The sequence below is a fragment of the Bombyx mandarina genome, chromosome 22, assembly GCF_030267445.1.
Source record: "Bombyx mandarina strain Sakado chromosome 22, ASM3026744v2".
Lineage (NCBI taxonomy): Eukaryota > Metazoa > Arthropoda > Insecta > Lepidoptera > Bombycidae > Bombyx > Bombyx mandarina.
The window spans coordinates 16,597,938-16,830,148 of NC_143228.1; the positions used below are offsets into that span (position 1 = coordinate 16,597,938).

The 232,211-nt window shown below is 38.9% G+C and overlaps 1 protein-coding gene across 2 annotated transcripts; it reads right to left on the reverse strand.

Annotated features, from left to right (window-relative positions):
• Positions 1–42,918: 42,918 nt before the first annotated feature.
• NGR-A26 (neuropeptide receptor A26) lies at positions 42,919–195,327 on the reverse strand. 2 transcript variants are annotated; one of them, XM_028170585.2, is made up of 12 exons: positions 195,100–195,326; positions 132,915–132,944; positions 91,202–91,376; positions 80,858–80,993; positions 75,861–75,964; positions 66,746–66,839; positions 58,446–58,541; positions 57,326–57,529; positions 55,808–55,909; positions 54,450–54,630; positions 48,569–48,713; positions 42,919–46,849 (listed from the first exon to the last, which is right to left on the reverse strand). In XM_028170585.2, the coding sequence occupies exons 3-12, from the start codon at positions 91,370–91,372 to the stop codon at positions 46,757–46,759; spliced, it is 1,326 nt and encodes a 441-aa protein (XP_028026386.1). In that variant the 5' UTR covers positions 91,373–91,376; positions 132,915–132,944; positions 195,100–195,326; the 3' UTR covers positions 42,919–46,756. The 2 variants fall into 2 exon arrangements, with proteins under 2 accessions (XP_028026386.1, XP_089592804.1); XM_089736678.1 differs by lacking the exon at positions 42,919–46,849 and having other exon boundaries at positions 48,261–48,713; positions 195,100–195,327.
• Positions 195,328–232,211: the final 36,884 nt, after the last annotated feature.

Sequence of the window (232,211 nt, forward strand, 5' to 3'; positions counted from 1 at the left end):
TACAATAATGAGAGAAACGCGCGATCAGTACGAGGCTTTGTGGCGGACTGCCGGCGCATGTACTAGCATGTCACACGAAATGCGCATAACGCATTTCGTGTGACATGCTAGTACGATTTTGGTCCCCATAATTTTCATACCCCGGGCCTATATATGTAAATCGATTCTAAAGGAGTAAACTCCAAAAATGTATTTCAAATATTTTACTTTTTTTATAATAAGCGCATGATAGTGCCTAAGTGCCCATCTGGTGTTAAGTGACTATCATAGACACGTACCACCTACGTTGAGATATGATGTCGATGATGTCTGAGATATGAAGTCTATGTTTCAATAGTATAATGTATAATATAACGGCTCTCCCAACTTTTAAGCCGGAACGCATTACTGCATCGCCGTAGGACTAGGATGGTTAGTGGTACCAATCCAAATATATTCTAGAAAATACTAAATAGTGGTCTGTATTTAAAAAAAAAATGTATGTTCATTACGAATTAAATAATAAAAAAGCCCCTATTATAACGTGGAACAATGAATTGATCGCTTCATTAATCTTATTGTTAGTAACTCAGGCATAAATACAAACAAACGATCCCTATTACAATATATTTTTTCGTTAATAACTCGCTATCAAGTACTTCTTAACAGAAATAATAACTCTATAGCGAAATTGTACTATATTAGGTCGACTCTCACAATCTTATTAGATCTCAAGATATATACAACAAATCGATTCTAATCATTGCACGAGTGTACGCTTTCGCAAAGGGTTCCGTTGAAATGTAATTAATTTTAGGCTGGTGGGGACTTAACCCTCAAGCCGGCTTTGAACCGTAATCATAGATTAAAACTGACCTGACAGTTCCAGCGATGGTCAACGAATCGACTCATTAAGGAACCGAAAAAGTTGCGCGGGAACTATAACGGCCCTTTGATGTTTGTGATCCTTCATTAATACTGTGGTTTATTTAGGATTGAACTTTACAGTATAACAGTATCGGATTTATCGGATATAATTATTTAAATCAAAAAGTATGTATAAATATATAATAATAATAATAATAATTAGCCCTTTAAACTGGGTGAGATTTATCTTTGTGATTGGATCTTTTGGTTTGTTTGTTTATAAGATGTCTCTCAACTCAGTGTGCCTTCTGGCAAAGGCCTCCTCCAGTAGTCTCCATTGTTTTCTATCTTGAGCAACTCTTCTCCATTTGGGTCCGGCGGTAAGTTTCAGCTCATTTTCCCATCGCATTTGTTGACGTCCTCGACACCTCTTGCCATCTCTTGGATACCAGTTCGTTATAATTTGACTCCACTTTTCTTGTCTAGATCTCAACATATGGCCGGTCCATCTCCATTTTTGGAGGTCTATTTTTTCCAGGATGTCAGTTAGTTTTGTTTTTTCTCTTAATTGCACATTGCTAACTCTATCTTGTCTTCTTGTTCCTGTCATGCTTCGTTCCATACCTCTCTGGCACTTTCCCAGTTTTTCTCTATGGTGTTTTGTAAGGGACCATGTTTCGCAGCCGTATGTGATGCATGGGAGAATACAAGTATTGAATACTTTCCTCTTCGTTGCCATATTGTGTTCTTTAGCTTTTACAACTTCCTTAAGAGACCAGTATTTTTTCCACCCATTAGCAATCCTCTTATTTATTTCCTTGGTTGTTTGGTCTTTAGGGGAGATGATCTGACCCAAGTAGCAATATTCGTCAACATATTCTACTTTTTGTCCATCAATTTCAATGGGCCTTATTTCTGAGTAAGTCATCAATTTCGTTTTTGTTATGTTCATTTTTAACCCCACTTTGGAGCTTTCAGTATTTAGAGCTTGGATCATCTTTTCGAGTGCCTTTGGATTTTCTTCAAGCAGAACTATATCGTCCGCGAATCTTAAGTGGTTTAGTTTCCTTCCGTCTATGTTGAGGCCTAGATGTTCCCAGTCAAGGTTGCGAAAGACGTTCTCTAGCACTGCTGAAAACAACTTTGGGGACATTGGGTCTCCCTGCCTGACTCCTCGCTTGATTCGGAATTATTTTCCCAGGGTTTCTAACTGGATTTTTGCTTTACTGTTTGCATATATATTTTTGATAATGTCTAAATATGTTTCTGGTATACCTTGCTTTCCTAGGCTTTCCCACATTGCTTTATGACTAATGCAATCAAAAGCCTTTGCATAATCTATAAAAGCCACATACAGTGTTTTGTTGAATTCGTTGTACTTCTCAATTAATTGTTTGAGTGTATGGATGTGGTCTATTGTTGAAAAATTCCGTCTGAACCCGGCTTGCTCCATTGGTTGGTTTTCGTCAAATTTTGCGCTAACCCTGCCCAAAATAATTTTTGCAAATATTTTGTACATATTCGACATTAAGCTTATTGGCCGATAATTCCCAATGTCATCCTTTGCGCCTTTCTTGTATAGTAGGATTATATATGAGGTTTCCCATTGTGTTGGTATATATCCACTTTTCAGAATTCGGTTGAACATCTTAGTTAGTATTGGTACTAGTTCATCCATAGTCCCCCTCAACATTTCGTTTGTTATTTTATCCGGTCCAGGAGCTTTTTCCATTTTTTGGCTTTTTATTGCCTTTTCCACTTCACTTTCCAAAATATCTGGTTCCTGCTCTGGTAGGCTGTTTGTTACTTTACTCTTGGATGGTTGTGTGATATGGTGCTTACATGCGTCTTTGTTTGAGTATAATTCTTTGTAAAATTCTGTGGCCAGTTCATGTATACCTTTCCTGTTCGTGATGATATCTTCTTTTTTCCTTAGTTTAGGCATCCACTCTTTTCCTGTTTCCCTGAGTTCTTTCAGAGCTTTTCTTACACCGCCTGTTCTTATTATTTGTCTCTCTAACACTTCTAGTCTTTTATTTTTGCGGTCTCTTCTGATATATTTATTAATTTGTTTGCTTATTTCTGTAATTAGTTGCATGTTTTCTTTATTTTTTCCTTGATCTAGTAAAAGTTTCCTGTATAAATATATATATAAATAAATAAATAAATAAATTTGACGTTATTTTTCTTTGTTTTGTTTTTTATTTTATTTATTGCTTAGATGGGTGGACGAGCTCACAGCCCACCCGGTGTTAAGTGGTTACTGGAGCCCATAGACATCTACTACGTAAATGCGCCACTCACTTTGAGATATAACTTCTCAAGTATAGTTACAACGGCTGCCCCACCCTTCAAACCGAAACGCATTACTGCTTCATGGCAGAAATAGGCAGGGTAGTGGTACCTACCCGTGCGGACTCAAAAGAGGTCCTACCACCAGCAAGTTTCATTACATTAACATTACAAATAATATTCATTGGTAAAGACGATTCTCAAAATAATTATATTCTTAAAATTAGGAGCTAAAGAGATGTTGCTCATCAGGGGAGTCTCTGAATGTGATGAGTTGATCCATAAATGACACAATTTTGCGGGCTTACTATGAAGGACCCTTTATCTTGACATAGCAATTACATTTTCAATAAACTGCATTCAATCAATATTAATTTCTCTTGGCAACGAGATAACAATTACTATTAATATACAGTTTATATTTATAATTAATAATATTGTTGTTAACGTTGGCACGGAGCTATAAATATTGTACGTAACGTATTCTTGAGCCATATGCCACAGACTAGTGTGGTATAATCTTTTAAATATCTATGTCACAGATTAGTCAAAAGAAATGTGTCTAGCTGCACGAATATAGGGGATGGTTGCTCTAAAACCTTTTCTTAACTAAAACCTATGGCAAAAACTATAGCAGCATAATTGTATTTTTTTAAAGAATAAGGGATTACTGGTGCCCCGATACCCTCTTCAGTTTCACTAGGATAGGTGGGCGAGCAAAAGCTCAGCCTGGAGAGGTGGGATTTGTTAGTAGCTGCCCGAGCGCCTCCAAAGGAGATCTAACAACTCAAAGGCAGCTGCTTCACGAATGAATCTACTACCGGATCCGAATCGCGACCCGCTGAGAAAATCCGGTGAGAAAGTCTGTGGGCTGATGTTTAGGTCAGTTTGCACGTCGAACTCTTTGCCGAGTTCAACGAGTACGGTTACCGGGGTCCCTAAGTTTGCTCCTAGAGTTAAAGCTGAAGGCGTCTAATGCAAGAGTTATTGCATGGATCCGTAAGGCGTGTCTAGGGCGTCGATCCTATACTGGCTCTTGCGTGATCAGGATTCGGGAAGCATAACTGTAGAATCGGCTGGTTTACTATTTCGACTATAAAGAGACTGTGCAGTTCAATTAAATACAAAAGATTTTTAAATTAGTTCCGTAATAATTCTATGTGATCGTATTGTAAAATATTCTAAATGGAGATATAATTCAGAAATGTCAGCGGACTCATTGATATTCAGGTAATCGGTTCATTCTGAAGTGGAATGAATTGGACTTTTGCCCAGAGCTCGCTGGTCTTTGATTTTGGCTGTTTTGCATTAATGGCTTTCTCGGTAGCGCATGGATACTCGATTCAGATGGTGATCGCGTTGTGCCAGATCTAGCCGCATTTTGGAACAAATTTCAAAGAAATGCAATCGTTGGATTACGTTCGAATTTCTGACTGTAGTAATAGATACGTACGTACACCGGATCTCAATTTAGACTTTAGACCTACACATACTGATATTAGCATGACTAGGTTTTATTTTCATGGTTGGAACGAAGTTCCTTATGGGACGATGCGGAGGGGTACCCTAACCGGGAAAAAACGTCCGTAACGTAAGATTTTTATTATTTATGTATAGTTTTAGTATGATGGCTATACAGTGTCTAATTTATAGTCTACGTGATGACGGTTATTATTAATTATAAATAGCTGTTTCTTTGTATATTATTATTATATATTTTTTATAAATCATTGTGAATAAAATAAAGTTGATAACTTTGTAAAGTAGTTTTTATGTATTTTTATCAATAAAAAAATCATAATAAAAAATGTATACCCGAATAATTATTTTCTTTATACCTCGAATAGAACTTAAAATTAATATTTTTATCATGAGGAACTTCGTTCCTATCCGGTGTCCCACGACACCACACATCTTTTTTGATTTTTATAGCACTAGATGGGGAGATAAGATGTTCAAAATAGTTCTGTAATTTAATTAACATGACATTTAACTTGACAGAGTGGTACCGACTTGTTTTGAGTTTGTTACTGATTAGTAAGAAAAAGATGAGGAGACAAGCTCTCTACCCACTTGATGTTAAATGACATAAAATTTATTTCGAAGCTCCGTCAAGACGCTTACAAGTACCCTTTTTTAAAATTCAGAGATCAATTTTATTTTGAAGGAACAATTAAATAAAAACAATTTTGCTTCCATTTTTTTATTCCATAAAAACCTATTATAATATGACAATTCGACTTTCTATCTCTATTGTTGAAATTTTGCATTTATTAATAAAAACAGTAACCACATTATGCTTATTAGTCTCGGTAAGCTTTCAATATTTTATCTAAAATAACTTAGACATAATAATTAGGATGAATCTGTTCTGCAAAAAACGTCCGAATACATTGCTCCAGACAAGTATCAATCAATTTTCACATAATATTCAATTTTGCGTCGTGTCGAAAGGCACATCGAGATTCCGACCCGAATTCTATACGTGACCCAATTTAATGAATGAACTAAGAGCAATGCGTTTATTTATGTCTATAAACAATATGTAATAACGCATCGTTTATGTGTTAGTAAATTTATGTAAATAAATAATATCATCTTATCATTTTATTATATTAATACGTGAAGCAAAAACTTTGTACCCCTTTTTACGAAAATTGCGCGGACGTAGGAGTATGAAATTTCTCACACTCATAGACAATATAGAGAAGGAGTGCACAATGCTAATATTTTTTTAAAATAATAAGATACTTTAAATCAATAAAGAAAACATTACACACACTACATACCATGCATAATATATGTCGTCGTGGCCTAAAGGATAAGACGTCCGGTGCAATCGTATGTAACGATGCAACGGTGTTCGAATCCCGCCGGCGGGTAACAATTTTTCTAATGAAATACGTACTTAAAAAATGTTCACGATTGACTTCCACGGTGAAGGGATAACATCGTGTAATAAAATCAAACCCGCAGAATTATAATTTGCGAAATTACTGGTGGTAGAACCTCTTGTTTTATTAACAGTGCATTTAAAGCACATATCTTCTTCTAAAAATCAATAGGTTTTAGAACGAAATACTACTCGCATTGTTTTTGAACTATATTTAGTACTTGAAACGACATTTGGAAAGTGTGTTTGTTAGCTTGGCAAAGATCTTAGCATTGCATCATATGTACATGAGCATCGATCACTACCAAGTATAGAGCGAGCCGAGTGCTCGTTTTCATTCGCTTTGTGATATCTATTGACCACACTGAACCGGAACTCAATCACACATCGGCATCGAGCACACCAAAACCCCATTGTTCTGTTCTTTATTATCTTATATTATCTTATCTTATCTTATAACAGCTCCAACGATTTTCATAAAATTTAGTATACAGGGGATTTCGGGGGCGATAAATCGATCCAACTCCGATTTATTTTCAGAAAATGTTGTCAATAATCCACTCTTCCTGACATCTATTGGCGAATAATAATACTATTTTTCTTAATTGAGGGCAACTAACCGCTTTAAGGACACAACAAGATGGCGTTATCAAAAACAACCCAACAAAGCTCGGTCATCATTTAATTCATATTCAAAAAATTAACCTTTTTGGCTGCACAAATTCACGCTCCGACTTTCGTTTTAAGTGGAGTGTATGCGTTAATAATTTATGTATGGAATGTATATACATCATTTCTTTACGCACTAACTTGTTCAGCTTTCTTTCGTAGACATGTAACTATACTTGAGACCTTAGAACTTATATCTCAAGGTGGGTGGCGCATTTACGTTGTGGATGTCTATGGGCTCCAGTAACCACTTAGCATCAGGTGGGCTGTGAGCTCGTCCACCCATCTAAGCAATAAAAAAAAAAGAAAAAAAAAAAGCAATGGACTTCAGTTGCTGGGAGTGGCTGTACTTTTCACCACTTGACGACGGAGTTAATCGCGAACATGCGAGACTACTTTGCGGAGTAATTTATTTTATTCAACGATTTAAATGGTTTTACACTTCATCCTACTTCAACGATATTTTTATTAACACTCATTCTCTAACACAAAAGGTTAATTTTATATTGTTGTTTGTCTTTTCATTTGTAGCCCATGCGTATTCGGGTGTAAGCAATACTAACATCATCATCATTAATAGTTCTCAGCGGTCATTTGCTGGGTAAAACCCACTCCTAATATAAACCACCGAGCCCAGACTCCGACTACTGCTAGTACTACTAATTAAGTTCAGATTAGTTCGGTTGCTGTGAAATTATGACCACAAATAAGAAGGTAATAAATAAAGATTTATAAAATGGATAGATTAAAAATAAAATTAATAAAGAACAACATCATCCAACATCCACATTTTAATAAGAAAAATAATATTAACATAATATTAAAAGTAACGCCTACGTCCTACAAGTTCTTTTGAGTTTCAAGTTTTCATTAACAAAATTATCCGCAGTAGACGGAGATTAAAATAGAGATTAGAGCATTTTATATAATATCTTTATTGAAGTTAAATTTAATTAACTGTTATAAATATACCTGAGCATGGCATGCCTGTACATATACCTATATATTGTACTAGCCGTACTCGCACGCTTCGCTGCGCATTTAAAATTATCATTATTATTTATTGTCATTATTATTAGGGAGTCTAACACTCATACAAATATTAGCCTATCCATTGAGTACATGCATTTTCTACATGGATACCAAGTTTCAAGTCAATCGGATGCACGGTTCAGTAGTTATAACGGAACATCCGTAAAAACCACTGTAGATTCATAATTATATTAGTATATAAGTAGATATATATATGTGTAGGCTGACGTATTGCAAATCTGCATGTGTAGATGCACCGCTCTGCCTATTTACGCTGTGAAACAGTCATGATATTTGGTTTGAAGGACATGATAGCTGTTATAAAATGCAATTGAGAATTCGTACTCATGTCAAGGCTTCTACTGCTCAACGTACGTGTGTGCTCTGGTCTGTAGGAAATGAAACCCGCATTTCCCACTCGTGAGATTTCAATTTCATACCTAAAGGTGGGTGACGCCATTGTGATGTCTTTCAGCTTTCGGAACCTCACAAGTGGAATGCCAGTCACGACAGCCGACGCTCATAGTCATTAGCAATGCTAACCCAGCCCATACTGTACCTACTATTGAGGACTGTCTTTAAGCTTAGTACGAAGAAGGCTGTGTCATAGCACTCGGGAAATACCACGGACAACTGCTCATTCCAGAGTAGATGGTACGTGGCAGAAATTTTTTTTTTTTATGAATGAGGGATTACTGGTGGTCCAGAGATATTTCCAGTTTCACCAGATTAGGTGGGCGAGCAAAGGCTCAGCCAAGAGGTGTGGGATTTGCTAACAGAGCGCCTCCAAAGGAGACCTAACAACTCAAGAGCTACTGCTTCGCGATTGAATCTACTACCGGATCGGAATCAGGACCCGCTAAGAAGATCCGGCGAGAAACTCAGCAGGATGATGCATGGGTTAGGTTAAGCCTGCTCCTAGCGTTAAAGCTGAAGGTGTCTAATGCAAGAGTTATTTGTTCTGATGGATCCGTAAGGACGTGGGAAAAGATCTCTAGAAACGCACAGCGGATGAACGCAGTAGTACCATATAGTATGGATGAGCTCTGCTCAGGTGGCAGCCGGTGCGATGTGTAGGGGAGATGTAATTACTCCGAGCATATTTTCTAACTTTCAAATTCGCATGCATGACTGCTTGGCGATATAGCTTGGAGGTATATATAGGTGACATCTACCCGTGCGGATCCGCAACATTCTCTTTTTTTTATTGCTTAGATGGGTGGACGAGCTCAAAGCCCACCTGGTCTTAAATAGTTACTAGAGCCCATAGATATCTACAATGTTAATGCGCTACCCACCTCGAGATATAAGTTCTAAGGTCTCAAGTATAGTTACAACAGCTGCCCCGCCTTTTAAACCTTACTCTCTACTTAATGGAATATCTATTTCCGATATATGATGTAATCTGTTTAGTACATATAAGTTTGAGCACGCACTTGTATAAATTAGTTCGTACTTGTGACATAAAGAGCGTATTTTATTTACTAATAAAGCCAGTTGCTATGTACAGTAATTAATTAAGGAGAAATAAAATGTGCTCGCGAAAGCTTTTTCGCACTTTCAAGGGCATTTTGGTAGGTACTGGGATTGGGTAGATCGTTTGGAGCCTCTGGTTTTGCGGAGGGACTTCGGTTCTCTCTGTATTTTGAACCGTATGTTTCATGGGGAGTGCTCTGAGGAATTGTTTGAGATAAATAAATAAATAAAATATAAATATTTAATAACAATCACGCCACGTTAACTGGTCCCGTGATAAGTTCGTAAAGAACTTGTGTTACAGGTACCAGATAACGGAAATAGATATAATATTAAGATTTTTATTATACACATACATCTATTTTATATACACCCATAACCCTAGAAAGACATTTATATTTATCATACAAATATCTTCCCTTGGCGGGATTCGAACCCGCGACCCCCTTGTGTAGTGACCATGTCACTTACCACTACACCAGACGGCCGTTAAATGATGAGATGATCCCATCATCTCATTATTACCATAGTAGGTAGTATATCCATACTATCTGGAGCAACTGCGTTCATCCAAAGTGCGTTTCCAACGCGTACGTCCTTCTACAATTTTTACTCAAATACACCGCATCTTTGACCACGATTACTTGTAGTACCGATCAATTTTTTAAACATAGTACAATCGAGAAATGATAAGTGACGTCAAAGTAGATTTAACAAAAGGGTGTTTTTTATAGTGTACATAAAGGAAGAGTGTGGTCACGGGTTCATTTAAAAGAAAAACTTTACTGCTCAGTCATCTCGCCATGGTTCCTTAGGAATGTGGATCTCCACGATGACCTGGAGCTCGACTCATTTAGTAAGTACCTACAGTCGGCATCGCTGCGCCATTTTGAGAAGGCGGCACGACATGAGAACCCTCTCATCGTAGCCGCTGGAAATTACATACCCGACCCAGTAGACCGAATGGTAAACCGTCGACGTCGCCCAAAGCACGTCATTACGGATCCTCCTGATCCATTAACGGTGCTTTTAGGCACCACAAGCACCGGTCACCGTCCTCGTCGAACCCGTCGTTTGCGACGAAGGGCTCGACGAGCGAACTAACCCATAGACACAGCCCACTGAGTTTCTCGCCGGATCTTCTCAGTGGGTCGCGTTTCCGATCCGGTGGTAGATTCTGCGAAGCACTGCTCTTGCTAGGGTCAGTGTTAGCAACTCTCCGGTTGAGCCCCGCGAGCTCACCTACTAACGTTAGGGTGAAGCTGAAATAGCCTCTCAAGGCTATCAGCAAAGGTAGGAAAAAAAAAAAAAAAAAAAAAAAAAAAAAAAAATCAGTCATCTCGTGTCAATAATGCAGACCCTAATATTATATGTCTAATCAGTTACATGTAAAACCGAAAATCTTAACCTCAGTGATCAAACAACATTCCAAATCTGTGTCGAAAGGGATGTTAAGGTCTACATTAATAATTACTTTATAGTCGTTTTATCTAGTCAAGGCAATCACGCTTACATGAAAACCGAAAAACTGTATTATATTTCACCAAAAGTCCGATAAGTGGGTTACCGATAAATGTATAACGGGGGCACCTTCATCTATCTTCACAAACGTCACTCTGTCGTCGGGTCCGATTCTGAAAGTAAACAAACCGAATTAGTCCACAGACTACGAGGAAATCATTGATTCCGGTTCGAAGGGTGGGCTAGATGTTATACAATAAAGTTGGCACTTCGACCTCATGACTCAAGGTCTATGAGGTATCACCACAAAACACCAGCACTCCAAGTTTGACTACGTAATGCAATAAAAAAGTCATGAAGCATTAACGGACTTACCTATGTCTATTTTTGTTTTGAAAATCAAACATAAAATAACAGCGAATTTAAATCTTAACTTTGCAGTTATCACGGTCGAATTTTGATCACGTAAATATAACTGTAGCATGTTCACATAATAAATATGTTCAACGGTTCAGTAATAACTTGAGAAGCTTCCTCCTTATATTTTTGCTACCACTTGATTTGAAACTGCGCTTTATTGATTCCTCCAATAGGTACATATTTTTTTAATTTAAAAAATTTTTACACGGTCCTTTTTAATTTGAATTTTAAAACCGTTTGTGTAACTATGAATCACAAATCCAAAATGGTACTACTTCTGTGATATCCTTAGCAGTATTATCTGCAGGCTATTTTCCTATTGTCTATTTCACAATAGCACATTCTGAGGCCACTGGGATTAATAACACCATTTTTTGGAGACTAAGGGATTATTCGAAAGCCTTTCTAGCTTGATTAGGATAAGTAATACTACCATTGTACCTCTTTCTGCCTTCAAGTAATTACCTAACTCAATCAGGGTGGGCAACAGTAACAACTGAAGATCAGGACAAATCAGATCGGGCTGATCCGATTGATCGTATTTTCTAAAAAAACTTGTTCAACAAAAAATAATTCAAGCCTTATGATTCAAAATACCTTGGCTAACACAAAACACGTCAAACATCACATTTACAGTCAACGCACTTGTTGGCATCGACCGCTATAAACTTCAGTTTTTCGGCGACATCCCCAATTTTATGAGTCTTAAAACTTGGCTGTTTACTGTCTATTAGTTGGTAGTCGGCGAATCTTGTCGGTTGTAAAACATGTTCGAATCTCATATAAAAGTTACAAACTCATCAACGCCTACAAAGAATTGAGGTGGATTTTGGTGTCTTACTTAATCACGAAAAAACGTTTTGAAACTATTATCTATATATTAATACGTGAAGCAAAAACTTTGTATCCCTTTTTACGAAAATTGCGCCGACGGAGGATTATGAAATTTTCCACACTTATAGAGAATATAGAATCCGAGATGGCTGCGATCTTGGAGCGAATAGAGAGAGTGAGTCTTGACTTTGGCCTGCACATAAACCGCTCTAAGACCAAAGTGATGACGGTAGACAGAGCTCAAGTTTTAAGTCCATCAAATGCGCTCAAGGATTATGAGAAAGTGGAGGAATTTATATACTTGGGGTCGCTGATCTCTAACAGTGGTAACTGCGAGAAAGAAATCGGACGCCGTATCGGGATGGCTAAAAGTGCCATGACTAGCCTCGATAAAATCTGGAAAGACCGTAATATTTGCCGAGTAACTAAGATGCGTTTGGTTCGTAGGTTGGTCTTCTCTATCTTCCTGTACGGGGTGGACACTTGGTGTCTCAGGAAAAAGGAACGCAAAAAGATCGAGGCCTTTGAAATGTACTGCTGGAGAAAGCTGCTACGCATTCCTTGGACAGCAATGAGAACCAATGTCTCCATCCTCGAAGAGCTGAGGTCACCAAGCGCCTGCTGACTATGTGCCAGGAAAGGATCCGGAGTTTCTTTGGGCACATAATGCGATCCTCATTGCACAGCCTGGAGAAACTCGTCATTCGCGGACAAATGGAGGGGAAGCGCGCTAGAGGAAGAGCGCCAGCTATATGGGTGGACCAACTCAAAGAGGTGACTGGAGGCCAGATACAGGGAGCGGTACATATGGCGTAGAACCGGACCGAGTGGAGAAGATTGACATACAGTTACGATCCTCAGCATTGAGGGAACGACCAGAAAAAAAAAGAATAGAGAATATAGAGAAGAAGTGCACAATGCTAATATTTTTTTTAAATAATGCATAAAAGATACATTAAATCAGTAAAGAAAACATTACACACACTACATACCATGTATTTGACGAACACACGCATGCATACTATTATTGTCAAACTTTTGTTCTTAACTCTGTGGTTAAATTGAGAATAGATTAAATATTGATTGTCTTTATTAATATTTTTTTTATAGAGTAGCCTTGACGAAATTTGTGATTATAGAAGTATAAAATACAATCATAATAGTGTACAAACTTACAATTCCAATTAATTATAGTCGAATTTCGACTACTGCGGGACCTCTAGTTACAATTAGACTTCCAATATTGTAGTGTCAAATTCTGAGACAATGAAAGCTGTAATAAGTACAACTTTTGCTTTCACATCATTTTTGGCTTTTATCTTGTCTCTGGTATTTGATTTCACAGAGAGGAAAGCTTCTTTCTTGATTTATATGCAAATCTCCTTTCCACAGGCAATTTACAATTTCTTATTCTACATTGAGTTAATATTAGTATTATTCTTGAGTTTTCATCGAATTTCTCAAGAAAAGTGGTTTTAAAATACTCGTCTACTTATCCAGATATCATTTTGGTATCAGGCCACTGGAACAAATTTTCTCATTAGATAATATTTTCGTTATTTCCGCAGTGCTATTAAAATTTCTTCCTTCAAATTATTTTTAAAAGTTGTAATTTAATAGATGATAGGTTTACTACCAAGACGGTTATAGCTAGGTGTTTTATCAAAGCTACACTAAACAATAATATTTTTATTTATTTATTTAATAAAATATTTTTGAATATTGAATATAAAAAATTAGTTTAAATTAAAAAAAAAAAAAAACTAAATAAAAAAGAGATTGCCGCCGGTGGCGGTGTCTACGCCATAAGTCATCGATGCAAGAAAGGGCTCCAGAGTGAGAAACCTCCTCAGAATACGCGTCGTATCATGGATAACTGCTTTCCGGAACAAGGTCCTTAACCCATTTGGATAACGTAAGATTTTTAAGTGGTGGCCGAAACTTTTCGCTACCAAACCGTGTGTGTACCGACAGAATTATCGAAACAATTATAGTTGAATCAACATATCACAGGGCGGTTGTCTCGTGGGCCAGTTTTGAAGCCGTCGTGGTCTAAAGGATAAGATGCCTGGTATATTCGTATCCAGCGATGTGACTGTACCAATATTCGAATCCCGAAGGCAGGTACCAATTCTTCTGATGAAATATGTACTTAACAAATTGGCTTCCACTGTGAAGGAATGACATCGTGTAGTAAAAATCAAACCCGCAAAATTATAATCTGCGTAATTAATCGTGGTAGGACCTCTTGTGAGTCCGCACGGGTAGGTACCACCACCCTGCCTATTTTTGCCGTGAAGCAGTAATATTAGAACTTATATCTCAAGGTGGGTGACGGCATTTACGTTGTAGATATAACCACTTGTACCACGGTAACCACTTAGGGGGGCCGTGAGTCTCTCCACCTATTTTACGAATGAAACACAAAGTATATAAAGCGTTATCCACTATGGAGCGTTACAAAAACTATATAACTCCAACAAAAATAAAGCGAGTACTAAGATAACCATAAAATAAAAGGGAACGGGATCTAGGTGCGATATACGCTCGTACCATAATCCTGCTCCATTGCGATTCGCATTCGAAATAAAGAAAATATTCTTATTTTATGTAACTTAGAAATGTTTGAATTTTTAATGGAACTATTTTATTAAATTGGCCATATTTTATCGATTATTTTATTGTAACAGTAACGAGGAAACTGCGGTTTTGTTTTGTTTAATAATGTATTCTGTAATTTTATCTTTTTCATGATTTGTGTAAATAAAACAGTTGTCTTAAAGACTTTGCTTTTAGCGATAAGATAGCCTATTGTACAAATAAATCTACTTGTTGATTGTTTTTTTAATGATAATTGTGTTTTGGTTTGCAATAGTATATTCTCTTTCTCTCTCTCTATCTCTCTCTCCAAGAAGAATTTAATACTGCCAATCGATATAGTAAAGCCGAGGATACAAACCTTCCGATACTATTAACGGTAAAAACAAAAGCATATCTTTAAACCCTGATTGAATGATTCATTAGATTGAATAATCGAAGAATGAGAACTTATTCCACGTCTATAAAATTGAGGAATTGATAAAAATACTTCAACCATATGTGGTAAAAACAATGGCATATCTACTTTATACTTTTCTGTGCTCAATGTCATACACTCATCATTTTTAGTGATATGACAGTAAAATAAAGAGCCTTAAGCTGCTACGTCTATTAAGCTGCTCCAGTAAAAATAAATCAGAATGAACATTGTGTGTCTAGAGTATTAGAACGCATTTGTAAAGATGTCAGACTTAAATCCCATTCAATTTTCATCTGGAACTTAAACATGACATGACCTTCTATCAGTTAAGCGATAAGTCTATAATAATCGTATTTTGATGTGCTTATACTGTGGTATTAAAATATTAAAACTAAAAATTTTAATCTTATATCAAAGTGCGCGTCTTACAAAGACTCCCTACGTCACAGTCAAGGCCAGCCAAGGGGAAGGATATCTTTTATGGGCCACATAAAACTTATTGTCTTTGATGTAGAAGGGGCGAATTCTGCGGAATCCCCGATTTTTCGATCCCTGACTATATTTGTAATGTGTTTTATTAGCTAAAATGCTTATTGACGGAATAACATTAGTAGAATTAAGAGAATTATGTGCTATTGGAAATTGTATAGCATAAAATGTGAAAATCTTCCACAATGAAGGAACATCATTTCGTAATAAAAATAAAAAACACAATATACAACAAAATTGAACTAATTTGAAAATAAAACTGATTTAATTAACAATTCGTCACCACTCAAGGTTATGCAACTTCTTAAAGACTCGATCAGCTTTTTTCAAAGTTTGAAATACAAAACGTTGTTTTTACGGAAAGCCAATTAATCACAGATTCTGATAATAAAGTGCTTGTCTTTGGCTATCTTGAAAGTGATTAATTGAACTTAAGTTACAGCCATTAATTCTCTATAAACAATTAACTTGATCTATTCAATTCATTCAGGATTTTTCGAACACAGATTTAGTTAAGAAAATTTTTGATTTCAAAGTATCTTTCCATTTTCACTATTATAACCTTACTTATTTCGAATTGTAGTTGATCTATGAATTTCTATGTTTAGTAATAGCCACGACTATTATTGCAAAATAAATACATGTGTCATATAAAATATTTTGTTATGTGCTGATAAAACTTTGCATTTAAATTAGAATAATCAGAATAGAATAAGAATAACAAAAAATATATGTTGAGGACAGCTTATGTGTGATTACTGTTACTAATAGAAATAACTATACATCCTTCTTTCACACGACAAGGGTGAAAATATTCCTCAAATTTACACAAACAGAAAATAACAATTTCACAAATTTATATATACATTCCATTTGTAACCCATCAAACAATAATTTATCCTAGTTAATGAAACACAAGGTGGCTGTCAAATAAGTTACAAGCTTTTGGGGAAGCTCTGGCAAGCTTCCAGAAGGAATCTGTATTTTTTTCACTAACTACAAGTTTGGGAAAGATCGTTAGATACTTTAATTCCTGTTACAATTTATTAGCTCTGATTGTTTCTTTCTGTTCCTCTGTTGTTTTGTATCGTTTGTTTTATTACGCGACAGTAATTGATTAAGTAATATTAGGAGAAAATACATTCCGGAGTGAATATATTTTTAGGTCTATTTTCGATTGGAAAGTGATTTGTGATCTTGTTCATGAGAGTAAATACCAAAAATGTAGATGGAAATAAAAATGAAAATTGAAATTGCATAGTCCTTCTGAATTTGTTTGTAAATGTAGATTTCTAAGCTATTAATGAATCTATGAAACAGACTTGTCTTGATTAAAAGAATAAAGCTTCCCGGCTTACACATATCAAGCAACGCGATCATATCTTTGTTCAAATCTTTGATGAATGTTTTCGGGAATGACTTTTACAATGCAAGAGAAATATCATGCTATAAAAATAAAACATATAATAATATTTTGGAAAATTACAGATGAGAGGGAATATTTGGAAGTCCGCTCGTAGGATTCACTATGCAGCCTATTTTGACCGCGCTTTAATCAATAGGAATTGTACTGGGACAATCGTTGACAATTCAATTCCTATTTCGATCTCATGTTAAAGTGCTGGGTGGTATTCTCGTGATGATGTTTATTGATTCCTCTATATACTTACCAGAAGATGGACCTTGAACTCGTTCTTTCATGTAATAAAGAAAACTATGAAATCTTTCTATGGTTAGGTTATGATCGTCCTCCGTGCATTCCTAAATTATTCATTCGATTGTTATAAAACATGACGCAGTTGTTTTTCAATACGAAAACCTTTCTGTTGTAGTGCATCAATGTAGAGCATAACCAATTTCGACTAGTTTTAATTATAATTGATTACAATTTTTTTTTATTACTAGGTAACAGAAGGTAACTAAGAAATCCTCAAAAAAAAAAGCCCATTGAGAATCAAATTACTGAACGGCTCAAAATCAGAATCATTCGTCTTTCCAGACACCGAATCGCAAACAAAGCCTGGAGAAGCATTGAATATGGAAATGTACAACATCGGTCCGTACTCCAACGAAGCACTTTCCATCACTGGTACCATTATTCTATAAAATAAAAGCACTCGACCTCATTTTGAAAGCTATATTTAAAAGATGATTGATCGCTCGCGTTGCTCCAAGATAAATCACTTTGCAAAATGCGGGAGACGTAAGACCTTAACGAAGCACAGTCTTTTGGCTATTCTCATAAGAGTTTTACTCTTGTAAATAATTAAGACTGATTTTGTGACACTTGACTTTTTGCTATTTAGTACTTATGGGCTTTTGTTTTTACTGTAACAATATTGCTTACAAGTGATATAACTATACTTGAGACCTTCGAACTTATATCTCAAGGTGGGTGGCGCATTTACGTTGTAGATGTCTATGGGCTCCAGTAACCACTTAACACCAGGAGGCTGTGAGCTCGTCCACCCATCTAAGCAATAAATGAATACAATAAAAATGTACCATAGATTTTAATAGGTACGTAATTCTTATTTCTTGGCAGCGACTTAGGTGTGAACCCGAGCATTGTTGTATTAGACAAAATGTAAGTAAAAAAATAACCTAAAATAACCAAATTGAGTTTGCAAGGATTTTTGAAATTATTTCAGCGTTTCAGCAAACCTCAGTTATGATAGATTAGGTGAGTACGACGGTTCCATCTGAATTGACTTGTAAAAAGATATCAATTGCCTGATTAGACCATGAGATCGTAATGAATATAAACTGCTCGGTATAAAGAATAAAGTAGTGGAAACCGCAACAGATTCAATTAAATAACAAGTTACCTAAGCGGCTCCACTTCGAATGACGTCATCATTGCTAACTTTTATTTCGGTCACGCAGCTCGTCGATGGTCTCATCTCTACTCTAAATCCAGTTCGGAAAGTATCCTCACAGCTTTAAGTTACCCTCCAACTTTTCTCGATAATTCGTCGGGCCTTAAAATGCTAATCCTCCGTTATATATGGAAGCTAAATTTAAACTTAAAACTTTTTATTGTAATTTTGCCGCCACCTATTTTCAACTTAAGTTGTTTTTAATAAAATATATCTACTGTATAAATTTTGTCTGCTTTAATGAACGATTATCTATCTGTGCCTTATTTTGAAGCAAATTAGAGGACCCTAATATTAATCATGCGACATTTATAGCCGGGTAAAACGATTTCAACAAGATCGAGATTATTCACAAAATTTTCAGAATGTGAAGAAGGTGTTCCACTTACCTTTTGGATTGAAAAGTACCATTTTGCTCTCAAAAAAACAACTTAGTCAAGCACATTGAAACAATCCTAATACACTTTAATTAAGGCCACAAAATCATAATATAACCGAACCAACGAACCCATAAACATTCCACTTATTTACCGCAAATTCTCGCAACGATTGTACCCGGTTTATCCCTGTGACCCGGATAATGTAATGTACCGTAAAACCTGTCAGAGGTTCGCCCCGATTGGTTCCCGGTCAAGGGCGACCAAGGTTAAGGGCGTCATATCCTCTTCACAATGTCGTCGTTACCGAAAATCCGATAAAGATATTTAAAAATGTAGTTACGGAAAATAGTTGAACAAAAAAAGTACTATGTCTGAATTTCAGCGTTGCAAAGTGTGCATTTCAGCAAAAAACTAAGTCTTTTTTATTTTTTTATTGCTTAGATGAGTGGACGAGCCCACAGCCCACCTGGTGTTAAATGGTTACTGGAGCCCATACACATCTACAACGTAAGTGCGCCACCCACCTTGAGATATAAGTTCTAAGGTCTCAATATAGTTACAACGGCTGCCCCACCCTTCAAACCGAAACGCATTACTGCTTCACGGCACAAATAGGCAGGGTGGTGGTACCTACCCGCGCGGGCTCACAAGAGGTCCTGCCACCAGTAATAAGTCTAACAGCAAGGCATAAAGCAATCGATATCTAATAATACATTCTACATTATTACAATATGATTTTTTTTATATTATACATCCTTATATAATACCTATCATAGTAAAATAGATGCATGTAGTAATCGTGGCTTAAAGGATAAGACGTCCGGTGCATTCGTATCTAGCGATGCACCGGTGTTCAAATCCTGCAGGACGGTACCAATTTTTCTAATGAAATTCGTACTTGGCAAGTGTTCACGATTGACTTCCACGGTGAAGGAATAACGTCGTGCAATAAAAATCAAACCCGCAAAATTATAATTTGCGTAATAACTGGTGGTAGGACCTCTTGTGAGTCCGCACGGATAGCTACCACCGTCCTGCCTAGTTCTGCCGTGAAGCAGTAATTCGTATCGGTTTGAAGGGTGGGGCAGCCGTTGTAACTATACTGAGACCTTAGAACTCATATATCAAAGTGGGTGGCGGCATTTACGTTGTAGATGTTTATGGGCTCCAGTAACCACTTAACAACAAGTAGGCTGTGAGCTCGTCCACCCATCTAAGCAATAAAAATAAATAAATAAAAGATGACAATATTTTTTACGATGACCTGGAGATAGACTCCACCAGTAAGTATCTTCAATCGGCATTAGTGCACCATTTCGGAAAAGCGGCGTGACATGAAAACCCTCTTGTCGTGGCCGCCTGAAACTACCGACTGGTTTGAAACTTTATTCCGTTGTTGGCACTTTGGACAATGTCCTTTATCATAGGACCTTCAACGTACTTGAATCTAGTTCTAATAAGGATGGCCGGATTTATCTATAGATCTCTCCTACGGAAATATTATAATGGCAATAAAAACGCGAGAGGAAATTGTAGAAGTAGTAAGTAAATAGTCCACTCGCATCTTCTGATTAACAAAATACAAAACAGGCCATCCTGAAATAACATTAAATCGTAATTCTTTGCGTCCATAGTGTACACATTTGTCATGAATACAAGTATATCTTAATACTGTTTTACCCTTCTGCATTCCACAGTTGAAATTTGTATTAGTGATTATTGGATAAACTTTTTTCTGCCCGCATAGATTTCCGTTTTAATATGTAGTAAATTCTTAGTTATGATCATATGTGAGCAGGAAGCCTCAGGGCTTGTCTGTGTTAGGCTATAACCAGAGTTCATGGATATCGTAATGTTTATGAAAGTGTATCTTTCAATTAGAATAATATTATCCTATTATTTCTAAAAGAGGCATCCACAATTGCTTCAAGTCCGAAATAAAGTAATAGGCTGGGCTTATAACAGATTTGTTTCCTTCCTTTCAATCAAATATTGGCAAAGAAAATATTTGCGATCCTGTGTGGTATATACGCCTATTTTGATGATTAAAGATACGTGCTTAGTTAGAATCCGAACCGTTGCCAATCGTATGACAAATTGGGGTTTTTGATAAAAATAATAGTGTTTTGGGTTGTCGCAAGTCGCGAGCATTATTCAAGCTTCGCCATTAGTTATTTATCTTCCTCATTGCGAGCTGCGAGCTGTATTGTTGGAAGCATCCTAGTAAAAACCTAGTAAATTATAACCATTTAGCCAATGATCAGATTCGGCTAATGAAGTGCTTCATATCACCACTGATCACTTAGAAGTTGATAGCTTAGATGATAATATTATCTTTTCTTCAGGTTTCTGTAGAGACAAACTATGGAGCAAAAAAAAAGTTTGAAAATTTGTGAAGTCAACAACAAATTTTTAGTACAAACCATTTCACGACTGCTTCGTATAATTTGTGATTCAACACAGGATTTAGAGTACAACGACCTCTGTCGATTTATTACACGGAAGATTTTAGTGGTTCATAAAAATTTTCGTTCCTTTACCTCTATTGACGGAAACATGTCTAACGACGGGAGCACACCGTACAGGTACGTCAGTAATATTCACATTTCACTTCACGTCTTTCCTTTTATAAGTATTTTTGTTTATGTTTTTTATATGATGGTTATGTTTTGATATGTTTTTCGTCTCATCGGATTTAGAAGTGAGTTGAGTGGCTTACGGCAAGTACTTGAGCTTATCCTTAGCCTTAGGATAGGATAGGATAGGATAGGATAGGATAGGATAGGATAGGATAGGATAGGATAGGATAGGATAGGATAGGATAGGATAGGATAGGATAGGATAGGATAGGATAGGATAGGATAGGATAGGATAGGATAGGATAGGATAGGATAGGATAGGATAGGATAGGATAGGATAGGATAGGATAGGATAGGATAGGATAGGATAGGATAGGATAGGATAGGATAGGATAGGATAGGATAGGATAGGATAGGATAGGATAGGATAGGATAGGATAGGATAGGAGGATAGGATAGGATAGGATAGGATAGGATAGGATAGGATAGGATAGGATAGGATAGGATAGGATAGGATAGGATAGGATAGGATAGGATAGGATAGGATAGGATAGGATAGGATAGGATAGGATAGGATAGGATAGGATAGGATAGGATAGGATAGGATAGGATAGGATAGGATAGGATAGGATAGGATAGGATAGGATAGGATAGGATAGGATAGGATAGGATAGGATAGGATAGGATAGGATAGGATAGGATAGGATAGGATAGGATAGGATGGGATAGGATGGGATAGGATGGGATAGGATGGGATAGGATGGGATAGGATGGGATAGGATGGGATAGGATGGGATAGGATGGGATAGGATGGGATAGGATGGGATAGGATGGGATAGGATGGGATAGGATGGGATAGGATGGGATAGGATGGGATAGGATGGGATAGGATGGGATAGGATGGGATAGGATGGGATAGGATGGGATAGGATGGGATAGGATGGGATAGGATAGGATAGGATAGGATAGGATAGGATAGGATAGGATAGGATAGGATAGGATAGGATAGGATAGGATAGGATAGGATAGGATAGGATAGGATAGGATAGGATAGGATAGGATAGGATAGGATAGGATAGGATAGGATAGGATAGGATAGGATAGGATAGGATAGGATAGGATAGGATAGGATAGGATAGGATAGGATAGGATAGGATAGGATAGGATAGGATAGGATAGGATAGGATAGGATAGGATAGGATAGGATAGGATAGGATAGGATAGGATAGGATAGGATAGGATAGGATAGGATAGGATAGGATAGGATAGGATAGGATAGGATAGGATAGGATAGGATAGGATAGGATAGGATAGGATAGGATAGGATAGGATAGGATAGGATAGGATAGGATAGGATAGGATAGGATAGGATAGGATAGGATAGGATAGGATAGGATAGGATAGGATAGGATAGGATAGGATAGGATAGGATAGGATAGGATAGGATAGGATAGGATATCTTTTTGTAAAGAAAAATCGCCATCTTTCCAGTTGACTTATGACATATTCATAGTTTTCCAGAATTAATTCCCGCTAAAAGACACGTTTCAGTTTTTGTAGTAAAACATAAATTAACGGTTAATAGATAGCATGTTAAGCAAATGAGGTATTCACCCCAGACTGCTAAATTTTATTATTGTAATCTAATTAACATGCTTTATTAGCTTCGTTTGTGCGTTCGTGTGTGTGGAACGAAATCTTTAAACGTGATTTTCACTCGCACCTGCAGATTTAGTACATTTATTAATGTAAATTATTGTAAATACAATAACTAAATAAAGTTGTTTATTTGTTTTTACAAAGTTTAGCTCTGAGTTCGAAAAATAATAATCGAGTCTTAATGTTGTTGTGGCAAGGTGGAGTAAACTAATTTATTGTAGTTAATTAATTATATTTTTGTCAAACCAGCTGTTTTGAGAAATCTTCTCAAAAGAGCTGCAACTTTTGGTAACGATGTTTTTTTTGTTGTTTTTATTGCTTAGGTGTGTGAACGAACTCACAGCCCACCTGGTGTTAAGTGGTCACTGGAGCCCATAGACATCTACAACGTAAATGCGCCACCCACCTTGAGATATAAGTTCTAAGGTCTCCTTATAGTTACAACGGCTACCCCGCCTTTTAAACCGAAACGCATTGCTGCTTCACGGCAAAAATATGTGTTACCTACCCGTGCAGACTCACAAGAGGTCCTATCACCAGTAAAGATGTTGCACTCAACATATTTTATCAACAAGGTGTGTTAAGCTAGGAAAGTTACTGAATATACCACGAACTTACCTGTCCATATAATCGATCAATGTGCACCAAGTTTTATATTTAAGGTGTAGCTTAACGTAACGATGTTCTGGGCTATTTCGTTGACTTAATTAATTTCCAGATCACTGTTTACAACCAATTTTCTTGTTTGTGTGGTCGTCAACTTTGTTCTTCTGTGTCGCGGTAGGTAACTGATATTCATGGTGTTACCGACCTTTCTGGATTGTTCCTAACCAGAAGTTATTTACTTTACGACGACATTTTCACATTTTGACTATAGGGGACTAACAGGCTAGCGATATTTATTTTATTGTAATAACTTTGGAAATCAAAAACAACATGATGATCATTTTATAAAACTTTATAATATGTTGTTCTAAACCATCATATTTACATCTATTTATAACTAAAAATACCCTATAATTATTAACATGCTATTTGGAGTCGGCTAGAAAATGCCAAGAAAACATCACACACTAATCTTCAACGTCATTTCATTGCCATTGAAGATCAGTATTGTGATGTTGTGTTTTTGCATTTGGTTCGACATCGTATTGGTCACAAATTCCGCTAACTTCTTGGTTCTAGTAGTCAGAATAAGCAAAATACGGTGTAGTATAAACAAACATATAAATACGTATTAATTTCAATGAAAACATTTCCTATAAAAATTAATTCCCTCGATTCTTTTTCAAAAATTCAAGAAAGTAATAAACAAAATAATAAAATAAAGCCGAAACGAGCCCTTGCGAAAATGACACAAAGACGTGTAAAGAATCTTGTCTCAATGGACTTCAGAGTGTATTCCAAGAACACCGAACATTCAAGAGTTCCAGACGACGTGAAATACATTATAATATTCAGCATTTCTGGTTAAAATTATGTTCAGTACAATAGTCGACGTGAATTTATTCTAAGAAATCTTAACACAGTGTTGGAGTACATCCAAATATTTGCCTTTTTCTGATTCCACGAAGTAAAACTTAAGAAATATACACTGGTCTTATTCTATGCGGACAATTTTGATTCATTTCCACTGTTTAATGTTCATAACAGAAGTACCAGTAATTCGAGACTCTTGCAGGAATCTTATTTTTGTATTAGACTAACTCCCAGTACACCTAATTCTGTTTTTTATTTATTTATTTTTTATTGCATAGATAAGTTGACGAGTTCACAGCCTACCTGGTGTTAAGTGGAGCCCATAGACATCTACAACGTAAATGCCGCCACCCGCCTTGTGATATGAATTCTAAGGTCTCAGTATAGTTGCAACGGCTGCCCTACCCTTGAAACCGAAACGCATTACTGCTTCACGGCAGAAATAGGCAGGGTGGTGGTACCTACCCATGCGGACTCACAATAGATAACATGGATATAGCAGCACAAGCTAGAAAAGGTCGCAGCTCATTATATCTCCACTCTCTCCATCCCTATGAAAAGTGTTAATAAAATATAAAAAAGTACTGTTTTACATTAGAAAAAATCAACTACGATGGAACAAGAGAGCTTTAGTTACTCTATTATTGAAGTTATTGTGTTAGACAATGCCACATTCACAAACTTTCAAAATTGTACGTAGTGTTTGTTCACTGACCGTATAAGAAACTTAGTTTCCTGACAAAAAAAAAAACAGAAATATAGTAAAAACAATATTACCATTAATATTTTTCCCTGCATTAAATCTGTCGACCGAAGTCACTTTTACTCACGTAGTGATATGTACTTTTAACACTTTTGGAATGTTACCAAAAGCAAGAAAGCTAATTTTGTTGGTCCTAATAGATTCTGTTTAATACTTTCTGTATTTACATGTGACATACATTACATTACATATGACTGGCTCAATGGTGCTGTAGTTAAAGTTAAGAAATGTTAGGTAGGGACTCTATTATTTGTTGGTTCATTGCGGTGTTATGCCCGTCATATGCCCGTCATTTGATGGTAGGACCTCTTGTGAGTCCGCACGGGTAGGTACCACCGTCCCGCCTATTTCTGCCGTGAAGCAGTAATGCATTTCGGTTTGAAGGGGCAGCCGTTGTAACTATACTGAGACCTTAGAACTTATATCTCAAGGTGTGTGCATTTACGTTGTACATGTATATGGGTTCCAGTAACCACCTAACACCAGGTGGGCTGTGAGCTCGTCCACACATATGGACAATAAAAAAAAATAAAAAAAATATCAGCAATCAATGGACCAATGTTAACAATAACGTGTAGACATAATAGTGTTTGTCAAAAACACAATAGCATTTAACGATTTTTATGAAAGTTTAAGTAGCTTGGGGAACTATGTGACTTTGCAACAAATGTAATATAGTACAAATTAGTCCTTCAGACTTTAGCCATGTCTAAGATCTCGAGACATTTATCAAGGGTATCTTTCCTTAGTAGATCGCTGTGACCACCGTTTTCTATAATGTTAGACATTACGAAGCAAACTAAAATCAAAACTTTTTGAAATTTAAAATCTAATCGTAAAATCTATTAGAGAAGACAGACCGGATTCGTAGTATTTTTCAGCTTATCTTCCAAAATTAAGTATGGGAGCCAAAACAAAACTAATAATAATTAAACTGACTGAAATTACCCCATCATCTCATACTCTCATAGCACGACTACTGCAGCAGAGTTCATCACTATTGCCTGAAACCACGCCTCTTCCACAATGGATCTTCAGAAATAGTTTTACTTTATCGTTTTACATATGACCCAACTCTATGTTAGAGGAAGTTTGAAAGTGGCAGTGTGACAGAGAAGCTGAGGAGTGCACGTTTGGGATGGTATGGACATGTGATGAAACGGAATGAAAATGAGGTTGTTAAGAGAGTGTTAACTATGAATGTGGAAGGATTTAGAGGAAGAGGTAGACCTAAGAAGAAATGGATGGATTGTGTGAAAGACGATATGGGTAGGAGTGGAGTGAGCGAAGAAATGGTATATGATAGAAGAGTATGGAAGGAGAAAACATGTTGCGCCGACCCCAGGTGACTGGGAGAAGGGCAGGATAATGATGATGATGATATGACCCAACTCTGCCTTGAAGGTTTCTAAAGAGCCCTCAGTCGCAATCATCGGTTCAGCTATGCCGCTAAATTGTTGATGTCCAAGAGCAACAGTGAATAAAATTAAGTGAATCGTGTGCTCAATTGCACTCACGAACAACAACAACTATTCCAAACGTAATGAAAATTACTCCCGAAAAGCATTTGTCAATAGTTATTGTTGTCGCCATAGTTGTTGGAAACCCAAATAGCACTAATTCTAGCGCAACTGAAACTTTGATCTTGTTCGTAAAGCCATTTAATGCGTGTTAGTAAATAACGAGCCCTATATAACCGCCGTAACATGTCGAAGATTTATACTAAATGAATACCTTCTGAAAATCCCGCAATGACTTTTCGTAACGGATATGGACGGTATAGTAAAATTTAGGTGTTTATTAAATTTTTATTGTGTGTCTTTTCTTTTACTTTACTTTTAGCATATATTTTTTTCATAGTGAAGATTGCTTGTAAACAATTTGAAGTTTTTGAGATTTTGTTGTATTTATCAAATAATATCAGGTTTGTATTTCATTTTTGCCCAATAAATAAATTTCATCAGAACCTTTCAAACAACAACAACCACAAAGTAGAGTAAACTTCTATGTCGACAAAAGACTGAAATGTTTGATTAAATATCTCGAAGAGTTCCGACAACAATGAAAAACCTCGTCAAGAATTTTGTAGCGGAGAATTTCATAACTTTCCGGTGTTCGAAGTAAAAATACTTGTAAAATGTAGTGAATAGCTTTTCTAAATAGCCGGTTAAATAAAGACGCGGTTATATTGAAAAAATATATCTCACTAATATAAAGAAATTCGACTACTTCACTAATATAAAGTCATTGGGGTCTATTAGGTATAAGAGTGAATTGCAACCGAGGATGCTCCACTCTCGCATTGAGTGATCCAGATAATGACCGGGCACGGTTCATTCAAGAAGTATTTGAACTGGGTCTGTACCACGCTGATCAAAAGAACATTCAATGCGGATGTGGCTAAGACACTGCGGAGCATAGGTTTTTTATTTTTTTACTATTGCTTAGTCGGGTGGACGAGCTAATGGCTCACCAGGTGTGAAGTGTTTACCGGAGCCCATAAACATCTACAACGTAAATACCGTCAGCTACCTTAAGACATGAGTTCTAAGGTCTCACTTTTAACTACGGCTGCCCCGCCTTTCAAACCGAAACGCATTACTGCTTTACGGCAGAAATAGCAAGGTGGTGGTGCCTACCCGTGCGCACTCGCAAGATGTCCTACCATCAGTAACTACGCAAATTATAATTTTGCGGGTTTGATTTTAATTACACGATGTTATTCCTTCACCGTGGAAGTGAACATATGTTAAGTACGTATTTCATTAGAAAAATTGGTACTTGCCAGCGGGTTCCAAAAACCGGTGCAACGCAAGATACGAATGCACCGGATGTCTTATCCTTTAGGCGACGACGAATTCTAAAGTCGCATACATACGCGGCATGCCTCACATAGCAGTAGAGGCGGCGATGAACAATAATAGGAGTTGTTCACCTTCTGCAAGCTGCTCCTTGCAGAAGCAGGTCGTGAGAGATATGACTCTTTAGTTTCCGCACTAACTTCGCCGTTGCTAAGTCGGAACCTGGATAGAGATATCACCTGCATCATGAGTGCTTTAGATCAGAGGACACTTAGTAGGGTGACACACTCAATTATGCTGGTACTTAAGCACTCGCCGCTTCACAAACTCATATACGGAGTTCCTGTCAGCTTGTTAAAATTAATAAAAACTCAAAAAGACAACGTGTAAGCTACTTGAGAAAGAGCAACCGCATGATGTAAGGTTGTGCTCACAAACCTACGCCGCTTCTGCTCAGGTAAGAGATACACGTGGCACACGGGCTTCGGATGATCTGTCTACCTGGAGCTCATGGCGCTGACGATAGTCCCATGGGCAATGGCCCGGGAGTAGATGCGTTCTGCATTCTCCCTCTAGCCTGAATAATGATGCAAAATCAGCCAAACAGTGAAAGGACAAAAAAAAATTATTCGCAGCTAATATTAAGCTTTTACCATTAGCATAAAATGAAAGATCTCGCAAATGAGGCTAACTCTCATACAATTCCTAAGGCAGACAAAAGAAAGGAAAATTTTTACACACCGAATTCATGAATTCTTAGAATTTGTTCAGTTTGTTAACGGTCTTCAATTTTAATTGGTGTCCTCAAATGGTATTCAGTGAGCATTTAGATGTATTAATTGAAAACAATTTGGTTTTATTAATGAAATGGAAAGTTTTTCAATAAAAGTTAAAAATACCACATAATCGTAAAACACATGTTGAAAACGAAGTTTGGATGACACAATAAATAAAATTAGTCGAAGTCTACTTGTTTTTGCGAGATCGTGATCTGTGAGTCTGTACCCCTGGTTGGTAGTTCCCCCACCCCGTGTGGTTTCCCCACCTTCTTGTACACTTCATCCAGAAAAGACATGCGTGCCAGCTTTTGGACAAATATGAATACTACATTGATGTCTCTAAGTATGTCCAACTAGGGCTGTATGCAAAGGAAAGCTAAATATTTTTTTACTTTCGCAATTTTGACGATGTTTTATTGTAAATTGACAGAACTTCGGTAACAGGAAAGCATACGTCGCCTGGTATACCAGATTTTTTGAATATATTGCTATAACGAATATATTGCGGAAGTGAAAATGAACTGATGATTTATATTTATTTTTTTAAGTAAATATAAATCTTTGTACTCACTTGTTTTACGCTTCTTAAACAGGGGAGTGTGGATTTGGCAGAACATTGAGGTGTTTCCCTTCTTTACTTTCGCCTGTATTTTTTCCATTGATGAAAATTACGGCTTCGACAAAAATGCTTTGGCCTGAGCCCGACATGTTCAGAAACATTTGATCACACATGGCTCTCTTAAAATATCTCAAAATATATCGAACTTCTTCTTCTGCTTCTTATCGGCCCATGGACGTCCACTGCTGGACATATGCCTCCCCCAAGCCTCGCCACAAAGACCGGTCCTGCGCTGCCTGCATCCAGCGGATCCCCGTGAACCTCAATAGATCGTTGGCCCATCTTGTGGGAGGCCTACCCACGCTACGTCTTCCAGTACGCATTCGCTACTCAAGAACTTTCTGGCCCCAACGGCAATCCGTTCTGCGAGCAATGTGTCCTATCCACTGCCACTTCAATGTCGCAATCCTTTGGGCTATCGATCTAAACTTAAGTAATTAAGGTTTCTAGTTTGAAAGAAGTTACGGCATAAATTAGTTTCCTTATCCTGATGACAATATGTAAACTAGCCCTATTGTTTCCCCATGAAATTACCCTCGACCTTTACTGGGGTTAACTTATTAAAATTCGTGAGGCGCTCCTAAAGGCGGCCATGGCTGTCTTACGCCATCTACATGATAAACATCTACATGATATTTTTCGTACGTAAATTTCTACTAAGTGTATCTCTTAACTATGCATTAACAGGTACGTATACAATTGATAATAAGATTAAAATATACACATTTTGAATTATTTGTGGAAGTCCAGAGAAGGTTTAAAAGGTAGATAAATATAAAAATGCTCGGAATTAAATGAAAATAACAATTTTGTTTTTCCTTTGATGTGTCCCCCGTCGGACGGATTCCTTTTGTTTGTTTTAAGTTTATTATATACAAAAGTTTAGGTCTTTTATTTATCGATTGAGGCACTACGAAGTCTGCCGGGTCAGCTATTTCATAATAAAAACTTCGGACATATTATATAATATTAATAAAAATAAATAAATTAATTTAATTTTAGTAGTAGTAATTTATTTACGTATTTAGCTGAGCTTCTTTCTGTTCTTTATATTCATTTATTTAATTAACAACAACAAGATGCAAAATGTGAAAAAGCGTTTTAATTCATTCTTTTTTTACCAAAAACGAAGAAAACCCTACTCTCAAAACATCAGAGAATCACCCGAAGCCATACCAAACCCTACAAGCCGGGAAAGTTGTGGTAAAATTAGCATAAATCCTGTTCATCGAACCGTGAAGGACGCTTGTGGCAAAACCGATGCCATAAAGAGTTCGTTGCCCGGAGATACCCAGTCCTTGACTTTACCCGGTTGTCCGGGAATGGCCGCCTAGATACCCGGATAGCTTCGGGACACGATATCGCGTATGCAGTGCCAATTGGAGGCAGATAGCATGTCGTTTCGTCCCGGCGGTCGCTTCTGTATTAGTCCCGGTTAAGATTATTCTACTGAACTAAGCATAAGATTACTTTTTGCGCTTATTGCGATATGTATGTACAGCTTACTAGCAAAAACAAACGAAAAATTATGTCAAAAAATTTCAAAATGGAATGGCGCCAATCTTCTTATCTACTACTAAAAAATTGGCTTGAAAAGAAAATAACAAAACACTCCACTCAAAAGTTCCAATGTTTTTAAGGTCTACATAAAATATTATTAAATTATATTCAGCTCTAAACTTCGTTTTAGTAAACACTAAACAAATTAACTACCCTTTGTACACTCACTGTGAACTCACCGACTAATTACGTTGTACATACTACCAGCTATGCATAAGTACAGGTGGTAGAACCTCTTGTGAGTCCGCGCGGGTAGGTACCACCACCCTGCCTATTTCTGCCGTGAAGCAGTGATGTGTTTGTTCGAAAAATAGCAACCCTATTTTCCTCACCGCGGTGGAAACAGGGGAGAGGCGTGGACTTACAAAATAAAACGACGTGCATCAACGAAAAAGACAAACACTGTCGGTCCCGTAAAATTGTATTAGCTTTGATCTGATTAATAAACCAGCTTTAAGTACAGTCCACTTTTATTCGAATAAGCCTTGCACTCAACATCTCATCGCAACGGCGCCAGCATATAGTCTGGAGTGTACATCCTGTACTGTACATCCATAGGTCGCTGATTCAAATTCGGCTCGAAGGACAACGATGATGATGATTTACGGGACCGACAATGTTTGTCTTTTTCGTTGTTGCACGTCGTTTTATTTTGTAAGTCCACGCCTCTCCCCGCTTCCGCCGCGGTGAGGAAAATAGGGTTGCTATGTTTCGAACAGTGTTTCGGTTTGAAGGGTGGGGCAGCCGTTGTAACTATATTTGAGACTTTAGAACTTATATCTCAAGATGTGTGGCGCATTTACGTTGTAAATTTCTATGGGCTTCAGTAACCACTTAACATCAGGTGGGCTATGAGCTCGTCCACTCATCTAACTATAAAAAAAATGTCCCCTGAGTTTCTTTCACTAGTTTTGCTTAGTATTGTGTTTTATTTAAACCAAGGTACTAAGGTTTCCTTAATAGTCAACTAATGGCTTTGTAAAAAAAATCTCACCTTTTCGGACTTTGTGGAGTACGTTAGAGAGTCTTCGAATTTATAATTACTTTGACCAACCGGCTAGTTTATTACTGCTGCGACTTAGATGTGCTCACAATACATACCTACTCGAATAAGGTAACAACTTTGCGAATTTATAGTTTCTACGAGCTTCAATGTCATTTAATTTCATTTTACTCATGTGCTATATATGAAAAGAAAATGTTGTAAGCGGCAAGATAACTCCAACATAAAGCAACAACATACATAATAATATTTTTATAGCACTTGGCACAAGGAACTTGTAAGCAATGTAGCCATACAAACATCCGAAATTTATTTTCTAAAACTTTTCAGCAAATTACGGCAGTTTTAAAGACAGTAAAAATTACACGAGGGGACTGAGGACTATTCGTTACAAAGAATTATTAGGATTTCTTTTATCTTCTTAGACAAAATAAGAGGCTGCTAAGAGTTTTGCCGCGGAATAGTTTCAAGCTATCCGACTGTGAAAGATTTATAGCTTTGTATCAATAGCCGGTAATAAGCTTTTTATTACTGTTACACCGGGAAGAGCAACGCCATCTGCCGTCGAATGGCGGAAGCGAATATAAAAGAAACTAGTAAACGCGAGAACGCTCGAGAAGTGCACCGCCATCTATTATCAAACAGGGGAAACTCGACTTGTCGACACCGCTCGACTTGTCAGGAATGTTCTCGATAATTGTAAGGATGTCTTATCGACTATAAAAACGTGCCTAACTGCCTTCGTATCATCATACGTTAGTTAGTTAGCGGTTCTATTCGAAGCGAAACAGCGATCACCTGAAGCGAAGTGTTCTGTAAATGGTTTAAGTTTTAAGTAGAGTTTTAATGTGTACTTCGATAGAATTTTTAGATCTCCGCTTGTAACATTACTATTACTTTGTCGCAGGTAAAATATGTTAGGGACTCCTCATCTATATATACTATACTGACTATAAAAGCGTTGCCTAATTGCCTTCGTATCATCATACGAATATAGTATCCTTACTATCCTTTAAACCTAAATTAAGTTTGTCAAATTATTTTTGCAACTGCATACATGTTTCAGTATAATTCAACTAACTATTTATCTATTTTTCGGAAACGATTTTTGATGTTGAAAATTAGTTATAATTTCATTATAAATGACGAGTCTTACGAATACGAACTTATGCATAATATTCTCTCTTATTATAGGAGAATGCCCGTTAAGCTCAAGGGTATGGATCTATAAGACCATAATAAAGCCTGTTTTTATGTATGGCAGCGAAACATGGGCGGCAACCAAAAGGAACGTGCATACCATTCAAGTTGCTGAAATGAAGATGCTGAGGTGGATGTGCGGCGTGACTAGGCTCGATAAAATCCGCAACGAGTACGTGCGTGGAAGTCTAGGTGTACGGGACATCGCCGACTAGATGCAGGAGAGTAGGCTGAGATGGTATGGTCACGTGAAAAGGAAGCCTCCTGACTAGGTCGGAAATTTGGCGCTATTGCTCGACCTCCCCGGTCGGAGACCTAGAGGTAGACCCAAGACAAGGTGGAGGGACGTAGTGCTGAAGAACAAGAGAGAATGCAATGTTGCTGACGAGGATGTCGAAGACAGAGCAAAGTGGAGGAGTAAAGTCAGGAAAGCTGACCATGTGGGATAAATAGCTGGGAAGAGAAAGAGAGAGAGATTCTCTCTTATTATAAGAACCGGATCTTAAACATAATAATAAACCATTATCTTATTTCGTGTATTTAATAACGAACCGTAACACATAAAATAGGTATATTAAAATATGGGTCCGAAACAAAGTATTTCAATGAAACAAAAGTATTGTTGAATCGTAAAGGAATTAAATTTCATTGTGTAATTAACTCTGTATAATGAATTGGAAGCAGCTGATTAACTTAATTGCCAGAAGCCTCTCGGATGTTACGCTTTCTATCCGAATTCCATTTTAAGGCCCGCTCAAACTTCATTTTCATTTTACAATATTTGAAAACGAATTTTAAATTACATTTTATTTAAAACAGGCTTCGTACAAAATACATTTGAATGATTTTACTCTTTCGAAATGCTCATTCTATTTAATTACGGCTGCAAGGTTTTATGCTTGACCCATAAAACCCAAAACCGAACCCACAATACCTACAACACCCACAATACACTAAAATACCCTTAATACAAAATACCTTTAAAGATGCAGCCTCTGATCTGAATAGAATTCAAAACCGCTGGTACGAGAGTCAGGATTCTAACTAAAATAGCATCGAGGCGATAAATTATCTAAAATATGCTAAATTATTCGTATCTCGCTAACATTATTTAACCTTAACTGATTTTATCTGAGTTTTGTTTTATTCATTACAATTATATTGAAGCCTTAATTGTGTTAGAGTGTATTGTAAGCCCATAGCCCGCACTAATGGGTGGAAATAGAAACCTGCCTATTTCTAGCACAGCCATATCTTCTGATTAGAAGGGAATAACAGCCGATAGTACAAAACAGAATTTTACTGAATTCGTATTAGGTTCGAATTTCGTATGAGGTTTGCGAGTACTTGGCGTTTGGACGCCGATTGGCTGTGCACCCATCCTCACCTTCAGATGGTCCAAAATATGATCGTATGCCCACAACAGCGCAATGAAAAAATGAAACAGAGTCCCTAATATCTATACTATAATATTATAAAGAGGAAAGAGGAAAGAGCCGGAGTGGGCCGCTTGTTTGTTATAAAGAAAAAGCTCATAACTTTTAGACTATCCTGAAAGCGACCCACCACCGATAGATTGCATCCTTGATTTTATTTCATCTGTATTATAATCAGGAGTATAATGGAATCTCCACTCCGCGTCCGCAAATACGGAGCATCGACAAGAAGTCGTACCTTAGCCTCCACATCCGCCTCCGTACATTTTCAACGGAAATTTAACGAAGGTTTCATAATAAGAAGGTAATTAATAAATTAATTTAATAAATGAAGATATTATGTAGAGCTACATGAAAAACCAAATTTCAGGGTTAATTGTTTATTGTTGCGCGTTTATTTATTATTCATTTTCTTCAACGAAATCAGTTCCAATTAAGCAAATGTAATGTTGGTAGTGTAAAGCTGATTTAATTTTAAAACCCACAAGAAAATACCTAGCGAATATCAAAACTGCAAAACTGTTATATGTAATTTTAACTCTTATTAATTTCGGTAGACAAATGTACTTCTCCAATAATTAATGTTATTTAATGAGTCTTTTTTATTTATAATATTTATCCACATCCAATTCTTTGTATTAAGAATTCATTTTTTTCAACAGATACACAGGCCTCTATTATAATATACTAGCGACCCGCCCTCGCTTCGCTTCGGAAACATTAAAACACACATGAAACCAAAAAAATAAAATAATTTTTTTTTTAAAAAAGTAGCCTATGTTCATAAGGGACAATGTCGGCTTCTAATGGAAAAAGAATTTTTCAAATCGGTCCAGTAGTTTCGGAGCCTATTCGAAACAAACAAACAAACAAATCTTTCCTCTTTATAATATTAGTATAGAAGATAGGTATTATGTAAATCGTCATATAATACGCAAGTATGTACATATTTTAAGATGCTACTACTTTATATGGATAGATGACTTCACAGCCTACCCAGTAGTAAGTAGCTACAGTAATCTTTAACCGTCACAACGCTAATAACACGATGAGTTACAACTTCAATTCAATGAAATTGTGAAAATATTTTTTTGTCAGATAACGAAATGTAAGAAAAATAATTTACTTTTCTTAATAACTCTTGATATCTAATCTCGTTTCACTAAGCTTACAAGTCTGCGTAGCTCGACTAGTTCGAACGATTTCTGAACGAAAGGTATTCGTAAAATAATAATATTTATCGTTGATAAAAAAATTACAAACACTTTTGTACGAAATCGCCGAGTGTAACTGTAATGATGAAATGACTTTACTGGTGGTAGGACCTCATATGAGTCCACCCGGGTAGGTACCACCACCCCGCCCATTTCTGCCGTGAAGCAGTAATGCGTTTCGGCTTGAAGGGTGGGGCAGCCGTTGTAACTATGCTTGAGAACTTAGAACTTATATCTCAAGGTGGGTGGCATATTTGCGTTGTAAATGTCTATGGGCTCCAGTAACCACTTAATACCAGGTGGACTGTGAGCTCGTCCACACATCTAAGCAATAAAAAAAACATACTTATATGCATTTAAATATTTACTTAAATAGTAAATACTTAGCAAAGTGAGAATCGAACCTATAACCCTCGTTGCAACAGTCAGGGGCGATAACTATTGCACCACCGAGTCAGTAATTAATTACAGTAATTACACTAAAAGAGAATCAAAACTGCGACTCCGATCTCTTTCAGCACCTTATTCCAAACCTTCGGCTTATATCTTCGCTAATCTTTAACACAATTGCAGAGCTTACTGTGAGCCTCTAATCACTCTATTCTAGCCAATTTCTGTTGTATATTTTATTATAGCTAAAGTTCAAACTCATCTCTTAATGTGGAAAGTGAACGTTGCTGTCTTCATTTATATCAATTAGAATGAAAAATATAGCGTTTATAGCTTGAATAATTCCTAACCCAAAACAATCAAGTGCTAGACAATTCTCATTAGGATCAAATCAAAAACTAAAAAGAAACAAAGAAATACTGGATCTTGTTGTGTCAACTGATTGAAACCACTGAAATCGTCTAAAAAGTATACATACATGTTGCCAGAGAATTAAATTTACAAATTTATTTATTTTTCCAAATTCTCAAATGCAGACAAAAACATAATAAAATGTTTGTAGGTATGTAGAAATTTCTTAAAATTCGATTCCATAAAATTTATTCAAACGGAAACGCTTGGCTTCTTCGTGACCGATATTAGCAGTGTGGTGTTATCTCACATCTAACCGGTCGAGTTTAAAATGCAATACCAGTAATTACGCAAAACTAACATATTATTATATACTGAAGAGTCGTTCTAAATATCAATAAAGATTTCGACTTTGTCTCTCAAAGTTGGTGGCGGCGTTCACGTGAGGTCTGTGAGCTTCAACAACCACTTAACATCGGGTGAATATTGAGCTAGAATCATTTTTGCAATATATTAGCAAGTAGCTATACTGTAAAGTATGTTTTCAAATTTGTGCGGAAAAAAAAACTAAGAATCCAGAAAAACCTCCAAATAAAACAACCCCAACTGAAGCCGTTATCGGTTTTATAGTGATAGTGGCACTGCTTCATGCTTCGTCTAGACGTATTAGGGTTTACATAAGTTCGAAGGGAATTTCGTATCGTAAATCTTCAATTCTTGTGAAGTTTTATCAACTAATATTATGGTCGCACAAATCACGGATCCTTTGCACTTTCGGAATATATGGTCGTAAAGTTGAGTGTACTCTCCTTACTGACGTTATTCGCGGTGTTTTACTACGGAGTTTTTGTGAATTAGTTGCGAATTCGAAATGTTAACATTATGGTAGTATTTAAAACGTGATTAAGATTAGTTTTGACAATGACAGTGAAGGTACTGTGCTTTAACAGATAAGACGCCGGCGTACACATAATTTTCCGATTAAAATCAATTCCGGAGATCATTTTTAACTATGGTTAAGCTCGTATAAATGGCTATTGCCTTCTTCCTTGCCTCTCCATATTCTTTTCTCCAGCCTAACTTGAAAGATAATAATATATGGTTTTTTTTTTTTTTTATTGCTTAGCTGTGTGGACGAGCTCACAGCCCACCTGATGTTAAGTGGTTACTGGAGCCCATAGACATCTACAACGTAAATGCGCCACACACCTTGAGATATAGTTCTAAGGTCTCAGTATAGTCACAACGGCTGCCCCACCCTTTAAACAGAAACGCATTACTGCTTCACGGCAGAAATAGGGGAGGCGGTGGTACCTACCCGTGCGGACTCACAAGAGGTCCTACCACCAGTAGTTACGCAAATTATAATTTTGCGGGTTTCATTTTTATTACACGATGTTATTCCTTCACCGTGGAAGTCAATCGTGAACATTTGTTGAGTACGTATTTCATTAGAAAAATTGGTACCCGCCTGCGGGATTCGAACACCGGTGCATCGCTTCAACACGAATGCACCGGACGTCTTATCCGTTAGGCCACGACGACCACTGTTAGGCCACGACGACCACTAAGTTAGGCCACGACGACCACTGTTAGGCCACGACGACCACTAAGTTAGGCCACGACGACCACTGTTAGGCCACGACGACCACTTTTATTCTGGGATGGGATGGGATGGGACTATTTTTAATTTGCATAATCATTGTTAAATACGTAAATAAGTCCGTTGTATTTTCGATGTATTTATCCATAGACACAGTCCACTGAGTTTCTCGCCGGCTCTTCTCAGTGGGTCGCGATTACGATCCAGTGGTAGATTCTGCGAGGCACTGCTCTTGTTAGGACTAGCAAATTCTCAGGTTGAGCCCATAAGCACCTCGTCCGGGCGTAACTGGAATGGCCGTTTACAAGTTACTACAAGCAAATAGATAGGAGAGAAAAACCAGATTCAATTTTTTTATTTTTTTTTATTGCTTAGATGGGTGGACGAGCTCTCAGCCCACCTGGTGTTAAGTGGTTACTGGAGCCCATAGACATCTACAACGTAAATGCGCCACCCACATTGAGATATAAGTTCTAAGGTCTCAGTATGGTTACAACGGCTACCCCGCCCTTTAAGCCGAAACGTATTACTGCTTCACGACAGAAATAAGCAGGGTGGTGGTACCTGCCCGTGCGGACTCACAAGAGGTCCTACCGCTAGTAAAATTAAGTTACCAGTTAAGTTCAATGTTCTTTTCTGTGTCTATCATTCTATTTTTTTTATAAGTACCGTCCTATTTTGAATCCTGATAGACAGTTTTGTGTGCCATAACAGCATAGTAACAGTGAGCTACATATTTTTGTTCCAAAACAGTCATCTTTTGCGGTCTGAACAGCGACCTGACCGTTGTTCCAATGCAGCTGAGATATCGACCTCAAGATTCAAGATCAGCTAAAGTATTGTTACAACAGAAGAGTAACGCCATCTATAGTCGAACGAATATCGAAGGGTCTAGTAGCGCCCAGAACGCTCGAGAAGTACAAAGCCATCCATTGACAGATAGCGGAAACTACTACTAGAGGTGTGTGGAATATTCTCGATAATTCTAGGGATGAGGTATCGGCTATCAAAGCGTTGTAGAGATGGCACGCAGTCAGTCAGTAATCGGAACTACTCGAAGCGAAACAGCGAAAGGATCACCTGAAGCGAAGCGGAACAAGCGAATTGAGAGTTTTAAAGTGTTTGTTGAGTGTTTTAAGGTGTTTGTGAAGTGTTCTAAGTGTTGAATACAGTTTTTAGTTGTACTCCGATAGAATTTTTATTTATCCCGAACCCCAGCGCGTAACAGTATTCAAACCTCATCAACTACTCCTGGTTCTGATGAAGCTCATACCCGTGAAAAGCGTCACGTAAATTGTACAAAGCAAACTATTAAAACAAATAACCCATTTATTTGTTTTGTTTTTCGTTTCAAAAGAACTAATGAAGCAATTCAATTATTTCAAACAATATAAATACTTTTCCGAAATATATTTTTCTTTTACAAACAAACGCTTCAGGTCGTCGATTGAGTTACGAAAAATCGAAACAATATTTCGTTTATAGTTAACTCATATATTGGAGCAAATATGATTCTGCGGAGTTTCCCTCGGATTGTAGTTTACGACTGGACAAACTTGACCCTCGAAATTGATGCCTTAGGCGAAATATCAAAGTTCAGCCCGCACACATTTAGTACACGCGAATGTCTGTCTGTCTGTGCGGTGGTACAATTTGCAACATCTTTTTTTTTTATTGCTTAGATGTGTGGACGAGCTCACAGCCCACCTGATGTTAAGTGGTTACTGGAGCCCCTAGACATCTATAATATAACGTAAATGCGCCACACATCTTGATATATACTTCTAAGGTCTCAGTATAGTCACAACGGCTGTCCCACCCTTCATACCGAAAAGCATTACTGCTTCACGGTAGAAATAGGCAGGGCGGTGGTACCTACCCGTGCGCACTCACAAGAGGTCCTACCACCAGTTATTACGCAAATTATAATTTTGCGGGTTTGATTTTTATTGCACGAAGTTATTCCTTCACCGTGGAAGTCAATCGTGAACATTTGATAAGTACGTATTTCATTAGAAAAATTGGTACCCGCCTGCGGGATTCGAACACCGGTGCATCGCTCGATAGGAATGGACCGGACGTCTTATCCTTTAGGCCACGCTGACATCTGAAGGATAAATTAATGGATTTTTTTAACACTAATCATACTAACACTTACTGTTACCTATTTCTACCATAGCGGGTAGATAACGGGTATGCGACAAGTATTACTCAAAATAAACAAAACAAAACAACAGAAAAATGGTATAATAACTGTAGATTAATTGGTAAGAAAAGTCATGAAGTCAAATGTACAGAAGCAATGAAATGAAATGAAATAACTTGCATAGCATATGGCCGGTCACCGTCCTCGTCGATCCCGTCGTCCGACGAGTGAATTAACCCACAGACACAGCCCACTGAGTTTCACGCCAGATCTTCTCAGTGGGTCGCGTTTCCGATCCGGTGGTAGATTCTGCGAAGCATTGCTCTTGCTAGGGCCAGTGTTAGCACCACTTCCGGCTTGAGCCCCGTGAGCTCTCCTACGCGTTAGGGTGAAGCTGAAATAACCTGTCGGGGCTATCAGCATAAGTAGGAAAACATATATTAGCAAATGCATCGTTCGTACCGTAGATCTCGGGGAATTGGGACCTTTTCCAAATCCAACACCAATTTCCAGTGATTTTTCTTAGGATATAATACCAATAAAATTGAGATTAAAATGGTACAGGAGGCTTAAATTTTGATATATGACGCGTTATTATACATAATTCATTACAAAGTATACACAAAAACTGAAAAAAAACTAGCTTGACCCGATTCACCTTGGCTTTGGGTTGAATTAGGTTACGTATGGGGACAATAGAGTTTTTCGATAGGGCTGGCACTATTTAGTTGTTAGGTAGGTACCTTACTTTAGGTAATTAGCTTTTTAATATATTTAATGAGTTACAAAACTTTGATGACTAAATTAAACGACTCAACAAAAGTATTGTGACATCCCGGATTTCTAAGTCTAAGTCCCCTATTCTAAGTCTAGTCTCTATTCCTCCCAATCTACTGTACGCGGTTTTCATTCTCAAAAACATTACGGCTCTCATAGTCTAGTATACAAACCTTCGCGACCACGATTTCTCGCTGACAAACGATTTATTACTACGCATTTTTTTTTGTAATATTTACGGATACGTTACTTGAGAACACTGCTTATTTTTGTGGAGCTTCCTTTATTAAAATTCACTAGAAATCTCTTCATGCTTTTATTGTCTGTACCGCAAAATATTCAACATTAAACCCCTACTACTTTCATATTACGGCGACCGAGGATTCAAATAAAAGGGTTTCGTTTTAAATCCCAGAAGAATATAGTTTGATTTAAAATCGTACTTATTTTTCTTGAGTTAAGAATCATTATGCTTTGTTGCTCAAATCGAAATGAAGAAGGGATTTCCGGAATTTGTTTCATTTTAAGTTTGTGTATAGTTTTATAAGTAAACAGTTTACTGCTAAGAATTTTCAAATGTCCACGTCCGAATGCGTGCTTTGCTCTATGCATGAGGTCATAAATGCAATATTTTCCAGGAAGAGGCAAGTATAAATTTTTAATCAGGTCTTTATCGAATCGATTTCTTCAATGTTGGCAGACAACGGCTTGGCTGCACGCCTCGCATTGCCCATGTCCATTAACATCAGTGGTCTCATGCCAGCAGACTGATGGTCGCAGATAACTATATACACATAAAAGAGTGGCTTCAAAGACTGTTTTCTTAATAAGCATAATGTGGCTTGCTTATCCATGTACCTAAGGACCAAAATATTTTAAATTGAAGCTTAAAAAATATTTAAATTCAATTGATAGAATTGAAAAGTTCGTGTCAAGACACTAATCATTGTTGTATATTTTTTAAATAAATTGTATGTACACTTATCGCTGTCACAATAATTCATCGGAAAGAAATGCTTGGGTTGTGTAATATAATTGTAGAATAGGGATCGCAGCGCATAAAATAAAACTTCCACTGTTCCAAAATCTTCTATTATAATAATATTTAATAATTAACGCTTTTATTACGTCTTGCTCATTTTTCAACCGTCTTCGCCATCTTCTTCAACCGCGAAGGGAAATCCATATTACTTGGAACCGCTACGGTTATCCACAGTACGTTTCCAGATATCTTTTTTTATGTACTGGTGGTTATGTCTGTTTTTCGAATGAGCTCCCCTTCGCGGTGTTTCCGAAACGCCGTGGCATATCCTTCTTCAAAGTACTCATCAGTAGGCAGCAGTTTGAATCTTCCCCTAACATTGTTGACGTTCACGAACGCTGCTAACCACTCATCATTAGGTGGGCCTTGTGCTCGTCTGCCTACAAGGGCAACAAAAAAACGACTGTCCTACCCTTCGAACAGGAATACAGGCATTAATGAATTTAATGAAACATTCCTACTTTTTCTAACTGCCATTCTGTTCAGGGCATGTACAAACAGAGAGCAGAGATGACTAGAAATCAGACGTGAGTATTAAGCGGTAGGGAGCGGCTTGGATCTGCCCCTGGCATTGCTGAAGTCCGTGGGCGACGGTAACCACTCACCAACAGGTGGGTCGTGTGCTCGTCTGCCTACAAAGATAATAAAAAAAGACGTATTCAAGATCATTGTAAGCGTTATTTGTCTTAAATACCAATTAGTCAGAGTATTTAAAAATATTCAATTTGATATTTTACTCTTAAAGGGCTAAAGAGTAGTGTATAAGATTTTGAGATATTTTTAATGAATCGATGCTGGGAAATCGTACAAAATAAAATAAAAACACGTTTCGAGTTTCTAATAATATAACTTTATATATTTGTTCACACGAGTAATCGAGAGTACAAAAATAATTGTACATACAAGCCTCTTATTTAGGATACAATTTACAACATTACAATAATAATATTAATCTCATTACATAACTAATACTTTAAAATGTCACGTAATTCTTCGAAATTAAATTTTACACTAAGGTATTATTTTATATTTCATAAAATTCTTAAATATATTTTTTAAATTATTATAATTAAGAATACAAGTAATAAATATGTTATTTTACATTAAATCTAGGGCGTGTTGCTTGTAGATAGATATTTTTGGCAAGGTTAATAATTGTCTATCAGGCGATGATCGCATGAATCATCAATAACTCACATATTCATATCAATTCTCTAATGAACACACTAATTTACACCCTCATTGACGTAATTTCACAATGAGAGCATTATTGTGGACATTTCTTCCAAATTACTGTATAAGTTTCAAAGACCCAATCTTATAAAATTTCTGTACTAAAAGTTTGTAAAGGACCGTAGATCGAATCTACTGTAGACAAAAACACATTTAAAACGATTTGCTAGTTTGGCTTCACCTTAAAGTTGACTCTCGACCTTTGGAAAACGATTTTTAGCCCAATATTTAACGTTAAGTATATATGAAAATTGCCACAATAGTATCTAAAATTAAATAAACTATTTAATGTTAAACTATGTCATAGTTTGGGATTATTATAAGTGTGTTTCTTTCATTCTAAATAACGGAAATACGATTCTATTCTTTGTCTTAATATCGTTTTAGAGCAAGCATTGAGATTTAATTGTAATTGTTATCGAGCAATCTCTTCTAAATAGCTCCCCATAAGTAAGAGTGAAAAGCGAACAATATAATCATTACCATTGTATTTGTCTCACGTCGTAAATAGAAAATGATTGGAAGATCTTTCTTAGAAATTTTATCATTATATTCAATTACATTACAATTACTGGTGGTATTCAATTACAATTTACTGGTGGTAGCGCCACTTGTGAGTCCGCGCGGGTGTGTACCACCGCCCTGCCTATTTCTGCCGTGAAGCAGTAATGCGTTTCGGTTTGAAGGGTGGCGCAGCCGTTGTAACTATACTTGAGACCTTAGAACTGATATCTCAAGGTGGGTGGCGCATTTACGCTGTGGATGTCTACGGGCTCCAGTAACCACTTAATACCAGGTGGGCTATGAGCTCGTCCACCCATCTAAGCAGTAAAAAAAAACAGTTGCAATTATAATCACAATTTTTTGGTTACCATTGTCTATGCCAATTCACTGTTTTGTTTTCAAGGAAAATAAGTATATGGCCAATTTGATGACAAGTAGTTACACCCTCATCTTTAAGCACCGGCAATGCCAGAGTCATTAGCCACTCGCTACAGCTTATTATATTAGGAGCCCTACTGAAATACGTAAGATACGATTTCTCTTTTCCTCAAATTACTATACATACCACTTAAATGTACCTATTCGTATTAAAATATTTATTTTGCTTAATTTCATTTAAACATCTTTATGAGTTACAAAAATAAATGCTTTTTAGAATTCACGTTGAAACTCCCAAAAAGCTGCTCTTGACTAGATTAAAATTAATAGTACGTAAGTTTCAACAATAACCTACGGATATACATATACATATATTATTATATCTATAAGTAAATATAATGATTTATAGTTTTAGTACGAACTAATCCACAACTTATCGTTTATTTACAATCGGTTTTGTTTGTAAATATATCGCATTTGATAATCGACCATAGCGTGCCGTAATGTTGAGAAAAAATTAGCATTATCTACCAATAAGATTGCGATTACATCAAAACTACTTTTGGGGCTTAATCTCTGGTTTTTTATTATCCTTTACATATCGAAGGGTAAAAGGTCATTTAGTATATTATTATGTGACATTTTTGCAACTTTACAGCAGAGCCGTCTAAAGGTTAAAAATACATACCATAACAAAAAGCTTCTTTAGCTATTTGAACGGGGTAAACGTAATTGAAATTCAATTAAAAAGATCGAATTGTCGATGCTAATCATCACTACATAGTACAAAACAAAGTCGCTTTCTCTGTTCCAATATCTGTCTGTCCCTATGTATGCTAAATCTTTAAAACTACACAACGGATTTTGATGCGGTTTTTTTTAATAGATAGAGTGATTGAAGAGGAAGGTTAATACGTATAATAACATCCATTAAATAGTGGAAAAATCAATAATACATTACAGTTTCCAAAAGGAAGTGAGGGCGGGTCGCTAGTATCAAATAAAACGGACCTTTAATTACCGAGAGAAGCGTCGCGTTTAGGCAAATGTCGCTTAAACCAAATAGCCTTTCACCCCTCATGATTACCGAAGTATCGGATATGACGACTGTTGTCCGTGGTCACGGAAACTGTAAAAATAGCTCTGATTATGTCTACGACTCGAGGAGAGTACTAGAATACAATTGAACAATATGTACTTCATATTCCATACGACAGTGTCGTTCAGTTGTGAGCTCAGTGTGCTTAGTGAGAGTTTTGACGTTCTCGATAACGTAAAAGTTAACTCAAATTTGTATGCAGTTGGAACAGCGCCCCTAGCGGCAAACTTAGGCAACGTTCCAATTCCATACAAAATTCGTGTTAACTTTTACGCTATCGGAAACGTTAAAAAACTCGCAATAAGCACACTGGGCTGCGAGTGATTGACGTTCTAAAACACAATTGGGTGAACTAAAAAGTTTATGTATTTCGTTGATAGACGGCTCCAAAGAAATGCTAAAATTTAACGCTTAAGTTTTATTTTTCGATGTATTTATGTATCTATCAAAGCGAAATTTTATAATCTTAATAAAAAAATGTTGTAAGCAAGCATTGCTCATAAAAATATGTGTAGAAATAGTAGAGGACTTTTGTGATTCCTGAATTTTAAATTTCATAATCACTTCTCTCTTATTTTTTTAAATATTCGATGAATTATGCTATGCTATCATACAATCTCACTACAACAACAGTTTAGCTACAGTGGAAAAGGTTCGTCATATCTTAGATCTTACGATAGTAAAATGAAGATATAATGCAATTAGAACTCAATATACTAATCTTATCTTAAATAAAATACACCTACATAATTAAGCTTTGAAACATTATTTTAAAATGAAAACATATTAACAAGTCCATAATTACTTAATCTTTGGTATACGCAACTGCTTTTCGTAATTTCAACAGAACATTGATCAATGGAAGTCCAACTAGCGTTTTTCACATCGAGAACTAATATTGAATGATTAAGTAATACTATTCCGAAGGAGTTTCAATGATGCCTTTTTAGATGAAGGCAAGTGCTTCGTAGCTCCCAGAGGTTAAGGTTCAAAATCGCCAGTTACACAAAAAATTATGCCTTTTTAGATGAAGGCAAGTGTTTCGTGGCTCCCAGAAGTTGAGGTTAAAAATCGCAAGCTACACAAGCAATGATGCCTTTTTAGATGAAGGCAAGTGTTTCGTAGCTCCCAGAGGGTAAGGTCCAAAATCGCAAGTTACACAAGAAATTATGCCTTTTTAGATGAAGGCAAGTGCTTAGTAGCTCCCAGAGGTTAAGGTCCAAAATCGCAAGTTACACAAGAAATAATGCTTTTTTAGATGAAGGCAAGTGTTTCGTAGCTCCCAGAGGTTAAGGTCCAAAATCGCAAGTTACACAAGAAATTATGCCTTTTTAGATGAAGGAAAGCGTTTCGTAGCTCCCAGAGGTTAAGGTTCAAAATCGCAAGTTCCACAAGACGGCAGCATGTTGTTACAGCATGACGTCGTGTGGTGGCTTGCGGACAGCCTGCTGTCAGTCACGCGCTGACGCCAGCACCAGGAGTTGAGTCTTGCGCGCCTCGGACTGCGGTCTCGACACGCTGCTGCTTCGGGTGCGGTTAAGGATCTGAAATGTAAAATAAATAATAGTTTAAAAAAACTAGCAAAATACGTTTTTATAGAAAATCCAACTAAAAAATTGAAAATAAATTTTAATAAATTTGATATAAAAATAATGTAAGAAAAAATGATTTTATTGTAAGAAAGCGTGGGGTGCTTTTCAGGTTATTATCAAAATAACCCTTCTACTCATATCTGTTCATAAAATATTTATAACTACTGATACCGTGCACCCCACGCTTTTTTTACAATAAAATCATTTTTTACACTATTTTTAATTCAAATTTATTAAAATTTATTATCCATTTTTAGTTCTATTTAATTTTTTCAATATATTTTTTTTAATATTGAATTGTCATCGGTCCTTAATAAGTATACCAAATTTCGAGTTAATCCGACTTTTTGAAAGGGGTCAAAATCATGTTCAAAGATTCAGTTACATACATACGTCTGAAGCTAATAAAAGCGTATAAATTTTTTTTACAATAGAGACAAATTTAATGATAACAAATCTGTGGCGAACCCAAAAAGAACGCATGACATGGAAAACCATTTTCAACGAATTAACATAGTCGAATTCAATATAACTGTAGATCTCCATAACAAAAGAAAGAAAAATAGACTGTACAGTTTGGATCGTCGATAGCAGAAAAATGTAAATTATTTATGGAAGGATAAGAATTATTATGAAATCGTATAGAAAATTGTATGTGAAGAGGATACTAAAGATTTATATTTTAAAAGATCGATCGAAAAGAAGATCGGGTTCAGTGGCGAGCTTTGGGGGAGTCCAGCAGTGGACTGCCGCAGGCTGATGATGATGATGATGATATTTTTAAAAAAAAACACAAATTTGGATGCAGCTTATATTAGTTTATTAATGTAAACATTTCAATGTAATGTAAGTGTGAACATTTTTGGATGTTTTTTTCCGGTAAGGCTATTTATTTTATTGATATGAAAAAAACTTGAGGTTTTCCTCAAATCAAGCTCCAGACTCAGCTGACTACGCCCCAGTCAAGAGACTTCCGGGATACAATCAATAATTCGATCGATAAAAATAAAATGTAAAAAAATATACATTTTATTGAAAATACTTTTGCGGATAAATATATTGTCATTAGAATATGAGTACTCATCCGTCGTCCGAATTAATTGTAAAGTGTTCAAAACGTCAAAAACAATAAATAAATAAAAAAACGCAAAATTAGTCCGTAGGAAGTAATTTTAATTAGTCCACGACTCGCGAAATTTGAATAAAATATTATTTTTAATATAAATTTGAAATAACATAAACTTGATATGATACAATATTTTTTGGAACGAAGTTCCTTATGGGACGATGAGGAGGGGTACCCTAACCGTGAAAAAACGTCCGTAACGTAAGATTTTTATTATACAAAAATATGTATAAATGTCCCTACTAACATTACAGAAAAAAAAAACGGTTAAAGAATTTTGAATAGCCCTGGCATACGACGCAGCAGGATCAATCAAACGCAAGACAATCACTCATCACTCATCACATTGGAACGACAGTGCCACAAATGAGAACTGAACATTTTTAGGTACACGTTTACAATGGAACTCTAGTGAGAATTTAACTTTATCAGATGCTAAGTGGCTACAGCGGATTAACTTTCAAAACACACTTTCGGATTCCGTCAATTCCCAGTGGATGCACTGTAAAACTCACCTTACAGTATAGCAAACAAGATATAATTACCGTTGCTACAGAGTGCGAGCGTCGTGCGTGCGTGGAGCTTAGCAGGTCGGAGTGGGCTGTGGAGTCTGAGCGGGATCGGAGTGTGCCGCGGCCCGCGCGCTTATGGCGACCCAACCACCATATCCACTTGTAGGGGGGCACGCGTCTGGAGACAACCCCGTTTAACTCAACCACGGATAGTTCGTTTATTGTTTTGGTTGGATGTTAAGTGGTTACCAGAGCCCATAGATATCTACAACGTAAATCCCGCCACCTAACTTGAGATATAAGTTCTAAGGTCTCAGTTTTTACAGTACAATGGCTGCCGCACCCTTCAGAGTGATACGCATTACTGCTGCACGACAGAAATAGGCAGGGCGGTGGTACCTACCCGTGCCTATTTCTGCCGTGAGGCAGTAATACGTTTCGGTTTGAAGGGTGGGGCAGCCGTTGTAACTATACTGAGACCTTAGAACTGATATCTCAAGATGCGTGGCGCATTTACGTTCTAGACGTCAATGGGCTCCAGTAACCACTTAACACCAGGTGGGCTTTTTTTTTTTTTTTTTTTTTTTTTTTTTTTTTTTTTTTTTTTTTTTTTATGATTGAAGGATTACTGGTGGCCCGGAGGCCTTTCCAGTTTCACCAGGACAGGTGGGCGAGCAAAGGCTCAGCCAGGAGGGGTGGGATTTGCTAACAGCTACCCGAGCGCCTCCGAAGGAGACCTAACAGCTCAAGAGCAGCTGCTTCGCGAATGAATCTACTACCGGATCGGAATCGCGACCCGCTGAGAAGATCCGGCGAGAAACTCAGCGAGCTGATTCATGGGTTAGGTTGCACGGCGAACTCTTTGTCGAGTTCGACGAGTACGGTTACCGAGGTCCCTAAGCCTGCTCCTAGAGCTGAAGGCGTCTAGTGCAAAGGTTATTGGATCTGAGGGATCCGTAAGGACGTGTCTAGGGCGTCGACGGTGACTGGCTCCTACATGATCAGGATTCGGGGAGTAGTCAGCGGCGGCTACGATAAGGCGATTATCATGACGCATAGACTTATCGAAGTACCGTTCCGACGCTGACTTCATGTATTTCTGGATAGATTCGAGGCCCAGGTCGTCGTGTAGGTCAACGTTCCTCACGAACCACGGAGCTCCGACGGCTAACCTGCAAAAGCGAGATTGTAGAGATTGAAGGGTGTCTATGTGTGTGCGGGCCGCGTGAGCGAACACCACACTCGCGTAAGTCATGACGGGCCTTATGCAAGTTTTGTAAAGTGTCACCTTGTTCCGAAGGGACATTTTACTCCGCTTACAGATCATGGGGTAGAGTCTACCGAGAATAAACGCGGCACGGTCACGGACTGATTTTATATGCGGGCGGAATGTCATCGATGCATCCAGGGTAACGCCCAGGTACTTGACCTTCCTGGCCCAGGGTATGGATTGACTAAAGAGAGTAATCGGGGGTGTGAGATTCCTCCTCCTAATACGGGAGGAAATCCGTGTGGAGCTTCCCCTCTGAAATAGCACCGCAGTACTTTTCGCTGGGTTGATGTCTATGCGCCATTTTCGGAACCACTGTCCTAGGACTAGGGCTGCGCTCTGAAGCTTCTTCGCGATTAGGGACTTGTTTCTACTGGAATAGTAAACAGTCGTGTCGTCGGCGAATAAAGCTAAATGGGTCGGCGGCGACCGGGGTATATCGTTAACGAATAAGCTAAATAGGAGGGGTGAGAGGACAGAGCCTTGCGGGACTCCAGCTGTGAGAGGTCGTGGGGAGGAGCGGGTTCCCTCGACTCGATATCGAAAAGAGCGGTTCGACAAGAAGTCCCGTATGATGAGCACGAGACTATCCGGCACGCCCATGTTGAATAGTTTGAAAATCAAACCGTTGTGCCAGACTTTGTCGAACGCTTTTGCGACGTCGAAGAAGAGAGCTCCCGTGTATAACGGTTTTGGTCGATTAAGCCCCACAAGAATGTGCTCCGTGAGGCGGTGCACCTGTTGAACGCATGAGTGATTTGTACGGAATCCGAATTGTTCATCGATGAGAATGCCCTTGGATGAGACGAAGTCTCTGAGGCGTTTGTAAAGCAGACGCTCATACAGTTTGCCTAGAGACATGAGGAGACTAATCGGGCGGTAGCTCGTCGGATGATTTTTTGGTTTACCGGGTTTATGTATGCCGATAACGTCCGCTTCTTTCCACACCGCGGGAAAGATACAGTTCGCCATAGCGGCATTGAAAATAGATGCCAACATCACGATGAGTTGGACGGGTAGAAGTTTAATAACGCGGTTGGATATACCGTCGGAACCGGGAGCCTTGCGAGGACGTAGGTCTTTGATCAAGTCTTTAACTTCCATCGGGGTGACGGGTGGTAACGCTTCCGAGGGTGGCAAGGAGACTCTGCGTTCTACCTCACTGTCTACAAATTCTACATGAACAGGGTCCACGGATTGAGTGCTGGGCGTGCACTGGGTTTGCAATGTATCGGCCAGCAGCTCTGCTTTTTCATCATCATCGAACGCCGCGAGTCGGCCTGAGGGGCCTACGAGGGGGGGCATAGTTACTACCGTATCCGATTTGAGAGTACGAGCTAAGCGGTAGTAAGACCTTTGAGAGGGCGCGAGTCTTTCTAAGAAATCAGACCATCTGGCATCTCGGACTTCGGCGATGCGAGACTTTACGTCGCGTTGTAGGGCACGCATTCGAATACGATTTTCCGCGGTAGGATACCTGTCGTAGGCGCGTATCGAGGCGTTCTTAGCTCTAAGGAGTTCCCTAATATCGTCGGACAATTTGAAGCGGTGAAGGAAGTCCTCCGCTACAACTTGTTTCGATGACCTATCTAATGTCGAGGTGATGTGTGACGTTAAGATGTCTATGGCTTCAGCGGTATCCTGAGGGGACGGGGTAGAGTCTGGGTTAAACGGGAGCGATGGTGGATCAGATTCAGCCAGGCTGATGCCCAGCGTGTGCCAATCCACCACAGTCCTCGTGACGGGAACGGAATCGGGAGCGCGACCGAGCTTCATAACGACGGGACGGTGGTCTGAATCTAACTCTGAAACTACTTCGATCGAGTGTAAGCGCAGAGTTACGTTTTTTAATAACGCTATGTCGAGTATATCCGGGCGATGCGCGATATTTAGCGGGTAGTGAGTCGGGGTTAGCGGAGCGACGATATCGAAGGCGAGATCATCGACTAACGCGTCAAGCCGCCTGCCATTCGGGGTTGTAGTGTGTGAGTTCCACCTGATGTGTTTACAATTTAGGTCGCCCGCCAGAATGACAGAGCTCCCCATGCCGAGCAGCGCCTCGATATCACTGCTTAGAACGATCTTATCCGGTGGAAGATAAACGGACGCGATAACGATCGGCGCGTGTCCCGTCAGTGAGATTCGGCACACTGATGCTTCGATATTAGCGAGCGCGGGAGGATCGAGCGGGACGCAATGCAGGGCTCTTCTATAGTAAATGACGGTACCACCACCACGAGCAGAGAGCCTGTCGTTCCTGACCATGTTATAGTTCGCGATTTTAGGGTCACGGCGCGCGGGCTTAAGTAGGGTCTCCTGCACTAAAAAGATATCAATTTGATGGTCACGCAAAAAGTCAGAAACCTGATCACGTTGATTTGCGAGACCGTAAGCGTTAAAAAATCCTATCGTTACGGATAGGGGCTTTATTCTACTTATATACGCCATTGATTACCGGCGGAGTGAGGGGAGGACGTACGTATTTAATGACGCGTATACGTCGGCGTATTCTTGCACAACGGCGATAAAGTGTTGTGCAGTGGAGGCAGCGCGAATGGCGTCGCCCAAAGCGTTAACGCGCTCAAAGTTGATCGACTGAAAGAAGTCGATCGCTAAAGCGAGATTGTCGGACATCGGTCGGAGGGCAAGTCGCGGGAGAGGGACGAGTCGCGGGGGCGGGACGAATCGCGGAGGAGGGAGTTGTAGCCGTGTTCGTGTACGGCAGCGGTTTCGCCCAGGCCGAGACACTGGGCACCGGCGCCGGAACGAACGCTGGCTTAGCCTGCGACACAGAGGGTGCCGAGGCTTTGATGTCTGGGCCGGAAGCTCGGAGGCGGTTTTGGCGGGCGACGCGTCGATTTATTTTAGGGGCTCGGGGCATCCGCGGTAATTTGCGGGGTGACCCTGTGTTCGACACAGGACGCAGCTAGGCGGTTCCGTCGCGGTTTTTTGATCGCGAGTGCATAGGGCCGTGGCGTGATCGCCTAAGCACTTGACGCATCGGGGGCGCGCGTGACAGTTACGGGAAGAATGCCCGTATAATTGGCAGTTATGGCACTGGCTAGGTGTGCCTTTCTTGTGTGGGGTTTCGACTGCGATTCCGGAAAGGCTACAGACCGTTCGGATGTTGAATATTTGCTTACCCTCGGGGGTAGGCTGGAGGGCGACGAGAACCATATTATATGGCTCCCTTCCGCGGCCTGTATGCATGCGGTGTACGGAGTTAACCGGTAGGCCTTGTTCGAGAAGGTCGGCCTTAACGAGCTCGGCATCCAACTCTTTAGGGATGCCACGTATAACGGCACGGAGTTCGCGCTCCTCCTGGAGCGTATACGTGTGGAAACTTATACGCTCCTTACGGAGGTAAGAAGAGAGGGCCCTATGGTCGTCGGGTGTTCGAACCTTAATTTGAATGCCGTTCGCGAGGTTACGGGCATTCGTGAAATTGATATTTTTGGCCTTAAGGGCCAGGGAAACTCGATCCCAAGCTGCCTTCTCTTGAAGGATTACCGGGGGAGGGGTCTGGGTTTTATTTTGTGCCACCGGACGCGGCGACGGAGTGGCACGGGCTGGAGGCGCAACGGGAGTCTGAGGGCGGGGGCGCGACGCGTTCGCGGCTTTGCTAATTTTAGCGGCCGCGGGAGCTCGAGACTCCGCGGCACGCTTCTTACCCTTTTGCACCAGGGTGAATCCATCCGTCGATGAGGCGGGGGCGAGGTCGACCTCCATCTCCGAGTCAGAGTCGGAGGACGAGGAGGCGGGCGCAGGTGACCTACGAGTAGGTGTTTTGGAGGGTGCGACGGAGGCCGCGGATGATCGCGCTGCTGGAACGGTGACCACGGCGGACGACGCAGCAGTTTTACTCGCCAGTATAGGCGACGCGGGAACGGCAGGCACGACGGAGGCTGCGGTGCTCGATGCAGAAGCTTTGCACGCAGGTACAGGCGACGCAGGAGCAGCGAGCTCGGCGGAGTCCACGAGAGGGCTCGCGGTGTGATCGGCCTTGAAGGCCTGAAACTCGGAAGTGAGCTTTGGGTAGCGAAGCCGGAGAAATTCCGCAAATACAGCGTCCATGATGGCTACGTGCCCAGGTGGGGCTACCCTGGGTCTTAGAAAACACTCGCCTTGCGGCGAGGCCCCAACTTCTCGGACCTGAGCGGTTCTATTGAACACAGGTGGCGATGCGGCACGATTACTACAGGACAAAGAAAAAAACACAACAAAACGGAAATAACAAAAAGAAACAAAACAATTAAACACTTCCAGGAAGACAGTTTGTCGGCAGATGTACCACGAACACAGAAATAACAAAAGGAAACAAAACAATTAAAAACTTCCAGAAAAAAAAACACTTGGTCGGCAGATGTACCACGAACACAGGTCGCGCGAACAATGGTCGGGCTAACAAAAGCCGGGCGAACAAAGGCCGGGCAATCGAGTGGTCGATGAGCACGTCCGCACGTGACGGGTGCCTCTATCGGAATGACCAGGTGGGCTCTGAGCTCGTCCATCCATATAAGCAATAAAAAAAAGCATTATTTCAGGTTTTTCGACGTCGTTATCAGTTTTCGTTAGCCGAGGCCACTTGCTTACACATACGCCAAATAAGTATTAATAGAACCATTTGTGAAAGTTAAGGCTTACCGCAAACTAGTGTAAATGTATGGAGAGAACATGCAGCAAATAAGAGGATTGGCGGCCGAGTTGAGGGGCGCGAGGCTCTGGATGAGGGTGGCGATGGCGGAGTAGTGCTGCGTCGACGGAATGTGACCGTACACTTGGAGCAGATCGAACACTATATACGGAGACCAGCACAATACGAACACTGAAACAATTTGAAACAGTTTAACGGCCGTCTGGTGTAGTGGTAAGTGACATGGTCACTACACAAGGGGGTCGCGGGTTCGAATCCCGCCAACGGAAGGTATTTGTATGATAAATATAAATGTCTTTTCCAGGGTTATGGATGTATATTGAATATATGTATGTGTATAATAAAAGTCTTACATTTATTTCCGTTATCTGGTACCTGTAACACAAGTTCTTTACGAACTTATCACGGGACCAGTTAACGTGGTGTGATTGTTAGTAAATATTTATTTATTTATATTTAATTACTACCATTGTTTCATCATCGGTTCGCAATGACATTCACCTAATAATAATAATAATGTTAGTTTATAATTATTATGATTGGGACTTTGACAAGTCTGTCATGGTGAGTGGTAATAGCTGGGCCTGTAATGTCTATGGATTTGGTAATTACATAAAACGCTTATTTATTTCGTTAGCTAGGCGAACGAAATGACAAACCACCTAGTCTTAAATGTCAAGTGGACTATGATACTACAACGTGAATGCCTTCATCGAGTGCATTATATAATAGTTGTCCCAGCCTTTAAAACCGGAATTTATCCCTTGTCTGTGTCAGGAATAGGCAGTATGCGACCGACAATCAGTAAAAAGCGGTCGTGAGCTACCCAGCTAACGCCATTTTAATCAACACAGACAACAATGTTGTCTATCTGTTTCAAATGATATTTAGTTACCCCCCGCGGCTATTGTCGTACCGCGGGTGAAGCCGCGGGGCGAAGCTAGTCCAAAAATGTAGCCTAAGTTACTCCTTATATAATGAGCTACCTAAGTCTCATCAAACCAAATCAAATCAATCTCATCGGTCCAGCCGTTCCAGAGATTAGTCGGAACAAACAGACAGACAGACAAAAATTGTAAAAAATGTTATTTTGCTGTATGTACCGTATATATATTCATATGCATGTAGTAAAAAGCGGTTATTTCAATATTACAAACAGACACTCTAATTTTATTTATATGTATAGATTATATTTATTATTTATATGTATAGATAACTGGAAAAACTACAGCAATAAATGTTCAGACAAGTGTCAAGATCGTTATGAAATATTGCAATATTGAAAACATTTGCCTTAACATATTATTCTACCACGATAACATCAAAATACTACATACAAAATACTGACCGAAAACAATGACGAATGTCATTTTGACGCTCTTGATCTTGGCTCTTGGTATCAGTCCGCGGGAGCTGGCCCTCCTCGAATCCGGGTCGCTCTCTATCTGACCTATAAACGAATTTAACTACACATTAATTCAGTTGCTCATTCTTGGCATACCTTTCTATTTGTTATTCGTGAGATATTTTTATCTGGTTCCCTTCACATTGTCCGGTTCATTCAGCATTAGGTTTTATTGGGTGGATGAGTTGACCGGATTATCTGATTCCTTGAGCAGACATAAGGTCGACGATTTTTTTTTTATTGCTTACATGGATGGACGAACTCACAGCCCAAGTGGTTACTGGAGCCCATGGACATCTAGAACGTAAATGCGCCACCCACCTCGAGATAAAAGGTTCTAAGGTCTCAGTATAGTTACACCGGCTACCCCACCCTTCAAATCGAACCGCATTACTGCTTCACGGCGGAAATAGGCGGGGTGGTGGTACCTACCCATGCGGACTCCCCAAAGGTCCTACCGCCAGTGATTACGCAAATTATAATTTTAGTGAACTGAGATTGATCGTGCACTGAATCAAACTGAAATATCTAGTTGTCAGTATCTTGATCAGTATTTAGTCAGCCCTCATGCGCATCATCAATACCAAAGTTACAGCCAAGCCACTGGCTACTGCAATGATCCCTTTTCAGACCTCGTTTCAAGAAGAACATATTATCGCCCTCAGGAAGGGAAATAGCTGACAGGCTATCAACATTAAGCATGTAATCAGGAATCTATTATTGCTTCACTATCGAAATAGATAAGATTAACGCGGTAGGAATTTTAAGGGCACATAAAGTGTCCTAGCACAATCACACAAGCTTCCTCTGGAAACTATATGCACACTTGGCACACATTGTATGCACACGGCTATGGAATGAGCTCCCCTCCACGATGTTTCCTGAGCGCTATGACATGTCCTTCTTCAAACGAGGCTTGTGGAGAGTATTAAGAGGTAGGCAGCGCATTGGCTCTGCCCCTGGCATTGCTGAAGCCCATGGGCGATGGTAACCACTCATCATCAGGTGGGCCGTATGCTCTTCTGCCTACAAAGGCAATAAAAAAAACAAAAAAGAAAACTTTTATAGTGCAAGCAGTTTTATACTTACCTGTCATAGAGTCCGAGAATCTACTCATACTTTCCTATGTAACTATCTATCTATATTTAAAGTACTTCTTGTAAAGTAGATTTAATCATGTCTACAATTTGTGGTAATAAAAGAAAGTGTCCTAAAAACATAATGCTTCACTTAAATTACAATTTTCAGTCAGCCCAAGCTGACGTCAATAGTTCTCGGATATAGCGGGATGTAGGATAGTAATAGCTAAGATGATTCGTATATTATTGTAATCATCAAATCAAATATCATAATATTCATACATAAACAGAGAACACAGATGTTGCCTCACACTCAAAGCTTCTAGCTATAGGAAAGTATATAATCTTGATAACCAAACAGACTGTTTTCTACTCTACGAACCATTTCTCATAGTCTTGGTCCTCCTGGAAGAAATCGGAGGACTCATCACCACGGCCTTGCTTTTGGTCCAAATCGTGAGCACGATGACCGCGTAACATGCAGCTATGGTCAAGGCAGGAAGGATGAATATCATCATGGACACCAGAGTCACCCAGATGCGCCATCGCTTTGGGTTTCCCAAATCGATCCAGCATTGGAGTTCACCTGGAAAAGAAATGTATATATAAAATTATATCAATTTGTCTAATCTTAAATTCATATATATTTACTAGCTGACCCGGCAGACTTCGTAGTGCCTCAATAGATAAATAAAAGACCTAAACTTTTGTATAAAATAAACTTAAAACAAACAAAAGGAATTCGTCCGAAGTCCAAAGAAAAAACAAATTTTTATTTTTATTTAATTCCGAGCATTTTCATATTTATCTACCTTTTAAACCTTCTCTGGACTTCCAAAATAATAATAGACCAAAATTAGCCAAATCGGTCCAGGCGTTCTCGAGTTTAGTGAGACTAACGAACAGCAATTCATTTTTATATATATAGATATATAAATAAAAATTACTGTCCATTTGAATGTTTGTCCACTATAGGCTTCTGAACCATTCATCCGATAATGATAAAATTGGACAATGGTATTGTTAGTATTGCAGCGATGAATTCCGTCATACCATCAACGCGTCTTAAGTAGCGCGCGAGTAGTTTCCAAAACATTAATGTTTTTCATATATTTCATATAACACGCCAGGATTCTCTAGTATACAATAAAACTGGTTTATACTCTAGCTATCTATGTCAACATATTTCTCCTGTGTACCTGAAACATTAAACTGAATCTGCGAACTCGGTTAGGAGAGACGCACTAACAATGATTCGGAAACATCTGCGGCTTAAGACGTTGAGTGAGGTCATTCAACTGTGGGTATCATATACAGCCAGACCGATCGCTAATTTTATCCTTGATATTTTTTATCGAATGTATTAGTGCGTAAATCCAAGAACAACAATGTAGAAGATCTCACGATCTCACGCATTCCTAAAACAATGTTCACGACCGATCTATTTCAAGGCACAGAACTGTGTCATCTTGTGAATAAGCGGTTAAATTTAAACTACCCACCTTGAACTTCTTTGACTTCGTATAAGATGAAAAGGGGAATGGAGAATATTACGCTGATTAGCCAGGCGGACACGACGAGGACCCGCGCTCGATTCCCTGGAAGAATTTGAAGCAGGCATTCAGATTACTTAGAATATAATTCATCAGAATTTAGGATTTATCGGTAGGCAGCGGCTTGGCTCTGCTCCTGGCATTGCTGAAGTCCATGGGCGACGGTAGCCACTCACCATCAGGTGGGCCGTGTGCTCTGCCTACATAGGCAATAAAAAAAAAATGCTGTGTGGGATCGGCCTGGAATAGTACCACCCTCTCTTTTCCTAAGGTGTTCATAAAAGCGATTAAGGTAAATCCCGGAGAATGGACAGCAAGTTCTCTATTATACCAGCATGATGCGAGCACCAATTGTTATTTATTTATGGTTTAATGTGTTGAAAACTCGCACGGACAGGCACCACTACCCTGGCTATTTCAGCCACGAAACAATCAGGTTTATCAGGTTAAAGTATGAGATAGTCGTTATATAAATAATAGTTTAAAAAAACTAACAAAATACTTTTTTTTTTTTTTTTTTTTATGATTGAAAGTTTACTGGTGGCCCGAAGGCCTTTCCAGTTTCACCAGGACAGGTGGGCGAGCAAAGGCTCAGCCAAGAGGGGTGGGATTTGCTAACAACTGCCCGAGCGCCTCCGAAGGAGACCTAACAACTCAAGAGCAATTGTTTCGCGAATGAATCTACTACCGGATCGGAATCGCGACCCGCTGAGAAGATCCGACGAGAAACTCAGCGGGCTGATGCATGGGTTAGGTTGCACGTCGACCTCTTTGTCGAGTTCGACGAGTACGGTTACCGGGGTCCCTAAGCCTGCCCCTAGTATTAGAGCTGAAGGCACCTAATGCAAAGGTTATTGGATCTGATGGATCCGTAAGGACGTGTCTAGGGCGTCGACGGTGACTGGCTCCTGCATGATCAGGATTCGGAGAGTAGTCAGCGGCGGCAACGATAAGGCGATTATCATGACGCATAGCCTTATCGAAGTATCGTTCCGACGCTGACTTCATGTATTTCCGAATTGATTCGAGGCCCAGGTCGTCGTGTAGGTCAACGTTCCTCACGAACCACGGAGCGCCGACAGCTAACCTGCAAAAGCGGGATTGTAGGGATTGGAGGGTGTCTATGTGTGTGCGGGCCGCGTGAGCGAACACCACACTCGCGTAAGTCATGACGGGCCTTATGCAAGTTTTGTAAAGTGTCACCTTGTTCCGAAGGGACATTTTACTCCGCTTACAGATCATGGGGTAGCTAACAAAATACGCTTTTATATATACGCTATTTATAATTTCTATCTTCTTTCTATTTTTTAGTTGAATTTTCTATAAAAGCGTATTTTGTTATTTTTTGTTAACCTATTATTTATTTTTCATATTTAAGTTGAATTTCAAATTTTTCAAATGTTTTTTTTTTTTTTATAATTGTATTTTCATCTATCCTTAATAAGTACACCAAATTTCGAGTTAATCCGACGTTTTCAACGGGGTCAAAATCATGTTCAAAGATTCCGTTACATACATACGTCTGAAGCTAATAAAAGCGTATTAAAAACACATACGAGACTTCAACATCCTTATTCAAGGTGCATAGCGGTATCCACATTGTGATATCTATGAGTTCCGGTAACCTAATAGGACAAAGTGGGCCGTAAAATTCAAACATTCAATGGTCACAAGAATAATTGGCAGAAATGGGAATCGGACCCAAGGTTTTCAGCAATTAAAGACGCAACTAACACACCATCAGGTCAGTCAATATATTATCCATTTATTACATACACAGTGTAGTTATATACACACGAATTTATATAAATGTGTAGTACGAATATATATAACATATTTAGTACTTAGGTTCGACTCAGACCACCGACCTGTCGTCATGCAGCTCGGTCGCCCCCTCAACCGCGAACCAGATACGAGGACCATGGTGGATTGGAAGAAGCTAGGCACGTGCTTAGCTGACACCGCTCCACCAATCCTCCCTTGCGGCCCGGATTCAACTCCATCCCCCGAGGACACCGTCGAATCCATAAACATCTTCACTGATCACGTCTCGACGGCGATCACAAGATCTTCAAAGCAAGTCGATGTGGATAGGAGGATAGCTTCCACCGCATCAGACTTTCCCCCGATCTTAGGGACCTCGTAAGAGTCAGGAACGCGGCAATCCGGGCCTACGATCGATATCCCACGGATTCAAACCGGACTCGGATGCGTCGCTTACAGCGGGAGGTCAAATCCCGCTTGAGCGACGCCCGAAACGAAAACTGGGACAGTTATTTAAAAGAACTCGCGCCCACTCACCAAGCATACTGGCGACTAGCTAGGACCCTCAAGTCCGAAACTATCGTCACTATGCCGCCTCTCGTACGCCCCTCAGGCCAACCACCGGCTTACGATGACGATGACAAGGCAGAGTTGCTGGCCGATGCACTGCAAGAACAGTGCACCACCAGCACTCAACACGCGGACCCCGAACACACCGAGTTCGTCGACAGGGAGGTCGAGCGCAGAGCTTCCCTGCCGCCCTCGGACGCGTTACCCCCCATTACCACTTCCGAGGTTAAGGAGGCGATCGATAGCCTACAACCACGGAAAGCTCCCGGCTCCGACGGCATCCGCAACCGCGCGCTAAAACTGTTACCAGCTCAACTGATAACGATGTTGGCCACGATATTAAATGCTGCTATGACGAACTGCATCTTTCCCGCGGCGTGGAAAGAAGCGGACGTTATCGGCATACACAAGCCGGGCAAACCGAATAACGAAACCGCGAGTTACCGCCCCATCAGTCTCCTCCCGGCGATAGGCAAATTATACGAACGGCTCCTTCGTAAACGCCTCTGGGATTTCGTATCCGCGAATAAAATTCTTATAGACGAGCAGTTTGGATTCCGCGCCAGACACTCGTGCGTCCATCAAGTGCACCGCCTCACGGAGCACATCTTACTAGGGCTGAACAGGCGGAAACCCATTCCGACAGGAGCCCTCTTCTTCGATATAGCGAAGGCGTTCGACAAAGTCTGGCACAACGGTTTGATATTCAAACTGTATAACATGGGAGTGCCAGACAGACTCGTGCTCATCATACGAGACTACTTGTCGAACCGTTCGTTCCGATATCGAGTCGAGGGAACGCGTTCCCGGCCCCGTCACGTCACAGCCGGAGTCCCGCAAGGCTCCGCCCTCTCCCCGTTACTATTCAGTTTGTATATCAACGATATACCCCGGTCTCCGGAGACCCATCTGGCGCTCTTCGCCGATGACACCGCCATCTACTACTCGTGTAGGAAGAAGGCGTTGCTTCATCGACGACTTCAGACCGCAGCTACCACCATGGGACAGTGGTTCCGGAAGTGGCGCATCGACATTAACCCCACGAAAAGCACAGCGGTGCTCTTCAAAAGGGGTCGCCCTCCGAACACCACGCTGAGCATCCGCCTCCCGACTAGGCGCGTCAATACCCCCGCCCCCGCCGTTCGCCCAATCACGATGTTCGACCAGCCCATACCGTGGGCCCCGAAGGTCAAATATTTAGGCGTCACCCTCGACAGTAGGATGACATTCCGCCCCCACATCAAGACGGTACGCGATCGTGCCGCCTTCATTCTAGGACGTCTCTACCCGATGATATGTAGGCGAAGTAAAATGTCCCTTAGAAATAAGGTGACACTCTACAAAACTTGCATACGCCCCGTCATGACCTATGCAAGTGTAGTGTTCGCTCACGCGGCCCGCATACACTTAAAATCATTCCAAGTCATTCAATCCCGTTTTTGCAGGATAGCCGTCGGAGCCCCGTGGTTCGTCAGGAACGTCGACCTCCATGACGACCTGGACTTAGAGTCCACCAGTAAGTATATGCAGTCGGCGTCAATGCGCCATTTCGATAAAGCGGCACGACACGAGAACCCTCTCATCGTGGCCGCCGGTAACTACATTCCCGATCCTGCGGACAGAATGGAAAGCAGTCGACGTCGCCCAAAACACGTCATCTCGGATCCTCCCGATCCACTAACGGTGCTTCTAGGTACTTCAAGCACCGGTCGCCGTTCTCGTCGAACCCGTCGCTTGCGACGAAGGGCTCGACGAGTAAATTAACTCCCAGACACAGCCCACTGAGTTTCTCGCCGGATCTTCTCAGTGGGTCGCGTTTCCGATCCGGTGGTAGATTCTGCGAAGCACGGCTCTTGCTAGGGTTCGTGTTAGCAACGTCATCAGGTTTGAGCCCCGTGAGCTCACCTACAAAAGTTAGGGTTACGCTGACATAGCCTCTCAAGGCTCTCAGCTTAGGTAGGAAAAAAAAAAAAAAAAAAAAAAAAGTACTTAAGTCATTAATTAATAATAATGATATTGAAATGCTAATCACATATCATTTTTCTGGTTTTTATTTTGGCACGAGAAAAATAAACATCCAATTAGTATAAAGACTAAAGAAAAATAGAAATAAAATACATTTTCAATCTAATACATAATCGTCATCCGACAGTTTCAATGGCGGATAAAAAAGATAACACACATATTTTAAAAGTCAATAAACAATTCGTACGATTTTGGCATGACATTAATGAAGTATATATTTTTCGTTGTTTTTTTATTTATTTATTTATTCTAAACGCGAAGTACGTGTTATGATTAGTAGTGAAAATATTTATAGATGTGAAATAGGTTTGTCGTTCTCAAAACAAACATTAGGTCAAGGTGATTCTTGATTTTAATAAATCGGTTCGAATAAAAAACGCACGTCATAGATTATGTTCCGTTTGATGTAAACTACAGAAAATATTTCGTTTGACCTATATCTATATACAAATATTATTTTGATTTTATGATTGGCAATTTCTCAGTAAAAAGCTGCGGTGGATAACATACGCGGTATTGTCAATTGCCGGCAGTAGATACACAGTATTGTTTTTAGGCGAATTCTTGGTTTGTATTAATCGAACGAAAGTCACGTCAGCGAGAAGGCTGCCAATCTTACGTGTAGTGTCCGCAAAATTTAAATTTAGCTACAATTGTCAGATACGCAGTATTATCCAAGTTACGTGGTTAGTGCCAGTTCGAAGTGCTAGTTACGCGGACTTGTACTATCCCCGACGATATCTATCAGAAGGAATCTTTCGGGTCACAGGAATAAAAAAATATATTTTTAATGTGGTATTGTAATGTACTATATTTACTTTTCTTATTTATGAGTTCGTTGTAAAAACCTAGGCAAATCAGTTTTTTCACGTGTTGACTAAAAATCATCATTCAGATCTTGATTGGATGGACACACTGCATATCGTGGTGACGCAGTTACTATACATAGCAAACATTATGATGCAAGCTTAAAATACAGAATGGCTTTTTTTATTGTTTAGTTGGGTGAACAGCCCACCTAGTGTTAAGTGGTTACTGGAGCCCATAGACATCTACAACGTAAACGCGCCACCCACCTTGAGATGTAAGTTGTAAGGTCTCAGTATAGTTACAACGGCTGCCCCACCCTTCAAACCGACACGTATTACTGCTTTACAGCAGAAATAGGCAGGGTGGTAGTACCTACCCGTGCGGACTCACAAGAGGTCCTATCTGTAAAAAATGTGTGCATTATGTGACTTCCACAATGAATGAACGTTATTGTGCATAAATACCAAACCCTCAAAATCTATAAAAATGTGATTAGTCATGGTAATTACCACGTTTTGCGTCGGATAGATGGTAGCACGATGAAGATTTTGATTCTAGTCATCAGAATGGGAAATGAAACTCAGTTCATGAGTTCAACGGGCTTATTTAATTATCATCTAGTAACTATATATTCCGAGCTCAATTGCACATAAACAAAATTAAGAAATAAATTGCAAAATCAAAGTTTTATTTTGCCCGCGTTATGAAGATTTTGAGTTTCGTTAATAGCTAAACAGAAAATAATTGCGAATTTAGAACCGAATATCACACAGGTCTAAATAAACATCTATTAGGACTGACCCAAATTTAAATTGTTTGGCCAACGACTTGTCTTTGATGTTCAACGTTTATCTTCCAGTTGTCATAGTGATAGACGAACCTACAAACATTTGTAATTACGTCTACCTAAATTCTGCTATTACAATCGTTACCTCACTAACATCCATATATTCGTATATGTAGTCCTTGGCTTTTTGACGTGACAACGTCAAATTTGATGGAGTTGGCTGCACGCACGAAAAAACATGACTCATGCGGCGTTACCTCGCTCGGAGGCGTTCCATTTAAGGCTTGAAGTGCAAGCGAGAGCGCGCAACGAGCGACAAAGAGGCACAATCGGCCTCCGCGTTCGGCAGCGTTCGACATCTGTCTCTCTCCTACTTGAGTGAGTGATGCATCCGCGTGGACAGCTTCTATACAATAATACGTTTACATGTTTTCGTCAAGTATGAAGTTCAGTGAAAAGTGAATGTGGTGTCGATTGTTTATAGCAACGATAATTGCGATAATTGAAAAATGAAACTATTCCATCAGATTTCTTATGACGTTGTCACGTACAACTATCGTGAGTAAACCGACTTTACAGACAACCGATTTTTATGTATGAGGAATCCGTAAAAAGCACAGCCTGATTGCCTAATGCCAAGCATCTTGTTACTTGATTGTTATGTATGCTGGATATGTACACACGCGAGACATACATCTGGACATCTGGAATAGCAGTACCGGCCAAACACGAACGCCAAATATCTACAATAAAAACAATTCAGATCAATTGCTCGAGAAGCTGAAGTTTGGTAACCGAAACTTTTAGATAATAACAAGCGGACTATTATTACGTAAGACCTGACTGAAGCATCAGATTTTGAGAAGCCATTGTCAAAGGTCAAAGGAATAATAACAGGCTAATTATTTTTGTATCCAATTAAACAAAATAATTAAAGAAAATTTGTAAATAAGTTTCTATGTACAAATCACGCTCGAGTATAATTTTGTTAAAATACTAGCTGTAAAAATAAAAACGTTTTGTTTAAATATAATGTATTTATATATTTTACTACCTGACCCGGCAGACTTCGTAGTGCCTCAATCGATAAATAAAAGACTTAAACTTTTGTATAAAATAAACTTAAAACTAACAAAAGAAATCCGTCCGGAAACCTTCTCTGGACTACCACAAATAATTCAAGACCAAAATTAGCCAAATCAGTCCAGCCGCTCTCGAGTTTTAGCGAGACTAATGAACAGCAATTCATTTTTATATATAGAGATTAGAATACCAGATATAATGACCAGACATCTCAGACATATATTTTTTAAGCCCTATTTGAATTGTTACGATTTTAAAAAATCGGCCCACATGCTCACTCGTGATGCGCTCACCAAAAAACGACATTCAATTCTCATCTACGACATACGTGATATGATATATTATGAGAAAACTGTAACGTCATGACATGACGTGGGACTTGATAGACCGTTGCTTCTTCTCGAGTACAGGTGTGACCGCGCGCATTACTTCATTCGAGGACTTTCATAGCTTAAAGCACATATTACTACAAATAATCAAAGCGCCGTTACATAAATATGCTATGTAGCTAAGGTACGAGATTTCCCGAAGTTTCTTTATCTCGTATCTCTATGTAGGTAGGGGCATTTACGTCGCCTTGTCCATGGGTTGTTATCGTTTCATACAAGGTGGTTCGTGGTTATACTTGTGTATACACAATAATCAGCTGCATTTTACGAGAAGCATGATACTTTGATACAGACTGGCTGGCAGAATTACATTCTTACGTCGTAGTCGTCGTGGCCTAAAGGATAAGACGTCCGGTGCATTCGTGTTGAGCGATGCAACGGTGTTCGAATCCCGCAGGCGAGTATCAATTTTTCTAATGAAATACGTACTCAGCAAATGTTAACGATTGACTTCCACGGTGAAGGAATAACATCGTGTAATAAAAATCAAACCCGCAAAATTATAATTTGCGTAATTGCTGGTGGTAGGACCTCTTGTGAGTCCGCACGGGTAGTTACCATCACCCTGCCTGTTTCTGCCATGAAGCAGCGTTTTGGTTTGAAGGGTGAGGTAGCCGTTGCAACTATACTGATACCTTAGAACTTATATCTCAAGCTGGATGGCGCATTTACGTTGTAGATGTCTATGGGCTTCAGTAACCACTTAACACCAGGTGGGCCGTGAGCTCATCCACCCATCTAAGCAATAAAAAAAGAAGCACGATGCTTTGATGCTGGCAGAACTACATTTATACACATTATATTCTTAAAATCATACTCACAGCTCCCAGAGAAGTTCATGGGGTTTGTGATGGCATCGCAACGGTCGATACTCAACGCGACCAGCACGTACGTCGACGCGTACATCACAACGGCCTGAAATGAATGGTAATCGTTTAATTACATTCAATTTATAGGAGGTTGCGCTACTTTGGACACGTTGCTAGCAGAAGTGTAGACAACTTGGAACGTCTGGTGGTCACTGGAAAAATAGAAGGAAAGCGTCCTAGAGGCCGGAGCCCCAAGCGTTGGTCCGACCAGATCTCCGAGCAAACCAGCGGACCACTTAGCGCTGCACTACACCAGGCAACTGACCGGAACCGATGGAGACTGGCAGTCGACAAGCTGAAACGGAGTCACGATCCTCGGCAATGAGGGAGCGATGGAGAAGAAGAAGAAGAATAGGAGGTTGCAGTCGTCGTGACCTAAAGGATAGGACGTCCGGTGCATTCGTATCGAGCGAGGCACCGGTGTTCGAATCCCGCTGGCAAGTTAATTTTTTCTAATGAAATACAACTTAACAAATGTTCACGATTGACTTCCACTTCCGAATAACATCGTGTAATCAAAAACGCCCTGCAATAAAACGCTCCTAGGATAGGACGTTAAGTACCGCGCAAAAATAGGTACCAACAATTTGTCCATTCCTGCCCCTAAAGTAGACGGTCCACTTCGAAGGGTAGGACAGACATTAAAAATACCATTTAGACTTCGACTTCATTTCTAAAGGTGAACATCGATATTCAGTAATATTCACGTCACGATATCTATGGCTCTCGTATGACAGTATCGCGACACAAATGGGAAGGATGGTCACATCTAAATCGAAATCTTTGACTGAATCTGGGGTGCGGAAGTTAGTGTGAATCGATATGAATATATATACGGTACATACACCAAAATAGCATTTTTTACAATTTTTGACTGTCTGTCTGTCTGTCTGTTTGTTCCGGCTAATCTCTGGATTTTGACGGGATTTTCACAAATAGGTAGCTGATGATATAAGGAGTAACTTAGGCTTTACTTTTTTAGACTGGCAGGACATAACATCGCGGGACTCAGCTATCAATAATAAAATTTAATGTTTCCGAAGCGAAGCGAGGGCGGGTCGCTAGTTAGAATATATAAATCTACAGTGGTTTTTACGGATGTTCCGTTATAACTACTGAACCGTACATCCGATTGACTTTAAGCTTGGTATCCGTATAGAAAATACATGTACTTAATGTATAGGCTAATATTTATATGAGTGTTGGACTCCCTACATCAGTTGCGGGGGGCGTTAATGATGAGAATCTTTGTGGGGGTGAGAAATAACAATGTTAATTTTAAATGCCCAGCGAGTGGACAGGTACAGCTAGTCGTATATAATTATGTATGCCTTTGGTACCCATAACACAAGGGAATCCTAAATTGGGACCGGATGACCATGTGTAATTTGTTCCCAGTCATTATTATTTACTATCTAAACGTTTCGCCAACAAGCACACAACGAGCACGCAAAAACAATAATTGTGAATCAGTTAACAAAAAAATCTTTTTTTTTTAGATTAGAAGCCTTTACTCGGTACCATTATTACGAGAAAAAAAGGGTGCGTGTACTTATGTACGCGCGTAAGAAGTTACGCTTTATTTTTATTAAATTTATTTCTTTTTTTTTTAATTTTAAATAATTAATAATAAATATTTAACGTTACACAAATGTGCGAAAGTTCACCTGCGGCTATATTCAGACTCGCCAAGTTACGTCGGTCGTATTGTAATGAACGATTTAGTGGGCAACTTCATTTCTGTTAATTTTCTGTCACGGTGCGCGCGCATCGTAAAATTTCACTCTCATCAATTTTTCATAACGCGCCTAAAGAAGTATAACTTCAAAAACATTCTGCATTTAAATCGACCTTCGCACATCTATTATCAAGCAACTATAATCCTATTTTCCCCCTCAAAGCCGCTCTAACAATCCGCCACGAATCCACATAAATCATACGTCGAAAACACGTTAAAAATAACGTGAAATTCTTTAAAAATATGTTTTCGAATATGTAAAACACTGTTTGTTTTGGCCGCGTCTATAGTACATATGTACGTTTTGTTAAGCCAAACTCCTGTTAACGTAACGTTTGCAATAAAATGTTGCTAAAGTTGAATATTCAATAAAATTCACACTATTTTGAGACTGTCTCGAATTTTATGATTCTTTCGTCTTGATGAATTTCATTTCTCTGTTTTAGCGGAGGCCGATGATATAATATATACGAACGCGATTCCGTTCCGATGATAATAAATATATTCTACGAAGCATTGCCCTAGCTAGGACTAGTATTAATGCCAATTCTTTCAGGTTTTTTTTATTGCCCTTGTAGGCAGACGAGCATACGGCCCACCTGATAGTGAGTGGTTACCGTCGCCCATGGACTTCAGCAATGCCAGGGTCAAAGCCAAGACGCTGCCTACCGCTGTCCGTAAGTCCATGAACTCACCTAATCGTCCGCGCGCAGCTAAAACAGCTCCTTAGGATGCCAGCCAAATAAGTAGGAAAAAGGAAATAGTTTTGTCCATTTCATTTAAGGTCACTAAAGCCTACCCTGATCCATATGGTTGAATTGCCAGTTGATACAAATCTGTCTTACCCTTTAATCTAGAACGCCTAAGCGAAAGCAAACGGAATAACACACAGGTTCGTAGTACCAGTCCTGGCGGGCTTGTACTACACTTACACAGCTTACCAGTAATTAAGATAGGAATTAAATATGAAAATATATAATAATACTACCTCAGCTACTACTAATAGCAGGTGGTCTAAGATAAGCTCTCAGCTTGAGGTACCTCGTGGAGTAATAAATAAAGAGCTCGGTACCTACTGGGACAGAATAGGAATATGGTCTTCCACCAGTAACTTCCTCACATTTTTTGTGGGTAACATTTTTATTATACCGCACTGTTTGTTGATCATAATAGTAATTTCTTAAACACGTTAATGGATGTATTTAAATACTTCTTTTTTTTTTTTTTTTTTTTTTATGATTGAAGGATTACTGGTGGCCCGGAGGCCTTTCCAGTTTCACCAGGACAGGTGGACGAGCAAAGGCTCAGCCAGGAGGGGTGGGATTTGCTAACAGCTGCCCGAGCGCCTCCGAAGGAGACCTAACAACTCAAGAGTAGCTGCTTCGCGAATGAATCTACTACCGGATCGGAATCGCGACCCGCTGAGAAGATCCGGCGAGAAACTCAGCGAGCTGATTCATGGGTTAGGTTGCACGGCGAACTCTTTGTCGATTTCGACGAGTACGGTTACCGAGGTCCCTAAGCCTGCTCCTAGAGCTGAAGGCGTCTAGTGCAAAGGTTATTGGATCTGATGGATCCGTAAGGACGTGTCTAGGGCGTCGACGGTGACTGGCTCCTGCATGATCAGGATTCGGGGAGTAGTCAGCGGCGGCTACGATAAGGCGATTATTATGACGCATAGCCTTATCGAAGTACCGTTCCGACGCTGACTTCATGTATTTCTGTATAGATTCGAGGCCCAGGTCGTCGTGTAGGTCAACGTTCCTCACGAACCACGGAGCTCCGACGGCTAACCTGCAAAAGCGGGATTGTAGAGATTGAAGGGTGTCTATGTGTGTGCGGGCCGCGTGAGCGAACACCACACTCGCGTAAGTCATGACGGGCCTTATGCAAGTTTTGTAAAGTGTCACCTTGTTCCGAAGGGACATTTTACTCCGCTTACAGATCATGGGGTAGAGTCTACCGAGAATAAACGCGGCACGGTCACGGACTGATTTTATATGCGGGCGGAATGTCATCGATGCATCCAGGGTAACGCCCAGGTACTTGACCTTCCTGGCCCAGGGTATGGATTGACTAAAGAGAGTAATCGGGGGTGTGAGATTCCTCCTCCTAATACGGGAGGAAATCCGTGTGGAGCTTCCCCTCTGAAATAGCACCGCAGTACTTTTCGCTGGGTTGATGTCTATGCGCCATTTTCGGAACCACTGTCCTAGGGCTAGGGCTGCGCTCTGAAGCTTCTTCGCGATTAGGGACTTATTTCTACTGGAATAGTAAACAGTCGGCGAATAAAGCTAAATGGGTCGGCGGCGACCGGGGAATATCGTTAACGAATAAGCTAAATAGGAGGGGTGAAAGGACAGAGCCTTGCGGGACTCCAGCTGTGAGAGGTCGTGGGGAGGAGCGGGTTCCCTCGACTCGATATCGAAAAGAGCGGTTCGACAAGAAGTCCCGTATGATAAGCACGAGACTATCCGGCACACCCATGTTGAATAGTTTGAAAATCAAACCGTTGTGCCAGACTTTGTCGAACGCTTTTGCGACGTCGAAAAAGAGAGCTCCCGTGTATAACGGTTTTGATCGATTAAGCCCCACAAGAATGTGCTCCGTGAGGCGATGAACCTGTTGAACGCATGAGTGATTTGTACGGAATCCGAATTGTTCATCGATGAGAATGCCCTTGGATGAGACGAAGTCTCTGAGGCGTTTGTAGAGCAGACGCTCATACAGTTTGCCTAGAGACATGAGGAGGCTAATCGGGCGTAGCTCGTCGGATGATTTTTTGGTTTACCGGGTTTATGTATGCCGATAACGTCCGCTTCTTTCCACACCGCGGGAAAGATACAGTTCGCCATAGCGGCATTGAAAATAGATGCCAACATCACGATGAGTTGGACGGGTAGAAGTTTAATAACGCGGTTGGATATACCGTCGGAACCGGGAGCCTTGCGAGGACGTAGGTCTTTGATCAAGTCTTTAACTTCCATCAAGGTGACGGGTGGTAACGCATCCGAGGGTGGCAAGGAGACTCTGCGTTCTACCTCACTGTCTACTAATTCTACATGAACAGGGTCCACGGATTGAGTGCTGGGCGTGCACTGGGTTTGCAATGTATCGGCCAGCAACTCTGCTTTTTCGTCATCATCAAACGCTGCGAGTCGGCCTGAGGGGCCTACGAGGGGGGGCATAGTTACTACCGTATCCGATTTGAGAGTACGAGCTAAGCGGTAGTAAGACCTTTGGGAGGGCGCGAGTCCTTCTAAGAAATCAGACCATCTGGCATCTCGGACTTCGGCGATGCGAGACTTTACGTCGCGTTGTAGGGCACGCATTCGAATACGATTTTCCGCGGTAGGATACCTGTCGTAGGCGCGTATCGAGGCGTTCTTAGCTCTAAGGAGTTCCCTAATATCATCGGACAATTTGAAGCGGTGAAGGAAGTCCTCCGCTACAACTTGTTTCGATGATCTATCTAATGTTCAGGTGATGTGTGACGTTAAGATGTCTATGGCTTCAGCGGTATCCTGAGGAGACGGGATAGAGTCCGGGTTAAACGAGAGCGATGGTGGATCAGATTCAGCCAGGCTGATGCCCAGCGTGTGCCAATCCACCACAGTCCTCGTGACGGGAACGGAGTCGGGAGCGCGACCGAGCTTCATAACGACGGGACGGTGGTCTGAATCTAACTCTGAAACTACTTCGATCGAGTGTAAGCTCAAAGTTACGTTTTTTAATAACGCTATGTCGAGTATATCCGGGCGATGCGCGATATTTAGCGGGTAGTGAGTCGGTGTTAGCGGAGCAACGATATCGAAGGCGAGATCATCGACTAACGCGTCAAGCCGCCTGCCATTCGGGGTTGTGGTGTGTGAGTTCCACCTGATGTGTTTACAATTTAGGTCGCCCGCCAGAATGACAGAGCTCTCCATGCCGAGCAGCGCCTCGATATCACTGCTTAGAACGATCTTATCCGGTGGAAGATAAACGGACGCGATAACGATCGGCGCGTGTCCCGTCAGTGAGATTCGGCACACTGATGCTTCGATATTAGCGAGCGCGGGAGGATCGAGCGGGACGCAATGCAGGGCTCTTCTATAGTAAATGACGGTACCACCACCACGAGCAGAGAGCCTGTCGTTCCTGACCATGTTATAGTTCGCGATTTTAGGGTCACGGCGCGCGGGCTTAAGTAGGGTCTCCTGCACTAAAAAGATATCAATTTGATGGTCACGCAAAAAGTCAGAAACCTGATCACGTTGATTTGCGAGACCGTAAGCGTTAAAAAATCCTATCGTTACGGATAGGGGCTTTATTCTACTTATATACGCCATTGATTACCGGCGGAGTGAGGGGAGGACGTACGTATTTAATGACGCGTATACGTCGGCGTATTCTTGCACAACGGCGATAAAGTGTTGTGCAGTGGAGGCAGCGCGAATGGCATCGCCCAAAGCGTTAACGCGCTCAAAGTTGATCGACTGAAAGAAGTCGATCGCTAAAGCGAGATTGTCGGACGCGGTCGGAGGGCAAGTCGCGGGAGAGGGACGAGTTGCGGGGGCGGGACGAATCGCGCAGGAGGGAGTTGTAACCGTGTTCGTGTACGGCAGCGGTTTCGCCCAAGCCGAGACACTGGGCACCGGCGCCGGAACGAACGCTGGCTTAGCCTGCGACACAGAGGGTGCCGAGGCTTTGATGTCTAGGCCGGAAGCTCGGAGGCGGTTTTGGCAGGCGACGCGGCGATTTATTTTCGGGGCTCGGGGGCATCCGCGGTAATTTGCGGGGTGACCCTGTGTACGACACAGGACGCAGCTAGGCGGTTCCGTCGCGGTTTTTTGATCGCGAGTGCAGAGGGCCGTGGCGTGATCTCCTAAACACTTGACGCATCGGGGGCGCGCGTGACAGTTACGGGAAGAATGCCCGTATAATTGGCAGTTATGGCACTGGCTAGGTGTGCCTTTCTTGTGTGGGGTTTCGACGGCGATTCCGGAAAGGCTACAGACCGTTCGGATGTTGAATATTTGCTTACCCTCGGGGGTAGGCTGGAGGGCGACGAGAACCATGTTATATGGCTCCCTTCCGCGACCTGTGTGCATGCGGTGTACGGAGTTAACCGGTAGGCCTTGTTCGAGAAGGTCGGCCTTGACTAGCTCGGCATCCAACTCTTTAGGGATGCCACGTATGACGGCACGGAGTTCGCGCTCCTCCTGGAGCGTATACGTGTGGAAACTTATACGCTCCTTACGGAGGTAAGAAGAGAGGGCCCTATGGTCGTCGGGTGTTCGAACCTTAATTTGAATGCCGTTCGCGAGGTTACGGGCATTCGTGAAGTTGATATTTTTGGCCTTAAGAGCCAGGGAAACTCGATCCCAAGCTGCCTTCTCTTGGAGGATTACCGGGGGAGGGGTCTGGGTTTTATTTTGTGCCACCGGACGCGGCGACGGAGTGGCACGGGCTGGAGGCGCAACCGGAGTCTGAGGGCGGGGGCGCGACGCGTTCGCGGCTTTGCTAATTTTAGCGGCCGCGGGAGCTCGAGACTCCGCGGCACGCTTCTTACCCTTTTGTACCAGGGTGAATCCATCCGTCGATGAGGCGGGAGCGAGGTCGACCTCCATCTCCGATTCAGAGTCGGAGGACGAGGAGGCGGGTGCAGGTGACCTACGAGCAGGTGTTTTGGAGGGCACGACGGAGGCTGCGGATGATCGCGCTGCTGGAACGGTGGCCACGGCGGACGACGCAGCAGTTTTACTCGCCAGTATAGGCGACGCGGGAACGGCAGGCACGACGGAGGCTGCGGTGCTCGATGCAGAAGCTTTGCACGCAGGTACAGGCGACGCAGGAGCAGCGAGCTCGGCGGAGTCCACGAGAGGGCTCGCGGTGTGATCGGCCTTGAAGGCCAGAAACTCTGAGGCGAGCTGTGGGTGGTGAAGTCGGAGGAATTCCGCGAATACAGCGTCCATGATCGCTGAGTGCCCAGGTGGGGCGGCCCCGGGTCTTGAAAACACTCGCCTTGCGGCGAGGCCCCAACTTCTCGGACCTGAGCGGTTCTATTGAACACAGGTGGCGATGCGGCACGATTACTACAGGACAAAGAAAAAACACAACAAAACGGAAATAACAAAAAGAAACAGAACAATTAAACACTTCCAGGAAAACAGTTTGTCGGCAGATGTACCACGAACACAGAAACAACAAAAGGAAACAAAACAAATAAAAACTTCCGGGAAGAGCACTTAGTCGGCAGATGTACCACGAACACAGGCCGCGCGAACAATGGCCGGGCTAACAAAAGCCGGGCGAACAAAGACCGGGCGATCGAGTGGTCGATGAGCACGTCCGCACGTGACGGGTGCCTCTATCGGAATGATTTAAATACTAGCGATACGCCTTCGCTTCGCTTCGGAAACATTAAATTTTATTATTGATAGGCGAGTCCCGCTATGTTGCGCGCGGTACGACAACTGCGGGTGTCGCCGCGGGGCGAAGCTAGTCTAAAAAAAGTAGCCTAAGTTACTCCTTATATCATCAGCTACCTATTAGTGAAAGTCTCATAAAAATCGATCGTACCCAGAGATTAGCCGGAACAAACAGACAGACAGACAGACAAAAATTGTAAAAAATGTTATTTTGGTGTATGTACCGTATATGTAGCAAAAAGCGGTTATTTCAATATTACAAACAGACACTCTAATTTTATTTATATGTTTATATAGTATTTGAATTTCAGCATAATCGCATTGCGAACTTTTCAAATTGCTTAAATAGTACTGGTATTTGAAGATGCCAATTCGTTGTCATTCGATTTCTCTGGTGCGTGGCCGGGCAAACTTAGAGTCAATAGTTACCTCAATATTTTTCATCTAAACTAATATTGTAAAGAGGAAAGATTTGTTTGTTTCTTTGTATTGAATACTGAACCACTGAACTACTACTGAACCAATTTGAAAAATTCTTGCACTGTTTGTAAGCTACACTATTCCCGAGTGACATAGGCTATAATCTTTTTAGAAAAAAATTAGGAATCCTTACTAAAACTCCAATAATGTAACCCAAGGTATGAAAAAATTACCTAAAATATTCTTTACATCGCGTGCCCTGCGAAAACTATTGATGATAGAATAAAATAATGTACTACCACTTTGTAGAACACATTAATATTTACAAAAAGCGTCGTGGCAGCATATGTCTAACTATTGTAGTTATGCCACAATAAGTGTTCTTTTATTAAAAAAAATAAAACAATGTCAAATATCGTTGAAATTTTTGTTAAAGACCTGAGCGGAGCCGGAGCGGGCCGCTAGTTAGCTATAAAACAAGAAACTTATGATTTACCTGTAGGAATTTGACGGTTTTGCACATAAACTCGCCCGCGTACCAAGCAATGATGATCTTCTGTAATATATCAGGGAACACGTAGGTCAAACCCACGAATAAATCTGTGAAAAAAATAGCTATGTGAGTAATCAAATATTTCTGGGGAATCTTTTATTACTCAGAAACAGATATCTGGATTATTTAAAACATCTCCTCGGAGCACTCTACGTGGAGTATATAGTACAAAGTAGTGTGGGTAGGCCTTCCACTAGGTGGGTGAGCAACCTGGACAAAGTCCCATCTTGAGCGAGTAGCGGAGTCCCTGTGGTGGAAACTATTTAATGATGTATTTGTTACCCACCAAAAAGTCATTACAGAAGGAAGCAAAAGTCTTCAACAAGGTTTGTGAGAGACAGAATAAATAATCACCACGATTCACTCATTAACTCTAAAGCTTTAGTCTATATGCCACTGCATTAGTGCCGTCCAATCTCTACAATCTCTGAACCAACTGTAAGCGGTGTTCGGCAATTTGCTGATTCAAATTTATGTTACTACTAGCTGACCCGGCAGACTTCGTAGTGCCTCAATCGATAAATAAAAGACCTAAACTTTTATATAGAATAAACTTAAAACAAACAAAAGGAATCCGTCCGACGGGGGACACGTCAAAGGGAAAACAAAATTGTTATTTTTATTTAATTCCGAGAATTTTCATATTTTTATACCTTTTAAACCTTCTCTGGACTTCCACAAATAATTCAAGACCAAAATTAGCCAAATCGGTCAAGTCGTATTCATGTTATGTCGTGACAACGGAAAACGGGTTTCATTTTTATATATATTACTATTAATTTGAAAGCTTATTGAAAACGAATTTGTTGAAAAATACACAAGGAACACCAGTTTCAAATCGCCTATGAAGGTCATAGGCTCGTTTTCACTCAATAAAACTCGTCCGAAAATACACATATAGCGATTAAACCACATTCGCAGTCATAAGGAAGTTTTAGAAACGGATTCTTTTTTTTATTTTTCGAAGTACTATCCATTTTTTCGTGTAGCTGTGTTTACTAACAACACATCAAACGTTTTAGAGGATGAACATTAGTTCGGTAGCAGTTTTTATAATTCGGATTGTTCGAATATTTTTTTTTATACGGATTATGTTTTCAATATCAAAAATCCTATGCGTTGATCGGCGCTTTTCATCTGTGAAAACATGTTGAGTGACGCGCGCGTGAGGCTTTTAGGATTTAACATATCAGATATGATTTAAAAGTGAGACAATGAACTGTGTTGTGTATGACGGAAATTACCAAATAATAGCTATATCAAGGAAGACCAGACCTGGGAAAACTAAACCTCTAGCAATGAATAATCTGAAGAAGAAACGATCGAGTGTGGTTTTGGAAAAATCAACAAACGATGCAGTAAAAAAATCTGACCTCACGTTACCACATTACAGCGAGCCGGCCGTGAGCCCGTCTGAATGTGTGCACCCGAACTAATAAAACCATAGCGGAATATTAGTGTGAAAGTTTTAATTAAAAACAGGAACTCGACGCAATTCAAACAAGATTTTAGTTCAAACGAAGAGAAAACGGATATCAAATGGGAAAGTGGACGGGCCCGCCCACACGAGTGAGCGTTTTCTTGTTGTTTTTATTCTGCCTGACAGGAAATTTAGTTTTGTGCTTTACTATCATGCTATATATCAATTTTAAGATGCAGATGATAGATTACTAATCATCAACTGGTGGTAGAGCGTGAGCCCAAATTAGTAGACATTTCGTTTGGCTGGTGCTTGAAAGGCTGGATAACTGTTTTACAAGACATTTGAAACTTGGACCTCATTTTGAATGGTTACAGCAGATATTGGACTCAAAGTCCAACTGCTGCTGCAGCAGGTGGGCTGCTCTTTATCATAAATGGATAACGGTTTTACACCATGATGTCCATGAGCTCTGATAATTACATAATATCACATTTACTCGACTGCTCATATAAAGTATCCCTTCGCATTAGGTTTTTTTTTTATTGCCTTTTTTTGACGGGTGGACAAGCTCACAGCCCACCTGGTATTAAATGGTTGCTGGAGCCCATAGACATCTTCGACGTAAATGCGTCACCCACCTTGAGATATAAGTTCTAACGTCTCAGTATAGTTACAACGACTGCCCTACCCTTTAAACCGAAACGCATTACTGCTTCACGGCAGAAATAGGCAGAGCGGTGGTACCTACCTGCGCGGACTCACAAGAGGTCCTACCACCAGTAAAAGTACGTACAGGATATCTTCAAAAACTCATGGAACATACCCCTATTGGATCTTTTACGAAAAACCACGTGTTATATTGGCGAGCTTTGGGAACGACAAAGCTTTTACTAAAAGATATAAATGTTTTTCTGTGTCCGATGTATCATCGTAAATCACAAGGATATTTGTTTAAGCCGTCGCTTTTTGTTAAACGCAGGCATTCAGTCTATGTCGAGATTGGTTTAATTGAATGGGGATTGGATGGAGAAGCGATTTGTATTGATGGAGATATCAGACAAGCAATATATTTGTAGCGTTGTAGCAATTTTTATTGGAAGATATATAGTTTGAATGACCATCAATAAATTTGATTACTTGGATTTAAATTTAATTTAAAGGTTACCTAGCACGTCTACTTCAACACTATTTTAGGCAGCGGTTGGCATTGCTGAAGTCCATGGGTGACGGTAATCACTCACCATCAGATGGGCCGTATGCTCGTCTACCTACAAATAACACGCAAAATAAAAACTAACCTAAAATAGCCCTGCTAATAAATTATATCTATGAACAACACTTTAGTCATTCACCATTTCATAATTATCCACGGTTCATTCCGAAATGGGTTAAGCCCTTGCCCGAACAAAAACAGAAACAAACTTTGATTTAATTTGGAGGTAAGTTATTTGTGATTAAAGCGGTCTGACGTTTGAAAGTTTCGCACCGGACGGATTTGTCGGGGACCGCTTCTATTGGCCAATATAACTTCAAGTACGTAGTACCGTATTTTTATGATAAACTAAAGGTCCCGCAGTAGTCGAAATTCGACTATAATTAAATGGAATTGTAAGTTTGTACACTGTTATGATTGTATTTTATACTTCTATAATCACAAATTTCGCCAAGACTACACTATAAAAAATATTAATAAAGACAATCAATATTTAATCTATTCTCAATTTGACCACAAACGTCAAGAAAAAAAGTTTGACAATAAATAGTATGCATGCGTGTGTTCGTCAAATACATGGTATGTAGTGTGTGTAATGTTTTCTTTATTGATTTAATGTATATTTTATGCATTATTTTAAAAAAATATTAGCATTGTGCACTTCTTCTCTATATTCTCTATAAGTGTGGAAAATTTCATACTCCTCCGTCCACGCAATTTTCGTAAAAAAGGATGTCAGGTAAAGAATGTACCTAATCTATGGCAACACAGACAGACTACTTCCGCCATTAAAACAAGTCACACGCAGAGCTCGTCGTTTTATTATAAAATATATACATGCCACAACCCGGCCATCCTATGACTTCACAATGGATACAAAGTTTTTGCTTCACGTATTAATATATAGATGTTCTTCATTTTTTAAATCTAATTACAGTCTTAATCTGTACACTACTCTACACCCAAAATGGCAATTATGGAACAAATGAATTAAATATGTATCAGTCGTGTCCGATTCAGGAACTCCGATCTCCGTTATAATTAGCAATATTGGAATATCTAAATTAGCCTTCTATTAATTGGGAAGAAAAATTTTAATCTAACAAGAATGATTTCGCAGATTAACAACAAGCATCGTCTCTCTTTTGTTTCCTATAACTCATTCCCCAGGATCGTATCCTTGAAAGGTTGGAATTACTTTGAGCGTACAAACTTAATAACAAGGCTAATGAATAGCTTTTGATGTAAACCGCTTTTCGTTTTAGTAAAGCACTTCCGTCAAAGCTGCGAACGATATGAAAGATGTAGCGAATAACGTGGAAGACTATTTATGTATTGGTGGAGAAGCAGATACGAATATTTAAAAAGGAATGTATCTAAACTATAGAGCTTTAATATTATTCAAATCGACTAAACTTTTATAGTCTAATGTGAGAGTAAAGTTTAAAAATGAAAAGCAGCACTGAATAGGAAGCTGAATTAAAGATTCAAATACATATTTTTAAGCCTGGAAATTCTAATCAGATTGTTGGGCCCAAGTAATTGAATATTTTGAAAGATGTCTTGATTTTCGTGAAAATTACGTTGAGAGATTCCGGTATTTGAGACAGATCGATACAGGTTAAGCTAATTAAAATATGTTAAAAATATGATATAGCATACTAAAAATAAGATATATCATACAATGTTAGCTTAGCTTATGCTGACAGATGTCAAGTCCATCCCTTGTAAATATATATCCATAATGGCTGATTTCATCGGGGAGTTTTACCCAAATCTGGTATTTGGAATGGTAACAATATCAGGAAATCATATTTTGGCATTGTGGAAACAAGCTTTACGATTTTCATCACACCAAGAGCAAGGCCCGTCTCTTGATGTCGCCTTCTGTCTCCTCGATCATAGTTTTTTCGACTGTGAATAGTCGAAAAAACGTCGGATTATAAATATTTATTATATTTACTCAATAAACTTTTTTTGAGTAAAAACACTATCGTATACGTTTATGTCACTTAATTTACAATATTAATGATAATTCCAGAGGCGAAAGGCTAATTATTTTAAGGGACAAATTTGCAAAATTAAAATTAAAAAAAAGAAAAAAAAATTAAAAACTTTTTCAGCTATCTGAATGGGATAAACTTTTTTGAAGTTCGATTAAAAACATCGAATTGTTGATACTAAATAACAAATAAAACGGACCTTTAATTACAAATATCGCGTATTAAGCGAACGGCCGCTTAAACCAAACCTCTCGATATGATCATCATTCTTTTGAATATTATCCAAATACTAAGCACTCACCAGCAATAGCGAGCTGCATAATGAAGAAGTTCATTCTGCTCTTTCTGGCGTTGGTGCATAGCAGAGCCGCAATAACTGATGAATTTAGCACCACTATGGAGACGAACAGTATCCACATCACCGTAAACTGTGCAGCCTAGAGCAATGAGAAATAATTAGATTAGTCATTATGTGTAGTTAGTGGGTGATGGGAGATATGTGCTCCGCACTAAACGCTTCACTCTCCCCCGTTTGCCTTTTCATGAGTTTTGTCTCATGCGAGGCTCGGACGTGGGTTGTTGAGCGACAGGACGTTTTAGTCGGTTTGACTCCGACTTAACCCACCCGCCATTCCTAGTGAAGGATGGGAGTCCGGCGAATTCCTCCTGACCAAAAAAAAAGTGTAATTAGTGCGAGTTTTTTAACGTTCTCGATATCGTTAAAGTTAACTCAAATTTGTATGGAGTTGGAAAGTTTGCCTACATTTGCCACTAGAAGCGCCAACTGCATACAAATTTCAGTTAACTTTTACGTTATCGAGAACGTTAAAAAACTCGCCCTGAGCACAATGACATAGGTTAGCAAAAAGCCTTTTCAAATTGTTTTCTGCAATTTCAATAATTAAACTATAACGGCGCTCTGAAAAGTTAACGTGGTGTCTTGGCCCACTGAGTTTCTCGCCGGATCTTCGCAATGGGTCGTGTTTCCGATCCGGCGGTAGATTCTGCGAAGCACTGCTCTTGCTAGGGTCAGTTTTAGCAACACTCCGGTTTGAGCCCCGTGAGCTCACCTACACACGTTAGGGTAAAGCTGAAATAGCCTCTCAAGGCTATCAGCACAGGTAGGGAAAAAAAATGGTATCTTGTTTTATTAAATATGGTACAAGAAATACTATATTAATTTTTAGAATCTCAATATAGTTTCCGTGTGAGAGTAAAAAAATCTAACAAAATACTCAGTATTTCTGATAAATTTCAAGATATTCCAATACAGATGTAGATAACAATTTTGAATATGTCTATTTTTAATATTGCTTCATGCACATTTAAACCGTATTAGAATTTTCTAGAAGCTCGTATTAATACCTTTATCCACGAGCGGAGTTTGAAAGAACAGATTTAACCCTTTTTAGTATATTATTGGTATCTTCTTCTATATCGTTCCCTCACTACTGAGGATCGCGACCACATGCGACGTACTTCCAATGCGCTCGATCATGGGTGGCATTATTGGCATAACAGAATGTAAATGAGAAGAAGAGTTATGTTGGTAAATAAGGTACGATTGGGTACATAAAGTACTAAAACGGAAGTAAGGGAACTATCAAGGATTTAAAAGTGATAATAAGCAATAGCTCGACACAGCTGGATCTATCATCATAGATCATAGCTGCGGATAATAGTCACTTAAGTCACTTTTTTCATTTTTTTATTGCTTAGGTGGGTGGACGATCTCACAGCCCACCTGGTATTAAGTGGTTACTGGAGCCCATAGACATCTACAATGTAAATGCGCCACCCACCTTGAGATATAAGTTCTAAAGTCTCAGTATAGTTGTGTGGCAGGTAGCCATCATACAACGCAAGATAATTGACAGATGCCTGAATCTCGCTTACGACATTTTCAAGATAAAGCGCATATATACAAGTTCCGAACAACAACATTTGGACCGTCGGTCTACCGAGCAATATCATCCGCTCGGTGGAAGATCTTCCCTTTGTCGTATATATCCCCAAACTGGTGACCTGCGACGGAACAATCGCAACCTTCTGATTCATCATCAGCGCATCAAGAACTTCGGCTACCACAATCCCGCATTCTCGCAGATAAAAACAAGTCATCGACAGTCGTCCCACAGCAAGCCAGCATCGCAGCCTCAACAGGACCATCGCAGCCGACTCACCGCGCTTCCTGGCCCTACGGCACGCACCTACACTGCCTCATCGCGCAGCATTCAAGCTCAGTCTCGACTCACCGCAGACTTCGAGCAGCACTGGCGACAATCACGCAGCATTCAAGCTCAGTTTCGACTCACCGCAAACTTCGAGCAGCACTGGCCCTTGCAAGCTAATCTCAGCACGGACAACGCTAACTAAAAAATGACACGACCTCCAGTCTCGGAGGGGAGTGATGTGGCAGGTAGCCATCATACAACGCAAGATAATCGACAGATGCCTGAATCTCGCTTACGACATTTTCAAGATAAAGCGCATATATACAAGTTCCGAACAACAACATTCGGACCGTCGGTCTACCGAGCAATATCATCCGCTCGGTGGAAGATCTTCCTTTCGTCGTATATTCCCAAAGTTGCAACGGCTAACCCACCCTTCAAACCGAAACGCATTACTGTTTCACGGCAGAAATAGGCGGGGTGGTGGTACCTACCCGTGCGGACTCACAAGAGGTCCTACTACCAGTGAAAAGTAAGTCATTATGATTTAAAGCACTGTAAGTCTGAAACATCGAAATACAATAAGACAAACAATATTCAAGTTATAACCTTTTTTTTATGAAAACATCTAAAGAGCTTAAGAAAGTTCTGTGAATGAAATATAAATAGGAATGTAAATAGTCTCGAATATATTGAGAGGTAATTAGAGAGTAATGTTACTCCCTATTTATTCGATCGTTAACCACGCAGCTCGCTTTCTGTGACTTAGGTACTTCGTGTGTGTGTGTGAGAACAACTAATTAATATACCCTTTTAATTAATATATAGCGTTGAAACTGTTTGTGTACAATGAAAATGTTCTTCATTATACATGCCTTATTTTTACGTAAGTAACAATCATAAGATTCGTAAGTATTCATTTGATTGTTCACTTATTACACTGGTGATTAACCACTGGTGATTAGTGGAATCCATAGACGATACTGATGGACTGATGATGGGCAAATAATAAGCTTTTCTAAGAATCGTAGATATAACGCGAAATGTGTTCCGCGAAGCAGGCGTTGCCTGAAGGATAAGGGATTTTTTCCCCCTGCTTATTCGCTGGTAGCCTAAGAACCTATTATGGGTAGGTGAGCTCACGGGCTCAACTTGAGAGAATTTTCTAACACTGGCCCTAGCAAGAGCAGTGCTGCGCAGAATCTACCACCGGATCGGAATCGCGATCCACTGAGAAGATCCGGCGAGAAACTCAGTAGGCAGACCTGGAGCGATGCGACTTTGTCGCTGTTCATATCTCACACGCAGGCCCCAATTTTTCTATTGATACACGCTCCCGAATGTCTTCCAAAATGAAGGAATAGCATCGTGTAAAATAAAAACCCTAAAAACATATAATTGATATACCAAATTACTAAACAATTGAGTCACAAACCCCGGTTTTAACGTAGTTTACGCCATTATCGTGATGTTACGCCAGTTAAGCACTTAATATCAGGTGAGCCGGTAGCTCGTTCAGCCGTCTGAGCATTATATCAAATGTGGAAAATGGGCATTGGGCAGCGGTTTCTGAATATCATACCAGCAGCCAAGGCTTATTAGTAAGTCCACACGGTAGGTACCTTCATCCTGCACAATTCTACCGAGGGGCGGTAATACATACCCATTCGTAGAGTAAAACAATCGTTTTACGATACAATTGTGGTTTTAACCGACTGCTTCCAGACCGATGGTGGCATTCGCGTTACGATATAAAGATATTAAGCCAAATGAGCCAATAAGCTTCCAGTAACCATTTAACACTATTCAAGCATGCAATAAAAAATTACAATACCTACCAGGATCTTTAGATACTTGTAATTTTCTAAGAAAAGCTAGAAACGATTCGGAATTTTCCTGTCATCATCTGTACCGGATACATCAGGGGCTCGAAATTACCGGCGAGTTTGGGTACAGTTCCTAACGAGAAGGCGGGTTTGGCTGTGACATTTCGAAAATTACCAATCTGTAGGGCAATATCCGCTTTCTTAACACATCGAGGTTGTGTAGTGTTGGTTATTGAGAGGAGTTCAAGACACAGCACACCGTTTCACTTGGTGGATCTCACTAAGATAGTTGAACTAAGACTACATTATGACTATCAGTTTTGTTGTAGTTGTCGGAGAAGCCACAATTATTAACACTATCGTTAGACATCATAGGGGCGAATAGGGTGTTCGGGCTAAGAGAAATATTGAGTACACAAATCACGTTTGTTGTCTTAGAACAATTTAGAAATCTTCTCTTGACGTTAGCAAACGAAAACGAATGACTGTTCTTACGACGGAGGCACCAGTCTTCAAGAAGGCTGGTTAGTAAGTGTGATGGCGTCTACGCGCCTCCATCGGTTAGGCTTTGTCGTAGCACGAAGTTAACCGAGTTCCGACTATACCGCAATCGTGCTGCCATCTCTCGGGAATCGTGCTGCGTTTCGTTTAACTACCAAACTAATGACCGTCTCCGACATACCCTTTATATTACATAAGGACATTTAACGCGTTAAACGCCAGACTATAAAGAATGCTTAGCTTAGCAGGTGGCTACAAATACCCTGTGACCGCCAATAATTTAGGTCCAAGGTTTACACATACCATTTGGCATCTCTCGGAAAATGAGTAGGCACTATTTCTGTAATTCACTTATTATTTTTGAGTTATTTCTTGAGAATATTTACGAAAAAACACCTCAACGAATGGCGCTCCGCATTTTAAATTGCATATGCATATTATATGCATGAATGAGCATTTGGAGTCAAGCTGTTTAGAAGATCGAATAGGAAGAAGGCATCTTTGTCAAGTACCACCATTAGGATTTGTGGAATGACTAAACCAAAGAAGATTTCAAGATCAAATGAATGTATACTGATAATAGTGTACATTTATCTGCATATGAGACCATTAGCACCTTAATAGTTACAGCTAATACTTTCTCTTAACTTCTCATGGTAGAGAATCTGTTGCGATAGCTGTAATGAAACAGAAGAAATCCAGCCAAATCCTGGAGCGCGCTAACGACTCTTCAAGATAATTTTACAGATAAACAAGCTCCGGACAACAACATTAGGACCGTCAGTCTAGTGATCAATAACATCCGCTCGGCGAAAAGATCTTCCCTTGTCTTTCACTACATGTGTATCCTTACCACAATTACATTTTCCTACTCAGTGTCTTTCTAGATCTTCTTTTTTTTATTGCTTAGATGGTTGGACGAGCTCACAGCCCACCTAGTGTTAAGTGGTTACTGGAGCCCAAAGACATCTACAACATAGACGCGCCACCCACCTTGAGATACAAGTTCTAAAGTCTCAGTACCTATAGCTACAACGGCTGCCCCACCCTTCAAACCGAAACGCATTACTGCTTCACGGCAAAAATAGGCAGGGCGGTGGTACCTATCCGCGCGGACTCACAAGTGGTCCTACCACCAGTAACTACGCAAATTACAATTTTGCGGGTTTGATTTTTATTACACGATGTTATTCCTTCACCGTGGAAGTCAATCGTGAACATTTGTAGAGTATGTATTTCACTAGAAAAATTGGTACCCGCCTGCGGGATTCGAACACCGGTGCATCGCTTCAACACGAATGCACCGGACGTCTTATCCTTTAAGCCACGACGACTTCGAAATCCTATTAATTGGACTTGCTACAATCTTAATTATTTGTGTATTCAATTTATTATAATTCAATATAACCCAGGTTGTTTTGAGGATAAACCTTTTTCAAATCAAACAACTCATCCGCGAGACAGAATCGTAACTTTACTAACTAATACGTCATTAAAATCTTTTCAATATTTATTGTTTATCATTTAAAATTATTGTTCGTTTCGTAGTACATAGTTCTTACAATTTATTTGAAATTAATTTTGAACTTTTTGCATTATTATAAACGGGATTCAAAATGAAGCTATTCCTGGTTCTATTAAAGCTGACGAATTGATCGCACTCTGTATGTACATGCTAAGAATTATATTTAGCATTACGTTGCCAAAAACCCTTGAGAATGTGTTCTTGTGTTATTATGGGTTAGAGATGGATTTCTTCAAATTTAGTTTGAATAGTCGTTATTATCCAAGAGTAACACGGACAAAATATCTGATAAATCCGTTACAGTACCAAGGCTAAGTAGTTTTGTGCTTCTTGTCACCGGTCTGACGTCAAGGGTTTGACATGCGAACTAATTTAAAGACACAACCCACTGAGTTTCTCTCCGGGTCTTCTCAGTGGGTCGCAATTCCGTTTCGGTTGTAGATTCTACAAAGTACTGCCCTTTCTAGGGTCAGTATTAGCAAATTCTCTCAGGGTGAGCCCGTGAGCTTACCTATAAGTCCGTCAGTAGCTGGAATAGCCCCTCAAGATACCAGTGATTAAGTAGGGGAAAAATGCCTTCCGTTTTAAAGGGTGGGTTAGTCGTTATACATTACAATAGTGAATTTCACTTCGTGTCTTAAGGTGGGGGCGTATTTTTGTTGTCATCTATGTGGCCTCTGAAAGACATTTAACAAAAGGCGAGGGCATTAAAAAAAATAAAACCAAGAATACAAAAATAGATGGGTGTTACTCGTCTGCCAAACTAAACAAATAAAAATAAATTGAGTAATGCACTCTATCCAGCCGTTTTCTTTGTACATTAAACAGAAAAATAATTTACCTTCAACATTTATAAGAAAATTCAAAGAACGTATTCTCATCGTTAAGTATATAAGTTTACGTTATCTCATAACTTTAAATTGAAAAGCTAGTCCGGATAAAAGCTTAGCGAGACTAGTTTGTTATTGCTTTTAATACCATGAACATACTTTCATTCTATTTAAAGATTGTAGATTAATCTCTAAAGAACTTCTATTTATAAAACCTAGTTAGGGTCGTTAGCTCAGCTATGACTCTAACACTGCCAAAGGGTGACGAGGACCATTTGCCATTAAAAAGGACCGATGTTCTTCTACCTACAAAAGAATATATTAAATATCCCAAAAAAAGCTTGTTTTTTATATGATGGAGTGGCTGGTTCCATGGTGTTTTTAAGAGGATGACGTCAGCGTCGTTGACGCTATTCTCTTCATCATTATCATTGCCTTCCATAGTGACAGTAATTAAAACTTACTTTTTAAATCAATTCCTTTTATTAAATTTCAAGTGTATAACAATAACCACAGAAAGCTCAACACCATTCGGCTGCTCGAATATATATTAGCTGTAATAAGAATCCGAAACGATACCTGTCGGTGAACTTTAAATATACTCTTTCGTGCAGATGCCTAAATATTTGATCAAATTCAGCAAATATTTTAAACTCAAATGTACATAATTGTTTTGAAAAAATTATTAAGTATACATTTATGGAAATCCCATGCTTCACTGATTCGAATTTGAACTTCTGAAGTGTCAAGCCCAAATCAATGGGGTGTGCTGGTTATAACGTGTTCAATCCAGTTTGCATATTAGTAATACAACTGATGTCATTCATAATGATGAAACATTGTGACCTAATATTGATTATGCGTGAAACCTGACTACGTTCAAATGACGACAATGAGGCTGCTCGTTGGGTAAGTCTTAAGTTTTGAAGATCATGAGAAGTATCATGGGCATCTTAGCAATCTTTTTTTTTAAATTCAGTTTTAAATATTTGTGTTCCCCATCAACAGCTTTTTAAAGGAACCCATTGAAGTGAGCTCGTCCACTCATCTAAGCAATCAAAAATAAAGGGAATTTTTCGTTTATTTTTAAATTCTGCTTCAATTACTATGTGTTTCTCAACAGGTTTTTTAAAGGAACATATTGAAGTAAAAGCTTCTTCAGCACCGATCTGAAACGCAATGAAACAAAAACGTGATACTAAAAAGAAACTGATAAATACATCTACAGAAGAGCTACAGCTACCGCCTGCCAGATAATGACATAGGCTAAGTAGATAGCTTCTACGGCCTGTAGATTACACACGTTATTTTGGAGTCGAAAGAGACAGTTCAATCGAATCAGTTTGGGTAAGAACCCATCACACTTGGCGTCGTGCAGACTGTAATAAAGACCATGGAACGCTTTGCATGATTTCATTTATTATTTTGCTGTTAATCTAAAAACATGTGTCAAGTAAATAACTATTTCAATTTCGTTTGGGTTAGGTTAAGTCGTTGATCCTTCAATTGATTTCCCTTCCATGTGACCTGTTCGCACGAATCAATCAACATACCACGAAATTACTATAGATATTGGATAAATTTATCATATCGTGAACTCAATCACTAGATATCCTGTTGGGACGATGCTACCGCTAAAAGCCGTGTTTCAAATTATCGATAACACTGACATGCTCTTATGATACAGACAAAAATGTCCGTTACACAAATAAAACCTTTCAGAGTTTATTATGCCTAATCCACGTGAAAATGTTGTGGGTTGGGTATCATGCTTTTAGCCATGGACGCTATACAGCAAGGCTGGAAGGAATCATTCTTCTGTGTTTGTTTCTCCCTTTGAATTATGTTATGTGAATTTTCGTATAATTTTAGGATAAAACATTTGTACTCTCCAGAACGCTCGACTTCTTTTTTCTTTTTTAGTCTATTCGTATTGTTACTCCGAAAAATTGTTTCAAAAAAATTTAACAAGCCGCTTTTATTGACAAAGCAGGATAAAGGAATTCATGACTTAGCCAGTATTCGGCTATTCAATAGATCATAAACAAATCAAAAAGGTAATGGATAATCCTATGTTGGATGTTGGCGAAAAGTTATCTCACCAATTTTTTTCGAAACATATACCTACTTGTGGCCAAAAAGATTTAGATTATGACTGACACAACTAGTTTCACAAAATGGTAAATTTGTAAATTTGGGTTGATTTGATTTGATTACATTGATATTTCCTGTAAGTTGTTTTAAAAGCAAAATCTCAATAAGGAACTGTCTAATTCCGAAATGGAAGCAGAACCTAGCAATATCCATTTGTGTACTATTATATGTCTGTATACACTAAGTTTATAAATATATAAACAACTAGCTGACCCAGCAGACTTCGTAGTGCCTAAATCGATAAATAAAAGACCTCAACTTTTGTATAAAATAAACTTAAAACAAACAAAAGGAATCTGTCCGACGGGAGACACGTCAAAGAAAAAACAAAATTGTTATTTTTATTTAATCCCGAGCATTTTCATATTAATCTACCTTTAAAACCTTCTCTGGACTTCCACAAATAATTCAAGGCCAAAATTAACCAAATCGGTCTAGCCGTTCTCGAGTTTTAGCGAAATTATCGAACAGCAATTCATTTTTATTTAAATAGATTATCATAATATTGGTAGCGTCCATAATTTCGAGTCGAGTCCTATACCCTGCTATGACGTCCACGTTCGTACGGGATTTTTTAAGTTCACCTCATATTTACGCCCGTTTTGATGTATCGTCAGAAATTTTGGGAGCGCGATAAACAGTTAAGTACTGCTCCCTATTTCTTTCTATTTAATTTCTGTGCAAGCCCTTTCCTGTATTTTTCATCTTGCTTATAGTTTAGTGGTGGTAGAACCTATTGAGAGTCCGCGCGGGTAGGTACCACTACCCTACCTATTTCTGCCGTGAAGCAGTAATGCATTTCGGTTTGAAGGGTGGGGCAGCTGTTGTAACTATACTTGAGACCTTAGAACTTATATCTCAAGGTGGGCGGCGCATTTACCTTGTAGATGTCTCCAGTAACCACTTAACACTAGGTTATTTTTTATTGCTTAGATGGGTGGACGAGCTCACAGCCCACCTGGTGTTAAGTGGTTACTGGAGCCCATAGACATCCACAACGTAAATGCGCCACCCACCTTGAGGTATAAGTTCTAAGGTCTCAAGTATAGTTACAACGGCTGCCCCACCCTTCAAACTGAAACGCATTACTGCTTCACGGCAGAAATAGACAGGGCGGTGGTACTCCCCCGAGCGGACTCACAAGAAGTCCTACCACCAGTAATAGGTCCTACCACTAGTAATAAGGGGTGTGACCTGTAAGTAGGTGGGTTGTGAGCTCGTCCACTCAACTAAACAATAAAAAATAAAAAAAATATTGCACGATTATTCCTTAAGTCATTCACGAACATGTTATGTGCGCATTTCATTAGAAAAATGTGAACCCGCTTGCGGGATTCGAACACAGACATGGCCGTATCGCTCGATACAAACACACCAGACGTCTTATCATTCAGGCCATTTTGACTTCAACCTCTAGGCGGACAATGATATCAACATTATGGCTTCTGAGGATTCAGGTTATTTTCAATTGATGTATCGCAGTAAGTATCGTCGGTTTTTTTTTATCCTTAGATGGATGGACGAGCTCACAGCCCACCTGATGTTAACTGGGTACTGGATACTGGATTTGATTCGTGATCAACGATAGCATTGCTGCTCATTATAGTTGAAAGATCTAAAATTCTAAATACTCACATCATAAAAATAATATACATTAATGGTGCTCCCCGGTGCTGTGGCGTTGCTTATGTTCTTCCAGGTGTGGTTGTGGTCTGCGGCCGTCATGGGCGTCATGATCGGGTTCACGGCATAGTTGGGCGTGGTCATGTCGGTCTCGAATCCCTCCATCATGATATCCGCGTCCATGGCTCTGAAGTAATAGAAACATTGTTTTGTTACGTGGATTAATTTTTTTTTAGCTATTCTATAAAGCATAGGGCCGTGTATTGGCGCAAACCGAAAAGTTTGACGTCCTTTTTTTATTTTATTTTTTATTGTATTCTTGGGTGGACGAGCTAACAGTCCAACTGATGTTTAGTGGTTACCGGAGCCCATAGACATCTTTTTTTTTTTTATTGCCCTTGTAGGCAGACGAGCATACGGCCCACCTGATGGTGAGTGGTTAGCGTCGCCCACGGTCTTCAGCAATGCCAGGGGCAGAGCCAAGCCGCTGCCTACCGCTTAATACTCTCCACAAGCCTCGTTTGAAGAAGGACGTGACATCTATAACGTAAATGCCGCCACCCACTTTGAGATATTAGTTCTAAGGTCTCAAGTATAGTTACAACGGCTGCCACACCCTTCAAACCGAAACGCATTACTGCTTCACGACAGAAATAGGCGGGGCGGTGGTACCTACCCGTGCGGACTCACAAGATGTCCTACCACCAGTAAATATTATAATTTGAAGTTTTGAATTTGAATATAAATAATTTGAAGTCGTCGTGGCCTAAAGGATAAGACGTTCGGTGCATTCGTATGTAGCGATGCACCGGTGTTCGAATCCCGCAGGCGGGTACCAATTTTTCTAATGAAATACGTACTCAACAAATTTTAATGTTCACGATTGACTTCCACGGTGAAGGAATAACATCGTGTAATAAAAATCAAAAACCCGCAAAATTATAATTTGCGTAATCACTGGTGGTAGGACCTCTTGGGAGTCCGCACGGGTAGGTACCACCACCCCGCCAATTTCCGCCGTGAAGCAGTAATGCGTTTCGGTTCGAAGGGTGGGGCAGCCGTTGTAACTATACTGAGACCTTAGAACTTATATCTCGAGGTGGGTGGCGCATTTACGTTGTAGTTGTCTATGGGCTCCAGTAACCACTTAACACCAGGTGGGCTGTGAGCTCGTCCACCCATCTAAGCAATAAAAAAAAAACTTATAGTAATCAAATACGGTTCCCATTATTCACTAAGCTGAAGCGATTTAAGTCATTGGTTCTAGATCAGGAAAGATCATCAGCAGCATTGGTTCTACTATAAATGAGTCTAGAAAATTGGTTTATGGTAAAAAAAATACTATAATAATAAAAAAAGAAAAAGAAAAAAAAAACCATGGAGGAGAGAAACGGCCGCCGCCTGCTGACGACGAAGAAGACAGAAGAGAAGAAGAAGATTGAAGAGAGAAGAGAAGGAAGAAAGAAGAAAAAGCGATCCCACCCAACATCACAACTCCAAGCCTGCTTCACTCAGTCCTGCAGCGCACCACCCCTGCCTCGATAGGCGGGGTGTTAAATGTCCGGGCAGAGGGGTTTCCCCGAGGCCCGCTCCGTGCCCCCGCAAGGGGGTACGACGACCCCACGACGTTTATGGTACCAGTAAACGCGTGAGACGTGAAGGATCATGCTAAATATAAGTCGCACAAATATATCGAACCGATTTCTCAAAATGTGCTTCTACATACTTTGAAGAACGTTAATTTGAACTTTAATCAATCTTAAAGCTCCTTGTAATAAATGAGTTCGAGACAAACAAAGGAGAGAGGTGCGAAATTCACTTCACAAAATTTCATAAAACTGTCACAATGAAACCTTCGGGATAAGTTTAAGACTTTTTAATATGAAGAGCAGAAAATTAAACTCTGTGAGGGTGCGAAAGTGTGCGATAAAAGGGAGGCTTTAGAGCTTTAAGCCCTTTTGATCTACTTTGATATTGTTTTAAAGTTTTGACAATACGTTTTAATGTTACCTACGTTTTTATGATTATTTTGACGTTTTGTGCAAATAAAATAAATTGAGTAAGAAGTGCGTCATGTAAATATTTTAACATGAAAAAAAATACAATCTTACACTTTTTCTGTTTTACCATTTAAACAGACATTGCTATAGTCTCGTCACAAGGTTAAATACCGCTACCACCTTGAGACATGATGTCAAAGTATTCATGTATTGTGGAGTGAAAGGTCACAGCTTTCAAAGAAAAACGCATGAATCACGGCAGGAATAAGCCGCATGGTAGAGCTTAAAACACATACATAAAATAAAAGAAAGGTAATTAGTTACGTACCCTAGTTAAACATAAAAATTATCTCATGCAAATTTATATTTTTTTTTTTTTTTTTTTTTATTGCTTAGCTGTGTGGACGAGCTCACAGCCCACCTGATGTTAAGTGGTTACTGGAGCCCATAGACATCTACAACGTAAATGCGCCACACACCTTGAGATATAGTTCTAAGGTCTCAGTATAGTCACAACGGCTACCCCACCCTTCAAACCGAAACGCATTACTGCTTCACGGCAGAAATAGGCGGGGCGGTGGTACCTACCCGTGCGGACTCACAAGAGGTCCTACCACCAGTAATTACGCAAATTATAATTTTGCGGGTTTCATTTTTATTACACGATGTTATTCCTTCACCGTGGAAGTCAATCGTGAACATTTATATAATATAGGATGTCCCAAAAAATAGTGTCAAGCCGAAGTCCAGAGATAGAGCATCACTAGGGCTATCCGAATCACCCCCACGTATGTTCCGTGATTTTTGATAGTTTTCTAGTCATTTTTTTAATGATTTTTTTTCTGTGTATATTTCCAACCATATCTCTAATTTAATCTTAAAAAAAAATGATTACTTTGAACTCTAAATTAAGTATGATACCTACCGTAGAAGTAGCTCAGTGAAATTTACAGTGTTAAATAGCTGATAGCATAGTAAAGTTTAAAAAAAAGGTTTTAATGAAAAAGATTTTAAAACTTTATTTTTTAAATAGGCTTCAAAGTTTAGAAAAAATAATTCTAAATTCAAATATTTTTTTTGAGAAGATTAAATTAGAGCCATGGATGGAAATACTTTTGAATCAGCTAGTCCTAGTATTCGTCTAATAAAGAAAAAAAAATCAGGCATGTACCTTAACTATTCGCCTTTATCTTTGCCTGACAATAATAAACACAACAAAAAAAGAATTATCCAATTTGTTGCCGGCGTTCTGAAGTTATGAGCGTACATACATTACGCAGATTCATTTTTATATATAAAAAAATATTTATTCTAATAAATTTCAAAAACTTGAGCTTAGTTATTTATAGTGTAACAAATTTTATTTACATCAAACCATTTAAAAAATTCACAGCATATTTCAGCGCCATTTCAACTCTAAATTATTCTTACAGAATAAGTTGAAATAGCTACATCCATCACAAAGAATGTCCTCACTCACGAGCTAAAAAAACGACATCTCTTTCACGGATCCTAATTTCATGTACTGCCCAACAAAACACGAAAGATAGGAAATTTATTATGATGTTAGGGCTTCCCGGCAGAATAGCGCTGTAACGTCCGCAAGGGGTCACTGTGAAGGTTTAATTAAGGCTGTATAAAGGTCATCTTTACGCATCACCCCTAATTGAACTGCCTTTCAGTCCTCTCTTTATTAACATTCATTATCGTAATAGAAATGTACTTATGTTCTATACTTTATTTCGTGTAACCGTATCGAATTGACAAGTGTTAATTTTCCTACAACTAACTAACCTTTTTTAATTTTAATCTGTTGGTAATTTTACTAACGGAAAATAATTAAAGCGATGTTATTAATAAAAGAAGCATTTTAACAAGTAGTATTAAAATTACACTATGTGATTACTCATAATCATATAATATAATTACGGACAATGACATAGATAATATGATAAAAATTAATAAAATTTTATATTTCTGGTATTTGAAAATTTGAATTTTAGTTTAAATCTTAACAATAATAAAATATAGACAACAGAACTGAAAACGGATGAAGTAACAGTAACACCGTAAAAAAAACCGCTAATCGGTCGACAAATAGAGAAATGGAACGAATATTAAAATGGAAATCGTAATGGTAAATGTATTTTTTGAAAGAAAAAAAATCTTACGACTTACTGTTTATTAATTGACAAACCTCAAGATATTAAATAGTTACAAAACAAAAATTAAGACAATCATTAAGGAATTAGGTAGGCGGTAGGAAGCGGTTTGGCTCTGCCCCTGGCATTGCTGAAGTCCATGGGCGGTAACCACTCACCATCAGGTGGGCCGTGTGGCTCGTCTGCCTACAAGGGCAATAAAAAAAAATTAACAAACAGAAGAGAAAGTGCTACTTAACTGTTACATAATACATGATATTCCATCACCATTGCTTTAAGAAAAGCAGAATTAATTTAACTAATGCATTTATAAAAATCGATTCCGCAATGAATCGGACATGATAATGTTACATCAGATAGAACTATTTTTAGATGCGCCCATTCATAGTTTCAGCTATTGGCGTTCACACAAACTTTGGTACGAATGATCGAATCGACAAACTAACTACGGGAAGTGATATCGCAAAGTTTTCTTGATTCGATAGCCACGGATAAAGTCAACGTGAATTTATATAAAGTTGATAGTCATAGGTTCCGAACTTTGTGACAAATTCCTCGCTCTTTTTTTTTGTTTTTTTTCCTACCTAAGCTGATAGATAGCCTTGAGAGGCTATATCAGCGTCGCCTTAACTAGTAGGTGAGCTCACAGGGCTCAAACCTGATGACGTTGCTAACACGAACACTAGCAAGAGCCGTGCTTCGCAGAATCTACCACCGGATCGGAAACGCGACCCACTGAGAAGATCCGGCGAGAAACTCAGTGGGCATCCCTCGCTCAGATTGTAACAATCACCACTTGGCGCCAGACCGTTGATTTTAAGCATCGAAGTAGAAATCGTCGTGGCCTAAAGGATGAGACGTCCGGTGCATTTGTATCTAGCGATGCACCAGCATTCGAATCCCGTAGGCGGGTACCAATTTTTTTAATGAAATACGTACTTTAACAAATGTTCACGATTGACTTCCACGGTGAAGGGATTCGTGTAATAAAATCAAATCCGCAAAATTACAATTTGTGTAATTACTGGTGGTAGGACCTCTTGTGAGTCCGCACGGATAGGAACCACTGCCTATTTCTGCCGTGAAAGAGTAATGCGTTTCGGTTTGAAGACTGGGGCAGCCGTTGTAACTATATTATACATACAACTACAACTATATACTTAGAACTCATATCTCAAGGTCTCGGGATTTACCTTGTAGATGTCTACGGACTCCGGTAACCACTTAACACCAGGTGGGCTGTGAGCTCGTCTACCCGTCTAAGCAATACAAATAATAAAAAAAACTACTCAGGTAACTCGATGGTTCCACAAAACAGTTGAAAACAATTTAACTTCGTTAATTTGCTTAGCTGTATTTAAAACCCTGCCATTGCCGGTTCCAAGCTCGGATGAGAAAAGAGGAGGGTTGGCGTCGGTATGTCACCTACCCGACCGTAAAAATATAACGCCGAGCAACGGGCGGCGGTCAAGTAACCCGAAATAGGGCTTCAGTAGCCCAGAGGAACTAAATCGCCTCTGAAATTCTGCTGTGGAAGGACGCGGGAACTCACCACTAGCAATTTTTCCAAGAAAACCTTTACCTATGTATTCCGTAAAGGTCACGATCCTCAGCACTGAGGAACACGACGCACGGAGGAGGATTTAAAACCCAAGTCAAATTCCAGGTTCGTCTCATTTAGATCTTAAAACTTTTAAACTACGCTTTATTCTAAATAAAAAGTTATTTTGTTCGCCCTTGATTAAACTTGTCTCTCGCTTTTTTAAAATAAAACTAACTGAAAAAAAGTTAATTGAAATGTACGCATTCAGAGATACAGACGTGCGTAATTGTACGGTTAGAAAACATCTAATAAGAAAATACGGATAAATTACGTGGATCTCCTGACTGGTGGACTACCTCGGTGGAGCAGTAGTTAGCGGCCCTGACTTTTGCGCCGAGGGTCGTGGGTTCGATTCCCACGTCGGGCAAAAAATTCGTTTGTTGAACAGTTTTGTTTGCTCTTTGTCTGGATGCTTATTATCTATATATGTATATATTTAAACGTATACAAGAATTTATGTCAATCTCTGGTACACAGTAAATCGTAATTTTGGGCCGGATGACCGTGCGTGAATTATCTCAATTATTTAGACGGTAGGCGGTGGCTTGGCTCTGCCCCTGGTATTGTGAAGTCCATGGGCGATGGTAACCACTCGCCATCAGGTGGGCCGTATGCTCGTCTGCCTACAAGAGCAATAAAAAAAATTGCTTAATTTGTGGTGAGCCTGGTACACTCATGCAAACAACCGCCAATTGTCGATTTCACTTGGACGATCCATCGCATGGGCGACCTTCCTCGTGGTCTGGTGCCGTCTACTTCTGGAGCAGTTCCACCTCAAGTTCCAAAGTCACCGATGGCATTAAACATGACGGACAAACCAAATATCCAAAATCTGTTTTCTTAATACGAACTAGAGTAATGAACTACAAAGCAAATATTTCATCAAAAGTTTATCGGCCAAGAAAAAATACGCTAAAGAGCGCCCTTAAAAATTGTCATTATAAAAAAAAGGTGCAGATTTACCCGCAATAATAATTAAATTTAATTGAAGGCCACTTTAAGCGAAGCACGCACGGACGAAATGCCTTTTAATATTTTATTTGTTTATGTTCGTGACTAATGACGACTCTGTCTAAGGGTGGAATGGTAAAAATATCTACTGAAAAAGTCTGTCATCATTAATTAGAAACTCAGTTCCTGCGGACATTTTTTTTAAACCAACGAGAATGATTTTGTGTAAGTTAAATTAAATAATAGGTTAATAATAGGTAATAATAGGATACTAACATATATATTAGGTCAAATTAATTAGCATTCAACCCAAGACCGTATCGGACGTTGATGAGCAGACAACCTACGGTCTACATAATTTTCTTTTCCATAGACATCACAACATTAATACCGTCAACCACCAGCCACATTATGAAAATTAACATTTTTGCAGGTTATATTTTTTTACAAGACGTTACCCTTTCATCGCGGAAGTAACTCATGAGCGTATTTAATTAGAAAATATTACTTGCCGAGCGTATTTGATTAGAAAAAAATTACTTGCCTGCACTTGAACACACCCTACCACTGGTACTAAGTATATTATTAATAAAGTAAATAAATTAGTCGGGTGGACATAACAATAATAAATCAAAACGCATCCACAATTTAATCGGTAAATGAGCTAATCTCTAGTTATGTAGCCCGAACAAATCCCTGGCAAATCTAGAAAATAATTTTATCTAAGTGTTCATCTAATGCACGAAATTAGAGTTTCAAGCGTCTTGGAATGTAGGTTAAGAACAAAGTAACTTTCCATATTCGACGGAATCGAGCTAGATTATTTTTTCTGTGATCCCGAAAACACATACGATATAAAAGCGAGAACAAAAATACTAAATATATTGAACAAAGATTTTGAGTTCGACCGGAATCGAATTCGGACTCCGTGGTACAGTCGGCCCGACAAGCTAATCCGGTAGCTAAGCTATCAGAGAGTTATAGTTTTTTTCACAGGTGCACGCTATGTGATGAGTTTTCAAAATCAGTAGCAAATTTAGTAGCAGTATTCAGTACATTACCAAATTGAAATTGTCAACGTCTTTATTGGTTACACAATGAGAGGAGAAAAGAGGATTAGAGATTTTATATCGTCAATTCTGTTCAGCTGTTTATCAGAAAATAAGAAATGAGTAATTGCTTAAGATGGTCTCCTCATCACCTTCCTTCTTAGTGCATAATTCGCGACTTCACTGCCTGGTACCGCTGTATTCACCCACAGTGCGCTTCGGAGTAGTTTTTGCCACCTAATTCAAGAACGTACTAACTTCATCGATGATCATCGATATACATGATATCATATGTATATAACATGTCAGGCTAAGTTTCAAAAGACTCATCAGCGTTTGCCAATGTCTATGAGTAGATTGAACGTCTCATCTACCAAAGCACGACAATAAAATATCTCATAAACTTATAAAACTTTTCTCAAAAAAACTTAAACCTCAAAAAATCAAATACGTCAAACATTTCTTACGAGCAACCCCCGAGACACAGTTAAGATTAATTGGAATAGCAAAGGGCGTCGATCACGCCGTCTTGTTTATGAAAGAGGGGGAAATATGATGATTTCTCGCGAGCATTGTGACGGTCGGCGTGAAACGAAATCTCCAACACTTTTGGCTAAAAGGGACCCGTCTAACGAAAAAACAAAAAAAAGAAAATTTATATTTACGCACGACATTCGAGATGAAGACTTTCGCTCAGTTTTGTTTTGTGTCTTGAATTTCTTTTACAAATGGACAATTTAAATGAAAGGGTCTTGCTCTGATTTTCGACATCATTCGGCAGGACTATCGTCTTTCGCGGATAGGTACCGACATCTTTGCTATGTCTACCGAAGGATAAGACAGCGATGTTACTAAAAAAATTCAAAACCTCGACTTGTTTGGCACCGTACACTCTGCCCTAATTACCACTTAACCAGCTGGGGCTGGATAGATTGTTCGCCCACCTCAAGAAAAAGATGTCTCGTCATATTGAATCCAAAGAATAAATTACGTTTTCTTCGGAAAAATATTAGTAGATCATATCCTTAATAAATAGTCGATGTTTATATCATATGTATGTGTGTTCCCTATAGACTCCAACGGCTGAATAGAAATCGATGAAATTTTTAGGAAATCTTTCAGATTAACCTAACGGGTGATCCTGTGGAATTTGATAGATCCGCAGAGCAGGCCGGGTTTGACTAGTGCGTATACAGATAACCGCGAAACTTTAAAACAATTCGTAATTAATTCTAACTTCGTTGTTCACGGGAAACTACACAAGATCGTGGTAAATTCGATTACCCGATGCCAAAACACTTTGAACCGTTGAGCCAGTGAGATAGGTTATTATGTGTGTTCATTGTATGCTGAAATTCCGCCAACAGCTATTTAAAACAACGCTTTGTCGATCCTTGAACTATTACTAATTATTTAAGATATGAACTCACTGTCCTACTGTTTGTAAGTATCAGATAAAAAACACAACGTGATAAACGCTTTTCCACTCTCGAAGAGACAGAAATGGGCAGGATCATGGGCAGGATACTTACATATAAAAGCACACAATACCAGTAATAATGCATATTTGTCTACGCGTTTATCCTAATAAGTACTTTATGTTCATTTATAATCGAGAACGTCGCTCGATGAACTATAAACAAATAATACCGTTACGCCGGCAAGAGTAACGCCATCTATCGCCGACTAGCTGAAACGAATATCAAAGGATCTAGTAACATCTAAAACGCTCGAGAAGTACAACGCCATCTATTGTCAGATAGCGGAAAAAACACATCGAAAATACTCGACTTGTGAGGAATGTTCTCGACAATTCTAGGGATGTTGTATCGACTATAAAACCGTTGCAGAGCTGGCACGCAGGTAATCAGTAATAGGAACTACTCGAAGCGAAACAGCGAACGGATCACTTGAAGTGAAGCGGAAGAAGTGTATTGAGAATTTTAGTACTAAGTGATAAATACAGTTTTAACTTGTAATTCGGTAGATTTGTTATTTATCCCAAGCCCCAGCGCATAACAATACGTTTTTATCGCTTAAGCGAGGTTAAGGCTCACCGATGATCCATGGACATCATAATTATAATGAATGCCGCGCCATAACTGAGCCATGGCTCTCAATCTCATGAGATTGAAGTCTCAATTGTAAAATATATTATAACTGCTTAATCGTTCAAGCCGAGATACGAGGGGTACTCAAGCGTTCAGTCTTGTATTATGCGGCAAATAATAAATATTGTAAGTATTTGCAATAGTTAATAAAATTAGTAGCTTAGCATCTATCTTTTTAATCTCTAATTGAGTGACGCGAATACGACCGGCGCTCTATCTCATTAGACGACATTATTAATGTTACATTTAAATCAAAGATCAGTTGTGGGAGAGAAAATTTATTTTACAGCTTCCCGACATATTTATAATGTAGCTACCGCAGGAAACTAGTCTCAACACAACGATTTAGAAAACTATAAATTCAACAAAATAGATCTGATCAAAGAGCTGTGTTAAATCCGGATTATAATATACACACTGGTATTCACGGTCACCAGTCCGACATGTTGTAGCCATAGGATACGTTTTCCAGTTTTATGACATAACGAGGATGTTCAGGTACTTTATGTGCTACTAGATATGCCGCGTGATTTCACCCTGATTAAAATTGTAATTTCAACAGTTTTGTAAGATAAAGATTTGCTTATGTTACATCCCGAACTAGTTCCCATAAAAAATTTAATGGTTTTTTTTATACAATGCTTCAATATGTGCTTTGAAGCGGTCATGATTTTGACACTAATACGGAGAAAAGTTTTTTGTCCCTAACTAATAGCTGGTAGTCTTGCAAGACCATACCAGTATCACCGGCTTAGTAGCTCAGCTCACACAGCTCAACAAGAGAGAACTTGCTAGCCCTAACAAGAACATTGCTTCGCTGAAATTACCACATGATCGAAATCGTGATTCACTGAGAAGATTTGGCGAGAAACTCAATGGGCTGTGTCTATGGGTTAGGTTGAACGTCAAGCTTTACGTCGTATTTGACGAGTTCAACGAGGATGGAGATCAATACTCGGAGTGCTTAAAAGCATCGAGAGTATATCAGGAGGATCCGATAAAACATTTTAAGGACAGTTCCATGGCTGAGAAACATTGGCAATATAACAAAGAAACGAAAATTGAGACCTTAGAACCTATATCTCAAGCCGGGTGGCGCATTTACGTTGAGGCTATGGGCTCCAGTAACCATTTAAAACCAGGTGGGATGTAAGCTCGTCCACCCAGCTAAGCAATAAATAAAAAAGAACATACAAAAACAGGATAAGGCTATGCTATGATTGTAGTTAATTGTACCAAAAACGTCGATTTGCTAAAATTACTCATTTAGAAATTGATAGTACTGTACCCAAAACCTTTGCGAAAGGTGATATTTGCTTAAAATCGGGTGAACAGTTTGGTGGCGTATGAAATTAAAACAAATAAACTTTGATTTTAATACTTAGAACTAACTGGAGCTAAATGAAAATTCATTTAGCTCCATCGCATATTAACCCTTTGCGGTCCTAAGACTAATTTAATGTAAGACTATATGTCTAATACGTGTAGACACTGGACCCCAAAGGATTAATATCAGCGATACGAGAGCACAACTATTTCGTCGCGTACTAATGAATACCCTTTTCAAACCACTTCTTTTTTTTCATAACATATATCGTATTTTTAGTCAATAAATTTAACGCACACATTCAGGCGCCATCAAATAATTTATAGTCGGCCGTGACCACGAAAACTGTATTCGAAACGTCTAGAATACGTAAAATAAAAAAACAAAAACATTACGATTTTTTTTTTAATCTCGCCCGCATAACAATATCTCACAATATTTTCACAACTTCTGACATCATCTGCACGCTCTAACGCGGTGTTTGAGGAATTCAGTTTCATGTTTATTTGCTTAAGTGCAATTTATTTTTACTGTGCTATGTTAAATTTAATATTTTCAAGCACATCCGAGTGTTATAAACTATTCCTTTGAATGTATTTATATACGTGTTTGTTTAGCGTCTCAGTGGTTTTCCGTATACGCTTTCCAGTGTGGGCACACGTGAATGTTTTTGCTATTTCTGATAATACGGTGAAGTCGAGCCGTGACCTTTCATAGTGTTAGGAAAAAATCAAGCTTTATTATGTATCAAAATAGATAACAGAATATTTTTAAAGATTTCCCAATCACTTTTTTTTTTATTGCTTAGATGTGTGGACGAGCTCACAGCCCACCTGGTGTTAAGTGGTTACTGGAGCCCATAGACATCTACAACGTCAATGCGCCACACACCTTGAGATATAAGGTTCTAAGGTCTCAGTATAGTCACATACTATTTTCTCGATATCTGTAAAATGAATAAAAGAGAGAAATAAGTTTTGCGCTGTAAATCAAAATACGGTGATTTACGGCAAGACGGTATTAGGATAAGGTGATGTAAATTTTGTCAGTGATGATGATTGGAACTGAAGATTGGACTCGTGATCAAGTAAATAGAACAGTGATGAATTTACATGTCAATGAAAACAAAGCAAGTGGAAGACCAAAGAGATAATTGATTGTAAGTATTATACATAGTGTCGGAGTGAAAGGAAGTATGACAGATAGCAGAGATGAAGAGAAGAGAAGTACATATTACGCCGAGCTCCAACAAAAGTAAAGGGTAAACGTAAAACGTAATAAAAGTAACGGCCGTCTGGTGTAGTGGTAAGACACGGTCACTACACAAGGGGGTCGCGGGTTCGAATCCCGCTAAGGGAAGATATTTGTATGATAAATATAAAAAATGCATTTTCCAGGGTTATGGATGTATATTATATAATATATGTATGTGTATAATAAAAATCTTACATTTATTTCCGTTATCTGGTACCTGTAACACAAGTTCTTTAAGTACTTAAAAAAAAAAAAAGTAGATTATGAAGAGTTAAAACAGAAGGAACATTACATCTCTTATTTTTGTATTGACAGTATATTTTATCGAACGCTTATAATATTAGAAGCATCGATGAACTAAAGGAAACTATATCTCAAACTCGATTTTCTCAGAATATAATTTAGTTTTTTTGGCAAAGGCGACATAGTTCCCCCTAAACGGTGGTCAGATGATTTGATAAGGGTCGACGGAAAACTCCCTTACTCCCATTCTCAGCATTTCAGTACACATCCTTGCTTAATCCTTTTTGAGGATCTAAAATGTTGATATTGTCTGATCCATAGATTGTATATAAAATCGAATGTTTTTAGTTTACTACAGATACTGTGTGAATTAAACACTACTACTAAAATTCTCGGACACCGTCAGTAGTATTCTCAACTTATTGTACGGCGTAAGACATTCATTTCTCAGTAGACTATAACATTCGGTTAAAAAGAAACACATTATCCCGAGGCATGAAGTCTCCATTGATAATGACAGTCCTATCCTTCAAATTAAAACTCATCACCGGCAGAAATAGCCGAGACGATAGGTGGACATGGTCACAACCCACCTGGTGTTAAATGGTTAATGGAGCCCATAGACATCTACGACGTAAATGCGCCACCCACCTTGAGATATCGGTTCTAAGTTCTCAGTATAGTTCAACGGCTACCCCGCCCTTCAAACCGAAACGCATTACTGCTTCACGGCAGGAATAGGCAGGGTGGACCACCCGCGAGTAGGTGCCAACCTACCCGCGCGGACTCTCAAGAGGTCCTACCACCAGTAAAAACGTGTGGGCTTACAATACTCCCTACTATCAATAGTAACCAATACCAGTAAACTCATTTGACAAACGAGCCCTTACAAATCATCCATCATTGTGGGAATCAACAACACGTTATAGATGGGTATTTCCTTAAAATCGAACTATCTAAGGGATTATTTTATACCAGGACGACTTCAAAGAGATATTTTTCATTTTCTTAAGCAAAATTCAAGGGTTTTCTGTTATATGTAACTAATTGAAGATGAGGAATGCAGCGTGTATAGTATATAGGCAGGATGCAAATAAACCCTTACGAAAGATAAGCACTGCTGGTACATAAATGTATAGTGATTTATAGGTACTTCAGAGCACTAAGGCTTTTCGAAATTTTCGTTTTCAATCACCAAAAGTATCGTTAAGAAATCTGCATAAACGATCACGCTCCAACGATATCTTCGTGTTAACAAAATGTACCTTTTAATATTCTGTCTAGAGCTTAGCAATTTTCTCTGGCCTGCGTAATATCGGCTTTTACAGAATAGGCTGTAACTTTCAAGAAGTCGTCTTATATTACTATGTAGATTGACTTGCTCACGATACATGATACCGCGAACTAGATTGACATTACAAAAAAAGCGTAGTATAATTTAAAACTATAGATTCTTATCTTTTGAATGCTGTACAGCTTACATTAGATGAATTTTACTGATGCTAGAACGTCTGGGTAGGTACCACCACCCTGCTTACTTCTGCCGTCAAGCAGTAATGCGTTTCGGTTTGAAAGGCGGGGCAGCCGTAGTTAAAACTGAGATCTTAGAACTCATGTCTCAAGGTGAACGGCATTTACGTTGTAGATGTCTATGGGCTCCGGTAATCACTTAACATCAGGTGGACAAACCTAAGCAATAAAAAAAAGTAACTATGCTATAAATCATATCTTCTATGCATTTTAAAAATACAAGCTTTAGTCAATGTATCAGTGAGTGCATTAATTCTCCAAACCTCCAATCCACAAAACGATTTAAATTTTCACTGACATAATTATTACTACTAGAGGTCCCGCAGTAGTCGAAATTCGACTATAATTAATTGGAATTGTAAGTTTGTACACTATTATGATTGTAATTTATACTTATATAGTCACAAATCTCGCCAAGGCACTAAAAAACAACACTAAAAAAATATTAACAAAGACAAACAATATTTAATCTCAATTTGACAACAGACGTCAAGAACAAAAGTTTGACAATAAATAGTATGCACGCGTGTGTGCGTCAAATACATGGTATGTAGTGTGTGTAGTGTTTTCTTTATTGATTTAATGTATATTTTATGCATTATTTGAAAAAAAATTTAGCATAGTGCACTTCTTCTCTATATTCTCTATAAGTGTAGAAAATTTGATACTCCTCCGTCCGCGCAATTTTCGTAAAAAGGGATACAAAGTTTTTGCTTCACGTATTAATATATAGATAAGTCTTAGTATTGAAGTTAAGCTAAAATTCAGTGTTTATTTCATTGAAACGACCGAGCTAATAAATATTAGCCTCAATTTTATAGCATGTTTGAAATCGCGTGCCGGCGTTATTGATAAACGAAACATTGTATTTAATCTTAATAATTTTAATACACAGAAACACGTTCGCACAATTTGTGGTAACCACGTGCTTTGAGCAAGTCAAATCAAAACTCAACCGGATATCAAGAATTCAAAGGACGTCAACTCAAAGGCGTATTACAGAATAATTAATCCGTGTACCCTGAATCAATTATCCGCGAGGGTGACAACGTGCTGTGATTGCTATTTTTAACCATGATTGAAGTATTCAACATGTAAGGTTTTCACTGGTTTGTATTGAATAAGGTTCACAAATAAATAGAGTATTGTCCGTTTTTACTGGCGGTAGGACGTCTTGCAAGTCATCACGGGTAGGTACCACCACCCTGCCTACTTTTGCCGTGAAGCCGTAATGCGTTTCGATTCGAAAGACGGAGCAGTTGTAGTTAAAAGTGAGACCTTAGAACACCTGTCTCAAGGTTAATGGCGGCATTTACGTGGTAGATATCTATGGGCTCTGGTAACTACTATCAAAAATCTCATTTTTACTCGATTATTCACTATCATTCATAGTGCAAAAACGAAATATTTTGTCTAAAAATTTTCACTTGTCAGTTCCACTGTACTTTCTCACACAGCTAATTTATCTATTCTAATATTTTAATCTACTACTTTTTCATACAATACCCACAATGCGTAAAGAGCCACTAGCACCAACGTAAAACATTTTATTTATTTATTTATTGTGTAGGCGATTACTTGAACTCAAAGCCCGTAGAGAATTAAATGGTTACGGAAGCTTCGTTTTCGTTTGCTAAGCTCGATCTACGATCTAAGCTCGATCACCCTATTCGCCCGTATTATGTCTGACGAAGGTGTTAATAACTATGGTTTCTCCAACGTGAAAGCAAACGTGACTAAGCGCCAATGCGTGAACTTTACAGTAGACTAATTTAAAGTTGAAATACCTGAAAACAAAATTTATTTTAACGAATCTAGCTAGTAGCTGTAGGATTGAAATGATTTTAATAGACTTAGAAATATATATTTTTTGCGCATCGAATATGGTTATTGCCTATCATTTATGTACAAAGCAGTTATTGTCGCTTAGTCATGTTTGCCTTTCAAGCGTCGATATATATATATATTTTTTTTTTAAGACGAATTCTTACCTTCAGACCATGAGCAGTTCAAGTTCATCATTCGTATCGAGATCGCGTGACTGCCGAACTGTGATTATTGCAAAAATATCCTTGCGTTTCATGAGGAACTGTCTCCAAATATTGACATTAAGTTTGCTGAGACATGCACGTTCGTTTGCGTGTTATTAAATAACTCCAAGACATATATATTTCCTGGCTTCGGAGATCTTATATTAAAAAAGACGCGTGGTGTCATGGGACACCGGATAGGAACGAAGTTCCTTATTATAAAAATATTAATTTCAAGTTCCATTCGAGGTATAAAGAAAATAAAACTGGAGGCTTCGCAACAACCGACGGTCATTCGGTAATGTGCAAACTTATTGTGGTACACTTCATTCACGGTTGTTTGCATAAGAGTTACTAGGCTGCACTAAAAGTATCGGGAATGGAATATTTCCACTGTTCCTGTCATATTAAAATCTTTTTAATTGAAAACTCCTTGGTTTTAAAAATCGAATACCATTTATTTATTTAAAAAAAGATTCTCGGTCTTGTCACGAGGTTTTGTCAAACTTGTTTAGTCGTTGAGAAAATGGAATTGACTCGAGAAAATTCAAGAGCGATGATTTATTATGACTTTCGAAGTGGTTTAACACAAAAACAGTGTGTTGACCGGATGATTTCTGCATTTGGTGATGAAGCCCCATCCAAAACCACAATTTATCGCTGGTTTGCTGAGTTTCAACGTCGACGTGTCAAGCTCAGTGATGATCCCCGTCAAGGTCGTCCAAAAACTGCAGTCACCCAAGAAAAAGTTGATGATGTGCGTAAGCTGATTGAGGAAAATCGACATGTGACATACCGCGAAATTCAGGCAACTTTAGACATTGGCATGAGTCAAATAAAAATAATCTTGCATGAACAATTAGGTGTAAAAAAGTTGTTTTCCCGATGGATACCGCATTCGCTCTGTGAAGAGTAAAAAGCGGCTCGCGTTACTTGGTGCGTCAGAACTCTCGAAAGATTCCACGCAGGATCCTCAAATGCTGTATACAACATTGTATCAGGTGACGAATCCTGGATATACGCGTACGAACCCGAAACAAAAAACCAGTCGCGAGTTTGGGTGTTCGAAAATGAGTTTACTAATAAAAATCTTACGTTACGGGCGTTTTTTCCCGGTTAGGGTACCCCTCCACATCGTCCCATAAGGAACTTCGTTCCAAAATACAAACACAAAGTATTTTATGAAGACGGCCAGAACTTTTGCTAATACTTTTCAAAATTTCACCAATTTTATTTTACTCTACTCTATTATTATTTAAGCTTGGCAATTAGCACTTTGAAACTAGTCCGAACAGCAGCTCAATACTGTTTAAGCCTGTCTACTCTTGGAGCGACAAAATCTTGTCTATCCTTAATCCATCACGATCATTAGTGATCTCTAGTACGCAATGACCCATACCAGATTTTCAAATCGAAATGTTATTCTAGATTTGTTGTTGCACTAGTTATGACTGACTCGGTGGTGCGTTAGTCAGCGGCCCTGACTTTTGCGTCGAGGGTCACGGGTTCGATTCCCACGTCGGGCAAACATTGAATGATGAAAATGTTTGTTAGCTCTTTGGTACCCGTAACATAAGCAATCCGAAGTTGGGATCGGATGACCGTCCGCGATTTTTTGCCAGTTATTATTATTATTAGATGCGTGGGTAAGAGATCACAGAACACCTGGTGTTGATTAGTCCAGTCCTAATTGTAAAATATCTTTCTTTTTTTATTCCTTAGATGGGTGGACGAGCTCACAGCCCACCTGGTATTAAGTAGTTATTGGAGCCCATAGACATCTACGACGTAAATGCGCCACCCACCTTGAGATATAAGTCCTAAGGTCTCAAGTATAGTTACAACGGCTGCCCCACCCTTCAAACCGAAACGCAATTACTGCTTCACGGCAGAAATAGGCAGGGTGGTGGTACCTACCCGTGCAGACTTACAAGACGTCCTACCACCAGTAATTACGCAAATTATAATTTTGCGGAATTGACATGTTGAAACATCGTCCTCGTGAATCAACACGAATGGCAGGACTTACGTTATGCTATATAGCCGTCGATGATTTAACACCAGATCATTCGGAACCGACAACGTTAAAGCAAAAAAAAAAACACCAAAAAAATAATGAAAGCCAAATAAATATTCATTTAACATTTTGAGAAACGTTTCGAAACGCTAAAGAAAAAATAAGGACAAAATAAAAGGGTCTGACTTATCTTGCCACGCCAACGAAAGGATGGGCATTTTCAGAAAAAATGTATATTAAATAACTCTGAAAAGTTCTATTGTGTTTCTCACGACAACATATGAGATTATTTTCAATAGCTTTATCGTACATATTTCGGTCTTATTTGTTTGTAGTTTCTCTTATTTGTTGTGGCCTAAGCCATTTCGACTGAAACCAACGTTGCGTTAAGGTTCAAAAGGATTGACGTTATTCAGATGCAGTTCAGAATTTCGGTGCTAGTTTCAATGTGACAGCAACATTATGATATCTATTGGGTAAAATTTATCGCAAAGTCTAAGATGCGATTTAAGTTTTATAGGTACACTGATTTTAACGTGTAATTTTTCATTAAAAAAAATTATACTTAATGCCTAAATAAGGATAGAAAGTGTAGATTAAGATAAAACGCACTCGAGATATGGGACTGGAGAAAAAGCTCCGATTGTCGTAGACCGATGTAAGCCGAGTGTATTCTTCAAGAGCTGGAAATAATTGAGCGCCTCTTTTATATGATGCAGCCTCATTTTGTAATGTTTTTGAACTGTATCACGAAGTAAAAACTTTTAAATCGATCTGGCAGTACAGGACAGGGTAGGATGGTGTCAGATCGCACGGTAGGTCTTCTGTAAGGTGGACCGACCAGATCAGAGCTGCAACGAATTGCCTCTGTCACGTAGGCACTAGAAGCGCAACTGAAAGATGAGCGGCGCTGGGTTGTTAAACCACCAAACACATGAGCTCCACAACCAAGAGTATAGTGACGAAGAAGAAATTTCGCGTAATAAACTGGTAGTAATTTCGAAAAAAACCCGTAGAAATCTATATATATATAAAACTGAATTGCTGTTGTGAAACTGATTTGGCTAATTTTGGTCTTGATTTATTTGTGGAATTCCAGAGAAGGTTTAAAAGGTAGATAAATATGAAAATTCTCGGAATTATATAAAAACAAACAATTTTATTTTTCCGTTGATGTGTCCCCCGTCGGACGGATTCCTTTTGTTTGTTTTAAGTTTATTTTACACAAAAGTTTAGGTCTTTTAATTATCGATTGAGGCACTGCGAAGTCTGCCGGGTCAGCTAGTATTTGATAAAAAGGTTTGGAATCTTAAATTAATTCGGATGACCGCATCTCAGTAACTGTAATTGAAAAGATAAGAATCAGCCTAAGCAAGTATAAAATATTCAACAACGATTTTAATATTCAATGCGATCACCAAGGAAAACCTTCTAAGATTTAATTTACCTAAAAATACTATTAAACTTCCTGAGAATGTCTAGGTAGAGTATTTTTTCTTGTAAATTAAGAAATTAAAATTCACAAAACGCACCACGAATGCTAGTCATTAATTGTGGCACGTTTAAATTTTGACAACAATATATTGTTGGCCGTTTTTAAGTTAGAATCGACGAGCGACTTTTATCAAAAATAATTCTAATGTAATTAAAACATAAACAATTTTGTAAAATACATTTAAATTGCCTATTTAAGTTTTTTTTGTGGTCTTTGTACGCAGACTAGCCTGCAGCCCACCTGAGAAATAGGCAGCCATCACCGCTTATGGATATCAGCAAGCACAGCGCTTTAGATGTCTACTGCTTACGTATAAAGAGCATTGAAATATTTTAATAATAATTTGCAATTAAGTAAACCAAAAAGTGAATGAAATTAGGCTGTAAATTATTCACTCAATATCATCCATCCTTCAAACGTCCACCGATACACACAAGCCTCCCCCATACATTGGTCTGCTCATTTCCTTTAATAACAAAAATTTAACACAAAATCGACAGTTAGAGACCCTGATTGTGCCGAGGGTCGTGGGTTCGATTCCCACATCGGACAAATATTCGTGTGATAGACATGTCTGTTTGTTCTTTGTCTGGGTGCTTATTATCTATATATGTATATATTTAAACGTATATAAGTATGTGTGTTAGTCTCAGGTATCCATAGCACACGTAATCATAATTTGGCGTCGAATGACCGTGCGTTATTTGTGCCCGGTTATTATTATTATTACGATTATTAAAATAATTGTCATGAATCCTATGACTTAAACCAAGCCCGCTAATCAAGTACAAACATGGGTTCTGTGGGCGGAATGTAAACGTTTCGTGTAAGCTGTTCTGTTTCAGAAGTTCGTGATACATTTCTTAATGAAATTCGATCATTTACAATTCGTTTGTGTTCCTTGAACATTACTGCTTTCTTATGCCTTTAAACGAGCAATTCTTGTATATTAATATATATATAATCTGAATCTCGGAAACGGCTCCAACGATTTTCATAAATTTTAGTATACAAGGGATTTCGGGGGCGATAAATCGATCTAGCTACGATTTATTTTCAGGAAATGTTGTTTTATTCGTGTTTTCAATAATCAACTCTTCCCGACATCTATTGGCGAATAATAATACTATTTTTCTTAATTGAGGGCAACTAACCACTTTAAAGACACAACAAGATGGCGTTATCAACAAAAAACCGAGCAAAGCTCGGTCATCATCATCGTCATAGTTTAGTTAAAATAAAATAAAAATGCATAATTTCAATTTGACCTTAGGTAAGTTCAAATTGGTACTTATAGTGGAGTTTTTTATTCTTTATTGTTTTATTTTTTGTTATATTTAAAGGCAGTGGAATGTGTGTCTGACTTCTAGCAAAATAATTGCCAATGTTCATACACATCAATTATGCCAGTGCACAGTTATGCCTGGCTAGTCATCCGACTCTCTTCAAGCCTTCTTCTTCTTGGAGAGGAGTTCTTATCAGAGCCAGGTGGTAAAAACGATCTCAGTAGTGTATTTTAATAATATGTTTATTATTCTAGTGCCTAAAGGATAAGACGCCCGGTGACGATCGTGATACTCAAAACTCGCAGACAATTACCAAATTTTCTAATGAAATACGTACTTAACTCATGTTTACTAATGACTTTCACGATGAAGGAATAACATAGGGTAATAATAAAAATCGAACCCGCAAAAAATATAATTAATTACTGTACAATTGTGTCTCAAATCTCAGGGTGGATAGCGACAGTCATGTTGTGTAATTTTGTTATTGAAATACGCACGAATTTAAAATACGGTTTCATGTTTTTTTTTATTGCTTACATGGGTGGACGAGCTCACAGCCCACCTGGTATTAAGTGGTTACTGGAGCCCATAGACATCTACAACATAAATGCGCCACCCACCTAGAGATATAAGTTCTAAGATCTCAGTATAGTTACAGTATAGTTAGTCCGTGTATGTCTCATTTTCGTCGAAGGTAAGCCTACACAGTTCGCGAAAATCTAAATCAATCACTGTACAGCTGCATTAACTTTATTGACGCGTGGAATCACCGCGGTGTGTTTATTTGGTTTATTTTAATGCTGTACGTACAAACAAAACGGTCGTTAGTCAATTTATTGTGTTGCGGGGTTACAGTTGAGGCGATTTTTGGTGCTAACATAATACAAGGGTAGGGTTTATTTATTTATTAGGCCCACAATACACATTACAATCTAAAGAGATACACAAAAACAAACAGAAAGTAAAAAAAAATCTGACTTGCAACATAAGCCATGTGCGCAGGACTAAACAAGACAAATGTGCTGAGCTTATACGCAATGTTCCTTACAACTATAGCACAAAACAACACGATGACGATTACTAATCTAACTTATAATATAAGGAAATAATTTTACTCACAACAATTACCCCACTTAACCTACTATTAACACGAGGAACTAATGCTAAAATTATTCCATTCCGTTCAATATAATGTTTAAATAAAATAGTATGCGAATAAATATAATAATGAACATCGAATGAGATATTTAACAAGCAAAGTAATACACAATTTTTTTAAGGGGCTATTCCAAGTATTCTTATCTCAAGTGGTCAGCCTGAGAGAATCGTCAACACTAGCCCTAGCAAGAGCAGTGCTTCGAAAACTGAGAGGAACCGACCAGAAACTTAGTAGGCGATAATACGATCAACTCACAGCCTAAGTACTGAATTGAAAGCGTGCTTGTCTTGGAATGACTTGTTCGGGCTGGTCTTGATAAAACACTATACTGTTTATTCTACAACCCTACTACTAAAATTTTTAAGAATATAGTAGAATAGTAATAATAAAATATACAAAACAAAACTCATCATTTCAATAACGAAATTCAATTAAAAATAACTACTAACGTTAATTGGGAGAGAGTTTTCTTTCATTTTGAATTTCGTTACCTAAGAAACTTTTCAAAATAACGAATACTAACTTTAAATATAATCAGATTTCACAGAATCGAACTTAATAATTAACTATGCCCAGTGACAAAGCGAACGTGTCTCGTTGGTAAAAGCTATTACCCTATCCTTAGTATTACGAGGTTGAGGTTCTTGAGTAAACATTTAAATATTGAATGTATAAAAACCGTTTCACCATGTACTATATAAACAGAAATGTTTAAAACAATTATTGATTTATTTAACGAGTTAAAAATGAAAAGAAAATTAATATTCGATTGTTAAGAAAACTTGGGTAATAAAATTTTATAAATTCGCGCAATAATGCCCCGATAACATGCAATACTATGACAATTGGTTTAGGTTATGAGGAAAAGCAATAACGGAAAAGGAAGCCGACGAACATAATACATAATTTTTAAATATATAAAAATGTATATAATAGCACCAATTCGCACTGATACTTTATTTTATTTTAAGAAAAATTTAAAGTCATAAGAGAAAAACCCTCCCGCCCGCTGTTAATTGGGACTCGCCTCACCGCGTTCTCCACATCGTTTCGGCGATGAGAAGCGTGATTTACAACGCCTTTCGACTCCTTTGTATTGAGAATTCTGTGTTCTTTATTGCTGAAATAATTAAGAGATTCTAGAAGCTTCCGGAACTGTTTGTGCGTGACTCCCCCAATCTGGACTCCCCCAATTGGTAACACCTCTTGTGAGTCCGCGCGGGTGGGTACCACCATTCTGCCTATTTCTTCCGTGAAGCAGTAATGCGTATACTGAGACCTTAGAACTTATATCTCAAGGTGGGTGGCGCGTTTACGCTGTAGATGTTTATGAGCTCCAATAACCACTTAACACCAGGTGGAATGTGAGCTCGTCCACCTATCTAAGCAATAAAAAAAAAGAATTTTCTCCTGTACCTAAGTACACCCAAAAGCAATACTACAAAATATTTTTTAAGAAAGATACTGACTCCGACAGGAAATTGAACCTTTGCCTTGGAGTAGTGTACCCTCGACGCCAACTGTGACCATAGAAATTACCCAAAGATGGATTCGCGAGACACATCTAGGATTTTATAAATCCGCGAACGACTCTTTTTTTGTTTTTTTTAAATAGGATTCGCGAGACACATCTAGTATTTTATAAATCCGTGAACGATTCTAAGGAGTTGACCGTTGAAACAGCTAAAGCGATAACGCCCACGAGCGCTCTGTTGTAAACTGAAGGCCGTGATTCTCCCCGAAATAATTAAGTATGTAAATATAATAAAATTGCCAAATATTCGTTGTGTTGTTTTATCAAGGAAAGTTCCAGAATTAGATGTTTTGCGGCTTGAATTTTAACGTTGTTATCACTTTGTCCTCAAAGGAGAAAATCTTAAAACATCTCGTGGTAGCTGGTCACTACAGCTCCTGGATGTTAGGAGTATTCGAACCGAAATATACACTGTAATCACACATACTTTCTTGTGACATGATATTTAATGTGTATTGAAATTATACTAGTGGCCTCGCGATAGTCGAGATTCGACTATAATTAATTGAAATTATAATTTTAAATATTATTATGGTTCTATTGTCAAACACTTATATTTCGATAATCACAGTATTCGCCAAAACTGCACTATAGATCAATAATATTAAAGACAAACAATATTAGTCTATTTTCAATTCGACCACAGACTCTGAACAATAACAAAAGTTTCCCAATTGACAGTAAACGAAGAGTATATCTTTATGTATGTGTTGTGTCAAATACATGGTAGTGTGTGTAATGTTTTCTTTATTGATTTAAAGTATCTTTGTGCACTCCTTCTCTATATTCTCTATAAGTGTGAGAAATTTTATACTCCTCCGTCCGCGCAATTTTCGTAAAAAGGGGTGCAAAGTTTTTGCTTCACGTATTAATATATAGATAAAAAACAGTCCTCGTTCATTTGTTAGTTGGAGCGATATTCTTATTGGACGACAAGAACTATTGACAGTAACAAGTCACGAAAACTGCCGAAATCGGATTCTTGAAAAATTAAGAACTTTTAAATAAAGTAATTATATTTATTGTGCTCCAATATTTTTAGATATCGCGGCTAAAATCGATTCGTTTTAGATACCCGATATCTAAAACGCATCGATTTTAGCGATAGGAACGCCCGATGCTCTTACTACTGCTAAATTGCTATGAACATTTTCTTTATTGCTTAAATGCGTGGACGGCTTTCGTACTGGTGGTAGGACCTTTTGAGTCCGCACGGGTAGGTACCACCATCCTGCCTATTTCTGCCGTGAAGCAGTAATGCGTTTCGGTTTGAAGGGTGAGGCAGCCGTTGTAACTATACTGAGACCTTAGAACTTATATGTCAAGGTGGGTGGCGGCATTTTCGCTATAGATGTCTATGGGCTCCGGTAACCACTTAACACCAGGTGGGCCGTGAGCTCGTACCCCCATTTAAGCAATAAATAAAAAAACCAGCTACCGGAGCCCATAGACTCCAACAACGTAAATTCCGCTACCGATCTTAAAACATGAGTTCTTAGTTTCGGTTTTAGAGTGTAAGGGCTGCTCTAAGCCAAAACTCATTGCTACTTCAAGACAGAAGTAGGAAATGTGATAGTACCTACCCTAGGTTTCGCACATAATGTGGAAAGACGGCTGGCGACTCGACTCATAAATCCGTTATAAATGTTTCTACGCTAATTTTATAGACAAAATATTATCATATCAAAAATGTTTAGTGATCACACGTGAAAATAAAAACAACATTTATATAAAAAAGTTAAAAAATTGTATAAGCTAGAGGTTCCGCAGTAGTCGAAATTCGTCTATAATTAATTGGAATTGTAAGTTTGTTGGCCGCGCAGATTGTAGGCCTGTATTCAAAATCACGGAGGTCATTTTGAATAAGCTTTAGTGTCATAAGAATCTATGTTTTGTTAAGTTCATTTTGGTATATGAATGGTTACATAATGAATAAACTTGTTTCAATTATTTTACATTAAGCATGTGACAGAATTTATGACCTGACTAGGTATAATCACAAATTTCGCGAAGGCTACACTTTAAAAAAATATTAATAAAGACAAACAATATTTAATCTATTCTCAATTTGACCACAGACGTCAAGAACAAAAGTTTGAAAATAAATAGTATGCATACGTGTGTGCGTCAAATACATGGTATGTAGTGTGGGTAATGTTTTCTTTATTGATTTATCGTATCTTTTATGCATTATTTTTAAAAAATATTAGCATTGTGCACTTCTTCTCTATATTCTCTATAAGTGTGGAAAATTTCATACTCCTCCGTCCGCGCATTTTCGTAAAAAGGGATACAAAGTTTTTGCTTCACGTATTAATATATAGATAACTGGAAACCCTAATCATGTAGTTATTATTAATGTAAGGAAAACAATTCGGACTGCAACAATTCATTTAATTAATCCCGAAATTCGAATTAACTCTCCAAACGCCGCTTAGTGAGCATTATTTAAATCGACAGCAATTTATTCGTCCAAAGCATTTAAAGTATTTTGTACGAGTTATTTCGTACGAGGTCACCTTTCCTAAGAAACGATAAATACTTCTGATCAGAGGGATTAATTGGTCTTCTTTTGCGAATAATTTATCGACTCTTCTAACCGAACGATGTGACCCTGCGCGTTATCGACTTGATTGGAGACTGTTGTTTCCAAAATGAACTTGAGGATTAAGGTTGTTAAGGAGCTAAATCGTAAAATGGAGAATACGCAATAAGGTATACGGTTTTTTATGCTGGTAAATGCGGCCTGGCTTGTGACATGAAGTCGAAGTCAGAATTGTATTGCGTTGTGGTTGTATGGCACATAAAAGAAATCGATAAAAGAATCGACTTCAAAAAAAGACGAAGCCATCAATTCCATTGGACTTTTTATGTGTACCTTTTATCTAGCTCAACCGATTTATTTGAAACCTTTTTTTTTTTTTTTTTTTTTCGGGGGTAATCCTCATGGACTACCTCCGCCTGGGGAAAAGCGGAGGGGCGTGCCGGACTCCTACCGGCTAAAACCACCCCGGTGTCCACCCACACGTGCGCGCAGGGCCGCGGGAATCCAAATTCTTCCGCAGCCCCACACCAGTGCTGGCCCGGTCTGTCCAGGCCTCGTCTCTCCTGCACGGGGTAGTGAGGCGTTCAGCTACTCCGTGCATCGCCTCAGAGGCACGCGCCGACACCCGCACGCGCCTCCGTCTCGGTCCATCGAATAGGGGGCGAGGGCTTTCCCAAGTCCCTCGCCCCTGAACCCATTCATGGGGGGCGGAAAAGGGCGTTGTCCGCCCTTGTCCTACGCCCGGTGCACCTTCTGCGGCCGGGGAAGGGAGTCGAGATCTCCCTCTCCCGTTCTGCAGTTTCCTTCTGCGACATCACGTCCTCGCAGAAGGACACCACCGCGTCCCACGACTCTGCGCTGCCGACCATCCTCCGCACTACGGCCGGCAGCGACAGATCGCTTCTTACTTCATTTGTGAGGACACGGCGCTGCTCCTCCCAAGCTACACACTCGGCGAGCGTGTGTTGCGCCGTGTCCTCCCCGCAGTGGACGCAGTGGTGGCACCGAGCGTCCGGCTCCCTGTCTATGCAGCACAGGTACTTGCCGAAGCAACCGTGCCCCGACAGCACCTGTGTCACCCTAAACGACAGGGATCCGTGCCTTCTCCCGAGCGAGTCGTCGAGTACTGGCCGGATCGTCTCGACGGTTGCGAGGCCGGCGGTAGGGCGCAGAAGCCTTTGCCGCCATTCCGCCACCAAGGCCAGACGGAGCTCCTCTCGGCGCAGCGCGATCTGCCGCTGCACCAGCCTCGAGCCCCGTGCCCGCTCTTCCTCGCGACATCGATATAATGACGCGAGTACTTTCGCCTCTAGGTCCCAGGGCGGGGATCCGGCCAGGACGCAAGCCGCCTCGTAGGAAATCGTGCGGTACCTGCGGATGACTCTGACGGCCAATCACCCTCTGCGGGTTACGCAGAAATTTATTTGAAAGCTGATGCAACTCGTTTGGTCTCATTAGAATTTTATCGAGAAAGTAATGACAATTTTTTTTTTAATTTAACTTGTTATGCCGATGGGTTATCTGGACTTTTTTTATTTTTTTTATTGCCCTTGTAGCCAGACGAGCACACGGCCCACCTGATGGTGAGAGGTTACCGTCGCTCATGAACTTCAGCAATGCCAGGGGCAGAGCCAAGCTGTTGGACTCGTCTGCAAAAGCGTCTTGCGAACACCATCGCTGCGCATAGAAAGCGAGTGTTCCAGATTGGAGCGTAAATCGGTCGTTATTCAGATCATTTCAGCTCAGAGGTGCACAGTTGCATACATCGGACTCCGTGTGATCAGAGATATACAGAACTCGCAATGATAGTAGACTGTTCAGCCTCTCAAAGCTTTGACGCCCTTATATACAATGTAGCGAATCTCATCCCATATCCCAAGCTAAAGTTTCTGATATCTATTGGCTCTGTTGAGTATTAACATAACACATTTCGGGTCGTGAGTCTGTCTATCCAATCGGTACTTCAAAAAATAATCTCAACTGATTTCCAATGGCAAATGTTTAGTATAAATACCGGTAAGCAGGTAACAGCGGTGAGCTAACATACTCGTCTGAATATCCTCCTCCTCCTTCAGTCGATCGCTCATTGCTGAGCATCGTGATGCGCCCGCCTGTGACCTTTTTTGGTAATTTGTTGCCACTTATGTCAGTCAGTGGCACAGTGAAGTGCGTAGCTCAGTCTCATGTCCAGATACTAGGACAATTGGTCACTCCATCTTTTTCGGCTCTCACCTCTTCCTCTGGATCGTCTTCCATCCACCTTACCCGTCACTGTAAGTCTCTCCTGACTCATTATAAGTTGTCTGAATATATACTAACAATAATAAAACGATCATAAAAATTGTGTATTTTTTTTTCCTTTGCATACGACACACGACCCACTCGATCGTAAATACTCACTGTCACTCATGTACTTGCTAGAGGCCCAACCAGGCCGCTCCTTGCTGTACCAAGCCGGCATAATCAAAAGATCAAAACATCATACGTTCCGTTAAGTCGAAAAGATCTGTGTCATCTTCAGATGCGTTCAGAACTCGGAATGCGAAAATTCCGCATTCAAAATACGTAAATATTACAGCACATTTATACGATGACAGAGAATCGCAAATTACTAAGACGCAGTAATAAATATAAGCGAAAAAACATCATCCATAAACGAGTAAATGTACAATTCAATTATGACGCTACAAGGCGGTAATTCGCAATTAAATGCGGTTTCGGACATAATTATTTTTAGTATTATATTTTCTTCGATGATAAAATTAGACTTACCGTTTCACTTTAAGCTCTCATTTATTTATATTCATTTGTTTATTAGCGACGTATCAAATACTCTACACTTTTCGTGGTCACGGTCACAAATAAATAAAAAATACTACAGCACGTAAGCCATTTAATTGCAAAAAAAGATGTGTGATGTCGTGGGACACCGGATAGGAACGAAGTTCCTTATTATAAAAATATTAATTTTAAGTTCTATTCGAGGTATAAAGAAAATAATTATTCGGGTATATATTTTTTACTAAGATTTTTTTATTGATACAAAAAATACGTTACAAAGTTATCAACTTTATTTTATTCACAATTATTTATAAAAAAATATATAATAATAATATACAAAGAAACAGCTATTTATATGAATAATAATAAGAACCGTTTGAAGTCGTCGTAGCCTAAGGGATAAGACGTCCGGTGCATTCGTATGTGCGATGCACCGGTGTTCGAATCCCGCAGGCGGGTACCAATTTTTCTGATGAAATACGTACTTAACAAATGATCACGATTGACTTCCACGGTGAAGGAATCACATCGTGTAATAAAAATCAAACCCGCAAAATTATAATTTGCGTAATCACTGGTGGTAGGACCTCTTGTGAGTCCGCACGGGTAGGTACCACCACCCCGCCTATTTCTGTCGTGAAGCAGTAATGCGTTTCGGTTTGAAGGGTGGGGTAGCCGTTGTTACTATACTGAGACCTTAGAACTTATATCTCAAGGTGGGTGGCGCATTTAATTGTAGATGTCTATGGGCTCCAGTAACCACTTAGCACCAGGTGGGCTGCGAGCTCGTCCAACCATCTAAGCAATAAAAAAAATAAAAAAAAACCGTCATCGCGTAGACTATATAATACATTAGACACTGTATAGCCATCATAATAAGACTATAATACATCAATAATAAAAATCTTGCGTTACGGACGTTTTTTCCCGGTTCGGGTACCCCACTACATCGTCCCATAAGGAGCTTCGTTCCAAAAATAAATTTCCAAATAATAAATTATTATAAAAATACATAAATTAAAACAAATAATAAATTTTTAAATTACCATATAATAAATTTCGTTAACTCTCATAAGGCACAGACTGCAAATTATTGATATTACTGATATACTCGTAAATAATTAGTAATTGGCTTAACGTCCGGCTATAAAGCGTTCGGTGCAAACCGCCGACACTCGTTCCCCGCCCAAATACGTACGTCATTAACCCACATAATTCGAAAATTCGATGAAAAATATAGCTTTTAATTTTATTTATGTACGATTTAATTAAACGAACGGAAACGTAAGTCGATCTTTGACTGTAATTGAATTTTGGCGGTTTCGATCCAAGCCACAAGCGGATGCCATACCAGTACATTTTTTAAAATTTGATGTATATTCGTAAACATTTCGAGAGTACAACCTTCCGAGAGTATCGGGATACTTGGGGTCGAGTCTGTGCGCCTGTACAACAAAATCCCACAAGATGTTCAGAACCTACATATACATAGGCTTAAGAAAACTATTAAAGAACATATGTGCAATAAAGCTTACTATAAAGTCAATGACTAGGTATCTACAAGATTACACAAAGTGGGAATGAGTTGCTCGCTCCAGGCATTTCAATATTGCAATAATTGTTACGTTATAATACATATTATAAAAATGAATACTTAAAAAAATCTAATATTAAAAAAAAAAAGACATGCCCGCTGAGTTTCTTGCCAGTTCTTCTCAGGACGGAGGCTGTTTTTTGTGAATTGGAGGTAGTTATTTTTGACGTTCAACAAGAATGTACTTTCATTTATGTGAATAATTTTTTTTTTGATTTGATTTGATCACGTATCTAAACGTTTTGTGCTAACTTAATTTTCTGGCCTTCATTAAAACTACTTTTAATCTCGCTCTTATTATTGCCAAATTATTTCCAAAGTTTCGAGAACTCTACAGTTTTCATGGCCTTACACGATTAAGGTACATTTGATACCTATAAAATCAAAGGCAGCTAAACGCCTTAATATCGTAAAATGGATTAACAATGGAGCTATCTTGTTTAGTTAGTTGGACACGATTTAGTGTTTTCATGTTATAACAAATGCAGCTAAATCTCTAACAAATTCAGTTGAAAAAATTTATTTTTACTCTGTACTAAGTACTAATAAGCGAAGTTTTGTCATTTAAAATGCAGATTATTAGTAATATTCTCATTCTTTATAAATCTGCTTTAAAATAAAGAATATCGTAGCTATCCGAACAGTTATTTCAGCTTCTCGAACCGGGAGTGTTGCTAACAATACCGTCTTTACCATAAGGGCACACGGGGCCCGTGCCCAGGGCCCCCATTCTCAGGGGGCCCCGAAGGACCGCCAATTTCTCTTACACATTTATTCTCAAAACATTTTTGTCGGGCACATTACACTTTTTTCACAAATCAGTAATCTTATCAGAAGGTATCATAAGGCATATACTACGCCATTATATCGATGACTGCGCCTATTCCTACTGTACTAATTAATAATATTTCCGAACGCTTACCTAATTTATTAAGTACACCATCTAACGAAAACCGTTATCGTGATCGTAACCAAAAAACCAGCAGCATTCTAATATCATTAATGACATATTATATCATACTGTATTTGATTACCTATAATAAATGGTCATACTCAGTAAAAAGCCGACCCATTTAGCTTTATTCGCCGACGACACGACTGTTTACTATTCCAGTAGAAACAAGTCCCTAATCGCGAAGAAGCTTCAGAGCGCAGCCCTAGCCCTAGGACAGTGGTTCCGAAAATGGCGCATAGACATCAACCCAGCGAAAAGTACTGCGGTGCTATTTCAGAGGGGAAGCTCCACACGGATTTCCTCCCGTATTAGGAGGAGGAATCTCACACCCCCGATTACTCTCTTTAGTCAATCCATACCCTGGGCCAGGAAGGTCAAGTACCTGGGCGTTACCCTGGATGCATCGATGACATTCCGCCCGCATATAAAATCAGTCCGTGACCGTGCCGCGTTTATTCTCGGTAGACTCTACCCCATGATCTGTAAGCGGAGTAAAATGTCCCTTCGGAACAAGGTGACACTTTACAAAACTTGCCTAAGGCCCGTCATGACTTACGCGAGTGTGGTGTTCGCTCACGCGGCCCGCACACACATACACACCCTTCAATCTCTACAATCCCGCTTTTGCAGGTTAGCCGTCGGAGCTCCGTGGTTCGTGAGGAACGTTGACCTACACGACGACCTGGGCCTCGAATCTATCCAGAAATACATGAAGTCAGCGTCGGAACGGTACTTCGATAAGGCTATGCGTCATGATAATCGCCTTATCGTAGCCGCCGCTGACTACTCCCCGAATCCTGATCATGCAGGAGCCAGTCACCGTCGACGCCCTAGACACGTCCTTACGGATCCCTCAGATCCAATAACCTTTGCACTAGACGCCTTCAGCTCTAGGAGCAGGCTTAGGGACCTCGGTAACCGTACTCGTCGAACTCGACAAAGAGTTCGCCGTGCAACCTAACCCATGAATCAGCTCGCTGAGTTTCTCGCCGGATCTTCTCAGCGGGTCGCGATTCCGATCCGGTAGTAGATTCATTCGCGAAACAATTGCTCTTGAGTTGTTAGGTCTCCTTCGGAGGCGCTCGGGCAGTTGTTAGCAAATCCCACCCCTCTTGGCTGAGCCTTTGCTCGCCCACCTGTCCTGGTGAAACTGGAAAGGCCTCCGGGCCACCAGCAATCCATCAATCATAAAAAAAAAAAAAAAAAAAAACTCAGTAAAAAATGTTATCATAATTCGCTTTTTTTACTTTCCAAAAGGGCCTCAAATTCTTGTATGCCCAAGGGCCCCAGCCTAATTTAAGACGTCCCTGGTTGCTAACACTGGCCCTAGCAAGCAAGATCAGTACTTCGCTGGATCGGGAGGATCCGTAATGACGTGTTTAGGGCCGATTTTTGTAGTTTACCTGAATATTTGACAGACTTGGAGTTAGCTGCCTTTCATTTTATAGGCCTCATTTGTTGATATTTGAATATTGCTCTAACTGACGTCTATTAAAAAAAAACTGCTGATTTATACGTTTCATTTCACACAGAATAAATCGTATCTTGACTTTTCTGTTATTCTACTTTCATCCGTTTTCAATGTTGTGACGTCAATAAGCTTTGCAAATTCGCTATAGGCAGCGGCTTGGCTCTGTCCCTGGCATTGCTGAAGTCCATGGGCGACGGTAACCACTCACTATCAGATGGGCCGTATGCTCGTCTGCCTACAAGGGCAAAAAAAACAATAGTTTCTTCAGTTTCGCTGAAATAAATTAAAATATCACAAAGCCTCTAAGTTTTTCAAACTGGTATTTTTCTGGATTATGACACAAATGGCTCAAATGACAGATTACCGTATTAAGTATCTTGAATTCATGGAACCTAACTCGCGGACAAGAAATTTGAAGGCAGTGATGATTTATGTAAATTAAAATCTCGATTCGTATTAGACACGTTAATGCCAAGTCTATAAAACGTATCAATATTTTTACAGTTCGTTGCAAAAGTATTTAAGTCACATTAGTATTAGTATTTTGGATATTGGATACACGTTACTTGCAGTTCGTCTTCCGTTCCTTGTAAAGAATAACAATAGAATAATGCTAACCTATATTAATAACTTTCTCCTTGCATAACAAAAAAGCATTGACTAGACACACAAATTCCTGGATGTCGAAGTTTTGGGCAATTGTTTCCTGGCTCTCAATAATTTATTTTATGGGCTAGAAACAACAATTATAAAATTTTCCATCACTTAAGAATAAAAATGTATCCCTGAATAGATGTCCAAACAAAAGATAATTCAACATAGAAATAAAAAAAAACGTTTACCAAGTTTATCAAGAAGTAAAAACATTGTGTTGTCTTTAACGAAAAGCATTGTGTTGTGTAGACTCTTAAATATTGTCTTTGTAAAGGTTATCTGAAATAGAAGGGCTTACGGTCCTTTGTAATAAGTTCTTTGACCCTGACACGGCATCATCTCTATGGCGCGAGTGATCAATTCCTCGGGATCGTAATTCGGTAACCCGCTGTCGCTATAAAACCTCTCAATAAAACTGTTAGCGTTTATGGAATAAGCTATAGCGTTGTTTTTGTAAAGATCGACACGATAACCATTATATATGTGTTAAATAGTTATTGGATCCCAAAGGACATCGCAGCATGAATCCCGCCCCTCCCTTTTAGACAAGATATTAAAGTGTCAGGTATTAAAGCTAGACTTACCAGTGCGAACTTAGAATGCGCCCTATCACCAATAATTATGTAAATTTGTAAAGTTTGCGGGTTTAATTTTATTACTAGATGTTATACCTTCATAGTGGAAATCATTTGAGAGCACATTTTATCGATGTTAGGTGAAATGTATGAAATCTGTGACTCAGTCCAATATAAATGATTGCTCTCACTCTGCGAAACATCGTGCCACATGGCGTCGCATCGCGGGAGCATCGGTATCGCGGGGTTCGACTGATGCATGCCCACGACCACTCTATCAAGAGTGTACGACTAAGAAGAAGAAGGTGAAATGGAATTATTTTCTATATATTAATACGTGAAGCAAAAACTTTGTACCCCTTTTTACGAAAATTGCGTAGATAGAGGAATATGAAATTTCCCACACTTATAGAAAATATAGAGAAGAAGTGCATAATCTTAATATATTTTTAAAATTATGCATAAAAATACATTAAATCAATTAAAAAAAATATCACACACACTGCCATGTATTTGACACACATGCATGCATACTAATATTGTTGATTGTCAAACTTTTCTTATTGCTTAAAGCCTGTGGTCAAATTGAGAATAGATTAAATATTGTTTGTCTTTATTAATATTTGTCTAAAGTGTAGTTTTGGCGAAATCTGTGATTATAGAAAATAGTCTTTAACAATAGAATGATAATAGTGTACAGACTTATAATTTCAATTAATTATAGTCGAATTTCGACCACCGCGAGACCACTAGTCTGTATTAAAACACATATTTGCTGTAACGGTTTCGATACCAATGTTAATATAATCTAGGACTCCCTATACAATACCCTTTCGGATCGACATTTGAATAGAGATTGTTATTCGTTAACTGCTCTGACTCTCAATCCAGTGCTACAAAACGAAAGTATAATAATTTTAATTCGTTTTCACAATCCGCCTTTCTCTCATCCCTCACACCACTCCCTGCTATCGTCATATCTCCGTGCCTACCTTTTATGACGCGTAGGTGTGAACAAACTTTTATTCTCAATCAAATCACAATGAAGCCCGATTATAGCGCCGTAATGTCCGCTGACGTAATTAGTCACTTCGTTCGATTACTTAATTGTGGTGCTCGACAAGTTAGGGAGTTCGTAGTTCATATGCTTGCGTCATGAGCACGAAGATCAGTCAGGCAATCAGTAAGAAAAGATAATAATATGCTTGCTTATTACATCGTGGTAACTAGTAGTTTCTTTTTTTATTGCTTGGATGAGTGGACGAGCTCACAGCCCACCTGGTATTAAGTGGTTACTGGAGCCCATAGACATCTACAACGTAAATGCGCCAGCCACCTTGAGATATAAGTTCTAAGGTCTCAAGCATAGTTACAACGGCTGTCCCACCCTTCAAACCGAAACGCAATGCTGCTTCACGGCAGAAATAGGCAGGGCGGTGGTACCTACCCGTACGGACTCGCAAGAAGCCCTACCACCAGTATTGCAGGAGCTTATATGAGTCGACTATTATCAAAGCCGGCAATGTGACTTTTGGACAATTATTGGTAAATCAGAAAAACGAATTATTGACTTTGTATTCCATTGGCAGTCACAAAACTCTTCTGAACGACATCTTAGATAAATAACAGGTTAAGTATTAACCTTTATTTAATGCAGCTTTTGAACCGTATTCTTTGAAGGAGACGATTATATTCAAATCAATCTGTATTGACATATCAATAACATTTTTTTGTCCAAATGCACAGATTGCCACCTTTGATGATAGACGACTCATATATCAAAAAGTTAAAATAACACCTTTTCTATTTTATTGGATAGTGGTTCGTGAGTGTATGTTCCTTCTGTCTAAGTTATCGCAGCACAGATTAAGTTTATGTGAGAAAAATAAATTAGCCTTGATACAATAGGACAAATTCTGAAAATGTGAATTAAAATAGTATTTTATCATGATTTTTGTTTATTCAGAACGTTGTTAGTCGTACTAATTTATTAGGTGTTATTTAAAAACGATTTCAAAATTTACTAAATTCTACGCTCTGTTCTTTCTTCTTTGTCTACATCATCATTTTAGCAATATCATTCGATTTTGAGCTCATCAAGGAATAAATTTAAAATCAAATTGAATATGCAATTTCGAAAAGGGCACATGTCGCGTATTTTGTCAAATAGATTTTTTCATATACATGTAGTTTTGATGCTTACCTACACCCATTTTATAATAATTCCAGTAATTTTCAATTGCTAATTAACACTAAAATATATCTCAAAAGTTATTATTTTCAATTTTACACTGATTTAGAAAATAATCAGTTTTTTTTTACATTATTTTACATTTTCAGAGATGTACCCTTTTCGAAATTGCATATTCAATTAAAATCCCACTTAAACTACTGCACGTAGTTCGCACAAGGCGAATGATTCAAAACGTGCTATTAAAAATATAGTTTTATACCAAAACGAAGGCAAAGGAAGGAGAATTTAATACATTCTGTTCACAAGATTTGGACAGAGTAATGAAAACACACGAAGATGTACGGCTTACCAACTGGGACTCGATGAAATATCGTCTGGGCTGAAAACTTTATTGTATTCAAGGTAGAAATCAGTTTTACAAACCGTGGTCTTAATATCTCTCATAATTTTTAAATTCCAATACAATAAGACGATTTAGCCTTGTATACATTCGTGGCATGTATGGTTATTGCCATGGAAAATCTCTATTGGTTCACTCGTTGGTCGATTGGTCTTGACTACACGTTGGGTCCATAACAGATTACCGGCCTAAATATTCGACATTCCGAACTACTGAAAGATGAGTAACGCATAAAGCAGCAAAATGAATATACGAAATCACTCGCCTTATCTAGATTGCGCATGATGACATGGAATGTTTGTCATATTGGAATAACTCCAATTTCTGTAGTCCCAGATTTAAATATCAGTTTTGTGATTAATTACTGCTCTTTAAAAATAAAATGTGTCATTAAAATCGATCCTGTAGCTATTCTGTTACCTTGAAACTACAGAGCAAAACTCACAAAGACAGATAAAAAAATCGGAATTTTGAAGTCAGTGTCATGTGCATGTTTTCTTTCGCTTCGCCTTATTTTCTTTCAAACTTATTTATCTTGCATATACCTATTAAAAAAAAAAATTATTGCCCTTGTAGGCAGACGAGCACACGGCCCACTTGATGGTGAGTGGTTACCGTCGCCCATGGAATTCAGCAATGCCAGGGGCAGAGCCAAGCTGCTGCCTACCGCGAAACTTTGATAATTTTGTAACTTTTCCTTGCATCGATAATCCTCAATGTTAAGGGTCGTGGCCTCTCTTAAACCTCTAAACTTTCTTCTAGACTATCCTGCGCCTATGGCATCGTGGATTGAGGTGTTGAGAATAGAGCGTATCTGGTCCGCCGGTCGCATTGGACTTCTGCTTCTGGGCTTTATTCCGCATACCTTACCTGTTACCAGAAGCTTTTATAAATTAAATTCAATTCAATTGTAAATAAATAAGAATATGTTTGTGAATGCAATAGATATGATTAATCATCATCATTCTCCTGCCTTTCTCCCAGTCACCTGGGGTCGGCACAACATGTTTTCTCCTTCCATACTCCTTTATCATTTACCATTTCTTCGCTCACTCCCCACTTACACATAATATCGTCTTTCACGCAATCCATCCATTTCTTCTTAGGTCTACCACTTCATCTAAAGCCTTCTAAATTCATAATTAAAACTCTCTTAACAACCTCATTGACCTTTCGTCTTATCACATGTCCATACCATCCCAAAGGTGCACCTGTCAACTTCTCTGTCACAGGTGCCACTTTCAGATTTCCTCTGACATTTATTATAGGGACTATTAAATGAAGCCAATACAGCTTAAATGAAGTCAAGAGCACTTTAAGGGACTTTTACTCGCCTGTTTCTAAACAAATCCACAATATCTCCCCCACTGATTTCTCACCTGCGTTTCTATCTGTTCTATGAAAAACTATATGAATTTTTCATCTACATCGCGAATAAGATATCCATTCACACGTGCTACCCCCAAGCGTTGTGAAGTCACAATCAAATTCGTAATATATTAGACCCTAGAGTATTGTAGAATAAAAATTCCCAATTCACAAAAGGGAAGGTTGTTTGTGCGATTTAAAATGAACTTGATTTATGAGTTGTATTTGAATGAGAGTAGCATGCTTATTTTAAAAAGAAAGAAAAAAGAGATTTGTCAAAGATTAATAGTGTAATTTATAAAAAATATTAACCAATAGTACCTACTGTATAGAGTTAAGCAATATACATATTACTTTTATATAAGATACGTTTGCCATAGATCGGCAAATTCCATAGAGGATCTAATGTTAACAAATAACACTGCTATTCGACACCATAACTTATAATAGATATCCTCGCTCACCTTAAGCAATGAGGTCGTGTTTTAACAACAATAACAACAATCCCACAATTTAAGCATGAATTCGTAATGTCTTTACTTCGATAATACACATAACATGTCAATACGTTCCATCCTATTTCTGTTCTCGTATAGCACGAGTGCTTTTTAAAATCATCTATTTTATTTTTTGACCATTTTGTAATTCAAATTTAAAAAAAAAGACTAGCCATTTATTCAAGTATTCAAGCCCCTTCTTCACAACACACTCGTCTCCAAAGTTATTGAAGATTATTCCTTTGTTCTTTTAAGGCTTTATAACATAGTTTTCTTTTTGGACTTAAGCTATTTCATTTTTACACAATACTGCCGAGGGTCGTTTTTTTCGTTACCGAAATAATGAACGTACTTATGATAAAGCACTTTTTAGATTTTTTATGGTAATGGCTTTGATCCATGAAACTATTGTTACCCAAATTACCGTACAGTTTTTGGAACTTTAACAATTTTTATTCTAATTATTTTTCGATATTTTTTATTGCTTAGATGGGTGGACGAGCTCACAGCCCACCTGATGTTAAGTGGTTACTGGAGCCCATAGACATCTACAACGTAAATGCGCCACCCACCTTGAGATATAAGTTGTAAGGTCAAGTTGTAAGTTGTACAAAGTTGTAAGTTGTAAGGTAATCCCAGTTCTCTGTGCTTTCGTTATTCTACTTCTGTTCATTGTTGGCAAGCACGTCTAGTTAATTCTATTACGTGTTAGCTAAACTCTGTTTGATTCTTCACATCAATTTCATGAATCACCCTGATTGTTTTTTGGAGACCGTACTTGTTTTGTAGCACCAACTTTTTCAAGATTTATTTGTTTGCTATTTTTATTTCGTTATTTTTCTAGTTCATTTATATAGGTTCCGATATATTTTTTCAAGTTGCTCGAATGTCTTTTTTATCAAACCTTCCAACCGTTTTTATCGAACAGACACATTTAAAAATTTTGCCCATTTTCTTAACTTTTTGGGTTTTTTTGGACTTAGTTTGGCCGAAAAAAGCGCAGCATTATTCTAAAGTCTTTGAGTTCAGGAATTTGAGCGTAGTTCATAAAATGTATTGCGGAACAATACAACAATCATCGGGTTCAAATTTTAATAATCTCCCTATTAGCGTGAAATTAATCAAGAAAATGTAATGTAACAGTTATGATAGTACATTGATATATATAAAAGTTTCAAGAAGCGTGTCAAAGAGAATCAATAAATCTCTTACGTTCTTCTGCTCTAAATATTTTATTAAAATAGATATCGTGAGAAAATAACGGTGATCTAATTCTGTACAGTTTTCATAGACATTATCGTTTTTATGAAAAATTTCTAAAACGTAACTCTTTGATATACCCTCACTTTTTATTAACTTTATTATTGAATGTTTTATAGATAAGTACTAAGTGTTTTATTGATTTAATCGTAATGTTTACGTTTTAAAGGCACCTACAAAAAATATAATATATTATGTCAGCGTAATGTGTTCGTCAATTAGCGAACGCTTGTTTAAATAGGCTTGAAATAAAGTTTAGATATTATGATTTTTATTTTCATTGGGTAATATTCATTTTTCGTCTACCATAAAATATGGCCTGAACAGTTCAAGACGCCCCTAGTATATACCGAAACCCATATTATTAGGTATACTTAATAATTTAAAATATGAATGCTAGCTTTTTTATTGACTTTGTAGGCAGATGAGCTTATGGCCCGCCTGGTGGTAAGTATTAACCGTCGGTCATGTTTTACCGGTGGTAGGACATCTTGCAAGTCCGCACGGGTAGGTAGCACCATCCTGTCTATTTTCTGCAGTGAATCAGTAATGAGCCCAGAGCCCATCTGGTGTTAAGTGGTTACTGAAGCCCATAGACATCTACAACGTAAATGCGACACCCACCTTGAGATATAAGTTCTAAGATCGCAGTATAGTTACAATGACTGCCCCACCCTTCAAACCGAAACGCGTTACTGCTTTAGGGCAGAAATAGACAGGGTGGCGGTACCTACCCGCGCGGACTCATAAGAGGTCCTACCACCAGTAAGAAATTAAACAGTTGCCTTCAGTAAATAAAACTTATTTCCGTTTCAATCTACGTATATCCATAATCTAATTTGTTTTACCATTCACAATATATTCTGAAAAGGTCTGGTTAAAAATTGCGTTACACTGTGACACATGACACATGTGAACATTTCGCTCGACTTCTCAATGTTACGAAAAAATCATCACATTCCGCGCACATTAAAAACGCAAAAAAGCACCGATTCGTTAACACCCTGACGGAATTCGGAGTAATCTGTCTTGTCGTAGCGCAACACACGACCAAACAAAAATAACCAACAAATTATTTAAGATTCTTTCAAAGAGAACGAAAGTAGAAAAAAATTGCAGTGTCTAATTAGTCCGACCAGATCTCCGAGCAAACTAACGGACCACTTAACGCTGCACTACACCAGGCAACTGATCGGAGCCGATGGAGACAGGCAGTCGACAAGCTGAAGCGGAGTCACGATCACTCCCTCAGTAATGAGGGAGCGATGGAGAAGAAGAAGAATTAGTCCTATACATTTCGTTGTACCTTTGATGTTAAATGTGCCTTCTTTATTCGAGATTTTTAAATCATGTTGGCCTAAAAGATAAGACTCTCGATACACTGTTATTGAACGCGCGCTGCATCCAGCAGTAACAGTATTCACAAATTAATGCTTATGGACACTGAAAAGCCCTTATCACCAAGTGAGCTAGGTTCTCCAAACAAATCTATACTAATATTATAAAACTGAAGAGTTTGTTTGTTTCAACGCGCTAAGACCATGCAGGCGGAGCACCAATAAATAATGTTACAAAATCGGTTTTTTTCCCCTTTTGAGAGCTTACGCTATATGTAGATATTCCACGCGGACGAAGTCGCGGGCAAAAACTAGTAATAAAATAAAAATATAGACTTACCGGCACAATTTTTCATTCAGGTGACATTATCTGAAAGAATAACAAAATTTTATAATTACACTCTCAAGCATCGCTGTTACTGTCGCACTGTAGTGACTCATGGTCATAATATCGCGAGTACCCAAGTCGAAACATGAGGTCAGTGTAACAATTATATAATATAGTATAATATTAGCTAGCCTACTTTATAAAGTGGAACGTATGAGTTCTTCAAGAGAAAAACATGCTTTCCACCACATTCATACAAACATAAATCAAAGTTTTATTTTCGGCATACGCTATCCTCACTTAAGTCTCCACTGTTGTCATAGAAATTATGCTTTTACTTGATCTTGGGATGGTATGAATTCTTCTAAATACTTACGTCAGACTTAGCGACTATAACACTAAAAATTGATCACGTCGACTGTGAGGACATTACAATAATATTACTGCGATCTTCCATTCTATGCGATCATTGCCTAGTTTTCTTGTTTTTGCGAAAAGTCCGATGTGACCTTTTTTTTTTATTGCCTAGATGTGTGGACGAGCTCACAGCCCACCTGGTGTTAAGTGGTTACTGGAACCCATAGACATCTACAACGCGTAAATGCGCCACACACCTTGAGATATAAGTTCTAAGGTCTCAGTATAGTTACAACGGCTGCCCCACCCTTCAAGCCGAAACGCATTACTGCTTCACGGCAGAAATAGGCAGGGCAGGCCTATCGTATAAATGTAACAGCAGCATGAAAATAATGTATGAAATCAACAAATTGTAACTACGGAATACCATTAATAGTGGATACCTCGAGGCCAATAGTTTCCGTGCAATAAATTATCAATTTCGAAATTAATTTGCGGGAACCCGTACTCCTGAGAACTAATTCGTAAGATTATCCAGAGCGGTCGAGATCCGTATTTCCCGCAATATAGCCACATTACGTGTGGCCTTGAATGAAGAGGAAGCTGTTTAATTTACACACAAGGGATGAATAATATATAAATTAAACTGTAATGTAAACATAAATGCCGGTTTTTTTGTTCAGCTGGAGTTTGATAATTTTTTAAAGTGGTAGTTGTGATTGCCATAGGCTTCCAAGCGTTAAGTGGGTGCTCACAATACATGACCTACAAAATTTAATTTACTTCAACCCGAAATATATGATTGTATCGTATTGAAGATAGACTGAATGACATGATTTATGTACAAACAGCACTAAAAATGGGTACTGGAGATATATACGTTTACCAGTATATTGTCAATGCAGTACGACTTAGAGGAGGTACTCGAGAGGCTTAAGAAATATGTTTAAACTAGCGACCCGCCCTCGCTTCGCTTCGGAAACTGTAATTGATTATTGATTTCTCCACTATTCAATGGATGCTATTATACACATAAACCTTTCTCTTTAATCACTCTACCTATTAAAAAAAACCGCATCAAAATCCGTTGCGTAGTTTTAAAGATTTAAGCATACATAAGGATAGAGGGACAGAGAAAGCGACTTTGTTTTATACTATGTAGTGATAATAAACTTGCTTCGAATCCTATACAACAGTGTGTAGCGAAACGGCAAACATCGTTTTAGTCCGCATAATGTGTTTCCCTGTTTTCCTTAACACGTCAAGTTCGCGTCAACTTTACACTCTCGTGAGACACACGCGGAACTTTGTTATGAAGATTCCAGTTTGAGCTGGAAAACGAATTCTATTAAATTATATAATGGGATTATAATTTGTTTATCTTCTCTTACTTTTGAAGAAGCCTTTATTGTAAGCTATCATGATAAAATTAAAAAAACAATCGCTCTATATTATAAGTGAATTGTATAACAAATGTGTTTTAATTTTCGAATCCAATACCTAAGCTCAAGCTATTTGAAAAGTCACAACGACGAGTCCTAACCAAAGTAATTTTGAGCAGAAATTTCAACTAAAAACGACAATCACGACGCTGCCTATAATTCAAACATTCAGAAATCTCAGTTGCGTTGCAGTGGACTGGTTGACCGGCCTGCGAACCTTCGAGGCGATTCTGGTGGTCCTCGGAGTCTGGGTGAATTGTGACCGCAGAAGCCTCAGAGCACGATTGCTCCGCGAAGGACTTCCACCAGATCACAGCCTTAGTCAATGGCATAGTGCCATCATTGGGGATACCACTTGGACAAGGCAAAGCATACTCTCGCGGCTTGCCCGTATTGGAGGGTCGACATAGTTCCCTTATAGGACAAATAGGTATAAACTTGTGTTCACTGAGCCGAGCCGTTGCTGGGCTGGGGGCCAGGATCGGGGGTCTCGCTCGAATCCTGACACTCTGAGTGTTCAGATTCACTCCATATGCCGTTTTATGGAGCGACGAGGAGAACTCAAGAAGACGACGTTTAAATACACGCGTATTGCAATATAGCAATTCGGTGACGAGGGTTACAATCTGATGGCACCGTCTAGCAATCTGGTGATGAGGGATGAACGTGATCCACAACCAGTAATCCAGCTGGGTATCCCAGGGCTACGATTTAATGGCACCGCCTAAGCGGGTTTCGGATTGCCTGCTGACTGAGAAGCCCGCCGGTTCGTGCAATAGAGCAATGTGGCGAACTAATATGCGCTCTGACTCAGAGCCTCTGAGTGAAGCGCGTCACCTTATTCACACCCTACCTTCCATGAACTATACCTTCAGAGGCGGGTTCGCATTGGACATACCCCGCCTACTGCCCCCCGCGCGTAATTGGAACTCGAGTGATCTGCTCCTGACCCTAAGAAAACTGGTTGTCCTATCCATCGCACTGGAAGGCATTATTTCTTTATTACCAAAAAGTGACAGTATAATTTTAGACAATGTACCTTTTTTTACCTAAACATCTTTAATTTAACACCATAAATAAATGTACTAAGTCCACCCAGCTGAATAGTAAAAGCTTTTCGTCGTCAATCGAAGTTTTTCGATATAAAAGCGTGAACAAACAGAATTAATCATCAAAACAATGATTGTGAACGAACACATTACGGTGCGTATGTATGGAGATACAAGAAATATCTGTACACGGAAAGAACGTAAACATGAAAAAAATTCGTCCGACGTTCCACGATAATAAAAGTTATTTCAAATTTAAATTAAATAAACATAAACATTAAAACTCGCAATGCTAATGTAGCAAAATCACTTCGGGAACACTTGTAAATAAAACGTACAACGATCTCCGCTGGGGAGAAACTTTTTATCTTTATTGTATCTCTATAATTTTGTGTTTTTTTTTACTTGTTTTTATTGTAAACATAAAAACGTTAACGGTCCCAAAACGGTTTGCATCCCGTGTAATTCTCCCTTTATATTCGTCTTGGATCCAAACTGATAACATCAGTGATTCCCAGTTTCGAGACACATTATTTGCATTTTCGAGAGCCTGGTGCCAGGAGGGAGACGTCAATTTAGGAGTTTTAGTGTTTTTAGTATAAAATTTCCAGGATTTCAAAAACCTTTTAGAATACTCTACACATAATTGAATCCGTGACTTTTGATTGTGCTTACGATGCTGCAACGATCTTTGAGAATCACGCTGTAATTCTATATGCTAAGAAAGTTTTAAGTTTGTTACCTGATTTGCAAAGATTATCAACCATTACTTTGATATCTTCTTCTTTTTACTCCACCTTATCCCATTATGTGGGGTCGGCACAGCAATTTTTTCTCTTCCATTCTCTACTATCAGCCGTCATCTCAACACTTACTCCTCTCTCTCTCATATCGTCATTCACACACTCCATCCATGTCTTCTTCGGTCGACCTCTTCCCCCTCTAACTTGCACTACCATTTCCATACATCTCCTAGTCACATGCATCTTCTCTCTCCGCATGACATGTCCATACCACGCTAACCGTCCGCTCTTTCATTTGTTGATTACCTACTTTCACACTCCCTTCTAATATAAGTTTCAAAACAACACTAAAGTTCTACATACTCAATCTATTACCTCGTGCTCTGGTGCTGTTTGTTTTAACGTGTCACAAAAGTCACTTACGTCGACAAAATGACCTCACAACTCCAGATTAACGTAACGTCTTCTGTCGACCGAATAAATCGTGTTAGACAGGGCCGTAATCAGGAAGTTGGAAGACATTCGGGACTTCCACGATGAAGGAATATCATCGTGTAATAAAAATGAAACCCGCAAAAAATATAATTTGCGTAATTACTGGACCTCTTGTGAGTCCGTACGGATATGTACCACCACCCCGCCTATTTTTGCCGTGAAGCAGTAATGCGTTTCGGCTTGAAGGGTGGGGCAGCCGTTGTAACTATACTGAGACCTTAGAACTTATATCTCAAGGTGTGTGGCGCATTTACGCGTTGTAGATGTCTATGGGTTCCAGTAACCACTTAACACCAGGTGGGCTGTGAGCTCGTCCACCCATATAAGCAATAAAAAAAAGACTTAAGTGCTTGGTTACAAGAGTGCGCCCGTCCTCGTTTCGGAGCAAAATGCCTTAGTTGTTCTGCATCCAGTTCACGATTATGACTAAATAAAACTAAGTAAGTTTTTTAATCTATATATTAATACGTGAAGCAAAAACTTTGGATCCCTTTTTACGAAAATTGCGCCGACGGAGGGGTATGAAATTTTCCACACTTATAGAGAATATAGAGAAGAAGTGCACAATGCTAATATTTTTTTTAAATAATGCATAAAAGATACATAAAATCAATAAAGAAAACATTACACACACTACATACCATGCATTTGACGCACATACGCATGCATACTATTTATTGTCAAACTTTTGTTCTTGACGTCTACTGTCAAATTGAGAATAGATTAAATATTGTTTGTCTTTGTTAATTTTTTTTATAGTGTAGTCTTGGCGAAATTTGTGATTATAGAAGTATAAAATACAATCATAATAGTGTACAAACTTACAATTACAACTAATTATAGTCGAATTTCGACTACTGCGGGACCTCTAGTATATTTAATAACTTCAAATGTAAAGGTTTAATCTAAATGGTAGTTTCCGCGATGAAAGAACAGAGTTAAACAAACTTAATGAGAGACTTTGAAACACTCTAAGCTTCGAGGAGAGATTTATCGAAACTCTTCACGTATACTGAGATTGTATGTATAGAATAGTGGATAGTTTAGTTTTTCAAAGAGTCTTGAATGAGCTGCCGCAATTATGATTGCGTCATAGGTATGTTTGATCGAGTTGAGTCGTCGAATTCCAACAGTAGCAACCGAAAACAAACTATAGACGAGCGGTCGGGGAACTTTTTTAATTATTACCCCAAAATCTTTTTGTATAAGTTGATGGCGAACCCCATGGCGAAGAACAAAATAAAACAAAATCGCTTCTTTTATATTAGAGCCCACATGATAATTTTGAAAAGAAAACAATAACTAAAAATTTAACGATTCTAAAGAAGTTTCACTTCAATATATACTTTTTACTCACAAAAGTTTCATTTTTACCCACCAAAATTTCATTTTACCCCATTTAGTGCAAGTTACCCCGGTTCCCCGACCGCTGCTATAGACAAATCCGTCTGATTTGTCCTTCATCCTTCTAGCAGTCATTATTCTACACACGATGCTTACATCAAGCAATATCGGGAAACCAATAAAATTTAAAACAATGATCAAAGTCTGTCAAATATAAGTGACTGACTCGGTGGTGCTGTAGTTAGCCGCCCTGACCGTTGTGCCGAGGGTCGTGGGTTCGATTCCCGGGAAAATATTCGTGGGATGAACAGGTTATTTGCTCTTTATTTAGTTGTTAATTATCTATATTTGTATATATATATATACATTTTGGGGGGAACGCGAGGCATGAGGTTGTGTGATTTGTTTTATTTTGACTATTTAGTGTTTCTTCAGGTTTAAATGTGTAATACCGGTGGTTTATTAACTGTTTAATATCTGTGAAAGTGCACAAATGTGGGAAAATGAAACAAATCCGTTGGACGTAACTTCTCGGGATTTTCCAAAAAGTCCACTGAAAAAATCTCAGTAAATGACCACTACTGAGATTATATTTCATCCCATAACATCTCATATCATTTCATTTAATTTCATCCCAGTTGATTAATGTCTCAAATTAATCATCTTCATTTCATGTCATTTCATTTCATTTCACTTCATATTATCATTTGTCATAAAAATAAGAATATAAATTAGAATAACACATGACTTAAAGGTCTTAGTTACCAGGTCATAAAATCTCTTTTAAAAATCTATATAAGTATGTATGTCAGTCTCTGGTACCGATAACACAGGGAATCCTAAATTGGAATCAGATGACCGTTCGTAACTTGATCCCAATGATTTATTTAAAAAAATATATATATATATATAAATAATCTTGGCCAATCATTCTCCTGCCCTTCTCCCAGTCACTTGGGGTCGGCGCAACATGCTTTCTCCTTCCATACTCCTCTATCATATACAGTTTCTTCGCTCATTCCCCTCTTACTCATATCGTCTTTCACGCAATCCATCCATTTCTTCTTAGTTCTACCTCTTCCTCTATAGCCTTCCACATTCATAGAACACTATCTTACCAACCTCATTGTCATTTCGTCTCATCACATGTCCAAACCATCCAATAATCTTGGCCAATGTAGTGTCTATATTACATTTCGCGGACTATAAACTAGTTATTTTCCATATTTATGGAGCCCAGAGCATTGTTTTACGTTACCAATGAACCCTGTAGTAAGTAAGCAAGTTATCCTGTGCCTTCAAGCGTTAGCACGTTATGCTTTTACGTTCGATTTTTATGAGCATGTACTGGCTGTAAATAGTATCTGATTTATGATAGGCAATATGTTTATTTACTTTGACTTATTAAAAACCACAGAATGGAAAACTTATCTTATACCTTTAAACAAGTAATTCTTTTATATATATAATCTGAATCTCGGAAACGGCTCCAACGATTTTCATAAAATTTTGTATACAGGGGATTTCGGAGGGGATAAATCGATCTAGCTATGATTTATTTTCAGAAAATGTTGTTTTTTTCGTGTTTTCAATAATCAACTTTAAGGATAATTCCCGACATCTATTGGCGAATAATAATACTATTTTTCATAACTGCTTTAAAGACACAATAACACTAAAGCCATTTCAGCAGATGGCGTTATTAAGCCACCCGAAGCCACTTATAAATGCCTAAACGATTTTGGAATATTTCATCATTTTATCAATGTGTAATTCGTATTTAAATATAATTTCTAAAAAATACAATTTATCAAAAAAAAAACGAGCAAAGCTCGGTCATCGAATTTTTTTTATCCACAGGAGAAAATCGCCGGATCCCCACCCACAAGGCAGGTGGGGTATGTGGGAGTCGAACCTCACTAAAAACTCTTGCTGCTCACAGCCGGCGCCCTACCCCGGACCGGGCGGGAACCCAGTCAGAGCTATTGAGACGGAGTCTTACTTTATGTTATAAACGTTTTAATTCAACGACCGTCTGGTGTAAGGGTAAGTGACAAGGTCCTACTCAAGGGGGTCGCAGGTTCGAATCCCTCCAAGGGAAGATATTTGTATGATAAATATAAAATATCTTTTCCAGGGTTATGGATGTATATTAAATATTATATACTATATTATGTATAATAAAAATCTTACATCTATTTCCGTTATCTAGTACTTGCAACAGAAGTCCTTTACGAACTTAGCACGGGACCAGTTAACGTGGCGTGATTAACGAGTAAATATTTAGTATTTATTTAAAAAAAAAATTCTACCTAAGCTGATAGCCTTGAGAGACTATTTCAGCGTAACTTTAACTAGTAGGTGAGCTCACGGGGCTCAAACCGGAGTGATGCTAACACTGACCCTAGCAAGAGCAGTGCTTCGCAGAATCTACCACCGGATCGGAAACGCGACCCACTGAGAAGATCCGGCGAGAAACTCAGTGGGCTGTGTCTATGGGTTAATTCGCTCGTCGAGCCCTTCGTCGCAACCGACAGGTTCGATGAGGACGGTGACCGGCGCTTTTGGTACCTAAAATCACCGTTAATGGATCGGGAGGATCCATAATGACGTGTTTTGGGCGACGTCGACTGTTTACCATTCGGTCTACAGGATCGGGTATGTAGTTTCCAGCGGCCACGACAATAGGGCTCTCATGTCGTGTAAAATAATAATTAAATTATAGGTACATATATAAACCCTCCAAATCGGGACTTTCATTGCGTGCTGGCCTATTATGGACTACAGGTAGCCCTATAACACGGTAGATACGTTCCTACAGACTCGCGTTGAGCGAACCCGTTTTGTATGTGGATTAGAAACCAGTACAAAACGGTGAGTAATTTTTCTGAATGAACATCTCAACTATAGTTGTATGTTTTTTTTTTTCATAAACATAAAAAATAAGTAGTAAAATTTCGGTTATTCCCATAATAATATATTGTGTGATCAAAATGTTTGGGGCAATTTTTCTTTTCGTGTTAGAGTGGAACCGTATTGCAAAAGACCATCTTGTAGAAGGGTTAACTGTAATTATGTAGTAATTAAAACAGCAATTAGGGCATTAAAAATAACAGTTTTAGGCGTAAATTTAACGTCTTTTATATGAAATACGTACGTATCAAATGTTGACGATCGACTTTCGCGGTGAGGGAATAACATCGTGTAATAAAAATCGAACCCGCAAAATTATAATTTGCGTAATTACTGGTGGTAGGACGTCTTGCGAGTCCGCACGGGTAGGTACCACCACCCTGCCTATTTCTGCCGTGAATCAGGTTTCAAGGGTAGAGCAGCCGTTGTAACTATACTGAGACCTTAGAACTTATATTTCAAGGTGTGTCGTGCATTTACGTTGTAGATGTCTACGGGCTCCAGTAACCAGAGTAACCACTTAACACCATGTGGGCTGTGAACTCACCCATTTAAGCAATAAAAAAGATGTGTGGTGTCGTGGGACACCGGATAGGAACGAAGTTCCTTATTATAAAAATATTAATTTTAAGTTCTATTCGAGGTATAAAGAAAATAAAACTGGAGGTTTCACAACAACGCACGGTCACTCGGTAACGTGCGAACTTATTGTGGTACACTTCATTCACGGTTGCTTGCATAAGAGTTAGTGTATTGCGCAAACGAACACTCTGAGATCGTGGTCAATGAATGATAAAAAATATGTTATTTTTTATACGTTATTACAAAGTTAAGTCGTTCACTGTGTGCATTACTAATAAAAATCTTACGTTACGGACGTTTTTTCGCAGTTAGGGTACCCCTCCGCATCGTCCGATAAGGAACTTCGTTCCAAAAATATATATATAAACCCTTGAATGCTACTCTGAAACCCTACATGCGAAAGCTATTCACGAATGATGGTTAATTACCTCTTAGCTGGTCATTCGTGACGCTGACGGCGTGGTCTCCACGTTCGGGTCAATAGCGATTCGTGACGTCACGTCCCGCAACATTGTCATTCATTATCTCTTCTTTTCGCTGTTTGTTTTTGGTTTTATTTGAATAATGAATATGCTTTTTTTATTTAAATACAATGTCTACAGTTGTACTAATAGCTCTCGATAGGATATAGCTTCTCAAAATTTTTTTTATACTTAATGTATTTTTTTTTTCTATTCGGATCTCAACTACGAAATTTTAATCTGTATATTACTATTAATACGACGGAGGAGTATGAAATTTCCCACACTTATAGAAAATATAGAGAAGGAGGGCAGAATGTTAATTTTTTTTTTTAATTATGCATTAAAAATACATTAAATCAATAAAAATCACATAACACACACTACCGTGTATTTCACACACACACACACACACACACACACACACACACACACACACACACACACACACACACACACACACACACACACACACACACTCACACACACACACACACACACACACTCACACACACACACACACACACACACACACACACACACACACACACACACACACACACACACACACACACACACACACACACACACACACGCATTATCTTATATTTATTAATGCCAACATTTTGTATGTAATATTCTTTGCCTTTAATATTATTTGTCTATAGTGTAGTCTCGGCGAAATCTTTGACTATAGAAATATAATAGTGTTTGTCAATAGAACCATAATAATTTTGAGACTTATAATTTCAATTAATTATAGTCAAATTTCGACTACCACTAGTCAATTATTAAAATCCCGCTGTAAAAAATAAACTCATCGATCTCTATTACTTTAACTTTAGATAATTCATTCTAATGTCGAAGAATAGTTACATAAGCTATCTATAGAGCTAGGACGTGCCCTGGACATCCACGGGTGTCAGTAAGAAGACTTAGAAGACCATCTACCTATATCTCTCTACTCGTGGTAGAACCTCTTGAGAGTCCGCACGGGTAGGTACCACCACCCTGCCTATGTCTGCCATAAAGCAGTAATGCGTTTCGGTTTGTCGGCGGCATTTACGTTGTAGATGTTTATGAGCTCCGGTAACCACTTAACACGAGGTGACCCGTGAGCTCGTCTACCCATTTAAGCAATAAAAATAAAAAACTGATGGACCATTTGGTGGGCTCTAATTTTCTTATTTGATACTAGCGAACCGCCCTCGCTTCGCTTCGGAATATGTAATTTATTATTGATTTCTCCACTATTTAATGGATTTTATTATACATATAAACCTTCCTCTTTAATCACTCTATCTATTAAAAAAAACCGCATCAAAATCCGTTACGTAGTTTTAAAGATTTAAGCATACATAAGGATATAGGGACAGAGAGCTTTCTCTGTCCCTATATCCCTTTGTATTATACTATGTAGTGAATCGTTTGTTTGGTATTCACATTTGACTGTAATTTTACAAACAAAAATAAAAGAGGCTAGCGGAAACGATTGAACAAAACCAGATAAAACCAATACTAATTGACCTCAGAATGACCTCACTCCTCTTGATATTTGAAGTCGAAGTTTCAATTGCACCTCATACCAATTATAATTGTACTAAAACGTGCCTTTAAATTAATTAGTTAATGCAAAAAGTATTACGTAGATACATACAAAAGCTTTTTAACGCACAAACATTGTAAAGGTCAACGACACGAGACTAAAAATATCGCAGCAATCCGGTATGCAAACTAAATTTAACACATAACAATTGAACAATGTAAATACAGTGACATTTTACTGTCTGAAGTGATCTTTTCAAGTTTGTCGAGTGTTTTAGAATAGTGGCTCTCGATGTAGTTGTCTTCTTCGTCTCCGGCACGTACGTCTAGAAGATATGGAAGAGAAAGAGTTCAATCGAAATAAATAATAGTTAAAAAAAACTAACAAAATACGCTTTTATACAAAATCCAACTAAAAAAATTTAAATTCAATTTTAATAAATTTGAATTAAAAATATTGTAAGAAAAAATGATTTTATTGTAAAAAATTGTACTGTAAAAAAATCTCTTTTAAATAAATTTTGTTCATTTTTCATCCTTAATACAAATTTCTCTTGTAATAGGGAATGCTGTTGTGTAAGAGAAACGACCTAGCTCGTTTTGTCTTTTCCCTCTCTCCACAGTCGAGTGGTTCGCGAGACGCCGTGTCTATTTTCTCACTCTTACTCTTCCTATATTGCATCTTTTCTCTCCACCCGTAACGAATCTATCGCGAGTTAAATTTTACTCTTAACGCGCCTGAAGAAGTTTCACTTCAAAAAAAGCTCAATAGGACCTTTGTTCCAAACATTTAACCATTTTGTATAGTTCATGTATACGGGTTTGACCTCCTTCAGCATTTCAACATCCTTGGTGACACGATCCAGCGGTACACACATCAAGAGATCGTAAATAAGAGCGTGGCGTGTGTCACGCACGTAATATTTGAAGGTCGTAGCGCCGCGGGTATTAATTGCTAAAACGCAGATGGCGCCGCGGGATGTATTTACTAGTACACACATATCACATCGTGCAATGATAGTATAGAGGCGTTCAATTTAGCATCGTATTGGGATCAAGTATTTAAAGTTGAACATCCGAGGCAATTTCACAGGGCAAATGTAGTTAAAATTTACTTTTATGAATTTAGTACATACATTTATAAAAGTGAAAACCACTGGATATCAAAAATTAGGCTCTAAGCCCAAGCAAAAAAATATTTTGATACCTACGCATACTTTTTATTTACTCATGGGAAATCCAACAGCCTCGAATAACATAAATTTAAATTAAAAGAATAAGCTAAAGTTAATTCTATTGTGGGAAAAGTCTTGTCTTGTCTACGCATTTTTTATTTTATCTTTTTTTTTAATACCCAATTAATTTTACATTAAAATAGAAGCTTGTCGTTTTGAGGACAGATTCAGATACATTTTGAAATTTAATAAGAAGTCATCTATTATAATTCTTAGAAAATATTTTAGATATTCATAAAGCGTAACTGAAGCTTAAAATCCACAGAACAGTTTCGTATAATAACGACGTCGAAGAAGTTCCCGAAAAAGTTAATCAAAGGAGAAATGGAGGTTGTTAATCTGGTCACAATTTGAATGTCGCCATTCATAAATTTGGTTTTAATTCATGATTTCCCTCTAGGCTTCGCTACGCTGGTGTTGCCAACTGAATTACACATTTTATCGCCCACGAAGTTACTTTACCTTATTACTTTGATTCGTTTTTCGTCTTTATTTGGATTCGATATTCCTCTGGTTAATCCAGTTTTTTTAAAGTTTCCCGGTAAAGTTTTTCTATAGTGGATATCTTTTGCACATTTTACTTAAATGTTCCATTATTTTTTTAGATTATAAAATTGCCTGATCAGAGTTCATTCGCCTATTAATCAAAATGACTATGGCTCTTCGAGCTATATTTATTTATCTATATATATTTTTAAAAGGGTACAATAACAGTTAGCAAAAAAACACTACCAGTTTATATTTATTCATATATTTGTTCATACGACGTCATCACGTTTCCGAGCAATTCTCGGCATAACAACTACCTCCAAAAGTGTTATGTGACACATATTTTTACTTCTGATCTGTCTGATTTCGGTGCCTTCTGCACCGAAATGATCAAAACTAGATATTCTTGTTTAAATGGATGACACTTATTCCAATGCAGTTAAGTCTTCAATCTCGATCATTCATGTTGTGATCTCTGTGGCTCTTATAGCTGTTTAACACCATGGCCATCGTTGATCATCTACCCGATCATTACAGATGGGTATGCTAATAACTAAAACGGGTGAACATATAATCATCAAAGGTCTGATCAAAAATGGATAAAACAAACAAAACTCAAAATAACACGAACCTTTGTTTACATTCAGTAGAACTTGTCCATAACCATTGATTCGCTTTATTTGAGCGTAAATAACCTTGGCCTCTGTATTAATATTAAGCGTGTGCCGGTTAAGTGGAGAAAAATAAGGAAACGTTCCCCAAACATTGCACACTGTGTTGCCACTCGTAAAATTATTGACCAAGGCCACGGAGATTTTCCCCGGGATTATAATAGACTCTTTCTTTTTCAGCAATAGTTCCTTGAGTGCATTAAGACCCTTTTTGGCTTGACAGAATACGTGCGCTGCGTCTTTAATGTGTATTTTTTTTCTGTTAATGTCGTAGATACATTACCAAAAAAGGTTTCTAGTTTCCTGGATGATATTAGGTAGGACGTCCGCTGTAATTGTGTTTCTGGGGCAGATGCCAACTTCGTTACCTAAATTATTGTGTCAACGGCTGAATTCCCAACAAAAAAACCTTCTTTCTTTTTCGTGCAGTACAACTAACCAGGCCTATGGAGAGTATAAACAACTGTAATAAAAAAACATACATGGAAGTCGTCGCGGCCTAAAGGATAAGACATCCGGTGCATTCGTATGTAGCGATGCAATGGTATTCGAATCCTACAGGCGGGTACCAATTTTCGTAATGAAATCGCACTTAACAATAAATGTTCACGATTGACTTCCACGGTGAAGGAATAGCATCGTGTAATCAAAATCAAACTCGCAAAATTATAATTTGCATATTTACTTGTGGTGGGACATCTTGTGAGTCCGCACGAGTAGGCACCACCACCCTGCCTATTTCTGCCGTGAAGCAGTAACGCGTTTCGCTTTGAAGGGTGGGGCAGCCGTTGTAACTATACTAAGACCTTAAAACTCATATCTCAAGGTGGGTGGCGGCATTTACGTTGTAGATGTCTATTTGTTCTGGTAACCACTTAACACCAGGAAGGCTGTAAGCTCGTCCTTCCATATACGCAATAAATAAAAAACATACACAAATATTTAGTTCGAAATGTTTTCATGGCTCGGTAATTCCGCAGCCGCATTTTCACGATTTCATCTTACGGAGGAGTGCGACAGTAGGCTAAGCTGGGAGCCCTTTTTTATTGGCGCAAGGATAATGAATTACGGACGCATCCCTCCAATAAATCTCCGAAGGCACGTGGGACGTCAAGGTCAGAATGTGCAATGGCGTTTGGGTTTTCTCTCGAATTACGTTTCACGTTACTAATCTCGTGTCGGCGATGCCTGTCAACGTTTAGGTAAATTTAGGTTTTAGGCGAATGTAAAATAAATGACACATCACTTTTGACATTTACAGTCAAATTTGACTATTTCTGTGGCCTTTATTCTTTATTTAATCACACAATATAATATGTAGTATGAATTATTTGAATATTATCGATTGAAAACTTTGAAAGGTATCTTTATTGCTTTGTCACATACTTATGTATATTAAAATTCAGTGAAAGGAATGTTTTTTCTTACGTCTTGATTTTTCTTTTTTCTATTTTGGCATAATTTTGATTCAAATTCAAGTAATCGGGGGAGGAAAATATTGAGACTGCTCTGAAATGTTTGAGTTAATCCCATCATTTCGTGTCTACTTCCTTACTACCTAAAATCACCCCGTTCATCTACAGTGTGTTCCAAAGATCTTTTCTGTGCCGTACTATTATCCGATTTTGGAATGGACCCCCCTCTACAGTGTTGCCGAAGCGCTGTGATATGTGATATTTCTGTCAAATGAGGCTCAATGGTAGGCAGCGGCTTGGCTGTGCCCCTAGCTTTGCTGATGTCCATGGGCTACGGTAACCACTCACCATCAAATGGGCTGTATGCTCCTCTGCATACAAAGGCAATATAATAGTAATAACAATAATTTATTTCAAACTAGCTGACCTAGCAGACTTCGTAGTGCCCCTAATCGATAAATAAAAGACCTAAACTTTTGTATAAAATAAACTTAAAACAACAAAAGGAATCCGACGGACGGAGGACACATGAAAGGAAAAACAAAATTGTTATTTTTATTTAATTCCGATTATTTTCATATGTATCTACCTTTTAAATCTTCTCTGGACTTTCGCAAATAATTCAAGACCAAAATTAGACAAATCGGTCCAGCCGTTCCCGAGTTTTAGCGAGACTAACGAACAGCAATTCATTTTTCTATACTAATATTATAAAGAGGAAAGATTTGTTTGTTTGTTTGTTTGTTTCGAATAGGCTCCGAAACTACTGGACCAATTTGAAAAATTCTTTTTCCATTAGAAGCCGACATTGTCCCTGATGAACATAGGCTACTTTTTTATTTTTTATTTTTATTTTAAAAAATCAAGAAAGATATCCTACGAATAAATAGACTTATTATTTATTCGTAGAAGATATCTGATAGTTGAATGCCAAAAGAAGAACTTACAAGAATCGTCAAAACAAAAACAGCGAAATTGTCTTTTGAAATGTTAGTATTCCCCCTTTTTTTTTTCGATTTTCAAAACCATTAAAAATTACAATCACTGTGGTTCTGTTTTGTTTAAAATTTCGCGCACAGCAAGGCGGACGGGTGTTTGTTTTTACTGAAAATTTCCAAGCTTATAACAATAACTTTCGATGCTAATTTGTTTGTTTTCGCCTATGATGTTTCTTGGTAAGGGATTTAACGGTACTTTAAATTATCATAATACACATTCTGGATAATTTTACATATTAAGCATTTTATCACGTAGGAACAGAAAAAAAACACATGAACCTTAGAAAGTGAATAAAGAATCCCTATTCCATTCAGCAGTAGATGTTTTGTGCTCAAAGTGACGATTCTGAGGCGAAGCAATCCTGCTTTCTAGTTGGAACCATATGGTAGCGGTTAGTTGTAGATTAGTCTTCTATATTTCCACTGTTGACGTGTTATGAGTCCGCACTGGTAGGTTTTTTTTATTGCCCGTGCAGGCAGACGATCATACGGCCCACCTGGTAGTGAGTGGTTACCGTCGCCCATGGACTTCAGCAATACCAGAGGTAGAGCCAAGCCGCTGCCTACTACCACCCTGCCTATGTCTGCCGTGAAGCATTGATGCGTTTTGGTTTGGAGTGTGGGGCAGCCGCTGTACTGTAAAACGGAGACCTTAGAACTATTACCTCAAGGTAGGTGGCGGCATTTACGTATGTAGATGTCTGTGTGCTCCGGTGACCACTTAACATCAGGTGGGCCATGAGCTTGTCCACCCACCTGAGCAATAAAAAAACTCCCAATAGAATCGAATCTACGAAATGTTTCGAACTATGTATGTACTATTGTAACTATACTGAGACCTTAGAACTTATATCTCAAGGGGGGTGGCGCATTTACGTTGTAGATGTCTATGGGCTCCAGTAACCACTTAACACCAGGTGGGCTGTGAGCTCGTCCACCCATCTAAGCAATAAAAAAAAAGTGTCCATTATTCGCGGGTATCTCCGAAAATATTTAGTATATCGAATCGAAAATATTTTGTTTTAAATATCAGGTATGTAAAAATCAGGTAGTTTGGAAAACAAAGAAAATAACACAAGGAAAAATGTTGTTTATGATAATACGAATATACAACATTATCGCTTGCAAATAGCGATACATTACGTATTAAATTTCGATTACAGCACTATTGAGTTTATCTTTCGAATCCGATGACGTCACACATTACTATCGCGGATCTTACCGAATGAAAATATAACGATTGCGTCACAACATCAAAAGATCTTGTGTTTCCTCGTTGAATACTTGAATTATTTTAAAGAAAACATTTCATTTTATCACAGCCGCGATAATTTATAGCTGACCAAAAAAATTGTTTTGGCAAGCTGAAGCACTTGATGGAGGCGCCAGTAGTATATCTTCAGCTTATAACATCAGTGTATTAGTATTAATGATAGTATTATTTATAGTGTGAAATTTCTGATGACGTTAGCGCCGGCTTGCATAATTCTATGATATATGCTGTGTGTTAGGAGGCCGCTTCCGAAAACGAAGATAGGCGATAGTTACTAATGACACCTTTGATGATGGGACGGAAAACATTTTTCATTGCTGGTTTTTTTTTTAGTAAATTAATGTATTTTTTATGAAACTATCGTTTTATTTAACTGTACTAACATGATGGAGCGTAAATAATACAAATAAAACATTTTAAAAATATGTTTTTTTTTAAAATCCGGATCGATTTTTTTGCGTCCCATCATCAAAGGTGTCATTAGTACATTCATCTGCCTTCGCTTTCGGAAGCGGTCTTCTAACACCCAGTATAGGTTATATGCATGCTTCTATTACTGCGAATGAGCAGTCGGCCGAAAGTCTAATGTGAATCGGTTACCTGTGCCCATTAGTATCGATTTGAGTAAAGCTCCAATATTTTTTTTCCTAACAGAAATGCGTGATTAGTGAATGAAACAAAGAGTATTGTGTTACTAATACATCTCGACTCATAACATTAATTTATAAATTAAAGGGAATGTTATGAAAAACATTTTAGATTAATTATGAACGTTAAGCTAATAGTATTTAATAGGAAAAAGATGTGTGGTGTCGTGGGACACCCGAAAGGAACTATGTCCCACATAAAAAAAAAAAGAATTACGAGAAAAAAATCGCGCGGTGAAATATCGGTTTTTACTATCACATTTTTTTCAGTTCGGTCGCGCAGCAAAATCCCTATCTCCTCCAAGCCTGCCGTAAGGAACTTCGTTCCAATAAATAATTAATAATAAATAATTGAGAACAACTTACGCACGGTCATTCCGTCCCTATTTAGGACACCGTGTGCTATGAGTACTAAAGGCGGACAAACATACTTACGTATATACGTTTACATATATATAGATATTCGGATTCGGATTTACTTATAATAAACACCCAGACAAAGAGCAGATAAACCAGTTCACCACACAATTTCAAAAACACTATTTAATTATATGTCGGAGGCGGCGCCAGGGATGGCTAAGCGGTAGTTTCCGTCATCACTCGTATTTGGTTGAACTCAGTTTATAAAAAGTCAATAAAACCTTTTGAATAATAATTATTGAAACTCAACACACACAACTTTCACAATGACAGGATAAACCGACAGTTTCGTTGCACATGCCGACAGACCGACTGACTGACTGACTGACTGCCAGAGACTCACTGACTGAGACGGACGGAATGACTGTCTGACACGGAATGCCACGACTCTGTTCACGTACCGCCATTTTATACTGTGGCGTTACGGAGTCTACCCTTCATTTTGTGATATTTATCAAAACAACATTTCATCATTTAAAATAATAATCAAAACCACCGTAATATTAATTACTAAAAGTCGTTATCCACGACATATATAAGTTTTTATTGTAAGCACAATTTATTTTCAAACATTCATCAATACTAGAGGTCCCGCAGTAGTCGAAATTCGACTATAATGAATTGGAATTGTAAGTTTGTACACTGTTATGATTGTATTTTATACTTCTATAATCACAAATTTCGCCAAGACTACACTATAAAAAATATTAACAAAGACAAACAATATTTAATCTATTCTCAATTTGACAACAAACGCCAAGAACAAAAGTTTGACAATAAATAGTATGCATGCGTGTGTGCGTCAAATACGTGGCATGTAGTGTGTGTAATGTTTCCTTTATTGATTTAGTGTATCTTTTATGCATTATTTAAAAAAAATATTAGCATTGTACACTTCTTCTCTAAATTCTCTATAAGTGTGGAAAATTTGTACCTCCTCCGTCCGCGCAATTTTCGTAAAAAGGGATACAAAGTTTTGGCTTCACGTATTAATATATAGATCCTTTCCTGACGAGGTTTATCTCATAAAAATTAACAAAGAAATTGACAAAAAGTCCTGACAAATCTACAGATTAGAAATAAGATTGCGAGCGACCCGAGAAATATGTTAACAAACTGTTTGTATCCGTAGCTGAGTTTACTTTAATATGTTCTGTTGCATTTTTCTTGGCTCATGTCGGTTACATCGTAAAAACGATTTATGAATGCGTTTTACGCGCGATATGGATACAGCCCACAGAGCGTTTTGTTGATACGGCTGTTTTATTAACTTTTTAGCGAATCTTTGTCAGTGGTGTTAAACTACCTAAATATACCATTGTGTTTAAATTTGCATGTCATTCGTTGAGTATGCTAAAGAACTTACTAAAGATCTTACTGGTAGACTGGTGGTAGGACCTTTTGTGAGTCCGCGCCGGTAGGTACCACCTTCCTATCTATTTCTACCGAGAAGCAGTAATGCCCTCCAGCTTAAGCCGTGGGCCAGCCGTTATACAACTGAGAATTACACGTATGCTTCATGGTGGTGGCGGCATTTTCTTTGTTTATGTCCATGGGTTCTGGTTATCACCTTACACCAGGTGCCATAAGTCTGACTTCGTCAAGTGAAAAAGAGAGTAATTAAAGGTGGTTGAAAATTTTAGCGATATATTAAATATAGATTTCGTACGATGTATTATGAATCCGAAGCGACATTTCTTATAACAACATAATTAAAGCTTCAATTGTATGTGTCAAGATGACTAGCGGCTCTCATATTCTTGTCATTACGATCTTGATGATCTCGAATAATAGTTAAACATCAGAATTTCAGAGGGACAGTCATACATTGATCAGAAGATCATATATTTTCGCGTCATGCACACATAATCATTCACCTTATTCTCTACATATTCTTGAAGTAGCTTTTGCCCGTGACTCCGGCCGCGTGGAATAATTACTGGGGTATAATGATAAGTTTTACCCCCCACTTAATTTACATAGAAAGTGAAAATATTTCTTAATTATAGTATGTTAAGGAGCTATTCAAACCCCTATTTTGAAACATTATTTATTGGTACTCCATTTGTATTGTTCTTACCGTGATTTTATAAAGCCTTCCTCAATAAATGGGCTATCTAACACTGAAATAATTTTTCAAATCGGACCAGTAGTTCCTGACATTAGCGCGTTCAAACAAACAAACTCTTCAGCTTTATAATATAAGTATAGATAGCCCATTATTAATATACTTTTATTTGTGTTTGTTAGAAATCAATTTCTCTTCATCGCGAGGAACAATTACACTGGTACCAACATAAGGAAAATCAAACAAATAAGGCATTTATTTTATAACTCGTTGCCTGCCATAAGATCATCAAAGCTCTCCGCGACATACTGAAATAATCATATCGATTTCTATTACTAAGGGCCTTGCTTAAGTTTGCCTTCTTTTGTTTGTTTTTTTTAGTATTTTAAGTCTCTTAGAAAGAGATTCATTCTCCGTATCTTCGGATTCTTCTTTCCCAGAGTCTACTAGATATTCCGGCACCTTAGTAAGAAAATCCAAGAAACGGCATAATTACTTTAGTGCGCCACAGAAAGCACTGATGCGTGGCAGTCATCATGTAAAGATTTTGAATATTCTTGTGGCAACACTTTTCACGGGCAACAATCCCTTCCTTCCCTTCACCTCCTTTTTATCATCGCACCTCCCGCCTTCAGAGCAGAGTTCATCCATATTATCTGGAACCGCTGCGTTCATCGACAGTGCGTTTCTAAAGGTCTTGTTTGCCATGTACCATCCGGCCATGGAATGAGTCCCCTCCACGGTGTTTCCCGAGCGCTATGACATGTCCTTCTTCAAAAAAGGTTTGTGGAGAGTATTAAGCGGTAGGCAGCGGCTTGGCTCTGCCCCTGGCATTGCTGAAGTCCATGGGCGACGGTAACCACTCACCATCAGGTGGGCCGTATGCTCGTCTGCCTACAAGGGCAATAAAAAAAAAACAATATAAAAAAACACGTGCGGCACTCGGAGACTGCCGCGGTAAAGCTATTGCATAGCATTTTCTATCAACTTATGCAATTATAAATCGACAATAATAATTTAATATTAAAACAACAATAAAACAAGACCACGCTATATTTATAAGCATTAACAGAAGCAAAACATTACCTGTCCCCTTCACACTCATAACCTAGACCGCGCGAGGGAGAGATGGGCAGACTTTTCATGCATGCGGCAGTGCGACGACACGCCGCGCGCTTATTCACAAACATTGTTATTTACGTGGTAGAGTTAACATTGTTATTTGTATTTTGACGTTCAACAAGTGTGTCATACTGACATCTAAGATGAATTTTGACGTTCAACAAGTGTGTCATACTGACATCTAAGTTGAAATAAATGATTTTGAATTGAATTTGAATTTGACACTACACAAGCGCAACGTGTGAATGTGTTGAACGCGAGCTACATAGTAGGCGTAGTGGGGGTGTCAGGCTATTTTCGTTACGGAATTTCTTGATTCAGTCGCCGCGCTCAAGGCCCGCGATAGAAGCTATGCAATAGCTTAAAAATCAATTACAAAATAAACTAAATTGTATTTCAGCTTAATCGTCACAAATGTCATTTAACTTCACTTTGTAAGAATTCGTTTACAAGAGAACGGTTAATACGTACATTACACGGGCCGCGCGAGTCGAACAAATTACCATGTGATTCGTTTAAAGCGGAAACGGAAAAAGAAATTATTGGAAAATAATAATGTTACTTCACAATTTGGATACAATCAAATCTAAGCTCTGTGAGTTTGAAATAAAATCGCTTTTACCGTTTACCTGAGATTTAAGCGACTTCGTATATGTTAAAACGGTTCGCGTTAACTGGTTTGGAAGGTTCTCGTTTAAAATCAATTGTTCAACCGAAAAAATTGGGAATTTTGGTTCTGAATCTCAGAGGCTTTTTTCTCTTTTTTTTATATATATGACGGCGTTAACGATATTTATGTTATATAGCACGTGCAATAGGAGTGACTCACACAAGCCAGGTGCGTCGGCCGTGTCGTTCCACTCGTAAACAACAGCTGCAACAGAAGTGACTCATAAGCCAGCTGCGCCGGCTAGTATAAAAAGGCGGAACGTGCCTTGAAATGAACCCCCGGAATCCCCTCGCCGCGCAACCCCGTCGCCGCGCCCCGGGCCCGCGCCCGTCCTAAAAGTTCCCGCCCCGCCGCCGGTCATCCTGCGGGAAAAATCGTCGTGGGATCGCGTGTCCCTGGCCCTTAAGGCCCAAAAGATCAATGTCGTCCATGCGAGGAATATCCCGCATGGAATTCAGATCAAGGTTGAAACATCCGACGACCATAGGTCGTTGACCGCATACCTCCGCAAGGAACGCATAGGTTATCATACCTATGCGCTCCAGGAGGAGCGTGAACTCCGCGTCGTAATACGCGGAGTCCCAAAAGAGCTCGACGTCGAGCAAATTAAGAATGACCTGGTAGGTCAGTCCTACCCCGTCATAAGTGTGCACCGGATGCACAGCGGGCGCGACAAATTCGCGTATGATATGGTGCTCGTAGCACTAGAAGCCACACCGGAGGGCAAGAAAATTGCCTCATGTCTCCGCACCGTGTGCGGCCTATCGGGGGTCACCGTAGAGGCCCCCTACAAACGCGGCACTCCCGGGCAGTGCCACCGTTGCCAACTCTATGGCCACTCCGCGCGTAACTGTAACGCGCGACCGCGTTGCGTGAAGTGCTTAGACGATCACGCGACCACCGATTGCTCGCGCGTAAAGGAGACAGCGACGGAGCCGCCGAGCTGTGTACTCTGCCGCAAGCAGGGACACACGGCCAACTACCGTGGATGCCCCAAGGCTCCACGGAAGCGCCCGGTAAACGCGCCCCCTAAAACCGCTGGCCCAAAGACTTCGGCGCCCCGCGCGCCGAAACCGGCTTTCGTACCGGCTCCGGTGCCCACCGTCTCCGCGTGGGCGAAACCGTTGCCGTTCACGAAGGCAGGAACGACACCGGCACCCCAACCGCGGTACGCGCCGCAACCTCTACTCGCGCCGCGCCCCGCCCCCGCGCCCGCGCCCGGTCCCGCGCCTCGCCCTGGCCCCGCGCACTCAAACGACTTTACAATTATTCGCGACTACATCGCCGCGATAAACATCGACCACATGCGTGCATTCGCCGACGCCATGCGCAGAGCGGTCACGGCCGAAGACCGCCTAAACGCGACGTTCGAATACATCGACGTCATCGAGTCCGTCCAGCGCACGCTGGTTTGATTACCGGTAATCAATGGCGTGCAACGCGAGACTAAAACCCCATTCTTTGAAGTTAGCATTCTACAATGCTAACGGACTCGCGCGTCAGCGCGACCAGGTTTATGAGTTTCTACGTGACAATCTCATCGACATCCTTCTGGTGCAGGAGACCTTCCTAAAGCCCTCGCGTCGCGACCCCAAAGTCGCGAATTACGTCATGGTTAGGAATGACAGACTCTCCACCCGCAAGGGCGGGACTGTCATTTACTATAGGAGGGCCCTGCACTGCGTCCCTCTCGATACTCCCTCGCTCTTACATATCGAGGCGTCAGTGTGCCGCATCGCGCTGACGGGACACCAGCCGATCGTCATCGCATCCGTATATCTCCCTCCTGACAAACCCCTCCTGAGCAGTGACCTCGAGACACTGCTCGGTATGGGGGACGCGGTCATTCTGGCAGGCGATTTAAATTGCCACCACACTAGGTGGAACTGCCATCGCACGAATGTGAACGGTAGGCGTCTCGACGCGTTCATAGACGACCTCACATTCGAAATATTCAACCCCCCGACCCCCACGTGCTATCCGTACAACGCCGCGCGTCGTCCGAGCACAATAGATCTGGCACTGCTGAGGAACGTAACTCTGCGCTTGCGCTCCATCGAGGCAATGTCAGAACTCGACTCAGACCACCGACCTGTCGTCATGCAGCTCGGTCGCCCCCTCAACCGCGAACCAGATACGAGGACCATGGTGGATTGGAAGAAGCTAGGCACGTGCTTAGCTGACACCGCTCCACCAATCCTCCCTTGCGGCCCGGATTCAACTCCATCCCCCGAGGACACCGTCGAATCCATAAACATCTTCACTGATCACGTCTCGACGGCGATCATAAGATCTTCTAAGCAAGTCGATGTGGAGGACTGCTTCCACCGCATCAGACTTTCCCCCGATCTTAGGGACCTCGTAAGAGTTAGAAACGCGGCAATCCGGGCCTACGATCGATATCCCACGGATTCAAACCGGACTCGGATGCGTCGCTTACAGCGGGAGGTCAAATCCCGCTTAAGCGACGCCCGAAACGAAAACTGGGATAGTTATTTAGAAGAACTCGCGCCCACTCACCAAGCATACTGGCGACTAGCTAGGACCCTCAAGTCCGAAACTATCGTCACTATGCCGCCTCTCGTACGCCCCTCAGGCCAACCACCGGCTTACGATGACGATGACAAGGCAGAGTTGCTGGCTGATGCACTGCAAGAGCAGTGCACCACCAGCACTCAACACGCGGACCCCGAACACACCGAGTTCGTCGACAGGGAGGTCGAGCGCAGAGCTTCCCTGCCGCCCTCGGACGCGTTACCCCCCATTACCACTTCCGAGGTTAAGGAGGCGATCGATAGCCTACAACCACGGAAAGCTCCCGGCTCCGACGGCATCCGCAACCGCGCGCTAAAACTGTTACCAGCCCAACTGATAACGATGTTGGCCACGATATTAAATGCTGCTATGACGAACTGCATCTTTCCCGCGGCGTGGAAAGAAGCGGACGTTATCGGCATACACAAGCCGGGCAAACCGAATAACGAAACCGCGAGTTACCGCCCCATCAGTCTCCTCCCGGCGATAGGCAAATTATACGAACGGCTCCTTCGTAAACGCCTCTGGGATTTCGTATCCGCGAATAAAATTCTTATAGACGAGCAGTTTGGATTCCGCGCCAGACACTCGTGCGTCCATCAAGTGCACCGCCTCACGGAGCACATCTTACTAGGGCTGAACAGGCGAAAACCCATTCCGACAGGAGCCCTCTTCTTCGATATAGCGAAGGCGTTCGACAAAGTCTGGCACAACGGTTTGATATTCAAACTGTATAACATGGGAGTGCCAGACAGACTCGTGCTCATCATACGAGACTACTTGTCGAACCGTTCGTTCCGATATCGAGTCGAGGGAACGCGTTCCCGGCCCCGTCACGTCACAGCCGGAGTCCCGCAAGGCTCCGCCCTCTCCCCGTTACTATTCAGTTTGTATATCAACGATATACCCCGGTCTCCGGAGACCCATCTGGCGCTCTTCGCCGATGACACCGCCATCTACTACTCGTGTAGGAAGAAGGCGTTGCTTCATCGACGACTTCAGACCGCAGCTACCACCATGGGACAGTGGTTCCGGAAGTGGCGCATCGACATTAATCCCACGAAAAGCACAGCGGTGCTCTTCAAAAGGGGTCGCCCTCCGAACACCACGCTGAGCATCCCCCTCCCGACTAGGCGCGTCAATACCCCCGCCCCCGCCGTTCGCCCGATCACGATGTTCGACCAGCCCATACCGTGGGCCCCAAAGGTCAAATATTTAGGCGTCACCCTCGACAGTAGGATGACATTCCGCCCCCACATCAAGACGGTACGCGACCGTGCCGCCTTCATTCTAGGACGTCTCTACCCGATGATATGTAGGCGAAGTAAAATGTCCCTTAGAAATAAGGTGACACTCTACAAAACTTGCATACGCCCCGTCATGACCTATGCAAGTGTAGTGTTCGCTCACGCGGCCCGCATACACTTAAAATCATTCCAAGTCATTCAATCCCGTTTTTGCAGGATAGCCGTCGGAGCCCCGTGGTTCGTCAGGAACGTCGACCTCCATGACGACCTGGACTTAGAGTCCACCAGTAAGTATATGCAGTCGGCGTCAATGCGCCACTTCGATAAAGCGGCACGACACGAGAACCCTCTCATAGTGACCGCCGGTAACTACATTCCCGATCCTGCGGACAGAATGGAAAGCAGTCGACGTCGCCCAAAACACGTCATCTCGGATCCTCCCGATCCACTAACGGTGCTTCTAGGTACTTCAAGCACCGGTCACCGTTCTCGTCGAACCCGTCGCTTGCGACGAAGGGCTCGACGAGTAAATTAACTCCCAGACACAGCCCACTGAGTTTCTCGCCGGATCTTCTCAATGGGTCGCGTTTCCGATCCGGTGGTAGATTCTGCGAAGCACGGCTCTTGCTAGGGTTCGTGTTAGCAACGTCATCAGGTTTGAGCCCCGTGAGCTCACCTACAAAAGTTAGGGTTACGCTGACATAGCCTCTCAAGGTCAGCTCTCAGCTTAGGTAGGTACAAAAAAAAAAAAATGAAATGAACATTCGTTGGACTGCGCTTGCCTGGTGCACTTACTATATCCGTGTTACGTTGTGTGATTCAGTGACTGTTGTACGTACTGGTTAAAGTTGGACAAGTGTTAAAGTGAATTGTTACGATAACATATTGTTGATTAAATCAGGAACCAAAAAGTGACATCGTTTTACTTGGTGTTCAACAAGATAATATCTACCCTCAACCTTACATATATATAAACATATTATTATGTATGTTTAAAAGATTATTAAAGATCACATTTTCACTTATTTCTTGTAAAGATAAGACAAAAAAATACATGTTGTAAAATAGTAAAACCCATCAAAACGAAAGAAAATCGGTCGATAAGTAGGAGAATTATGCACTTAACTTTTCCAATTTTCCAACCAATTTTTCTAATGAAATACGTACTCAACAAATGTTCACGATTGACTTCCACGGTGAAGCAATAACATCGTGTTATAAAAATCAAACCCGCAAAATTATAATTTGCGTAACTACTGGTGGTAAGACCTCTTGTGAGTCTGCACGGGTAAGTATCACCGCCCCGCCTATTTCTCCGTGAAACTCCGTATCGCCGTGAAACAGTAATGCGTTTCGCTTTGAAGGGTGGGGCAGCCGTTGTAACTATACTGAGATCTTAGAACTTATATCTCAAGGTGGGTGGCGCATTTACGTTGTAGATGTCTATGGGCTCCAGCAACCACTTAACACCGGGTGGACTGTGAGCTCGTCCACCCTTCTAAGCAATAAAAAAAAAGTTCCTACCACCACATACAATACAATATTGTTGCAATGATTTCCTTACAGAATATATGTGTAGTGAATGCTTTATATAATTTACAAAGAGAAACGATAATTGAATTATGCTCCCGACGCAGATTATATTTTTTTGTTATATTTGCGTCTTGATCGAAATATTTTATGCTTTATTATTTAGTTTGACTACTGACAACGTTCTACTGACAATTCTATTTACGTTATATTTTGACAATCCTGATTTAAAATAACAATCTCAAGCATTCCTATTCATATCACCAACATTTGTTTATCTACGGGAATATTTTCGTAGCCTCAAAGTTTTTTTCATTTACCTGCTGTAATTAACTCATGAGCTCACGGACCACCCGGTATAAAGTGTATATCCGAGTTTATAGATACAGCTAAATTCTAAACTGAAAAACCCCAAACTAGGATTTTCTCTAGTTCGAGAATTTTTTTCACCAAAATTTTTCAGAACTATACATATAAGATAAAAATATCATATATACTTGGGCCAAAGTTATTATCACGACTAGGTATCAAACTCGTTCTCCATAGTAACTGATTAATTTTATCTAGGATAGCCTTGTAGTCTTAGTGTAGTTTTATGTAGCCCGAAATTTAACCATTCCATCTGGAACCCATGCCTGCCTTACGCTAGAAATAGGCAGTATGATGGGTGATACTTACCCGTGCATGCCATAATACGCTCTGTTACAAGTCAGTAAATGTGTAAATTCAATGGCTTAGTTCTATTTGAATTCAAGTTGACCGATCCACATTAGTGAATTTTATAGTCAACAAACTAGTGTTTCTCAGAAACAATTTGCGTAAAAGACATCTATGGTAACATGAAACATTACAACGGTTATTACCACCAGAACATCAATAAAAGTCGACTCAACATTAGTTTTGAAAAAAAGATGTACTTTCTAGAGAACGGCTTTGCTTGATTAAAAGATGTTATTTAACAAAATCGTAAACCCTATTCGACTTCGGGCTTATAGTAATTTTTAGTTTCCAGGGATTCCTATGATTTTAAATTAAATCATTTAAAACAATTGAGTTACTGTCATTTTGATTGCTAATAACGGAGAAACAAAAGAGTCATTGCTAATAAATAGGGGTACTCGTAAGGTACAATAGGCAAGAAAACTGGTTTCAAGTATAATTAGTGCTTTCAGGCTTGCTTTCACACTGCACTCAGAGTAGAATAATAAAATGGATATCTAGGCATTGTTTTCTAGTGAGATATCCCAGGAGTTACTCATTAGCTACTTTCTCTATTACCTGAGAGGGCAAGAAAAAGAAGGTACTAAAAATATTTAATACTTTTAACACTAGACTCAGTTGAACATTCCTGCTATCGATGTGTCGACCCGACATAGTAACAGAAAAGTAAAATTTCGAACCCGCCTGTCCTCAAATTGTAGATTTAGCCCTGTAATCACTTTCGTTAGGTCAAAGTCACTTTATCAAAAAAATTACGCTACAAGGTCACACCAAAAAACTGTGAGATATAATAATAATATCGAAAAAATACAAAAGAGCATAGCATACAAAATACAAAAGAGCATAGCATACAAAATACAAAAGAGCTTAGGCATAGTCCCCATTCATCTAGAATTTTCTTTGACGAAGTCAATTTGGGCGCGGGCGGTGTAGCCACATAGCTGTGTGCTTTGTGCTCTCAACCTAACCTTAACATTGACCGTGAACGGATGAGAAATGTATCGGAACGTAATCAAGGCAGTACGTCATGAGTTTACACGTATCGGCTAAATGTAATGTTGAATTGTATGGATTTAGCTTGCATCCGATTCTGACTATTACATTCATAGATATAACGATGAAAATTCAGTGCGGCTTAGATTTCTAGACTTGAATTAATCAATTGACTTACCGTGTATTAAACAGGAGTATTAGCAGTATTGTTTGTGTAAATTTTAATGCGTAAATTGTATTCGCGTCTGGAATAACATCTAACGTTTAGATTTACTGCAAAATTAAAAGATAACTTTATTGTTTAAGTATATATTTTTTAATTTTTGCTCTACTAACCGTTGGTATTGAGGCTATATCAACTACGCGCGGACCGGTATGTGATCTTACGGAGCTCAACCTGGTAGGACTTGCTAGCCCTAGCAAGAGCACTGCTTCGCTGTATCTACCACCGAATCGGAATCGCGACACTCTAAGAAGATTTCGTAAGAAATTCTGTGACTGGTGCTTGGAGTACCTTAAAACACCGAGAGTGGATCAGGAGGATCTCATAGCGGCTTTGCATCGCTCCATTGTTTGGATGCTTTTACACAAAATAAAATATGTCGTGCCGTCTATGAAAAAATTCTGCATTCATTTGGTATTTATTAACGGATCCTCAGGGTGGCGGCGACAATTGAGACACTTTACATCCACACGAAATAATATATTCTCTTTAGTACACGTTACGGTGGGTAGAATACGAATGCAACAGAGATATGCTAACCGCCGGTATTTATACAATCATCTTGACCTATTTTAATACAAACTTAGTAGGTAATATTTAAACATTGTTCATCTTAATTATTCTGCTGATTATTTACGTACAATTATTAATTAATAATATCGAATTATGTAACATAAATAACAAGTTCGTAAATAATTTATTATGCGAGGCCGGAAGTGTTGCTCGATAACATAATATATATACCTATATATCTTAAAAAGTGAACAAAATATGGCTCAATTAAAACTATATGTTATTATAATACCTATGTAATAAAAAATTAAGTAATTTTACCCTTCTCGGCTCATTACTCTGACGAAGAAAGTAAAAATTTATGTCAACCCGTGCAAATTATACCACCGGCCATTACGTCTGTTTTAAAATGAACGCACATTAAACTCTATGCTACTTCAGAATCATCGTTTTGCTGAAATGGAATGCGTACTTTTGTTAATGTCTTAGTAAATTTACGACTCGGACTACATTTGTTTGTTTTACGTTTGATAATGAACAGGCGCGATTTGGAAGAACCAATGAAATGAGCACTGCGTTAGTGTTACATGTTTTTTAACCTTGCGTCTCAAAAATTCTTGTTCGTATCATTGTTTAGATGGAAACACAACCTCACGGCTTTAAGCGGTTACCGAAGTCAATAGAAATACTGGTCGATTATTATCCCTCGCATTAAGACTTGGTATTGCATGGCTGCGTTATCTTCAAATGGCACACACACTTTTGCCAACAGTTCGAATCCCGAAAACAGGTACCTTTTATTTCTAATGAAATACATATGAACTTATATTTCTGCCGTGAAGCAATAATGCGTTTCGGTTTGAAGGATGGGACAGCCGTTGTTCTCTTAAAACTGAGATCTCATAAAAACTTAACTTCATGTCTTAAGATGGGTGCTAGCATTTACGTTGTAGATGTCTCTGGGCTCCAATGACCATTTAAAACTTGGCGGTAGGGAGTTCGTCCAAACATTTAAGAAAAAAATATCGTTTCTGGCGTAGAAGTTGAACAATGACATGGTAGCACATAATCCGAATATAACGAATGCCTTAATGAATGTGACTTCTCCGCGGTCAGATTAAATTTGACATTCAACACGTTACGATTTTGTACATTTGATTTTTGAAAATTTACTTCATTTATGTACTCGTATATTTATTTATTTTTAATATTTTATTTATTTATTTTAATAATACGAAATTTAAGAGTCTCTTGAACAATAATAAAAAGGACCATGTTCATTTTGTATGCGTTTACAGGTATGGCAAAATGTACATAATTTCAAAACTATTGCGTTGACGCCATACCACACGAAAATAGGGTAAGCAAATGATCTCCGAATGTTCCGTCTGCACTCTCTATCTTATCTGCTAGTGTTACTCCGGTAAGTGCATTAATGAGTACCACAATGGGGTATCCTTTACAATCTCAAACCAATAACTTAAATATCCGCGGCTGCTCAAATTGAAGTTCTGTAAATATTGTTCCGTAAAGTTCCCGTTTTTATTTAAGGCACAATTTAGACTACGACAATAGTTGAGCCCATAAATGGGTCTCCTTTACTTTATACGAATTTATCAGCTGTGAGGCCACTGCGCCATTTACAACTGGCAAGTTTAGCGGCGAAAATAGGACTTTGAGTAAAGACGAAGCTTATAATATTGTGGCACAGTATGAAAAATCATCGCAGGGCAACCTTCCATGGACCGACCAGATCAAGTCGGCAGTTGGCGGCTGTTTGCATGAGTGTACCAGGCTCACCACAAACCGGGAGGAGTGGCGATTGCTCGTGAGGCACATAACATCTGCCCACAGCGATGAAGCTGGATGACGACCACGACCGCTCTGACAGGAGTGATACGACATACGATGGAAAATCATAGTACGAGCATCAGATTTTTTACTTTAAACTTACGACGACATTGCGGGAAAAAAAACCGTAAAATTTCAACGATTTAATTTTTATCCTGATACCTTGGATTCCCCATAAATTTTATCGCAAGGACCCGAACACCATAACTTATATTACGTTATCCACATAAATATTCTCCTAACCCGACCACGATTTGCATGATTTACAGTGGCAATTCTGAATTTTCCACTGACCTTGTCGTTTTTCATTGTAATTTTGACTTATGATCTTCATATTGCTGTTTTTTTAATTCATTTTATACTGTAGTCATTCTCATGAGCAAGTTTACCGGTGGAAAGAGTGCTTTTTTTCAATCTATTCACTGGTAGCCTAAAAAAATTTGTCAGAATTGAGCAGCGTGATTCAATCCGCGATTCCGAGAAAAAGAAAACTGTAAAGATTTATTGATGTAGTTGCTATATTTGGCTTCTGGAATCTATTCGACACTTTTAATTTGATTTCCACATTGAACTGTTGTACCATGGTTCACTTGCAGACTAAATAATAATAATAATAATAACGGTTGGTTCGAAGTAAGTATCAGTTGAATGGAATATTTGAAATGTATTCAACTGATAATTATTTTTAATAAATGTATCTTTTTTATTTGATTGGTTTTGTTAATTTTAAGTATTTTTCAATGATACTATGTACACATATGGACTTGTTGTTGTCTGAAATAAAATAAATCATTCGTCATTCATTCATTGGAGTTCTCGCTAATAAAACTTGGAACTCTTTTTGGTCGTTGCTGTACCCCAACCTAAATCTACAGATTTTTACGCACGCAGCAACGACTAGAAACCAATTTATTTCCTTCACAAACAAAAAACCCGCACCTTCAATCTATCACCCTCGAATAATGTTTTCAAAGGACATATTCAAACACAAACACATGGGATGTTCACGCATGTGAGATGTTTTCTTGAATGATATTTTCCTCTCTTGTATAATAGACGCACATTTGGAACTCGCTTAGTTACGTCTACCCTCATCTGAATCGTTTTTCAAATTCCAGATCAAAATGCTCATGAGCTCGAATATTACTGGTGGTAGGACGTCTTGTGAGCCCACACGGGTAGGTACCACCGCCCTGCCTATTTCTACCGTGAAGCAATGCATTTCGGTTTGAAGGGTGGGACAGCCGTTGTACCTATACTGAGACCTTAGAACTGATATCTCAAGGTGGGTGGCGCATTTACGTCGTAGATGTCTATGGGTTCCAGTTACCACTTAGTACCAGGTGGGCTGTGAGATCGTCCATATTGTGATACGTGCATGTTTTATTAGACGTCTCTAGAATCTACACTCCATCGGTTCGATCACTGTGGACATAAAGGTGGGTAAACGTAGCGTAGGTCAGGGAGTAGTCTCCCTCGCGAGTCCACAAATTTCGCAAGATGTTGTGATTGCAGAATAATCCAAGCCATAGTCCCATCGGCAATGGTAACTCTATGATGTAGGCCAAGCCCTGATCCGATGTAGGTGTTCCACAATAACCACAAACACCAGCTACAAGAGGAGGCGTCTTCAGAGGCAATTCACCCAGTTCTCGTCAAGCGCAAATCGCTTGGACAGTCTTCACTCGGATGACACTAGAATGAGGATGCACCACGCCGTTGGCAATCAACAATGAAAGTCTATGCCTCTAATTGATCAGGTACAACTATCCTACCAGTTTCTCTCGAGCGAAGCAACCATGCCTTTTGGCTTAAAGGATATGATAGCCGCTTCATATCAGACTTAATTCTTCGATTTCCTCCCTTAAAGTATAAATCCAATATAAAACAAATCGCAATAACTGAAGACTTTCTTTAATATTTACCATATTATAAAAAAGTCTTTCAAGTCCAATTCCATTATTCGATGACAATCGAAGATAAACAAGAAAGTTGAAGATTTTATGATTGCTTCAAACTTCAATCTGCATTCAAATATTCATTAGTGTTTTCATTAATCACTAAACTAATTCGATTTAATGTCGTCTATTGTGAGAGGAAAACTTTATCGAACCAAAACAAATAATAAGCTGTTGAAACAATAGAAATTTACTTAAAATAAAAATAAACTGAACCTCGTAAACGAACCTATTTTATTTCATTGCCAGCTAAAAGATCTATAGAACATTAGTCCAATGGTAATTTGTAAACGAATAGTATTTATTTCAGTACTGACTAATTAAATCAACAAACTTTCAGATTGTTTTGTGAGCTTATTTTGAAAATTAATAATAATATTATCTCATCAAATTTTAGTAATTTACAGTTTACTTTTGAAAGTTGTGATGAAAGATAAAAGCTCTTTATATTTGTTTATTTTACCAAAACGTAAACTATGAACTTAAACCATGTTATTTTAGATAATCAAAAGCCTTCATAAGTACACGACATGCTTTAATCTTTCCACTGGTCGAATGGCCTTGTCCGCAACACCAAACATCTCAAGGGCTGAAGTGTAGGCCAATTATTTACTCAGCTCCCAAAATCCAGGATAATCCAAAATCCCGATAGCTATGTACTAGCTTGTTTGTATATTTGGTTAGTTAATTGAAAAATCACAGTGGACTATCTGGTTCGAAACTGGGATTCCCTGCACCATGAGATCCAGAGACTGGTATACGTAACTGTGGGAATTGTAGTAGGTCAATAGATAAATTGTATTAAGTGGACAAGAAGTACGAAATGAACAAAATGTCAAGTATTTTGCCTCTATTTAGTAATTGCACATTGTTTAGAATCTAAATGTGGCGGTAGCCATAATACAACGCAAGATATTTGACAGATGCCTGAATCTCGCTTACGACATTTTCAAGATAATTCTACATATAACTAGGTATATAAGTTCCGAACAACAAAATTCGGACCGTCGGTCTACCGAGCTAATATCACCCGCTCGGTGGAAGATATTCCCTCTGTCGTATATCTTCCCACGCTAAATAAATTATGTTAAAATATTTTTTTCGTTGCTATTTCGGGAACGGGTCCCTAAAACTGTCCTTTAGTGACTGGTGCAACGAATCAGGAATACATTATTTATATACAAAACTATAGATGTAGAGAACCAATTAAACAATAGCACGCATTTCCTATTTTCAACTAACGCTATCAATTACAAACAAAGAGACACTCATATACAGTGTCAGTGCTGGCAAGTTTAATTAATCAATACGTCAATTGGATGAAGAGAGATGATTTATAATAATCTGTACGGTTAGTTAGGTAATATGTCACTGGTAGTAGCCAGGGGGTAGAAAGATACATGTATGAGGCAAACTATTTTTATAATATAGGTACAAACGTTTACTTGTGGTAGGACTACTTGTGAGTCCTCACGGGTAGGTCCCACCACCCTGCCTATTTCTGCCGGGAAGCGAAGTAATGCGTTTCAGTTTGAAGGGTGGGGCAGCCGTTGTAACAATACTGAGACCTTAGAACTCATATCCCAAGATGGGTGGCGTTATTTACGTTGTAGATGTCTATGGGCTCCAGTAACCACTTAACATCAGGTGGGCTGTGAGCTCGCCCAACCATCCAAGTAATAAAAAGGCATTAAGATTCATCCAACTTAATTCCAATAAAAGCTTCTTCAATGTTTTGTTATACGTATTAATATAACTAGATTCATTTTCTTTTTATATTGCCCTTGTAAGCAGACGGCCCAACTGATGCTGAATGGCTACCGTCACTCATGGTCGTCAGTAATACCAGGGGCACAGCCAAGTCCCTGCCTATGAATTCTTAGCCAGGAGAACAGATTCACGACACCTTAGATATGAGATGAACAAAATCTATTTATGATTGAGATGCACCGTAGTTCACTGTCTTCTGTTTTTCAAATCTATTATCGTTTTTTATTTGTTTTTCGTCCATCTTTACAAGAACGAATAATAATAATAATAAAAAAGCAAACGCTAATCTGTTGTCTGTCTAAAAAATCTTCTGAAGCCAAGATCGACAGGAATATTTGGAAAACTATCACGAATTGTATTAGGTAAAAGATAATGCAACATGTGACGACAATTAAAAACATGTTATTATCGAACCTAGCGTGCAAACCCGATATTTAGATCTCGATTTTTATGATCTTAAACTAGTTCATTGTATCCGCATGTTCGTAATTTCAAAATCGGTTTTATCGAAGAATATATCGATATTTTAATATGTTTATGTTTTTTGTGAATAATATGAGTTTGAACCTTTTTAGCATGGCTTGAAGTCGCTCAACGATCTTTTGAGCTCCGTAGACAACTGTCATCCCTGAAGATACGGAAAGGACGGTAGGACGAGCCCATGTCGGCTGCCAATTTTGACCATTAACATCCTCCTGTCCTACTAATATTATAAACGCAAAAGTTTGTAAGAATGTATGGAGGTACATTAGTTACTCTTTCACGCAACACCGACTGGATAGGTATTAATGAAACTTTACAATAATATAGCTTACGCTCACAATGTAACGATATGTGTCAAGTGAGAAGGAAAACAATCTGCATATCATTTTCATCATCAATAATAAATTAGTGCTTCTGAAGTGAATTATTTTTTTTATTTTTTTATTGCTTATGTTTTATTGCTTGGACGAGCTCACAGCCCCCCTGGTGTTAAGTGGTTACTGGAGCCCATATACTTAAACAACGTAAATGCGCCACCCACCTTGAGATATAAGTTCTAACGTCTCAAGTATAGTTACAACAGCTGCCCCACCCTTTATACCGAAATGCATTACTGCTTCAAAACAACATTTTAATAAATACCCACTTTCAAAGAAATCAAATTGTTCTCATCTTCTATAGTAATTATATTCGATAATAGCCTAATGACGTAAACCAATTTCACATCATCCAACATTACATATACAAAATAAGGAAGAGACAAATGTTTGTTTCAGTGAAAAATATTTCAAAATAATAATTCATTTTTCGTCATTCACACATCAACAATTTTTGCATATAATTTAGTCCTGCAATCGTTATCTTAATATCATAGCCCAAAGCAGTAATTTTCCATAGAGAAAAAATTAATTTGCTTCTTGAGTATTAGCCCAAAGCGTTGACTATTCTTTCTTCCAACGAGAACAGAGACACACAGAAATATCATTATGTGGCGAGTTGACAATGGCCTCTTTTATAACGTAGCCAATTTCTACCAGATCTGCTGAAAATCGTCACGTTAGTCGCAGGTATGAAAATAATTCCCTCATATGAGAAAAAGAAGATAGACTTCGAAAATACTACCGAAATCTGCGCAGGCCAGAGATACTTCTACCAATTCTAGTCGATCTAAGATCTTAACAATGCTTTTTAATGAATAGAAGTACAGATGCACTATGGATTTTGAAAATTTTTCATACGCTATTAACGAAATTTTAGAAGAAATTTTATGTTATAGTACGTTCTGGTGCTGGTGGTAGGACTTTTTGTGAGTCCGCATGGGTAGGTAACACCACACTGCCTACTTCTGCCGTGAAGCAGTAATGCGTTTCGGTTTGAAGGGTGGGACAGCCGTTGTAACTATACTGAGACCTTAGAACTCATATCTCAAGGTAGATGGCATGTACGTTGTAGATGAACAAAACAATCGGATAAACAAACAAACAAATCGTTGTTTTGATCGATTTTAAAACAAATTAATAAAATATTTGCTAAATAATCAATCGACAAAACCACGAGCGCAAGTGTGCGTACTAATAAATTGTATCCTAATTAAGATTGCCTCGCAGCAAATACGCAGATGTTAATAAGTAAAATTATTACGCATCTTAACTCCTAGTTACAGTATAATTATGCTAAATTAATTAGTATGTGAAGGAAAACGTGGTAGGTAATTTGTGTTTGATATTGAGTTAGTATAATTTATTATAATACTACATTAGCCTATTTTCGCGGAGGTCTTCGCTAGTTTTATAGCCATTTTAAAGGGCGCATGGGGTAATAAGAAATGCTTACGGCTTAATAAGATTATTGGGGCCAGGTAATTTAGAACTAACTGCTAATCTGCTATCTATCCCGCGCTTTTTATTCTCACTGTATTATTTCCGGCGTTTCGGAATACTTCACAGCTTCCGTGATCACGTCGTCTGAAGCTGTAATGTTGTTTCAGTTATAATAGCCTTTAAGTCTCACAGACCACATCTATATGATGACCGCCAAAAAAAGAATAACAAAACCAAAATAAGTGAACGAGAACCTTGTCATTTTGTGAACTACAATTCGCGTCAACACATAAATTAAAAAATAATAATTGTATAACGTAAACTATGAATGTGGAAGGATATAGAGGAAGAGGTAGACCTAAGAAGAAATGGATGGATTGCGTGAAAGACGATATGGGTAAGAGGGGAATGAGCGAAGAAATGGTATATGATAGAAGAGTATGGAAGGAGGAAACATGTTGCGCCGAACCCAGGTAACTGGGAAAAGGGCAGGATAATGATGATGATGAATTCTATAATACCTATAATGCAGCAGGCAATTAGATGTCCCAAGAGAACGAACTCGCTAGAGTAGCTAGTATCTGTGTATTATCACTTAAGATTCCGCGCTTCAATTCCCCAAAACAATCGCCTTTAGTTTTCAGTTAATTAACGAGATATTCTCAACATGATTTCGCGGATAATCCGACTTCTCTTTTTGTCTTTGTATAGTTAATCAAATTCTTGAAAATTAATTATTATGGCTGGATCGTTTTGCCTCAAAGCGGTCAAAGTCCGTTTGAATATCCTATTCATTATTACTCCGGTTGAGAAAACTTTTCTTTTTTAATCCCAAATGTTATTAATCCCAATCTTATGAATCCCAATCTTATTAATCCCAATCCCTTCGGCAAATCAATTAACAACTACCCGCGTTGAGACATAATATTGACATATTGATTTTTAAAAGAATATTCCACCCTTCTGATCAAAACACAAGGCTTCTTAGCGAAAGAAATACGCAAGATACTCATTAAAACCAGTATTTATGTAAGTTTATACATTTTCATTCCCTTCAATTTACTTCATTATCTATATCTATACTAATATTATAAAGAGGAAAAAATTGTTTGTTTGTTTGTTTCGAATAGGCTCCGAAACTACTGGACCGATTTGAAAAATTCTTTTTCCAATAGAAGCCGACATTGTCCCTAATGAACATAGGCTACTTTTTAAAAAAAAAAAAATATTTTATTTTTTTGGCTTCATGTGTGTTTTAATGTTTCCGAAGCGAAGCGAGGGCGGGTCGCTAGTTATGAAATAAAGAGACAACATGGAATAGTTTAGCGATTGTAAGCGAAACTATTCCATGCTCTAAAAGCTACTACTATTCATTTTTTATTTTTTATTTTTATTGCTTAGATGGGTGGACGAGCTCACAGCCCACCTGATGTTAAGTGGTTACTGGAGCCCATAGACATCCACAACGTAAATACGCCACCCACCTTTGAGATACAAGTTCTAAGGTCTCAAGTATACGTAACGACGGCTGCCCCACCCTTCAAACCGAAACGCATTACTGCTTCACGGCAGAAATAGGCAGGGTGGTGGTACCCACCCGCGCGGACTCACAAGAGGTCCTAACCACCAGTAAATTAATTCATTTGTCAACACACGCATTACATTTCTTAATAGTAGGATATTGAAGCAAAAAAAGGTTTATGAAACAGTGAACCGTTCTACATATTAATTTGACTAATGTTATCATCATCATAAGAACAGTGGTTTGACTCGCACGAGTTGGTACCAACGCTCGTTTACTTTTGCGGTAAAGTTCCTTAATGTCCTCTGAGACGAGTTCGCATGTACTCTATCTACGATCACAAATCACCGGGTTATATTTTCAGTCACAACATAGAATCGTGGCTAATTGTTTATGGTTTGAAGGGTGAACCAGCCGACATGCACGTTATAATGTCTACGTGTGGAATCTAGTAACCATTCATCTTTTTATTTATTGCTTAGATGGGTGGACGAGCTGGTTACTGGAGGATAGACATCTACAACGTAAATGCGCCACCCAACTTGAGATATAAGTTCTAAGGTCTCAGTATAGTCACAACGGCTGCCCTACCCTTCAAACCGAAACGCATTACTGCTTCCTACCTACCCGCATGGACTCACAAGACGTCCTACCACCAGATGGGCTCGGCCGCATGAATGGAATCCAAGGTGTTTGCTATTCCTACCACGGGGTATGCATGCCGGCGTGAAATTGTTATCACACTCATATTAGTCCAGTTCGACTTCATTATCAAAGAACAAACATGATCTCAAGTATATTTAGAGTTTGTGAGAAATTACAAAATTTCCTATCATTAAAGGGTTCTGGGACTAATGCATTCGATCCGATCTTTATAAATACTGGTACAGCGTGCAACAAGTCAAGGACTCATCCTTCGAAGCAGCGGACTATTAGAATTTATTTCTGCGGAAAGTTTTGCGAAGGCTGCTCGAGATTTAGGTCAGCTCAGTAAAGGAATTTATGGAAATCACATCGCTAATCAAAACTATGTTTACATGTGCAAATAATTATAATAGTATTTAATGATATCACTTTTTTTAAAGTATTAAAAGAAAAATGTGAATGGAATGAAAAGTAATATAAATTGCAATAATTTTAAATAGACACGCTTTAACAAAAACCGAATTCAAATAGAAAAAAAAAGATATTCCAAAACAAAGTAATATACACTAAAAACAATAATCATCGAAATCAGTTAGCGTGAAATTGAGTTATTGAGTTATTCATCTATTTGTCGCGCACGTACTTAATGCAAATTTAAGACTTATATGGTTTTCTCATGGATACCATTATCAGAACTGGACTGAAATAGGACACGGAAAGCGTCAGCTTTCTAATGAAAAAAGAACCATCAAAATCGATTCTCCCAGTGCAAAGTTATCTAAGAAATAAAAAAATAAAAAAAATCATACAGCAATGTACACCGAAAGTAATGAGGTAGGTGAACGACCTTTTTTCCCTACCTATTCGCTCAGAGGCTATTCCAGCTACGCCCGGGTAGGTGAGCTCACGGGCTCAGCCTGAGAGAATTTGCTAACACTAGCCCTAGCAAGAGTAGTGCTTCGCTGAATCTACCACCGGATCGAAATCGCGACCCACTGAGAAAATCCGGCGAGAAGCTCAATGGGCTGTGTCTGTGGGCTAGCTCGCTCGTCTAATTCTTCGTCGTGATCGACGAGGAAGGTGACCAGTGTGTGTGAGCCCTAAAAGCACCGAGAGTGAAGCCGGGCGATCCGACAAGACATGTTTCGGGCGATGGCGGTTTTGCGTTGTCCCGTCGCGGTCGGATAAGAGAACGACCTTGCGCAAAACTAGCAACTTTTAGTCCCATAGGCGGAAACACGCACTCGCGGCCAGTGCTAGAAACAAACAAACCCCTTGGATACCACAATTTCAATTCCTCAAAGACGTCACAAAAATATTGTTTACAATTATTACGAGTTCACTGAACGTCTCCATCAGTCAACGTTTCCTTGTCCATTGAATTATTTCTGATTTATTTCCCATTAATATTCGCTTTATTCATTCATATTTGATATTGGCAGCATTCCGGAAATAAGGGCTCGGATCGTATTACTGCCTTAGGGAGAAAGGAAATTGCCGAAAATGTATAAACAGTTTGGTCTCATTTAAATATAGTGAATCCTATATTGACATTATGGCTTTTACCCTTTTTATTGCTGGCAGATATCGACTTATTACGAAAACCGAACAACGGCCTATCCACCTGCTAGTAAATTACTGCCGATATGGAGATTTCACACTACGGACAACTATATATATATTTTTTTTTTATAACAACTAAGAGGCAAACGAGCGAGACGGGTCACCTGATGGTAAGTGATTCACCGCCGCCCACGATCACCAGCGCTTACGCCAGTGCGTTGCCTACCCTTCAGGTAAGAATATGCTCTTTTCTTGAATAACCCAATGTCGCAGTTGTTGGGGAAGACCGCTGATGGCAACGAATTCCAGAGATTTACTGTGCGTGGCAGAAAACTGTTATATATTTCTTGATATAGTTTCCTAATAGCTCGTGTAAAAAAGAACGTGTCACACTACGGTGACAAGTCTTAAAGCCTAGTTCTTACTTATTAGGCCACGGAAGTTCCTAGTAACAGGCCTCAGAACAATAATCAAATTTGTACCTATTCCTCGCTATTTCTGCCCCAAAGCAGTGATGTGTGTCGATTCAATATTAAATTAATTTAATTTTAAATTAAATAGTTGTTTTTACAATGCTGTCTTAAAACGGGTAGTCGTATTTATATTGATATCTATGGGCTAATTGCTGGATGGTCCGAACATGACTATCTTTGTTAATTAGCTATGTATAATTGTTAGATACGAGGGATACGCGAGTGAAACACTTACCTGCTATTAACGCACTGTCCTATATTTGTTGAAATACCCCGTATGCACACGCACACATACTTAACATTCCTCCCCTTAGCTTAGATATATGTAGTACATAACTACTCTGAACAAAACAAAAGATACTTACACTAAAAAAACTGCACACATACTTAACAATAATTAAAAATGTTTTTCTTCTATTTGTCTTTTTAATATTCCCAAACCTAAGCAACACATAATTTCATTTTTTGTTTTGATGGGTGAACAAGCTCAAGCTTTACCTGGTGTTAAATAGCTACCGAAACCCGTAGACATGAACAACGTGAATGCCCCTACGTTAAGACGTGACTTCTAAGTCTCATATTAAAATGAAAATAATTGGAGGTAAAACTCAAAACCAAAAGAAGGTTACGCCCGTAATCAGATAATTGTAAGGATTATCCCATATCCGAGCTTGTAACACGCAGTTACCTATTAGGAGAGGCGCCAGCGAAATCTGTTTATCCTTCATTAACGCTTGATTGATATAGTTAATCCAAATTTCAAGCACTTTTTATTTCCATATGATTTGATGCAACAGCGTCTTAAATAGAGGGAAGATTCAGGCTATTAAAACCAAGATTTACACACGCAAACATTATTTTCAAGTAAAGATAGACGCGCAGACAAGAAACACAATCGGTACTGTAGCTAGTTGGTAAATTTCTCATCAATACTTTGACTTAATTGATCTAAATATATTAATTAAGTTTCGAAACTATTGACATATTTATCATCGTCTATATTTTAAAATATTTATCTTTTTAACTCTAGCTAACCAGAAATTATTTCATTAAAAATGATATCAGGGTCAAATTATCAATCTCGGACATTTTAGTTTATAACAACACTACATTAAAGATCTAGACTTCAATCAACACTACATAAGAGCGATTCGTGATGTTTTGCCCGTGTCGAGAAATCGGTTCGTCCTTCATAAGCCGTAATCCGATAACATTCGCCCTTGGTCCGGAGTCTCTACCTTCATGTATTACTATCGCGATTAACGACAACTTCATTGATTTGGCGTATGTAATTCCTACAGAAAACTGGAATGCTTACACGCAATTAACAAAACAACAGAATCAATTTTATAATTTCGGCATTTTTTGTATTATTTATTATTAAGTTATTGCATAGCTTTTATCGCGGGCCTTGAGCGCGGCGACCGAATCATGAAATTTCGTAACGAAAAAACCTTACACCCCTTACTCCGCCTACCATGTAGCTCGCGTTCAACACATTCTCATGTTGCGCTTGTGTAGTGTTTTATTATTGTTTTAATATTAAATTATCACTGTCTAATTATAATTGCATAAGTTGATAAAAAATGCTATGTAATAGCTTTACCGCGGCAGTTCCCGAGTGCCACACGTTTTTTTTTTTTTTTTTTTTATTGCTTAGTCGGCTGGACGAGTTTACAGCCCACCTGGTGTTAATGGGTTACTGGAGCGCATAGACATCTACAACGTAAATGCGCCACCCACCTTGAGATATAAGTTCTAAGGTCTCAAGTATAGATACGACGGCTGCCCTACCCTTCAAACTGAAACACATTACTGCTTCACGGCAGAAAATAGGCTGGTGGTACCTACCCGCACGGACTCACAAGAGGTCCTACCACCAGTAATCGACATCACGAATATTTTACAGAGGGGCGAGCATGAATGGCTATCGAAAAAATATTCATCTCGCTATCGAGAAAAAAAATATAGGATTTAAACAGTAAAAAAATAATTAATTTCAGCAAACACGAATGAGTTTACTTACTGTCGTTTTGCCATGTAATCGTCACATTCTCGAAACTTATACTCATAATCGAGAGCAACCGACATTTCTTCGCCCTAAAACACGTCATTATGTATCCTCCCGATCCATTAATGGTGCTTTTAGGTACCTCAAGCACCGGTCACCGTCCTCGCCGAACCCGTCGCTTGCCACGAAGGGCCCTACGAGTAAAGTAACCCATAGACACAGCCCACTGAGTTTCTTGCCGGATCTTCTCAGTGGGTCGCGTTTCCGATCCGGTGGTAGATTCTGCGAAGCACTGCTCTTGCTAGGGTTAGTGTTAGCAACACTCCGGCTTGAGCCCCGTGAGCTCATCTACACGTCAGGTCAAGCTGAAATAGCCTCTCAAGGCTATCAGTATAGATATGTTTTGACAGACGGTAACGTAAATCTCGAAGGCTGGCTATCGAGTTTTTTTTATTTTTTTTATTGCTTAGATGGGTGGACGAGCTCACAGCCCACCTGGTGTTAAGTGGCTACTGGAGCCCATAGACATCTACAACGTAGATGCGCCACCCAGCTTGAGATACAAGTTCTAAGGTCTCAGTATAGTTACAACGGCTGCCCCGCCCTTCAAACCGAAACGCATTACTGCTTCACGGCAGAAATAGGCAGGGCGGTGGTACCTATCCGCGCGGACTCACAAGAGGTCCTACCACCAGTAAAACCTACCTACTACCTACTACCACCTAATGTATTGACCCGTTTTCGTATCGAAGACTCGATACATTTACATTACGAATCCGATAGATTTACTTGCTTGACGTACAGAACTAATAGTCAAGGACGACAATGAAAGTATTAAACGTAAACTTAGTTTTAATTATGTCTTGCGAAAATCGGAAAAAATAATGTAGGCGTGTTCTTCAGTCATCGTCGTAACTTATTGTGTATTTCTAAATAGTACTCTATTCTTGTACCATCAAAATACATTTTAATGCACACGTCTAAAAGTGAACACGTCACGAACATTTTTGTCTGTGATTCTGTAAATATGCGTTTATTTTATTGAAACATAATTTATGGAGACGATAAATCAGTTTTCTTTGAAACTGACTTTTTTTTCCATTCTATTCTAGGGGTTATACTAAATTCACAGAATTAGTAGGTGAGCTCACGGGGCTCTAATCTGACGACGTTGGTAACCCTAGCCCTAGCAAGGGCAGCGCTTCGCAAATTCTACCAACGGATCGGAAACGCGACCCACTGAGAAGATCCATCGGGAAGCTCAGTTGGCTGTGTCTGTGGGTTAATTTACTCACCGAACCATTTTGACGAGAACGATGACTGGTGCTTGAGGTGCCTAAAAGCACCGCTAGTGGATCGGAAAGAAGCTGACTTGTTAGTCGTGAGCCCGGAATCCGATACAATCTAGATTTATACTACTAACAATTTAAGCAAAAAAAAATATTATTTGTTTTATTGCAAAGATGGGTGAACGAGCTCACGGCCCACCTGATGTTAAGTGGTTACTGGAGCCCAGATACATTTTTTTATTAAAGAACGTTGGAGCCATAAAGTTAATTTTATTGTTTAATTTATTAGTATTTAATTAGTTTTATTAAATTAATTGTAATGTAGGATTCCATACATTCGATGAGTACGTCGACGCGTCCTTCGCGTCATAAATACATTATCACGTTAGAAATATTTATGTTCAAGTTTTACAGGTTTCAATTTTAATGAGACTCCGAATTTTATCACCTCTGCAAGCTCCATGATCCCACGGTACTTGTTCAGCTAACTTGCATATTTTAGGACATTTTCAAAACACCCTAAATTACGTTTACAATATAAACATAACTCCTACATCCCGGGAATTACGGTATCCCAACATAACAACGAACAATCAAGGTTATCGAAGATAAACTATTCTCAATTATTTTCCAAAACGAAATTTATCTTTAAGTTTCTATTCCGAAATTGTTTATCAGTATTTAACTTTATTCCTTTATAAATAAAGTTCAAATAATATGCTCTACGTATTATTTTCTGGAAACGCTCTCTCAGCACCTATTAAGCTACGGAACAGTATAATTTCATGGCAACGTGACGTGTGGTGTTAAGTGCCTCCGGTAATGTGTCACGAATTATTTTATTCCTACTTGAAATATTAAAAGATTAGGCGGGCTTAGAATGTTGAACATTTTCATTCATTGCCTTCAACGTCAGACGTGCTACGTGATGGTGAGGGATTAATGTCGCTCGTCAAAATCAGCAATTTGAGGGGCGCAGTTAATCCGCCACCTATCGCTGAGCTTACTGGTGGTAGGACGTCTTGTGAGTCCGCACGGGTAGGTACCACCACCCTGCCTATTTCTGCGGTGAAGCAATAATGCGTTTCGATCTGAAGGGCGGGACAGCCGTTGTAGCTAAACTGAGATCTTAGAACTTATATCTTAAGGTAGGTGGCGGCATTTACGTTGTAGATGTCTATGGGTTCCGGTAATCAATTAATAGCAGGTGGGCCGTGAGCTGATCCTTCCGCATAAGCAATAATGAAAAAAAAAAAAAAAGTACTCTGCACAAATCTAATTTGAAGAAAGTCACGCCACAGCGCTCAGAAAACATCGCGGAGGTAAATTCATTCCAAAGCCGGACGGACGGTGCGACGCAGAAAATATATCTGGAAACGCGCTGTGGATGAACGCAATAGTTCTAGATGATATGGATGAAGTCCTATTTACTTTAATTTGTACTTCTACTTGTTAACTTACGTTTATAAGCGACACCGTCATGCTATCTGGTGAAAACGTACTTAAAAAATTAAGACAAGTACTGTAACATCTTTTTTTGAAATATTGTCAATGTTCTTGATATAAGCCAAGGTGGGAAGTTGTAGTGCTGAAGGACAAATGGGAATCCAATGTAGCTGACGAAGATGTCGAAGACAGAGCGAAGTGGGGGAGTAAAGTAAGGAAAGCTGACCCCACCACCATGTGGGATAAATAGCTAGGCAGAGAGAGAGAAAGAGAGAGAGAGAGAGAGAGAGAGGAGGATAAATTGTTTTTATAGTTTTACTATATTGAAAAAAGAAGACACATGATGTATTTAAAAAGAGTCCAAAGACAAAGAAGGTAGTGATATCGGTGATATGTAAGAAGAAAAACAGTGAAAATCGCAACTGAAGTTTATACGTGATGTAGCTAACTGTGGCCTTAAATCTATTTAGAACAGTAAATAAATAAACGTAACCAAACTCTTGCAGAGATAAACCATTGCAGAGTAATAGAAACCCGGCAAACATCTTAATCGGGCTAACGGTATTTTCATTATGCTTGCATATATCAATGTTGCGAATAACAACATACGGACTGCTGTTATATCAAGCAAAAACGTCTACACGGCGAAAGACCTTCCCCTCAACGTTTCTTTTAATGTTTTATAATAACACTCAAGTAAAATACCAAAATATGGTATCTTATTTGTAAACTAATCGTACGGAATGGAATTGCTCTTGTTATATATATTTTTAAGGGATTTTATGACCTGTAAACTAAAACCTTAAAGTCATGTCTTCTTTTAATTTATATTCTTATTTTTATGACAAATGATAATATGAAGTGAAATGAAATGAAATGACATGAAATGAAGATGATTAATTTGAGACATTAATCAACTGGGATGAAATTAAATGAAATGATATGAGATGTTATGGGATGAAATATAATCGCAGTAAAATGGTGGTCATTTACTGAAACTTTTTCAGTGGACTTTTTGGAGGATCCCGAGAAGTTACGTTCAGCGGCTTTGTTTTTATTTTCCCACATTTGTACACTTTCACAGATATTAAACAGTTAATAAACCACCGTTATTACACATTTAAACCTGAAGAAACACTAAATAGACAAAATAAAACAAATCACACAACTTCACTTCTCGCGTTCCCTCCAAAAAGTCGAATTGTTCTTAGAAATGGGTAACCTCGACAAAATCTATAGCATGCGTAAAATCATCAAACGTTGTCTTTTATTAATTTATCTTTTTGTTTTTGTTTAGATGGGTGGATGAGCTCCAGCCCACCTGGTGTAGAATACATTCTTCTATATATAGGTATTTCTGGTAGAGAAATGTATAGAAATACAGAATAAAGACACAATAGTGGTTTTGTTTTTAGGGACGCGCGTAAAATCGCGCACGCTCTGTCGAGCTCCCGCGTTTCGTGTAAGTTGTATCAGGTTCGTTTCACGGACCATTGGACAGTATAACTAGCTTAGCAATGGTAACGGCTTTTTGTTTTGTATTCGAGGTCACAATGTTACTGCAAGGTTATTGTTCAAAGGTTTGGCTTATTAAATCAAATTGGGACTTGGATATCAGTGTTTTTTTTTCCAGGCCGAACCTCTTTCATGAGGTTTTCACGACTGGGGAGTGCGCGGGGTATGTTAACGGTCCGCAGATGTTGGGAGCGGACCGCGGGCCCAAGGAATGGAATTTATTTATTTATTTATTAAGTTGCACCAATAAAGTGATCATCAATACAAAACATTGACAAACTGACAAAAGCTCATGGCAGATGTCACCTCAATTATAGGCTTTTTATTTTTATTGCTTAGATGGGTGTACGAGCTCACAGCGCACCTGGTGTTAAGTGGTTACTGCAGCCCATAGCTATCTACAACGTAAATGCGCCACCCACCTTGAGATATAAGTTCTAAGGTCTCACTATAGTTACAACGGCTGCCCCACCCTTCAAACCGAAACGCATTACTGCTTCACGGCAGAAATAGGCAGGGCGGTGGTACATACCCGCGCGGACTCACAAGAGGTCCTACCACCAGTAAAATGTATGTACATAGTGATTGACGACTTTACAGTCTCAGGCACTATTTCTCCCGACGTTCGATCTCCGCTCAGGATCAGAACCCGGTCAGAGTGATTACAAGTAGCCCGCATCTAGTTCGTTTGCTATAACAACACATTGATCGAGGCATCTGCATAATCTGCTTATCAATAGTTCAACGGATGAGTAAATACTTTGGACGTCAGCAAGCTATAAAATTGAGATGGAGAACATTATCGTAACTCTGCGTTCCGTATTAACCTACAAATACAAGGGGCCTCGCGGAATACTGTGGTTTGTTTATTTTTGGTAAAAAATTCAAGTTATAAAAGCGAACCGAAGATCGAGAAGCAATTTCGTGATATTTCGCAAAATTATAATTTGCGTAATTACTGGTGGTAGGACCTCATGTGAGTCCGCACGGGTAGATACCACCACCCCGCCTATTTCTGCCGTGAAGCAGTAATGCGTTTCGGCTTGAAGGGTGGGGCAGCCGTTGTAACTATACTGAGACCTTAGAACTAATATCTCAAGGTGGGTGGCGCATTTACGTTGTAAATGTCTATGGGCTCCAGTAAACACTTAACACCAGGTGGGCTGTGAGCTCGTCCATCCATCTAAGCAATAAAAAAAAACATGTTTTACAATTAGGACTGGACTAATCAACACCAGGTGTTCCCTGTTCTTTCCCAGTCTGAGTCATTGCGTGATCTCTAGTAATCACTAACGATCGTGATGGATTATGAATACACAAGATTTTGTCGCTCCAAGAGTAGACAGGCTTAAGCAGTATTAAGCTGCCGTTCGGACTAGTTTCAAAGAGCTAATTGCCAAGCTTCAATAATAATGGAGTAACTGCTAACACTCCATACTTGTATAAACAAGCATTTACTTAAATATTGGGAGCTGTAACTGAAATGCGGTATTGCTATGAGCATTTCACATTTCTATCAACAACAACTGTTCTGACAGAGCAACGCCTACGAGTGTTTGATGTCCAAAACATGTAATGTTTCCACAGTAAGCGGCATGTCATTTGTTACAGCGTTGCCTGCTTGTATCTCCGCAATCTGTTTGTGTATGTTGAGTGCTCTTTGTACCAAAGGTGTGACGTACTTGACAGCCGATGTAATTTTTGCGTCTATTCGTGATGTTTCGGTTATATTTTAGGAGAAATAGAATTTTCGTGTGGAGCGTACGTCATCGTTTTAGCGTTTCTCAAGTTTATAGCGTCACGTAATTTTCTCGAATTTCTTCAATCAGTTGGTTTTATAAAATACTAGCTGACCCGGCAGACTTCGTTGTGCCTCAATCGATAAATAAAAGACCTCAACTTTTGTATAAAATAAACTTAAAACAAACAAAAGGAATCCGTCCGACGGGGGACACATCGAAGGAAAAACAAAATTGTTATTTTTATTTATTATAATTCCGAGAATTTTATATATATGTACCTTTTAAACCTTCTCTGGACTTCCACAAATAATTCAAGACCAAAATTAGCCAAATCGGTCCAGAGGTTCTCGAGTTTTAGCGAGATTAACGAACAGCAATCCATTTTTATATATAAAGACTAGCAGCCCGCCAGGCAGCAGACCTGTTCACTTCTAGTGATCATTTCACATCAGCTGGTTTGGCCAGTTTCGGTCCAGCGATCTCATAACCAAAATCAAAATACAGACCACGGACGTATCTCTCAATACACCTGAACTAGGTTTTTTAATCCTCATCCACGACCAAAGGATAATTTGAAAAGAAAAAAAAAAAAACCACTGTGTGTGTGTATTTATATGTATATATATTGTTTTGTATCTTGTAATATGTATATATTATTATATGTAATATTTACTGTATGCACTAACTAGGTTTGAGTTCCTAATTCTTCTCTCCTTTTGCGGGCCTACTGGAAGAGATTTCAACATGAAATAAGTAGTGCCCTTGTACTCTGTATCCTTATTGTCGTGTTTTTTCTAACAGCTGTGTGTACAAAATATATTAAATAAATAAAATAAAGTACAATATTAAACTCAATTAAGCCAGAGAATCCATACTCAACTTTATTGCGGAGCTTCTGAGAAGCGACCGACGAAATTAGTTTCTTTTTTTTAATTATCGTCCGTAAAACGTTTAATTTTACGAAGGTGAAACATCTTTATGGAACAGATCTGCGTTCTTTACGACCACTGTTGATGTTTTTGATTGAATTATAAACAGTCTACAGTGAATTTGTTTGTTGTGTTATTAACGTTAAATCCAAAAGTAGCTGTTCGATTAATTTGATACTTTTACGATTGTTGTTGGCACTTTGTCATAGTATCATCAGCGAACAATACATGATAGGTAAGCCCCTTTGTTAAGTTGATACAGAGGTTCATCGACATTATTGTGAATACCGCCACCCACCTTGAGACTTGAGGTCCGTGTGTCATTTATATCGTATAACAGTTCAATCTCAATTCGGAACACATTGCTGAATACGTATCGCTCACAAGACGGCCTGTCTCCAGTAAAAGAGCATAATACTCAATACTATCTATAATTTCCTACAGTCCAAATTTAGTGATCATTTACTCTCTAACTGCATCACACAAACCATGTCCAACATCAGTGTTATTAAACAAATTCAACAATCATTATTATAAAGTTTTTATTCTCGAATTTCTATGAATTTCGGTAAATACTGAAAAACCGCGGGCCTACGCCAAGTGGAGTTCATTTTCAGTTTTAGTTTTGTCTGACGTCCTGCAAAAAGTTTCGAACAATCCGGCACGTATTTAAAATTGTGACTTTTATTATTATTATTATTATTAAACGAATAAAGCAAAAGATACAAAGTTTGCAGTTTATTTCAAGCGGAAGCGTTGAAGCATTTCAAAATGGAAGCGTTTCATCCAACATAGAGAGCCACGGAGCAATCTACCTATTACATACACTCGTGTTGAATACAGCAGATTTTATTACATCCCGCTAAACACCATCTGTGGGAGATCAAGGAAACACAGATAATGGAGCGATTGTGTGACTCATTCTTCGTAATACTCGTTCAGATATTCAGGAACGTTCAAAATGAAGTTTTAAGTTTTTCTCTTGGGATTATTCTGAAGTTTTACTACGCACACCATTATCTATACTAATATTATAAAGAGGAAAGATTTGTTTGTTTGTTTGTATTGAATAGGCTACGAAACTACTGAACGGAACTACTGAACTTTATAATTTTCTTATTTTACTAACCTGACGCAAATAGAAAGGTTGATATATGTGTATTATATTTTTTTATTTTGAAATTTTTGTTAAATACCCGAACGAAGCCGGAACGGACCGCTAGTTTTAAATACAATAAGAACTTTGGTAATTCCACAATTTTGAACACTCGATCAACTCTATTATAAGACTTTTCAAATAGATTCTACTTAATAATATCTAAGTAAAATACATTAGCATAGTAATAAAATTAAATAAAACCTTAATGTTTATCAAAATACTCAATATCATATGTATATTTGATTTGATTTGATATTCATTTTATATATTTTGAAATATTTCACTTTACGAGCGATCATGGAGAAAATCTGCAGCAGACTAAAGTAACGCTAATTAACTTGAAGCACGTCTTTATACTTTGCTACATACAATCGATCGGAGCCCAATTTTTTAAATTCAGACATAAAAAACTGTAACGAACAATTTCGCGTGGACCAAAATATACCAGAGCAACTCACTGACTCTATCAAGCAGATAGTCATTGGAGCAGATAGACACTACAGCGTGTATGGTACGGAATAATTTATTGCGTCAGCTTATCTAATAACAATGGTGGCTAAAGACGTATTATTATTTTTCCACCAAAATATTTCTCATATCAGTCGCCCAACTGGCGCCAACCAAACAGTTTGTCTTTTTGATTAAGAATGTATTTAAAAAATCACTAAGAAAGATAACGGTTCATTTGGATCGCTCATATCGCTATAGCTCAGACGCTAGGGGTCTGTAAATTACGCTTGAATGTTCATATTTATATATCCTTATAATATCCCTTTGTTGTATAAACTAAATCATATGGAATAACGAGAAACCCGTTCATGTTATTGTTCTAACAATCTCGAAAAATATTAAATGTTCATTTCTATATGAAGTAAATAAGCAAGACGACAATTTTATTGGAGAGGTCATGTCGTTGTTTACGAATGAAATAACGCGATCCTTATCAGGAGCTAGCTCTGGTCGGTACCATCGCCATGCCGTTTCAGACGTAAGCGCTTTTTTTTATTGCCCTTGTAGGCTGACGATTATACGGCCCACCTGATGGTGAGTGGTTAGCGTCGCCCATGGACTTCAGTAAAGCCAGGGCCAGAGCTAAACCGCTGCCTACCGCTAATCGCTAATAATGCTATGGTACTTGAAGGGCAGAATGGTTTTTACACGTCTTCATTAGTGTAACTTGTTTATTAAACGGAGATAATTTCAAAGTAGCCTTCACCGACTTCGCGACATCCTATTAACTTGAAAATTTGCACATGTAACAAGTACCAATGACATTCAATTTAATATCTAATTATATTACTGTATTCGGCTGATTTAGATGTACCCATTTCTTCTCATGGATGTCGTAAAAGGCGACTAAAGAGTTCACAGGTGAAAGGGCAGTAACCTGATCCAAGTAGCAGCTACTGTTGGTAGGGCCTATTTTTTTTATTGCCCTTGTAGGCAGACTACGATACGGCCCACCTGATGGTGAATGGTTACCATCGCCCATGGACTTCGGCAATGCCAGGGGCAGAGCCAAGCCGCTGCCTACGTCAATATTTATGTCAAGTATGGGAGTAAAGTCTGGAATTGCAATACAATTGAGAATTCGACTTCATGGCCCAAGGTGGATGGAGACATTCATGTTGGGATGTCGATAGGCTAGTTACCATCATTTAACACCAGATATGCCGTGACCTAGTTCACCCATTTAAGCGATAAAAAAAACATTATTATTAACGCGTTATACACAAAATTACGGCTATCTCCACTAGCTCAGTCTTAAGCATAAAATACTTAAATATAATTATTAAGATACTTAATTTTTTTTAATTATTATATTGCTTAGATGGGTGGACGAGCTCACAGCCCAACTGGTGTTAAGTGGTTACTGGATCCTATAGACATCTATAACGTAAATGCGCCACCCATCTTGAGATATAAATTCTAAGGTCTCAAGTATAGTTACAACATATCGTCTTTTCGCATTAAAAGCATACAATTTCCAAAAATATTCGAAATTGAGTTAATATGCGGAATCATTTGGTATCACCAGTATTATTCTAACAAATACTGTCAAAAGAGCGTAGATTAGTTTTAGTTTTTTTTTTAGTTTATCTATGTTTTGATTACTATTAACAAAATGATATTATACATAATTTTATCTTAGTTTAAAAGACAGATAATATAATTGATAAAAAAAAAAAAAAATGTTGCAAAGATGATTAATATTAAATATTATGTTAAACCTTTAAAACACTCTGCTGTGAAATTAATAAGTTTTGAGATTATACAGTTTTAATGCGAGAAGACAATATTGTATTACAACATATAGTATACAACATATAGTATACAACATATAGTATTAAGTATAGTTACAAATTTCAAACAACAAACTGCCTACTTAATCCTGATATTGACCTACATGTAGATCCACACTATCATTTCCGATGTCGCCGCGCCGTGACTCACATTTGTTTCCGAACACAATTGTTTCACACGGAAGCCCCGATAACGGGATTCTGTGAAAGAGATGAAACGGTTCCGTATGTATGATGCAACCGGCTTTTTTTACGAGCTCACGATTCGCTTCACGAGAGGAGGAGAACACTTTCCTACCGCTTTTTGCTTTCTTTTGGACTGCTTTTAAGGAGCGTGCCAGGAAATGGCATGATAATGTGTGTTCCAGAGTTTTTTTTTTTTCACCAGGATCGGTAGTTGAGCATCGGCTAATCCAGGAGGGTTGGGGATTGCTGCTGGAGAGCCTCTGAAGAAGACCTAATAGCTCGAAAGCAGCTGTTTGGTATATACTGGTGTTAGGACCTCTTAAGAGTCCGCGCGGGTATCCCGCCTATTTCTGCCGTGAAGCAGTAATGCGTTTCAGTTTGAAGGGTGGGGCAGCCGTTGTATCTATACTTGAGACCTTAGAACTTGTGTCTTAAGTTGGGTGGCGCATTTACGTTATAGATGTCTATGGGCTCCAGTAACCACTTAACACCAGGTGGGCTGTGAGCTCGTCCACCCATCTAAGCAATAAAAAAAAAATTTAAAAAAATACTACCGGATCGGGACTGCGATCCGCTGAGAAGATCTACCGAGAAGTTCATCAGACTAGTGCTAAGGGTTAGGTTTCACGTCGAACACTTTGTCGAGTTCAACGAGTACCCTTGCCAGGGTCTATGGATCAGTGGATCAGGTCGACTGTCTACACTCTGCCTTCGCCGCGCACTCGAGTACTTCGGTCATATTGCTCGGAAAACGCCCGATAGCCTAAAGACTATTCGTGACAGGGAAGGTCGAGGGAAAGAGACCGCGCGGGCGCAGTCCGACAAGGTGGTTCGACCAAATCCGCACCACACTAGGAATCCCATTCCTGGAAGCCCTTCATGCGGCCAATCGAATCAAATCAAAACAAAAAAAAATTATTCAACATAAATGAAAGTACACACTTGTTGAACGTCAAAAATAACTACCGCCAATTCACAAAAACTAGCCTCCGTCCTGAGAAGAACTGGCACGAAACTCAGCGGGAGTGTCTTTTTTTTTAAATATTATATTTTTTTAAATATTCATTTTTATAAGATGTGTTATAACGTAACAATTATTGCAATATTGAAATGCCCGGAGCAAGCAACTCATTCCCACTTTGTACAATCTTCTAGATAATAATTGAATTCATAGTAAGCTTTATTGCACAGATGTTCTTTAATAGTTTTCTTAAATCTATGTATATGTAGGTTCTCAACATCTTGTGGGATTTTGTTGTACAGGCGCACAGACAAACACCCGAATGAATTTCGCATCTTATGTAATCTACTCATCGGCACATCAATGATCGGCGGCGCTGGAGGGACATTGCAAGAAGTAAAATCCTGTCAAAATATGACGGTCACGACCCTCAGCAGTGAGGAAAGGACGCGAGGAGGAGGATCTGGGGATCTGTAAAAACGTTAGGATGTCAGCAATGACTGGCTCCTGCGTGATCCTGAATCGGGGAGTAGTCAGCGGCAACCATGATGATGCGATTTTCAAGGCACATCGTCTTATCGTTGTTCAGATTGGTACGTTGCAAAAACGATCAGCGAAATCGTGTTTCAATTACGAAATTTCTGTGGCAGAATTCAAGGAATGTAATAATTGTGTCTGAGCCTAAAGTAACAAATATCAATCAAACAAACAGTGTTGCGTTAATACAAATTAAAACAAACAATCATTGTCAAACAACTAACAAAACAATTGTTTGAGATAATTAAAACAATTATCTGGCGTCTGTGAAAACAAATAACTCAGGACTAAGTTATGAGTGTTACTTTAGGCGCGTGAGCTCGTAACTTAAGTTTGACTGATTTTGCGTTAAGCACAATTACAAATTGAAATTATTTGCTCGAAAACTGAACAAAAAAGTCACCTTAGCAGAGAAGAAACGAATACTAAGTTTTTATCCGATTCTAGTAACAAAAGAGGTTTATAATTTATGTATAATATCGACGCTTGAAAGGCAAACGTAACTAAGCGACAATGCGTGAACTTTACAGTAGACTAAAGTTGAAATACCTGAAAATTTTTCTATTTTAACGAATCTAGCTGTAGGATTGAAATGGTTTTAATAGACCTAGAAATATATTTTTTTGCGCATCGAATATGGTTATTGCCTATCATTTATGTACAAAGCACGTTTGCCTTTCAAGCGTCGAATGTATATCTCTGGAATGAAACAACCTCTTGAATTTTTTTATTGCTTCGATGGGTAGACGAGCTCACGGCCCACCAGGTGTTAAGTGGTTACCGGAGCCCATAGACATCTACAACGTAAATGCCGCCACCCACCTCGAGACATGAGTTCTAAGTCTCCGTTTTTACAGTACATGTTTCACTGGTTCTTTGGATTCGTATGGAACGCTCTTCTGTAATCGAGGTTTGAATAAAAAGATGTGTGGTGTCGTGGGACACCGGACAGGAACGAAGTTCATTATTATAAAAATATTAATTTTAAGTTCTATTCGAAGTATAAAGAAAATAAAACTGGAGATTTCGCCACAATCCACGGTCATTCGGTAACGTGCGAACTTATTGTGGTACACTTCATTCACGGGTGTTTGCATAAGAGTTAGTGTATTGCGCAAACGAACGCTCTGAGATCGTGGTCAATGAATGATAAAAAAATATGTTATTTTTTGTACGTTATTACAAAGTTAAGTCGTACACTGTATGCATTACTAATTTGTACGTTATTACAAAGTTAAGTCGTACACTGTGTGCACTAATAAAAATCTTACGTTACGGACGTTTTTTCCGGTTAGGGTACCCCTCCGCATCGTCCCATAAGGAACTTCGTTCCAAAACCTCAGCATTGTCTTCATAAACAATAATGACTCGCATGGTACTTAGCCATGCGTTCTGTAATGGACTTTAACAGTACTCTGCGATTCCTTCAAACAAGACCTTCACTACATTATTTAATATAAGCCCTAATCCAACACGGTCCTTTGTTAATAGTTACGCATTTAAATATCCTGCGTACTAGAAAATTAACGACTTGTAAAGCTATAAAACGTCATGCTTTACAATTGCTTTAATGCCTCCTTTTAAATACGAAGCAAAGGTTTGAAGTTCCAAAGTTGTTAACCTACATGAGAGAAACTATATAATCGAAGTATAAACATATCAGGTTGTTTTTTTATTGCTTAGATGGGTGGACGAGCTCACAGCTCACCTGATGTTAAGTGGTCACTAGAGCCCATAGACATCTACAACCATAAATGCGCCACCCACCTTGATATATAAGTTCTAAGGTCTCAGTATATACGGCTGCCCCACCCTTTAAACCGAAACGCATTACTGTTTCACGTCAGAAATAGGCAGGGTGATGGTACCGTACCCGCGCGGACTCACAAGAGGTCCTACCACCAGTAATTACGCAAATTATAATTTTACGGGTTTGATTTTTGTTACACGATGTTATTCCTTCACCGTGGAAGTATCCTAATCTTCAAGTCAGGACATGGCCCGCTATACACCCAACATCACCATTGCGGCGTCGTTATCAAGTCGTCCGGTATTAAAGAGTACGGCAGTGTTCAAATCAACGTAACCTAGACAGTTATTCATTTATTTTCTAAAATTACCTAAGACGTTTTTAAGAACAGGTGATAGGACATCTTGTGAGCCCATAGTAGGTAGGCTACCACCCTGCCTATTTCTGCCGTGAAACAGTAATGCGTTTTTCAGTTTAAAGGGCGGGGCAGCCGTTGTACTGTTAAAGCTGAGACCTTAAAACTCATCTTAAGGTAGGTGGCGGCGTTTACCTTGTTGATGTCTATGGGCTACGGTAACCACTGAGCCGTGAGCTCGCCCATCTATCTAAGCAAAACAAATACAAATATAAAACTAACAGATCGCTCCGGCTCCGATCGAGTCTTTAAAAAAAATTTCAACGATGTATGACGCTGTTTTATTTTTTTAAATAAAAGAACACTTATTGCGGCATAACTATAATAGCTAGACATATACTGTTGTGACACTTTTTGTAAAAAATAATATGTTCTACAAAGTCGTAGAACATTATTTTATTCTATCATCAATAGTTTTCGCGGGGCACGAGATTTAAAGAATATTTTAGGTAATTTTTTAACACCTTGGGTTACATTATTGGAATTTTATTAAGGATCCCTAATTTTTTTCAAAAAAGATTATAGCCTATGCCACTCGGGAATAGTGAAGCTTCCAGACAATGAAAGAATTTTTCAAATCGGTTCAGTAGTTTCGGAGCCTATTAAATACAAACAAACAAACAAATCTTTCCTTCCTATAATATTAGTATATAGGTAGAAGTATACACAACTCAATAACTATCCAACGTATTTCTGGCGTCTATTTAAACATGCATATGTGCGTTTACATATAAATAATTTGTAGCTGAATATATGATAACTACACAAGGTGAACCGGTATTAAAATTCAACTGATAAATTATTTCAGAGAAGCTACAGGGAGCATTGTAATAACAAAATGATAATAATGTACAAGACCCAGTGGAGCGGAACGAGGAAAATTTCGATTAATTAATTATTTTTTTAACCAACTAATTTAAAGAATGTTTGGAATTGTGACGGTTATTTAGTTCCTAAGTTTGTTCCTTAATTGATTGCTCTTGTAGGCAGACGAGCATACGGCCCGCCTGGTGTAAAGTGGTTACTGGAGCCCATGCCACCCAACTTGAGATATAAGTTCTAAAGTCTCAGTATAATTACAAGGCTGCCCCACCCTTCAAATCGAAACGCGTTACTGCTTCACGGCAGAAATAGGCAGGGCGGTGGTACCTACCCGTGCGGACTCACAAGTGGTCCTACCACCAGTAATAACGCAAATTATAATTTTGCGGGTTTGATTTTTATTACACGATGCCTATTATTATTCCTTCACCGTGGAAGTTAATCGTGAACATTTGTTAAGTACCTACGTATTTCATTAGAAAAATTGATACCCGTCTGCGGGATTCGAACACCGTTTTTTTTTTTTTTTTATTGCTTAGATGGGTGGACGAGCTCACAGCCCACCTGATTTTTAAGTGGTTACTGGAGCCCATAGACATCCACAACGTAAATACGCCACCCACCTTGAGATATAAGTTCTAAGGTCTCAAGTTTAGTTACAACGGCTGCCCCACCCTTCAAACCGAAACGCATTACTGCTTCACGGCAGAAATAGGCAGGGTGGTGGTACCCACCCGCGCGGACTCACAAGAGGTCCTACCACCAGTAATTACGCAAATTATAATTTTGCGGGTTTTCATTTTTATTACACGATGTTATTCCTTCACCGTGGAAGTCAATCGTGAACGTTTTTTTAGTACGTATTTCATTAGAAAAATTGGTACCAGCCAGATTCGAACACCGGTGCATCGCGCTCAACACGAATGCACCGGACGTCTTATCCGTTAGGCCACGACGACTTCAAAAATACTTCTCATATTTATTTAGCTAGGTAGACTATTCATCGGACGGTAAGTAGTAATAATCTAACAATGCCGGGGGTACAACAAGGCCGCTTCTGAAAATCATGTTATAAATCAACCCGTTATATCACAACGTCAAATAATATAGTCTAATAAATCATACACCTTGAATTTTGCTAGTAATTTTCCGCTTTGTTGGTCGGTCTTTATTCTGATGGCTATCAAACTATACCCACTAGGTCAATGTGAAGATTTCCTAAATATTTCATCGAAATCGCTCCAATTTCGATATGTGGTCTATAGAGGCCTATACACGCTTAGAAATATCTTGATATTGAACTAAGGCGGTACTTATTCATCGTATTTTAATAATTTTATAAAATATAACAGAACTTCTTGATTCTAGAAGTTCCACCCGCAATAAATCTAAGATTTTAGCTGTCCAATCCTTGAAGAACAATTCAATTGATTCGGCTTTTGTATTTTGATAATAATCACGGTAAAATAAAATAGTCTACGCCTCAAGAGGCGAATTAACTGAATCGTAAGCATTTGTGAATTCGTAGAATTAAGGCTTTTTTCTCTGTTTTGTAGTCTGGATATATTAGGGGTAGATTATCTAAGAAACAAAGCTATTGAAACTTAAACAAGAAACTCATCTTCGAGGCAATTCGTTTTGAGAAAAAAAAAATTTTTTGCTTCGTTGGTTGGACGACCTCATAGCCCACCTGGTGTTAAGTAGTTACTGGAACCCACAGATATGTACAGCGTAAATGTGCCACCCACCTTGTGATATAAATTCTACGGTTGCAGTACACTTACAACGGCTGCCCCACCCTTCAAACCGAAACGCATTACTGTTTCACGGCAGAAATAAGCAGGGTGGTGGTACCTACCCGTGCAGACTCACAAGAAGTCCTACCACCACCAATTACGTAAATTATAACAATAATTAAGTAAAATATAATAATAATGGAAACGCTACACTTGAACTGGTTGCTATAGGGTGTATTATAATTTTATAGCGCCAATATTGTAGCTTTCCTACTTGTAAAATGATTTATTATAAGGAACTACAAATTTACAGAAATTAGGTGTAAATTTTCGATTTTGTCTGTGGATATCGTGAAAGTAACTACTCGATCGGTACCGACGGGAAACCTGCGTCACAATACTGAATGCTGCATCACTGTTTTATGATACAGTACGTATGCCTGTGCACAACTTTTTTTATTTATTTAAAAAAAAAATATTTCCTAAATAAATTCTAAAGATAATAATTATAATTTAATTGATTGTAAAATAGTCGACAGCTGCCCATAGTAGCGATGTAAGATAAATTTTCAAGATTCTTATTTTTATAAGCTCTTCTTATTACAAAATTTTAATTAGTAATGTTAAATCATTTTTGCGTGACTCCAACCAAAACAAAGGAACAGACCGATAATTTTTTTTAATATATCGATTATTGTGTGATTGGTGTCTTTTTTTTTGTAAATTCCTTTCTACTTTTATAATAGAAATACGTGTACATGTTAGGATGTACTCTAATCTGTAGACGATAAAAATAATGCGTCTGTCTTGAGCTTTCTTGCACTTAGACTTTGCAGCAGAATCTAAGGCGTGACTGTAAAAATATTATCCTTTGCGCGCTTACTATACAAGAAAACACCATAACAACTATCCGACAGTCAATAGACATAAAATTCACGTAAAACAAAAATTTGGTATTAAAATTAATCCACAAAAGAAGATTAATGAAGCCCAAAATACATTTCGGAATGATCGTGCGTCGCTAGTTTAAAAATAAACGTATTTATTTTTATCTCAAAGGTCGGGTCATCTAAATTAATATAACACAGATAGCTACAAGAACAATGTAGGGAATTCATATTTTTAAACTAAAAACATATTGCTGATTATTAAAGTAATTAAAATATTTAACGAGATGTTATTCTTAGACGAATAGACAGGTTTTGTTGTACAAGCAAAGTGATTCATACAAATAACGTAGAAAAATACAATAAGTGATATTATCACTGAAGGCATAACACAAATTAAAAAGAATAAAAAAAAATTTAGACTTCGCGGTACTTACAGAATCTTTAAGCTTTTCATAAAAAAACACCTGAACTTATTTAAAAAAAAAAAAAAAAATTATCGTCTTTTATTAGTATAAAAAAATTGGATAAATTTTAACCTTTTACTTTTTTTTTTAAATCTTTAAATATTGTTCATGACTTTCGTATGTGGAACACAAAAAAAAATTATGACGAATAACTATGATTAATTAAAACAAAACTGTGTCAGTTGTGTTTTATCCTAAAATATTTACTTATACAATATAATTCACATTACTGCGATGAAAAAAAAAAGAGTACTTACAATCAATTCACTCGGAAATGCACAAATAACTTCAAAAAAAGTTGATGAAGAAATTTCACTGAGAGCACAAAATATTAAATGAAAATTTTACGTCATTTTCAAATCGACTAAAACTTTAGAACGTCTTTTGTTTTCTCAATTTGAATCGTCGAAGTTTCGACGCATCGAGACTCTGCGACCGCACGTTTTGGCGCGTTCGCTCTCAGCCAGCGCTGTGTAGCGAATGCCTGAGGGAGCATTAAACATTCCCGCTTGTTCAATCAGATACATACAGACAATTCCCGATGTATTCAGTCAATTAAGATTACGATATTAAAGACTATTATAAATCTTCTTGTGTCTTAGTAAGTTAATAGAGACAACAAGAAGAAAGTATATATCTATGAAAGAATTTAAATTCGGTTTCCTTTTTTCTTTTGTTCCTACCTATGCTGATAGCCTTGAGAGGCTATATCAACTTCGTCCTAACGTGTAGGTGAGTTCACGGGGCTCAAACCGGAGTGGTGCTAACACTAGCCCTAGCAAGAGCAGTGCTTCGCAGAATCTACCACCGGATCGGAAACGCGACCCACTGAGAAGATCCGGCGAGAAATTCAGTGGGCTGTGTCTATGGGTTAATTTACTCGCCGAGCCCTTTGTTACAAGCGACGGGTTAAGACGAGAACGATGACCGGACTTCAGGATATCCAGATATTATTATTAGATATTATCTCCAGAGCAGAGCTGTAATTACGTCTATTAGTCTTTTATTGGTAATTTCTAATAATGGTAGACGCGCCAATCGAACGCAAAATGATCATATATCGCTACGTACCTTGGGACTAGAATACTGTTACGCCGGTAAGAGTAACGCCATCTATCGCCAAATAGCCGAACGAATATCAAAGCATCTAGAGCGCTAGAGAAGGAAAAACGCCATCTATTGCCAGATAGCGGAAACACAACACTCGATTTGTGTGGAACATTCTTGATAATTCTAGGGATGTCGTATCGACTAGGAAAGCGTTGCAGAGATGGCACGCAGTCAGTAATCAGAACTACTCGAAGCGAAACAGTGAACGGATCACCTGAAGCGAAGCGGAAGAAGCGAATTGAGAATTTTAAAGTGTTTGTGAAGTGTTTTCAGTGTTCTAAGTGATAAATACAGTTTGTAAGTTGTACTCCGGTAGAATTTTTATTTATCCCGAACCCTAGCGCGTAACAATACTCAATTTTATCAGTAGTGACTTAATCATATAAAGAAAAACCTTTATTATTTCAAACTCTTCAATTTTTAGAATTATATTCCATTAGTTCCTTCATCGATTCATTTATTGAAGCTAATTTTCTAGAAATCTAAGGATCAAGTACACTCTTCTTATCTTGTACATAGTCGGCACCTATAATATAGGCTACATTTTAAACTAAGGACCGTTAACTGTGATACTTCGATTGGTTATTTATACACGTAACATGAAAAGGGTTCTAATTGATCGTCACTCTAATCTTCCAATATTCTAGGAGGAATAAACAGGAACGTTACGCTGTCACACTCCCCTACTGTATAAGAAGTATATCTAAACCTGTACATCTTCGAGAAAGCATAGTAGGAGAAAAGATTGCGACTGCTGACCTATTTTTAAGGATCTCTGCCTGTTACGACCAAGGACGCAACTAAAAGGGTATTTCTCGCGAACTTACCAACTACTTACTGTTATAAGACTATTGTGCAGCGGAATGAAATATAAATACCGAGTAACTAAAGAAAGCGTTCACGGGTCGCAATCTAGTTTGTTAATAAACAAATAAAACTCTTCATCGCAAACAAGTCCTGATTCAGGTTTGAAAACACTGAACATAGACCATAGTAATAATGAGAGGGAAAAAACAATACATTGTAACTTAACACAAGCATAGATAAAAAACTGTTTTTGTGTTTTTGAACACCAAATTATACAAACTAGAGGTCCCGCAGTAGTCGAAATTCGACTATAATTAATTGGAATTGTAAGTTTGTACACTATTATGATTGTATTTTATACTTCTATAATCACAAATTTCGCCAAGACTACACTATAAAAATTTTTAACAAAGACAAACAATATTTAATCTATTCTCAATTTGACAACAAACGTCAAGAACAAAAGTTTCACAATAAATAGTATGCATGCGTGTGTGCGTCAAATACATGGTATGTAGTGTGGGTAATGTTTTCTTTATTGATTTAATGTATGATTAATGCATAATTTAAAAAAAATATTAGCATTGTGCACTTCTTCTCTATATTCTCTATAAGTGTGCAAAATTTCATACTCCTCCGTCCGTGCAATTTTCGTAAAAAGGGATACAAAGTTTTTGTTTCACGTATTAATATATAGATAATTATTTAATACAGGTTTGCTTTTAATTATACGATATTTAATATGCGTTTCGATACTAATGTCAGTCCTCATACTTAAGATACCACCACCCCGCCTATTTCTGCCATGAAGCACTAATGCGTTTCGGTTTGAAGGGTGGAGCAGCCGTTGTAACTATACTAGAGACCTTAGAACTTATATCTCAAGGTGGGTCGCGCATTTACATTGTAGGTGTCTATGGGCTACAGTAACCACTTAACACCAGGTGGGCTGGGAGCCCGTCCACCCATCTAAGCAACAAAAAAAAAATCATACTTAACCCTTTGCTGTCCTAAGACTAATGTGATGTGAGACTATATGTCCAATACGTGTTGACACTGGACCTCAAATGGTTAAGTTCCAATGTTTTTGTATCACTCTAGACGAACACATCGAAGGCTCGACGCATTACTTCCATGATTAAACAGAATACGTTTTTTATATGTTGCATAGAAGTGTGGAGAAGCTTTTTTTTCTACCTAAGCTGATGGGCTAGAAAGACCATATCAACGTAACCTTAACTAGTAGGTGAGCTCACGGGACTCAAACCTGACGATGTTGTTAACGCGAACCCTAGCAAGAGCCGTGCTTCGCTGAATCTACCACCGGATCGGAAACGCGACCCACTGAGAAGTTACTCGCCGAGCCCTTTGTCGCAAGCGACGGGCTTGACGAGAACGATGACCGGGGGAGGAGCTCACGGCGTTTCGTCGTATTAGGTTAGTACGGTTAGTGGAGCCCATAGACATCAGCGAAGTTAAGGCCGTCACCCGTCTTGAGATATGGGTTCTGTGCTTCTGCTTTATAGTACAATGGTTACCCCACCCTTCAAACCGAATCGCATTACTGCTTCACGGCAGAAATAGGCAGCGGCAACCTAACCGTGCGGACTCACATGACACCATACCGCATCAGTAATTACGCAAATTATATTTTTGCTGTGTTCAATTATATTACACGATATTATTTCTTCATCGTGAAAGTCATTCGTGAATATCTGTTAAGTACGTACATAATTCATTAGAAAAAATAGTACCTGCCTGCGGAATTCGAACACCGTAGCATCGCTAAATACGAATGTACCGGACATCTTATCTTTCAGGCAACGATGTCTCAGAAATATGACTCAGCATCAACTCAATATCAAGACGTCCACAAGTTAAACATCCGAAACCAAATAACGAAACTCTTACGCGAATTCACTTATTAAATTCAATAAGGATATCCAGTTGACACACGCTTAAGTTATTAACAATGTCAATACATTACTAATACGCTGCCAAAGGTCTTTATAAAATTCATTTACCAAGCATACTTTAATCAAAATTGAAAAAAAACAATCATAATCTTCCTTTGTTTAAATATTCGTAACATATCATTTATGTTTGAAGATTCTTTAGATTTTAATGTAAGTCATTTTGAGTTTCATCTCGCAAATTAGGTAGCCGCTTGATGTAGTGAACTGTTGTACTTGACTTTACAATTAAATCTTGATTATCTTGCCGCATTACTTTCTTTATATTACAAACATTTAAATTTAATTATTGCCAAAGGAAACATCACATTGTCATGTAAATCCATGAAGAATCTACCCGATGTTGTAAATGAAAAAAAAATATTAAAAATTAGTCATAGTTTTTTTTTTATTGCTTAGATGTGTGAACAAGCTCGCAGCCCACCTGGTGTTAAGTGGTTACTGGAGCCCTTAAACATCTACAACGTAAATGCGCCACCCACCTTGAGATATAAGTTCTAAGGTCTCAATTATAGATACAACGGCTGCCCCACTCTTCAAACCGAAACGCATTACTGCTTCACTACTACTACGCTGCCAAAGGTATTTATACTTAAAGAAAATTCATTTACCAAGCACACTTTAATTAAAACTAAAAAACAATCGTAATTTTCCTTTGTCGTATTCGTAACATATCTAATTAAAAAGAGAAATATTAAAATTAATAAAAAAAAAACAAGATTAAGCTGAGTGAGTTTTTTAATAAAGATGATATTATAACCCGAGCATTACTTCCTACGGTTTCAACCACTTTTAATAATAGCGTATCGAAAACCGATTTGAGATAATTGAGAGTGTAATTTGATTTTATTGTAATTTCATTGTTACCGAATAAAATTTTATATTTAAAATCACAAAAGCATTAAGTGTTCTTACTTATTAAAGATGTTATCAAACATTCATTACGCTCGCTCGGCTAATCCAATATTATTTTATTGCTAGAGCTAGAGCTCGTGTTAAGTGTATATAGATAAGTGTGTATAGAGATATAAGTTCTAAGATCTCAAGTATAGTTACAACGGCTGCCCCACCCTTCAAACCGAAACGCATTACTGCTTCACGGCAGAAATAGACAGGGCGGTGGTATCTACCCGCGCGGACTCACAAGAGGTCCTACCACCAGTAATCACGCAAATTATAATTTTGCGGGCTACATTTTTATTACACGATGTTATTCCTTCACCGTGGAAGTCAATCGTGAACATTTGTTGAGTACGTATTTCATTAGAAAAATTGGTACCCGCCTGCGAGATTCGAACACCGGTGCATCGCTCAACACGAATGAATCGGACGTCTTATCCCTTAGGCCACGGCCAATTGAAAATAAAAAACATAATTTTACTATGTACCTTTCTGGTTTTACATGTGAAGGGGGAAAGACTATTTGGCTTAAGCGACATTTCGCTTAATAAGCGACATTTATCTTTATAATTAAAGGTGCATTTTATTTGGTACTAGCTGACCCGGCAGACTTCGTAGTGCCTCAATCGATAAATAAAAGACCTAAACTTTTGTATAAAATAAACTTAAAACAAACAAAAGGGATCCGTCCGACGGGGGACACATCAAAGGAAAAACAAAATTGTTATTTTTATTTAATTCCGAGCATTTTCATATTTATCTGCCTTTTAAACCTTCTTTGGACTTCCACAAATAATTCAAGACCAAAATTTGCCAAATCGGTCCAGCCGTTCTCGAGTCTTAGCGAGACTAACGAACAGTAATTCATTTTTATATATATAGATAGATGAACAATCAATTATCATCAATAATTCGATATTTTTAATTGAACTTCAATTAAGTTTACTTCCTCCTCCTACGAGATGTCTACGCCGTGGGAGCACACAGGGTACTTGGGACTTCACGATCTGCAGCTGCTACCTGTAATGTCTTACCCGAGATTTTACCAACAATTAAGAAGTATCTCCCAATAAACTATCTTTACGGAAGTAACGAGAATAAAATATCAGTTTCAGTAGATAATTTCGGCGATTACCGATGACTAGCCCTCACATCGTAGCCGCTGGAAACTACATACCCGACCCAGTAGACCAAATGGTAAACCGTCGACGTCGCCCAAGCACGTCATTACAGATCCTCCTGATCCATTAACGGTGCTTTTAGGCACCATAAGCACCGGTCACCGTCCTCGTCGAACCCGTCGCTTGCGACGAAGGGCTCGACGAGCGAGTTAACCCACAGACACAGCCCACTGAGTTTCTCGCCGGACCTTCTCAGTGGGTCGCGTTTCCGATCCGGTGGTAGATTCTGCGAAGCACTGCTCTTGCTAGAGTCAGTGTTAGCAACTCTCCGGTTTGAGCCCCGTGAGCTCACCTACAAACGTTAGGGCGAAGCTGAAATAGCCTCTCAAGGCTATCAGCATAGGTAGGATAAAAAAAAAACCGATGACATACACAATTTCAATTATTTTAATTAATAAAGATATATTAATAGATATTAAATTAACTGAGCAATACAATATAAACAAACGTAATACAAATTCATGTAAATACAATTAAGCATAACAAACAAAGCGAGCATCCATTCACCGTCTAAATCAAGTTGACTGTAACAACTTGAAACTAGAAACTGTAACATTAACTACAATCTAGGCGACGTTTCAAACTGCAAACTCATGTTAATGGTAAGAACTCATATTTCAGCAATATACCGGACAGCGGGAGGACGTGAAACCTAACAAGGAATTAGAGGAAAACTTTACAACCAAGCATCGTAAATGTCTTGTTACAAATCTTGATACTGTGCGATACGAAAATCCGCTTAAGGCCCCGGTTTTACATTCGTTATTAAGACAGAGCTTGTCTCAAGTTAGTCTAATGATTATTGGGAAAGCGTCTTCTGATATTCGGTATAGATAATAGCTTCCCAATGAATATGTTACGAAGTAATCATTTATGTTTGAAGATTCTTTAGATTTTAATGTAAGTCATTTTGAGTTTCATCTCGCAAATTAGGTAGCTGCTTGATGTAGTGAGCTGTTGTACTTGACTTTACAATTAAATCTTGAATATCTTGCTGCATTACTCTTTCTTTATCAAACATTTAAATTTAATGATTGCCAAAGGAAACGTCACATGTAAATCCATGAAGAATCTACCCAATGTTGTAAATGAAAGAAATATATTATAAATTACTCAATAGTATTTTTTTTTATTGCTTAGATGTGTAGACGAGCTCACAGCCCACCTGGTGTTAAGTGGTTACTGGAGCCCATAGCCATCTACAACGTAAATGTGCCACCCACCTTGAGATATAAATTCTAAGGTCTCAAGTATAGTTACAACGGCTGCCCTATTCTTCAAACCGAAACGCATTACTGCTTCACGGCAGAAATAGGCAGGATGGTGGTACCTATCAGCGCGGACTCACAAGAGGTCCTACCACCAGTAAAAATGAAAATGTATGTATGAAAAGTAATTCATTTCAGATATCAACACAACGCTTCAAGTCGGAAATTAACCCAAAAACAAGATAAAACCTTCAACACGAGCTGTTCGGTCACAGCGTGCTCGTAATTCGGGTGCGTGTTAAACCAGCCAGATAAGTTTTATCCAGATAATCAATACAAACATACGGCTTTTTATGTCTTTATGTAGGTATTTAATCTATGTCTCTGACGTGTGGACTGATCGATACGTGTGTGGGAAGGTCTTCTATAAATGAAAGCGTTCTCGAGGACATGCCATTGTTTCGTAATCACTACTTGAAATTTTATTGGGTCGTGGATAATAGAGTATTTGGGTTATTAGGAATTGGTACAGTAGCTTGTTTTAGCCCGGGGAAAAACTATCGAACGTAACTTGGTCGCGAAGGCAGCTGGGTACTAGTGTAGCAGGCAAGCCGTAGAGACTCGGCAAGGCAAAAATATTAGATGACGCGTCCACAGTCCACCTAATATTAAGGAGCTACCAGAACCCATATATGCTACGTCCTGATTGCAGCCTTCTCTTGTCAGATACTAAAAGGCAGATCTTATCTCCGAACGATGCTGTTACTCGATAATGGTTGGTCCGAATATTTTGGCTAGGAGCCTGTATTTTTTTATTGCTTAGATGGGTGGACAAGCTCACAGTCCACCTGGTGTTAAGTGGTTTCTGGAGCCGATAGACATCTACAACGTAAATGCGCCACCCACCTTGAGCTACCAGTTCTAAGGTCTCAGTATAGTCACAACGGCTGCCCCACCCTTCAAACCCAAACGCATTACTTCTTCACGGCAAAAACAGGCGGGGTGGTAGCACGTGCGGACTCACAAGAGGTCCTACCACCAGTAATTACGCAAATTATTATTTTTCGGGTTTTGATTACACTATGTTATTCCTTTACCGTGGAAGTCAATCGTGAACATTCGTTAAGTATGTATTTCATTAGAAAAATTGGTAACCGCCTGCGGGATTCGAACACCGGTGCATCGCTAGATAGAATGCAATGGCCGTCTTATCCTTTAGGCCACGACGACTTCTTACGACGAGCTATATTTGCAAACTTACCTTTAAAATATAATTAATTCGCATCTGATTTCATATATCTTCCGTTTTGTGTATCGATAGCAACTGATGAAATCACTGCCTGTCCTTAAATGATCAAATTCTTAACCTTATTTATACATCGGCTTGTAAAGTTGGACCCTAACAGGCTTGCAAAATACTCGATCACCAAACAAATAATTGATATCGAAGCACAATATGTTCGCTGCACATTTAGTGCAAACATAAAAAAGTAAAAACATCTTCCAAACTGATATCTATAGCGTTCGAAGGCGGACAAGTATACAACTCGCCTGGACCAACAATGAGCCAAGAGATTGAAGACTATTCTCAAACCCCATTTGAAGAAACGTATAGCGCTCGTGAAATACCGCAAAAGGGATTCAAACTTGTAAGTTGCAAGAACGATCTCTACACTGCCGTTGAGAGGCTGGACCAGGTAGTAGAGATGAAGGATCATTCAAATAACTCCCCACTGAGTTTCTCGCCGGATCTTCTCAATGGGTCGCGTTTCCGACCTGGTGGCAGATTTTGCGAAGCACTGCTCTTGCTAGGGCCAGTGTTCGCATCACTCCGGTTTGAGCCCGTGAGCTCACCTACATGTTAGGGCGAAGCTGAAATAGCCTCTCAAGGCTATCAGCATACTGGATAAAAAAATAACAAACAACTCTCTACAGCACTCCCCATGATAAACTTGATGGAAAACATTTGTCTAAAAGTATAATAATATGTGTCTGCGATTCCTAAACAGATGGGAGCTCATATTTTATTGGTTACACACAATGTTGTAAAAAAACATTTTATTGTTACGTCTGTACTTCAGTTACCGTAAAATATTACACCAGTTATAAGCGTACAGTCTATTCATTTGATGTAAACACATAGAGTTTTATCAGATTAAGGAAAATACAATATATTATTATGTATTATTATATTTATATACTTTAATACGCGCTCCGCGGTTTCACCAGGGTCGAATTTGTAATTCAGAGATGGTGAATCAAGCTACATTTTATCGGGAAATAATATATAATAACTAAACTAAGTATAAAAATAGTGAAGAACTACTGGTGTTAAAATGCTTGGATTCCTTTTGAGTCCCATTGTTCTGTACACTCCCGTTAATAAAGTACATTTCTTAAATCACATGAGAGGAATGTTACCCAATCAATATTCAGAAATACCGATATCCCAAATTGGAGGAATTGTTCAAAATCAATGGAGTTTCATACGCCCATTGACCGAGTTCCCGGTACCGAAGCGATCTCAACGCCATACAGTTGCCGATCACGTATCGCGTCCTATTCCATCCTTTAATGGGCCACTTTCATCTTTCGATTTCCCCTTAAAACTTTTATTGATGTGATAGCAAGAGAACGTTCCAAGAATTAAAATGACGGTTATAATACATATATCCATGTCACTTATTTTATCTGCACATGTTCAAGCGCTGCGTAACATGTTTTTTTTTATTGCTTCGATAGGTGGAGGAGCTAACAGCCCACCTGATGTTAAGTGGTTACTGGAGCCCATAGACATCTACGACGTAAAGGCGCCACTCACCTTGAGATATAAATTCTAAGATCTCAAGTATAGCTATAACGGCTGCCCCACCTTTCAAACTGAAACTCAATACTGCTTCACGGCAGAAATAGGCAGGGTGGTGGGACCTCCTTCGGCGCGCAATGTGCGGTACCGTAGGTTTCGTGGAGTCGGAGTGGTGGAGCTCGATGGGGTTTAGTCGGTAGTCGGTTTTGCGGGGCGGGTCCTGCGTGGTAGACGCCGCGCAGCGCCTCGCACGCCTTTCCCAAGGCGTAGTCTCCCGGTAGGAATTGGAAGAAGAGGAGGACTTTGGTCTTCCTCTTCTTCTCAGGAGGCGCCGGAGTCCGTCATAACTCGGCCTGTTACCCCTCTCGACCGGGTATTCGTAAAGGGATTCCCCAGCGTAAAAAAAAATTTTGGTGGTACCTACCCGTGCGGACTCACAAGAGGTCCTATCACCAGTAATGAAATAAATAATAATGAGGGACAAATCATCCGCGCTCATCTGACCCAAACTCTCTGTACTATGGGAACCAGTGATGATTACTAATTCAATATAATTCAAATATTAATTATAGATTTTCTATTATCTTCTATTGTATGTAAGTAAGAGCGTAACTTATACATTTAATTATCAGGTGACTCTTTGTTCGTAAGCTCCTAAATTTCTAAATCTAGTACCTTGTTAATAAGCGTGTGTAAGGATTGAAGCGCTTAAAGTAATTTAATTCAAATAACCTTATGTAGATATTTTGACTTAAAATTCAAGATGGCTATCGTTGAGACCGAAGCGCCGTTCTTTTAAAACGATAATGGACTCGGTACATCGCCCATTAAGTAAATAGACCCTCCAGCTAAATGTACTGAAGAATAAAAGTAGAGACATTTGAAACATTAACTCACACCTGACGACATCGTTTTGCTGAAAGAAATCTGCTCAGAATAAATGCAGATTTAAATTTAAATATTGTTGTTATGAAGGTGATAGATAAGGACCGAAAACCATTAACGTAGACACTTTATTTTATGTTTTATTTGGTTTAGAATAGCATTATGAAGTGATTTTTCAAAGCACATATATGTATGTACATATTAACTTTTTTTTTTATTGCTTAGATGGGTGGACGAGCTCACAGCCCACCTGGTGTTAAGTGGTTAGTGGAGTCCATAGACATCCACAACGTAAATGCGCCACCCACCTTGAGATATAAGTTCTAAGGTCTCAAGTACAGTTACAACGGCTGCCCCACCCTTCAAACTGAAACGCATTACTGCTTCACGGCAGAAATAGGCAGGGTGGTGGTACCCACCCGCGCGGACTCACAAGAGGTCCTACCACCAGTAAAAAGACATAAAACGTAACGTTACATAAAACTTAAGGGCAAAGTATTATGTAAGTGTATTGAAGAGCGGCTGTCCCAACATTCAAAACAACATGTCTGGGCGATTTGTGGTAGAAATAGGCATATGGTGATATCTACTCATGCCAGTAAATAAGTAAAGTTATGAATTTTGGTAAAAAAAACCGATTTTCCTCCAAAAAATAGTGTTATACTTCAAAAAGATACAGTCGAATTAAGATTTTTTTTAAAGAGTAATTATATATTTTTCTCTCATCAACAAAGTATTATTCTCAATAAATTATTAAATTCCATCTAAATTATTTTTAATACTTAATTTAAGTAGAAATTAAATAAAAATAATAGTTAAACTATGCACCAATGAAACATTTTATTATGTACCAAGCCATCAGCACAAAATATCACTGTTATATTTAGGGACGCAGCGAACAAAATAAAATGAAAATTGAATTTAGAGGCAGAGCTTTGCACTAAGCATTAACTAGAATTACATATGAACATACTAGTGAAGCCTTTCAGTGAACACATATAACAAAACAAACAAATAACCTTTTTTATCTTATTAAATACTAGCGACCCGCCCTCGCTTCGCTTCGGAAACATTAAAACACACATGAAACCAAAAATAAAAAATAAAAAAATAATAATAATAATAAAAAAGTAGCCTATGTTCATCAGGGACAATGTCGGCTTCTAATGGAAAAAGAATTTTTCAAATGGGTCCAGTAGTTTCGGAGCCTATTCGAAACAAACAAACAAACAAATCTTTCCTCTTTATAATATTAGTATAGAAAAAATATGAAATCTGTCCGAATTCGACTCAGCAAAAAATTCAAACGCCTTATATAAAAGATACAAAGAACGGAAATAGAATAATAGGAAACAAAATAAAACGTGTAGTTGGTAATACGTGAAATCTTCTTACAGCGTGAAGCTGTCAGGGGCATCAACAAAGCCTTACGTAACGTAACGTTGCCTTATTTATTTATTAACTAGCTTTTGCCCGCGACTTCGTCCGCGTGGAATAGTTACTTTGGCATAATACTAAATTTCACCCCCGCTTCATTTACGTAGAAGGTGAAAATATTTTTGAATTATAGAATATTAAGGAGCTATTTAAGCCCCTATCTCGAAACATTCTTTATTGGTGCTCCACTTGTATTGGTCTTACCGTTATGTTATATAGCCTATAGCCTTCCTCGATAAACGGGCTATCTAACACTGAAAGAATTTTTCAAATCGGACCAGTAGTTCCTGAGATTAGCGCGTTCAAACAAACAAACTCTTCAGCTTTATAATATTAGTATAGATATTAGCAGATCTAAGGTTTTCTACAAATTTTGTTTCAGTTATATGAAAACATTCACAAATGAAATCTGGATCCGCCTTATAATTGTTCTCACATATTCCTGTTTCAACAACATTTTACCTTTTCACCTATTCGGATTGTCGGATTGTCGATAATCCCATTCTCTCGGATCGTTTGGAGCCTCTGGGTCTGCGGAGGGACTTCGGTTCCCTCTGTATTTTATACCGTATGTTCCATGGGGAGTGCTCTGAGGAATTGTTCGAGATGATACCAGCATCTCGTTTTTACCATCGCACCGCCCGCCACCGGAGTAGAGTTCATCCATACTACCTGGAGCCGCTGCGGTCATCCACAGTGCGTTTCCAGAGATCTTTTTTGCCACGTACCATCCGGCTATGGAATGAGCTCCCCTCCACGGTGTTTCCCGAGCGCTATGACATGTCCTTCTTCAAACGAGGCTTGTGGAGAGTATTAAGCGGTAGGCAGCGGCTTGGCTCTGCCCCTTGCATTGCTGAAGTCCATGGGCGACGGTAACCACTCACCATCAGGTGGGCCGTATGCCCGTCTGCCTACAAAGGCAATAAAAAAAAAATAAAAAAAAAAAAAAAATATTTCGGTAGGCAGCGGCTTGGCTCTGCTCCTGGCATTGCTGAAGTCCATGGGCGACGGTAACCACTTACTATCAGGTGGGCCGTATGTTCATCTGCCTACATAGCAATAAAAAAAAATCCTCCCTTAAAATCCTTTTACGAATAAAGGTAGTCTAATATATAGGTAGAATATTCTATTGAAATCTGTAATTTGCTATTAACTTTGCCGCGCTGACATCTCCAGTCCATTCTCGCTTGCTCCACATTAATTGCTCATTTAGTAGTCTAGTCTTCTCCTTAAATTATGTCCAGTATTAGTTAGAGGAGTTAATATTTTTACTAAGCACGTGACTCAATTTCGGGCTTTTGATAGTTTGTATTATCTTTGTCTGGGTAATTAATATCTACATATTATGTATATAAATATCTAAACGTAAATAAGTATGTATGCGATTCTCTGGTTCCCATAGTACGGGAAGTCTTAATTAGGGTCCATAATAATATGCGTGTTCCCGGCTCTTTTTACTGGTGGTAGGACCTCTTATGAGTCCGGACTGGTAGGTACCACCGCCTTGCCTATTTCTGCCGTGAAGCAGTAATGCGTTTCGGTTTGAAGGGTGGGGCAGCCGATGTAACTATACTGAGACCTTAGAACTTATATCTCAAGGTGGGTGGCGCATTTACGTTATAGATGTCTATGGGCTCCAGTAACCACTTAACCCACCCATCTAAGCAATAAAAAAAAAATTTATTATTTATTAATTACTCTCGGGCTTTGTAGCCGTAGGACCTTATTGTTTATTATGAAGGTATTTAACATTTCAAAATTTGTGGGCACTTACGAATGCTAGCATTTAGCGATTAAGAGATATCAAATATGAGATATTATTATGAACGATACAAAACAGAATTTTATCGTTTCTCAATACAAGAGTTTTATTGATTTTCGAGGCCTGTTAATTCTATTATTGGCCGAATGTTTTGTTTAGATATTCTTTTATTTTTATAAAACAGTAGAATCGGTTAAAACGATACTAAATATTTTTATTGGATTTTTATTTTAGTTTTCTGATCGAGAAGCTTATATACCTACAAATAAATAAATGTAACTATTAACTAGCTTGTTTTTATCATATGGATTGATCGACGTGCTCACAGTCCTCGTCCTTGTTGTTGCTGCGTTAATAGGTAAACGAGCTGACGGATCACCTGTTGCAAAGTATTTACCGGAGATCATTGATATCCCGATGTGAGCACCGCCACCCATCTTCGGAATTCAATTTATAACGGCCATCTCACGCCTCAGAAACAGAAACACAAAACAGATTCGCGTCTGTAATAGAGATGATAATGGTACCTACCCCTGGAGTAATATGATCGAATGCACAGAGAACTGTGGTAACCATTCTGCTGTTAATGCCTTTGTCACTTTTTTACGATAAAGAGAAGAATGGTGCTATGCAACACAGCTCATTAGTGTTGTGCTATTAGCGGAATACAGCATACGGCATCATGACTGCCCAGCTGTCCTACTTGGTATAAGGTTTTATGGTACTTGTGAACAGACGACCAAAGGGCCAGCCTGATGGTGAGTATTTAACATCGCGAACGTCAGCGATTTCAGAGGTAGAACCAAGCCTCTGTCTTTTTTTTTTTTTTTTTATTGCTTAGATGTGCGGACGAGCTCACAGCCCACCTGGTGTTAAGTGGTTACTGGAGCCCATAGACATCTACAACGTAAATGCGCAATCCACCTTGAGATATAAGCTCTAAGGTCTCAAGTATAGGTACAACAGCTGCCCCACCCTTCAAACCGAAACGCATTACTGCTTCACGGCAGAAATAAGCAGGGTGATGGTACCCACCCGCCCGGATTCACAGGAGGTCCTACCACCAGTAATTACGTCGTTAGGCCACGACGACTTCCTTATATTGTTATCTTCTATTCCTTATATTGTTATGTCCTTTTTAATATTGTGCTATTAGCGGAATGCAGCATAGCGCATCATGACTGCCCAGCTGTCCTACTTGGTGTATAAAATTTTATGGTCCTTGTGAACAGACGACCAAAGGGCCAGCCTGATAATAAGTATTTAACATCGCTTATGAACGTCAGCGATTTCAGAGGCAAGCCTCTGTCAGCCTTTAATTACTCCCTACAACAGCATTAATAGTCTTTGTAGTCCTAAGAGCACGTGGCCGCCCCGATCTTTTTTGGTCTTTGACAGACAAAGTGTTTTTGTATCTGTTGATAATACGCTTAGAGAATCTAATGGTGACTGGCAAGGTGAACGGAAGAAGACCACGAGGTAAAGGCCCGACACGTTGGACTGACCAAAATCCGCACTACCCTCGACACCACAGTTCACGATGCTCTACACTGGGCGGCAGATAGAGGCAAATGGCGTGGAATGGTCCGCAATAAGCTCTTGTTGCGAGGAGGTGGTCACGACCCTCAGTATTGAGGAAATCGAAGCAAGAAGAAGATAGTACGATATAGGAACATACGGCTGATACCAAGCTTTTGAAGTGTCTAGAATATGACCGACGGCTCCATGCCCACTTTGTGCTAAGCAATCACTGCAATCCTATTTTCTTTAACACCCCATTCCATATTGTAATTTGATAATGAACACGAAAAAATATGTGAAATGGCGCAAAATCGAAAGAAGTTTTTAAAATAATATACGTGTTCCCAATTCAAAATAATTAATAAGTTGAAAAAAAAAGAAAAGTGTTTATGTATGTAACAGTATTTATGGCCAGAATAATTACATGCCCATACGAATTAAGTTAAACTTGTGCCACAAAGGTTGGTTAATCAATTATCATTGAACTTGAATCGGTCGGAGTGGCGGCAATATTATCTGGAGCAATATTAATAACGAGTAGTCTCCGAAAAACGTACAGAATAAATTAAAGAGAAAACTAAAGTTTCTCCACGCAGACAGAGTTTTTGAGTACTACTTATGTAGCCTAATGTAGTATACGCCTAAAGCCTCACTATTATTGAGTTAAGCCCTAACACATAAGCCCGACCTCCCAACAAGTTAAATTTAATTATATCAAGCAACGTCTCTCATCCATTTATCTCTATCCAAAGCAACGTTGATTTCTTAAATGCTTTCCGAATATTTACATTCCATATTAGTATCTATTTTTACGATAATGCGCTTTGGATTGGAGACGGTACGCAATAGTTCGCCTCTTTTATCTAATCTTAATTAACCCTGCTTATTGTACAAAGAGATCCGATTTCAACTTCTGAAGAAAATAGTCCGCTTCTTTAAATGTGAAATGTTCTCATATATCCTTGGTGTGCACTAATTAGACAGCTAACCAACCTTCGCTGCAATGATTCTTGGAAAACCCATTAGTGTTGTAGTATTTTTGGACCTTCTCGTCTAGACTTGACTATTAATATACACATTGAATGTTCTAGTTCGAGTCATCCTTATGTGGGTTGATCTAATAAATACTCGTAATAATAATGATACTGATACAATAAATACTGATTTATTACACGTAAAATTTCTGTGCGATGTTCATGTTAAAATTAGTAAAAGTGAAATACCACTCACTAATCACGATATGTCTGACACTATGCATTCGATAGACTACAAATATGACATAGATTCCACTTTTGCGATGTAGGCGCTCAATACGTACGGATATTACGTAAATTCAATTCAGAATGAACTTTTCAATTACCGTGTTATTACCGCCACGTAACTATAGTAAACCTGTTCAAATTACTTTTTTTTATGATTGAAAGATTACTGGTGGCCTTTCCAGTTTCACCAGGATAGGTGGGCGAGCAAAGGCTCAGCCGGGAGGGGTGGGACTTGAAAACAGCTGCCGAGCGCCTCCGAAGGAGACCTAGCAACTCAAGAGCAGCTGCTTCGCGAATGACCCGCTGAGAATATCCGGCGAGAAACTCAGCGGGCTGATGAATGGGTTAGGTTGCACGTCGAACTCTTTGTCGAGTTCTACGAGTACGGTTACCGGGGTCCCAAAGCCTCCTATTGTTAGAGCTGAAGGAGTCTAATAATAAATAAATAAATATTTACTAACAATCACGCCACGTTAACTGGACCCGTGCTAAGTTCGTAAAAAACTTATGTTACAGGTACCAGATAACGGAAATAAATGTAAGATTTTTATTATACACATATATATATTAAATATACATCCATAACCCTGGAAAATACATTTTATATTTATCATACAAATATCTTCCCTTGGCGGGATTCGAGCCCGCGACCCCCTTGTGTAGTGACCATGTCACTTACCACTACACCAGACGACCGTTATGTCTAATGCAAAGGTTAATTATTGATCTGATGGATCCGTAAAAACGAGACAACGTTCATACCATGTTGAAGACACCGGTTCTGGTTGGTTAAAATTACTATACGATATGATCGCTTATGGACCAGAGAGAGACGCAAGCAACGCATTATTCCAGAAAATCTTTTGATTCACCGCACGTGAAATTGTAGAACGCGTCTCCCGCCGCACCAATGTATCCAACATTGGTGCGGCGTGCGGTCCAGGGAATACCCAACATCCTCCTCCAGCACCACATTTCGAAGGCATCAATCCGATTGCGGTCAGCTTTCTTTGTAGTCCATGTCTCTGCTCCGTATATGAATATTAAAAACACTAGTGTGCGGACTAGGTTGCTCATATTTATTTATTGCTTATATTTTTGCTAGAACGCGTCTAGCAAAAATATATTTGGAAAAGAGCAAGTCGAATTCTGAATTGCGAATAAATGTTAAAGCTACAAATATTTAGAAGCGCCCGTGAAAACCTACATAAACAACAAACTGTTTTATTTTGGCTTTTTGATGCGACCGAGGCTATTTGCATTAATAAACAATCAGACTATTCTCAGATAAGCATATTGGATAACTATTATGAAGTAATATACTGTCCTCCCTAGCTCCAATCACCATTGAACTATCAAATTTCCAAGCTGTCGTAGTATGATTACACGGATTTTGTACAAAATCTCTTAACTTATCTTGTACCACGAAACGTGTCCGCTTTCTGAGATCTTCGTCTTAGATAAAAGAAAAATTTACTGTAACTTTTCATATATTTTATCATGAAAGCTGTTATCGGTGAACCTTAATAAAAGTTTGTAATCCTTTACAACATAGGAGACGATTTTCCCACACTTATGGTTTGCGAGGACAAAGGATTTTTAGAAGAATGTAGAATTAGTTTCTATTTAATGATTTTCTTATGATTTAATATAATGATATGATAATGATTGAATATTAATGATTGAATTTATTACTAAATCACTATATTTATATCACGTACCATCCGGCTATGGAATGAGCTCCTCTTCACGGTGTTTCCCGAGCGCTATGACATGTCCTTCTTCAAACGAGGCTTGTGGGGAGTATTAAGCGGTAGGCAGCGGCTTGGCTCTGCCCCTTGCATTGCTGAAGTCCATGGGCGACGGTAACCACTCACCATCAGGTGGGCCGTATGCCCGTCTGCCAACAGAGGCAATAAAAAAAATAAAAAAATATAATTTTTATTGCTATCGATCGATTAAAGAGCTAACAGCTCACATCGTGTTTTTTTTTTTTTTTTTTATGATTGAAGGATTACTGGTAGCCCGGAGGCCTTTCCAGTTTCACCAGGACAGGTGGGCGAGCAAAGGCTCAGCCAGGAGGGGTGGGATTTGTTAACAGCTACCCGAGCGCCTCCGAAGGAGACCTAACAACTCAAGAGTAGCTGCTTCGCGAATGAATCTACTACCGGATCGGAATCGCGACCCGCTGAGAAGATCCGGCGAGAAACTCAGCGAGCTGATTCATGGGTTAGGTTGCACGGCGAACTCTTTGTCGAGTTCGACGAGTACGGTTACCGAGGTCCCTAAGCCTGCTCCTAGAGCTGAAGGCGTCTAGTGAAAAGGTTATTGGATCTGAGGGATCCGTAAGGACGTGTCTAGGGCGTCGACGGTGACTGGCTCCTGCATGATCAGGATTCGGGGAGTAGTCAGCGGCGGCTACGATAAGGCGATTATCATGACGCATAGCCTTATCGAAGTACCGTTCCGACGCTGACTTCATGTATTTCTGTATAGATTCGAGGCCCAGGTCGTCGTGTAGGTCAACGTTCCTCACGAACCACGGAGCTCCGACGGCTAACCTGCAAAAGCGGGATTGTAGAGATTGAAGGGTGTCTATGTGTGTGCGGGCCGCGTGAGCGAACACCACACTCGCGTAAGTCATGACGGGCCTTATGCAAGTTTTGTAAAGTGTCACCTTGTTCCGAAGGGACATTTTACTCCGCTTACAGATCATGGGGTAGAGTCTACCGAGAATAAACGCGGCACGGTCACGTACTGATTTTATATGCGGGCGGAATGTCATCGATGCATCCAGGGTAACGCCCAGGTACTTGACCTTCCTGGCCCAGGGTATGGATTGACTAAAGAGAGTAATCGGGGGTGACCTCGTGTTAAATCTTCACCGGCGCCCATGGATATCACACTAGTGTTGCTACCACTCATCAAAAAAAGAAAATCTGGAATCAATTTTAATTGGAAAAACTATCATAAACTGCTTGTAAATGTCACTCGGGTGTAATTACGCCCAAAGAGTTACCGTGGGTCATGAAGTTGTTGCCACCGTTGGCAGAAAAGAAATAAGAACAACCATGTTTGGTTTTACCTAATACTACTACAGCTTTTTTTAGTGCTTTTTTATTTCTTACATGGGTGGACGAGTTCACGGCCCACTTGGTGTTAAGTGGTTACTGGAGCCCATAGACACCTGCAATGTACCACAACGTAAATGCCCACCTCAGACTCGAGTTTAAAGTCTCAGTTTCTACAGTACAGTAGATAGCGGCTTGGCTATGTCTCTGACATTGCTGAAGTCTATGGGCGACGGTAACTACTCGCCATCAGATGGGTCGTATGCTCGTCTGCCTACAAGGGCATTAAAAAAGGTACTATTGTTTATTAAAAATGAAATTGGGTATTTATCATAATTTATTAGTCAAAGAAAATAAATTTTCAGTTAGACCTTTACAATTTCTCAAGTTTTTCTTTTTAATATAACTAAAAACACCAAGTGTTTTCGATGGCAACGTTCAAAGTAACAGATGATTTATATAAACTGAAAAAAAATATGTTTTTAAAGTAAATTCTTTTCTTCAAATCGTGAACAGATGCAGACACTTTTGGGACGACCGATCGAAGTTTTCATTTTACGACTCAAGAATGAACGTAATTTTTCATCAGTTTTATATTGATTACGACCATTATATCTCTCAACGAATGCTAAATTGCAGATTTTATTAACAATTGCCAAGAATCTTTGTAATGATTGCAAAAAAATATTATTTGTAAACTCACTTTTCTCGATAATTTTAAAGCATTCGATTAATATTTACATGTAAACACGTATCCAGGATAGACAGCAAAACAATAAATAGTGATTATTTGGTTTAAAACTAAGACAATCAGCCCAATATCTCGCTAATGAACATCGTCAAAGTCTCATTAGATAACAAACAGAGATCCTTCTGTCTTTCCGCCGTTACGTTGTAAATGCCTACTTAGCACCAAGTGGGCCGTGAGCTCGTCCCCCCATGTAAGCAATAAAAAAGCGCTAAAAAAGCAAAAAGCTGTTGTATTAATAGGTAAAACCAAACATGGTTGTACTTATTTCTCTTCTGCCAATGGTTGCAACGACTTCATGACCCACGGCCACTCTCTGGGCGTAATTACACCAGACTTACATTTACAAGCAGCTTATGATAGTTTTTCCAATTAAAATCTAACCCAGATTTTCTTTTTTCCAAGCAAAAAAGTAGGTTGAAAACTAAACTGGTGGTAGAACCTCTTATGCGTCCACACGCAACACCCTGCCTATTTCTGCCCTGAGGTACTAATGCGTTTCGGTTTGAAGGGTAGGGCAGCCGTTGTAACTATACTGAGACCTTAGAACTATATCTTAAGGTGGGTGGCGCATATACGTTGTAGATGTCTATGGGTTCCGGTGACCACTTAACACCAGGTCGGCTGTGAGCTCGTCCACCCATTAAAGCCATAAATTGTTTTTAAAAAATAAGTTATTTATCACATACAGCACAACTTTCACATGAAGGCACTCAGATTAAAAGCGAATTCCTTAATTGCAAACAAACCAGATTGCTTCCATAAATCGAACGTACTCCTAACACATATTTCGCTGCCGTAGCTCTGTAGCTGATTGACCTTGATTCATAGTTGGGTTACCTAAAGTATTCGCCAGTTTTTTGTATTTTTTTTTTGTTTTCGTGCTTTATAAGTGTTAATGTTATTAGCGTATAGCGTGCTTCGAAATAATCAAAGTTTAAAAATGGATTATATAACCGCGAAATAAATCTTAAAGGTCTTATAATCAACGCGCGCGATAAGATTAGAAAATACCATGGTGTAGACTCTATATATCAAAAGGTCATTAGAAACCGTACCATTTTCTTCATTCGACATTCTTTCTTCATTCCTCATTCGACATTCTTTTCTTAGTTCTAATGAGGAGCTTTTCGCCCACCGAGTTTCTCGCCGGATCTTCTCAGTGGGTTGCAATTCCGATCCGGCGGTAGATTCTGCGAAGCACTGCTCTTCCTAGGGCTAGTGTTAGTAAATACTCTCAGGTTGAGCCCGTGAGCTCACCTACCCACCCGTCCGGGCGTCACTGGTATAGTCCCTTAGGCTACCAACGAATAGGTAGGGGAAAAAAAAGAGCTTCTGTGTTTTCAATAAAACTTTATGCTTTTTTCTTAAAGTTAATAACGAAACAAATTAATGTAATGTAAATTATTCTCAATCCTGAAGTGAGGAATTATGGTCGACTTTCAATAGTTGAGCGAACTACATATACACAGTACTGCTGAGCCGAAGAACGTGAATTCAATTCCCGAATTGAGCAAATGTTCGTCTAATGAACAAGTTTGTTTGCACTTGGTCTGAGTGTTTAATATCTAATTGTGAATATGTTTAAAGATTAAGATTGTGTAAGTCTCTGGTTTCCGCAGTACCGGGAATCCTAATTTGGAATTGTAAGTGACTTTTCCCTTAGATTATTATCACTTCATAGTATTAAACAAAGTCGCTTCCTCAGTCCCTATATCCTTATGTATGCTTAAATCTTTAAAACTACGCAACAGATTTTACCATCGCACCGCCCGCCACCGGAGTAGAGTTCATCCATACTACCTGGAGCCACTGCGGTCATCCACAGTGCGTTTCCAGAGGTCTTTTTTGCCACGTACCATCCGGCTATGAAATGAGCTCCCCTCCACGGTGTTTCCCGAGCGCTATGACATGTCCTTCTTCAATAGAGGCTTGTGGAGAGTATTAAGCGGTAGGCAGCGGCTTGGCTCTACCCCTGGCATTGCTGAAGTTCCATGGCCGACGGTAACCACTCACCATCAGGTGGGCCGTATGCTCGTCTGCCTACAAGGGCAATAAAAAAAAAAAAAAGATTTTGATGCAGTTTTTTTTAATAGATAGAGTGATTGAAGAGGAAGGTTTATATGTACAATAACATCCATTAAATAGTGAAGAAATCAATAATAAATTACAGTTTCCGAAGCGAAGCGATGGCGGGTCGCTAGTTATAGATAATTTCAATCTACTGTTAATATGAGAAATTATTTTTTTATAATCAAATCATCGTTCACGAAATTCATAAATTAGATTTCACCATAAAAATAAGATTTTCTAAAAACAACTTTAATGATAATATAGTGACCGAACTATCCGCTAAATTCGTCCTACACATACAGCACTGAGATATCCTAAAATTATCCAAATGCATGAATCGTTCAGTTCGCTCGTAAAGATTGGAAAACGGTTCCGGTAAAATACATCGCTTCTCCCGCACAAAGGGTGTGAAATGTGAATAACTGAACGGTGACTTGCTTTCGCGATTTTAATGGCGTTTTCCATTAGTTATATATTGGTTTTCTGACGCAGAAACGTTTCACGATGGACAGTCGCTTGATAAACGTTTAGCTTCTATTTCTCACTCAATTACGATCCGCATGCTGACGAATGGTACCTAAGCTTGATAAATAATTATTTAATTACTAGCTGACCCGGCAGACTTCGTAGTGCCTCAATCGACAAATAAAATACCTAAACTTCTGTGTAAAATAAAGTTAAAACAAACAAAAGGAATCTGTCCGACGGGCGACACATCAAAGGAAAAACAAAATTGTTATTTTTATTTAATTCCGAGCATTTCCATATTTATCTACCTTTTAAACCTTCTCTGGACTTCTACGAATAATTCAAGACCAAAATTAGCCAAATCGGTCCAGCCGTTCTCGAGTTTTAGCGAGACTAACGAACAGCAATTCATTTTTATTTATATAGATTACTGGCGGTAAGACCTCTTGTGAGCCCGCACGGGTAGGTACCACCGCCCTGCCTATTTCTGCCGTGAAGCAGTAATGCGTTTGGGTTTGAAGGGTGGGGCAGCCGTTGTAACTATACTGAGACCTTAGAACTTATATCTCAAGGTGTGTGGCGCATTTACGTTGTAAATGTATATGGGCTCCAGTAACCACTTAACACCAAGTGGGCTGTGAGCTTGTCCACCCATCAAAGCAATAAAAAAAAACAAAAGAAGCATATTTTGTCTATTATATGGCTTTTATACGCAACATTCCGCGTGGGCTGGTTCCTTCTACTTTTCCCTTAACGACAAGATGCTCCATGGAGTCATTTCCTCGCCGGGAGATTTGTCCAAAAAATTATAGTATGCACCCACTCATGTACGAACGCTGACCGACCAAGTCAAGTCCAGGCTCACCACTGGGAGAAGTGAAGATTGCTCATGAGGCACATAGCATCTGCCCACAGCAGTGATACAGACTGACGATCACGACGGCTCTGACAAGAGCGATACGACGAAGAAAATTTTATAGCTTTATATTATGTCCCGTAACATAGGAATTCTTTAAAAAAACCCCAACAAAAGCGGCTAGTTAAACCCAATGCTTGGAAGTTCAGGTGATCCGGAAGCTCGTTCACTCATCTAAGCAATAAAAAATAATGAATTAAAAACCTATCAATTAAAGGACAGCTATTAACGTTTGGTCTTCTACCGAGTGTATTTAATTGAAATCCTTAGAGCCGGTTTTCTTAAGAAATTTTACTGTGAGCTAAAACATGTAATTTTTCTAATGACTTTCCATTTTTTTACGAATACTTCATATTTTAGACTTCTCGGAGCACTATGGTATCTGGTATTCTTGTTTCACTTTACAAAATTTCACAATTACGTTAGTAAAGAAACGCTAACAGAAAAATCCCTGCGTGTGACACTTTGCAATGGATATACTGCTGGAGATATAAGCCCAGGCGAACTGACATCAGGTAGGCGGTCGGACGTAAAACTTATACCAAATCCCTTAGCAGCATGATAATAGAGTACGTTGCGCGGACCCCACAAAGTGCAATGAGTGGTAAAAGCAAGAAGTTTTTTTCCTACCTATGCTAATAGCTTTGAGGGCTATATCAGCGTTACCGGACGAATAGGTGAACTCATGGGGCTGAAACGTGGCGAAGTTGCTAACACTGACCCTAGAAAGAGCAGTGCTTCGCAGAATCTACCACGGAATCGGAAACGCGACCCACTGAGAAGATCGGGCGAGAAACTCAGTGGGCTAGAACAAGAAGAAAAATCTTTCGCCATCGCTGAACGTAACTAAAGCAAATGGTTGCCTCTTAAAATGATACGTAACTCTTTGGAAATCAATAACTTTTTCTGAGAAGTGACGATTTCTTTATCACTCTCTGAACAAAGAAACGGTTTAAGTTACTTTTTGTTTACGTTTGAATTTTTACACCATTTAAAAAAAAAACGTTTTTGTTTAATTTCGCCTTATTATTGAATCTTATAATTTGTTTCAACAGCATTAATTCAATTTTCGTATGAAAGGAAAACAAAAGTTGAGCCGCCTTGAGCAATCTCTTATGAGAAGTAAAGATGTTAGTCTAAGGAATGTCATGGGACAAGAAAAAGCAATTCAAAGACAATTCTTAAATAAATTTAACTAGAGCTCTCTCAGGCTTTCTCGTATCTAACATTATAAATAATTTTACGGCTTAAACTAATGTTTATTTTGTGAATTTACAAAACGAATAAATTGAGCAGAAGATTAAACTTCAAACGTATTTTGTAACGTGTCTATTACTAATCTGTTCGCTTGCTCCGTTTATATTTACTTACTGTATTCTTTTTAAATTGTAGGCAACAACTTATTCTAATTCTATTCACCTTATACTAAAACGTTATTTTTTCTGTATGAAATTGTGCACGCTGACTTTGTTTTGATTTAATAGGTTGCAAAAATAACCTGCCTAGTTTGGCAAGAGTCATCAGCGCCAAATGACACCTTGGCTATGCCCTTGTCCTTGCTGACGTCCCAGAGGATATGGATATCAAACAAACCATAAATTTCATTATTAGACTAACATGGTATACAAACTGTTTAAATTAAAAATGATGTAATTATCAAGTGATATATACACAATATTTAAACCATTTAGCTTGTTATTTCAACCCTACAATGAATGTATTAATTAATATCGTTCACTTCTATATTAAGCACTGTTTCCCACACTGATACATCTTGATTTAATGCTCAAACAAAGAGCCATTGATATTACATTCAGCGGATAGATTCAAACAAACCTCTCCATAGTAAATTTTCACACATATGTGAACAAATAAGATCAGATAGTAATGGATTAGACGGACGTAAAAGATTCGCATAATGATTTTTGTTTTTTATCGAACTTTATTACATTAATTATTGCTGGTAGGGCTGGTTTGATTATCTCCTAGTAAACGAGTCCTGAATCCTTTTGTAGTAAAAGAATTCTAGTAACGATAATTTAGAAGATCTCATGTCTCAAGGGCGGTACTTATTTTGGGGAATGTTCTGGTTTTAAGATACTACTAGCTCGCAGGAAAAGATTTCCTGCGCAATAAATATTAATATAAATCAATTGTTTGATGGTATTTTCTCCACGCAAGCAGTTTCTCCTAATATCAATAGGCATTAAACTAAACATATTTATTTAATGGAAGTGTTTATTACAAAATGGATCACGCTGTATATAGTCCAAACTCGAATGGTTAGTTTATCGTCAATTGATATAATATAGTGCATAGCCGGGTCAATGCCCTGACGATTGATTGAATTAGGCTGATACCACTTTTACATCTATAAGTTCGCTTCTCTCTCTCTCTCTTCGATCGGTTCCTCACTGCTGAGGATCGTGACTCCGTCCGATTTCGTCAACCAACTGTCTCCATCGATCCCGCCCTGCAGCCCGGTGGAGTGCGTCGCTGATAGGTATCCCCAGTTCCTCCGCTATTTGGTCCGACCATCGTTCGGGACCTCTACCCCTAGGCCTTTTTCCCTCTATTTTACCGGTCACCACAAGTTCGCTTAAATACTCCTTATTTCTCGTTGAATAAAATTAAACTTACACCAAACACCAAAACTAAACACCAAAGTCAACGATGTTTTTCTTACTGTAGAACTAAATAAAAAATAAATCTACACAGCAAATAACAAAAATATATTGAAAGCTAAAGATAGTAGCTCCAATCGAGATTCGAATCCCGACCAGGATCAGGTTCACTAAGCACTCGATAAACAAGTTAGTCACGAAAATATAAATGCAAACATACTTAGAGCCCCCAAAAATTCCCACGTAAAAGCAACCGGAGAAGCCAAACTCTTGTCGAAAATTTCTGTAACAAATCATTTATTATTTGCAATCTCGCCAACGCGCTGGTGAACAGTAACTGTAAAAGTGCTTTGGTTCATTTCCAACTCTAATACAAAATATATGTTTGTCCGTTCACTGAATTAATGAATTAAGTGCGCTACTACGAATTTGCAATATGAAACCGATAAAGTGAAATCATGGATGTATTTCAGAATTTATTTTCTTTTTTTTTCATTGCTTAGATGGGTTGACGAGCTCACAGCCCACCTGGTGTTAAGTGGTTACTGGAGCCCATAGACATCCACAACGTAAATGCGCCATCCACCCTGAGATATAGGTTCTAAGGTCTCAGGTATAGTTGCAACGGCTGCCCCGCCCTTCAAACCGAAACGCATTACTGCTTCACGGCAGAAATAGGCAGGGTGGTGGTACCCACCCGCGCGGACTCACAAGAGGTCCTACGACCAGTAAAATATCATAAATATTGTGTTCATTAATTATGCGAGTGAATACTGATTGAGTTAATCATTTTAAAAGCTATTAACTATTCAGTAAATCATTTCTGAAATAGTATCATCAGTGTACAAAAAAGATGTTGCGGGTAAATTTTATCAACAAATTGATACGTTGAGAAACATAGCCAGTACAAATAAGCCTCAAACAAATTTGATGTCGTAGCAAAATAAAAGCTTTCGGATCTCATATCAAACTAATTCTATTACGTATGCAGCTCGCCCGACGAACTTCGTAACACTTTAGTTTCCAACCCACGACCCGGCGAACAGAAACGGCATCTTGATGCGTACGCCACCGCTTCTTTGTTGTTGTGACTTATATTTTCAGCGTTTAATCAAACTTCATAAGAGCGAAGTTTTTTATTAATAAATAATAGTTTAAAAAAACTAACAAAATACGCTTTTATAGAAAATCCAATTAAAAAAAAAAGATAATAAATTTTAATAAATTTGAATTAAAAATAATGTAGGTAAGAAAAAAAGGTTTTTTTTTTAAAAAAGAATTTCAATTGTATTTTCATATTTTTTCCAAATACCAAATTATACCAAATTTATACCAAATTTCGAGTTAATCCGGGTCAAATTCATGTTCAAAGATTCCGTTACAAAAATACATACGTCTGAAGCTAGTAAAAGCGTAATAAGAACTATTCCACAAAATTGTATATTTTATAGCGTCAAATCGAGATCGGAGCAAAAAAGTCATGATTTCACAACCTTAATTACTCTTTATTTGAAGTTGACAAGTTTGACATTAAGAATGATTAAATATTTTGGACTTTTTGGCGGGAGCGCGAGGAGTGAAGTTGTGAGATTTGTTTTATTTTGTATAATTAGTGTTTCTTCAGGTTTAAATGTGTAATAACGGTGGTTTATTAACTGTTTAAAATCTGTGAAATTGCACAAATTTGGGCAAATGAAACAAAGCCGCTGAACGTACCTAATTTCTCGGGATCTTCCAAAGAGTCCACTGAAAAAGTCTCAGTAGATGACCACCATTTTACTGAGATTATACTTCATCCCACATCATTTCATTTTCATTTCATTTTTTTGCCATGTTTCATAATAATCAACTATGTTTCATTTCATAATATCATTTTTCATATAAAAAAGTTATATATCATTAAAATTAAAATAAGACTTGACCTAAAGGTCTTTGCTACCAGGTCATAAAATCCCTCAAAAAAAAAGACTAAATATTTTCTCAAGCAAAGATTCCAGGCGAAAAGATCCTACATGATAATAATTAAAACCGCTTTCTTTCTTGCTCTTCTCCTCGTAATAAATATCTTGAGTAACAGAGTAGTTTAGAGCAGTATATGGTGCCCTCGTACAGGTCGGTACAATGTTCCTGCGTATTTATGCCCTGAAGCGATCACTTTCATCTGAAAGGTCAGTATCACTCTATTAAAAGGGAAATCTAGAACAGATATTTCTGGAGCAAATACGCCAGCCACGCCAAAAGAACATCCAGCTTTACCTATAATTCTCCGAATGTTACCAACCAAAACTTACACCAAAAAATGATCATTATCGAACACAATAACTCACAATAACTGTCATTGTCATTCTAAACTTTTAACGGTAGGCAGCGGCTTGGCTCTGCCCCTGGCATTGCTGAAGTCCATGGGCGACGGTAACCACTCACCATCAGGTGGGCCGTATGCTCGTCTGCCTAGGGCAATAAAAAAAAGACATTTAAAGTCAATATGCCATCTGTCTAAAAGAATAACCGATTGTAATCGCGGTCCCCTAACCTTATCACTGACAGGGCGAACCTTACAATCTCCACATTTGATGAGGCAGTCCATCGCAGTGTCACATGTAATCCACTCACGGAGTATTCTCATACGAAAATGAAATACTACGGTCACGTGCCCACTAACAGAAAGGCTGATAAATTGCCAAGTTCACTGATAAAAGCACGCCCACACACGCTCCATTGTGGCTGATCTTTGAGCGTATAATTGGCCGATGGATCGCGAATAAAGTGACATTCGTTTATTTATTTTTGACGTTACTTTGTCGTGTTTATGCGTGGCTTAACAGGCAAAATGTCTTTTGTTGTTTCAGCGCGTGCTTTGATCGCTCTGTGGTTCGGGTCCTGGAAATAAGTGTAGGGTATTTTTATGAACAATTCTTTTTTTTATTTATTGCTTAGATAGGTGGACCAGCTCACAGCCCACCTGGTGTTAAGTGGTTACTGGAGCCCATAGACATCTACAACGTAAATGCGCCACTCACCTTGAGATATGAGTTCTAAAGTCTCAAGTATAGTTACAACGGCTGCCCCACCCTTCAAACCGAAACGCATTACTGCTTCACGGCAGAAATGGGCAGGGCGGTGGTACCTACCCGCGCGGACTCACAAGAGGTCCTACCACCAGTAATTACGCAAATTATAATTTTGCGGGTTTGATTTTTATTACACGATGTTATCCTTCACCGCGGAAGTCAATCGTGAACATTTGTTGAGTACGTATTTCATTAGAAAAATTGGTACCCGCCTGAGATTCGAACACCGGTGCATCGCTCAACAAGTATGCATCAGACGTCTTATCCTTTAGGCCACGACGACTTCAAATTCATCTCACAGCCACTGTACTGAGTGATTAGCGGAGCTCTAACTCACCAAACCGCGAATTTTGCGGTCCAAGTGAGACATAGGTCGAATCTCAGTTAGAATATGAGGTGTGTATGTATATTCCACTAAACTTATTAAATTTGATAAAAATGAAGCTAAGTTCAAGCATTCGTTGTAATAAATGCTTTAATTCAGAACGCCTTTATGGCGATATAATAATTATAAACGTCACGGTTTTTTTTTTACTTTTGTGGCAGATGAGCATACCTGATGATAGTGAGTAATCACCGTCGCTCATGGACGTTAGCAATGCCAGGGGCACAGCTTAGCCGCTGCAATTAGAGCTGTGAATGAAACCTTGTATAAACCTTGTGTAAACTTTGTATATAGCTCTTACTGGTGGTAGGGCCTGTTGTGAGTCCGCGCGGGTAGGTACCACCGCTCTGCCTATTTCTGCCGTGAAGCAGTAATGCGTTTCGGTTTGAAGAGTGGGGCAGCCGTTGTAACTATACTGAGACCTTACAACTTATATCTCAAGGTGGGTGGCGCATTTACGTTGTAGATGTCTATGGGCTCCAGTAACGACAGTAACCACTAGGGATGTAAACCGGTTCGAAGAAAACCGGAGAAAAACCGGTTTTTATACATACCGATAAATACCGGTTTTTTACGCTTTACATTCACAGTTCACACCAGTGCTACCAGATCAAATATACAAGCTACAAATATAAAAAAACCGTGTTTCAGAATCAAATTACCGTGCATTACATTTAAAAACTACAGTGCAATAACCACAATATGGTTGGTAGACTTTTAGCGTACGAAATGAGGACCGTGACCCAAATATCCACATATCTGCACCCAACACTCAGAAATGGCTTTCGCCAACCAGAGCACATGTTGTCTGCAAAAGAGATGGTGCATCGTGAACTGGGGAATCTTCTTGAAGAATTTTCAACTCTCGCTTTATCATCAGAACAGCCAGAAAAAACCACAAACAATTTTAAAAAGCCTGGTATTCTGGATTTTTTGCATTCGCGAAAACGGGATGTTCCGAACACCATGGCGGCCGCAGTGAATATAGTGCGAATGTATATTGAGACTGCAGCCGCCACAGTAATCCACACCGAAATTGCTGGCACGTGCTAACATCCAGAAGGAGCAGGCTTCTGAATGACGCAGTGGACCAACTATGCCTCCTGCATCAAAATTTTGATTTAATGCAATAGTGTAGGTTTTTTCAGAAAAAAACCGGTAATAAACCGGAGCCAGATTTTGTAATCGGTTCACATCGCTAGTAACCACTTAACACCAGGTGGGCTGTGAGCTCGTCCACCCATCTAAGCAATAAAAAGAAAAAAAGAAAAAAGAAAGTATACAAATATAACACACAATAAAGTTACTTTAAAAAAGTGTGTGTGCAAGTCACACACGGTAGAAGCGAAACTTATATAAAATAAGAATAATCGCAAAGGTTAACCACCAACCACTCCGCAGTGCATTGGAGCAGTCTCACCCTGGAGGAATCGCCTGCATGATCACGGTGTCTACCATAGATTATACACTTAATATATTTGTGTCTACGCCAGGTAAGTATGGTTTGACAAGAGAAATACGAGAAGGTCTATCAACTGTGTAACATCTCGTCATCGCGATTCAGGAATTGTTGAATTTACGTGCAGTGACATCTGTTAATAACAAACTAAATAGAAATAATTGTAAATCATCTTTTATAGTATGAGGTAGCGCCCTCTGTGAATTGATATTTTAACTTCACGTTTCATTTTTTCGTTTCATCGAGTTTGAAATCACATCCAACGATTCTAAAGAAGTTTCACTTCAAAAATGTAGTGTCTGTAAATTTTGTATTAAAGTGGACTAATCAAAATTAAATGCTTAATGTATTAATAAGGTTCCGAGAATTCAAAAGATGAATTATTCATTACCTGAAACACATTTCTTTATTGCCCTTGTAAGTAGACCAGCATACGGCCCAACTGATGATGAGTGGTTACCGTCGCCCATGGACGTCAGCAATGCCAGTGGCACAGCCAAGCTGCTGCTACCGATCAGTTTTTAACCTGGTCCAATAACCTTTCAATTAGACGCCTTCAGCTCTAATGCTAAAAGCAGACTTAGGGACCCCGGTAACCGTACTCATAGAACTCGACAAAGACTTCGACATGCAACGTAGCCCATGCATCAGCTCGCTGAGTTTCTCGTCGAATCTTCTTAGCGGGTCGTGATTACGATCCGGTAGTAGATTCATTCGCGAAGCAGCTGCTCTTTAGTTGTTAGGTCTCCTTCGGAGGCGCTCGGGCAGCTGTTAGCAAATCCCACCCCTCCTGGCTAAGTCTTTGCTCGCCCACCTGTCCTGGTGAAACTGGAAAGGCCTCCAACAATTATAAAAAAAGTACTATTATTATTAAGTTTTAGCCATTTAGATCTTCAAATGCTTGTGTCAGTGCACGGTTTTATAACGAAAAGCACAAAGAACAGCTTAAATACACCTGAACACAATAGGTCCCGGGAAATAAATATAAATTTTACTTTAATAAAAAATATATCTGGTCACACTATTGGCTATCATATTTTATCAGGCACAGTCGTACTATCAACGATTCCCCTTCCGGTTCCCAAGTCGAGTGTGAAATCGGTTTTCTTGGAAAACTTTCTGGGCATTCTCCCCTTATGTCGCCTCACAGATAATAGCAATAAATCTTTCGAAGTTTTTATTCTTAGAACTACATTATCGTATAGATTGTGAAAGAGTGCAATTTAGTTTTAATTACAATTGGCACTCTATCGGCAGTGTAATAAAAAAAAACGAAAAAAGATCTTGCATCGAACGCGTGATATTACTCGGTCGATCGCCGATACGAAAGATCGTTTCAATCGGATTCCGCATGATTTCTGTAAACCTGTAATAACTATCTCTGCATTTTCAAAAAGAGATTTTTAAAAAGCCCGCTTTTAGCCCGCGTGGACGGAAGGAAATCCGCAGAAGAAGCTCTATGAAAATAAAATGGATTGTTTACAATTCTCACACAACATTATTTTAATGTTATCAAAGATTGAGCTTACTATATACGATACACCAGATAATAAGTGGTGACAACATCTCAAAGGCCTCAAACAATTGCAAGGCCATAGATACCCAACCCTATCGTAAGGGACTTTTCTGCAAGCCTTATTTGAAGTTGAACTTAATAGTATTGCAATGAGATCGTGGAGAGGAGTTTACTTATTTATTTATTATTGATAATTTCTACTCAGGCAGCTAGAAAGCATCTACTGCCAATAATTATAAAGGTCACCCCAAAATCTAAAATTTTTGAGTTGTTGGTTATGTAAACAGTGATTTAGGCCCGTATAGCACTTAGCCCTATTACCTCTAAAGTTGTGCTAGATATATTATAATTCCGTTACAATAGACCGGTACAACATAATATAGATTATCAAAAGACATCAATCACCTTCTGCGAGCGATATGAGCCCTCTCGTCGTGGCCGCCGCTAATTACAAATATAACCCAGGTGACGAGGAAATGCAAAGCCACTCTCGATGCTTTTATGCTCTTCAAGCACGGGCCACGATCCCTGTCGAACTCGTCGATTTTGACGAACTAACCCATGGACATAGCCAACTGAGTTGCTCGCCGACTCTTCTCAATGAGTCGCTCAATGAGTCGATTCCGATCCAATGATAGATTCTACAAAGCACTGCTCTTGCTAGGGCCAGTATTAGCACATAGCTCAAAAACTGAGACCTCACCTACCTCAGTCTCAGCGTAACTAAATTAGCCCCATAGGCTACCAGCGAATAGGCAGGAAAAAAGCTATATAGGTATGCCCTTTGGACAGCAGACCATGGCGTCCTTATTCCCCAGTATTGCCGTTGTCCAAGAACGTCGGTTACTACTACTTAATTAGGTGGTTAATATCAGCGAAAGTCTCAATAATTCAAATTCTTAACTTCGATACATTTAAAACTGTTTACGAATTTAGCTCTGCGCGTAGGCAAGAAACTCATAAAGCGTTTCCGTTGAAACTAAAATAAATGACACTTACCGTATTATTTACGATTTCCTTTGATTCCTGGTTTATTTGAAGAACGAAAAAGAGTACCTATTAGTTGAATTCTTTTGTGTAGTTCTTATTGTAATCTGGAGTACCTATACTAGTGGAGTGATAGGAAAATATCCTTTAAAACCAAAATGAGACTTGTCCGAACTCTGGTGTTCTCAATCCTTCTCTATACGCTGAGACGTGGACTCTGAAGTCAACTGATCGCAACCGCATTTATGCCTTCAAGATGTCGTGCTAGAGGAAGATGCTACAAAGCCCGTGGACAGCATATCGGAGTAACGCATCCATATTAAGACAGCTCAACATCCAAACCAAGCTCTCCACCGTCTACCTTAAAAGGATATTTGAGTTCTTCAGTCACATTGCCAGAAAGAGCGGTGATAATCTTGAAAAATTAATAGTAACTGCCAAAATTGCAGGCAAGAGATCTCGTGGCCGCAATCCAATGCGCTGCTCCGACCAAATCCGCACCACTATTCTACGATGCCATACACACCGCCAAGAACAGAGGAAGATGGCGAAACATTATCCAGAGAAAGATAATGGGAGGAAATGGTCACCACCCTCAGACATGAGGAATGAGACTCAGGGGGAGAACTGGGGAGTATTTTATGTATTTAACACCACCCTGCCTAAACACGAAGCGGTCTTACCTTCTTCTTTAACCTGTGTTAACCCTTAATGTAATTTATTTATTCCTAAGTAATGGAAAGTTTAGCCTCAGTCAGGTAGGATGAGACCTCTTCGAATCCATAACATTAATAGCTTTTATTTATCCGTACCTAATACCGTAATAATCATACCAAATGAAATACGTTTTATTTTAAAAATGTACATTTCCATAAAGAGGCGCCTTGAAATACATTAAAGAGAAGCCAAGGATATCGTGTTCTGATTAATTGCTTCATCGGAGTTAAGTAGAAAATTAAGTCGTTATTTATCCAAGACCCTGGAAGCTTTTTGTGATTAAAGAATACGAAGGCATTACGTTTATTTGCTTAGATTCAATCTTGACGTGGTTTGATTGCTTAAGAATCCGTTTTATGTTTCGCGGACAACTTATTGTAGTTTTTTTTCGTCGTTTATAAACAGTCTGTATATAAACAAAATCAGAGACACTGAAAGTACCGTCTTCATTTTGTAAAATTTTCAATATAATGTACTCAAAATAATGTACGTCATTATTATAGTTTTTAAGTTTCAGCACAGCGGGTGATGTCGTTGTATAGAACCAAAGCTTTTATATTTACATATTCACTTAGCGTTGTAAGATAATGTTTAAGGAATCGTCTCACGCTGTTTCTATTATTATGTCATAAAATGTTTTTTTTTATTGAACTTTAAGACAGAAAAACATTCGGCTGACCTGATGGTGAGTGGTTACCGTCGCCCATGGACGTCAGCAATGTCAGGGGTAGGACCAAGCCGCTGTCTACCGTTAAGTACTCTCCACAAGCCTGGCTTGAAGAAGTATATGTCATAGCGCTCGGGAAACACTGTGGAGGGGAGCTCATTCCAAAGCCGGATGGTACGTGGCAAAAAAGATCTCTGGAAACGTACTGTGGATGAACGCAGTTGCTCTAGGTAGTATAGACGAACTCTACTCCGGCGGCGGGCGGTGCGATAGTAAAAACGAGATGATGGTATCATCTCAAACAATTCCTCAGAACGATCCCCATGGAACATACGGTACAAAATACAGAGGGAACCGAAGTCCCAGAGGTTCCAAACGATCCGTGAGAAATTCTCTACATCTCCTTCTTCGATTCCCAACGTTCTCAATCATGCCTTGTTTGCTAAACTAAATAAAAAATTGGTTTGCTAAAAATTAAATTAATAAGATATATAATTAATTACAAGCATAGAAATACGGAAACATCAAACAGCGTGTGGGTACGTACAATGACTACAATGAGAAAAGTTACGAATATATTTTTTGCTTCAATCAACCTTGCTCTGTTGACATTGAGAACGGAAACATGCAAGCTCAATATTCAAAATGACAAAATTTTGATTGGAAATTGTGTTTGTATTTTTTTACCAATTCGCATGCGTGACTTGCCAGTTCTCGTTTCATGAAACAGAAGCTGCCCGTGGACAGCACACACGGACACGTTGATATTTCAGTTACATACCGTTAGACTACATGAGCTCAAGCTGACTAAGACTATGTGGTATTTTAATCGATTATTCTGAGTCGTAGATATGTAATTTTTTTTATATGTAAACTACTTTTAAGAGCAGTTTTACTAGCCATAGTCATAGTAATTATGACAGCGACTCGTTCAAGCTTAAAATTGATGGAATAATCAATCCGATAATGGCAAAATAATTTGACTAATTACCAGAATGACCCTTCACTCATGCCTCAATTTAAAGATGTAATATGCTTATTTAGAATTTTACAGATATATTTGTCGCCGCTGCCATGATTTTAATAACACAGCATTAATACGATAGGAGCGGTGACGCGCGAGTAATTTCCATGGTATTTCATATCTATCAATCAATCTATCAGCCCACAGACGTCCACAGCTGGACACACTGCCTCCCCCAAACGTCACCACAAAGATCGGTCCTGCACTGCTGGCATCCAGCGGATTCCCGCGAACCATACTCACGCTACATCTTCCGGTATGCGGTCGCCACTCGAGAAATAGCCATCCGTGCCAGTCCAGAAATATATTATATTGTAAAGAGGAAAGATTTGTTTGTTTGTTTGTATTGAATAGGCTCCCTCCGAAACTACTTAACCGATTTGAAAAATTATTTCACTGTTTGGAAGCTACACTATTCCCGAGTGACATAGGCTATCTTTTTTGAAAAAAATTAGGGATCCTTACTAAAACTCCAATAATGTAACCCAAGGTGTAAAAAAATTACCCAAAATATTATTTACATCGGGTGCCCTGCAAAAACTATTGATGATAGAATAAAATAATGAACTACGACTTTGTAGAACACATTATTACTATTTACAAAAATTGTCACGACAACATACGTCTAACTATTATAGTTATGCCACAATAAGTGTTATTTTATTTTTAAAAATAAAACAACGTCAAATATCGTTGAAATTTTTGTTAAAGACCCCAGCGGAGTCGGAGCGGGCCGCTAGTTCGTTTATAAACGCAATTATTACGATGCTAAATATTTGTATAATTACACA

What these genes read in the sequence shown, in the direction of transcription:
- NGR-A26 (XM_089736678.1), bottom strand. Translation starts at nt 91,372, where the DNA reads ATGGACGCGGATATCATGATGGAGGGATTCGAGACCGACATGACCACG. An exon ending in ATGTATATTATTTTTATGAT is followed by an intron (nt 80,994 to 91,201) that starts GTGAGTATTTAG and finishes TCATTGCTCTAG; the next exon opens with GCTGCACAGTTTACGGTGAT. An exon ending in GACCAAGACTATGAGAAATG is followed by an intron (nt 55,910 to 57,325) that starts GTTCGTAGAGTA and finishes ATTCGTTTATAG; the next exon opens with GTCAGATAGAGAGCGACCCG.